General features: G+C 41.7%; 1 protein-coding gene across 1 annotated transcript; it reads right to left on the bottom strand.

Moving 5' to 3' along the window:
• Positions 1 to 57247: 57247 nt before the first annotated feature.
• On the bottom strand, positions 57248 to 257376 carry LOC143177073 (protein O-mannosyl-transferase TMTC1). The gene is made up of 15 exons (XM_076374845.1): positions 256982 to 257376; positions 173662 to 173839; positions 148275 to 148348; positions 140559 to 140690; positions 140093 to 140165; positions 132072 to 132175; positions 102014 to 102203; positions 96690 to 96811; positions 96257 to 96421; positions 95379 to 95492; positions 73864 to 74004; positions 71985 to 72184; positions 71644 to 71779; positions 59994 to 60123; positions 57248 to 57576 (listed from the first exon to the last, which is right to left on the bottom strand). The coding sequence occupies exons 1-15, from the start codon at positions 257314 to 257316 to the stop codon at positions 57391 to 57393; spliced, it is 2280 nt and encodes a 759-aa protein (XP_076230960.1). The 5' UTR covers positions 257317 to 257376; the 3' UTR covers positions 57248 to 57390.
• Between the last annotated feature and the right edge of the window lie 3713 nt (positions 257377 to 261089).

Genomic DNA, 261089 nt, shown 5'->3' with positions numbered 1-261089 from the left:
TTGAACTCTCTCTCAGTATTTTACTTACACAGTACATAATATCTTATATTACTACTTAAGAGTGAAGAGAAGTCGTACAGTCGCAAAAGTAACAAGACTTAAATATTGACAGAATATTTCCTACTGGTAACCAAGCTTCGGAATTCCTCTCAGCGCTTTCCCAGGCAACTAAAAGTTTCCTCAAGACGGTGGCTGAAAATTGACCCATCCCGTTAGAGTGATATCGTTTGCGAGAGGAACTCGATCCCCATCCGACGATCAATCGATTAGAAAAATATGATTTCGCAGAGGACGAGCAGCAGCTCGACAACTCGTAGTTATATTAAAGTAAATTGCGCCGACTTCTCGCGGGCCCGAAGGTAACGTAACATCCTGGACGGTTTTCGCTGTCCGTTGATGCTCGATGGAACTCTCCATCTAACGAGGGTGTCAGGCGATCCGCGCCTGATTCGATTTCCCGAAGAACTCTTCTCATTCTTCGAGGAAATTCAATTCTCGGGCCGAATCTCGGGACCTGTCACGGGGCAACTTAGGCTGCATTTAAAACGAGACAGGCCAGCTAATTAAAAGCCCCGAGCATTTGCATTTCGTTCCCCCTTCTGACCCCCTGCACCGATCAACTGAATATCCTTTCGGTTTTTCCTCTGGGAGTTTCTCACAGAAGGGTTCCTGTGAAATTCTTCCTGATAGTTCGCTCGGATATAATTATGTAGAAGAGTGTTAATCTCCCTTTTCCACTTGTCACATTTGTTTGCTTTTGGAGGTATGGGTTTATCTTTGTGGTTCATAGCAGTTAGTATAAATAAAAAAGTGTAAGTATTTAATGAATCTCCAATAACGTGAAGGTGTCCAAATACTTATGCACAGTAGTGCACTTTAAAACTATAGAAACAATTAAACAAGGCAAAGAACAGGTACCACTCTCAATTATGGTATTTATCTTGGTATTTTCCTTAATCTTAATGGATCGACGTGTATGTGATGCAGCTAAAGAGAATCGAGGCGAAAATTCCCCGACGAGAGTAATCGTAACGAGTGGAGGAAGGAGAAGTGGTAGAAGAAGAAGAAGATGGCTCCCGCAAGCCGGTAAGTCGGAGGTGGATGGATTCTGTCGGGATTCAAGCTGATGCCATTCATCTTCGTCTCTTGAGTGAGCAACGAGCTGGCCCCAGCTCACCGTTGCTTCGGGACACGCTCCTCTATCATGTTCACCAATACCTTGATCTCTTCGCTGTTTCACCCTGTTTCTCGCGTGTACGAACGGTGCATGCCTCGTTTCTACTTGTTTCTTCCCTCTCCTCCCTTCGGCTACGTTACGAGAGCCCTTTTCGCCGACAGTCCGCCGCCCCCTTTATCAGCCAGCCACGTTTTTGCCCCGTGAAACTTTTATTTGATCAATGACGAGGCGAAAACTTTTTGGCGTGCCGCTACGTTTGATAATTGAGCTGCACACTTTGCCACAGTCTACTTCATCGTGTCTACGAAATTGAAGGATTAATATTGCAACGAACGGTATTCCGTAAATATTTGAATGGATGGTGGTGGGAATAAACTCTACCGTGCAAGATTATCTCGACGGGAAGCTCTTTTTTTAGGACGGCTTAGCACATTTTAATCAATCATCGAGTATATCGCGCTGGAATTATTAACGGTGTAAAAGGACAATTTAGGTGAATGAGAGTGAATGGCTTCGACGATATCGTTGAAATGTTTCACATATCGAGTGAAATCCCCTTTTTCTGTACAAGCCGCTGGAGGATGGACTGACCCATCATTCCCGATTCTACGGGGATGTAAAAATTCTTTACCAAAATTGCATATTTATTGTCTGCATGGAAAGCAATACTGAAACAGGTATTGCTATTGGACACCACGACGGTGTCCTATTCTTTCTATTTAATTATACTGGTACTGATGTACCTTTAGTATTATAACTATCATCAATACTTGTTACTTACACCGCTACCCCTCTGTACACCACAATCTCTTCACGTCATATTATCAACCTACACAGCATCTACAATGTATACCTTGAAAATTGTTAGACACCTAAATATTTATCTCAAGTTTCGCATAAGTATATATACACACAGAAGTTCGCGTAACAGCTTCCCACAATAACACATTAAGTTGTAAGCTTCCCTCCTCGGAGTTAAATCACAGACACTGATTTATACTTGTTTATTCAAGTCACCTAGAATTCTTCCCCGCGCAGCCATACGTAAACCTTGCTGCAAGGAAACTACAGAGCACTGCGTCGGTACCTTCCCGATTCCGCTTCCGTTCGCAAGAAGTTGGAGCGTTTCCTGACAGAAGGTTTCCGCCGGTCGGGGGGAAACATTCCAATAGGTTGAATCAATTGTAGCCCGCCACTCGGTCGACTCGTTCGTATTTTTCTCCGACGTAAACGAGATTCTTTTCCATGGGAAAGCCATTAATCACGCGCGTCTACACCAAAGTGATACATTCCAGCCGAAGGGATCGGTTCCGAGGGTCTCGCGAACGAGCTCTCGGTCGATCTCATTTGCCGATGCAGTCGAGCATAACCCGCGCGACTCCTAAACACTTCACCAAACCGATCCAGCTTCTCGCGATCTAACTTCTCCAAGTGTTCTCGATGTTATACCTCACTTTCAGTCTTTTCAAGCTTCCCGCGTCCCGAGCTCCTTCTTTAGTCTTCCTTTTTTACCTCGTACCTCTCGTGCTCCAGGATAACTCCCGCACCATCGACTTTCCTTTCGTTAATCTGCTCGTCCCCCTTCGAGGCGTCTCTATTGGTCGTCTGCGAGGTGATTTCCTCGATGAGAGTTTCCAACCGTGGATGGGACTTCGAGGTGTCGTTGCGGGTTAGGATCCTGAGGATGACACTTCTTTTTATGTGGGGTTGGAAATAGTGGAGTATGCGATGTGATTTATATTGTGTCGGGTAAAGGAAGAAGTCGTCTTTTGGGTTGAAATATTTTTATAATATTCTACAGTATAATTATTAGAAGTAGTGTAATAGGTTATATAATATTTTGCAGTGTGAAGTAAATGAAGTGATGATTCTGTGTCTGAAGGGTAACCTTGAGAAACGGGATCCTACTGCAGTATTGAAGGTAGACAATGTGTCTGACATGAGGACTCATTCTACTGCCGGTAGATAGCGTGATCGGGTGCAACTATCGCAGTAGAATGAGTCTTCAAGTCGACACGTCTTAATTACTAACTAGGAAATGAAGTCTTAAACGAAGTCTCGTTACTCATTACTTTTGTCTTATTTTACTTTGTAGAATCACCTTCCTCTCTATTTTACCATCTCTCTTGGAACATCCTGTACCTACCTCGAAAACAAAATAATCTCCAAAAGCGGTGACAGTGATTTCCCTGGTAAGTCTATATCAATGCATTCAGTAAATATTCCTAGACATTAATGTTCCATTCGACGAAGCATCCGGTTTATTTTATTACTATGAGGTATGAGAATATTTCCTTTAAGAATTATCAGGGGACCTAAATGGACTAAAGTGGATTAAAAGTTAATCTACACTAGATGTTATTTAAAAAAGATACATAATTTTCTAGAAAGAGACAAATATATAAAATTTCTTTTTACTGTTTGCAGAGAAGTTATAGGTATAACTTCGTCATAAAGCATGTAATGTAAACCCATCTTCATACTAACCATTTATCAGTAGTAAAGGTCAACGCTATTCGAAACGAGCACCCTTCGTTCATCTTTTTATCAAACACAGACCTATCTGAACCATTTGTCAGGCATTGGCGAGGCCAGAAACACGAGGTGCGTATGTCTGAAGTGCAGGATCCCTTTTTCCCTCATCCCCCGTTTCCGGTTCTGGGCAGAGCGTGCGTCGAATTGAAAGGTACACCGTCGGAACGCGGCGGTAATGGAGAAGTCGAATTATCGCACACTGACGCGAGCCGAATGGCTTTCCAATCCCGAAAGCACAGGCAGGGGCGCAGATTTCCCGCGCAATTTTAAGCGGCAAATGAATTCGAAAGCGCCCTTGCCCCTCTCCGCCATTCTATCCGCGAGAATTCTTTTCGACGTTCTCAAAAACTGCTCTGACACGCTTTTGCCTCCCTCTCTTCGACCCTCTCCACACGGTTTAAAATAGTCTCCCTTTCGTCGGGATCGTTTCGTTCGCAGCGTGAAATTAAATTTTTCCTCCCAATCCTGTTCGAGGATATTAGCCAAAAATCGATTCGCTGGTAGAGGAGCCCGCGTGCAATTGTCGTTTGAATAAAGCTTGCGATTGTGATTGTGAATATCTCCACTTTCCCAGTGGCAACACGGTTAATTTTGCAGTAAAGGAATTCGATGCAGGGGTCGAGCTAACCCCGACCGTTAAATGGACGTGCGAAACATGGATACTTGTATGTATTATGTACGTGTATGTAAAATATGTACTTGTATGGACTTGTACTTGTATGTATATGTAAAATAAATAAAATCATAAATTGCACAGCGACGAGGTCCGGGTCAACCGCAGCTCCATTCGACAGGGGTAATTCATCATAAGCTCGATTGTAACATACAATAAGGGGATGAGGGCCCAGGTGTTGATGATTTAGGAAAATTCCAGATTTTGAGGTAATTTGTGGAGAATATGATCGCTTACATAATCGAATTTTTGAGCACTTAATAAATCTGGGTAATGAGAAAGATTTTTGGGAAGTGAACTCATAAATGTTAGGGGTTTTAGACACTAACAAAATTGTAGCAAGTATCACTGAGAATTATGAACCAGTGTGCATGTTGGATAAAGAGATGAGCGAAGAGACTTCGTGTCGACTAGCGTTGACCTCTACTACTGAAAAATGCTTAATGTGCTGCTTCAAGTAGTACAACTCATTATAAATGCGACAAATTCAGGAAGAATACAGTCTGCACCATTATTTACATACAAATAATATAAATACCCCTCAATATAGAATTCTTAATTCATAATTATAATACTCTTGGTAGACTTCTCTTGCATTACAATGTTAATACCCTTATACTTAAATCACGAAGAAAGAATTTACCCATTTCGTCGATTTTATTTTCGAATGTCTCCGAGGAAGAATTCAGTCGCAAATGAAATCTACTGTGTACGTTCACTTATTTACTAAAGAATTCGCGCAACCGTTCCCTCGTAATTTCCAACACTGCCTGCTAAAGTGGTCAGAAGTTTAAGCAAGATCCCCGCAATAACGAGAAAGAAGAAAGGCATAATTCTCGGTATGTCGTATACAAAAGAAAGCTTATTCCTTATTTGGTCATGCGCATAAGCGTAGCATAGGTTCTCCCATTTTTTCAGCTCCCATTCCAGAGCAGGGAAACACGAGAACCGAGCGTAGGAGGCATTAAGCCAAAGCTTTATGACCACGATGGTCGGCGGCTGGGCTGCATCCTTGACAGCTTTAACCACTTTGGGTACACGAAAGCAAGGGGATAGGGCAGAGGGTAGAGACGATGCTTGTTACTACGCAATCGTAGCGGAGCTTCTCCTTTGTCAGTGCCCGTTTACGTAGTTTTGTTCTATCCTGGTTAATGCTGCCTTTCAATGAGAAACAAGAGTATCGCGTGCCTAGACAGACAGGGATCTCGCTGTAGTAACAGAAAATTGTAGCACGGGAAGCTGGGTCGGCCGAGACTCTTTTTCAAAGTGTATCTTTCAGTTCCCCCTTGGAACGACTTTCATCCCAGCTCCTTGGGAGAAGCGAGAATTTACCTTTGCGAGGGGGCGATCCGAGAAAGAGCTCCGAGAATTTACAAACGCGTAGGGTTCGCGAAAGTAGACAGGAAATATTCGGTAAAGATGGAAGGGCAAGTGGACTTTTAGAGAGAGGCATTTGATCAATTTTAATCTTTCAACTTTTGGAAGTGGAATGGTTCTCGATGGCAACATATGCATCATTTTGACCTATAATAGAATTTCTATTGCCAACTAGGTTTGCGCTTAGTGTTTATGTTTCCTCTATTATATTATTTCAAGAATTCATTTTTTTAGTATTAAAATTCCTCAGCTCGGGTCCTCAACTCTGCTTAATTTACCCGAGTAGGTAATTGGATACATCTTTTCTACTTTTTGTAAGTACTGCATGATCTCCTCAAAAATTAAATTCATTGATTCACTTCAGTATAATAGCGGAATAGAAACTTCGTCTCGTGCTCACGTTTTTTCTTAGTTAAGCACTTGGCACGAAACTCTACCGAGGCTCCTGATTATAATTGTGTTTTCATAATTTGAAAAGAAGAATTTTGTAAGCTTCCTACTATAATCCCTCTCAGTGTTATTTTATTCCTTTCTGTATGTTATTCATCTTTCTTAGTTCGTTCTGCACTCACTTCTGTTGGAAAATTGATATTTCGTAAATTGATAACGTGAATTCGAGAACAGATAATAAATCAGCCTGTGTTCTCTTTTGTTCGGCAGCAATGATTACTTCATGTATGTATGACTGAAATTCGAGAGAATTTTGCTTCTCCATGATACATATTTCAGCATTCTTCATTAAAATATATTGCCGTTAATACGGCTCGCTAAATTGGCCCCTGGCTCGAAGTTAATCAAAATCGTTTTTAACGCTCGGCTAACAGGAAGCGTCATCAACGAGTTAAATGGAAACCGCGAGAAATTTATTAGGACGTTTCTGGGTTAATGAGCATTCGACTTGTATCCGTCCTGCATAGCCATGCTATTTTTGGAATGCATTGTGGCTATTTCGAAAATGGAAAATGGTCACGTGAACCAGCACTGATGCTATAAATGTTCATCTATTTTTCACTCGACTAAAAATTTCACCGATACTTTTCTGAGAGGGCAATTAAGAAGGAAAACTACAATAATCATTATTTAAATAGCTACTAACTAATAGTTATAATACCTCTATCAATTTTAAATCAAACGAGATGACAAAATGAAAAAAGTAATACTCATGCATTCCTTCAGTTCTGCATTTTCAGCTAAAATGGAAATATGAAATTTCTATCCATCTCCACTCGCGTTGTCTATAAGTAAAATAGAAAAATAAAATTCCTTTTTTTTCTCACACATAATTAAACTTTGTTACTCTCTCGAAGAGTGACATATATTTTCTAAAAAGAAGTTTAGCTTTATTAAACCGAACTTAATGTTACAATATTAAAGACTCTTGGATTAACAATAATCAATAGACTTTTACAATATAATGAAATTATGAAATTGTAAATGTATGGTTTTGCTCGTTCCTCAAATTGACGCGTATCCTTAGAGATAAAGAGAGTGTTAAAAAAACGATGTACTGCAGCGTCATGAAAACTTCATTGCATAATAGACATGTGTTCGAGGGCACGCTACGATGAATTTGACTTCGAGCTCAGCTCTATAATTCCTGTTCATGTTATGGTGTGGCGTCACGCAACCTGGGCTGTCGAAAGGTTAATAAGTCATGGCAGACGCATGGCTGCGAATGAAAGAGCAAAATACAAATGGGAGTTTTTTAAAAACGGCGTCGATTGTCGGATTTGGTGGTCATGCGTCATTGACGCACGAACGGGGCATCAGATTGGTTGGTGGACTTTTTTTACACGACCCCGAGGCTCCCTATAACTGGCGTTGAAACGATAGCCGGTGTCGTTCCGCTGTAAAAAATTGTTTGGGGATGCGGCAGTTTATTTAACGACCGCATTGTCGCCAGTTGACGTCGCGCCGCGTTTTGATCCCTCGTATGTGCTTTCAGTCTGCTCAACCAATCACCGATGACCCCTTTCCTCTCGCCGCCCTCGACAAAGGTCGCCACGAAGGAACACAAACGCCGAGCCGCGAACCGCGGAAAATCCTTCGCCTTTCATCGAGTATAATGGCCTGCAGACTGCTTTCCCGTTTTCAAACGGCTTTTTGTGCGAAGTTGCGGTCAGTTTCAAAATCGAAACGGTGATATATGAAGCGGTCGATTTCAATCTGGGAAACCTGTTTTCCTGGAGGTAGATTCGCTCGGGGCCTGGACCAGTGGTAATCTTCTTGTTCAAATGTATCGTTTCCAGAAGGTTTAGTTGGAATTTAGAAAAAAGTAATATATAGAAATATAGTAGCTGGCCAATGTGCGTGGTTAACTTGATTTTAAAGTTATAACTGATAGATAAACTATGCACTATGCACCATACTTACAGAAAAGTATGGTCTGCAAATGGTACTCTTTGAAGCATTGATTTTCTTCCTCTGAAATGTTTCTCTATCTACACTGATAACGTAGCTTTGACTTGAAATAATAATTAATCTCTAGTACAATGCACGTGGGAAAAGTTGCAGAACCACTAACTCAGAGTCTCTTAAATTACTATAATGGAATGATTGGTATAGCATCGTGCAATCGTATCCCTTCGATTGCTACTTTAACTAGGGCGCGATTACCCTCTGATTGGAGCACCGATTAGTCTATATAAGGTATCAGTTTCTTCGATCGAAACGAACCATTTGGCAGGGTAGTAGATAGGTGGTATTGGTAACGCGAGCAACTGATTTGCTGTCTTCATAACGCTAATTCCATTTGTTAGAAGGCAGTAAGGAGAAACAGAGAATGCAGGTCAGCCATTTGCCTTTGAATCACCAAATCGAATTTACGTTCGTCTGCCTGGAATGTTATCGCTGGCTCCTCGGGGTGATTCACTGAATACACATAGGGTGAAGGTTGAACTAGGTTCAGGCTTGAAGGACGGGGGATCACTGTAGACCGTATCGTTATAAATGGAGATTCACGGATCATTAATATTACCTTATAGGCATTGTACATAGCACCGGCGGGACGGATCGATTAATTGCCTAATTACTCGGATTCCTGTATTAATAGCGCAACTTCCTCAGGCGAGGCAACGCGTACAAATGAGAGTTTTACGGCAAATTTGTCTTGAAGCGTCATAAAATTAATTATCATGCAGCCGTCGGCTATTATTGTTACTGGAAGTAGTTCGGGACGAAGAAACTATTTAACGAAGAATTTTATCATTCTGCGCGGCAAGAAAAGGGTGTAATGACATTGATATTATTAAGTATTCAATAAATTAATGTCAGTGGAAGCTCGTGACACCACTTAGAGTTACAGAAACTATTCTTATGAATTAATCCATGATAAATTAGACTTGGGATTCAACAGCTCCAAGTGTACGATAGTATTCTCATCACAAAGTAATGCAGGAAATGCGGGAAATATTTGTCCCTTCATCTGTCTAATTTGTATAGCGACATTCTGAATTCCTTCACTTGAAATGTTCCTGTAGCATTCACCTCACGTTCTGTAGGATAAACTACTTAATAACATTGCTTCAGCATGGTACTACAGTTACACAGACGAGACTTAGTAATCGCATTCTCTTCTAAGAAGGAACACCTTACGTTGCTTCGCCTAAACTTAGAGGCTTCTCAGCAATCTAGTTATGATATAGTTATAATGCAGACCAGATTCGAAAATCATTTGATACACTCCTCGAAATCCTAAAATCAATATTTAAGTAGATGGCGACAAGAGATATCCTAAATTCTTTTTAATGGATTCGCGTGACTTGTTCCTCTCAGACACTATGGACTGAAATCACCAGCCATACACAGTTTACATATTCGTCTGCTTATATTTGCAAGGAGAACTGCCAGCCCTGTTTTGTTATTCCAACTCGGAGGTTGTATTATTTTGTACGTGGCTAATCATATTTGACGCTTTACTATTTACCCAGTGTCTGACTACATACGAACCTACTCTACTTGCGTATCGTCTATATTATCACATTCAATGTTATATTATTTAGTGGATGTTTGATCGTATTTACGATTATACTATTTAGTTCGTGACTAATTATACTTGATGCTTTACTATTTGCCCAAAATCTTTCGGTGCACTCCTTCAAATCCTAAACTCCATATTTAAGTAGATGGCAACAAGAGATATCCTACATTTGCTTTAGTGGATCCGCGTGACCTGTTCCTATCAGATACAATGAACTGAAATCACCAGCCATAAAGAGCATACATATTCGTATGCTTGTATTCGCAAGGAAAAATTCCAGTCCTGTTTTGTTATTCCAACTCGTATATTAAAAGATAATTCTGCAACATCGCTTGATGACAGATGGTGCCACCAGTCCATTCCGCGCTGCAAAATCCGACGAATTTACATTTTCGACGTATTGCACGGAAAATGAGTGCCCCGTAACGAACTGTTTAGCTCACAAATTATACGGAACACGGTGGACGCGTCGCCTGTGTTTGCATACGCGTTATGCTTTCAGCCGTGCGTTCGCGTTTTCAGGCTGAATTATGCGCCGTTTCGTTATCAATTACGCCTCGCCACAGCCATACCTCGAGATATAATACCTGTCAAACAGGGAAAATAACGCGGATACCGAACGATCTGTTGCGTTACTTTAATTGCTCGCCCAATCCTGTCTGCCATCTGCCGATTAGTTACAATGCCTGTAGTGAATACTGTTCCAGGTTTGACTGATTGATTTCGCACCAAGAGCGAGGATGGAACACTTCGTTGTGGTTAAAGTGCAATAAATTGTAATCGTACTTGTTTCGTGTCGGTGAAATCTCTGGTAGTTTCTAGATTTAGTGTAGTGGCGATTTTTATTTAATTTTTCTGGCAAATGAAACTGCTACTGCTCTTCAATAAGTTAATACTAGAGAGCTGGTTATTTCAGAATGGAGATGTATGAAAAGTAATTTAATTCGTAAGTTAAATTATACAAAATTATGTGTCTGAATAAGTGTTCAATAAGATGGCGAGAGTACACTTTTATGAATATCACTTAGGGTTGTCATAGTCTATCATTGGTTCTTCATTACTCTGTAGCAGAATATCGTAATAAGAATCTTTTTAACGACACATTCAATTTCAGAATAGAGACTGCCTTTAGAAGCGACTCTCAAGTATACCTGTGAAGCGTATACCCAAGCAGCAAGGGATTATCTTAAAGAATTTCTGAGGAATCCTTCTCTAAACAGAGCTCTACGTACTAAAATGAAAATCTCTTGAGCATTAATGTCTCAAAGAAATAACGCAGCTCCTCTGGAGGCCACTCTGTCAAGTTCAAGATTAAAACATCTCGTGAAGCAAAGAAGCGTTTCGCTGAAATGCATATACAACGGTGATTTTTTTGCTAGTGGACTCAAAAGCGATGCCTTTGCCTAAACATCATAACAGAGACCTTGTCTCTCTATCCTACAAACCACATATAGGCAACCCCTGGTCCTCCATCTCTTTTGATCCAGCCCTAATACATTTCAGCGAAGTATATCTGATTCATGATATTAGAAAAGACAAAGTAGCAACTTGTTCTAATTCATTTAATATTAATTTGTTTTATTTAATAATTTGTTCTAGCCCTTGACTCGGAGACAGAACGATAATGTAGCCCTCAAACCAGGAAAAGCTACTCATGCCTGCGATAAACCATTGAATGTGTAAAGTTTCAAATGCTAAGCATCCAAGAAGCACAAGAAATCGCTGCGAAATGTTTACAGGTCACAAGCACGCAAACGTCTGCAGTAGCCATCATCTTCGATGACACATAGCTTATCAAGCAGAGGGGCAGAGTCTCTGTCATATTTAGGCAGCAGCATCGTTTTTGAGTCCACTAGCGAAAAAATCACCCTGTATATATCAGGGATCACGTTCACTGAAAAGAATAGGAAGAGAAAATCCATCGTCGATGCTCGTCGACCGTCGTTAATTCAACAAGAAGCTCAGGCATGCGATCACGTTGTCGAGACCTTATCGTCGTTTTATCTTCGCCTCATTAACGAGATTCGATGGACGATAAAGTACTGCGGGCAGCGCGTCGCGACGCCCCGCCGCCTGTCAAAACACGCGACGCGCGTAAAATATTGCTTCCCGGGAACGACGGAAGCGGGTTTCTACGGAAAGCAACTTGTATGGAGATATATGGACGTATTAAAACGTAATGCTGAAATATTGCAATTACTGGGACACCAGACGCGTCACCAACGACCTGGGAAAAGTGGGCTAACATTCACGCCGCTGAATTCGGCCGACGTGTTTCTGGAACGTATGCACATCGCAGCTAGAGAGATGCGCGTACGTGAGTTATCGTTTCTCATTCAAGAATATGGGAGCTTCGCCCTGTTCGAATGGAAGATGTTGTCGAGAGAGTTCTATGGGAGCAGAGAAGTTATTAATGCTCTGGGATTTGTTCCTAGTTTGGAATGTCCTCGGTACTTATTGGGTTAATCGGAAAATATGGTACAATATTTTTACTGAAAATTATTGTCTGTTGTTCGTGTGATGTAATGGGAAAAAGTAGGGTATTCGATACTTTTGGAAGTCGTGAATAATTTGTAAGAGGTTTACATTCAATTAAATCTCTGTAATTTCAGCTATGTTTTTGATCACTTTTCTTTTATGTAGTTATGGTCACGTGCGACCGCAGTATATGTACATCAGATTATATAACTATAGAGATAACGAACAGAGTACATACAGCTAACATATGGTAAGAAGTAATTTCTCGTAATAGTTTTTATATTAAAGGTACAGTATAGAATGCGTGAGTTTGATAGAATGATAACTTGGTTTTGATATGATGCGTTAGAGTAAATGTGTTGCAGTATATCTATTTCAGAATTACAGAAATTCTATTGCTATTGTAAGTATTGCGGGTCTCCAGTGGTTCATGAAACACTCGTCAATGTATTGATTAATCGACTTTTTATTAAAAGCATTGATATCCAAGTAACATAATGGATGCATCAATATTCTCACGTCAGATATCACTTATCTACTATTACGCCATAATTATCGCATTAGTGAAACGTAACTCTCTTCCAGGTATCGAATTATATGGAGTTGCTGCTCGCACTAGAATTTTCCTCCATTGTTTGTGTCTGTCATTGAACGAGCGTGTACGTTTACATGGAATTAATAATGCACATATTTGGGCGTGCGCATTCAACAGGGTACCCTGGAGGTAGACGATGCACCGAAACACCGCGATTCATTATTAAGGCACACTTAAAATCCAAGGAGCAGGAGGGAAAATGCGAAGGGATGAATCATGAGTTCTAGATACAATTATTTGTCCTCATTTTTTTCTCTTATAAACTAAAATTACGTATTATATAAATTCTGACGTGACGCTGAGTAGAACTGGTAGAAACAGAGTTAATAACCTCAGAACTTTCTGTACATTACTCTACATCTACATTCTCTACATATTCGTTTCTACAAAGCTTAGTGACACATTTTTAATTTCTCCACCATCCTGTAGCCACTCTGTTTCATTGCGCTATACTTTCCAAAGGATTCATCGTGTCTATTGACATCTAGATACCCATGGTTTTGATTAAAACCTGTTCTCAGTGGAACAGTTCAATAGAAACAGCGACTGGACACGAGAAGATGTCCATATTGCTCGCGGAGTAGCAAACAAGCACGGTTTTATTTTAACTCCAGCGTCGGCTGTCGCTAAAAAGCATTTCTGTCAGAGGAATATACATAAATGCTATTCTTGGGAGGATGACTCTGGAAAACGTTGGAGCGCTTTCTAGTACAGTTTTCTACCGTTCAATTAGAGGCTGGACGCTTCGAAGTTGCTGATACCAGTCGCACGGCTACAGAGATTCGATAGTATTCGTAGCAGTAACGAATACAGCGCAGGTGTGGCCAATTTCCGTTTGAATGGCCAAGCCAGATCCTTGCACTCTGGAAAGCGACACGAGTCACTAGAACGTTGGAAAGTACTCTGCCACGGTATACGACCATGTCTCTGTATACATTTTATGACACGCTACTCTTGATGCACCTTTGAACGTTATCTAGCTTTAGATTTAGAATGGCTTGAATCGATTCGAGAGCTTTGAATCTTACTGGGCCAAAAGAGATATCGATCAAACCAGAACTTCGGTCATACATTCGGTTTATGTTCAATCTGAGAATGTATCGAAGACGGATTGTGTATTTAAAGATGTAGGTGGTGAGGTCGTTTGCTGCATACACTGTAGACGAAAGGTATAGTCTCTTAAGACACATTCGTGGTCAGGATGTTTTTGCGAAATTATCGCCAGGAACAGGAACTTTTCTTTTATAGCTATTAGAGTTACTTGGTGTCTGACTGCATTCGAAGCTACTCTACTTGCGTATCAGATATTTCACTATATACGATGTTATACTATTTAGTAGATGTCTGATCGTACCTTAGGTTGTACTACTTCGTATGTAACCAATCATATTTGAGGCTTCACCACTGTTGGTTAAATACCCAAAGTCTGACTATATTCAATGTTATACTACTTCTCAGATATCTAACCAACTTCGAGGTTATACTACGAACTAGATTTGCTAATCGAATTTTCCCTAATTAAAAATACAGCTCCATACAATCATTACAAGTGTCTAGCCACGACAAAGATTGCTGGATATACCAGACCAAGCCCCCTCAAATCGTCAACTCCACAAGTGGATCCAGTCAGCTCAAGTCAGACACAAGTGGAGCAGCTTGTATCTAGTCGTTCCAGCGTGACCAGATTGAGTTCACAGTAGGACATCTTAATCTGCTCCAGCGTACTTAGGCCAGGGTAGACCTTCGTCGCTGTCCACGCGTACATAATTAACCGTGTCCTGATCGATCTCCCTCCATCCAAGAGCCCAGTCGCCCTTCCCGCTCTGGCGCGTTAAGACACGCTGAAATTCACGCGCGCCGCGACCGCCATTGGGTAATTGTACCGGTGTAAATAGCAAGGGAAAGCAATCAACAGACAATCGAACGAATGGTAACCGACGCTGCACCGACACGCGACGTCGTCACCGCAGCCATCTGTCCACCTACCAATTCCATCACGCTCAACCAACGACTCGTTGTCCCGAGTATTTCATTCGGCGGTCAAATCGCTCGAACGCCCCCCAATCTCTTCGCTCGCGGCCACCCCCGCGAAAACCCCTGGTAATTGTACACACCCTGGTTACCGTCTGATCGACGCCCCGAACTACACTGCTGCGCGTGTCTCTGCTATCAATGCGACATTACCACCGCTATCCGACAGCCGCACCTGCGCTCGGTCCACTACAGCGGGAACTCTGTTCGCCTGGAAATGTTGTTCCATTCTTTCCCGCGCGGATATCCTGTCCCGCTGGCTTCTTCCGCTTTCTTTTCGATGGATCTTTCTGTGAGCCTCCGCGTACCGTGTTTTCTTCTTGCTGAGGGTATGCTTTGCTAGGCGCGTGATGGATCATGGGATTTGTTTTATTTACTTAGGGGACGAAGCCTGTGGTACGTAAGAGGTAGTAAGTAGATATGTGAGGCGGTATAGAAATATGTAAAATATATTAATAGGTTCTATGCTGTATGATTACCAAAGGCTTTTTCATCTGTTTTATAGACAGAGTATGGAGTATAGAAAGATAGGTATAGTGTACAGAAATTATAAGGAATAAAGAGAATTTATTTTTGGCTTGTAATAGGGAGATTGGGGGTTGGGATATTTCTTTTTTCTTGGTTTTGTGTAAGGCTTTCGTATTCGCAGTGCTAGTATTCTTAATGCATACTTTGATATTGATACGTAGACTCGTAAGGTATCAATTTTCAGTATCTATAGGGAATGATATTGCTATTAACGATTTACTCTAGTGAACGTGTGTTGAGAGGGAAATACTAGTTGATACGTCAGCAGATTCATCGGATTAATGCTTCATTCTGCGAATACGGATACACGAAGCCCCCAGGTTTCTTGTTTCTCTTCTCTTGGCCCCTATTTCGTTTCGCTTCGACGTTTCTTGTCTGTTGTGTTTTTAATACCGAAATTATTTCCCCTTCATTTCTTATTCTATCCGTTTTATTTGTCTTGCATCCTCTTGTGGCTCCATGCTGCAAAGTCCGTCTTCTTTTCTTTTTTAGTCTTCTATGGAGAACCTTCTGGGTTCTTTAGCATTCGACTAATCACTGTTTCCCTGTTTCGCTGTGTTTCAGTTTTTCACTGTCTTTCTTTTACGTCTTCAGGTATTCTCTGTTTAATTTATTTAGCAGAATCACTTCGCTACTGCTTGTGATTCTACTTTTTTCTTCATTCTTGCTTTTTATCACTTTGTCCTCTATGTATCTTTTTATGTATTTTTTATATTTGTGTATCTGTACCCTTGTATAAGTATATACCCTTTTTCAGGAGTTTGATCTTTCTCATCTAATATTTTAAAGTTCCTGCTTTTTCCTATGAATACCAGAGTGTTCACTCCCATCAAATCGTAGTAACGTTATCACAATAGGAACCGTTTTATTTAGAAAGCAAGATTGATGGGTGGGATCGTAATCATGAGATGCCTGCATCGTAGGCTTCCCAAGGTAGAATAAGACCTCTATCCACTTCACCTGACAAGTATTCCTTCGTCGCAGTCGTTCGATTTCTCGAATGACATTCCGAAGGTCTTCCTGCATTTTTCATCGAAGCTTTCAATGGGTTCAGAGAATTTCGAAAAGTTAATCTAACATTTATTAGATTAAAGATACTGTAAGTGAAATAAGTACGATAGAAATAAGTTTCCTGGATGTGTGAGGAAACTTTTGACAATTTTCCTTTTCTACTAATTCACATGAATATACATACAAATGGTATTATATTGCAATTCAGATATCCGGTTTCTGAAATATCAGAAATTTCAGAAAATTCCCTCACGCTCCCAAACGAAACTGCTGCCTGAATCATTAAAAGTACAGTAGAATCTCGATTAATTGATTTCGAAACAAATTCAAAGCTGAAGTCTCCTTTTTAGGATTTTTTAGGAAAGTCTTACTGTACTCTTATTATCAATACACGGAACAATCGAAATCTTAAATAACAGAGAACATAAGTAGTCGAAGTCCAGTTAATCGAAATGGTACGGTACTATCTTGTAAATTGAAAAGTGAACGTCCAAAGAACATCGATCTCGCTCAAGCAACGTACCAAAAAACGATTAGACGGATATAAACTTGATAGTTTGCTGTTTCGATTCGGTGGAGCGAAATTTCTCGAATTTTCCACGAGGAACTTCCTCAAACTCTGAACCGTCGCGTCTACCGCCAATTCAACTTCCACGCGACCCTTTCTGCCTCGCAATCGAGCAGAAAACTAGCTCCGAAATTCCCGCGGAAACTCCGCCGATGCGTGTCAGATTTTCTCCCCTTCTGTCCCTTCCTTTCTGCGAAGAAGGAAACCAGAGAAGTTCTCGAACGCGCAACAAGAGCTGCAAGAAATTTAATTGCTCGCCTCCACGGTGGCCGACCACATATTTATAAACTATAAAAGTTAGTTAAACGCCTGGGCAGCGGGAAGTTGCGCCGATCGGAGGGGGAAAAGTTCGCCTTTTGGCTGCATCGAGGAGGAAGTTCGCTGAGGCTCGAAACGCGAAAGAAATCACGAACGTTTCTGAATGTATCTTATCGCCAGTACGCGAGCGCGTGATCAATGGCGGCGCGGATAAGATCTCATTTAAATCGGGCGTCCCCTTCTCTTGAAAAGTCTGCTCCCCTTCTTGAGTCACTCTTGACTTCGCCCCGAACTTCCTCCGTGATGGCGGGAGATCCTCGTTACCTTGATGATAGCAATTCTCAAGTATCTTTAATGGCCTTGTCCCCTTCGAAGACAGAGCTTAATCTTACGAATCGAAACTCCACGATTTTTCTCTAAATTCACTTAGAAAACGAGCAATGGAGAGGGATGCATTTTCATAAATACAGTGTATTATTTCGCTGCCATTTGAATCCCTTTTTCAGTGGGGTTACTGGCAAGTGGAGGTTGGAGCTTATTTTAGAAAGGACTCGACTGTGGCTTACAATAAGTAAATCTTCAAAATTCTTGGTTTTAAATATTTCCAAGTTTCTAGCTAAACTTACAAAAACATAGAAATGTACTACTGGCAAAGAGTCTTATGTATTCATATCTCTTGAGATTACACAGCGATCCTACTTTAGTAATTTATGAAATCCTGCCATCCTAAATTCATAAAACACTCATATTTCAAAAACCTAAAAACACCCCAATGCTTACTGTCTGAATAGTTAATTTCCCTTCTGCGACACAGCCAGCGTAGTTAAACCCCCATTTTTCCCCAAGAAAATGCACTGCTCTTAAAAGACTTTGTCTCTAAAGATTCGAAGATTATCGAGGCCCGAGAGTCACGAGGAGCCTTATTTACTGGCGTAATTAAAAACTTTCTGCATAGCATCAATTACCAGGGAGCCCAAGAAAACCTGCAGAGGAGTCGTGCTCGGGTAACCGGAAGAGACCTATCGCCTCGGTAAAATACGAAAGTAGGCGAGACGTGGAAGGCCACTCGCACAGGAAGAAAACTTTCCAGCCTGTTTTGTTTCTTCGGTAGAACTTTCCTCTGTGTCCACGGTTGAACGCAAACGAAATCGTAAGTATTCCGACGCGTCCCCGCTGCGTACTCGATCGATAGTATCTTTGGATGAGATCTCGTTTAAATTAAGAAAGCCAAGCCAGCGGACAACCTCTCTTTAAATCCTTATTCCTCTCCGCGGAATGGCCTGTGACCCGACACGACACTGAGAGTCCAACTCCCGCCAGGCGACGCGGAACAGTGTTTGCAGGAATGTCCTGATAAGATCTCGACTGCTTAATACTCTATTACCAGGACAAAGGGAACGCGAAACGGCCGACAAGCTTTAACGAAGTCGACGCTTTCAACGGGGCTCCTTTAATGTTAACTCGAAGCTTCTAGCGTCGCGCGTGCCCTGTTTGCTGTGACAATGCCTGACTCCCACTGGCTGGTATACCGAATGTAATTGGGAGAAAATGTAGCGAGAAAACGGTGACTTTTTATGAGTGAACAGGGGCTCCGCGTTCTTCTGGACTGGGCTTAAGAAACGAATTTCTGGGGTGATTAAAAGTTAACGACGCACCAGTCGTTGCTCTGAGGTCGGCTTAAATGAAGGAAGAAGTATGAATTAATTCATTACTGGTTGAGTAATTGGTGAAAGGGGGAGTCATGAATTTATGAGTTTTTAATTATTCTTTATGGATTGTGGGAGTGAGACGCGTGCACGGTGAGGGGAAAGTTTGGAAATGCTTGCTGAGTTTTATTAAAATTTGTTCTGCATGACGAAGCTTCTTTTAGCGTTAAATTTATAGCTTCGTTGGTGATTTTGATTGTTTGTAGTTATTAATTCGGAGAGAGGGCTCGTATTTTCTTTAACTCACAAAGGGTGGGAAGCTTTTGCCTTTTCCCTGTGTCTGCCCTTAATCCATGTATAAATTGTATAGTACATTCATAAATTGAAACACTTTTATTCGTAAATTATAAAATCTCACGGTTTATGAGAACACTCAAAAATGCATCTCTCTTACCAAGCGTTCCTTTGCAAGCTTTACAATTACCTATCTTTCAGTGTAATAAGAGGAGTACTAACTTCATCCTCTAAATTACGAACACTGTTCAAAATCGCTCATTGGCATTTTAACACAGAACGGAGAGCTTCTGACTCGGAATTTGTTTCTTAAAGCACGAGCCTCGACGCCAATTTCGTCGTGCGATTAATCACCAATCACGAATAAACGGAATCATTTTTCAGAGAAAATACTTCAGGTTTTCCCGAGGAGTCGAGCAGTTAGATCATTTTCCACTAATACACGAGCGATTTGTTCGCTTCAGGGGAAGGGGGAACGATAGAAGCCGTTTCTCAAGCCTCGGGGACGGCTGGCGTTCGTCTCGGACGGATTCCTTTAAGGTGCAATCTTTTGCGCAAATGGGGCAAAATTGAAATGCTCTGAACAAATGGGCCATCGAGGGCTGACATTTGATGTATGACACCAGTCGATGTTACATGCAGGCTGGGAAGTTCAGGAGATGGAAGCTTCACGACGCTGCAATCTCTTGTGCCAGAGCTTCATGCACAGTAGTCTACTGTTACTAATAGATGTGAATTCTTAAATTTCCTACGTGGCATTATTGTAGTTTGCTATAGAATATACAAGGTGAGTCACGTGATTGTATCACCTGAAAGTTCTTGTTGTGTTCAAAAATGTTTCAATTGAAAGTTGTTTCGTATGGAGAGTATGCTCTTCTTTGGTACACTCTCTTTGATACCACACAATTTTCGTCTGAAATATTTTTTCATGCAATAAATAGTTTACAAGGAAGTTTAGGCGATACAGTTGCGTAACTCACCCTGCAGATGTAGTATCCATTTGCGAATGAGACGTAGTTCTGAGAATTTACAGTAGGAATTAGTTGTGAGGTTTACGTCCGTAATGATGTGTGTCAGCAGATGGTGAATGTGAAGTCTTTTAGTATAGTGCAAGGAGGTATTGAGATGTCGTAACTCTGCCAGCGTATTTATTGCACTTTTTAATTGAATAATCAGTACGTAACAGGTGATTCTATAAGGGAAAAGGACTCGACTACGAATTATTAATTATAGAAAATATGCTTGAAATATACTACTGCTGCTATTTGTCTGACGTGCTTAACATGTAACAGCAGTAGTATAGGTCTGGCTACATCTGATCTGGCTCACGTGCGACGGGAGTAGTATAAATCCTCGTGTCAGACGCACTCCATTGATTACACTTTAATCTCCAGTTAGTATAGCCTACACATTCGCAACTTCCTTTCTTATCTCCTCTCCCTTTCAAGCAACTCACCCACGTCCAACCACCACCGTAAATATTCCTCACATCGAATATTAGAAACCAGATTACTATAAAATGATATAATCTCACTTATTAGTAATCAATTATTCAGAGACAAAACCTCAAACATAATCCTATTTTTGTTTAATTCTGTTCCGTAGAATCATCCTTTAAAATTCATAAACACCTCCTGTCGAGCTCTCTCTATATTACCACGTTCAAGAAATTCTATACCCAAACATACTCTTCATCCCCTCATTCCATATTACTCGAGGAACACTGTAGCAATTTTCCTTTGATGGTCCTCCAAAGCGTCCCTCCACCCCCAGCACTCCGACTTCCAGCCGATGGGTTCCTTATCTCGAACTGCTCCCACATAAAGCATAAAGCACCGAGAATCCCATCGATATTTACGTCGTGCTGAGCGAAGCGCGGCTCCCAAGAATAGTCGCAAAGTTCATAGAGGGTAGCATTAAACGCATTAAGCGGCAGACAGCGGAGGCTCCAGCGGACTTCCGACAGGGCGGTTTGGTACGAGCGGTAAATATTATCCAGAGAGCCAGGAATCGGAGATTCCATATCTATCTTGCCAAAACAGCCAGCCAGAAGGTCCCCCCCAGGCACTGAGAAATTGTCTAACTCGTTTCAGATGAATGAACCGTGGATATCGATACTCCGTGTTTCGAATATCCTAGAGGGTGCCTAAGTATTTACGAGGGGCCCTGCCACGGCACGACGTCCTATCGATAACACTCGACGGCCGTACAGAAGTTTGCATGGCACGCTTCACGGGGCCACGATGAAATAGGGGACCCTGCTACCTTTTCGACTTTCCTGGGGCGCAGCCTCGCTCGAGTATATCCGACGGAACTGCATCGAGTTCGTAGCAGGGGGAGCTAGCCAAGTCTCGTTCAGATTAGTTAAGTTACTTGAATTCAAGCCATTTGTATTTATGTGGCTTGATGTCAAGTTTATGTTCAGACAAGTCAAGTTACTTGAATTCAAGTTACTTGAATTCAAGTGGCGTGAATTGACGTTCACATGTTTGTTGGTTTGCTTGAAATTTGCCTTGCATAGTACAGTACGCATTAATGAATGTGTATTTCAAGGTAAGGTTGCATGGACGTCAACTTCACTTGAAGATTGAAAGGATATCTCGAGTTAAGTATAATAACACATTCAGATTGGTCAAATTGGCCCAAATCACTTGCATTCGAGCCACTTGAATTCAGGTAACTTAACTTATCTGAAATTGCCTCGACGAAATAGATACTGAAAGGAATATTTTAAGTCAAGTCAAGTAACACGTTAACATTAGTCAAGTTGCTTCCAATCAGTTGATGGTGTAGTCATCATCTTAGGGTGATCTTTAGGAATAATAAGGACATGGTGTGATGAATGTGTTTTCATGGAGTTTTGCTAATTCCTGTTTGACACTTTAGTGCCACTAATATTTCTTTCTTAAGATTAAGATGTTATGAATGTTTCAGTTCTGCCAGTAGTTGAAAGACACCCAGTATATTCAGTTATATTTCTGTTCAGTCGTAGCTTATCTGTTGGTTGGTGACTGGCTAGCATCAAAGCGGGGTCAGCTACCGAATATCGATGTCGATGGCATCCCTTAAAATCCGTTCGTTGGTTATCGATGCAACGGTCATCCGGTTTACGTACACTCTTTGAGCACAGTGAAATGGTCGCGTTCGACTTTTTATGATTTGAACTATTTCAGAGATAGTAGAAAAAGAAATACTTGAGGAGCGTTTGATGTGTATTTATTGATAAGGAGCCACCGTTTTCACGGAAAAGTTGCTTAAACGATTTCAAACGCTGTGCTTAAAAAGCTAAAGCTGTTTTAATTTTGATCAGCTGCGGATTCTCCCAGAATGAACTTAAACAATGAATACCTATAAAATTGCATAATAAATTAATCATACAATTCGCTTTAGGCGAATCAACTTCTTCCAGATCTTCAAAATAAACGTATAATTATTGAAAATAATAAATTGCTATTAAAATATCACGAACTACGAAAAGTGATATATCTAAGGATTCGATTTTCTCTTAATTCCAACACGTAGGCTACCGCAATATATTTTTTAGTGACTCTTTTTGTGCTCCAATTTCCTAGAAGCACGACATCCTATTATACCTTTACGTTTGACGTCTCATTATACAGACCTGATGTTCCTCGAATGAAATGATCTAAATTCGTAGGTGGAACGATCATCGAGGTCGTTATGTGCATTCGCGGGCATCGTTCCACGTCGATTTAGTTGCTTCTAATAGCAGTAATCAGCGTGGCCACAATAAATTGTGATCACGAATCGGCGACAGGATTCTATTCACCGTCAGTGTTCGCCTAATTTATGGTGAACAGTGATCAATAGAATGCTCTATTCTCTCTCTCCTTTGTCGCTGGTCGAGTGGCGATCGACCTTTATTCACTCTTTTCACCTATGGCATGTGAACCTGCCCTTTACTTGCAGTGGTGTCGTCAAGTATGAGATTTTATTGCGCTGGAATATCCGGCTCACGTAACGATTCAGCATGCACTGAAACGTGGTTGGATTTAGGAATGAACCGACCCTCTTTGGGGAAACGCTGTCGTACATGGTTAACCCTTCTATTCGCGATTTTGGGAAACAATGGAGGTGGACCTGGGGAAGGATCCTCTTAAATAGAACGCTTTAGAGAGGAAGATTAAAGGAATAGGGATAATTTCGAGGAATGAACTTTGGATCGATCTCGAAGAATAATTCTACTGTCTTCTGAAGTGGCTCAGTCCTGTAAAATTGTTTGAAATAGAAATTATGAATGTGAATTGGAGTTTCCTTAATCAGAAGTCGAAATAGATTTCATGAACTCGAAGAAATTTTATTATAATTAGTAATTGGAGTAGAGAGAATGAACTCGAAGCAATTTTATTTTAATTAAAAATTGAAGTAGGAGCCTCAAATGAATTTGAAACATAAACTGTGTTAATAAGTTTAACGCTGTAGTCGAAATTTAGTAATATTGTTTCAATAGCTAGAGCTTTCACGGAACACCGCCTGCTATTGACGTAAACCAGCTTTACGAGAACTTTTTAGTGACTCGATCCATCATGATCGGTCTTACCTGAACCACGGAGCCCGTAACCACGGCTCATTGACGCCTCTGTCTCCAGATTTACGGATTTCTGTATCAATCACGGCGCAGATTGATCCTGATATCTCTTACCACAGCGATTTCACAGTGAAAATTATAAGTTCAGTGCACGATAAAGCATAGACTATGCGATTAAATATTTAGTTATCACCTTCTCTAAGTAATCTTCTCTGTGCTTCCATTCAATATAGTTCCTTTGCTAATGAACTTTTCCTAACGAAATAGTCCATTTACTCACTTAACGACTTCCTCATCAAATTATTATCCAATAAACCAGTCTGTCATTCATTTATCCCATTATTCTATCTGATTAAGTTATACGTTATTAAGTAGTCTTACAGTATTTAAAAACTTTCTTACAACTACATCAGAGATATAAATTGGATGTGTAATTAAACTCCCAGGCTACGTATTCTTAAAAGATTGCTTATTGATCCAGCCGAAGTTATGTCCTCCTTTCAGCAATTTGCCGACGAAGGATATCGAGCACAGCGTTCTCCTTCCGTTTCAGTGCCGTCCAGCTACGCAACCGATTGCACAGAAAACAAGATAAAATAGCTAGGCGAACGATGGTAAGTAAACTCGTATACATTTCAGCGCGGATATGGCGAATGGCTTATCAGAAGCAGCGATGCGGTGCGGTTTATCGCGGATCGTGTATGCATTGTGGATATAGACTTGTACGGTTGTACCAGACACCACACTCGTGCACGTACATTTTATCGTGTGATCGTGCTGCCTGCCGGCATTAATCGTGGCTTGTCCTCAACACCCTTTCCAAACTTACCAACTGCCGCCATTGAATTCAATAAACGTTCCGTGATAATTCAATTCTCGCGCGGTCCGACTCAGAAAATGGCATTTTTGTCCCTACCCAGATTGTGGAAACTGTTTTCATGGAAAATGACAATGTCGAAGATTGTGTAATTCTTTTAGTTCTTTGAAGCACACGATTTTAAAGAAAATAAAAAGCCAAGTTGCACCTTAATCATAACAGTGTCAACAACTTACTAACGCGTTTTGATTTGTATCAATTTTTGTTTTCCCTTATTTATGTATTCGCCGTTGGTTCATAGCATTGCCGACTGAATGAAGAAGTTTAAATGAAATATTGAATATTAAATTGTACGACTACGAGTAACTTCAATTTTTCGATGCATAAAAAGCTAAGCAAAATGTGGGACAATTTTTTAGCCATCTAACTACAAAGAGATAATAGGAAACGAAGCTTCAAGAACGAAATTGTATTCATTGTGTTACTTCATTGTACTGACTGGAATTCTATCATGTTCTAAATCTGTGGTCTTCCTTCGAAAAGAATATTCGTTCAATATAATATTTTTCAGAATAGTTTTTAAACAAGTACATAGATTCAAAAATCATTTATATAGATGAATTCGACGTTCAATAATACATAATCAACTATCAAATATGATTTCTTTTTCAAAAACCAAAAATATTTTTGGTTACTCGATAAACTTGCCAAGTTTCATAAAAATTGAAAATTATTTCGAGTAGTTCCCTGGTAAGTTAAGTTTAACTGGGATGAGCGTAGTCAATTATGTCATGCTTATTTCCCAATCATGCTCAAGTAATCTAGATACCCCGTTAAATAGTCAAAGCCAATCAAAATAGTAATTTTGAAGTTCAATTGCGCCTGTGACGTAACTAGATGCTTCTACATATGTTTGGGATACCTATGAATATCGTCCGCTGTTCAGTCGCACTGTGTATATACACGAAAATGAAACTTAATAGAAGATATGTTTACGTGTTTGTATTCTGGAACAAACAGGAAGGGTATGATTTGCCTTTCTGTACTAGGAAATTTCGATGTTACATCACACTTTAGAATGTTATCAGCCAAGATCTGATGTTTCCGTCCTACATCTATTTAATTCATCGAGTGTCGGATATCTATAGAACTTCTGGTGTTTTTAATACATTCAACAAAGGTTTCATCTTCGAGTATTTTCAGTTCAGTTTTCATAAATTTTATATTGTACACATCGGGCTGGATATCCTGTCAAATATCCTTATTGGACGTCTGGCTATAACTGGACTTACACTACTTAGTACACACCTGGTTATATTTGGAGTTATACTTCTTACCATGTGTCTGACCATATTCTAGACTATACTACTTACTGAATGTCTGATCATGCTGAAGGTTGTGTTTCATTCTAGATGCCTGACCATATTTGGTATTATACTACTTACTATAATTCTAACTATATTTTAAGTTACACTACCTACTAGTTGTCTGATCATAATCAAAGATATACTACTTACTAAGTATTCCATCTCATTTAAATTTCTGACTACATTCACGGTTATACTACGTAACGTATATCTTACTATGTACTCGAAGTTATACAATGACAAGGACCAATCAAACATGGAGGCTTAACCACAATCGTGATTATACTCCAAGCATTGCTCACGGAAAGCAATTGAAGATAATGTACGAGTACGTATCTCAAAGCGTTCCCCCACAGCAATTCCCATCTCCTCAAATTTCCCCCGCTATTTTCGTTCACTTTACATCTCTGATTCTGGAGAAGGGAGAAACATGGTGGCAAAAAGGATCCAGCAGTGGCACTTTCGGCCGGTTGGTGTCAAAGACGTGCACGGAACTCGGGACGACGCGTTACATACGTAAGTAGCTGCCGCGAAGGCACTTCGGTAAAACACCTTGTTCGCGTTAAGAGGCTGTTTAGTATGCTAGAACAGCTTCGAACAGATTAACTTAGCTCTGTCGGGGCGGACCTGGCGGGTCTCGGTTTTCATGCTGACACGGCTTGCGTGCCACGTGACTCTCGCGAAGTGATTTCGTCGGCCTCTGGTGCGTAGACTACGCCCTCACGATCGAGAAACAGAATAAACCCTGATGGCAGGTGCACCCGTCTTTTCTTCTATAAAAGCGTTCGCGAAAATACGCGAGTTAATCGAAGTTCCTTTCGTCTGTAACATGGAACGACAGGGTACCGAAGTTCATTTCTGAACAGCGCCAGAGTGCCACTCTTCATTAGAGAAGCAAGGAGAATAGAAATGTCTTTGCATTTTCATTAGCGTTGCTCTGGATTGTTCGAAGCTTCCACTGTCCTTTTAGGCTGTTATTTGTATCTTATGATTGCAGTATTTCAAGGTATACCTAATCAAAAAATCTTCATCATCAAACAATGTTTATCCTGTAACAGTAAAAGGAAAAATAGTCTGTTAAAATTAGTCTCGAAGAATGATTTATTAAACAAGAGACTCTTAACACTCACAATCAGACAAATCCTGCAAAATAATACTCCACCAATAATACCCCAGCGTCTAGGTAGAAGCATCAGGCAATAGTCAGATATGCCCAAGGAACCTTCGAAAGCAATTTTCCCAGAAAAAGGAGGCCTCAGAGAAAGACAGTTCGTTCCACAATTTTCTCTTCATTTCGCGAAGGATCGACTGTATTTTAGTTTCATCACGAATAGCTCCTCATTTAGTATAATACCGTCTACCAATTCTGTAAAGCGATCAACGACACGCGAATACGCCCAGAGCGAGTGGGATTGTCTCGATCGTCTTCCCTCGAAGTTGCATCGGTTCGGCACGAAGGTATCCACTAGCTGCGAGTGGGATTGTTCCAAGATTCGTGTTTATATGTAAGCGCATATTCCCCAGATGAACCCTCGGGCTGACGGCAGCGTTCACCAGGCGGATCGTAAATCCCCCTGTAACATGGCGGCGGTTATCAAGGAACGTGTCTATATGCAAACGGAATTGCTCAAAATGGAAGCGCAGCTTGTAACTTGATTCCTCGATACGAAGCACGCGAACCACTTCGTACGAGCAGGCACAATAATTCAACCAATATCGAGTAAGGTTATAAGCGAAGGCGGCCTCGGGCAAAAGTGCTTATATTTCCTTTCTGCCGCCCCACCCGTCCCCGTCCCATGCTGCCTTCCGATGGCGTGGAACGATAGTCCGCTCAATCGTTCACTTTAATGATACCAGGAAGAGGAGTTTGACCTTTCCAGTTTACGAGCCCAGCAATTTACTATTCTTACTCCCTAATGAAAATATTTATTGCCCACGTTGCTAGGCGTATATCATATCCTTGTTACGTGGAACTAAATCAATTGAGGCAGTTAAGGGGTTTTGTTTCTCAAATATTGTAGTCTGATTTTAAGCCTTGAGCAAAGGATTGTGGGGGACGATCAAGTCAGTTTTCAGTCAGACATTTCAGTCTTACATTTTGTCTATTCTCTTTATGTGTTATTGTTTTATTGTTGCTGGATTTCAGTGGGGTAGGTTTCATGACGTTCATTCTATTTTAATCCAGTTCAAAGGAAAAGTCCTTACAGCCAAGAAAGTCAAGTGAAGTCTCTTGGGCACATTCCAATGATACTGGTAAAGGATGAAGGCTGATTCGTGTGGCTGTAGTGGTTGCTCGAGAGTGGATACGCATTGTAGTTATATTAATAAGCAGTAATTCTTCGTCTGTACAAAAAATATATGGACTCAGTTTGCAGATAGCGTCACTTAAAATAAGGTTGCTGACGAAGGGCCAAGTTACTTTGGAAAGGAGTGTGGTCCTCTAGGTCTTCCTTCTAACTCAATATTTTCTTGGTGCTGAATCCCAAAGGACGAATTATGTACAGTCCATTTTCTTAAAATCTAGCCAAGAATAAAATTCCTTGCAGCTAAGAGATCCAGTGAAATCTGCACTCAACTCAAGAGTGACTCAACCACTATCAATCAATTATTAATGGATCACCTAGATGACAGCATTCCTTCCTCTATTTTCATTCAGTTTTTCTTTGCACTTCTCTGCTGTCTATACTCCAGTTGCAACTCAGAATTCCTTCATGCAGAGGAAGGTGTTGACTTGTTTCAAGCATTCGCAGTATACGCTGTCCTCTTTTCTTGTTTATGAGATATCCAGCTTTTACAGCTCGAGTATCTTTCGCCATATTGGACAATCTACTCCACGACGACGCCATTTTACGTTTGACAAGAGACGAAGCACGCGGCTATAAGCCATCAAGAGATACTATCGAAAATATGGAGGGCCAGCTTCCAGGTAACCAGAAGGCGAGTAATTTTTGAAAGTGTCAGAGCAAAGGACTCGGAAGGTGAGCGAGAAGGGCGAGGAAAAACGCGAGGGAAGAAGTCATTTCAGTAAGTGATTCCCACAAGTCCGTCATCCGAGGAATAGTCACATTTGTAGACGGGTGTTACCCTATTTCTTTAACTTTTATTTTCGAGTGATTGCGCTGCATTATCAGAATGAAGGGAGCCAGATATCGATCTGGAGCACTGTTACGAGTAATGGTCTGACTTAATCTTCTTCTACTACTGAAGTCTCAAGACATTTCGTGCAATCAAGAAGTCGAGTCAAATAATTCCCTCTGTTTCACTTCTTTCGTGTCCGTATTCTACATTTTTCGAGAAAATTAGAGAAAAATTCCATAGAGGAAAGATTCCACCCTGTCACAGAGAAACACAGAAAACTGTCTCACTCCCTTCACAGAAACACAGAAAAAAAGCACCATCCAAGGAAACAACGAAGGATGCAAAACATAAAACTAGATCCATCCCCAAGGAATAGGGGTTCAAAAATTCCTCCATTCCATCTCGCCAGATCATCCCAAAATTCCATTCCCCATTTTCCATTTTTCAAGAACACCATCCTCGAAAAACACTCCAACCCCAAAATCTCGCGAGAACATGGTCCTCTCGTAACGACAGGGGTAAATAGTCGGCGGTTCGTGAGCCAGAGAAGGTCACGGCATCGCGTGTGTCGCGGCGGAAGGGGATGGAAGCTCAGGGGTGGAACGTGTACGCTTAGCGTATATTTGAATTCCCTGGAGGTGAATTCTTCGACGGCGCTGAAGCAAATTTCTCCCTCGACTGCCGCTGCTTTGCTCCCTGTATCCCCTTTTCCTCCTGCCCTCGCCCCTCCCCCTGCCTCCCCCGCCGTGTCGAGAGGAATTTCGAAGAAACGGGGACGTCGCGCGTTTGTAATTGTTATTCGGTCGGGCGTAAAAATTTCAGCGGCCACGGGGAACGTTTATTGCGATCCTCGCGTGGAACGGGCGCAGTGGAAGCAGGCAATCTGTGATTTACGAGCGAGGAACGGGGCAGTTTGAGCGTCGACCGAGCGAGTACACCTCTGCCGCCTGCCGCGGGCTTTTAAGCGCGGGGAACGGCGTCAATCTCAGGGACAGCGGGTACTGGTGGCAGCGAGCTCGCCATTTAAACTTTCACGTCGAAAATAAAAGTTGGCCGCGGCCAGATGGCCTCTCGCCAAAATCTCATTGTCGGTCGGAAGAATTCTATTTACTTTAGGGCCGCTTCGGGCCGTATATCGCCTCGCGCCCTCAGACCACTGCTTTCTGCAAAGTGCCACTTTTGTTCGAAGGTTTACCGTCGAGTCCCGCGATCGGGAAGGTAAATAACGGACGGCGGCTTCGTCTGTCCTGTAGTGGAGGAAAATTAGGTGTGGGAGGCAGTGGAGAGCTGGGACGAGGTATGAGGAAATCAGGGGGGTCGAGGCGGGAGGGGGAGAGCCTGAGAATGGCTGAGATCTTCAGGTGTGGGTATCTGAGGTTAGGTGATGCTGGTTCTTGAGTATGTACGGGGCAATTCGTAGATGCATGTTGCAAGTTTAGGAAGTGGGTCTATATACTAAAGTAGGTAGGAAGAAGACGAAATATGAATATGTGTCTGATACATCTAGTGAAATTTTGAGAAACAGGAGCTAAACTCACTGAGGTAGTTCAGCATTATACCACTGTCAAGAGGTATATCCTAGAAGTATACTTGGCAGTTCAAAGATTGAAAATTTCTCGATCAAAAATTAATAATTCTTTAATTTCACTTTCAAGCTAACTATACAATCATTGAAAAGCGAAAAAGAGGGTAGAGAACTCTTCCCAAGTATTTTCATAACTCTCAGGGTATCTAAGTAGCCCAGACCTATCAGTCTTTCAAACTAACCCCGGGACCTACTGAGTTTTCAAGACCCCCAACTTCAGAACTAATTCGTCAGAGACTACAAATCCTCAGTTACCCCAAAAATTTCATAGGCAACAGATTTCGGAGCTACCGATGAGGAAAAGTTGGAAAGCCCTGAACTTTCCAAGATTATTATCTCTGGGTTTCCCATAATTTATTCACTCGTTCTCGTTGTTGACTTTCATAGTCTGCAAACTACGGGTGGTTTGTGTAGAGAAGTTTCCCCCGCGCTTCGTCTAATCCGCTTCGATCGGGAGGAGAATTCTTGTAACAGCTACACTTCCACGACGCTCGAAGCTAATCGCCTTAATCGATCGACCCTTCGAAGCGTGTCCCCCGCTGAGACCCGTCGTTTGTTTTCATTACGCCGAGGATGGCGATCAAGCGACGTGTTACCCTCTCCGTACCCCTGCAACCCCGCGTTTCCTTTAATCTTTTACTGCGTTAAAGCACTGTCCAGGTTATGAGACGAAGAAGCACGGTAACCTGGGCAAAAATAGTCTGAAAGGAACGTAATACATGGGCTCAGGATGTACGTATCTTCAGGTGTACATATCTACACGTCGGCTTAGGAGGAAGCAAAAGAAGGTGGGAAAGGAGTAGAAATATAAACGATATCAGAGGAACAAAAGTTACTGGTGGAGGATAAATAGTTGATGACGTACGCAGGGGGCTACTGGAGTAAGTGAAAGGGGGTGATAGATTAGAACAATGGATCAGAGAAGATATTCTGGGAGTAAAGTGCTGTTTAAGGAGAAATAAATTACAACCGAAGAAGGGAGAAAATGAATGTAGTCTCTATTTTGAAAAGTGATCGAACTTGGGAGCATATAGTGATTGTGATCATTGTTCGAGCTATGGTCTGTTCAAATTTTCTCAAATGACTTATATTGCAACGCCTCAACAGTAAAAAAAAAAACATAAATTTCGATAGGCAGTTGCGAAGAAAGTAGTATTGCGGATAACAAGACAGACAAATGGACAGACGGCAGCTGAGTAAGTTAAAAGTACACGTAGACAGGTGCAAAGAGTTCAGAGAAGGCAGCACGGAAGTGAACTGCCGGAGGAGTCAAAGGCGAGGCAAGAAAGAAGTCGACAGGCAAACGGGGAGAAGAACGCGGACGGTTATTAAAAGAAGGGGGAAATGGCAGAGAAAACCAGAGATAACGAGGTAAAAAGCGACGGCCAGGAAGGTGGAAGGGCATGGGATGTGCTCGGAGCGCATCGTCCCCGTACTTACATAATGTATCGAGGGGAGCTTGACTTCGCTGGCACAAACTACTTGGTAACTACTTAGACAGGGGCGCGAGTCTGACGAAACTCCCGGCAGACTACTTATAAACTTATTTCGTGGCACGTCTTTAAAATGATATACCTCAACTGGCGGCGGGGACACAGCCTACGAACGAGCCATTCAAGACGCGCGACCGACCGTGCCAATTCTCTATCTCATCTACCCTCCCCCCGTCTCTATTTCCTCGGGATAAATTAGTTTTTCATGCTTGGACGAGCCGCGAGGACGCGCCATTCGCCGGAATAATAACTTCCTTCGGGCGTCTTGCGTCCGAGCCACCCTGCCCTCCCTCCTCTCGCTGTGAAACTTGCGATATTTCGCAATTAGTCGCGAGCAGCGTTTCTATCGAGGCAGCGGCTCTTATCTGGAAATATTCGAGCGACTGCTGCTTATATTTCCTCGGATGGTAAATAAGGTTCAGAAGCTGTCCGAGCCGAGCTGAAAATTTAACTAGATAGATTGGGAAAATGTGTCGAGTGAAACAGTGATTCTATAACTTCAGTCAGAGAGGAAGATAGTGTATTCTCGAAAACCAAGAGGGCAGTGAGAAATAATGAAGGAAGATACAAGAAGAAAGTATCAGGAGAAAACCTGATTAAGGATTCATATGTCAATAAGCGAGCAGTCACGCTTGACCATCACTACTCATCGTCAGCCACCGACCAAATTTCAAAGATAGAAATTACAGGTTCAGTATAGTAATTATATCTAAGAAATAACTCATAGTAGATTATTTGCAAGTAATATTATTTCTCAGATATAATTATTATATCGAACCTGTCGTTTCTACATTTGGAATTTAGTCGGTGACTGTCGATCAGTAATGATAGTAGAGCGTGACCACGTCTCGAAGCTGGGAAAAGTTGATCAAGGGTTTCGTGATAGCGATACAGCGGGATAAATGGGATCGTCCGCGAAGTTTGGGAACCAAGCGCGGTTGTATGAAGAGAGGAATGATTTTAAGCGGTGCTTTGGCTACACTGAACGAAGGGTGATTCACGGTACAACTGAAAAGGGGTTTTGTGTGAACCTGAATGGAAAGTGTAGAGGGAAATGATCGCGTGGGAAGTCTCGTTTAGTGGGAAATCGATTTTGAAGATTCATTGAGTACGCGGTCGGGTTGGTACCGCTTGGTAAACGAGTCTGTCTATCGCTGACTATTTCTACTTAGACATTCACGCTTGTGGGGATTCAATTTATTGCGTACCTCTATTGTGAGATCGTTCTGATTGATCTCGAATGACGGTGAGCGACTATAGATGCTCGTAAATGACGTTCAATAAGTTCTCCTGATCATAGTGTCACAACTTAAACTGTTAAAATTATTATAACAACAGTAGACGCAAGTTCACTTCTGCCATTCATTATTCTTATCTCATTTAGACATTTACAAGCACCCCTTCAGTTTTTTCTCCACCTGTAGCCAATCACTCCATGTACAGTACCGCTCATGAGTATTCGAACGGTGTCATGTTGAAAAAAGTACAGGTTTCTTTACAGTAATTGATGTCTATTCTTTATATTTCTTTCGTATATATATTATTTTTTACAATTAAGTATACAGGGTGCTTCATAACACGTGGGACCTACTTCGGGAGTTGCAACTAACTTGCTGTCTGTGAAAAGAGTAGCCGAACAGAGTGCTTTGTTTATAAAATTCATTATACCTCATAAACGAAGATACATAAGACACTTATTCACACGACTTTTCTCATTGCTTCTAGAAATACAATCAATTCCCGAAGTGGGTCCCACATGTTCTAAAACACCTTGTATAATAATTACAACGACTGTATATTTAACAGTAATTTGGTTAGCCAAGCAGTAAATATTAGTTGCTACCATTAAATCGATTCAAACACTTACGAGCTGTACTCCAGCTTCTCGATTCTATCGCTGAAAAAAAATCAAGGCCATGGGACGTTTAATAACCGCTAAGTCAGAACAGACGACAGCGTTATAATACTGGCAGATAAATCACGGGACAGGAAATCCCCGCTGCCGGGTGGTCGGCGCGCCGATCAGACCGGAAATCGATATACGCCATGTACAGCGGGAACATCGCAATGTTCAATAGCCATGACTCAGATTCCACGCTGCTCAACATTCCGCGCATACGAGCCAAGCGCCACGCGCGTATCGGCCCGCTCGCCTTTCACGTATGAAGAGTTTAACGAGGTTTCACCGCGTATCGCCGGATGAATATGGATGAAATATGTATTACGTCGCCATTCTTCGTCGGACGGCTTAGACCGCGCCAAAGGTTTCACCTTTCCGCTCCCCTCGACCCTGCCCTCCCCTGGCAACGATTTCGTATTCATTGCTCGTGCCCGTCGATCAGCCCGAGAAGGATCCTCCTCGAGCCCTCTTCGCTCTCGTCCTGGCCGAGTGTAACGACTCGTCTGTGCAACTTTGATGCGCCTACAAAGGGTTTCGGGGGTGCTGGGTTAATTAGATCTACCGGGATGTCCCTTGTGTCGTTTACGTTGACTGTATCGATAGGGGATATAAATATTAAATAGCCGTAATGGGAGTTAGAAGAGATGATCTGCGGGAAATTGTAGAGAACAGGCTTGAGAAGTATCTTAAGTCTTTGAGCTTGGATTCAGTTTGAGGCTCTTGAGGTAAATTGAGAAGTTGAGGAGACTGTTGGGAAGAGTCTGGACTGCGGACTTTTATGCATTTATGGCAAATTTCAGTGTGTAAAAAATTATGAAAGTTAAATATTTAGAGGTTGAAGTAAATCTTTAATTATTTATTTTATTTAGAAGTTTGACTACATTTTTTTTCCTTTTTGATGATCGACAACTTTTTCTTTATTGAAAAGACTGCAGTAGATTAAAGATAGGAAGAAATATAGGAGCAGTATAAATAAGCTATGGTGCACCAAGAGAAATGTGTAGCTAATATCACAAGACAAAGAATAGAAAAGAGGAAGCACGCGCAAAGCTTCGAAGCAACTGTAAAAGTTTCATTACTCTGCTAGTGTTATCGTTTGACTCTTCCAAAAATCTCACATAAAGCTTCTGCGCGTTTCCTTCTGACGCATGACAAGATTCTTCATGGCGAGTGGCAAGAAAACTTCGATAACATTGCAACGAAAGGATTCAATGAACCTTAAAAAAGTTAGAAGAAAGTGCTGACAAGTTTGCGCGTCGTGTTGTCTACATGTCCCTAATCCAATAAGGTTCTCGTCGCCGTGGAAAATCAGGGATCGAGACCGAGTTGGTCCAATAGGTTTAGCTGGAATGGAGGCTGCAGGCATTTTTAATCTCTCGTCGAGGAGGAGACAGACTCCGTGGCGTTAGATGTTTTCTAAGAAAACGTTCCACGCCATTCGCGAGGCGTCAAGCAGCCATTGTGCGGCTTTTTCCTGTCGCTTTTAACGAATGGACCAGGCGGCTGGCGAGAGCCTTGTAATTTATCCGAAAGTCTAAATAATGCAAAGTTTTAATGACTCCGCGATTCTCAGCTCCTCCGCTGGTCCGTGGCAATGGCTCGAGCTATTATAGTGCTATACCTGGTTGGTGCGACGGCGAGCGGCCATCTTCGGCCTGCAATGCTACAATGACCACTTTCCTGAGAGTTTTTTCATGGCAAAGTAATTACTTTACCTTTTTTCTCCCTCTCGCTCCCTCTCTCTCTATTTGAGAGGCCTGATAAGTCCGTATTTAGGTGCGTCCTTCCTGGTGTACTTAAAAACGACGATTTCTGTTGTCGTGAGAGGAGGCAGTGGGTCTTAATGCTTTCGCAATGGTCGTTAGAAAGAGATTAAAAATATGATGTATAATTTGTAGAGTGCTATGTAAACAGTAATTTTTGACGATCCTTAAGAAACTTTAGAGAAGTTTGTTAAGCTGAATATACACCAGTGAACAGTTCGTGAACATTGTTCGCAAACAATGTCTACAAACAGTTCATAAACTTTTTATCATCCGTACTCGATTTTTCCAGGAACAATAAGAACAGTATGTGAACAGACAGTTTCTAGAAAATTGAATGTCCTTACTGTTCACGAACAGTTCACAAATTCTGGTGTATTCGCACCTTTGCATGTAACACAAAGTTTAGAAATCAGGAAATACAAGTATAAAAAGTATAATGTTTAAAGAATACAAAGTTCGATGATGTTGAGTTTCAAAACCTCAAGTACTTCTTCGTCTAGGTCACTGTATCTGGTCAGACATCCACCAAGTAGTATAACCTCGAATATTACCAAATACCCAGTAAGTAGTACAGCCTAGAATAGAGGCAAATTAGTAAAGTAGTACAACCTCGAATGTGCACAGACATTCGTTAAGTAGTATAGTCTAGAATAGAGATAACGGAACACTAAGTAGTATAACCTCGAATGTGATCAGACATTCATTATCTACTACAAATTTTTCTACTTTCCATACAAAGTCCATCAAACAATAACAGCAGTAAATCATAGAACACTATCCCCCTCCACCTTTCAAGCAACCCCTCCCCTTATTTTTCCATCCTCCAAGCTTCTCCTCTTCCCTCCCTCTAATCCACTTCACCCAACGCCCGAGTATTAACCAGCAACGACTTAATTCATCCGCCACCTCTCCCCCTAATTCCCTCAACTACTCAATCAGCCCTTCAGCATAATTGCCCATTTCCATCGTCTCGCTTCTGCCTCTACTTCCCCCAAATCCCGCCCTCGATACTATGCAGCTTAAGAAGCGTCCACCCCCTAGCGCACTCCACAGTTTTAAAGTCCGTACATCAGCCTGGGGCGACCAGCCGCAAAGAAGGGCGAATATTGGAAGCATTATCGGTCGAGAGGCTCAGAGAGGGAGGGCGAAGCGAAAGCTGCGAGGGCTATCGTCGGTTTACGATATAACCCCGACGTCGTAGGCTGGCCCGAAGGCAGCGGATGCGAGAGGACATGTTTAATGCATGCGGACGCTTGATCCGTGACCCGACGCTGGTTTCTTCTAGCCAGCCCTCCTTCGACCCTGGCCGCCTACTCGACCAGGTTTAAGCGACTATTTTTTCCCCCACCACCCCCTCGTCCCTTTCCCCCCACCCGTGTGGCGACTAAATATTTAAAGGCTTTTATCCAGCCACACGAGCGTCGTCTCGTTCCACGGCGTCGTAAAAGCCGTACACGTGTTCGAAAAAGAAAGGAAAAGAGGAGGCAGCGCAGGAAGCATGGGCTACGACTGTTCCTCGACGAGCACCCCCGCGCACCGACGAAATTCTATTTCGTTCGGGTATCGCGCGGCCATACTCGTCGCGAAATCCTCTGGCTGGATAATGTCCAAAAGCGGCGGCGGTGTGAGGCGGCTTTGATCCTCTTTCAGCGAGCGACGCCAGGCGCGGAATTGAGCTGGAAAGAGGGGACGCGGGAAACAAGGAGGTGTATTACGCTCCGCGGATATGGAAATTCAATATTGACGAAGAAACAGTTGGATATGGCTCGCGGTTTAACGCGATTCCGATTGGCCCGTGGGCTGCCTCTACCGTTCGCTTTGGGATTCTAGGATGAGAGGAGAGGGTGAGTGGATCGATGCCAAGTTTGATGGGGTTTGATGGCGATGAGCAAATACGAAGGGTTTGTTAATTATTGTTGGAATTTGGGGCAAGTAGAATGATGACGTCTGTATCAGACGTGCAGTGAGTAATGAGACTCTTATGATCAGACATTGAGGTAACAATGTATACAATTTTTAAAGAAGTGTCATGAGTGAGGGTATCTATCACCTGATTTTAATACTCGTAAATTGGAAAAAGAATTTTTTAAACTTCCTGGAGTGTGTACTGTCGGAGGTACGTGTAGAGGAGAGCGAAATTTTGTCTCTTTGCTGGATTATTTCATAATGACTGTTACGTTTAAGTGTGCATAACAGCGAGCTACGTTGTCGTGAGACCTTCAGGCTAGGAGACCTGGAAGGGTCCTCCAATTTTCCATCGCATTCGGGACTGCAAGAAGAGGAAAATTGCCTCCTCGACTCTTAAGTCTTTCTTGGGGAAGACTTGAACAGTGTTACTGGTCCATGCTATGTCACATCTAGTAGACAGCCTTCTAGGCCTCCTGGTCCTGAAGGCTTCGTGACAATGGAACTCGCTAGCATGCATATTTGAAATGTAATATAGAGTTGCAAGTTTAATCCTACTATGCTGTACAAAAATATTCTGGATCAAAAACCAGTGAAGTCAAACAATTTTCAAAGATCACTTTCAAAGTGATGAACGTGTAGAGAAAATCTAGAGACAAATGTAGAAAACAAAGTCTCTCTCTGCCTACATTTCGCAGTACAACATTACACACTAACCAAATTAAAAGTTGAAAGCAGCGTCCTCTATCTGGAATGAAACAATGTTTTTCGTTCCATCGCCTTCTTTCGCAATCCTCTGCAGTGTACAGCGTCGGACACTAAACAATAACCATCCCAAATAGAATAAACAAGAAAGAAAGTCTGACAAGGGTAATACCAGCAACAATTCGTTGCAAACTGCGGGAGAATGCCATTAAAATTAATAATGCATAATCTGCGTGTTTCCTCTCGCTACGACCAGATTATATCGGCTCTCGTCGTCGCCGACTATCCGTGGGTGTGCTGGAACGAAAATCGCGGGTTCATACAAAATGCAGCGATTTTCGAAAACGCGGAACTGTCGAGCAGCAAGGCAGATTATCTGCATGCCAGCACACAGGGATCCGTTTATTGCGTGCGGAATATTACATGGCGTCGGCACAGGGGATTAATAATGAGCGGCGACGATGTTGCATCGTAGGGCACCGACGATTATCTCGTTTTACAATGGAAATCGTTCGCGAAGTATTCGTGTAATGGCAAACATCGGACCCGATTTAATGAAGCGACGATGCTTGGCCAAAGGCGGCCGTGAACGACTCTTGAACCTGGTCGTACCAAATATTTTCTCGTCTAGCTCCTGTATATTGGAAAACTGGAACTACCTTTTAATTTCCAAATCGTTTTTACGTCGCCTCTGGTTCTACACACTTTTCGCTCTTTTTTGCTTATTGAATTTGTAGAGGTAGTTCCAAACTCGAGCTGTAATCCCCTAAAATGATTTGTTTTAATACTGGAAGTTTATGCAATAGTCACCTACCTCGTATCTGTTATTACATTGTTGCTAACACTTGTCAAACTAAATTGGAATTGAAGATAATGGAATAGTGTAGGCAATTAAATAGTTACATCTGCGTTAGGTAACGCGGATCTCTGAATCTCTGAAAAACGTAATTTCGACTAATCTCGAAAAATGAATCCACCAGAGAAAATTTCATAAAGTACAGTAGACTTATTATTCTACAAATGGAGACTTTTAGGAAGTTTATTTAAATGAGAACGAGTGATGAATAATTCTAGATAACTCTTATTGTGTCCTATAACTTCATTATTTGAGACAGTGCTATCTTCAGTATAATACGGGACGGGATTATACATTTTTATCGTATGTCGTCACGATTAACGTTAACTGTTCCACGTTAACATTGAATTAAAACTCAGTTCGTGTCCTTTCGTTCTACTGTATCCTCGCACACGCGTCTGAGCCAGCTTCACTTCAGAATTAAACCCGTAATTTTGTCCGTTAATGGGATTTACATCCCACCGCGAATAGGCGCAGACTTCTGCCCGCGAAATGAGAGCAGAGCCACTTGATACCGATATAAATTATTCCGATATTTTTCACCGGCACTCGCGGGTGGTAAAAATCCTTCGTGTCGGTCACTTTTGACACGGGTACCCATTCAACGTCACGACCTCATTTATTCCTCTGCCACAGGACATCACCTCGCAAATACTATACTCCACGTTACGTTTTACCTACATTTCGCGGCTGCTTATCGCGAAACGCCGCAGAAAATTGAGTTTCTTTAAGCCACTAAACCTTCTATAATCCCCACAGCTAGGGAATAAATGAAAACATGGAAACTGAAGCCACAATAGCTACTTGGATTTCTTTATTCTACTGAAAAGGATTCCTTATTCCTAAGATATACTAATTGTAGATTAATTAGTATCCTATATCCCATATTTTAGGCACTTTACAATTTTTTCTTTCCAGCAGATCCTCCTGTTTCATAAATTTTCTTTCATCAGCCTGTCAGGATACGCTCCCCTTTTCGTTCTCCATTCTCTTAGTCCCTCAGAAGCCTCAATGATACTTCATCGAAGCAAGCTCTAACGCGTGTACCTTCTTCCAACTCTGACTCCACCCCCAGGATTTCCTTGTTCTCTAGTCGCTATGCTTCAATTTTATAAACTCCTCTTCCACCACGGGTTGCCTGTAAGCAACAGGAACCCGATTGCGTGGTGCATTCTACGACGTTAGGGAGAACGATAAAGCCGAGAGTAGAATGGCTCCTCTGGCCGGTCAACCGGCGATATTTCCTTTTATTTTCTTTTCATTTTGCCCGTCTACACAGCCGTCGCTACTAGCTAAGGGAAAAGTAATATCGTCGGGAGGAAAGCCTGCCTGGAAGCCATACGGTGTACGGGAGGAGCCGCTGGAAATTCGATAAAACAAACTCGCTGTACAACCCGCCCGAACCGGGTGAAGGATAGATCCTGGACAAGTTATCGTTCGACAGGGTAGGTGTGGCAGCCATCAAAGTTTCGCGACGTGAAATCACCGTGGGAACGTCGTGATGATCGAGCCGGGAACCGTGAAATTCGCGCGACAGATTCCCTCCAGAGACACGCCGAGGAATACTCGCGAAGATCGGCCCGACGGCTTTCGAGTTCGACAAAAACCTGTCCCAACGCGAACGAAGACGGGAATATGTGTAATATGGAATTGGGTGGCCGACTTTCGAAACAGCTGACTGGAGGTGCTTGGGAATTTTGTGAAGCTTTGGGGGATGTAGGTTTGTGATTTCTGTTTGTGAGGGATGTGGGTGGGAAAAGATATTCGAAAATGTGTGCGTTGATTGTGTTCAATGAGAAGTCTCTTGGAAAGCATTGACTCTGATGAATTCTAAGGAACCTCTTATGTGATAGGGATTGTTAATTGAGAGGAAAATTGAGGGACTTTTGTTGATGTCCTGCTTTAATTCGGAGAAATAATAATTTTAGGAATTGTAGTCTACAATGTGCTTTATTTTTGTATTAGATTATTACTGTGATTGGTATTATTGTAAGCGAGCTATAAGGCAGTCTATATCTACATGAGAATAGTATTATAATTGTATAGAGAGTTTGTAGGGTGATTGTATAGGGTGTTCAACAACAGGTGTCTGAAACTTGAAAGAATGTTTTTATATGCTAAAGTCGCACAAAAAGAAGGATAATGAAACTGTATTTGAGACATTTTTTCTAAGCTTCTACTTCTTGAAAAACGTCTAAAATAAATGCAGCATGTGTCTGACCTGAAGACTTATTCTACTTTGCTACACCTTATTTGCCTAATACACACCAGCAGTAGAATAAGTTCAGCAGTCAGACATATTTCGTTCAAAATTTGGTTTACCTCGCAACATCGAAAACGTGACTATTTGATTTCGAAAATGGGTCTAAAGATATAAGCCTCTTTCAGCGTAAGGACATCTCAACTTTAGTTTCGCATTCGAGTAAATCTGGTGGTAGACGTGGGATGTTTAAGTCAACAGGCGCAATATTTTTGGGGCAGCGTTGGGGTCAAACTCTGGATGCAAATCGGATTATTCGGGGGTTGAAAGTATCCTGGTGAATATACACGAGACGAAAGAGTCCTCGCCCCGCAAATACATATTCATGTCGCGATCATCGGCCGAGTGGATCGCGGAACTAATTACAACTTGATGGAGACGCGTTCGCGATAAGATACTGCGAGATAGATGAAACTTTTGACGAATATATTCATTGCATAAATAATTCATGGAATATTTCTCGTTTATCGGGAGTGCGGGAATAAACACCTTCAAGTAATGATAAAATTATAGTCGCGTGGAGAAGAGACAGTGAAAGATGAAGTTATAGCTGAACATTAATTCCTTTTTCCTTTATTTTGCAATTTCACATTCTTGTCTACCTGATCTTAAATGTGTCCTTATTGGATTATTATGCTTTCGCGTTGAATGTCATTATTCATTCACAACAGCGTATCATTATAACACGACGAAAGTAGACTATTATGCAATGTAGAGGTAATATAGATAGCGTAGGTAAATGAATAATGTGACAACGTTGATACTTAGCATTGTGATAAAGCGAGTAAATGAATAATGAGGGTAATTACATACGTAATTAGGTAATACGGATATCGTGGACAAATGGGCAGTAATGTGGAGTCAATTTAAACTGAAATTTAGATCAACTATCAGTGTATACTACCACCTAAAGATTCTTCCTACTTTACATCTCAAAATACATACCATTATGGAATCACAAGGCAATTGCCTGAAACCCTTTACTAATACATTGACAACAAGGCACTCCATCATTCCAGGACACGTGTGCTGAACAGATTAGAGCCAGCTATCTTTATCAACGATACTTGAACACAAACAAAACACTTCGATCCAAAAACGTCGCGAACATCATTCCCATCTGTATCCTCTCTATAAACTTTTCCAAGCGTGCAAACATATATTGCTCTATTTATGGAGTCACAGAGGAAACGTGGCCTTCAGAAAGGTAGCAACAAAGTTCGAAACACACGTTCCGCATCGAAGAGATCACGTTTCTTACAACTTGACTATCGACTAAAGTTACATGATGAACTCCGACGAACGAAATTCATTTCCAAAGCAACACATCGTGCGTTCGACCAGCACTTCCAGATAACATTTCGAGCGCTCTCATGTCAGTAAGCAAATGCTCGGGGTTCCCGTAATTATAGAAATTCAAAATTCGCGGGGCTTCAGTGCACAACGTTCAAGCAGAAATCGTGTGTGCATAGTGCAAATGAATTCGTGATGCAGTTTATATTACGAATTCATTACTTCTCATTCATATATCCACGTCGGTTTGCTGAACTTCGTCTCGTGTTTCCTGAGGCTGCTGAAAAATACAGTTTATTCAAGGGAGGCGACACGTCGACTCTATATGCCAGGGAAGATGGAAATGAAAAAAATGGTGTATTAAGGGTGGAGCTTCTCTCGCGTTCTAGAAACAAATGACGGAGCTTTCGAGCTTTCTGTATAAGAATCGACAAGAAACGTGTGCCGCTTACTTGCCCCCTGATTTATGCTCGCTCGTAAGGATCTCGACGGGCTGAATTTATCCCTGTCATATCGATTCAACGCTGTGGTTGTCTACCCTACGTGGAGTTAGTTAACCGAGGAATTTCGAATAACTATGAAATAATATCCTTCGCTGTAAACATTTATGGACTTGAAGCGCAGAATTAACCAAGGAGGCTCGCCTCGAACACATGACCAGCGTGGTGTAAAATTTTTGTTCACGCGTCTTTTACTTTTATATAGCCCCGTTTTACACCGAACCATAAAATCGCTCGAAATTCCCGTAAAATTCTACGCTCGCGAAATGCATCGCGGATTCGTGGATCTACGATCCTCGTGGGCGTGAGAGAAAAGATAACCGCAAGGCTGAAGGGAGCCTTCGTGGAACGTGTAAACGTGTTGTAAAAAGGGGTTGGGAATTGGATACTGCGAACTCTTTTTGTTAGGATAAGAGAATAGTATGCTATTTTCGTAGTGAATTGATTTCTGATAGATCTTCATAATTTCTACTTTGCAAATAGGGGGAACTAGGGCAATAAAATTGAAAATTAAATCTGAGTTTGCACCTCCGCTTGTATAATAAAATTCTAAAGCATAGCGATCTTACGTCAGCCAGAATTTTCTCAAGGGCCTCTGGTTCAAAATTAAAAATTTCTAGGAATTTACATTTTACAGAATTTTTCACAACCTGGCATAAACACGCAATCATCGAAGTAAGAGAAGTTCAATGTTCACTTAAGGTGTTCCCAAACCACGCTACATCGTCCCAAGCGTAACTCATTAAACGTGTCTCCAGAGGGAGACGCAAGATTCTACTTGAAGTGAAACTGTAGACGACCCTAATATCTTCTTAGCAGTCAACTTTTAACATCCATCTTCAATAAAAACTTTCCCAACTTACCTCTTTAGTCCACGAAAAATCTACTTCATTTGCCCCGACTCGACCACTTTCTTTTCATAACCCTAGTTAAAAGTCTCCGCCTCGTTGGAACAGCCGCGATTAACTTCAATTAAATCCCAGTTACTTGGTCGCGAGTCGGTGAACACGTTTTTCTTTCCTTCCTTCCGACGAAACCACCCTCGATATTTTGGAGACGTTGCAGGTTAACCCTGGACGCTACCTGAGGAAATGGGCAACTTCTTCTGGGCGTTATGGTGGCGAAGTTACGATACGAATGAGGTGAGGGAATTGAAGGTTCGTAGTGACATGGAACAGGGAAAACTAGGGGGCTGAATTGTATGTAATTGACCCGGCAGGAACAAAGCCCACTCATTAATCAATGGTGACGTGGGGCTGACGTCACGTCCCACGAGCTGGCGCAATGCAGGCACGCTTACTGGTCCATTTATTTACCATTAACGGCTCATTAGTGCGCCAGCATTCATCTGTCCAGCCTGTATGCAACTGCGTTCTGTCTTTTCACGCGGAAGGTCCTATTCCGCGACGAATTGACGAAATCGCTTTCACTGCTGCTACTGTTAGCCTTCTGGGTCGTCACTTACATTGAATGGGAAACTACAGAGGAAGAAATTGATTAGTCCATTTTTTTTTTTTAGTTTTCTGTTTCTGATGTCCTCTGGTGGCTGAGAGAGGGGTTTTGGTATATCAAAGTTCGAAAGGTTCCAATATACCATTTTTATAGTAGGTATACAGAGAAATAGTTTGCCAAATTCAAGTGAAACAGGAGTATAATTTAATAAGTCCTCAGTGAACTAAAAATTATTAAATAGTATCTAATATTTGTATTAATCAAGATACTCGTGGATGTGCATACAAAGTGTGGAAAGTCTTGAGGATAAACTAAGAGATAATATGGAAAAACTGAAATTAATATTTCGATGTTAAAGTAGGATTTAAATTAATATTATGAATTATTGGCAGAATCGTCTTCATAATAGCTGACCAAGTTTTCTGATAAGCTTAGCAATGTTTAGGCTTAGCATAATTTTAGACTATTTGTTTTAAATGACTCCCAAACTGTCGCATGCACCACCACAATATGTATAATATTCATAATCGATGCAATCATTAACAATCGGATAATAGCATAAGTGGATTATACGAACAATCAAGTAATTGAGTAATTTAGAGAACATGATGATCCGAGAGCCTGAACCTTATGATTAATTTATCAGTAGGTATCTCATTAAATCAATTATTCAAAAGTATTTTCCTGACACTGAAGCTCTGTCAAATGTAATACAGCGTAATGCTATAAAGTTTTTCAACAACTAATAGTAGAGACATTAAATACTGATGGTGGCTCAACAACGTCGAGAAAATGTATTTCTGGTATGCTCAGTGTAACAGCTTTGTCTTGAGCGTGGAAAGGAGGTAGGTAGAGGGATGGAGGAGGCGCTACTTCGAGTTTGGTTGATCAGTGGAACTTCGCAGAAACTGGGAAGTTTAATTACACGAAGACATGGAAATGCCGCAAGAAACTTGGAGACGGGCTCGCTCATGGTCTATCTGTCGGCATTGACCACGTTGATTTCACTGACTCCGATTATACATCACGTTTAATAAAGGTCAGAAAACCTTGCCAACGTAGCAACAAATTCAAATTTATTCCTCATTCGTAGGAATTCTTGTTGCCACCATTATACATAGGTTGCATTAACAGGTTTAATTAATGAAACATATGAGAAACTATCCAGTTACTGCCAGGTGGGAACCTGATGATCCCCGTTTGGTGTGCCATAGTCTATCAATCTGAATCGAAATAATTAAATACCAATTACAATTTTAACAAAATTCTGATAGTCAATGGAAATGAATGAAATTGAAAGACACGGGAGGGAAAATCTGATAGACACATTTTAAAAATTTTGATACCATACAATATATTGAAACCTATCAAGCTTTCCATCTTTTCGGCTCTCACATATTAAAGCACTACCTTTCAACTCTCAGAAGATATTCATCGAAAACAGAGAATCTAGAAAAATGAACTTCACAAGTTCTTCCCTCATGATCCTGAGTTGATATCAAACCTAATTACCTCGATGAATTCTCGTTTAAAAATCTGCTGAAGCCCATTTCTCTTCCTCCCAGCATACCATACCTCGAATATTACAATTATTCCACGCACGGAGGCGATCCCATCCAAGATTTTTCTCCTCGCGGCGAATCCTCGGCGGCAGCTCTGCTTAACCGCGAATCTGCCTGATCCTCGCGGTGGATGAAACACCAGCGGCAAATAAAATCCGCAGGGAGCTGGTGCCTGCAAATAAAGTGCGTATTCGATACACGTACGGACGTTACGGTAATAAAGGAAGGGTAATAACTCGGCTCTGCCCTATGAACGTACTGCGAAATATCCAAGGGCGCCTCTCCTCGCTATCTATTAACCTTTCCTTCCTTCCGTGCGGCTGCTTCCGCCTTTGCTCCTTCAGCGTGCGTATATATCCAGCGGATCACCGTGTATGGGCTTTTACGAGGAGGATAAAAATCGGCCGAGTAGAGTGTCGCGATTTTACGGTGCCCTGACTCTTCCCTTTTACGATCGATCTCCCCTGTCAGTTGATCTTCCCCCTGTTGATATTTTCATTCCAGTCGTGATTCAATGGCGCAGAGCTAGATTTCGCAGTCGATTGTTAACCGAGGGTAAATACGCGAGCACGTACGCCGTTTGCATACGAGCTGCGCCGATGAGCCAGTATGCAAGAGGGTCTGTCCATTTCTCAGCACGTAGTCGTAATCTTCTGCGATGCTCGCCTCGTGACAAGATTAACGTCACTGGGCTTATGATTTCTGTCTGTTTTTGTTTTCGCTTGTAGCGCGAGAGGAAGGTTCGAGGGAGGTTGGTTTGATTCGTTGGGGTTGATGGTTGGAAGGGAAGTCTCTCCGTGGTGAATGTGATTTTCAAACACATATCTGATGTACAGCGTGTTTCATAACATGTGGGACCGACTTTGGGAGTTGATTGTGTGCCTAGAAACAATGGCTAAAACGTCATATAATATCAACATCATTATATTTCATAAACGAAGACAGACAGGACATGTGTTTATATAATTCTTTTTTATTGTTTTCAGACATACAATCAACTCTCGAAGAGGGTCCCACATGTTATGAAACACTCTGTACATATATAATCTAAGTATTCAAACACGTTTAAAGTATTCCAGGATTCCAATACTCAAGTATTGAAGCATTCAATACCTGCTCATCAATTCCAAAAAGTAGATCCCAAAATATCGCTTAAGTCTTCCAGCACCCTTTCAGTTTCATCAACCATTACTATTTACCGCAGCAAAACCATAATCCCAATCGAGAATCGTTCCAGCTCATGGGGACCCTCACATTAGCCATGCCAGCTGCAATCCCCAGCGTAAATTGCCGGCCGATGTGTCGCTAATTTAAGAGATTTCGGTCGGCGGGTTAGGCGGGTCATTAGGCAGAAGAAAGCGTGAGCCACCGACGTACATACGCGGGCTCTCTCTACGTTCGATGAATCCCGATCACGTAGGCGCGTCCGATGCAGCGGAACGCACATCCATTCCGGGTTACTGAGGAGCCGCGGCTCGCCAGGATAATGTCCGGATTCGTATTCCCACGTGGTGCCAGGATCATGTAGATCCGCCTGCCATTATCGGGAAATCCGCCTATCGAAAACGTGATACCCGCCTTTTGTGGCGCGTAAATCAAACCGCACCACCGCCACCACGAGGATATCCCGGGACGATTTTACACACCGCGTGATCTTCGCCAGGAACGATGCCCTCGCCATGGTTTCCCATCAATTGCCCGTGATCCTGCTCGGGGACTGATCTGCAAGTGGAAAAGGATGATACGTGTCGGGCCTTGGTTGGATCGTCCCCAATGAGAAAGCTAGATATTAGAGGTTATATGATAGAGCAGATACTCTATAAATATTGAGTTGATTAAAGAGCTGGATAACTGACTTATGGAAAATAGTCAAATTAGGCGTCAGGGTGATACTACAGGTTTAACTCTAGTGTTAAACCAGTTAATAGAGACTCTGGTATGACATAATAATCAATAATTACTCAATTTACATGAATGGTGTAATAACGCCTGTCAGTCTGTGTATACATCACAGTTGAATATCACGTAACATACCCTTCATCAGCTGTCAAGTCCAGCAGCCCTCTTCGTTTCTCTTTCCTCTTCTCTCATCCTTTTCTCTTCAAGGCACATTACCCAGTATTTCCTGAAGACTCGTCCTCCTCGGTTTATTGGTGAACTCGTCCGAAAGGCTTCGACCGATACAAAGCTGTACAGCGCTCCTTTCTGACAGGAGTTCGATGGCACAACTAACCCATTAGGGACATACTTTACATCCGTAGACATAACAGTCGCTAAATCCAATCAGGACCCATAATGGACGTGACAGAGTCGTGTACCCTCTGTTTTCTGTCTAAATAAATCAAAAGGCTGCCCGAACGAACTCGAAACGCGCAAACAAGAGGAAACGGCGAGAAATAAAAGTGAGCGAGGCCACTGTCCGATTGATTTAACCGTAACTTCGGTCGCGTCTGGCGGACGCCGCGGGATTATCAGGAATTTAACGAACCATTGAAAAAGTTCGCCGACCGCCGCGTTATTTGATTATTTCCTCAGCGACTACAGAATTCTGCGCGAGCAGGACGAGCGTCGACGAGCGTGGGTGAAACGCGTGCCACGGAAATACGCTCGTCCTGAACGAATGACAGTTTTATTTATTTCGTTGTGAATAATGTTGATGAACTCTTGTAGCTGTTGTTGGAAAATCGACGGGCAGTTATGCAGATAATAACACTTTGTGGGTTACATATATAATTACTGTGGTCGTGTCTCATACCCTTTCATTACCAAATATTATACGATTAACAAACGTTAAAGTGTAACAGTTACTATTCATATTAATGGATATATGAAAAATGTTACTGCTTTAAAGCAATTTTGTGCGGGTCTTTATTCGATTCGAAGAAGGATTCAAATCGAAGATGGCTTCCGTCTTATTTCAATGCCATTCAAACCTTTTCTAAGGAAATTTATAAATATTAATGGATGTGAAAGTTGTGTATACAGTGGTGGAAGATCTCCATGAAAATAGGACATGGGACTTCTGCGAAAGATTTATGCGGCGAGTGGTTTGTATCCGAAACTTGCGAATGCGCCGTTTTCATTGATATTCGTCACGATATTTCGTGGTGGTTATTTGATTTTGCGTTTGACGGCGCGAGCCGAGCTTACATTCTATCCTTTGATCCTTGGGTGCCTTTCAACTATCCATTTCGATGTACGAGGAGAGACACTGAAATTATTGTTCCTTTAAAAAATTTGAAATAGATAATATAAAGTACCCTATTTTTCCCAAAATTCCCAAAACTAAAAAGAAGTACAACACGTAGTGTTCAAAGTACATTTTGATGTATAACTCCTTTCCAAAACTAATTTGCAATCGTTTTACGTGTCCCACTTGCCTCCCAAGAGTTAATAAACTATGAAAATTAGTATCCAGTTCACTTAATTATTTTTACTAGAACTGAAATCTGAAGGATACTGAAATAGGAACTGAAATTGAAACACGGTAAAATTAATAATCACCCATAAATAAATATCTGAGTCACTGTATATTCTGCCTAAAAAATTCCCCAATCTCTTTCGACATTTTTACAGAGTACACCCCTCTCAAAAGTCCTCCCCCCTCCCCCTAGCCGAAGCTCTCAGCAAAATAATTCCCGTTTCCCACTCGTGAAACCGAAACGAACCAACAACGTCCGCAAACGCTGTCAGAAACAAACCAGTAGTCGTTAAATGAAACGCGAAAACTGAAACGCGCGTGTGAGGCAAAAGCGACGAGTGGCTGATTCGCGGCTGACCCCAAAAACTCGAGCGCGTTTTTGGAGAGGGAATTCTTTTCAAGGGCCTCCTTCGAGATCGAGTGTCGCTACTCGACGCGTGCATCTCAATCAGAGCATCACGTCCATTCGCCCGCGTCGCCACCAGAGAAGTACACTCTCCTTCCAGCAGCGAAAGTACGTCGAAGAGCTGAAAACTGGGGGGGAAGGCTCTCGCGCGTGTAATCGCGCGGAATTCAGTGTGCCTGCCCTTTTCAGCCCTCCGTCCCGCCTCCGCCCCTCGACGGTGGTCGCGAGCCAGGGGTTCCATACAAGCGGCGAAGTAAGGGCCATTTCAATTGTGGCACGCTAAACCGCCAGCAATTACCGTTAAAATTACACGATACTTACCGAGGCACCGAAATTCTGCACTGCGGCGAGGTCTATTATTCCCAGGCTGTGTTGGCGGGGCGTACGTTGCAGGCTGAGCGGCGCATAATGCCCCTGCGACTCTTCAAAACCACCTGCGTGCTCGCGTTCTTTGGAGATGTGCTCAGGTGCGCCGCAGACCGGATACGCGCGGGCGGATTTATCCGAGCGCTGTTGCTTGTTGTAAAGCGCGTTAAGCTTGCGTTTGCCGCGGATGAAAAACGAGTTGGCAAGCACGCGACTGTTTCTGTATGCGTGCGCTCAAGATGATTGCCATTCTTGAGGTGAACGATGTTTGTCGTAATCCTTTTGCGTCTCTGTGTTTCAGTCATGAGCGAACGCCAAGCTGAAAGCTTCATGCGAGTGGTGTTATTTACAGTTTGGCTGCGTGTAGTGTCTGCATGAAATGGTTCGTTTTTATTATGCTGGTAATTTAAGTAAGGATGAATGGGAGCAAGATGGGGCAAAGGGGGAACAGTGTTGGTAATGTATGCAAGAATGAATAAAGTGTGGAAAAAGAAGAGAACTGAGGCAAAGGTAGGCAGAGGTGATGGTGTTGTGGATGACATAAACTACTGAAGAGGATAGATCTACTGAATTATGCGGGTACTATTTCCAGGAAGTATTTATATACATATATTTGCTTAGTTCAGTTAATTATACATACCTCTGCATTTCTAGATTTCGTTAAAAACCAGATAGCTCCAATGGGAGGTTAAATGGGAAACGATTTTTTGTGTGAGTGAGCAGTTGAATGCGTGGGCGAGTGAACGTGTGCAGTTGTAGACTAATGCAACTAGTTTCTAACGTCTAAAGACAAAATGTAACTAATAAAGAAGGTATTATGAAAAAGCATTCCTGGATCTCCACAACGACAGTTTGGTGTGAAGAAAAAGGGCAATTTAAATGGAAATTAATCTTATCATTCCCAAATACTAATTTATGACTTCTATTGTTACTTCAAATTGCAGAGTATAGAAGAAGTTTGTTTACAAGCACGAGCTGTACCTAATTTTCTGAATGTTTACCACGTCTAACTTCTGCTAACTCTTCACAATTCCACTGTGTCAACCGGCCTCTGATGAAGCAAATTGCAGCGTTTGCGGAAGCCCGACGAAATTTTTAGGAACCTGGTAGTCAAGATCAATATACAATTTCTCTTTCTAGCCAGTTACGTTTCTGTGAAGAGTAACTGGATAGAAAGTAGGTCGAAGCAGATTGAGAACCAAAATAAAAGAACATCTTCGATAATCCTATAAGAAAGACAAATTCGATGCCCTGGAGATTTTAACTCTTGAGAATTTATCAGCGAATCGTGAAACGCTGTTCTCTTGTTGCAGTAGAAACAGACCGCAAATTCGTACTATATTCGAGTCACTGGAAACCGCAATTTTCAATAATCAGATAGAACTGAACAGTCTAAAACTGTATAATTAATTAGGCGCGGGCTAAATAAGGGACTGGAATTGGCAATATTATATGTTTATATAATATAGGTATAAACAGACACCGTGTTACGATAATTCATAATTATATCATATTCACAATGAATAACCGCAATAATGTATCATTATTAAATGAACAAACTGGTTTATGTGTAGTAAACTAGACTAAGTAAATTTTGGGACTAATCAGATATAATCGACGATCACAGATTTCTAAGAGTTTTATTCTTTAACCTTATGCTTACTAAACTTTGAGTCACGCGGAATTTCGATTTGTTCTGTGAGTGATAGAGTTCTAATGATCGATCATCGGTCATATCGATCAACTCTGCCAATTAGAAGCATTTTATAAGAGAAAACGAAAACGCGAAAAAGTAACATGACAAATGGTTTTTAGAAAATATATGTTTATATCGACAAATTCCGAAATATGAATTCCAGTTTCCCATGGTCCGAATACTTGAACCGTTTTACGAGTCTTCTTGCGCAATTTCTTTTATCATGCAACGTCACTCACGCAAGACTTTGCTTTAGTGTAAATTTAGCAGGTTAAAACGCACATACAAGAAAATAATCGCGAAGTGTTCATTCGTGTATGTCATTGAAGGTTGAAAAAGTAGTAATATCCATCGTTTTCTTTCGTTTTTTTATTCGTGTAAGTTGTACTGTACACATTAAGCGATGAACAACTTGTCTCCTCGCCTTATCCGCTGAGCAATTATTGTAACAATCTCAGTACCGTTCAGGTAGTAAAGCATAGCTATATGAATACTTCTCCATCACTATTCGTTAGGATAATAAAATAACGTTTACAATATCATCGTCTCGAGGAATTAGCTGGATTCTTAATTACATCGACTCCCACTGCAACGTCTCGAACGAAAACTCATATCCGCTTCTTCGAGAATAAAGTCACTCGCACTCGTGCACGCACACGTCCAAGCTACCGATCGTTATGTAAATAAACGGAGCACGAACAATTTATCTTACATCGAGGGTATATCAGAAATGGTTACGTCGTGGGTATACAGTTTGTTGCGTGTCAGCGACAGTGATGAACGTTCGAGGCCACATTCTGCGTAAGAAAGTCTCATTTCCAATACGAGATTCCTTAACGATAAATGGAAAAAGAAATTTGACGCAATTCACGAGAAGTCAATCTTCCAGACTCGTTAATAGTTTCAGGTAATAGCAACCAATACTTTACATCAGTAGCACTGGAGTATGCCCAACCACGCATCGAAGTCTCTCTAATTCCGAGACTCTAGTGACCATAGAGCTCCTTAAACTTCCTCGAACGTCAGAAATCCACCAGCATGAAACACTCTGTATACAGTGCAATCGAAGCAGCGTCGATATTACCGCCAGGTCACAGTTAAAAAAATATTTCATCTCGATCGAGTCGAGCTTCAACCCTTCCTCATCGCCTCCCAAATTCTCGTGCTTCATTTTCGTCCACCATTCGCGACAGGCTAGTTCCTCAGAAACGATTGCACGGGGTAAACTTCTGGGATGGCCAATGGCGGTCTCCTCGGCACGGTCGCCAACGTGCTTCGATTCAAAAGTCCACGACGGAGGGGTAAGTCGAAGGGGTTGAGGGAGTGGAAGGTACACGAACGAAACGCAAATGCTGACGGCGGATTCGCGTCACGTCTTCGCGTTTGACGTTCGCGAATCTTATTTCAAGCTTCGATCGCGCCTTCGCACGACTCTATTTCCCCGAAGCTCTCGAACATGACTGATTCCCACTCGAATCTGCGCCACACACGTACACACGCTCGTTCACCCACACACCCACATCGTTTTATTACTTGAACGTTAATCGTAGTAGAGAATTTCAATAAGCATCGCCGAACGTTTCGATGTTTCAACGGTTTTTAGTGTACAGGGTATATACATTGGTCTTCCATTAAGTTTTGGCAACGTTTCGGTGCCGGCGTTCGTTTAAAAGCGGCGATTTACGAGGACGACCAGCCGCGGACGCGCGTAAACCGATAGAAAAAGAGAGCGAGCAGGAGCGAGGGAGGGGAGGAAACGGTCTGCGTCACTTTCGACCCCGTTTGAACAAGCGGCTCACCAAGTTTTATCGAACCGATACCCGCGGACCCGGAAAGATACACAAAAGAACTTGCTACGATCCAAGTGTTCCCCTTAATTGAAATCTCCTTCGACTCGATAGTTCTTCGGGCGTACTGGGAACACACGATCCCTTGGTTTATCGGGAAAAGGAGCGCCGAGTCGATCGCTCGTTTTGTCGAGGTGACGAGGGAGCCTTTCTGTGGCTGATATTCTGGGGAATATTCTACTGTGTGACCAAGGAGTTTACACGGCGGATGTGAGGTCGATATATGTATCGAGTAGAAGATTGGGAGCTTTTAGCTTTTTTAAAGCTATTGAGTCGGTTGTGAATATGTCACAGTTGAGGGGTGAGGAGTTCAAGTCTTCTATCACTGTGGGTCAGTAGCCTATATTGTCAACTTTTATAATAGTGTCGTCACTCAAGGGGTAGCTCACGATCGAAAAAAATTTTCTCGAAAATTTTGCTTGCTCCAAAACTCGCGCATCCAACACGTTAAAGCTCTCCTTTCTATATTTTCTCGAAGTTTGTGTCTCTAAATTTTCATATCGGTTTTAATGGAAATCATACCGTCAAAACTTGAGGGAGAAAGTCAATAAAATTGAAGTATAGAAGTCTCCAATTTGTTTTCCCTCTTCAATAAATTACGGAGAATATGTTTGATCATGACCTAAAGTGTTTTCTATTACTTATAGAGAAAATATGAGTACGTTCCACGATCTATATGCATCTAAATTTAGAACGATAGTATTTTACGAATTTCTTGTCTTTTAAAATTCCCTCGAATTCAAGCCACATCTGCAAAGCAGGAAATTGTCGAGTTCATCATCATGCACCTAATCGAGTTGCTCAGTCCCCAGTGAATCACGCTCCTAATCGAACGCGGGAAACGTTGCCGAACGAAGCTCATCGGAGAATTGTTCTGATCTCGAGCCTTTCTCTTCCTTTCTCTTACGCACCGAATCCTCGGTTGATTCTCTTACAAAAAAACTGTTCGTAGCGGCCGGGATCGGTGGTACGTTCATTACGCTAAGATTGGCACCGTGTAATTACGTGCGGAGTACTACGTGTCCGGCAATGAGAGGCAAACACGCGAAGAACGATCCGAGGGAAACGATTGCGGCCGCGTCGATTGTGTGCCCGCGCACTTCTACCATCGTCGTAGCGCTCGTCGTGTAAAAAATAAATTCGAGAGCGGTTCGACGCTCGGTTCCAACGTGCCAACTGTTCTGTGGAACGACAAGGGAAACTAACGGTATTTACATCTCCTGAAGGGGTAGTTTCCCCTTACAGTCCGCGCTGCTCGAAACGAAGGTATGGCTTTTCGTCTCGGATAGGAACGAAGGTGAAAGAAAAATATTATATTTCTTTGGAACGGCGACTCGAAGGATAACGAGTCGGACTGCCCCCTCGGAGACGTCTCATTTTCGCTGTCATCGGCTCGCGCGTGTCTGGACACGGTTCTGGAACCGTGCTGCGCGAGACTTGGGAACTGTTGACTGTCTTCGAAATTGATTGTTAACCCATTCTGTTGGTGCTGATTGTAGAGGAAGTAGGGGGATTTGAGAAATTTTCTGATTTAGAAAGTTGAATTCTTGGAAATTATTTGTAGTAGAATATGGAAAGAATAATATTATTTAGTGGGTATATTCGTATTTGAAGTGGACTGGAATTTTATGTTTTTATAAAGATTAATAATTGTAATGTCAAAACAATTTACAACAAATTATTTTTTGTAGAGAAAGAACCAAGGAAGTTATGCTAGTAATCAATACATACGTGTTCTGCGTAGATTAAGTAGTACAGGAAAACCATTTCTCAGACCAGTAGAATCGAAGATTTTAGATACGCGTGTGACACGTAACAGATAATAATCATATTTTACTTTATCATAATCGGATAAATGACACATAAACTTTTGAATTCCCTTTCCTGGAAGGTGTCAGTTCTATTGAAATTTTTATTGGCCTCATAAACCAGTCGAATTCGTTTCATCAGTCGAATGGGATTAACCTCGATTCAGAAGTCACAGTGAACGTATCGCGACATATTCTCGAATGGGCACCGAAGACGATTACAAAGGGGTATGACAGCGATGGGTACCACCATGACGAGCACTGTTTCTCTGAGAACGTCGAAAGCACACTCGAAATACAGCGAATATTTATAGAAACATCTCGACACTATCGATAGTAACTATATTACCAACGCCAGTTGTCGTCATACGTAGTGCACGCGAGGATCACTCTCAGACGATCTTTTTTCCTGAAAGAATAGTCTCTAGTCCGAAATTTTCGTATAACCATCGTCACGACTTCGCGTCCAGTCGTCCTCTGCTCTTGTTCCATTTCAGAGCTGCGGGTGCAAACTTACTTGGGTGGCAGAACCCATCGAAAGGGGTGGAGAATTTGAGTAAACGCAGAGTCGTATACTAATCGGTTTTGAGGTATTCGGTTTTTGTACGTCCACGTAGCTATCCTTCAAATGACAAAATAATTATGAAAAAGACTAGAAGCTTGCAATAATATCATCGTCTATAAATTAATATTCATTTTATACTTAATGAACCATCCAGACACAAGTAATTGGAAATATAGGAAAAGGCACTATTCGACCTGAATCTCTGAAGTAATATAAACCACAAGAAAATGTATACTAGATAATATATCTGTACCTCAGAGCCAGAGTAAATTAAGTCCCTTTTTGTTACTCAGGAGAGCTGAGACACAAATACGATTACCCATTTATTAATATAGCATTCGGAGTAATTTATACTACTAAATTTCCTTCACTTACAGCGTAACTGAACTAAATACCTATCATTTTAATAAAACAAAGAGAAAGCAATAGGATTCCATAAGAAACTTAATTCTGAAAAAATGGACTTGGGTGACTCTAGCTCTGAGCTACAGATATTACTTACTGTTCACTAAACAGTAATTAATCTTGATACCAAACTCGAGGGAACAATTTCCACAAATGTCTATTATTAAGTAGAAGCCTCAGTTCTCGAGACCTTCCCGTTTCATTTCACGATATGAAGCCACCCAAGGAACATTGCACCCGCAGTCTCTTTGCACCCTGTATAACACCCGTGAACATGCATCTCGCTTGGTCCTCTCTCGTGAAAGCGCAGCCTCCAGGGGCGTGTCCATCCCCGAGGCGTCAGACCGTCGAACACTCGACGCCGCGAACTCGACGTCGAGCATCGGCTCTCTCCCTTTTTCCTTCCCACGTTCTGGCCATCGTTCACCGATCGACGCCAATCCAGCGATGCCGCAGAAGGAGACACGCGCGACACGCGCGACCCAGACTCCATCTTCCTTGGACTCGGAACTCCCGATGCCGCGAAGTTCGCCGCGAAGTTCGCCGCGTGGTCGCGTGTCCCGTTGATTTCTCGTTCATGGGGAGACCAAGGGACAGGGGGAGAGCGAGAGGGGGCTGGTCGAGGACTCGCGAGAGAGCTAGAGCGTCTCCAGGAGGTTTTGGACGAGGAGCGCTGGCGCGGTCACCCGCGCCTTTCCCTTTCGCGGCTGTCTACAGGTACGTACGTTGCAGCGTGGCGCTCGCTCCAGCTGCTCCGACTTGTTGCTGTCCTGCTCGAGCTGCACCGACACGCTGGCGACACGCGGCGTCGAACAACCGCCCTCCTGCAACAGACAATCCGATGTGTTTGTGAGGGCAGCGCTCTGACGTTTACCAGCTGCTGGACCGTGCACGACTCGACACGCGTCACCACGGGCCCGCCCTGTCCCGTCGACGCTAATCGATGCTTTTGTCGCGATCCCGTGCTACCCTAACAGGGGAGCTTATTTTTCGAGAGGGGAGATTTGGGGGAACTGGGTGAAATTGGGACGGTGAGGAATGGGGTTGTTTGAAGGGTGGAAAAGTAGGTGACAGGGTCTCTCAAGTGGAAGAGATGGAGGTCAAGTACGAGATTAAGTTTGTATGGAGGTGTATTACGATAAGTGACATGACTCGTTTGTTTTATAGAAAAGGACACATTTGTCTTCGATGAAATTGGCAGTTGGAGTTAGTATGGAATTCCTTGATTATTAAAACGTACAGGTTTATTCAGTAAAATTATTGCTTAATATTAATACTTACAGAGCACTGGATTTTAATTGAATGAATATTTATACAAGACTGCTATGAAATAGCAGTCGATGAAAGGATAAATTACTTTGACTGAATTAGGTAATTAAAAATTGGCAGCTGGAAGCATACATAATTTACAATTTTGTTTTCGCATAGTATCCCATGCATTATTTCAAGAGTTCGCCCACTGTTCACGAACAGTATGGAAATTGAGTTTCCTAGGAATGGTCTGTTCGTACGCTGTTCTTCCTGTTCGTGGAGAAATCGAGTAAAGAGTAATAAAAAGTTCGTGAACTGTTTGCTAATATTGTTTACGAATAACATTCACGAACTATTTGCTACTGCAGACCCACCTTAAGGTACGTAACAAAAAGTGTATAACAAGTGGAGCCATCGTCCTACTACAGTTCCACTAATTCCTTTTATAGCTCCTCCAAACCGAATAACATCAGATACTTCTAAACTCTACGGCCCAAAAATACCATATTAGATAACGTTTGAAATATCCTTTACCAGCTCACGAACTCCTCGACTAAATAACACCCAAAAATAGCACAATTTCGACCATTCATTGTCTTCAGTTGCGGCGTCATTTGAATTTACCGCCTCTATGAAATTTCCGTCTAGCGTATTTCGAACGATCGACAGAAACCACTTTGTCGAGCGTCAGGAGGTAAGGGGGGCGAAGTAGAACGCGGAAGCTACGAGGTGGTCCAAAACGGCCGAGTTTTTACGAGTTGAATCTTTAACGACTGGAACGAATTGCGCGACGGCGACGCGGGGTGAATAGAAAACGAAGGAACAGGAAGCGAACCGGGCGCAGTCGAATCTATTTAATTAGAATTATGGCGATACGACGTGACCGAAGAATCTCAATTAATCTTCGAAGGAGTTTAAGAGGACATGGGGAATAGAGCCGCGCTCTTCGTTCGCGGTAGCCGACCTTCTCCTGCAGCTCCAGGCTAATTTGTTCAATTACTTTTATCGCGGTGTTTCCTCGGGAGGAAGTTATCCAAAGGCAAAATGAACCGAGCGAACGGGCCGAAAAGAATGAGGGAAATATTAAAACGTACGGGGCAAAGTAAAAGGATCGTCGGGTGGAATCAACGTCAAGCGCCGCGGAAATTTAATAGAAATATTAATACTACGTACTTCGTCGTCTTCTTTCTGTTCTGTCGTTTCCGCGCGGAAATGTCTCGCGAAATAAAGATCGTAAATTTTACGAGTAGTAGCGCTGGGGCTGCATGGATCAAGGACGATTGCACTGAATCATATTTCTTGTATTTTTTTATGTACGACTAATGCGCCGTGTAATTCTTCGTGTGTTATACATATAGGTACCGCTATAGTGTATTTGGGAAGATTATTTCATGCTAGGATCGTGCTTTTTGAGATTATTCACAGAGGAAGGAAATTTTTGTTTCTTATTTTGGCAGTGAGAATTATAAATGGAACTAGTGTCTGATTCTCCTTTGAATAATTTTTTATTCACCCTCCAGTAAAATTCAAAGAAAATATATTGACCTATATTACTCCCTTAGAGCGATATGGTAAAGTTATACTACTTGCTAGTGACGAGAAAGCCTTAGTATTAAGGTACCTGTCCACTTAGAAATAAAACTGTCACGAGTTACTGTCGAGAGTGCTCTCAGATAGTGTATTCATCTCAGACACTTACTCTTAATTACTCTAAACACTAAACATAGTATCTAACAGTAAATACTTACTCTATTAGAAAATACTGTCACGATAGTTTTGTTCTCAAGTAGACACCTACCCTTAGATACTAAATTGCTATCAAGTCTTAAACCCCAAAAGTAGTTTAACAAATATACGGTTCCTACTTAATTCCACGAACATCCATAGAAAAAACACTGTATAAAAAGAAACATGATACGAATTCCATCAAAAGTTCCTCAGCAATAAATCCGCTGCTCGAGAATCGCATAAAAAAAGAAACATTACTCACCGGCAAGCAGATATTCCCCTGATGTTGGTGCGCCCTACGCCGGGACTCGCTCTGCAGCTGCCACGCGCGTATATAGAGATCGCCGCGATATATGAGACCGCCCCGCTTCGCGCGTAGCATCAGGTGCCATCTGAAACACAAACACACAGGAAACATTTACTCGAAAGTGGCTCTTAAACGTCGACAAATTTCAAATTATCGAGGCGACAATAAACGCGGAACGATAACGTCCATCCCCTTGGCGCTCGGTTAAAGACACCCTTTCCTTATCTCGGGCAATATTTCTCCCGAGCGAAGAAATATCGCGGCGTGATTCAATAATAAGAAAGGAGACACGCGTTCAACGTACGCGCGGGGAAATAAATTGCCAGGCGGTCGCGAGTCATGGGCCGTGTTCACGATGATGGAACTCCTGACGGTGTCGCCCTGGGAACCGTTCACGCCCTCCCGATAAAATAAATTCGTAAATGACATACCCTTTTCACGCGTCACTTCCGCGCGCAGTTCGCTCGCCTGGCCTCGGCTTTTTTTCGCGGACGAACGGCGTGTTTACGAGGCGGAAAAGAGGGTGAATATCAGGAGTCAATAGTCAGAGTCACTGAGAGGACGCGCGCGATCTTTTATCGTGTCACATACTTGACTCGCGACATTAACCCCCGTAGTGTCTGATGCTCCCTCGCTTCTCAGCTTTGTGCATCTAGCGTTACTCAAATTTCGAGCCCGATTAATCTTTCTTGGCTCCTAGTGACACGGAGTTTCCGTGGTACTTGAAAACATGTGAGTCTTGTTGGGTGAACATATTGGGGTGTGAAGAGAAAGAGGGAAAATAGTCTTTGAGAGGATTTCTGTCTTTTTATTATCAAAATTATTTCGTTCTTAATCGTTTGTATACTGTCTAGAGTATTTTATTACTGTTTTTGTATCTCGAGAGTAAACTACTTTTTTTAGTTAAGTGGCGAGACGTACAGCTTTGTTTAACAGAATTAAAACACTGGATCACAAAAAGTGTTTGCAAAATATTAGAAGAGTATTAATGAATTGCATTAAATATTAAGTATTTTGTTTAATATCGCATTAGAATTTATATACTCGACAAATAGATATACTCGTGAAATGTGTCTGATTAGAAGACTTATTCTACTGACAGCAGGCATGATATTAGGCCAGGCATAGCGAAATCAGTAGAATAAGTCAGGAGAGTATACCTAGTCAGACACATTTTATTTTTGATCTGACAATTTCGTGACCAGACAATTCCATTTTGTTTTAGAAAGTTTCGTTTCCTATCGCTAGAAATGCCTGTTAATATTCATCAGTTAACTTAGTAGTAGGTCAGGAAGTAATATCGCGAGAAGAGAATTAATACACATTTAATGTGATATCCAAGAATAAATTATTTGGTCTCCAGCAAATGAGGATTAATTTTGCCAGTTATTTTTGCAGAAAGAAGCAGAGCAGTGAAACTTTAGAAATGGTCCTGAATCAATATTGCACGAGAATTCTGGTAGAAGAGGAAACGTTATAAAATGCTTGCCGCATCCGAGGAAAATTTCTCGGGAACGTCTTGCTAAACGCATCTCACGAATATTTGCGCACGGCTTCCGGAACGGTAGCGGGCCGCGATAATTTCCATCACCCTTGGAATTTCCTCTAAGATAGAACGTTCCTAGAGCGGCCGTTCACTCGCGCTCACTTCGCAAGGAAATAAAAGACCACGTTTCAGCTTTCCTCGTTTCCTCCTCTCCATCCCCTTTCTGCGCCTACGCCATCCTCCTTTGTGCCTCAGTGAACGGTGTTGCGGTGGTAACTGCTCATTGCTAACTATACCTTGATTAATTCAGTTTCAAAAGACACTTCTTCCTCTTCTTTCTCTCGTGCATTTAAATTCCCGCGCCTTTCCTTTGCAGCCCCGCCGCGTTTCTCTGCGGACTAATTTTTCTAGGTAACTGTGTTACTGTTTCATTTTTTGATGTAACGCGGTTACTGCTTCATTTCTGGTTGAATGAAGCGCTGGTGCAACGAATGCACCGTCGCGCGTCGCCGCTGCGGCGCATTCAGTCAGCCGAATAATCCCGATCGTTATCAAGGCCGTCGCATTTATTCGAGAAGAATTACGCTAGATAGGGGTGGCCCAATTCCGCGTCATGTAATCGAATGCGATGCTTGTATGCGATGTTGCTTGTCTATTTCCTGTATTTCTCTGCTTGAAAAGTTCTGTGACGGTAATTGGATAATGTTACACGAGTAAAAATATAAAGATTAGAGTCTTCCTAGAGGTTTAAAAAATTATAACTACATTGTCTATTCATTTATGGGAAAATTCAACATGTAGAAAAGTGAAGTTGCGCAAAATACACATAATTTATGAAAATATGCAAAGTATTCAAAGTACACGTCGGAAAGTAAAATGAAGAGAAAGCAATAAGATCCTGTAAAAAAACTCAATTTTAAAATAAATGTTTTTAAGCTAGTCTGGCTCTGAGATACAGAATTAGGGGTTAATAATACACTCACAAGATCTACGTACATATTTCTAACTCAAGTACAAATACCTCTCAGTTAAACGCTTATACAATTAATCACCCTGAAATCTCTATCAAAGCCATTCAAAACGAGGACCAGCCCTAAGCAGATTCTGAGGAAAAGCCACCCTTCTGATCCAATTTACAGAAAAAGGGAGCCATCGCGCCTCCGAAACGCCTCACCGCTGCAATTCTCGCTAATCTACCATCCGAACAATTTCCCCGTCCACTAACGAGAAACCGAATTGTTTTGTCGGACAATGCTTGCCACCCCCAGTTACACCCCGCTCGGTACACTTCGTTCCATTCGCGACACGGGACCGACCTTCGCACTTGGAGCATTTCCGCCGCCCTTTCCGATCCCTTTCGATGGAATATTCCAACTTCAGACTGGAAATTAAACACCATCGAGGGGTCGGGGGCTAGGGGAAGGGGCTGTTCGCGTCGTGCTCGAACATTTACGCAAAGCGAAGTTCGACCAAACTGTAGTTTTAGCTCGGTGGGCGACGTGTATCGCGACGATATCGGCCATTTGCTAACGCACCTATAGACTGGATGAAACATGGCGGTCCATGAATTATAAAATAGCCGTTTAGCAGGGAAGATAAAGGTTACTGTGGCATGGCGATGGGACGGTTGGGAAAGGGTGGAGGTCGAAACGGGAGAGAAAGGAGAGAAGAGCGAGGGTAGTCTAAACGGGGTAAGCATTATTGAATCGCGCTGCTCTACTATGAAAACGTTAGCTGCGAGCTTGATCTAACGTTATGGTACGACTTCCTGTCAATTTTTCCCCCTTTTTGGCCCGTTCCAGCGAAATCGTTATTGCGTCGTGGCAAGTGATTGTCGATGCAGTACCGGCGGACGATATGAGGGTGATATCGTAATTTTGAGCCAGCTGGTTAGCTGTGTCATTGTTATTCGATGCTTCTGCCGCGTTTTATGAGATAGCCTGTGCAATAATTTATTTAGAACGCGTTTTTAGGGAATAGTATAATTAGAAGTCTTGTCGTACTAAGATAAGGTCACTTACAGATTAAATGTAGTTGTCTTAGAAGTGGAACTCAAAAAATTGATACAAATACATAGAAAGGTTTTGAATTTGAAAATTTGAAAATTTGAAAATTTGAATATTTGAAAATTTGAAAGTTCAAATATTTGAAAATTTGAAAGTTCAAATATTTGAATATTTGAATATTTCAAAATTCGTATATTTGAATATCTCAAAATTCGAGAATTTTCGACACTCTTGCTTAAAGGATTTCAGAATGAACCATCAGCGGGGAGAACAGAATAATCGAACCAGAAGATAATAATAACAGTTCTAGTCCCCGAAAAAATTCACGTCAATGTGCACGTAACAAAAGAATCTAGCAAAGAAAATATTTGCTACACGCGGAACGACAAGTATGCAAACATTTCCGTGCCTCTGGAGTAGTATTTTAATTAATACTGAAATCTTAAAACGCGAGTCATGTTTTGGAACCATTGTTTTCTGCTTGCTCTTGAAAACGATGGTCTTTCAGAAATATATTTTTGTAAAAAGAAGGAGAACACGTCCACGCATGAACGGGGGCACGCGGAACTCTCGGCTCCGCGAGTTGAAAATACACAGAGGGAGGTAGCGTCAGTAAATTCCCGATTTATCAGCTCGACGAGCGCTTAACGCAACGGTGACGACGTTATCGTTGGCCATGGAATCATCCCTCTGCGTGCACTGGCTCTCTCCGGAATTTATACGTTTGAAAAAGGTGGAACGTAAAGAGAACGTCGCATGTCGCAATGGAACATAGCAACTGGAACTTTCGCAGAGCTTCCAGATTGCCTCTAATTCTTAATTAGTATAAAACTGCGTGGTTAATATTCCCTAAATATTGAACTTACTAAAATATTCAAATATTTGAAACGTTATATTTTGAAAATTTATTTGGCCATTGATTGGTAAACTATTTCTGAAGGATTATTTTTTGTTATAAACTGAGATGCAGAAATTGTTGGGTATCTGTTTATTTAGGAATAATTTTACTTAGCGTGGAAGGTTTTGGGTCAATTATGTTAGTTGAGTAGTTCTGGTTCTCTTGAATTGTGCCTGTGGCACGCTGCAAGGAAATTCAATTACGCTCCCCACGTTGAATATCTGTAGTTTGAGTTTCTGATACAATTACTAGCTACTGATTATTGAAATCTCGTGGTGTGTGAAAATAGCAGCAAGTTGTATAATTAAATTTCTGGTATTTATTGCTTCCAAAAAGTGACTTTACAATTGTTTTTTTTAACAAAACACTCGCTTATTGTTCGAATTCTATCATCAATTTTATAACATGGAAATGGTAACGTAGTTTCAATTTTGTCTGTTTTTAATACATAAATTTATTCCAAAATGTTTTGCCATCTGTTATTCAATACTATAACAATGCAACGTCTCTTTTAGCCAACACAGACAAACATTTGTGTTTCTGCTGTATATAGCAATAATGAATCCGCTGCCTGTTTTTATTTTTCACCCCCATGTGAAGCATAAAATTATAAGGAAGCACACGGTGGTAAATTTTGATCAGAATTCGTCGTTATTACAGAGCGAATTTCGATGCATCCGAGTGACAGGGCCATTGCGCCGTCATCTACATCAGTGCGATTTTTCAAAAAACTAAAACATGTTTTTATTCCATGAATCTTTTTATTCTTACCGCACAGAAATCAGCCACGCTTTCGCGACAAAATGGGAGCGCTGTGAACAATATGGACAAAGTTGATTTTCCAAAATGAATCAGAACGCGTCGATACGCTTCGCTAATGCCTGATAATTCTCCAAAAACCATGACGCAGCAAAACCATCGCCACGAACGGGGAAACGCTGATAATGTGTTCTTTGTACTTTCACATCGTGCATTATGTAATTTTATTTCTAGCGAAATATTAGTCCGCATCGTGGGGGCGCATCTGATCGAAAGCTGTTGCCTTTCCATCGTATTTTTAAATAAGCCATAATAGACAATAATGCTTGTGCGATGGTTGATTATAAAACGTTCGTATTTTATGGGCAGACACCCTCGCAAATTGCAGCGCGCGCGCGTGTAAATATAGGCAGGGCTGGGAAGTTATATTACAGAGGCTGTCCCACAATTTTCCGTGTCGTTTTCATCGCCAGAAATTTTGCCCCGATGCACGGAAATTAAATAACTCGATTGTTGATGCATCGTGTCGTCGTATCGCTGAATCGTAACAGGCTGGGAAACAAAATGTTTCAATGTTTCTTTATTAGCAGGCGCTCGATTCGACACGGAAGTTTTTTAATTCGCAAAAGGAAACTCGAGTTTTCGCCTTCGTGAAATATTGAACTTTTAGAGGAACAGTTTTCTCGAGCGAAGAAATTGCAAGATTATCCACTGGGAGGATGGAATCTGAGCTGGACCTGTAAGGGTAATTTATGGCCTCAGGGTTTAGTGATGCAGGCAATTTTCACTAGGTTTTGAAATTTAAGTTGCAGAGGATATTTAAGTATGGGGGGTGGAAAGTGAGTGAAGGAAAATAAAGGGGATGTTAATTACAGATAATTCTAATAATAGTATTAAATTACTAACCTTAGAATCTACAGTTACAGAATAACTCGAAAATTATTATGTGTTTAATTCGCCAATTACAAGTTAATACTTTCCTATTTCTCTCGTGGAGTTCTACAAGTCGATTAAATTGTGATTTACGGTAAAGTAAGTGCAGAACCTGGTCACTGTAAGAATTTCAAAAGAAAATGTCTTGGCGTCGAAGTTAAATGGGTTTCGAAGTCGACAGACGATTTATGAGAAGTTAATCTGACAGTGTGCAAACGCTGCAAAGTGAAAATCGACTTGCCACGTATCGAAGTGGCGCAAAAACAAATAAACTGTAAAAATTCGAACGCAGCAGGGATTTTTGAATAATTTGTTACGCGCGTTTATTACAGCCAAACACAATTCGGTGAACATTTCCCAGCGAATGGCAAGGAGATAAAAAAACATTCATTTTAATTTTTAATTACATTTATTTGCAGTAACATTTCGTTGTATATTTGGATATCATATGAATATGGAAAGCACGTAAAATTAAAGGTATATTACACAACCCACAATATTACTTTCCACCGCTTCACACATCGAAACTAATTTAAGAGTTTTGTAAACACGGAAACGTGTAGCAATAAATTTGCAAGAGTTTTCATTTGAAATGTTTTTTAAATTATTTGTTAAATAACAAATGTATATTGAGCTAAATGCATGGCCATGTGTAATTAAATTGAGGAAGAAGATGGGATTCCGTTGGTTCATTGCTAGATAATATGGAGTGATAAAAAAGTGTTAAAACTAATGAAAATTATTTTAATAAGCGCCAATGGTATGTCGATGAAATAAGACGTCTCAGTATTTCTCTGAGTGAACCATCACTCCGTCAGTTTTATACATATTACATTCAGTTTACAAATACAATTCAATAGAATTTTATGAAAGCACATTCCGTGAAATTCTACGTTCAGCTTTTCATAGATTCATATCATGTATCATGTACTGCACTAAAACAAGTCAGTGTCTCCTAGCAGAGACCATGCAACTAGGTCGATCGAGTTGGCTCACGTAGCATGAATTTTCAAAGTCAATTTCCTCGAAAACGGAGTCCTCTACGCGAAGAATTTATTTCACAGATTTCAGACATTCTTAAACCAAGAACCTTCTCCCTATTCCATATATTCCCAATCCACATCAATACAATAACGCAATCGCTGTCCCAGAAGTATTCCCATAATCACACCCACTCAGCCCAAAAATAAACCTTCGAATCCTCCAGCGTCAATTCAGACCTATCAAAATTTCTTCAGAATCCATTCGATGATCGCGATCGGCATAACTCGCTCGCGATTCACGCGCATGACGATTTGTATTATATACAACAGGGTGGGCTCACGGTTAAACGTTGGCCAGTTCCGCAGTTCTTCTAGTGAATAATTCATACCGATGAATAATTCATAAGTCGAACGTAGTGAAGGGATGAACAATGAAACGGTCGAAAATGCGGTGTAAGATTTGACAAATTTATCGCTTTATGGTTTATTTACAAGCCCACTCGCGAGCAGGACCTCCGACTATAAGCGCAATCCACTTAAACGGCGAATCAATATTTTCCGCAGCGCGACGCAGTGCATGGACCAGCGTAGGAATAAATAAACGCGCTCTATGCTATTTTATTATTATTACTCAGCAGCGTTGTGCACGCAGATGCTGCGCGACGATTGCGTCGGGCCATTTCTAAATCAATGGCGCCGAGACGAGCAATTCATTCACACGATGGATAGCGCATTCGCTTCATCCAGTTTAACGTGTTCGATCGCTGGGAGAGACACAGTGGACCGATAACAGCGAGAGTTGATGGTTCATAATTAACACTGTAAATTGCTTCGTAACTTTTACTACAGACATTAACTGACGAAGAATTAATCTGAAGGGAAGAATTAGAAACCAAAGTCAAAAGTACAGCGAACGATCATGTATTTATTATACAATATTCACGTTCATTTCGTTATATATTTTAACGCAGCTATAAGTTATTCAGAAGATTTCAACGATGATCAAGAATAAACAAGCGCACATTAACAGGGAAAATATGAAGCTGTAATATCCGCAGCTTCGTATTAACGAGGAAAATGTGGAATTACGCGAATAACCGATAAAGACGTGGGATAATAAGTAACACGGGTTCAGTGCAAAAATTCGAGAGGTCAATATTGCTAGCGCTTCATACTCCTCGATGATTGCCCCACGCACGGAGGAAAACTTTTTTCACTTACTGCGTGCTGTAGTCAGTGTTCTAGATTGAATTTCAATGCTAATTATTGTGTCGTCAGCACGGGCACCAGTTTCTTTCAGAAAAAAAGAGTCGCAGGATTATCAAGGTATGCAAACAAATCCGCGCGACTCGCTCGACTCGGTCGCGCGACAATCAAACTCACGCCAATGGGGAAAAAAGAAGTGCCCTAACGAACCACGGACTATCAAGCCGACGGAAACTACACGCGACGCGGTTGCCCCTCTAATACAGACTTCCGCCAGCGGAAAACAAAGAGGCAGACTATCGTAATTACTCCGTTCTCCGGCTGCACGGAAACAACACGCGCGTACAATGCCAGGCAGCGAAACGGTGCCAGCAGAGCTGTACTTTCGTCGGTCCGCGAGAACAGAAACCGTCTGCGCCCCCTCGTATTCGAAACCCTCCCCGATCCACCGCCGAGCACCCTATCTTCTGACGCCAATTGCGGGCCCGCACGGAAGATTTATATTTGCATTTAAAATCTGCACGGTGCGGCACATCTGTCAAACGGCGCATATTGAAATCTCGCGGACGGTAGTTACAGAGCAACACCATCGCCCGGGCCACCCACTTGCCACTGTTTCCGCGAAATTCACCCCCTCGACCTGGACAGTCGACCACGCCTACAGCAGGCCACGGTTTGCCAGTGGAAAAGTGTAGGTCTGCGGTTCGCGAGTGTGTGGAGTGGGTATTGATGAAATGATTGTTTGTGACTGTGGTAGTTTGTGTAATTAATGGGGAAAAGTCTGATCGGTGTACGGGGTTCAGTGATTCTCTTCATTGATGAGAGTAGGATGAAATTTTGAATAATTGTTAGTGTTGTCTTTATTTAGGGGTTTGAGACCATTTTTAGATGGAGTTGTGTGTGTATCTTGTTAAATGTGATTTTTTGGGGCCCTATGATATTAATACTTTTTTATGTAGAATAGTAAGGAGAATTGATATGTATAAATAAAAATGTAGGTATCTATTTGGAGAAATGTGAATGAAGTTCAAGATTAGTTGGACGTTTTATTGAATGATTCAGAATCTTGAAAAAAAATAACAAGTCCGCGATGGTTCATCTTCATTTGAGAATTAACATATTCAGCTCATTCATAGTAGGATCATAATTATACGAGAGAAATGGAACTGGTTTTTTGGGTCTATAAGCTTCAATACATAATGTACTTATTAGTAGAGAACATTTATAGAGGCTGCGAATATTTATTCAACCTTATATTTTCGAGAACCAAACTGAAAAAATTAAAAAATAAATAGAGAGTGTATTTTAGTTGCGACATTTAATTTTGTTCACACTATGCATATTCTATACCCTTTTTTGCATATTTAAATTTTTTTATGAATGCATAAACACCAGCAGTCTACTCACTCCAATTATACCACAATTATTTTTCAAGCTATTTCCTTCCCAACCCTCTATTCTCTATCAGTTCGAGGCAACCCCCAGCTGGCGCGATCGAAAACAACTGGATGGCGAGGCGTATCGATCACAGAATGAAACCATAATTTCGTTCAGCAAGGAAGGATTGATTCCACAGTGGTGTGCGTTCGATCGCGCAACCCCAGTCGGCGGCTGCAAAAACAACGCAAATCGTCGCCGGCAAATTTACCGTGGCTGCTTTATAGACGCTATTTTCGCTACGGGGGCGCGAGAGGATTACAGCTCGAGAGGGGTAAAAGGAGCGGGAGAAGCGGGAAAGAATGGCGAGCGCGAGAGCACAAGGGGCGAGGCTCGCTGCACGAGCTGGAGTATCCTATAATTCGCGCGCGGGCGCGTGACTACACTTGCATGCGCTCGGTGGAAACGATCAGCGATTCAGGGATAAAAGTTTCGCGTCGAGGACAGAAATTAAAGCGGCCACGAGATGCCTCGGCGATTCGCTGCCCTGGCAGCAAGTGCCTACCAGTTTGTATTTTCGGTTAGAGCACGCGAGCGCCAAGGAGTTACCGAGAGTTTCCGTTTGCTTCTGCTAATTTACTTTGGGGGAGACTGCGACGGCTGCTGGGAAATTTCTGATTTGTTTCTCTTTCGTCGCTTTAGAGGAGACTTCTAACTTTGGGAAAAAGTCGCGGAGATGGGCGGAACTTGCGCGGGACTCTTGAGAATTCCATTATCTCGCACAATACAGTCTGTACTTGTTATGACCTCGTAAATCGTTAGCAACGATGAACTTATGGAACGTAGGAAACGCATTTCTGAGGTTAATTTATGTACCGGATGTTTCTCATCAAGACATGGTCAACAATAAATAAGGACCAGCTTATAAAGAGAAAATAATATACATTCGCTCCAAAAGTATTAGAATACTTGCTCGGTCACATCATATGTATTTGGATAAAGTTCTAATGTCAGTAGCGAATTATGCTTAAAACGCTGAAAATTTACGTGAAATGTGTCTGACTTAGAACTTATTCTACTTCCTATGTGCACTAGCTACGATTAGGCACAACGAAATCAGTAGAATAGGTCTCAAGTCAGGCATACTGAAACCAGTGAAGTAAGTTCGAAGTAAGATATAATAAAACCAGTAGTAGAGTAAATCTCAAGTCAGACACAACAAACTAAGTAGAATAAGTTCCGAGTCAGACAGAGAGATAAGTGGAATGAGGCTTAAGCCAGAAAGAGAGAAATCATTAGAATAGATCCCAAGTCAGATACAGAGAAATCAGTAGAATAAGTTTCAAGTCAGACACAGTGAAATATCGTTTTATCTTAACATGTAGCATTTTCCTTAAAATTTCTGATCATTGACGATTTATATTGTAAAATGAAGGTTCATTGAAGATACTAGATGTCCTAATACTTTTGGATGGGGTGTTCTAGACATTAAAGTAAGACGAAAACCAAGAATAATCACTTCGTTAATTATAAGGATTTAAGCACCAGTAAAATCTGCCTGAAATTGAACAAATCAAATATCATTATCAGGGCAAAATTTGAGTCAGGGCTAAGGCAGGGGTCGACTCAAATATATCAATGATTATCGAAGCCACTCTCTCGGTCGAGGGTCGTGGAATCCAGCCACAATTAAATGGGGTCCTTTAACGTCAATGGCTACGATAATCACTGTTTCCCTTAAGCACCTACGATTGATAAACGTACGGTCAAAAGAAATTCCATTAGTCTCGATTTTCCTTGATTTTCGTCTTGACATCCAGAATCACCCCTTAAACTTTCCCCCATCCACATATACAGATATACTTATAGTTGTACCCCCTGTATAAAAATAGCTAGAAATAATCCAAGATAGGCAACACAGCTACATCTCGTTATCATCGATGTTTAGTTCACTCACCTGGTGATAAGTTGATGAGCTCTCGGCCACTGACCCCGCAACCTCAGGATCTTGACCGTCCCCAAAAGCGACGATCTGTGCGAGGGCGAGACTTCCATGGCTTTGAGATAGTACTTGAGGGAGGGCAGCCATTTCCCTGGGGAGACGAGAGACGATTTAGCGTGAGTATAAAGCCTGGATAGGAGGGGACGAGGAATCCAACTGCAGGTTGTTTCGTGGCGGAGTTTCGACGTTGTTTGGCTACTTTAAACTACTTTAACCCGTACTTCGGACCCGCCGTAATGGGGTCGCGGGGGTTTATCCCTCCGAAGCAATTTACTCGTTTTACCGCTGTCACTTACCGTTTTGGTACAACCAGGAAGCATATTCTGCCAGATGGTCGGGGCTGCGGGGTTGCAGGCGGACCACGTGCTTCAGAAGCACCCCCACCGCTGGACCGGTTGCCAGTCTTGCCAGGACTAGATAGGCAGGTGTGTACGCTGGATCGAGAGAAACGCATTTCTGCAGCATTCGTATGCACTCCTCTGTCCTGTTGGTTTTCCTGGAAAACAGATTTCGATACGTTGTGGAATACCGATACGTTTCATATTTCTGTTTGCTTCTATGTGGGGTTTCATCAATGGCTTCATAAATGAATTTGGAGTTGAAATCTGTGCAGATTGAGGGTATAGGGAATTTTAGTTCAATGGCGAACAAAATAAGATGAAGTAATTTATAATTTACAGTAGTTAATAAGTTGGAAATTTTTTATTTATTACTTTCAACTCTTTTTTTATTATAGAAATCCAATAATCCAATTAGATTATATTATGCTATTAATACTACACTAGGTGGGGGTTAAGGGGCTACATGTGAAATATAATTGAGGGTGTCCTTAGAACCTAAGTGAATTCTGTATAGAATAAAAGTATCAAATGTGCTCGTATGTGGCAGAGGTAGTTGAGAGATTGCTGAAAATATATGCTGATGTGTGTGTGCCTTGAGGATGAGTCCATCGAGAGTTTTTATGTAAAACAGATATAGAGAGCCCTAGAGGGAGTTTACAAAAGAATATTGAGAGGATATAGCGAGTTTTTAGACCTATGAATCCTCTAGAGAGTATTTAAATCTAAGGTGTTATATAATGCAATCACATTAGAACTACCAACATAAATGAATATAAAGACGATCAAAATAATATACAATACAATCCTCGTTTAAATAGAAACCCATTCCCCTATCTCCCAGCAAAATTCTCAGCTGCACAGCAATTTTATTACGACTCGGAACGGCTCAGTTGGTGACGTTTCCATCGACTACACCATCTCGTAACGCGCGAAACAAGGATTTCACGAGGAAATACCGTTCAGCAGAGAGAAAACTGAAAAATTGTACGGTCAACGTTTCCCCTGTGCCTCGCACGGCGAAACATTCTGCGGATCACGTTGGATAAAGGCAATGATGATAGTGGTGGTGCGCGCACGCACTCACGCTTCGTTCCTCCCGTCAATTAAACTTTAATTTATCAAGCACGAGGCGTTAATTAAACTTTAATTTTGACCGTGCCCCTAGAATTACCTTGCCAAGCTGAATTTATCGCGGAACATGCACTTTGGTCTACCTCCGATATATCATTAATAAAATAGACGCGCAGGTTCCGAGATTCTTCCTGTACCTCTGTTTATCCTTCGCGGTGGGAGTTCCTATTAGCATGCCTTCAAGTACTACGTGTCTAGAGATCGAAAATAGTCCTTGATTTTGGTATTGTTACACGTGTACCGAAACAGTCTTTTTTTTTTATAAACCAGTAAACTAATTTCGATATGGAAGTAAAACCAGCGAAACCAACATGTATGGCGAAATTTCACTGGTGTTTGAATACTACTACAAGACTGACTGATTCGTAAAGATGAGGTCTATGAATGTTTTTAATTATACAAATTTTTATTAATGCTAACGCTATTAATCACAGGAATCCACACGCGAAAATATTTGTGAGGAGACAAGAGACACTGTTTTAGGAACCTGAATCTGGGAAGTGAAACAAATTAAAAGAATGCAAATTTAAAAAATTCTAAAGCTTAAACATTTAAATATTTGAATGTTTGAAAATATGAAAATTGAAAGTTCTGAAAATTCAAACATTTGAATAGGGAGAGATTTGAATATTTGAAGGTTTGAACATTCAAAAATTCATATTCTTAAATATGCGAGAGTGAAAAAATTCGTGTAACAACTAACCTATAAAGTTGACCAAGATTGTAATGAGCATTCACGTGGCCTGGTTGAGCGTTTATTGCTGCCAAAAAATGTTGCTCCGCTTGATCGCCCACCGTGAGTGTGCCCAGGTTGTTATGCGCGCTGGCGTACGTTGGCCATAGCCTGTAATCAAATAAACGCCGTTTATTTACAAAATGATTAATGATCCGAGGAGCAGGGCGCGTTACCGTACGATTAATCGTGTGGGTTAATTCATTTCACCCTAACGTATGTTCGCGTGTAATAATTGGTAATTCAGTTGGAAAATTAAATATGCTTACGTTGCCTTAGCGCAGTTTAAAAATAAAGCTGGTAGTCGTGTGGACATTTTAATTACCATACCAGACAGTTATTCAAATCGATCTTATCAGTACACTGTTACAATATTTGAATGAAGAAAGTATTGAGAATCAATTGAAGAATTCCATTGTACGAGGAAGAAGTCTTCCTCTGAAGTACTCAAGATTAAAACTGAAAATAAGAGAGAAAATACAATGTACGTGTTGTCTTTAAAAATTAATATTATAATCCATGATTTTCAAACAGACAAGGAAGAACTTCAAAATTCCTTACATATCAACTGACATTCCCTGAACTGAATTCGTGACTAACAATCCCCAAAAACATGATACCTCATCAATCGCACTTGACCCCACAGAGTTCATCTCTCTCGATGAAATCGTTTCTCCGCCCCACACATCATTTCGCCAGATAATCCATGAATAACACTGCAACACTGTTTTCGATGAGACAGCGAGTTAATTAACGCCATCGTGCGAGATGCTCGTTACGCAACGAAGGTAGCGGACGGGTAACGAGCCGTGATCATCGGCCAGGGTCAATAAGAGGTCGCTGCAACCCCTATCACGGTCATCCGCTTGGTTTCCAGCTGTCTGCCAGCGGACGAAATTGCTCGAGTTTCCTCCTGGCGAAAAAGGGAAAACTGCCGGGGGCAAAGAGCAACCCGCTATGAATCTCGCGACAGTGACAAAGCGTGACCGTGGTTCTGGCGCAACTTCGCGGACAAGGATTTAAGGATCACGTACGTACACGCGTCGCTGCGGACGGATAAAGGGTGGACAGGGTAAAAGCAGGCAAATTAGTCGAGTTCCTTCGCGAGGGAATAGTTGCCGCGGACTAGAAATCGCGTTCCCTGGAAATCCTTCCTCCTGATTCTTTTCTCTTGTCGACGTGCCAGCGTGGAATAGTCTGACGATACTGAGGAATATTTAACAAGGCGGCAGCAGGGGATTTAAAAAGACGGTTTGGTTAATTGTGCCGCTCTTCGACCGCTTCTGAAGGCAATTTGGAGGTAACGTAGTTAGCGGAAATATATTACGGCGGCGAACAGGTTCCGACAAAAGTTCCCTAAACTTCCTGACGGGAAACGTATATATTCTGACAGCGATCCTTCGAAGCGGCGCAATTTGAGGTAACATCGCTCGGGGATTAAAGTGCGATATTATATTTCTGCGGGGGAACCAGCGTGATTCCGGCAACTCGACTCTTCTGGCGGAAGCGAATTTAAGAAACTGAATTAAACTTGCTCCCGGAGGGTGTGGGAGCAGAGAACTCTCGTGAAACATCGAAGAAAATAATAAGGAGGAAACAGTACCTTTGATTCAATAGCGTTGCACAATCGGTGAAGACTGGGATTGTATCATTATATGACTTGACAGGATATTAGGATTATGATATTGAGACGTGGCGTGGTGAGATAATGAAGACCTTTAGTAGGAGATTATTTAAGTATTTTTTAGTTACTGTATATTGTACGTTATACAGCGTGAGTCACGTAAGAGTATCGCCTGATTTTTTTTGTACACTGTTTCTGTATCTGAGAGCCAGACCAGCCTAAGATCTTTTTTGGTACTTTTTAGGAGAGTCGAAAAATAAATGATATTACCTACTTTTTTCGAAGCAGTTTTTTAATAACGTAACTTAACTAAATACCTGTATTCTAATAAAATGAAGAAAGAGCAGTGAGATTCTGTAACAAACTGAACTTTAAGAAAAATGGACTTGATTTAGTTTGGCTCTCAGGTAGAGATTCATTTCATGAAAAAATGTTTCCAACGAAAGTTATTTGGAATTGAGAACATGCTCTTCTGTAGTATGCTCCTTTCGATATCAAGCAATTTTTGCCTGAAACATTTTTTTCATACGATAAATAGTTTAGAAGAAAATTTAGGTGATACAGTTATGTGAGCCACTCTGTATGTTATCTGCAGACGATAGTCGTGGATAATTTCCAGAAATTAATAGCCTGAAATGTTGTGAACTAGAAATACTTATATCTTAGATTGCTTGCGCTGTGATATTGGCACTGCATTAGATGAGAGTTAATGAAGTATCCTGTGTTACTTTAAAGGGTTAATGAACTCTCGAGAAGAGTCGCATACTGGGTTAAGTAAAAGCGATGATATTAGATCACTAAATTTCATCAATTCAAATTCTAACTTCTTCGAACGTACCTCAACTTTCTGATTTCCCTACACATCGAAAACCAACGTGGAACTTCTGTTTGACGCTGTACGTCTAGATCGCTTCCCAGCATGGAACTCTCTACTTAATAAAATGTCACTCGCATCCTTTCAACTTCTACCTCCTTCATGGCACGCAGTCAATTACAGCGCCGAGCTTTCATGCCAAGCGGAGGAGGAAAACTTACGTGTGCAGAATCCGCTGTTTCTCCTTGAAACAGGTCGTCTCTGCTTCCTGAAAGCTCGTATTAATGCGAACGTAAGCTGAGATGTGAATCGTCTGGATTTAAGTGACTCGAGAGACTTATTCATTTCAGTACTAAATCTAAAATCATTATACAGATCGTTGTAGGCAAATAGCGTGCAAGTGTCGACGTTAACACAGTTATATGTAATATACGTACATATATTATTTCCCTTTTTACCATCGCTTTTACGAATAGTTACCTTCGTTTATAAATTATCATGAGTACTAGGTACCTGGGGCAAGTATCACAGAACTGTGTGCAAGTATCCAGACAGGTACAATTATCGAGCCATTGCAACAGACATGTACAGTACCACTCGTAAGTATTCGAACATACTTATAAGTGCTATTGTACCTATTACCACCATTCTCATTATACACATTTATTCTCATTCCTAACTAATCACAGCTACTATCACCAAGAAATCGAATAAACTAAGAATCTACAAGCTCTCCCTATACATACATCCAACTCCACCTCTCATATTTCACCCTGCATATATCCCCTAAATTCCTACCAATACGTGTGACATCTGCAGCAGCAAATCGACTCGGTTAGAACAGGGTCCACATACTGGCTGTCTTATCGCGCGATATTCGATATTAAGAAGGCCATCGTCGAGCCAGCACACGGACCGTTAGCGCCATAACGGCGACAGAAGATTAGAGGCACATAGTTATGGCAGGAAGAAGACAGGGAAAACAGTCTGAATGGGGTCCAGGGTATCCCGACGCCTAGTTGCTTCGTAACGATTGTATCTGGTCCGCAGGGGTTGGCTGCGAGAGTGCTCAATAAGGGCAGACGAAGTTGAGATCGAGGAAAAATACGGAGATGGGATTCGGGCGCGGGTTACACACGGCCTGGGGAACGGGGGAAAGCGGATAAAAGGGACAGAAAGAAATCCGACGTGAGTGGATCGGCCAGCGTCGAAAAAGAAAAGTATAATCCGATCGGTATTCTATCGCGTCTGTGATGCATGTTCACGCTCCCGCGGAGAATCCGTTTTATTCGACGCGTTCTGGATGGATCGCGTGTCTCTTTCCCGCCTCCCCCTCCCCCTGCTCCGCCCCCTGTTTTTTTCGTTTATTCTTCGAAGAGTTCCATCTATATTTAAGTCACCAGGAACAATATTGATTCCTGGAGTGAAATATTTCGACGTCGGAACATTTTTTGGACGTTTCGAAGATTTATCACCCCGCTACCACGTCACTGCACGGCGAAGGGCTAGGAATTTAATAGGGTCTGCCCTCTGCTTTGCTTGTTCATCTGATCTCGTAGGGAGTTAAGGGTTGATTGACGAAAGTATATTACTCGAGCGTTGCGATAATAGTTTTATTTTGCTAGTAAGTATTTGTAAGGGAGGTTCAGTAAATGCAAGCGAAATCCAGGATTAACGATTTTATCTCCTCTTGGTCAAGCGGTGAGAATCACGATCAATTTTTTACCTCCATTAGTGAGTTATGGTCTGAAAATACTGAATACAAATATTTACTTGAAATGTGTAATGTTCCTTTTTCTATGGGAAGGAATACAGGAAGAAACTAAAAGATAAGGAAATACCGTCATTATTATCCTAAGCAAATTTTACTATCATCACCACGCAAGACACAGATTACATATACTGAACATATGTCTTACTGTATTTCGAACAGATATATCAAGCAAAAATAACTGAATAAATATTCCATGCGATGGAAGTACATTAAACAGAATTCATTATATGTAATGTCCACAACCCGCAATTCCATCTGTATATTCATAAACCTAGAATCAAACTATGCGATCGCGAATCCAGTTAATATTATCGCCGAATTAATCTAAAACCACACTTTACATAGTGGCAAGATAAATGGACAGATAAGCGGGTCGCTGATTACACTCCCGTCACCGTTTTTCCTCGTCGAGCGACATAAAACAATCCTCGATGGTCGTGATATCGCGCGATCCTCCAGGAACGTCGACGGAAGAACCAGTTTTTTCCCCGAAGAGCGACAACGTTGAATAGCAGAAATCAATTCCTTCCCCTCATTCGCCCTTGCGATACGATTTCGCCAGGATTCCAGCGTTTGCTCCCTGTTCGATTTTCTTAATCGCGTGAAACGTTCGACAATTCAGGGCACAGCAGAATTTTCGCCCGAGAAGCACGCGACTGGAATGTGGGAACGGGGCAGAGACGAATTTTCGCGATGCAGTGCGTGAACCACGAAACGAAGTTCGCGCTTATCACGTTATAGAGGCAGCCCTGTCTTAAAAGGGAAAAGATACTCGTCGCAGCGGCCGCCACCTCGTTCCGCGCTTGTACGTTTCGAAAAGAGGATTCCCCAGGAACGCGTTGCTCTTCCCAGGGATAAAACGCAATCCCTGGGAAATGCTAAGGAAACGTACGACTGAAACGCGTTGTGGAGGCTGGTGGGTGGGGGACCGTGTTAGAGATTGACTACTAGCATGGAATTTTATGTAAATGTTTGTATCGTGGTTGGAACGTGATATTTACCTAGAAAATGAGGGTGTGAAATGTGGCACTTGTTTGATGAATCGTCTTATTGTTTAGATTTCAGGGATTTTTAATTAGAAAAGCCTTTAGTGTATTTAGGTATAATATGTTTTATATTTGAGAAGGTATTTTTAGAGAAAATATTTTTTCGAAGAAATTAAATCGTTGAAGGTAGACGTTATAATATACGGGGTGATTTATGATAGGTGTCAGAAATTTTATAAGGTTTTCAGAAGGTTTTGAGATATTAATAGAAGATAATGTGTACAAAATGCGAATAACCTCTGTCTGACTAATTCCATTTGTTCTACTGGCATTGCTGCGCCTGACCTGTATAACGCCTGCAGTAGAATAAGTCCCAAGTCAGACAACCTTTCCCGCGTACCATAGACGTTTTTGTAACAGTTAACACAGTTCCGAAACAAAGCCTAATTACATTACGCCATCATTGATTTTCTTCCTAACTACTAGTGAGCTAACTTTGTTATTAAGTTAACTAATTAACAGTTTCTGTTTGAAAGTCGATACTTCCTGCTTAATTACCGCGATAGGCAGAATTTGTTCCGAGATTCAAAGGCTTTCAATATTTCAAATTGAGCGATACGCTGGTTTTTTTTTAAAAGATCGAAGGAAAATTGTCTCGCCAAAGAGGGCCGTCGATTTTAAATAACTGTGAGTGCTTTCGCAATGAGCTTAAAATTGAAACAAAAGAAGCAAAGCGGTTTCTTAAGAACCGCCCGGACGCAGGAAATCGGGAACTACTTGAAAGACTTTCTTAATAAGTTCAATTAGAAACGACTAAGTACGTTTGAAGCGAAAGCTTCGAATAGAATACTCCACTGATAAATTTTTTTTATGGCAAATGAAGCAGCACTGCTATTCACGTAATACTTTGCTCAACTGCAGCTTCCTTTCAACGACACTTGCGCACGATGAATTGCGTGCATTTTTTAATTAACATTTCTTATTAAATACTGCAGCCCACATTGAAGATACATTTTTATTAATACGTGGATAAAAGAAAAGAAAATATTTACTCTTCTCCTTAAATTTCTTTATGCATCACATTAGTTGATGCAAAATATTAATTAAAGAAGAAAGTTCAATGATACTAGTAACACGAAAAAAGGAAAAATTAGGGACAATTAAAATTACCGAGGTCCATTGTTTCACCGAAGAATTCAACATCTTCGTTAAACTTTTCCCGAAGGTTCGTCAAGGCAGGTCGCATATTCAGAAGAATAATTTAAGATCGAATTGGCTGAAAATCAATCGACCTTTATTCCTGAACTCGCTTCAAAGTTCGTGCGAGGGCACGCGTGACGTCGGGAATTCGAGGAGAATTATGCTATGAACTCGAGCCTCGCTTACAAAGCTCTCTAACGGTGTTAAAAGATTAAGACATCCTGTGTTTCCTGGTAATACATTACCACATAGTTTCGAACGTCTTGCTTAGCGGTGCTTAGCATATCTGCTAGCTGTTTACTCACAAGTGGATCTTCAAATTATTCCCTCACGAGTACACTGTCTCCTCGCTACAAGCTCTCACTTCACTGCTGAATTTAAACTGAAGTACATCCTTCTCAGGTCAACATATATTGATGATGTATAAGAAGTGAAAATTGTTTTTAACCAAGCCCTCCATACAAAGTAGCCTCATAATAAGCTAAATGAGAAGAACTCTTTACTACATGAAAATAATCAGCAGAGAATCAATCACCCTAAGAAAGTACATAATCTCAGATTCATTGAGAGTGTAGCGCCCCATTAAACCTACCCATCAGCCCTGAACTTGAACCTACGCCTCATTCCCTCAGGCAACCCAAGTCTCTATTAAATCAAAATCGAAATTCTAATCCAGTCGGGGGCGAAAACAATTGACTTCTATCGATCGGAAGCACAGGGCAACGAAGATGATCACTAGGGGAGGTCAATCGACCGGAACCTCCGCCGCCTTCAACAGATGTTCGACGTCGTTGTTCCCGCGGCACGTTAGAAACCAGACACGGTTCGACTTTCAACGAGCCCTCGTACCTCGAGATCTGACCGGAAGCGCCGTGGTGGAGGAAACTTCGATCTTCCCTCTTAAGTTCAGACTGCTTACGCTCGTCCGAAAATATCCAGGGCTATCCGGCTCGCAGCAAAGTTTTAATTAAAGCCGCTTTGTTGAGCGTTCCGAGTACACGACCGCCCTCTCTCTCTGCCTCCCTCTACCCTTCCCCATGCTCCCACCCCGTGGTCGTGCTTTTTTCCTTCAGCTCGCACTGATAAAGGCACGGACACGAAATCTTTCCGCGAGATACGATCATCCGCGAGCAATTTAAGAAATTGTGGCCATTAAAGCGTGTCTCAGGAGTTCTCTCGGTCATGCGATCGGACGCTTTTGTTCTGCGCGCTCCACGTCGCGAAACGCTGTACAACTTGTCGCTGGGGTCGAGATAAAGCTGGGGTTTAGCAGAGCTGGAATCATTCCACCGTTTTGGTTCAGGGTGAAGGGAGGATGTAAGTTGGATATTAATTGCAAGGGATTTTTAAGGACGATTTTGTTAGGGATCTCTTTAATAGTAGAACTAGTGTTCGTGATGTTTGTGCAAACTGAGTGAGTATGGAATATAATTTTAGTACCTTACTGTGGTTTATTATGTTAAGTTTATTTAAGTTTCGCATTTTAATAGAAGATATAAAGTAGCGTAAGTATTTGATGAAACTCTCTGAAGAAACTCATGAGCCACTGTTTTCTACATATAAGAGTAATAAGTAACTACTGCCAATATTAAAAGATATTCGTTGCTGTTCTTAATTACTAACAAATAATGAGCAGTCCTTACTTCCCTTTCCCATCGCCCTACACAGGCATCAAAGTCATCGTCGCCGTGAAATTCGTTTCAAGATTCCCCGAAGTCACATAGGGGAAACACGTCGACGAAAAGTGGGGAAAAAGATGGGGTCGTGTCTAGTCTCCGAAGAGGGTCACGGTGGAAACCTCGATATTTACACGTCAGAGGATACAACCCTGGCAATGTACCCGCGAGGGTGTCGCCTACCAGTGGCGTCTCTTTATTGGATAATAAATAACCTGTTTCATTTATAAGAGGGAGATAAAGCGTGGTGGAGTATGTTAGATCCGTACCAACCAGTCCCTCCGTTCATCGTCTTTTCACGAGGGGGTCGTATAAGGGTTACCGAGCTCTTTTAATATTTAGCTAATGCTCCTAGGGTTATGTCACTGACTTCGTGTTTTCATAAAACTTGGAGATCCTCGTGGTGACAAATAGTAGATCGTAAATCATCTGACGAGTTCGAGATATAACACTGTTAGAAAGGAGTGGCTATCAAGGTGGGTATCAAGGTGAATTGAGGTGACTAAGGTTGCTGGTGTGCGCCATGAGGAATTGTTGTGTCTGGTAATTTTCTTTGGAAAAGGGTGGGTTGATTGTCCTGTCTAGTGTAGGTGACGTGAGAGAAGTACTGCAATAACATATCTTACTTGGAAGATGTTTCCTGCTTCACGGTCATATTTATCTTAATTACAGCTCAAGTGACATTTTATGCAATTACAAAAGCTGATTCTCGTGGTACGATCGTCAGAATTTCTGTTGATAAACGTTCTAGTAGTTTCAATCTCGAATAAAAGTACTGCAATCTACTTATTTCTTTAAAGATAGCAGTGTTTATAACACTTGTCTCGTTTTAGTAGAACTCATTTGAAATTCTTATGAACTTAGTTCAGATACATCTTAATAATATCCGCTAATATTTGAATAAGATTGCTATAAATAGTACGGCAGCTCTATTAATAGAAAATTTGCAGCGAGAAAAGCGAGCGTTAGTCCGTACTGTCGCCCAAGTTTAAGTAGAACAGACCTTAAATAAGTCGTAGCAAGTCAGATATCGCGTGTAGCGTAAATCATCGCACCTAGAACGCACTATCGTTACTTGTGTTAGTAACTAACCTTGCTATCCTTTCATTAATCCTCTGAATCCACTTCGAAAATGGACTTAGATAATATGAGGTACCTTGATGCCAATATTTTGAACGTGGGAAGCTTACTCAGTGGTGGTTCTTGGAGTTCGGGTTTTGCCGGATATCCTGCACGTAATTTTCGATAGATCGAGTTTATGGCTGCATTGGATCGTAAAGCTAAGTCAACGACAAAGCTTGGATAGGAGGGTATAGGGTGGAAGAGAGGTACGTATCTAATCACGCTTGTACAGTGCATTCGACATCCCATTAAAACGCTGTAACGTCGTTTTACGTGATGAAAGTGCTATTGGAATTGAAATGAAATTACTTTTAATCATTTTTAATAAGTAAAAATAGTCTAGTCCATTCTACGTACAAATTATTACTATTCCTATATATAAAAAAGCAAACTACATTCATAACTAACTTCTACTATAAAAGCATGCATAATTTTCAGATTCTGCTTCCTTATTTTTAATACACTGTCAAGTGCTTGAATACAAAACTGAAGAGAAGGGTCAAAATTTGATGTAAAAAATATTCAAACCTAGTTCTACTAGAATTAAGGTTCCAGAATATAGAATTAATTTGCCATAATCGTATTTCTTCTCTTATCGCCCAACACCACTGCTCCTTTCTTGATCATTACGTCGAGGGTTATTAACCCTCTGCTGTGATGGATTTGCCAATTCCTTCGCGTCAATAGAACAGCACGAAGCAAGCACGAGCATTAGCACACGTATAACGAATGTATAGCGGCGATGCAAGATAATAGCGCGGCATCATGGAAGCAGCGTGGCCAATTTATTCACAGGCGTTTCCGGCAGACGAACAATACGATGCTGTACTACGTTCGGCGGTCTTTCCTACTACCAGCGAGCGCAGCCTCGTCATTGTTCCAGAACGACAATGATCTATTTACTCGTGGTACTACGCGCGAAATGAGGGCCAACTCTCAATTGCCGTTCGATAATAACTCTTCGTCTTCTCCGACCACTTCCTATTAAACTCATACATTGATAGTATCGTAAAATTAATAATTACTAGTGGAACATTTTTTGACGAGCATTTCATTGACAGAAATTAAGTTAAATTTGTAAGGGAATGTTCCCTGTGGAAATTTCTTGAGATCAATAATATTTGTCTTGAAAAAGTGGAAAGGAGAAGTCTCTATGATTCAACTCGATTTTATAAATTACAATTCAGATCAAAGGGAATAAGATTGGTAGAGTCTACTACTCTCTCTTGGGTGTCGCATCTATCTTGCGTAGAGGTCACGTTTGAAAGTTGCTTACGCCCCTCTGGCTCTTCGTTTTATAGCCGGATAATGGTATTACAACGCATCTCACTTCCTGTCTACAAGAATATTGAATTCTGATGTGGCGACGAATTGATGCTCAACGCGACATTTCCCTCGACAGCTGAAGACATAAGTGGATCGCGCGGCAGCCACTCGATAACCGATAAAACTTGATATGTCGGTCTTCAGTTAACGTTATCCTACTTCGCCGACATCTCATTTGCTCTAGTACCACAGAAACGTTTCATACCTCTCGTACCCTTCTCCAGTGAAGGACTACTTCGATACACCCAATCACTCTTGCATTAAATTACACTGAGCACATAACAGGAACAAAAACGTGTTATAAAATGCATCTCCAAATTTTACAGTACCCTTTTACATCCACTCCGCTCAGTAGAACCGAATTTTTACACTCAATCAAATACCCAAGTCGATACACAATAAAACCCAAAGCACTACCCTTCACTCAAAGCTAACACCACTATTCCCCATCGCCAGTACCTCAGTATCTTTTCAGCAGTAATGTTAAGATATTCCCTACGTCCAGCTTCCCCTATCCCTCGTTCGAGGAACATTTCAACGTCTCTGCCCTCAGCCTCACGCCTATAAGATGATTGAATTTCAACGTTCCGAAGAGGCACTCCTCGACGCCCTGCACAGTGGCCAGGCTCGATCGCGTCTCGCGCCAGTCGATAAATAATAAAACCAAGTGCATTAGTATCGAGCGAACTGGTCTCCGCTTAGGAGCGACAGCGTCGGCCATTTTTATTGCGGATCAAGGTATTTGGGAAATTTCTTTCGCGCTTGATTTATGCACAGACCTCGGGATGTATCTACGCGCAGCAGCCTTCGACGTTTTATGCTGTTGCGGATAATAGTAAAAGCGTGGCGTCATAAAATCGCAATCACATAATACATTATCGTAAATATAAGGCTGCATAATGTTCGTGTAAAGTCCCCACTCCCTGGCTTCCCACCCCTCTGGGGGAGGGTACATCTATTTCGTTCGGTGTCCGACGCCCACGCGATACGCAGTAGCAACGACGCAAATGGCCTATGCCGCATTCTCTTCCCTCCTCTGTTTACAACGAATCGTAAAACTGCAATCCCTCGTACGAAACTGGATCTTTGGGGGTGCGCTTACGCGAGCGTTCACTGTTATCGCCGTTCATGTTCGCACACGGTAGTGGAATGTACTGCGATTTTTATCGAGGAACTGGGCTTTTTAATCCCTGGAAATCGATGGATACTGAACTCTTTTGTGATAGTAAGTGGTTGGAGAAGGTTGTTCTAGGATCTAGTGTAATAGTTGACGAAACATCTTTAATTATAAAGTGAAAGAGCATGAGTCACATATTTCTGTTTTTGTAGATTTGCACTTTACTATGGTGTCATTTTTTATGAATTTTCTTTCAATTTCCCTCTGTTGAAAAAATTAATTTTATCTTATTTTCTTTAGTGAAGCCATAAATTCAATTCTGTGTGTATGTAGTGTACTATCAGCATAGAAAGTTTATTAAATACGAGTTTATAAAGAGAAACACGTTTTCGACAGTCAAATCATGTTCATGGGAATGCACTTTGGTCTGATCAAAAATTTGAATAATGGTGCACTCAATATATAGTGAATATAACGAGTTTATGATGAAGGAATGCCACATGTGGAATATGTGAAGGTATGCGTGTTATTTTTCAACTAGTGAGAGAAGCAAATATTTGAAATATTAAATATTTGTAGAAATAAGTTTTGTATGTTCACTTTAACGATTAAAAATTTCAGAGAATTCAAATGAATTTATCTTAATATTCTTCTAGTGAGAGAGACAATTGATTGCGAATAGATAACGCAGCTGTTTCTGGCAGTATCGAAAACTGGAAAATGGGTAAATTATTCCAAAGACCATATTATTGTTACAAATTTGTTGAGTTATACAAGTGACATTTTTATTCGAGAATTCTTTATTAAAAGATTAATTCTGTCATTATGACTCGGCCAGAAACAATTTTGGTAAATTTAATTAATTATTAGTACAATACGCTATTATTTAAACACAAAAAGATAGCATATATTATAAACGAAAAATGAAATTCAGAGTACCAGCCGAAAGTTTATAACAATTTACTAAATTAACTAATATAATTATTGTATTGTTAAACCGACAGGTTAATTTACGATTAATAATTGAATTAATTAACTCCATTCAAGCATCAACTTTAAACTTAAAGGTACCTCATACAGCAAATTTTCAATGAAAATTAGCAAATTTAACACTGTTGGCAATGCATATCCTAAATTACAATACTGTTTCCTGCAATTAATAAACGCACATTTTGACTACTCATTACTCTGAACCATTAACTCTACTTCACTATGAACCCTCTGTCACCATATTATCCACCCCGTGCCAGTCCAGTCACAGCTTCCTTTCACTTCCCCAAAGTCTGCCGAACTCCAAACTCTATACACCCCTAAAATACGTGTCACCCACTTTCGCCAGGCCCCATCTCCCTCAGCAGGACCTCCAAGTGCCGAAGATAATCTCATTTTCCAGCAAACGATCGCCCCCAAACACTCCGATGTTTTCTTCGATAATATCGGTCACGCCAATGATGAATATTCAAGCATCCCTGGCCTCAGTAGCTCCTGAATATTCAGCTCGTCCTCGCAAGACAGAGTCAAAGCGCTCGAAACGTCAAATTAAACGGCATTCCAAGCGAAACTGTCTCCCAGTTCGAAAAATATCGGCGCGCGTGAAAGTTTGCACAGCGACAGAAAACGAAAACAAGAGCGTAGAGGGCCGAGAAAGGAATCCTCTCAAAGAACTCAAGGGTGAGAGAGGTGTCGCGTACGGGGCGAGATAGAAAAGGAGCATAAGATAAGAAAGTCTCCTGGAGGAAACGAGCAGCTCTCCCTGGCCGAATGGAAAGCAAACAGGAGACGCGTCTCGATCCTGCGAGAGCATTCCATCGATTGACTACCGTATTTCTCTCCGTCCTCCGCCTATTTTATTCTTCCTTGACAATCCTCGAGACACCTCAGAGCCGTTCCACCCGCGAACGCAATAACCGACGCCGCCGAGCTCCCCAAGGCGGGGAAGACCCCGCTCGTCGTTCAATTATTACCGCTGTATGGAGAGGGTCAATCTCGGGCTACTTTAAATTACTTAGCCGACGCGCCGTCGGTCCCGCCAGACAGGAAACTTCGCGGAACGTCTCCTCGGGGAAATCTGGGACGGCTGATCGAAAACTAATTCGTCGCGCGCCGAGGAACGTCAACGAGGAGAACGTGCCGCCGTGAGGAACGACGCTCACTTGGTGCTTCGATGACGAACGTCAATCGAGCTCTGCGTCCGAGCTCCAATGCTTCGTGTTACGCTACTGTTGGACACCTCGAACGAGTCCCCAGGCGCTGGTGAGGGAAGGGATGGGTTTCTTTGATTGGGTTCGTAACTGAAAGAATATCACTGGGGTTGTGGGCAGAGAAGATGGAAAGGGGATATTTTAGTGTTCAGGGTGTGGTTGATTAGATGGTGGTAAGTCATTTATGAGAGATTTGTGTCACTGAAGTTTTTGTGTAGAACGTATGGAAAGTGGGGATCATGGTTTTTAGAAGTGAAATTAGATCTCTGATTCGGTAGATATTGGGAGAGCAAATTTCAGGGGATAAATTCATGGTAATTTCTTGAAATAGAAATATGTAGGAAACTAATCATTTCTTTGTTCTCAGTGAGTTCTACTTAATGAGAATTACTAAATCTACTAATTGCGTAGAATTTTTCTATGGTCAAAGTACTTGGCAACAGGTGTCAGAAATTTTGGAAGATTACTTTATATGCTAAAATAAGATACAGATTAAGAATGAGAGAGCTTTGTTTTTGTGTTAGTAGCTCGTGGAAATACGCTTACAATGCGTGTCAAATGTGTTTGACGTTGTGTCTGACCTGACTAAAATCCACTCACAGTAGAATAAGACCCTGCAGTCGAATCAGCCAAACTAATTTTCTACGAATTTTAGCTTTAAACACCATTTCATCATGCTCATTTCAGTTTCATTAAATACTACATATATTACTTAATTGCTCTGTATTATAATACAATTATTACAAAACCAATTCTGAATCTATTATAATCCCAGCATCTAATCAATCAACAACTTGCAATTTTCACGCTTTCTATATCGAATGCAGTATTCTGCCACTAGAATCCATTATATAAATGGCAAACCTTTTCCATAACATCTCAAACCCCCAAACCGCGTTGAAAGCTGCAAAAGAGACGACCAACATTAACCATTCCAGCTATTAAAGTACAATTTCACGTTTCAATCAAACGTCCATCGGTGGAAAACGTGGATGGGGATAGAAGAATGCGCGACGCGTCGATTTGCCGAACGAAACAAGTGGAGGAAATTGGCAGTTAGTCGAAGGTTCAATTTTTCAGAGCTAATACCGCTGGACCGGAGAAAGCTGCGTGGGCGGAGGAAGGGAGGGAGGAAAAGCGACGATGGCCGAGAGAGAAGGAAAGCTCGAACGGAATGAATGGGACAGTCGTGGGGCTCAGCCTAGGAAATGAGATCTACCAGCGAGCTGGACCAGCGACAGTGCACCATCCAAGTGCAATTTTCATTTGGCTGCAGTCGTCCGGCGACGCTGCAGCTCTCGCGCCTGCATCGTTTTTACCCTCCCCCTGCCGCCCCGCGTTGTTGTCCATCCCTGGTTTTTACTGTCCTCTGCCACGTTTGTCCTCGTGTTTACTGGATTAATTGCATTTGCGCGACCAAATATCGCGGAATTGTGTTGGATTCGATGATTTTGTCAGAGAAGGAGAAGGCGAGACAGAACGGACAGAATTATCAGCGCATAGAGATTATGAAGAGTTTTTAGCTGTAGAGTTGCGATGACTGGAATAGTTTAGGAGTGGTTCTGCTGTTGGGGCAGCTGGAAGTCGAGGACCTTGAAATTTGGACGCCTTGGTATTCGGGGGTCATAGAATTTGAGAAGCTTAAGAATTGGAGATTCTTGGAATTCGAAACCTTGGAACTTGGGGATACTGATATTTAGGGAGCTGAATGTCTGAATGAGCTGAATCCTATAGATGTGTGTCTCGAGGCCCCTGAATCCTAAAGATCTATTCAACTCTTGCAATGCTGGTTCTGAAGTATTGGAGAACTCAAGTTTTAGCTCTTTTACTTCTTTTATTATATATCTTCGAGATTTACTACTTAAAAACTTAATAACCCTTCACTGATTGCAGCTGCATTTCCACCATTTTTAACTCCAGTACTATGGTATAAAACACAGTAATAACTTCGTCGTATCAACATAACGATTTCTCCAATGATTAGTCTCTGCCCTTAATATCCTGCGCTCTCATCACGTCTCGTTGACTGGTTCCAATTATTTTCGCATTAAATCGTTACCGTCAGCGAATTAATGCGTGCCGCGCACGCAATATAAATCTTGCCTCTCCCCCACTCGTTATTGCGACGGAACAAAGAATTTCTACAATTATTTCAACGATACAAGCGTCTCGCGTTTACTCACTGTTCCAGTCGAGCTATTTGCTCTAAAATCGTCTCGTTTCAATTGTAGAATGACGTCAAACATAACCTGTTTATGAATATTATGGACGCTACTAATTAAAGAATTTCAAAATACTACGTATTGGATATCTGAGTTATTTAAACACAGTTTAGATATTAAGCGATTGAAAACGGTGAAGTTTCCCTTTAATTATCCAACGATCTCCAATTAGACCCGTAAATGCTTGAGCTTAACTACTATTAACTGGCATAACCAACAAGTCTGCAAAGTTTCAAATACCAAACACGTTACGAGCTACTAACTTTCTACCAAGAAATAATTACAGTAACCACCGCTAACAAGGGCCACTAAATTTCCAAATTACTCAAGAAAGTAGAAAAAAGAAACTCACCTCATCGTCAAATCACACTCTATTTAGGAGCAATTTCCCCAAACGAAATACAAATCAAAAGTACTTGGAATCAAATTTGAACCGTTCCATCTCGATTATCGCTGCTCTCTGATGATTCAGGGCTGATCGATTCCGCTCAGGGCTAGCCAAGTAGAGGGGAACGGTCGGCGAGAACACTTGGATTTTAAAACGAGGTGCATTAGCATCGGTCAGGGGGAAAGAGTGCAGGAAGTGGCTTGCGGGTTGCAGCTGGGCAAAAAAGAAGACGAACGAAGAAATAGTGGAACGACGAGGCTGAGGGCCGAAAGCGAAGCGGTTGCCACTTCATCTCGCACGTACCAGGCTATGGCTAATTAATGCTCTTTTGTTGGCTTTTCTCTGGCTTCGTCTGCCCGCGTGCGCGTCCCTAGAGGGTGCAGGATTCAAGGGAATATCTCGATACTACTCAGTGCAACCAAAACGGCTCAACCAGGCTGCTTCGAGCTTGGGAACATCGTTGATAAAATTGCTTGGCTGATAAGTAAGACTGGAACTCGTCGACAGTGTTGTTTGAAACAATTAGCTCGACAGAATGCATCGCATGTCTCCTGAGGAACGAATATCGAGTAAAAAGACTGGGCTCGGTGAGAGCTTGTTTTGTCGGTTCCCTGAAATGCCGCGGACTTTGTTACTAGGACGTGCTTCCTTTTTTTGGGTCACAATAGGTAGAAATTCGGATTACGAAGCAGGTGTCACGAGAGAGCTTTTGAACCAAAGAGTGAATGTTGCGCAAATGGAAGTCGTCGGTTTTTAAAAGATCACTGGAAGGTAGTCAATGAATTTTAAGATGAAAGGGTTTTGCAGATTTCGAGGATGGTGTACGAGAAAGACGTTTAAGACGTGTGGTTGTTTATTAATTTCTCTCTCTGGTAAGTGTCTAATGAAATTATCAGCATGAAGAATGAGACGTGTGATTAATCATTGTAGGAAGTGCAATCTGGAATTGAGCTCTATGCAGTGGTGCTTGTGCTTATAATTAGATGTCATAATAGACGTTAACGTTATTGGATAGAATTTGCTGTCGCTGAGAAGGTATAATAAGGACTGAATTATTGCGTTCTGGTTCCACTGCTTTGAAATAGAAATTTCCTTGTCTTTTATGCAGGTGGTATAGATGCACTGCAGTAATACGTGGATAGTATGGTACGATATGATTAATACTTATGGTACAACTACTGTTGAATAACATTAGTAAAAACAAAAGTATATAATACTCTTGAAAATGCTCCCATACAAGTAAGTAGTACAACCGATTAGTAAGTAGTATGACCTCGAACATGAACAGACACGCAGTAAGTAGTATGACTTCGAATATGATCAAACACCCAATAAATAACACATTCTTGAATATGTATAGATAATAATCGAATATGGTCAGACGCAATAAGTAGTATAACCTCAAATGGAGTCAGCCAACCTTATAAGTAACGTAACCATAAACATGGTTAACAGTTCAGTGAGTGCTAACTTTGGAAGCTCTCAAACATTAATTCATTAATTCAGCTCTCAATAGAGTAGACTAACAATACAAACATAAACCAAAAATGTTTAATAAACCAAACATAAAATCAGAAATTCAATCAAACACAAACACCTCTAAAATTTCCACCTATATCATACCTCCATCACAGTCTCTATAAACTTGCCTCCGAATCATAAATTTTAATCCTCCATATTGCCTCGTGTCAAGCACGCGCACCCTCAAAGCACCTCCACGAGGGGATGATTCGCGCTCAATAGAATTTCTTTGGGACAGTTCACAGCCGTGGAACGTGTCAAGTCGATCCTCCCCCGTGCTGGCGGTCGCGACTTGATCGCTGTTTTTCAATTAACCCCGAAACACACGAGCAGACTCTTTCATTAATAAACATCAGCCTGGTCGAGTCCCACGTCGCACAAAGGCACGGGACACAAAGCCGCGCGAAGATTGCGAAAGTGTTAGCCGATTAAAATTCTTCAGCCGCGTGGAAATTCATCGGGAACCTTTCCCACTTTGCGCACCTGCCGACACCTTCCCTTCGATGCTCCACCCCGATCCCTTCGATTCAATGTGTATCCATAGTCATGAGAGTCCCAGATGTTCTGGAGCCGAGCCAGTCTATGATCGTCCCGAGAGGACCACGATCGCAAACGCGCATTCGTTTCCTCTTTTTGCGAGATTGAACAGCGGAATGGGGCCAAACGAAGGGCATTCGCGATCGAGACGCCGCCGTTAGCGTGATTGGTTGATTCCAGATCACTTGTTCGATGATGGAAGGGGTCCCTTTCGGAGCTGTAAAGCGCAATCAGAGATATAGAGAGGAGCAGGAAGAAACGTTATCGGTAGTCTTTTGAAACCGATTATTTTCGAGATTACTTTTCAAGGGGGAGCCTTTACACGATGGTGGAATTGCGTGAAGTATTTAAAGGGGAGATGCGATTAAATCTGCATTAAGCTTTCCTTGAATGGGAATAGGAATCTCTGAAACGCGCTCGTTTAATCCTCGTATCTTGGAGGTGGGATTCTGGATCTTGAAATGGATTTAGGATGATGCCTCGGTCGATGTGACTTTCTATGGATGAAGGTTGAAAAGATGACCTTGGTCAGGAAGATAAATTTTGATCGAAGTCTGGGTATAAAATTTAAAATTATTCAATCCTTCACGAGAGGAGTTCTTATACAGGATATGTATCATAAAATGGGACATCAATACTTAGAACCTCAAACATCGTATGTTGCTAAGCCAGGATAAATACGATTCTATATAACAACGAGAATCGAAAGAAATATGGTGACAGGGAAAGCTATATACCTCGCTATTTGCTCATATTTTTATTCCAGTTTTGCACACAAATAAAACTTCAGTATCCACGTAGTCCACTGCTCTCCAAACGCTTGACCCTAAACGAGAAACAGTCAACGACCCAGAAATCGAAGCAAGACTCTACAGTCAGTCTGTGAATCGTCACAGGTTAATTACTCTACACTTTCACCGTGATTTTATTCCACACATCCCCTAACATCGTGCTTAACCGAAAGCAAATCGGTTCCCACGCGAAACCCTTCGTCCTCCTATTCAATACGTCATAGAGCGTGCTACGAGCATTCGACTCTTCGTATCGGCTAAATATGAAGTGCCTCTAGTTCTCCCGCGAATTTATCGTGGCTGCACGCTCCCCGACACTTCATCGCCCTGGCATGCTTGATTTATTTAATTGGATGCCGCGTTTTACCGTCGCTGTAAACGCGTGGCGTACACGTGGAATTAATTTCGCCCGCCGCTTCCGAATGCGAAGAAACAGGATCGGCACCGCGAGCCAGCGGTTTAAAAAATTCACGAATCGCTGCACTTCCCCGTTTCCCGTTCCCTCCACCGCTATACCGCGCAAAAATTCGTGGGAGTTATGACTGGGGACGCAATAGAGCGGACGAACATTCGTCGCGCACTCCTGGCTAACGTGCTGCCCGATTGTAGGTTTTCTCTTCTCACGAGTTCTGGAATTGTTTTTAGCGGTGGTGTTTATTTATCCGCGTGCACAGAATTGGAACGGTGCATACAAAATTCTCGGCTCTAATTGGGAAAACTTTGAAAAGGGAAGCTTTCGTTTCTGCTTCTTTTACTTAACAAAAGACCCTTGAAATTAGATACGAAAATTGGTGTCTTGGGATGAAAACAGAGATGTGCTACCTTACTGAAGGTGGAGCAAAAAGAAATAATTGAAATATAAGTTTGTGGCGGCACCTCCTCCACGGCATACTTCGCTACTAGAAGGACTCCTACTTTCTTCTACTTACCACTTTCCCGAAAGTAGTCATCTAACTATCTTTTCTTATAAATACAATTTTCTGACCTGATCTAACCATTCACGCGTCTAAGGCAGGGTCTGCTGGGTAATCTTACTGATGAGTCCACTAGCAGGCCCAGGACGAAACATTTTCTTTTACTCTTTTCCTCTCTCCCTCTCTCTCTCATAGACACCCTTGTCAACTTCCTCAGGTTCTAAGTAATTTCAAAGAGTCACTTATTTTTATAGTAACCGTAACGAAATGAGAAGAAACCTGGTGAAGATACTCGATGAACGAAGAGAAGGTTTTCTTTGTCTGGATAAGAGGAGGCGAAACATGCCCATCGCGAGGAAAAAGGAACAGAGAAACAGGCTAGTTCGTAAGAGAAAGATAGGTCCATTGAAGTGTCGGCTTCAAAAGGATGCGCACGAACAGGAAAGTGGAATTTTCATTATCGGAATACCAGTCGCTGTCAGTAAACCTCTTATTGCTTTGATAAGCGCATCTCTCGTTCTGTGCAGTCGTTCCTCGCTAACGAGAACACGGGAGCAAAAAACAATCACGTAGTCTCCAGCTTCACGCAATCTTCTATAGATTTGTCATTTTATAATGTCGGGATTGGCGACTCGGGACTGGTATACATCTATTTTATAAATGAGGATTACCTCTGACTAAACCCTTCAGACAAGAGCGTTTAGAGAAGAGAGCTGTAAGTTTCATAGTAAATTGAAGTCAGTTGGCAGTAATTGGCTGTTTGTTTCAGGTAATAGAGGATGTGGACCTCTAGAGAATCTCGCCATATCTGCTAGCTAATATTATGAAAGTACTTCTATCAGTGAACAACTTTATAGATCCTAACTTAAAGCTAGATATTTAGTTCACAAGTACTCCCGAATTACATCAAATAAATACACTTCTTCTAAGCCTGACATCTCACTAATTTGCAGGCTGAGAGTTTTCCATCATCACTGCATCCCCACTCTGAAGCCTCCATAAAGGCTAACCTGTCCTCAATCCATACTCCAAAAAGAATCACAAACTGAAGAGCTTCATAAAGTCCCCAGAGATCAACAATCACTGACTGAGTGCATACACGTAGCCTCGCACTCCACATCTCTCAAAGACCCTCAGCCTACTGTCGAAAACGTCGAGGTGCCTTTCAATTCGGCCGTCATCAGTTTGCGCCAGGCGGGGCAAGAACTGACGACACGGTATTCGCGGGGCATTCGAGCAGAATGAGCCGAGCATCGAGGTCGAAGTACTCACCAGAGGGCCAGCTGGTAATGCAGGATCGCACGGTTCGGCTGAGACATGTCTCGTAGGAAGTTGGCGAAGTTGTAATGCATCTTGGCGTTGTGTGGAAGAGACCGCAGGCCCGCTCTGCAACAAGCCGGATTCGGGGTCAGACAAAAGCGACCTCCCCCAACTCGACGCGACCTGCCCTCACGTTCCTCTTTCCTTCACCCCTTGCCCCCTCTCTTCTGTTATCTAACGGTTGATGGTTACGTTTCGTATCGTCGCCTACGGTCCAATTGCTTCTGCACAACTTTCGGTCATACGTGTAAGTACGGGACTGGCGCTGTGCCATCGGCGTTGTTCGAGTCGTGACGTAGAGCCAGTCGTAAATCTTCGCGGAATTACTTGGCGATTCGGTGGAATTCGGTCTCGCCGCGAACAGGCTTACATCGCTGCGCGAACGACTCGCGAGTAAGGGATGATGAGTTCGATGGCGTTTACGAATGGGTGGGAATTGGTAGATAAAGTTGCATAGATGGATAACATTTTTGAAAGTCTGTATGTATGCTAGTTTGTCAGGTTTTGAGACTTGGGAGTGAATATGTGGAAAGCGTAAGTGATATAGTGTTTGAAGATTTGTAGTGTTTGATGTAAGTCTGTTTGAAGTTAAGTTATAGACTTGTTCTCTATACTACGTATATAATTTTGAAAATAGATCTAGAGTAAATGCCATACGTCTTTAACTTTTAATCTTTGTCATTTAAATTTTCTAATTCTAAGAGAAACTTAATCTAAACCATTAAGCAGAGCTTCTAATAGTGATCTCGTTGTTCAGGAAACCAAAATTCCAGTCTGATAGGCGACCTACATATTCCTAATTTACTTTTAGAGTGTCTGGTTCAACTAACCTGAGCAGCGTTTCCCTCGACGTCCAATCTCTGTTCCGATGGACAGTTTTGTAACATCCCAAGAGCAATAACAGCACTATTCCCGTCGTTATCAAGCCTCTCCTGCGCGGAATAGCCGTCCAGCTGATTTGCATCCCGTATACGACTAAGAGGATCCAGCCGACACTGTAAAATTACATATCCTTCATTTTCTTAGTCGATTTGACTCTCATAAGTCCTAAAATGGTCAGAGTACAATATGTTACTTCATCTATTTAAATTCTAAAGATATTTTACTCTTTGTACTGAAATGAAAGAAACTGTGTAAAAGTTAAAAATAAACACTGAATGTAAAGTAGACATAAGGCCATATTTCTTTTCACTATTCAACTGACCAGTAATTCTGTGTTACTCTTAGAACATGAAAACGTACTACATCAGATAGGATTATTACCTGGGCATATACAGTACCCGTTCCGCAACGACGAACCCAACAGTAATAAAAAGATTGGATGCGGGCAGGAACGGCAGTACCAGGAACATCCAACCAAGGAGAAGAGGCGGATGCCTCTGTTGCTGAAAACGAAGGTACACATACCAGCGTTAGTTGCAATGAAAAGAGTTCTGCCTCCCTATTAAATCGCCAGCTAGGTTAGTGTATTGCGTTAGCCACTAACTACACATTAAATGAAGCTTACACACGAAGGGAACGCAACATTGCGTTTCAACGCTCTCTCGCGATCCTGCCGTGAGCGTAACTCGTTGGGCAACGTTTCGTGAAGGAAATCTTTACATCCACAGTTGCTGATTCGCGGTGAATGGGACATAACTCGGGGCTGTTAATTTGCAGCGAGAGATACGTAACTTGAAATAGTTTCAGCTTTAAACTTTAGACGATCTTTTTTACGGGTATGTCGTACGGCAGGTTTGTTGCTTAATAAGTAGACAGAGATTGCATCCAGTCCTCGAGAACTGTCGGAAAATAATATTTCCGAGTTCATTCTTGCAAAGTAGTTGTATCCACCTCGAGTGGATTTCCTTTGCACCGAGCTATCGTCGTCATAGAACTTTGACGTTGGATACTCAAGGGGTAAAGCGCAGCAGAGGATCATAAAACATTGAAAAGAAGCCGCCAGTGAAGCAGAACTTTCGAGCAACATCCCATTTAAGCGTTCTTCGGACGGTCGAAAGAAATCGTGTCTCAAGGGGGATGAATTAAAGTCTCTGACATCAAGAACAGTAAAAGAGATTTCGAGGGGGAACGATTGGGGAGAGATTCTCAGCGTCAGAGAAAGAGAGGCGTGTTTGGACACTCCGTCGAGGATCAAAGGTTCGTCAACGGCGAATAACAAGGCACCAGCGAGCTTTGTTTCGCTTTCTTCTCTTTTCAGAGAGATCTTCAGGTAGCGACAGGGAGCGCCAGCGAAGTCGCGTCCCTCTGGAAACGCTAGAAGCGTAGGCAGTGACGGATGATTTAGCTGTGGAACAAGTATATCGGTTACTGTTTGGAACAGTGAGTTTATTGGTAATAGCGATATCCCGAGAGAACCTAATATATCATCAGTCGCAATTAATCAAGCGGCCGAAGAAGAATTGGAAGAAAGAGGAAACAGTGGAGGCTCATCCGTCTGAACGTCGCGATTCGAGAATGATTGGTAATTTGTCACTTTGCCGCGAAAGAAATGGGGCGGAGGAAAATGGCCAGCTGCGATGATCGATTGAATCTACGCTTGAAAGTGGAGGAAGATAGCTTTTTATTAATATTATTAGACTGACTGAGAAATATCGTTACAGTTTTCGCGGCTGGTTTAATAAAATATTTTTCAAATTTTCTGTACGTGAATCGCTATTCAAAGACGAAAGAAGCGTAACATCTCTGGGGAAAGCTGGCATGAATATTCAAGGGGCTGAGAGTGATGATACCGAGAAAAGCGAAGAGTCATCGTTCGCGGTAAAAGCAAAAGCTCAGCTCAGTTGCGTCGGTCAAGCGTCGGAAGTTTCGAGCAAAGTGATAAATAGCAGAGAAATGAGTGCATCGAAAACGCAGACGTAGGCGGGAACGAAAATGAATTTACCACGTATTGGTCGGATTGAATCGGAGGTGGACGCTATCTTCGGGTTGGATTAATGCGAGGCAACGAACCTAGGACGCTCTCTATTACAAGTGTTCGAATCGCTATGAATACCAAAACAACTAGTGGAGCACGCCCTCCAGAGCCAGACGAGAATTCAATTATGCATCGTTTAATTGAAGGATTCGTGGCGTAACCTATTACCTGGACTGATAACGAACGATATAGAGGACTGTTGACCAGGATTGATCAAACAACGAGAAAGGCGCTGAATAATAATGAAGTGCATAATTCCTAACGTAGAACGCTTGCTTCGAGCACCTATGACCCGCGCTGCTGAGCAGAAGGAATTCTCCTAATCAATAAAAGCGTGTAATGAAGAGATAGAGTATTGTCTAAAAGAGTAACAGAAAAATCATGGAAGTCGGAAAAGTCAATTCGAAATTTGAATTCAAATATGAACACACACAGGAATATTTAAATATCCGCAGAAACTGATAACCGCGTGGACATACGAATTTGAAATTTTCCAGTCGATGTTCTTGCAAGAACATGAATAGAAGAAACGTAGAAAAAATTTCTAACAAATTTCATCGTTTCCTCGGCAAGAACGAAGAAAATATTCGAACGAACTACCTGCTCCAGTTTCTTCAAGATCGCCCAGCGGATCCAGGGAAGAAATTTCAGACGTTAAATTCGTAAGGGAACTTCAACCCAGTTTTCTGCAAGTTTGCAAAACCACCGACGAAAGTGCTGTATAAAAGTGAACCTTTTGTTCCTTTGAAGCCGTTTAAACCACGTCCCAATGAGGGGAGGGATACCGAGACCTCGTCTTCCGCGTCTGGCTAAAGTTTTGAAGAGTGAAGTCACGAATGGCGATTTATGCTAGGTCCTAGCAACTATACTCTCTCCTCTACATGCTGGAGGATGTAAAAACTCGCAAAGTTGCGAAGATATACGATATCTCGCGATCGACTCGGAAGTATCGGACATAGTGAGCTGAAGAAGGAACGTTGTAAAGTCCGCGCGTTCGACTTTGGTCGGCGGAGTTGCGATATACTTCAAAGCTATAAGGGGATTTGTGACTTTTATTGTGCTAAGAGAATTCGTAAGATAAATGTATTTGTTGTTGACCTTTGAATTCTTTACCCTTTACTGCTCTTTTTATTTCTTCCTCGAGGAGTCGTGTAGATATTGTGGTAGGTCGTACCATCAATAATGTGGCTCAGAGTTACTATTTCTGACGAGAAAACTAATATTTACAGTCATGATTAATCACTGGTTTATGAACTATTACTTTTTTAGAGTATATTTTATTTCCATGATAATCCTTCAAGTTCGTTATTAATAAGTTTCCACTAATTCGAGAGAAATTGCGAAATGAGAAATGACATTCCTTATTAAATGATCGAATAATCGAGTGATAAAAATGAATTAATAATGTTAAACGGTTAAATGAATAAATAATCGAGTACTCGATTAACAGAGGAAACGATGATCACATGGAAACCTATTAATACACCTACTAGAAATATTCCTATCTTAATCTTCATCACGTGTACTCGGATTTCCAAGAAGAATAAATGACAATTAGATCAAAATAGCCTCTAAATTAGTTACTTTTAAAAAGATCGCCTAGAGCCAAGAAGGAATTTCATGTTACCCTCTTCTCCAGCTAGAAAAGTGTCAAAGAACACACACGGAAAATGCTACTACTGCAGTATCGATCCCCAACCAGAAACAGCTCTTACTCCCTCTTCTAATAAAACAGCCTTTCTCTCCACATCGTAATCACGGTCTCGTCAAAGTCCGAATTCGACGGTCGACCCACTAAAGTCCATTTCTCGGTCAGTACGCCCAAGAACCCAGCTCCCGCGTTCCGCCCCATACCAGCTCTAACGTGCAAGCAACAAACGTCTCTCAGTCTCCCCCTTGCTCGCGCTCGAAGTGTGTCAAAGACGTGTGCGCGCTGAATGCAGACAATACGGCATCGAGAACAATGCCGAGAGGCGCTATTACAGAAACATCTTTCAAATCGGATGTTAGGCGTGAAGATTATAGCAAGCATGCCAGGAGAGAGGGCGCGGCCTGGTTCCTCGAAGCGAAAAAAGAAAACGGTGAAAAGAGACGTCGTTGCAGTTCCATCTGCGGGACAACCTTCATCTCGGTCGCGTCTAACTGCCACTCGCAAACGGAGATGAAAGAGACACTGAGAAAGAGATGAGATGCACGGTGCTTTGAAAGAGCATTTGACAGAGAAAAAATCGAAATTTTTACCGTGTTTACTATGAAGGACCCAGTTGCTGATCAGAACCCAATTCATGATCTGTTTAGTATTTAAATACATGTATGAGATTTACTTCGATTAAAATTTGTTCCAGAAAATTAGTAAATTATTGTTACCTATTATGATATCTACAATACGTAAAATTTAATAGCTATTGCTCCTTCTACATGCTTTACTTTAAGAACTAAATTATGATTTAATCATTTTTTTCACAGTTCTTCAAAAACAAATTAAAGAAGACACACATGATTTATATGAATAACAAATTTTGTGGATTTAGTTAATTATTTCCTAAATACTCTAAGAAAACCATACTGCTTACCCTTAAGTGATCAGGAACTAGGGCCTTGACAGTATAATATATTTTCATAATCTCCACAATTCAGTGTTCTCCTTTAATTCTTCAAACATTTTAAGAGAATAATTAACTTACTCTTAAAAGTGTTAATCCTTAATAACCTAACTTATTCCCAACGATTGATACATTTTTAAAAATATTTTTCGCGGTTAGGCAGCCATTCCAGAATATTGTGCGAAGTTGGAGCCACAGATATGCCCTCTTTCGAGAAAAGTGGCTGCCCCTTAAAGAGATCATTACGTTGAGCGTCGGCCGACGCCGCTGACGGATGACCCGGAAGACGAGCAGCTCCAGGTGGGTAGCGACCCCCTGCCATTTGACCTAGGAACTCTTGTGCCCGCCGCGAAACTTTCTTTACGGCCTTCGGGACCGAGTACAACTTCATCATAGGCGGCCACGCTGCCTGTGGGGATCGTGAACGCCAAACTTCGCGGTTCGTTGCTCCGGATGTTCGTGGCCGAATCGTTTAGGAGCGAATGACTTTTCGTGGACGATGATTGGTCACTTAACTTCGCGTTTTTACGTTGGGCGTGTGATGGTTGGGGTAGCTGGCTGAAGTGAGGCAATGTTCTCGTTTGGTGGGGAGAGGAAGATGAAGATTGATAATCTTTTATAGAGAAGTGTTATGCTCTGGGTTCGTGCTAAGGTGTGGGTCCTTTGATGTGGGTTATATTATCGACTGCTTCCCTGGGAGGCTTGTGAGGTTTGATACGAGAAATGATATACAGGGTGGTTCACTTGAGTAAAGCCACCTAAATATTTTTTTTCTATTTGTGATGACGCAAGGAAATATTTTACGTGCAATTTGAATGATAGTGAGGGATAAATGTAGTGCAAGGGATGTTTTTTTCAGAGTCTCAAATAAAATGTTTTTTATATCATCACAATTGGAAGGGATATGTAGATGGTCTTATTTGAGGCCATGAAACTTGATGAACCTCCGTGAACGAATTTGTGAGTCACTGTACGTCGAATAATTCAACACATTAAGACAGATCCTCCTCGATTAGATTAACAATTCTGCCAAATGGTTTACGTTTATTAATTCCACGCAAGCTTACCTCGAAATCCGAGAAGGCTTTATACGTGAGAATGAGACAGCCGCCGAAGAAGAGACAGGTGGCCAAATTTCTGGTGTCAGCCAACGAGGCGACCAAAGGAACGGATCCCATCTGCCAGTCGTGCGACAGCGTAGCTGGGCAGAGCAGCAACCAGCAATTTAGAGCTGCCAGATAGCAGAATGTCAATAATCTGAAATGAAAAAGAACACGTCGCTCGTTAACGTTATATCGTTATGCGTTTCGTTAAAAATTGATGCATCGAGTGAAAGATTGGTGTCGCGTGATTATTTTCGCAAAATAATCGTATTTCAGCGCAACGATCGTGTTTGAACCGCGCTGATGGCACGCGCGGCTTATTCCTACCTAGAAACGCCAATCAAACGTCACGGAAATGGGTGATCAGACACGTCAAAGCCAGATATGCTTCGGACGTTCAATAGTAAATTTTATTATTACCCCTTTTCGCATACCCATATCATTCGACACCTTTATGCGCCAAGTGCTAGTTCCGATACTCATTGGTGATTGAAAATATTGGAGAAATGTAGGAGATAATTTCCATGGGATTACAGTAATATGTGGGATGATTGTCATTTTTGTTTTTTTAGTACAAGCTTGTTAATTTTAAAGATTCAAAAGTTGCAAAATTCAAAAATTCAAAAATTCAAAAATTCAAAAGTTCAAAATTTCAAAAATTCAAATGTCCAAATATCTAAATGTCTAAATATCCAAACATCTGAACGTCTAGATATCCAAATAATTTAACTATTCAAATGTTCATGTATATAGAAATTCCTGAAAAATTAAGCTTCAATGTAAGTGCACCAGAAATCGTATCTAAACGCCTAGCTAGAAACATAACGATATAACTCTTGACGAAGCCCTCGATTAAATAACGATGAGTATAAGCGGACGAGCCCTCGCTTCTATTAATCCCCTGAATTATCCCTTCTCGAGTTCACATCAAGCCCTTAAGTCTCACACAGCAGACTCGATTCCAGTCAATATTCAAGGCACCCTCGATGAACGGCTGCATTAAATAACCACAGATCGCTCATCGTTTCACTACAGCAATTACCATCGATACTGCTCTGCGACCGTTGATCTTTTGTATTCGCAGAAATAGAAGTCACTTATCAGACATCCTCCTCTCTCCTTCTCTCCCCTCTCTGATCTAGCATCGTTTCCCAGCGTTCTTCATCCTCCCTTCTTTCTTTTTCACGGTTTTCCAGCCCCCCCTCCCGTGCAAATTGTTCGACCAGAGACTTCACGCGAGTGAAAAAGCGAGTTCTCGTTCGCCTAGTGCATTGTTCGATTGTCGACGAAGCTGAAGAGGTCGAAGGATGCTGTTCAAGGGCCACCGCCCCCTGTGCTGACGCGGTGCTTCCATTTTCTCGCTATCAGCGTCTACCGATATAATCACCGATATAATGCCCGACCACCCCCGCAAAGCAACCACCTCAGCCGTCTTCGAGGAGGATGGCCCGTGTATCGTCACGCCTAGCACAGGCTTACTCGGCAACTCTATTGTCTGCTGTGCCAGTCGACACGCGCGCAATCTTCGACGCAACGCGTCGTTAAATATCCGCGCGAACTTCATCTCCCCGATGCGAGCCTCCCAATTGTCCCTGGCACGCCATTGTTGGAACCGTTCGTGTTTAGAAGCGCAATCAGTGGGGAAATTGAGCTTGAACCGATGCCTGTGGCGTGCCTCGCACTTGGAGAGGGTTCTAGTCAAGAGGGATTGGAGTGTGGATTTGGGGGGACATGGGAAGCTATTTGTTTCGGGGACGCGTTGGTGAGGATTCTTAAATTTTCTGGCTGCTGGTCAGGAATGATAGCTTAGCAATTTAATTGGTTATATTTTGGAGAGACTTCGTGATAGGTATAGTATTAATGAAGAGAGTTACAGTAGAAAGTGTAACGCTCAGTTTTTAATGAAGCTACATTCTTAAATATTAAACAGTTTTAATTTTCAAACTTTCAAAGGCGTCAAATATGAAAATATTGAAATGTTTAGATATTTCTAGGTTTACATTCGAAAAATTAGAAAGTGAGATTAGAAAAATGTCAGTGGACAAATATTGCTAATCGTAGACCTACAAATTCATTGTACAGAAAATCAACTAAGTGACCATAATCTATAGGTATTCATTTGAGTTACCTTTCCATGGTCCCTACTCATTGCGAAATACTTGACACTAAATGGCAATAATAGGCTAGATAACTTACTAAATCTAATATGTTAGTCTGCACCTGCCTAATACATAAAATATCACTGTCTCCCATTTCAATTACAATTTCTCCCTTTTAACTCTAACTGAAACTGTAGTTCCCTAACATTTGCGTATAATTTTTTAAGTCATGGAATGCCAACAATTTACGAAAAATTCGACAAAAATAATTACAGGATTCGCTAGGGAAAGAGCAGAGCACCTCGAAACGGTACACGCGTTTTCCCACTTAACGTGTCCTCGTTCGCGTGAAACACGGCTAGATAACGAGTTCCGCGTACGTTTCTCTCATTTTGTAGATTTAATAACGCGCTGGCAGAATAAGCCTCGCATAGTGCGTGTATTACGTTTGGCTTCATGACGGGCCACGTTGTACCAAAATTTCGAGGAACGTAATTATCCGCATTAACGAACAGCGTCGAAAGAGAACGCGCAAAACCTGGGAAATACAAATACAGCAAGCGCAAAGTGTCATTGTTCCTTTTCTAGTGGCCCCTTCCCTTTCTTTCACTCTGGCACATGTAAAGAGCAACGTTTCCTGCTTTCAGAGAGCACACGTACATGCTTCAACAATAAACCATCGCCGAATTTGTTTTAAAAAGAGTCTTCACTTTGGATTATTAACGCTCTAGGAGCAAGTACCTAGCGATGTTTCCTCCCCGCTGCGAACGGAACGTTCGTCGCATAGAAAAGCGCGAAACGTACAGCCCATTGCTTTTGCATCACGAACACGATGCTCATTGTGCCTGAGAATATGAAACTATGAAGGAGTTACTGCTAGAATATTCGTATAGGGACACTTAGAAAATGAAGCTATTGATATGACAATATCAATATGAAATTTGAAATTTGAAATTTGAAATTTGAAATTCAAAATTTGAAATTTGTAACTTGATGTTTAAAATTTGAAACTTGAAATAAGTACTTCAGGTATTAGAAAGTTTAGTAGTAAAAGAGTATCTATAATTATAGAGTTGTACTACTTACAATAGTCTCGATTCTCTTTCCTTTGCCCATCGTTCTACCTTGATGCAATTTCTCAAAACATACAATATGGATAATTCTTCTAAATCGAACATTTCCCACATGCTTCAAGAAAAGATGTAAAAAGGAAGATCCAAATCCTATTAAACTATCAACAATCAACTATCCAAAACGCTGTCACTAAAGTAACACAACATATTCACCATCAAATCACCCCGTGTACTTTCGTTCACCTCGAGCAACTCCTCATTACAGTAAACCATATCTTCTTGAAACAAACGAGACCATAGCACTTCCCATTTGTCGTCGTATCAGACAAGTCGAGAAAAAAAGCTCCACAGACTTTCACATCCAGGTTGTAACGAGAAGGAAAAGGCTGAGCGAAGTATGCTGCCATACATCGTTTAGGTAACCACGATCCTCCGTTTGGAGATCGATTCGTCCCCCGAGCGTCGTCTGCTCGACGACGAAGGACGCGGATGATCCCGTGGTTGAAAGTTGCGCATCGCGTTGGTCGACCGCTCTCAAAACGAGTTCCTCGACAGGGACGACAGTACGCAGCAGTGCCATTATGTGCATAGCAGCAGCGACACGCTACAGACGACGGATATGGGACACGGTACACGGGATACGCGGTATCCCGAACTGCATTGCGGCATACTCGACTTCCCGCCGAGCAAAGATGACCTTTCGTCACGGTAAACTGATCCCTGCTTCGCCTCGGTACAATGAGCCATGCATTCACCCTTCTGGGACTGCTCGATCTCCACACGCGAACACCCCTTCGACTACAATGTTCTATACCTAGAGCTAATCCGTCGTCTCCGCCTCTAGTTCGAGATTGAATCGAGAGGCGGTGGAGCGCTTTATCATGAGCGCGCTTAGACCTTTTCGTGATAAGTTTATCTAGTATGCTGGGTGATTTGAAATTAGGGGCTATTTGAATAGGGAATGGTAGAATACGAAGGAAATGTTTTTTGTTTGGATATAGGTTACTTTAAAAATTAGCTCTTTACCTGAAATATGGAGAAAGAGTTTCTTTTCATTGAATCTTTTGATTGAGTAATTGAAAACCACAGAAGGATACCTTGATAAGTCCATCTTTGTTCGTTGTTTGTCCTGCTCAACTCTTTAAATTGTTCTCCTACAAAATTTAAAATATCAGACCCATCAAGTTTTTCCCCTGTGATCTTCAATTCATAACTTTCATTTACAAAAAGTTTCAACCCTTTTCTGGAAAATATACTTTCCTCAATATACAGTATAATGGCCTTGTAAAATAAAAAACGATAACGTTGTCACTAGAAACAGTTGAAAACTGTGCCCTGAGAATGCAGGTTAAATAAATACGGGTTGAATAGAGAGTAGCAGTATCAAAAGTAAACCGCAGCTAAAACAAAACGACAAACTCTGAAAGAAGGTTCTGTTACACAGAATCCCAAAGTAGGTTAAGTTTCCACTTTGTATTTGATTATTCTCGTATCGTTTACTTTACCCATTCCCAGTCAAACGGTCATTATTTCTTAAACAGTCGACGGCGAACAAAAATTCAGCCATAGTGCTTTAACAGTACGTTTGTTCTTTGCGGTATTACGCGATCTCGAGCCCGTGCCAAACCACCCGCCATATATTATACAGAATGGCGGCGGAAGTACGATACACGTAGCCACACTCGCGCATAAGTATCTGAAAGAAACACAACGACTGTTTACTCCGGTTAACTTCGTTCCGTATACGAGGGAGAACAATGTTCGAAGCAAACATTGCGCAATGCTGAGAAAAATACGACCGGGGATTATTTTCTTTCGGGCAGGATTACTATTTAAACACGTCCAATATGGCGGTTCTCAGGCGTCCCCTAAAATCTTTATGTCTACACCTTCGGCAGAATGCGTCGCCGCCAGGTTCCGCGATATTGCGGGCTGAAATAACACGTGTCCCTCGGGACAGCAGCTTCGATAAATAAGTTAACTGTTCTGATTCACGTCGACCTGGCCGCGCGGCGTTCGTTTCGCGGACTAATTAAATAAATTCGGTTTGTTTTACGAGTCCACGGCGAAAACGCCGCTGGGATATTGGAATTTTAGAGAGCACTCCTGCATCCGCGGCTTTTAAAATTTTTAAATAACCAGTTCGACTCGCCCGCTCCACTTACGGGAAGTAAAAAAAGACCCCCAGCTACGTTTTATTATCCGTAACAAACCGAGAGCACCCTCTCTCTGTCGTTGGCTTTCGTCGCGACCCGAACGACTCCGTCAAAATAATTCTTCCGCCGCGCGAACGTCGACGCGGGACGTCAAAGGGAGCCGTTTTTCAGCGATGTAACGCGTTACGACATCGCCGCGCTTGTTAATGTCCCCCATGGCGAAAATAAAACAGAGAAATCAGAACAGTCGCGCGCGCGAGCGCGAGCGGCAAAAAGCGACGACAATAATGTATTCCGCTCGGTGGACGGCCGATCTCCTCCGCCCGTATCATTTTTCTCGCCCTGAGCTGCAGACTTTTATTTTGCTGACATGATTAATGGCGCCGCGGGCTTAAGAACCGTAGACTCGGAAGACGCGGGAAGAAAGGCTGACCCGAAACGTCAAAATAATAATTCGGGGTATATATCAAGCTGACCCCCGCGCACGTACTGTTACTGTTACGCGAAAGAGCTGGTTTTCCTTCGGTGGTGGCAAAGGGTGGGGCCAAGGGTGGGGATGGTTTTACAATTCTAGGCTGACGTACGGGGCACACAACCGTGCTTTTTGCAAAAACGTACTAGGGACCGGATATTGCCGCGAATGCGCGACGAATGCATGCCGGGATTTATAGGCTTTTATTCGTTATTTGGAACGGATGCATATTGTTGCACTCGTTCCGCGCGACGTATGAATCACGCGGGGGAGAAAAATGATCGTCTCTGGACGACAGGAGAAACGTATCACCGCGGGCGACGGCCGCCAGGGATTGATTTATGACGCTTCCTTGCCTTAATTTTGGCGTATCATCTTAAAGTGTCGCTGCGGAATTTTCGCCTGCGCGAGGAGATTGGGGAAAGCGGAATACACTGCAGATGTCTTTTAATATTGTTTTTTAATACAGTGACGCAGTAAAAGACATTCTAATTTTTATATTAAAATTGGATAGTTGCGCAAAAATCGAACGCAACAATTGCTAATGAAACAAATAAAAAGAGAAAAACAAAGTACTGTAGTTTTGAGAATGAACTAATGATCAAAATCAGCATGTACAAATCCGCAAGTCGCTATGCTCCTTTTAACGATCCGAAGGAAAACATAAAGTCTCAGAAACATAGCATCTTTATCAAGAATTGAAATTAAGCAATTAGAGCGAAACTTTCGCAGTTACGGAGCACGTCGGAATTGGTTTGGTAACTAGAGCCCCGACGCGAAATTGTTAATCCACTTTAGTCGTGGCATTATACGTAAAGACAGGACTACTAAAAGCCCTCGGAACTTTCGCCATTAGGGCACACAATGCGTAATATCGGCTCGCGAAGTTAACATTCTCGCGCGAAAGGGAAACGAGAGGAAAGAACAAGAAGTAACGATCCAACTGTGCGTATCGCGCGACATTCCTCCCAAAAGGACTACGACGCTCCTGCGTACGTTCTGCTCCTATCTGTGCGCCGTTAAACTCGATTGCTATTGAGGGAATAAGGGTAAGAGGGTTCCGCAGTCTGTAAGGCTCTAACAGGTAGCTTTTCTGTCCGGATTCAGTTGAAATTGGAATACGAATCAGCGGCAGGGCACCGAGACGTATTCCCGACACGTACGCGTATTATGAACGCACACTTTGAGTTTTATGATTGTGAAATTTGAACAATGAGTACTGCCATTCCGCGACGTAATAACCGTACGTTATGAAGCGTTATTGCGCCGTATTAGTATTCAAGCAGTTGTACCTATTCTTGCGTTTTATACGCCACGGAATGCATTCAACGTTCGAGCGATCGCCGACCAAGTATCCTACGGTTAACCGACTGGCTGCAGGGGGACATTAGTCAGATGAAATGCAAGGATGCGGATGCTTATGCCGCACTGTATTAATTCCGTCGCCACATGGCATGGAAAGCTACATCTTGCATTTTGAGCAGCTATAGCAACCCCTGCAATTGAGGAATCTTATAGGGCGTTTAGGCTAAGCAAGCGAGTGCTCGTTGTTCTACTTCGAGAGAAAAGTCAATTGTTGTGAATGAAGAAAATCGATAGATGAATGTGAGAGTGTTCGTATCATTTGAATTTTGTTGAAGTGAAGGAGGAAGCTTTCGTTCACTTTGGTCTAAACTTGGTCTAAACGAGGCATGGGTAACTTTTCCTAGTTCGGGGGCCAAATATCATTCTGTCTCCGAGTCAAGGGCTAGACCAAGTTGTTAAATGAAACAAATTAATATTATATGAACTATAATAAGTTGCTACTTCATGTTTTCGATCATAATGAATCAGGCATACTTTGCGGAAATAGATTAGGACCGAATCAAAAGAAGTGGAGGACTGGGGGTTGCTCATATGTGGTCTAAATAATGGTTTATGAGGTGAACAGTTTTTGCTCTGAGTTATATGGAAACAGCGTTATGAGAGTAACGCGTTATAGGAGGATTTACTGTATATAGAGTCTGTCTAGGCAACACTGAATATCTAAACTGTAATAGTAACAAGAGAGTACATCATCCAATACCCCATTGGCAGTTCTATATTCGAACAAATATGTTGCTGACAACTGGGGACTGCTAAATCCACTATATTGGCACCTTGAGTATATGAGAAGAGAGATACAGGCATCTCTAAGCTTCTATCTTCAAATTTCATGCAGTATTACGGATCACCGTGTACCTGGGGTCCTCGAAGTCAATGAGGTCTCTAGGGATTCTTCGAGCTTCCAAGGTTCTCGGAGTCTCTAGGGTCTATGAGGAACCTGAAGTTCCCGAGACCCTTGAGGTCTCTAGTGTCTCTGAGATCTCAGGGTGTCCTAGAACTCTGAGCTTCTCGAGCTCCCCAAAATGCTTAGGGACCTCTAGCTCATCAGAGTCCCTCAAGCATCCGAGATTCCCTTACATCTATAGGCCCTTAGAGTTCACGAAATTACAAGTTCCACTTCCTAAGATCCTAATTTCCCTATTTTGTCTCTATCATAAAACTCACTCACAGTTATCAATACGATATTTCGTCTGTTCTTTAGTCCACAGTTCACAGCCATTAGTGATGCGATCCTTCAACTTCTGAGCACCATTACCTTTCCCACATTGCATTACACGCGTCCAACCTTATCAGCATGATATCTGTCCACGTCAGTAAAGCGTTCACCGTATCACGCACTTACGTTGCAAGAAACTTTCGTTCCCTGTATGCATGGAACTCGTCAGCTGTTAAACAGTATACAGCGGTCCGATTTGTCGATGCACGTAAGTCGCTCGATTAAGCATGCGAGCCCACAGAGCAGGAAATAAAACTGATGTTGATCGTTTCCGACATCCATGCAGATTAATCACGGCCAACTGATTCGCTGAACCAGACAAGTGCAAACTTTAATCAGCGCTTGCGTGATACGTTCTCGTGGTCCTGGCCCGCTCGCTTCCCTATCGTCGCATGTAAGAGCTTTGATCTTCGCCAAGCACGCGCCTTTCGATTCTTACAAAAGCAATTTCCCTCGGCCCACGTGGTCAAAGTTCCCAAGGATCGATTCACTCGCGGTATTTATGGGCATCCGAGTGACTCAGCGAACAAGATTAATCGCACGTGATGTCGAGCTTCTTTCAGACACGCAAACCTGCCGTTCTTCAGCGACGAATTAGTCATGTGCTTTGGTACTAGAGCTTTTTCTATCGCCATTATGCAACGTTTGGAAGACACAGTCAGAATCGTGTTTGCATAAATTGAAAGGTGTTTTCTATTCCGAGGGTTTGAGAAAAATGAATGGAAGTCTTCTGGAGGATGAAGAGGGTGAAGTGAAGGAAGAGTTAATAAAAGATGTGTAAGATAGAAGGTAGTGTTTCTTCTGAAGAAGTTGAACAGAAAATTTGCAAAAGTTGGAGGGATTTTATCTCGCAGTGTAGCTGAACCAGAGAATCTTAGCTAGCGAATGAATGGGAACAGATGAGCCAAGCTGAGCTACAAAGTGTCTCTTGTAACACACGTTCCCTTTTATGAGATTCAAGCAAGGGAGCAGCTCGTAGTGAGGGGAAATGAACTCGGGCTGTGTAGTTTTTTACTTCTTTCTAGAGAGCTTTTATAATCCTGGATTAGATATTTATGCGGTTAAGGTTCTTATGGTAGAAATTTCCTTCAAACTCTGGCAGTTCTTTCTGTAATTTTGAGTTCAGTGCTTGTAAACCTAATTTGAGGGATAAATTATTACGAAATACATGTTTCAGACTAAAGGTTCATAAAATTTAACATGAATATTTCAGATACAATGGAACCTTAATCAATCGACTTAATATGAGACTCAAACCTGAACTACCATTCTAATACTTATTGTTAATATTCATTATTTGTTGTAGATTATTATGAGTTAATATAACCTCAAGTAAAAAGGGTAGTATGCTACCTTTATCTAATATATATCTAACACTATATTTAAGAGTCTAGTAAACTAGGAAACCCTAATTTCCAAAATTTCACCAACCGAAACAAAACCCATACAAAATACCCAAAGTGAGTTTCAATATTCCAAAGTCCAAGTAACCTAGAACAAGATAAGTACTCCAAGTACCCTCAGCAATTAATAAACTATAAAATAAGATAGACCCTTCCCAATATATCCCCCATCAACAACCCCAAAACCAAACTCCTCCCCGTTAAGGGAAGCGACGCGCTTAACACCTCGATCAGCGGTATAAAGCATCACACAGCAGTGTCCCAGAAAAACATGACGTCCCATTAGACAGCTCGTTAACGGCGGTCCAAGGTGCACCCCGAGCGTAGCCCCTCTGGGAACGACATTTCGCCGCGTAAAATGTGTGTAATGGAATTCCAGGGGAACGAGAGCCACGCGAGGTCAGGCCGAGCTAGGAAGCGAGCGGTTCGGGAAACGACGTTGCGCCACGAGAAGAGTGACTGCACGGGAAAAGGTCTCCGTAATGGAGGTTTATTGGCAATTAATCTTACGGACCGGATGTGCCCGCTTCGCCGGGCACGATACACTTCCGTCCCGCCAGGCCACCGCTAAACCGAGGATAGATGTATTGCATCGTCGCACGGAATCAAACGGCGCACCCCCGCCTGCACGCCACCCCTTTCCGCCTCGCTGCAGCCTCTCATCGCGGAGATTCAACGGTCCATTCCATCGATACCGATCTTTCCTCCACTCGCGCTCTTCGTTTTTGTCTCACGAACGATCCACTGTTGCGCGCCATCCCCCTCAGGTATCCTCTAGACGCCTATCGATATGATCGAACGAACCGAGGGGGTTGAATGGCCACCGCGAGCCCACGAGACCTCACTCATTAGGGAAATGCGAGTGCAAGGATTGCAGCGGGGGTAAATATTACTCGCGACGGATCTGCCGAGTTTTAGGTGGATGTTGTTCTTGCGAACGGGTTCTTGGAGGTTAAATTGTAGTATTACGCGCAGGAGGGTTTACTCTGCTGGTATAATTTGAAGATGTCGTTTGGGGATGAAGGATTATGGGAGGAACGAAGGTTCTTGTATGCTGGATTTATTTTATAGTGGGAGCAGACTGTTTCAATTTGGGAGACGTTGAGGGTGTCCATGAGGAATAATGGTTATGAGAATGTGGATGTGGTATTATGGATGTAGGAGGTGTAGTATGATGGTAAATGATTATGAGTAGAACGGGGTCTTTTCGTGAGTAGCTTTTGAGATTTTGGAGGAATCTGAGGGTACTGACTCTTGTTGATTTAGTGATTTATGGATTCGTTTACATTGTTGGTCATCTGTTAATTGTCGAAAGTAGTGTCTCTTGTCCTGTCTTTTCAAGTTTAATACCAAAAATCTTAGAACTGAATTACCTTATCTAAAGGGAATCCTGAATCATTGAAAATATACTGTGAATTTCTATAAAACCATGTAAAATTTAAATTCATAAATTTATAAAATACAAAATTCACATCATTTACAAAAATGTACAAAACATTAAAAGTGAAATAAATATTGATCTAAATTCCGTTTCTATAGTTGCCATTTATGAAAATCTGTATTTGCATAAATATCTGCCCAAGAAATTCACTGCTATCAGAATTCATCAATGCAATTTTCCTCAGCACTTATTACCAGAGTTCCTATTTCCGGCAGTCTTACTCATAACACAGAAAATTAGAGCCCAGGAACTGTGATTGCAACGTCAGTGATCGATTGAAGCAGTTTTCTCTTTATCACCCAGTTCTGGCCTCCAGTGGCCAGAATTAGCCGCAACTATCGCACCACCTGATATCAAGCGTTCGAAGCGATCGTCAACGTTCCCCTTTAACCGACACTCCCTACGTTAGGGGTGAAAAGAAAAGTGGATCGAAGCCAAGAGCGCCGCGCAGAGGTGTTGCCTTCAACTCGACTACGATCCACCACTCACACCCTAGTCATTCTTCTTTCTTCTGAGTTGCGCTGCATCTCACAACCCTCATCTCTCTTCGAGAGTAGGGCTTTCTTTGCTGGTCGTTAATGACCATGTTCGTATTAATTCGACACCCCCACGTACTGGCGCGTTTTAATTGAACGTACACGCGAGCATCGAGACGTACGAGAAGAATAATTACTGACGAGAGACGATTGCGTTTGCAATGATTAAGCTCGGGAGCTCTGCAAGAAGCATCGAGGGAAAAGATGTTGAACGTTATGATTACTTCGGAATTGAAAATTTTCATTATTTGTGATTACTGATATGGAATCAATGGACTTTATAAAATCATGTAATATAAAATTAAATAATGTACATAGTATTATTTACCAAGTATTGCATGGGATGTCAACGCGATTCTTAAACACTGCATTGAAAGTATTTATGAGAGCCTCGTAATTAGTGGCCAAATGCATCTATTAGTTTATAATAAGGTGTCATTTTATATTCTATTGAAAATGTAAAGTATAAAGACTGCACTCTCTGAGCTATTTCTATAGTATGGGGATTCCTATACTTGCTACTCGAAGTATTCAAGAAATACTGATCTAAGGACTTTTATTATATCATATCATATAGCACATATCCATGCAGATCGATTTAAACCAGACAATTTTGTTAGTCTAACTAAAGGTCGATTACAGACTGAACAGAATTTTATATATCGATTGGCTTCTTACCTATCAAATAGAAAAAGAAGGATTATTCAGTATTTAACCGTGCCATAATGTGTCTAGGCTTAAACGTTTTTAAAGTCAATCTATGTTCAAAATTAAATGGCACAGCGCACAAAGTATTGCCATAAAGAATGTGCTCAATGAATCTCACTTAAGTATCGAATAACTCTTTTAAACGCAAACACTTTGCGCAATTTATCATTTAATCTACCATCTATCGTCGGGAATTTCTGTTAGTAGGATGCTATACATTTCTACAAGTAACGCAACGCTCAGTTGGAATACGTTGCCTTTGGACGATTAAAACCATTGAAACGTCCGTAAGCGATTTACACGGTGGCAGTCGATGCGAGAAGATTATCCAGGTTATATTTACCGATGGCCATCGAGTGCTTTCGATACACTATCAGTAGGGCAATGCGGCTCGAATAGCTTGAATATCCGGTTTCAATAATATTTCCAGAATTGTGCTGGAAACTTACCACGATGGTTTGCTCGATCGATCGTGATCGAATTGGCTCGTCCGTGGTGCGTTATTGTCGGTTCAATTCACTGTTCCTGGTCACAGGTTTATAGTATCGAATCCTATAGATATTTATCCTGAGCATCGAAATGAACTCACTTGGACCAACCACGTGGTGAGTATAAATGTTGTAACAGTGTCTATGGGTAGACACTATCACAGTTTCATGAAGTGGAACTTTGATAGTGACACTAAATCTTAAAGACAGTTCTATATAATTCCTGTTTCATAATCATACGTATGTAAGATGACTCAGAATTACAGATTGATAGAATTTTTATTCAATAAATGCATTCTACTTTGTATTAAATTATTTCATTCTGAAGCTTCTTCAATAGAACAATCCAATTTTCTGGTCTGTAATTATGAATCGCCATGTACACGTTAACAACAGAAATTCATCAATTTAACGTTAAAATAGGGAGCTTGCGGAAAACACGCAATTGCATACTGGTCCGAGATGAACGCAATATTTCCTGTTGTCTGGCAGATTACATCAGATAACACCTGCTGCGTGTGGCGTCACAGCCATTTGTATTTATCAGCCTAGCAGCTTTAAAACATTGCCAAAGTTCCTTTGATTCAGACACCTGTGTTCTATGCGGACCTTGTTGTTCACCATTGTTCAGCCTTTATTCTTTGTGCCGCTCCTTTGATCTCATTTCATCCTTAATAGATATAGAATGAGTCTCTTAAGTTTGGCCATCAATTTTAAGGATTCTACCTCTAGTTATAGCGAAGTTCGAAGGGGGATAGAGGCTCTAGTAACTTAGTCGATAGTTTAAAATACACAATCAATGAAGTGAGGAGGAGCTTCCCGTTTCATCAGACTTTGTATCCGAGCTTTCGTTTTCGCTTGAACCTAGAGCTAATAATACCCAATAATCCTACCCTATAAATTCAAAGTTTACCCCATCTTTCAGATAAATATACAGGGAACACTAGTCTAACCCAGCACTATTCTATGCTATTTTTACGAAGAGAGACTTACTAGTCACTTCAATTTTACTGTAAATGTTCAAAAGAGAAGAGAGAAAGAAAGTTCTGTTTCAACAATTGATAATCAAAATAGAACAGGAGGAAGTCCATGGGAATTAAAACATTTTTTAAGCTTGAATATTTCATTATCTGTAATCTTGAATTGAAAAAGAATGATTTTTGGATATTGGTAACTTATGTAGTTAAAACTTTAAAAAAATGAAGATTCGGAAACTTGAAAACCTTTAAACTAGAGAATGTAGAAATTTGAAGATTTGTAAATTTAAAAACTTGAAAACTAAAAGATCTGTAGATTTGAAAATTTGAAGATTTGAAAATTTGAAAATTTGAAGATTTGAAAATTTGAAAATTTGAAGATTTGAAGATTTGAAAATTTGAAAATTTATAATCGCTCGTGTTGAAGAAATGAAAAAGTATTGAGCATATAACTCCTAATTATAATGAGGAATGAAACCTATAATTGATGTCAGGATTTCTATAATACTTTCTGAAGCAAAAAATAGCTGAAAATCCCCTAACAAATTGTATACAGAATTCACCGTGGAAAATAGTCTAACTAAAAGGGGGTAAAATCTTAGGAGATAGAAGGTACCTAGTATCGTAGAAGAATTGATGAAAAGTCGTTGGCTTCTGAGGGAGTACTCGTTTCTTCGGGTCGGAGGGAAAACGCTGGGTGGAACAGAAAGCTGGGCGGAGAAATACAAGATGGAAGACGAGAGGTATAGCGGTACGAGGCGAGAGAATTAGTGGGTGGTTCTCTACGCAGATAATTTGTGGCGTGCAATCCCGGCCCAGCCATCCAGCCGGATAGCTAAGGCGTAGCTATACCCGTTTCGTAGTAATTTACTCGGGGCTACCCGGATGAACAAGTACACTCGGAAACAGGAGGATTGATTGATCGAAGACGAAGCATCGCATCCAACTGGTTTGAGACTGCGTTGCAGCGCCGTTCAGAGTGCTCAGGCATTCGCTTATGTCTCTCAACGCGCATATTTGGCGACAGGAATGCAAGCCTCTGTCAGTGGAGTTTCTGTCAGGCTCGAGGGCCTGCAACTCTATCTTTAGAACGTAATCTAGTGCGACTGTCAGCGAGAGTTCAAACACAATTTCTGCGATGATTTAATCAAGCCTGATAACTCCAATTGTATTTCTTTGACTTGGTCTATAGATTAATACGTTGACAATTATGTCAGTCATAATGACTCAGTTTTTGAGTTGACCAATCAGTTATATATGTTTGACACTCACAATTTTAGTACAGTGGTAGTCAATTTTGTACGACTGAAAATTGATAGAAACTTGTGTTGTTACTGAAAAGCCTCCTTTTATTAAGTACTAAAAATTTCATAGTTATATGGGAAGAAAGAGTCAAAGTCAACAGTCTTAATCTAAGACTGTATACCTGTAAAATAAGATACTGCAAATATAATGTTCACAGCCCAGTTAATAGAACCTTCTACACAATCTCAGAATTATCGAGCCACCTTAGAATCCCGAAATGAACGGTGCCAATCTTGACAAACATAACCCTAGTGAAACCATTTCAGAGAAGTACACCCTCAACTCCTGCAACAGACCCCTTTGCTCCAATGAGTATTCTAATGGTTCCTAGCATTGGTTTCCTGTTTTCGTCACACAGAGAGATCTCCACTGATTCCTAACACCTCCTCTACCAGCTGACCTAGAACCTTCACAAAGTACACACTATAACTAAGCCACTGCTGCCAGTTGGTCTCCCTCCTGGTCTTAGTACCAATGTCCCAGCTAAGACACTCCAGAATCGCCAGTTCTGGTCTACCCCAGTCCCTTGGGAAAGCCAGATAGATACACTGGACTATCGATCCGAGAGCAATGACGATGACACAGTGGCGACTCAAGACACCGAAACGCTTCGGGAAACGCGACCACGGAATGACCATAGTGATTTACCCGTTCATCATTCTCTTCCACCTATCCCCACTTCTGACGTCCACACCATACTTAACTGCGTCTCCTGTCACATTGTAATAAATGCAATATGTCGACGTGGATGATGAACAGAGGTTACGGGTCGTGACCAAAATTCGGGGTCGGTGCGCGGCCACGCTGCACGAGATCCGTCGTCGAGGGATGTCAACGACATCTCTTGCGGTCTTCGCGTCATAGTGCATGCGTTGTATGGTATAATGGTGTACAGGTGAGAGCTCGGAAGGGGATTAGTTTATGACACGCGGTACTCAGTGGATGGCGAAGAATTCTGACTTACGAGTGATTCCATTGTTCATGCAAATGATGATTACGACTGCCCTAGGGTCAGGCTTTGGATCGTGACTGTAACTCTGGCTCTCGTGACTAAGTGATAGTTGCGCGTGATGCTAGTGAATATATGGGGTATCAAGATTTCTAAGGAATTACAGTTTACGATACGAGGGTGATTTTAAGCTAGTTTCAGGTAGCTGTATAAGCATATGTAGTACATAAATAGTGTGAAAGAAATATAAATCAGGTAGGTACTAGCAAATGTGTTAAATTCGTTAGAAAATAGATTATCCTCCATGAACCAGAGTATAAGATGTTTTGACAACAGGTGTCAAAAATGCGAAAGGCTAATTCCAGACATCGAGATCAAAATCCAGAATAGTGAAACTGCATTTGAAGTTTCGTTTCCGAGTTATGAAATATGTAATTTGAGACTTATTCTACTGTTGGCGAGCATTAGCCAGGTTTAACATAGATGTGTCAGTAGAACGAGTAAGTAGAACAAGCCAAGTCAGACAGATATCATCTGTAGTTCTGACGTTCTTCAATAATTAATAACTCTAAAACGGAGCCTCAAACACAATTACAGTGTTCTTCACTTTTCCTTCATTCTGGCCTACAGAGTCGCCCCTTCAAATTTCTAACACTTATTGTACTCTTTGTATACACAAAGTTAATAATACATCTCATGGACAGGCACTCCTTGATATCCTGCGAAGCTTTCACTACCAAATAAAAAGCAAACGCTTATATGACATGGCCGGAATACTCTCTCGCAGAATGCCTACGATACAGTCGTATAGAACGTGTTCGCGTCGCATAGAACCGCGGAAGGGCCGCTAATATCCTTGACACGCCGCACGCCAGGCTATCCGTTCTACATGCCAGGAATACTAATACCTTCCGCTCGAATTCCATACGAATTTTGTATTACACCGGATATTTCCCGTGAAATATCGACGACGTGGCCCGTAAATCGAAAATGGTAATGGTACCCAGGAGCCCGCCATTACCGCGAACAAGAAATCCCGCAAGGCGTCGAGATTTATCCTGTTCCCCGAGTCAACGATGATACATTATTCTCGAGCGTCGTTAAGACCGCAAAGCTAACCCATTATCGTTCTGTGACGTCCCATCAGAGAGGGGTTGCCGACCCTTCCGCGTGGCTCGTCTGGCTGCACTTGAAACCGTCTCCGCGTCGCTGCCAGCCCCGGCATCTGGTAATTGAGTACGGTGGTCGAGTCGCAGCGTACGATACGCGCGAATATACTTGCGGGAACACGCGCGTACGTAAACCAACGCTAGGCTTGTAGACGCGCTGGCAACAGCCTGCGTGGAGGGCCATTCGAGAATTTACACCGACCTCTTCCAACGACCGACTAACATTCCGTGGCTTCGCTGGGTGACGTGAACGTGTGCTAACGGGGAAAATTTCCTACCCCCTTGCCGCTTTCTGAGGTTACTGAAATGGCTTCGGCCTGAACGCTGATTTTGAGGGGAGATTTAAGTGGGAGCTTGTAATAAGTCCTTTGGAGTAGGGAGATATGTTAGGTGTAGCGTGTTGACAGGGGCTGGGCCCTAAAGGGTGGACTGTACATGATCCATTCTGTTAAAGCCTAAGCTAGAATGAAGTTGTTTGTAGACTGGGAGTTGAGGAAGATCCTTTGGATCCTTCTCGATAAATCCTTTTTGGATGGGGACTTATTTATCTTTCAGTGGGGTGGTAATGGCGACTGCAGAGGGTGGATGTTCAGCAATACAACTAATAAACATTGAGCTGCAGGGCTTTGTGTACCTGAAAGCCAAACTGACTCAAGTCTATTTTTGTGATTTTACAAGACAGTAGAGAAATGAATCTAATGACACATTTCTAAATATTATACTTATAGTTTACACATTATCTAGTCTCTATTTCTAACCCAGTGTAAATAGATTCCTTCTATACTGACAAAATCATTTTCAATAATTGTATAAACCCAGGTATCTATAAACCTCAGGAGTCTACCTTGGCACAGACATCGAGGATCCACTGCTCACTGAATCAATGAAAGCAGTCTGCAGTAGATCAACTGACTCCTTCCAGTCACACGAAGCGTACCCAAACTCGCTCTACCCTCTCACTAGTACAATAAGCTAAGAAGTACCCTGCCATCCTATTTCACTCAACCCTCCGTTTCTCACGCCGATAGCCAGTTGTATTATTCAGCCCAGTTCGTTTCAACCACCCAGCGCAATATTACGCTCAGCCGTCCGCCACAGCCAGTCGGAGTTTAATATCGTACAGCTGAAATATCCACCTAGCTGGCGACCCCAGCGCTGAAATCCCCCAACGACGCGTGCTCGCGTTCCCTTTCGTTACGACATGCTCGCGAGCCCGCAGCCGCGTTTCCTAGCGATTCGTAAGCTTGAATGAAAAACCTGACGCGGAACGAGACGGTTTGAAGGGTAGGGCGATGGCTAGAATGCCCGTCGAGGGCCAACCAACTGGAGTTAAGTAGTCCTCCCGCGCACTAGAAACCGTAACGCCTCGTGGGAACGCGGCTCGAACGAGTCGAGTGCGCGCACGTACGAGCCTCCAGAGCCAAGGACAAAGTTGCAGGCCAAGATGCCCGTAGGCGATCTCCCCAGCCAGAAGCGTCTACTGTCTTCTCTCGAGCACTGGCTAATTGGATACTCCGCAGCCGACACTCGTCCGTTCCTGCGAGCCAGGCTTTTCCATGCTCCCACCCTCTGCCACCCCACGCAACCCGCTTTGTCTCTCGTCGAGGTCATTACGCGTCGAGCACCGATCGGGGATGCAATTTCGCGAGATAAGTAGCTGACCTCGAGAGGGGAACTAGCGGTACTATGTCTGATGAGTTCACATCGTATGTTATTGAGAAGTGTTAATCGTTATGTTTAGGGAAAGAGTTTTGTGTTTGCGGGGAATTGAGTGGAGGGTGAGGTGGAATCTGAAAGGGTTGATTTGGTGGGAGATGGAATGAGTTAATGGGGTGTTCATAGGTGTTCGCGGTTATAGTGTGTTTATTGAGGGAAAGAGAATCACTTGAGAAGAGAATAATTTATTAATGAGTACTCCTAGTAGACACTTGTGAATTCTATACGTGTGTTAAATTGTATTAAATATAGGGTCTCACACAATTTTTCATAAGTGTCGAATTCATATGTTGAGATCCTAGAAATGTCTAACTTTTCTATTGAAATAGGTACTGGAGAATTTTGGAAATTTTCAGAGTTATTTAATGCTGAGTCGTTGTGCATTGGTCACTTCTTTAGGAACCCCTCCATTATAACTAAGAAGAAGATCAATAGATCTCTCTACTAAATTCCCTGTTAAGCCTGTACCTCACTCAAAGTTTCCAGCTTTATCGAAGGTCTTTCAATTACTTTCTAGCATTTCTACATATCTTCTTATCGTAAATCTCACGTCAATAACATATCCCTCTTTCTATAGTCTACATCAGCATGCATCGACACAGGGACAAAAGATAAAAAGCTGAATATCTTCGTGAGTGATACGAATACCCCTCGAATCCCGCTCCGAGATCTCAAACGTGAATCAATTTGATCAAGAAGCCGATACAAAAGAAGATATACCTATCAAACATCAAACAATTCGCGATAACAAAGGGAAGTCGTCCGTTCGAGACTACAAGCTCTCCTAAAACAAGGGAGGGTACAAATTCCTGGAGACCATTCACACCTCCAATCCATCTCCGTCCAATCAATTTCTCCATTGTTATTACGTACAAGCAATTTATTCAAACGTCAGACGTGTCTTTTGTGTCTCAGGCAAAGCCCCGAAACAGCGTTTGAAAAGCCGCGTCGACGACACGACGGGGAAGGAATAAAGCGGAGGCAGGCCGACGCGTTCATAGAAAACGCAATCGCTATCTCTATCCACAGGAGAAGCTTTACGCGTTTCACATCGTGCTCACAAGGGCCGTTGTCAAAAGTAAGATTTCTCTGGGCAAAGGGAACGGTGGATGGTCCAAAGAGCTCCGATAACGAGACGCTAATTCTTTGATGTCGAGGGTCGTGCTCAAAGCGGAAAAGTCGCAAAAACTGTTTGATATAGTACCAGGTCCCTTTGTCCCCTCGCGAAGTATAAAATTTACTACCGCGGGGTACTCGTCAGAGTACCAGGCCCTCCGGATATAACTAATTACGCGCACTCACTGGGTGTCGTCATGCTACCCTTTGTCAGGAACGCTTTATCTCCCCCAGCGTCGGAATTTCCAGTGGTCAGGACATTTCCAGTCCGTGTCCACTTCCCAAGGGGCCTTCCGCCAGAAATAGCCTAATAACGTTGTCCTTATCGATCTTCTTCCATTCTTCAAATCACGAACTCGTCGGCGCAAAGGCATCGCAGCCTCTTAGAGTCTCTCTGTCCTTTTAGATTCTCCTCGCCCGTGTAATTGTTCGTTAGAGGTCTTAATTGAAGGAATTCCTTTCAATTGTCCGCAAGGCTGAAACGTGGAGCATTGTCTAGACTAGAGACACCGACGCCCCAAGAATATTACGATTTTCTGGAGATGAAACCACCTTCAGGGAAACGAAATATTTCACGGTGCTATAAAATCTTGCTTTACGACGACTGGAATGTTAACCGTGGTCTTAGCTCCTTAAGTTCAGACAGTTTGCTGTTATTGAATCATAACGTGTGGAATGTGCTTCTTAATTAGGCCGATAAGTCTGAGACGTTGGTGTGGGACTTCCTCGAACGTATAATTGTGGACCTTGCATTGAAGTAGGAGTTTTACAGTTCTACTATAAGAAGATGAAAAATGCATCGAATTTTCTGCTGAAGGTAATAAATATATCGCTGCGTTGAACTTCAGAAATGTTCCTGTCATCCGAGATATCCTCTTTACTCTCACAAATTGCCTAGGAGCGTGATTTCGTAATTGTTCTGTTTAGCGTAGAACGCAGTAGAAACTCCTAACAATAAGATAGATTATTCAAGACAAGGGAATGTTTAAGCAGCTTAGCCAAGTAAAGAAATTTACGATCTACGTTAATTGTATCTACAAGTCGGCTGCTCTTGTAATCCTCGCCGTGATCTCCAAGACAAAGTCGTTCTCGGAATCCCTGCTCGCGAAGGTGTCGCTGGGTGCACTTTGCAAGCAGCGTAAATCGCGGAAGGAGTGCCGCAACTATGGTAAAGCACTCAGTGAAAGAAAGGAACGCGCCGCGGCGCGCGGCATCCTGAATACGCGCGTATAAAAGTGCCGCTTAAATCGTAAATTCGAAGTCCATGCTTAAATCAACGACAGAAGATGCTTTCCACGAGAGCACACGCCGAGAACTTTGATTCCACGGCCGCGTTGTGTTTCACGCTCTCTATGTGCTCGCTCTCAGCGAGCCCCTTTTGCTTTTACGATCTCTCAAATACAACTACCGAGTTCACCCTCGACCTGTCGAACACTCGACTGGCTCTCGCTCGCCACCGATGTCTTTCGACCCGTCTTCGACGAACGCTTCAAACGCCGCGAGTTAAAGCGAGCGCTTTCGAGAGCAAATAGTTTCTGGAATTTACATACTCCATTCGAAATTTCAGAGACTGCAACTGTGGCCGTGAAGCCCTTCAAATTGTTTACGCGCTTGTTATACCTCGTTCTCGCGAGACACATCGTGCAAAGCTGAACGAAGGGTAGCCGTGCAGGGGGAGAATACGCGGCAGAAATAAAACCAGACGTTTTTCACGGCAAGAATTTGTTCACGGGGAACTTTTATTCCCATCGTAAACGCTTTTACGAGGAATAAATTTTTTTCGTTGTATCGAACGGAATTTATCCGTCCGACCTGAAATTTACGCGCGACGATTCGGCGCGAACGACCGCCGGTGGACGCTACGATTTCTCTCTTAATTCCTTCTAGGGAAGAGTAGTCGACGATCGTTGGTCATGATGGGTGAAGTTAGCAGTCCAGGGAATGGTTCGTGTAGAGGAGACTTTGGGAATACGAGTAGCGTTTGAGAAATGGTGGGTTATACTACTGAAAGTGTCATCTGCTGTGTTTGTAAGTACTCGCTTGGCACGATTTTTCGCTTAAGCTTGTTTAACTTTAGTCTGTCATCCTGCTTTCATCACTAGTGTCTTTTTATTAATGTATAAAACATTCTGCTTGTATTCTTTATCTTTGTAATAAACTTTTTAGTTTAATATGATTTCTATGATAGTCTATTTCTAATGTTTCTCAATTTCTCCATTCGTGATGACATGAATTTTCCACTACCTTCTTTGCCTTTAGTATCGTGGTTATAGTACCTTACACACTGTTTTACTTTATTTAAATCTTCCTGAAAATCAAAGTTTGCACTTTCCTTTTCTATGTTTCTAGATGTCTGACGAAATCAACTAACAATCAGCAAGAGACAAACAACTCTCTAATACCTAATAAGAAAGTTTCTATCGAAGTCTACACAGCTAAATACTCAACCTAGGCCGCGGTACTTGTTATCAGAACGCCACCCGACTCTGCCACAAGGAAAGAAGGCAGTTCCACTCAGCGAGATACAGCTTGACACCTTAAACTGATAAATGGTCTGGGAGGAAGTTCGGGCGACGCTGGGAAGACGAGTTTCGCGACGTCTCTTTGTGGAAACTTCCACTGGGTGAAAATTAATCGTTCACCGGTCTTCGTGAAACTGGATCCGTGAATTTCACGTCTCGTCGGATCATTCGACCCTGAGGCAGCGGGAGCGAGCTCGAAACGGTTGCCGATCGATCGAGGGGACAACAGCGGACTGAGAAGTGTCGTTCGTGAGACGTCCTTAGCTACTCTATCGCCACTGGTAATCTTTGACCTCTTTGGGACCGTGGTCACCACCGATGGGTTAAACGATCACTGAAACACGACACCCTTGTGTAATTTGTGTAACGAACTTCAACGAGCGTCAGAGAATTTCAATTTTGGTTGGTCCTGGGTACTTCGACTATGCGAAATCTAAGAAAATTTTTTAATTGTCTTCGTTGATTTGGGGTTCAAGATGTTTTTATTTTAGGAAATTTGCAAGATTTGGGGGTTTTTAATTTTTGATATATTTGAACTCACAAAAATTCAAATTTTTTAAATATTTAAATTTTCACAAATTCAAATATTTGAATATTTTCGCCAGATTTCCTAGATCACAATAAGCTTCTTAAGATTATCGTATTGAAAACAGCATATCTAAAATGCACTACCAGGATTCCAACTTTGTATCCACTATAAATTTAGTAGTACAATAAATAAGTTATGCAATAAATTACGCAATATAGATGAATATTACTACGTCTGTGTTAAATAAATTTACCAAATCTTAGGTAGGAAAAGTTGCTCTAATTGCTAGAAAACTGTTCTGTTCTGGAGAAGCGTAATAACTCTCTTTCACAACTTAATAAGTCTCCAAACGTGGAAACGTAAACAGAAGCTTCCGAGGCGGCACACTGAATAAATTCTAACAAACTTCCGTGGCGATTTAAGAATGCAATAAACCCTGGTAATAACCGCGGTGAAATCATACCGAAACCGTCCTACCAGTTCACCAGGGATAGTGTCGAGTATTCATAACGTTGTATTTTTAGTTATAAACTGAGTTTCTAGTGAGAGCATTAACTGTAAGAAACAAGCGGATTTTCAGTCCGTCTGAATAGTCTCTAAATCGTAAAAAGCTGCTCTCTGCCGTGCTTCTGACCGTCGACTCGCTAAAAATCTCCTCGGCCAAGATTTACGCATTATTTACGACTAACATGTATTTTCTGCGAAGTATGTCGTAGAAAATTTCCCTGAGTGCATTAAAGAATGCAATACTATAAAACAGTAAAAGTTTATTGACGTTTCTGGCGCATTTTTTATTGCGTCTTTTCTACTGCTACACTTACTGTCAATTAAATACATAAAATATTCTCTATGTACCTGCTTTGAATTACTGAGAAATCCGGAAAATTAAATGAAAGAAGAATGTGTGTATGTATACGGTGAACCAGGACTGTTCAGAATCCTTTTTTCAATGGTATCAATTCTGGTCTCACTTCAGAAATTTATTTCATCAATTTCCATTATGAAATATTTATCATAATACGCTACAAAATTGTCATACTATAATAAAACGAAATACGAGCACAGAGATTCTGTTTCAAAGAATGTAAAAAGATTCAATAACACCTAGACTCCCAAAACGAAACGAGAAGCCACCCTTTTCAAGATGAGTTACATTTCCATAGGCCCATTCCACCGAAAACAGAATTCAATTTCTCGCCCATTTATTTTCCTTCGGGGGTACCGCCCTTTTGCAAGGCCAAGCCAGAGGGGGTGATGGGCGCCCCGAAGAAAATTCACGAGGGCTTTGTTAGATACGCGAAACACTGAGAGCACGTGGAGGCAGTTTCCAGCGATGGCTGGAACCAGTCGCCATTAATATTTTAACACGTACACGCCAATAGGGAGGCGTAATATCGTGGCCTCGTGAAACGAGATACAGTGGATAGGGAGGGATTCAACGTGGAATTAATCACCGCGCCAGAGGACGCACGAGAACGTTGTAGCGCAGCCCTTTAAGCGTTTCGACCGTTGAGTTCCTCCACTTACACCCCCATCTCCCGACGTCTTTCACCCTTCCGTTTCGCTCTTTCATGGCCCCCCGACAACTGTGTTTGTTGTCAAAGCCCGCCGTAAGCGTCTCAACGCTGTATATTCACGGTGAACGGTTGCGGTATTAGAACGAATACCTTCCAGCTATTACGATGCACTTTGCAGCTGGGGGATATATTTTTGGCTGTCGTGTGGCTCGTGTCGCGTACGAGGGCTGATTCAGGAGAAGTCAATAATTCGGCGAGCGACAGAAGTTTACTATGGAAGGCCACTTTGAGAGAAAAAACTGAGGGAACTTGAGGATATAGATATCGTTTGAGGGAGTTTCAATGAGTTCGAAGAGTATAATTTTTAGAATTTGATTGGTCCTTCTGGTAGCCCTGGTGAACGATTTCCGACTTTATGAGGAAGAGTGATTTAACTGAGGCTGTGGATATTAATATTGAAGTGGTTGAAGTAAATACTCAGAGATATGAATGTCTTATTGCTTTCAGGTTTCATCTTAGAGCTATATTAATTTAATTTCGCTAGAAATTGACCATGTACTGTCTATTTAATGCAGTCGACGACACAGTATATTCAATATTAATATCGTTATCGTGGTAGGGAAATATCATAAATTGACGCGTGACGAGAGATAAAGAATTAATAATCGACAATCTGCTGTTTCTTTTAGAATATAACCACCGTTTGAAATAGGTTAAGGAGTTATGGGTTTCCCGTCGAAATGTCGATACGAGTTATTTGCAATAAGTAGCAAGTTCAATTTAGCCCCAGAAATTTCTCCTTCAGGGAAACTGTTATCGAACATATCGTTCATGACACGAGCGCGAATAACGTGCAACTTGGCTGAAATCCACGCCTGAAATTGTAGTTCCGTGCATGCCGCAATAAAGTCATAATTGCAGCATTTTACGAAAATAAGCGAGGGTAACGAAATTTACATTACTTCGGCCACTTTGCTCGACACCATCGTTGAGCGATGCCAGCTTGATTGACCTCTAAAGCGCGATACTTAAATTTCGACTAATTTTCATGAATTTTACTCCTACAAGTAGTTATATTACACATCATTCTGAATGTAACTAGATGCTAAGCAAATTTATTACACTGTAAAGCTTCACGTCTCGGGATAAGATTACACGAATACTGACCTCAAGCTAGCATTTCTTTAAATCACTGAAGCGTCTAGATAGGGATTCTAATCTTTCCTTCCTTAATTTCAGCTACTCCACTAGTTTTTCACCCAGCTGTTAATTGTGCCAATTCGTGGAACGAAGAACCGAATACCACGTTCCAATGCGAGCCTCGAAAGCGTCCACATCTCCTAATAACGATGCTGCAACCGTTCCGAGCCAGCAGAGTCTCGTCTAAACCATCCCAGACGAGAAGTAATTTCGCAGATCTTTCTAGGTCGCACGATATTAACAGACGCCACGGAGAACGAAATATCGCGCTCGAATTTCCTCAACTTGCACCGTCATCCCGAGACACGTGTCGACGTCGCGTGTGCCGGCACATATGAGGCCAGCCAGCCAGGGAAATCCTCGGAAAATGCGGAAAACCTGTAACATCGGCGACAGGCTACGGTCGCGCGGAAGCCCCACTTGCGAGTCTCTCGAAGATCCGCCGTACTTTCGAGCGATTCTAAATTCCACGAAACCATGGCACATTCGTCCAAATTATACATCTCATAAAGTATTCCCGGCTGGTCCCCCGATGTCGGGCAGAAAGTATTTCGCATAATATCTCCTCGTCGCTGGTCGGAGGAAGCCAGCCCCGACCCTAGTCGCTCCGCTCGGTTGGCTGCGAGGGAAGAAACGAGGGAGGTTGGGCGAAGCTTGTGCAAGGTAACGGCAGGGAGAAAGAATAAATACGGGCGCAGACTTCGGAGGAGGAAACGTGCCGCTCCGATACGCTGATACGGCGGAACGGAACGGAAAGAACGAAACAATATTTCAATATGCTAAAATTATCGAGCGTTCTCCGTGGCCGTGCTTCGGCTAAGTGCAGCCGCGGATTTTTGCTTCTCCTATCGACGAGTAACAAGGAAACCTACGTTTGCCTTTGTGGCGGTGTTCGAATCGACTGAGAAGAGATTGGATGAGAGTAAGGATTCTGGGGAGAAAGTAGCAGGGAGCTTGAAGATGGGAAAGTGGCTGGAGACGTTGGGCACCTGTTCTTTGTTTAGGAATATCTTATCTTTGGTATTTGAGGCAATACTGTATGCCGTTGGATGAGGTTCGCGATAAAAGGTGGATTTTTGTTGTGATACAGTATCCTTGGAATTTGATTTTGATGAATGAGTAAAATGCACTTATGGTGTTCCTTGAATACTTTGCTATTATAGAATTCTCAGATTTATCTGGACATACATTTACTTAAGTAAAAGTGGTCACTGAACTAGATAAGTAAGCTTACTAAGGAGTCCATTGGAAGATCTAGGATGTGCTTGTATTAAGTGATGTGACGTTAGGTGGAAAACCTGATACCTTGTAATACCTAATACACTGTATACCTAATACACTATACACCTAATACATTCTAATACCTAATACACTGTATACTTAATACATTACAATTGAAGCCTAAAACACAATAAAATTACCCTTAGCGTTCACTTATCAGAACACGGTCAGCCGCTGGAACATTTACCTTAATACTAATAAATCTAAACGAATACGCAATCCTTCTCCCCTTGCAAGAAAGAAGGTCAACCAGAACGAGCAATCGGCGTATCGACATCGCCATCGCGTAGTTCCGCGGTCGTGTCGCAGAACGACACGATCCTCCGTGTCGATACGTGACAAACAGCTCGTTCGGAAACGGGAACACGGAATTGAAAGCAGAATCGGTCGCATTCTCTTCCTCGAATAATACAATAATTCTTCCGTCGTCGATACCGGGCGGAAGCTGTCGACCGGACGTTCCGGCGCGAAACCGGGCGGAACGCGCGCGAGCCACCCCGAAAGGAAGCGTACCGCGTCATATCGAGATATTGAAATGGAGCGTTACATCGGGACCGGTTCCATTTTCCCAGCCGCGTAAACCACTGGGACATATTCCTTTCTCGGGCTGCGCAATGGCCCCGGGTCCAGTCGATATCGTCAGTCTTCGGGGAGATAGCGGGAATCGGATTTACCGGACATGTCCGTCGGACCGTAAAATCGAGTCGTATATTTCGGAATTTTTCGCCAACCGTTTGACTGACGCGGAGAAGCCACCCCCGCGCTTACCAGCGCAACGCCCCTCCTTTCATCGCTGGAAAACAGCTCGAAGGAAAATAAGGACCGAGCGTCTTTCTGCCATCGCGGCAATTCGCTGCTGTGCGTTCTAGCAACGAGGACAATCCCCAGTTTTCAATTTTGGAAAGCAAGGACAGACGTGAGTGTCTCAGCAGCTGACCATGTCCTGATAGCTAGGATTACTAGTAAAACAAAGAATGTTAATATGAAATAGTTTAGTCACTGGTACACGATTTAAGTGTTGGGATGCATGCATGAGAGTCCAGGTATTGGGACATTTACTTTACGAGCGCGGCGACTAGGCGGTACGTTTGCAGCAAGTTGTATCGGCGAAACAGGTTGCGTACTTTTGAAAATACGCAAACGTGCTGGCGAGTTGCCGCGCTCGTATGTATTTTCTTGCTTTCCACGACTGAAAACTGGGAATTGTCCTTGTTGCTACAGCGCACAGCAGCGACCTGCCGCGATGGCAAAGAAAGGCTCGTCTGCAGTGGGTCTGAACGAGTGCACTTGAGCCAGCGCGGACCTAGGCGCGGGCAAGTTTCAAAGAACTGGCTAGAAACGATCGGAAATCGTCGAAAGGCTCTCCCCGACTGTTGCCAGCAACGCTAAAAGTCCTCGCCTCCCGCCCTGTGTCGAGTCGTAGAATTTTTTGAGTAGTTGCGCGCGGAGCTTTGGTTCTTTGACGGCACCGTCTACTGCTGCCTTTCCTCTCTGCTACTCCCGCCACTGGCGCTGGGGGAGTAAGCAACTGGAAAAGTTAGAGGCGAGGCGGTCGGTTTAACCCGGCCGCGAATCAGGAGACTCCCTTTCACGCTCGGGGATCCGACGCTTCGAACTTCGAGATATCGCTCGGAGCACGGCCTAAAGAGGGAAGAGCGAGGCGTTTTAACTCGAGCACTATCGCAGATTCGGGTCAGCCTGAAAGCTGCGAGGAAACGATGGCTCTTCAGAGATCGGGGGACGGGGGTTCGGTGTACAGTGGGGGAAGTAAAATATTCGAGCGTTGAGGTGGTTCGATGTGGAGCTGATGGTTCGGTTTGTCGTTGGTGTTTGGAAAAGGGAGTGTTCCTAGGGGTGGGATTCTATGTTCGGGTGACGCTAAGCCGCGTTCGAAGTGGGGTTACTGTATGTGTTATGTAAATTTGATAATTTCAACTGAAGTAACTGCGGGGTAAAAGTGTGGGACAATAGTTTACTGAGAATTTTGGTAACTTGATGTTTCTTATTTTCTTGATACTCTGTATGCTTGCAGGGAACCTCAAGAGAATTATTGGATAATTTTCTATTTGTGCTACTGTTTATTCTGCTGTATGAAAACACTTCTTAATACAGGATTAATATAAAATGTGTTGTCCTGTTTCTCAATATATCTCGAAAACTATAGTAGATATAAAAACGCTTTTAGAATAAAAGTTTGATCGCATTTTATGCTTTATAAACCTGTGCACTGTTTAAATTTTATAATGAAAAATTTTGTATTACATTTTATGGAGCATAAGAACCCATTTCATTGTATGAGGCATGACTACACTGACAGAAAAGTTAAAGAAGTCACTATATGTATCCCATAGAAAAAATGCTACGTGTATGTACAATCTCTTAAATCACAATTCAAGTAATAATAAAGGTCCACAAAACCCTAATTCTAAGTATATCATATAATGCTTATTATTATCAATTCTAATTTTATAAAAGTCTCTCATTCGACGCAAAATCATTGTGTCTCCCACTTTCCCGAAAATATCTAATACGATCGTTGCATACGATATAAGTAGTAACGAGTACAACGTAGATCTCGTACACACGAGATCAAAAGACAGAAAAACCTTGTTCTCCGCTACCGCGTAGGTATTTCGATTTCACGTTAGCTCATCGCGTTGGTTTTGGACTGACAACGATATACAGTTTCTCGAGCGTCCACGATTGTTATGAGTTTTAAAACACTGTAATTGTAGATCTCTTTACGAGTCGTGCAGCATAAAGGACTTACGGACTACCACTCACCTGACGTGGAAGCAAGGGTGAAAGGCGGCTGGATTATCCTGCGGCGAGAACTTAGGCAGAGCACCGTGAAGAAGGGCGAGTCGGACAACCAACAGCACACCGAACTGCAAATAAATAGAACCCTTTAATTACGTGACTCTTAATTAGTTAAAGGCTATGTTTGCGTGAACTGAGGAAAGGTTATTGAACCTATGTTCTTCTGCTCACACGTTTCTTTATACATAAACATTGTTATTGCATTCAGATGAAGATTTAAATTACATTGTTTTTTTATCAATTATAATTTAATTATTTTGAAAAAGATATTTGTTTATTGTTACGTGGAAGTCTGTATTTGGATGTTATTATCACCTTCCATAATTATAAGATAATAGTATATCGCTCGAATTTCGTATTTCCGAGCGTCGAAGCTGTAAATAATTAATGAAATACGTAAATATCAAATAGAAATGCAACGCTTGTGTGCTAAAGTCGTATTATGAATAATTATTAGCAGTTTCATGTAAAACATGAATTTGGAAGTACGCTTAAATGATTAAAATATTGGAAAAGAGTCCATATAAATGTTTACCATTCGTACGGAATAATTGATAATATCTTGATAACATAAATTGCAAATGTATATACATATAATATATTGATAATATAAGTTGCAAAAGTTTTTAGGCTACCGTTTTTTAATGAAGACTACTGAATTCATTTGAATTCTTGTAGTGAATTAAGGCTTGAATTTTGTCTCAAAAATTTATAATTCTCTTAGAAATGTATGTATATCTCAAAAAATAAAGGGAACTAAATATACATTCTAAGAAGTCTTCTTATTAGTGCTTTCTGTAAATTCACGACTCACTGTGCTTCTGGGAGCATTGGAAGCTTTTGTTAACTGGCTCGAGAAATGAAAAATGAGAACGCAGATTGCACGCCAAAGCATGCAAAAATGCACTCATCGTTTAGTATTTTCCAGGGTTCAAAATATATTTAGTCTGCACTACTGAAATAATGCGGAACAAATATTAATGCAAAAATTTGTATCCCCTGATCCGTTTATTCTCTCACAATTAGCAGTTTGTTGGTCTTCACTCTATTCTATTTAATCCTCTTTTTAATTTCTTCTTAGCTCCCCTGTTCCTAATCCCTTCTTAGTTCTTCCCTAATTAGCTCTTTCCATCCTCTATTATGCAATTCTTAGTTTCCAGTACTATTTTTATTTTAAACACTTTCAAACTGTTTTTGTGTAACAGAATAACCGAGTTCCTACACATACTCGGTTCATGATACTCTAAAGTACCTCTAGGATACAAATTATATAAAAAATCGTTTACACCCAAACTAAAAGGATCTTCTTTCTCTCACTCTAAATTTCCCTTTAAAAACGCAAACATATCCACTTCATCAGGAACTCAATTCAATCATTCCAAGTAAACTAAACTCTTCCCCGAACGATACAAATTCACCCTGAAACCAAACGCACCAGCTATTAATCTCCTAGAAACGTGCTCACCGAAGAAACATTCCATTCCATAAACACCAAAACTCGAAACGTTCCAGCGCATCCCCCAGCCTCACCCCTGTACTCTCATCCACATGGGACATCCGTATTTTCGTCACGTCCAGCGTCAGTTCGCTAACCCAATAGCCGTCCACGATGCACGACTGACCAAAACCGCCACTCTTTACGCCGAAGAACCCCATCCAACCCTTTCTGCTTCTGTCTTCTCCAGCAGTCCTCTACATTCGCCATTCCTCCGAGAGCACCGAGACGTACAGGTTCGAGTAGACCCTAGAAGGGTTCTAGAACCGAACAATATCTGCCAATCCAAGGTATTCATATCTTCTTCGATCGGGAGCGTCATGTAGAACACATCTAACCTCTTTCACCATATTCCAACCTTATGACGCACTACATATCCACACACACTCGACACCTCAGAGGAAAGATGGACATACAAGGTGACCAGTTTAACTGGAAACTCTCTAATAGGTGCTGGCAGCACTTACAATGCTGACAGTATTTAGAATAAATGCTGCCAACATTTAGAGGGTTTCCAGATAAATTGATCATCCTATAGAGGGAATATTTTTTCTTTAAAGAATATTTGTGTCCATAGTCCTGATAAAACTTTAAACTAAAATTTCTCAAAAACAAAAACCCATTTTGCCGAACAATATAAGGATTCTACTACACTACGTGTATACCACAAATGATATCCAGTATTATTCTAAAAGCGACTTCCACGACAAGCATTCCACGACTCCCTTGTAAGCTCGACACGCATACTGCTGAGCCACGTATCGCGTACACGATGCAGAACATCGTCCTCGTTCGCCAGCGTGTCTTCGCCTTTCGACAACAGGGGGACAGAGTTCGGTTAGGAATATTGTATTATGTCACCACGGGGCTGGACCAGGCGAACACGGGGGACAAGACAGAAATTCAATTTCGGTAAATATCTGATGCGCAGGAAACGTCACAGTCGGCGGACCCCGCATACCTAGAAAGCCTGAATTTCCTCCCCCGTCGAGCGTCGGTTGCCTGGCCGAGCCCAGGGTGGCATTATAACCACACCCCCACACACCCTGGAATATATTTCTCGCGGAGGAACGGAATGCGTATTTTTATGCGGTTGGATCAGCTGGCTGGCCGCGCGTCTTATTCCTGCGCCAGATGCGCCGAAGCTTTTTCTGGATTTTGTTTGTACAATTATTACTGTCGGAGAAGCTGTGCACGTGTGGCATGGAAGGAGGATACTGTTTGGAGGGAAAAACAGCGACACTAGATACGCCGGATTAAAAAAGCTGAATATTTGGAGGAGAAATATGAAATTGGAGATTTGTTTTGGAGGATGATCGTTTTAATAAGTGATTCTATTTTCCGTCTCTAATTGTTCATCCCTCAACGCGTTGTATTCTCTGAAAAGCGCGTAGTTCAGTTTTTTTCAGTCAAATTTGTTGCAGTTTCAACTGGTGCAGCGACCCGATTTTTCCGCTGTTGTGCAGTTTCTAGGGACCCTTGTTATATCTATTCTGTCGCACGGACACGGTGTGAAGAATTAGAAAAGAGAATTTTTCAAAAATTCTGTTTTCTTACTATTGTTCCCTCTGAATAAGGGTAACTATTTTGTTGAAGTAGTAGTTCTAACGCTGTCAGTGACAGGATTACAGGAACGTGACGCCGCACAGTGTGAATGAGCAATAGACAGAAGTCGAAAAACTGAAGTGTAAAAAACATTTTTAAAAAATGTCAAACAAGTTTTAATTGCTTTTTAATTTTTATCCTTAAAATCTATATGCTCTCAACAACCCTTTCAATGTTTATACGTTCTCGATAAATAAACAAATGTTTCAAATAAAATTTAGTCAGTAATCAAGTAGCAATAAATTGCAATGAAAGAAATCGAAAAGCAATTCTTTAATTAATAAAAAATTAAGGTCACCTCAATTTCTTTTCAGTCGATGCATTTCTGTATTCTCTTTAAAAAAGTATTAAGAATCTTAGGTCGAAAATGTATTAGTTCAGAAGTTATCAATTTTGTTACAAATCTGACACTGTGCGCCGTCTCCGTCGATTCATGGTTAAATATTCCATCCTCTAATTCGTCGATTAAACGCTTCGACTGTTAGCACATCGAACTAGTTCCCGCCAGTATGCCAATTCGGTGTATGCAATTATAATGGCGCTGCCGGCCTTAAGGATAATTTGAAGCGCGGAGGTAAGATCTAAGAGGCACACCAATCGGCTAACAACGAGCATACTGATGTAGAATCAGTCAACAGTGTGTATCCCTAAATGCATCGGCTTATCGATTATGTCTGTTACGTCGGAATGGTCGTAACCTGCCTTCCTGTGCATCCGGAAGTAGATACTGTTCCATTGGAGCCAACGCGTGTTTGCATCACTGTCGGACATTGTTCATTTGCCATATGCATGAAAATATCGCAATGGAAGTGTTTCTGTGAAATGCTACATAAATTATAGATAAGACAGATATATTACTTAAGCCTAGGTATCGATTATTAGAATACAAGAAATATGTCAATATGTACTATTTGTAAAGTTACTTGATTGTAATGGAAGCGTTTCTGGGAAATTCTCCGTAAATTATACATAAAACAAATACGTTATTTAAGTTTAAGTGTTAGTTATTGGAATAAAAACAGTATGTCAAAGTATATTGTTGACGAAATTACCTAATTGCAACATGAAACGTAAGGTACCTGAAATTTACTGAAAAAAATTAGATTTTAATAAAACCGAAAATTATAATAAATTTTTTAATTAAAAGAACCTCCATATAGTTAAATGAAAATGGGAGAATTTTGTATTTGTGACAGTTTCGTCGTTGGGGTGCAATATAATTTTCTTCGACGAGAATCTCTCTCCTTATTCCTTGATTAACTATTTATAAATTCCATAAGACTTCAAGTAACCAATATTTCTAGGCTTCCAATTTTCTTTTTCTCTTTTCAAAAAATTTAGTCGTCCGAGGGAAGGCAACGTTAAGTAATCCTCCAGTGGGGGATATATCTCCTAACGCGTAAGTGGCAATAGGTGGTAAGAGGGAGGGTGGAAAGGAAGCTCGCAACGTGTGGCAGTTCGAACACGAGGGTCGTGCTCGCGCGCCCACCTCGTTCCTTGACGTAAATTAGCATAACGCGGGATCGTGTTCGGTCAAATTACGTTCCGTGCGCACTCTCAACTTGCTATCGGTCGTATGATACTGTTATAACACTCCCATAACTTTCTGCGTACGATACAAGTTACGAGGCATCGAGGAAAAAAGGCTAGAGAGTCGCGCCGCTGCGTCTACTACGTTAAAAACGAGCCTCGTTTATTTTCAACGAAATTTATACACGTGCATCGTCCAACTCGTTAATTAAATCGATGAACCTCGAACGAGACTGCCCTCCAACCAATGAATCCTCTATAATTTATGAAGTGCAATTCATTACACGACTGTTACATTGTCTTAATTAAAATATATTAATTGGCTGCACAGTACGCTCTGTTATTAATTAACGTCGAAATGATAGGGAAAAATAATACCCGACATGCGAGGCGTGAATTTTTTAAATTGCAAGAAGGTCGAATGTTTTAGTTCCTTTAAGACTGAATAATTCACACGTGTACTTTTATCGTACTTATCGCAGAGATAATTGAAAATTATAGTTGAATACACATTTTCATCGACCAGAGGTATGCTCTCCGGAACAGATTCAGTGACCACAAATTCGCGTCAAAGAATGGCGGCCTCGTACCAACGAGAAGTTCATTATTAGGTTCTCCCCCGGTATGTGGAGCTCGTAATTCATCGTTGCTCTCTTAAAGGCACGGCCATTTTACATCGAGATAGGAAGTGCCAGCCAGTTTCCGCAGTTGCCCGACAATTCGTCGGGACGTGGTTTATTTTTTGCGGCCGTAAAGCGGAAATACACAGAAGCGAGTGTATCCACGTTAACGATCGTTAAACTTGCTTAAGGAACGAGCATGCTGTAAGCAGCCACGACAAAACGATAAAAACGGAGGGTATCGGCCGTTAAGGATTAACGACGCGGATCTTCGGGCCGTTTGCAAATGCCGCGAAACAGAAATCAAGATCCTCTCTGCTTTCTGTACTCGAAGCACTTATTCCCTCTCACTCAGAGATCTTTATGAACAAGTCGAGAGTTATGTGGCATTGCCTTGGGTTTTGTTGCATTACGAGCACGTGTTGTACAGTCAGTGTGTGGAACGAAGTGATAAGAAAGTACGGAGAAGTATCGTAGAGGAGATTATCATGCGAAGGAAAAATAATTTTTGATATTTGGGTAGTTTGTAGATATGATCCTCGTGAATTTTATGGTCTACTTGATGGAACACTGATGTTTCTTTGATAGTTACGCGATAGTATTATGATTGGTGTATTATACGTAATGTTAGAGGTATAGTAATGCAAGCTAGAACTTTTAAGGACTGAAGATGAACTTGTTTGCTTTCGATCTCATGCAAAAAGTAGGTTTAATGTACGTATAGTCAGACATCTCGTTAATTGATGCTCTTGACTATATGAGAAGTACCTTAAGGTCTTCTGTAATCAGACACGGTTTCGTAATTGATACCGAGAGTAGTATCGTGAAGTATGTAGTTAGACAACGTGGCACTACCGAACTCAAAGGAGGCCCAAAATATAATTATCGAGAATATAACTATAACTAAAACTTTACAATATTTAGCTTTAATACCATCTCCTACATCAACATATCAAAGCGTGAAAATACTACTTCCAAAAGCGTTCTACAAAATTATAAACGGAGTAGTTCTACGCCCTATGTAGTCAGACACTACCGAAACCACTGAAATTAATTGACAGTAGAACAAGTCAACCAAAGTACCTACTTAATTTCACCTCATCTCATAAGCCCAACTATCTAGGTACTCTCTTCCCACTTTTTGTCTCCACAACAGATCTCTACAAATGACTTCGCTAACTCTATTCCCCCACACATTTCCCCTTCAGCGAAACACGTTCATCCACGGTTTAATCCTGGCGTCCCCCATCTATTCTCAATCCATTCGACTCTAACACGATTACACGCATGTTTCAATCAAATGTAATCACAAAACGAACCAGGCAACCGACCTGGTCGTACGACAACGAACAGAAAGGTGTTGCGTAACCGCGAGCAGGCAAAGGGTGAAAGCAGAGGGAGAGGGTGTAGGGATTGTTCGAATCCTCTTAACGAGTCGCGTATACTCAGTCGTGCGTAGAAGCCCCGCATGATTTTCAGACGGAATCAACGACGCGCCTGGTGTACCACACTAGCTTTGTCGTTATTGTATTACCGACAGTGTCTACACCTCTGTCAGCCAGGGACAAATGAGGTGGTAGAGAAAAGTCGACGGATCCATTTATCTATTTATCCTCCTTTGGACGATGTCTTCTTCGCAGTCGTGACACCAGTCCAAGAAACTTCAGGGCACGCTCATCGAAACGAGATAATAAACGCGAGCAGACGATCGATAGAGCTCAGTTTCGCATATTTATGTACACTATTATACGATAAAGCAATTTTGGGTGATCCTTCAATGAATTGAGGTATTATAAGGTATAGCCTTTCTCTTTTCTTTTTTCTACTCAATTAATAATTTTGTATAAAATAAACCTGTTACCAAAAATAGAGACTCTAAATCAAAGAAAACTAATGTATACATTATATTATACAAATGGTTCGGATACAGGTGATTGTAGATGTGAATATAAGACGAAGATCTGTAATTGTGTATAGGAATATGATACGCGAAAAGAGCTTTCTATTTTGAAATATTGAATCGTCTGCAGATGGTTATCGTTAACGTCGTTTATGTTGTGAAAATAAATAAAGGAGATCGATTTCGTTTCATGCGGCTAAAAATTCGTAAAAGTTTCCTCGTTACGGTCGATAGAAGCGAGAACGTGGCCTCCGTGTGGTTCGTTTCACGCGTTGCTTACACCCTGTAATAGCTTTTGTGCTATGGTAGCGATCATAGAGGGAGCGGAAGTAGGTTCAGCGCGGAAACGCGATGCAAATTTCCCCGCAATAAATTGAATGCACGTTTTAAACTTGTTCTCTGTAGTCATAGAGAAATCGATTCGATATTTTCCAATCGCTCAACCTTGTTGATTTTGTCGACGATTGCATCTCGAAAAGCATGCATTTCGAGGTTATTGTAGTATTTACTGGCAGCGAAATTTATTGTTGCGTCGATAAACGTACATTTAAAATTCGATAAGTAAGTTGAATCAAGGTATCTAGATTACGTTTCGCATGTTTTCCTAACATTGTGCTGTAGAATTTGAAAATGTGACAGCGTACAGGTACAGCAAATTACCTTACTGTAGAGCACAGTCACATAACGAAACAGTTAAATCGACAGATTTTTCACAAAATGTTACCACTCTTAACAATTCCAATTCAAAGATATTGCCTCTTATTTACTAATATTAAGTCCTATTTTAGCGCGCACTATTTACACGTATTTATAAATTTAATTCACTCTTACTTACCGAAACCAGTAGTGCCGCTGCGCGTCGAGAAAAGTGCCTGGAGTCGTCGTTCCATCTGGCCTCGAAAATAGATCTGCAACAGGAAACAATAACAAATGAACTCTCCATCACTGCTGTCGAAAAAATACGACTTCGAAGCCAATATTAACTATCTCACAGTTCGTTCACCTTCTCTGGGACGCCTCGGTTATTTAAAGACCTTCACGAAGCACCTGAATACCAACACATTCGCGATTGCCCATACACATGTGACTCACTGTCGCGTGAAAATGCACCCCCGTGGATGCCACTTCTTATTTCGCGATTTATCGCGAACAGAGGCATTTGCCACGCGAATATACTATTCATGTTCCGTGAGAAGTCCCCTGAAATACATTGTCCTTAATGCTTTCCAGAGGACTTCTCCCGATACACGAATCGTACGTTTCCGAACTGCTGTAGGAGCGCGACGCGCTTAAACGCTTACCTCTTGATTGAATGCCAGGAGCGACAGAGGTCGTAAAGAAGGTTTAGAGGCAAAACAGTAATGCCGGTCTCCTTGGCTAACATCGACAACCCGCCGAGGCACACGCTGCTCCACACGTAAGCTGTCTGCTGCCTGAAACCGAAGCAAATCCGAAAGATTTAATTTAGTGTGACCCCGCAGCTTCCGGTCATTGTCGACCGAAACGAAATTTTCGAAGCTTTTGTCCCGACCGCTAGAGCCTTATAATCGAAACTGGCCTGGATTTGGGGCGGGTGAAAGTACATTCAGGTAAACGTTATTAGGTTCTGTGTAGGTATCTATCTGAAGAAGATCAGGTTTTTTAATGGAATCCGTGAAATCTGTATTTTATTATGAGGTAGAATTAAAATTAGCTGAATAAATTTTGGATAATTGTTTCTGAGATATGGCTTCTGAGGGAAGAATATTAACGAAGTCAAAAGCTATGTTTCCCTTATGTAGTTATTGTCGTACAGTACATAATGACAAAAATAATGTATTTATATACCTATGTACTATTAAAACTAGAAGTAGAATAGCTGAATGATTGCAGGGACATGTAACTCAAAACTTCCTCACTCATTCCCCACCTTCCATTATAGACTCTTAACTTCGTCAGAAGATAAACTTCTGCAACTCTGCTGATAGGTTTAAAATGTCTCCTCTTCTAAATCAGCCATAACCTCTCAAGTGTCCTCACTACTTTCTAAAACCCATCAAAAGGTTCACATAGATAGGGCATTATTTTAAAAAAACACGATCAGCAACAAAGATCAGAAAAAGAGAGGAAAACAAAATTATCGCAGCGAGACACAAGATTTCTCCATCAGCGAGAAAAGCCAATTACCGTTTTGTATATTGAACAGGTGTTGGTCAAAGGCAAAGATTGGCTTTGTCTGGCACGTGAACGACGCGTGATTGTTTCGATTACAATATTTCGTAATTTCGTATGATCGCTGGTCGAAGAGAAGAAAATATGCATGTATAAGGAGGGCCGATAAACCCAGCCAGGTGTTATCGATCGGTATAGAACGCACGTGAACGCACGATTAAATGGTCCGTGGGCGCGATCGAGGGCAGCGCGAAACGCGTCACGCGAATAAATATTTCACTGGTCGAATTGCGAGCTTTATTAAATTATGCATGCGATGCAGGCTGCTCGGTGCGTGCCACAGTTTTATTTCCAGGGAACAGAGCCTCCTCCATCTGTAGTAGAAAAGTGGACTGTACAATTCATGTATGCGGAATATCGTTCTTGGGAAGTTAGTGAGGCGACGAGATTACAATGTAGGACTTTTTGCAACCCTGGTATATTTTATTGCATATGCATAATTTATGTACATTTTGTTAAATATGAAGTGATAGGGTGTGGAAGATACGGACTCGATAATGCTTAACATCCATGAGAAATAAAGGAGAATTCAAGCTTGAGGTACCATGATTTTAATGTTACGACATAGTGTGATAGTTGCTCCGATTCCACGATTAAAAATTGTTTTTAGTTTTAAAAGGCTTATAAGTCTTTTTATTATTAATTCTGGGTAAGTTAGCTGGTAATATTTTTTGTGACGAACATGAGAAGTTGAGCTCGTATGACGATTATGATCTTAATATACCACCTAACTAAAAGCTAGTGAAGCGTAGGGATAAAGTTTGAAATCTCGATAGTTCGAAATGGTTAGGTACAAGTTCTTCATAAGTTAAGCAATTTCTGTTTCCTCGGTAATATTAGTTCTCTCTTATCCAAGGAAACTTCGATTTCTTCTCTGAAAACGATTATAGGGAGTTACTAGTTCAACTAAAAGAAAGAGAAAAGAAGGTACTACTCAAGATATGTTCAACAATTTTTTAAATTTTGCCGCTCATCGTACTAGATGCACAGAACAAATAAATAGGATGTTGTAGAACCTCGTAAGTTAAGAAAAATGGTCTACAATATCCAATTTCTAAATTCTACTGTCTCTGATCATAAAAGTTACAATTAATCCTAAGTAAACCTACAAGTACACATCAGAACCTAAAAAATAATAAACTACTCTCATCCATGTTGCAAGATCCACTCTCAGTTATCATTTCTAACACAGGGAAATAAAACAAAATTTTAACTTACATTCAATTGAGTAAACCTACTATAGTATTCCCAAGCAGATCTCATTAAAGGCAGATTCCGATCAGAGAAGTTCGTAATTCATTTTGCTTGTCAATTTAATGTGACGCGCCAGAAAGATTCTTCTTCTGTGAGAAAGTTCGAAAGGAGCAGCGAAGGAAGCTCGTTTTTATCGCACTCGAAGCTAGAGCTTCTTCGGGAGCTATTCGAACTTTTCGAAATTAAATTAGGATATCTTTGAAGCGCTGCGTCGATGTAGAAACTTCGAAAAGGTCGAATGGCCCGACAGGGAAGGATTTCGAGGGAACGTGTAAGGGGCTTCTGGAACACGGCTGAAAGTGATGGTCACAGGGAAAGGAAACAATAACATACGACTGAGGAAAAAATTCCCTAGTCTCCGAAATTCGGATATGCATGGTGTTTCAGCGATGAAACGAGGTAGAATTACAGGGCCAACGAAGGAAAATTCGTTTCTCTCTTATATTTCGTGGCAGATTAAACAACTATTTAAATTTCCTTTCGCGTTTACACTTTTACGGTAATTATGTCGCAATTTCGCCGTTTACCTCGCTTGAATTTGTTAACCCCGACCTGTTGGACTGAAAACAGTATGAAAATTATTCCACACATTCCTGCGGCGTCAAACATTCTCCATGTTAAGCGCCATCCCCATTTCTCGTTCGTCATGTATTACCTGCTCGTTTACGGTACGAAAGTTTGGGTAAGTGATCAAACGAGTAGCCGAATTCAACCGACTATTTTCGAAACCCGTTTAACCCCTCATTCCACCGTTTCAACTCGCTCAAGCTAAACTTTTTATGAAAATGGCTCATTTTTTGAGTTATCTGAGTTGATTTAATGAAAGTCGTTGCTTTAAATTGTAATTCAAATTATACTATTATATACTCTAATACATTCAAAAATTGAAAGCTCGTCCTTTTGCTATACGTTTATTCGAATAAGTCGATTTAAAATAACTTAGACAAATTTTGAGAATCATTTTGAATGAATAGATAATTTCGTACAATTTGAATCTAGTATTATTGAAAATTCATTGGGATAGAAATGGAAAATCATTTGATTTATCAGATGGAGGAAAATTATGTGAGAACGAAGCAGCAAGATTGAAAGGATAGGTTAAACCAGGTCGGAGAAGGAATTCTTCCAGTTTCAGGATATCGGCTTTATCTTGCATCTAACTGTCAATCGACCAACGCCAGGCTTTACTTTCTTTTTGAAAGTTCTTTTCAGTTTGAAGCGCCCCCCCTCTGTGAACTTTCAGCGGACTAGAAAAACGAATAGAACTCGGCGACGCTCTTGAAACAGTTCAAACGCGAACGACTGCTCTTCAGGCGGTACGTTTCAATGAAAGATAAAGAAGAGACTACTGAGAGACGAAGGGAGGCTCCCGATGCCCTTTCGTGAACGATTATCAGTGAAAAGTTGCTTCTGAATCCACGCGGAAAGAAGCGATTCTTCATCAAGTATCAAAACACTCGAGCTCCTGGCTTGAATATTCCACCAACACTTTTTTCTGTCAAAGGGCTGGAGAGGTTATTGAATTTAAGAATGGTAAGGATTCCTTGAAGAAACTAATTCTTTTCATTAAGGGTGTAATGCTACTTGAAGAGGTGAAAGCTGATCTTCTTCATTTTATTTTCTTAATGTATGATGTTTTGCAATCTTTGAAAAATATAGCTAGATCTTTTCACTTCATTTCCTTGAAATGATAAAGTTATACTAATTTTAAGGAAATGATAAAATATTAGGTACTACAATGGTAAAACACAAGTGCATTCCTTATTAATACAATAATATACTTTCTATTCGTTATTCTCTTTAATAATATTTCTTGATTCATTTTGTATCGCCTAACAAAACTGTAACTTTCATGACAAAATAAATATTCTCTTTCTCTGCTTCATTCTAGCAGCTACTTAGTACTCACAATTAATACTTCCTTGCTCTTAGTTACTATACAATATAATAGCATAAAAATTTCATCACGATCTTTCAAAAAATGTGAACAAACACGTACAGAAGATTAACTACACAAAAAAGTTCCTTAATTAAGTCTCTCAGTCTTTAATTCTAAAAGTCGCTGAAAAGTGACCGAGTGACCCTTCCAGATGGAAACGCCTTTAATCTACCAAACACTGTCGCCAGAACGTCGCACAATGAACTTTCATCCCTCGAACGTTTCGTGCAACTCCATTCTCACCCGGTTCCTTTCCTTTGTTCCTCCTTTATACAAATATTCATTCGAGATTCATTACTTAAAAAGCAGAGAGGTTGACACAGTGACCCGATTCGAGGCCCATTTACCCCGTGTAGCCGTTTTCCCGCTCGTTTACGAGCTATGTGCCTTCAGTTCTCTCAATATAACGCGCATTTTACACGGCTCCTGCCGCTTTCGATATTTGTTTCCCTTTCGGCTTGCACCGAATGAAGGGGGTGGGGAGGAGGAGGAGGAAAAAAAAAAAATGTGTGCACATCGGTGTAGGCACGCGTTGGGTCGAGCCGTTTGTTACCAAGAGAGGATCTCGGCTCTATCGATCGCGATACCCCGAATGGAGCCACCCACCTTTCATTCCCTCGTTTCCAGCGGGCCGAGAGCCACGAAAAGTTCAAGTTTAATTATGCCACGGTTTCGCGTGCAAATTAGTTCCGTCGACCAGGAAATGTTACTTTTATTGGATTATGTTCTTCGCGTTGCGAGTCTACGTCCGTGGATGCTAGTCGTTGGAATAGAAAGAGTGACTCTGTCGGATCGTGAACGGTGGGAAAAGGGAGACGCGCTTCTGACTCTTTTAGAAATAGAAGTTAATTATCGGATGGAGCTGCCTCTAGAATGCGCTTGAACCTTGGACGGCTGGTGTAACACAGAGAAAGTAGAATCGTAGATGAGGTATAAAGGTGAGTTTAATTCCTATTCGGAATGGGACGTGATAATGAAGCTACCAGATAATGATAAAAATTGAAAGAATGAAATGGTACTGAGTTAATTTTCTCCTGTGTTTTTTCAACTGATTGCGTTTGGTTACTTTATCGATGTTGGGAGAGAGGATAAGTGGCCCCTCAAATTTTATGCAAAGTTAGTTTTCTGTATTCGCGGTACCCATTATAATATTCTGTAAAAGTCATTTATTCGATAATTCATGCATTATGGAATCTTATTTGAAGATAGAGGTGATCCTAAATGCAAGAAATTGAGTGAAAGTACATCTGCAATAACTTTGCGTCGAATTCTACAGTAAGTAGTATCATAATGTGTATAGTCAGACGCTCATTGTAAGCTACATATGCAGAGGCACAGAGAAGCTATGTCCATTATAACTCCAAGGTAGTATAGTGGAGTCACATTCATTATAATCCAACGTTTCACGTTTCATATAAAAAATAGCTATCCATTACTGAAATAAAAAACCCAAAAAATTCTGCAAACTATTTCAATTCATTTCTCATAAATAAATAGTAGTCCTCCTATCAGAATTAACTATAATATTAACAAGAAAGCTATTAATGATTAATATAACACTTTAGTACACATTCTCATATTGCATCATTAAAATGTACTTAATATGTATTCCTTTGAATTCTCAAACTTATTCTATTCCCATATATAACACTATTTCTTTAACCAGTAACCTTAACCTGCCTTTAGTAAAACAATAACTCCCCTAATTCCAGTCCTCTTCACAGAGTCCACAAATTCCCACCCTATTTTTCCAGAATCCCATACTCCCTAATTTCAATCTTGCCCATCAGAGCCAGCGTGAAAGATGTTAGCCCAAAATCCGAGGCAACACAGCTCAGAGTACAATAACAAAAGTCTACCGACAAGGGGTCGCCAGAATCTGTCCCTTGTATCCTCCACCCTCCCTGTTTTCTAAACACTTAGAAAGTCGCCAGAACTCCCCGAAAGCTCCCACGAAAGCTCGCCCGCGGTAAGACTCACTCCATCCAAAGCTGTGCCGAGGTCGGCGAGCGCAGCTAACAGGTAGACGCGGCTCATCAGAATTCCCAGCCGGAGATTCCTTTCTCGGAAGAAAAATATTGATACTGGTCCGAGGAATTCTCGTTAAGACCCGTCAAACTCCGTCGAGCGAGCGTCTCTTTCGAGGCAGCAGGCGCGCCGTTTACCATGCATAAGTCCTCAATCCTCTTAGGGCGGCGATAAAAAGATTCCCGCGGCGTGGCGGGGGATGGATGCAGCTCGTGAGCGCTTGATATTTTCACGGTTAAGGATCGATGTAAACGAGCCGGGAAACGCTTACAACGAGCAGCGTATGGCTCGTGCCGGTGTGCAACCGCCGCGTTGCTTCGGGGGTCCCGAGTAAATTAGTTTAGTTTATAATTTCCACCCACACATCGGACGGGAGCCTGTGAGAATGAATGGGCCGCTGTTTCGGCGTCAGACCGGCGTCGTCCCGACGCTAAGCGACGCCCAACGTCGCTAACGTATGTATATGCAGCTGGTAAGTTCCCTCGAGTTATGGCTGTATTATGCCTCTGACATGCTACCTTATTAGATCACTGGTGAACAGGCAAAGAGAGGGAACTCCTTCTCTGGAGAAAGATTCGTGAACATTTCTGTTTACCGGTTTCGTTTAGCATGGATTCTTGGGCTGGTTTAGGGGTAATTGTAAGGGTTGTAACTTGGGGGTATGAAATGACGCGTATGATAATGGGAAGTGGGTTGGGGGAGATTGAAGCGAAGGAGAATGAAATATTCAGAGAGAAAGTGGTATTCTTCGTAATTGATCATGGTAGTAGTTGTTCTACGAAAGAGTGGTTACTTTATGGAACATAACTCTGCTCTAGCTGGATGAGAATGTTATGGGACACTTACAGGTGGCTTCAGTAACCCTTCATACTGAAATGGAGTTGTGAGAAATAACTAGAGTTACGTAGCTTTGATAGTGTGGAGTGTTTACTTTCTGAATAGTGTTATAGAAAATGACTATAAATGTGTATATGCTTTATATATAGCATGATGTTTTAGTCGGTTGTAGAGATATCTATTATTAAAATTTCTTAAGGATATTGTTTTGTGAAATACTATGAATTAAGTACCAAAGAAATCATGTTCCAAATCTCAATTAAGATTCCATATTCCAAATACAAGTTTTAGAAAATTAGGATTTTAAAAATATCAACGTGTTTACCTGAATGTATTTTATACCCTAACTCGATTGTAACTTAAATTAGTTTGATCTATGAATTAAAATTTACAAATTAACTACAATGATATCCCCTAATGACTAATTCAGTCTTTTAAGAGACAAATGGCGCATACACAAGTTTACCGTGAAGGCAGTAAATATTAAAAATTACTTTCTATTTTATAAAGTTTTTAACAGCTACTATGTGAAAGCAAAAGTTTAGGTTCATTTGAAATACGTACAATCTACTCTCTTTTATCAACTTTTTACACGGTATTAAGCAAACGTCCATCTCTCACGACATCTAGAAAACGAATTTATTCCACTTGCAAACTAGACAACTTTATTAATCAGAAGTTTTGAAAGTCATACTATGCTACATTCGCTTATTACCCACACTTTCTTTATAATTTCGAGTTTACTCACCCATGATAAGCAAGGAACGACAGCAGAAAGAATATACAAGCCAGTACATCTGCTCGTCCCACGATGCCAGTCACCTGTAACATATAACCAAACATTTAAATAAAAACCACTTCCACTAAATATCAAAGAAAGTTCTACAGTCGCCAACAAAAGTACTTCACATAAAAATCTTTTTCCACGATCGACTAGAAATTAAATCGTGAAACTACTATACCAAATTTCACTTGCTTATCTACCCCATTTACAGTCGCCACATTTAACTCACATCCAATTTCCTAATTTTTAATACAAAACCTAAAATATTCCCGAATTTCGTTTTTCGAATATGTTATGAATTAGATAACCCTTGCCAAACAACTTCACGAATCACTCTACTCGCCAAAGTGACTGTATCAGCGATAGGATATCCTCTCTTTAAAGTTCAAACGGTCTGCCTAACGAGAGGAGATTACGCCCCAGCAAGGAGCAACCATCGGTCGCCCAGAAAGGACCGAAAGTGCACAATGGCGCGGCGAGTTACCGCGAAGATCCCGCCTCGCTGGAGAGGGCACGAAGCAGCGAGATGAAATTGGATTTAGCAGCGTAAAACGAGAAGGTTGCTGCGGAAAGCGTCGGTGAAAGCCAACTCGAGGAGATCCCTTTCACCGCGCACGCGATGACGGACAGGGCATGCGAGCACGTGAGCCAAAGGAACAGGCGAATTGAAAAAGAAGAGAAGTCTGGCCGAGTTATTGACAGCCACGCCGCGAGTGAATAACGGAGATTCTGGGGGATCGCCCCGAACCATGGATCCGTGTGTGCCAAGACTCTCAAGGGTCGCCTCAGATCGAGGATTCGTGCACGCTGCCAGAATCTTGGACCTCCTTTCCCTTGTTTGACTGTTATTCCTATCCCACTCTCGCCTCCACCTTCGTCCCTTCCAGGGAAGGGTCAGAGCAGCAGGTGCATCTGGGAAATATACGTCGATTCGCCGCGATGAATCGACCATTCCAGAGGAATTAAGTCTTCAGATCTCAGTCGTGAATACGGACCCGAGTCCAGGGGTTAAGGCACTTCTTCGATTAGAACTTTCAAAAGGTTCGCTAAAGTAGATTCTATCTGAACAAGTTTAGATAGTCGAAGAGCCAGGAAAAGCGTGTTTTAGTGAACATTTCGGGGGAATTTCCTTAAATTATAATTTCATCAGAAGACAATTCGTATGGAGATTTGACATTTCCTGGTTCCGTGCTTTGAACCAGCTGTCGTTCTGTGAAACGAAACAAAAGTTTCAATTTGAGGTGGAATCGTTGAATTAGCCTGAATGGATCTCTGAATTCCGTAATTAAGCGTTCATACAGATGGACAGAATGTGGTTACATAACATTTGTTGTAATAATATTGTAATTATACTAATTTGTGGAGATATTACCTCGAAATTGTCAGTAAAGTATTCGTAATTGGCTTTGAAATTTCTAAATTCAGGTTCACGTAGCATATAATAACTGAAAATAGAACTCTGATGGATTGATTTTTCAATTTCCATCCATTGAATGATTATTCACTCAATTTGGAGGATGTTACAAAGTCTCAGTCTTCTCGCGAGGGATTTCCATAATTATCTGTATAAATCAATTTCCATTGCGGGAAGAAGAAATATCTTTTCATTCGGCTATATTAATTTACCATTGACGCGCGATACCGTGATTAACAACGCATATTTCTACGTTCGAAAAATGATTAACGTCCATTCGGGAAATTTCGAAGTTTCCACGATGCTATTAAATTCTCATCATTATTAACTGTCCTGTACGGCGATAAATTACGCCATCATTAATGGAGCACCGTTATATACGCTAATCCGCTAATTTCATGCGTTTTATAGGCAGTTCAAGGATGCTACCAAGCAAAACCGATACGGTCACTAATGTTACTAGCAAATTTGAACTACAATTACCATCGTGACGGATATTGATGAATATGACTTCCGTCGTATCAGAAAACGATAGATTACGAGAGGATAGGAAGAAAATGGGGGAGCATTATTGAACTATGATACTTAACCAACCACTTACGTAAAAACGTATTCTACTCACTCTAGAAATATTATACATAGAATTATATCAGTGCACGAAGCGATTTTCATTTATGTGTGTGTTAAACTATTACTTTTACTTTCAAATATTTTTCTGGATTTCGAATATTTATTACGCAAGCGATTAAAAATTAATTAAGTAAAGAAATTAGAAAATAGAAAAATTAGTGAACCATTAATTCTGCATAAAATTTGATACTTAATAATAACACTTGCAAGCGCAAGATTTCGCAGAAACAAATAGACTTAACGTGATACAAGAACAACATTGAGTTGACATTGTCAAAGAATCCCGTCTTTCATCCTCTTATCGGGCCTATCCGCTTAGCACAGAGGGCTGGTCCAGGGGAAATATCTCGTGGAGCAATACTCTGTCAACGTCAAGAGAATGAGAAAAGAGTCGAGAGTGGCCTCTTCAAGGATCGAAGAGCCATAAACGAAGGGTCTACTTAAGATAACAGAGATTACTTTGACCACTTCGCGATAGATTCTTTCACGCGTCTTTCAGCGTCCCTCAAATTTATGGCCGCAGATAACGACCAATTTCGAAAAAAACATCAAAAGACGATTATCCTAACCGACGGTTATACCTCGTCTTCATGGTCACGCAGAAATGGAATTAAAGCAGAGGCAGTAGAATAAGAGAACAATGCCACTCGGAGCTTAAAGTTCGATGAAGAAATTAAGAAGATATTCAATGATAGAAAAGGGTGATTATGGGTTAAGTAATTGATCTAAGATATCAATTTCCAAATAATTTAGCTGCTGACGGGGTTCCACTTAAATGAAAGTATTTTACAAACTCAGAACTATCCTATATCATATCCACTGTATTACAGATACTTTGCTATAGATAAGTAATTCTGCAATTCCAGAAAAATGAATCATTTTCAAATAGTGAACATATTAATCTTTATCATGCAAAGAATCAAGAAGAATAGATTTTCAAAAATTGGAATTCAGAAAATTGAAACAATATACAAGAAAACTTAGAAATTAGGATTAAAAAGGAGGAAATTAAGAAAAGCAAAAATACAAAATTAGAGGATTTGAAAATACGAAAACTCTAATTCAATTTTGCAGAAATGGCATTGGAGTTCTTGAGATCCCCACCTTTGTAACCTAAGGATTAAAGAGATCCTAATATTAATTACACTATGAATCCACGAGTAGCTTGAAAATATTATTACGCAGGCATTAATCAACGTGTCACGAGGCGTGATATCATAATAAATCCCTAAGATCTCTGGCTGTGTCTTAGGTGGACAAGGTGAAGGAACCAATAGCGGTAGAAGCGGATGGCGGTTGATACGTTCGAGTCGACGCCAGTTTGCTCCAGTTTGTACTTAGCTCAACTCCATTACCATCCCACTCGTTCAGGAGTTCTAATTGATTATATGAGACGGTAGTTCCGCAGGAGTTCGCTCGTTACTCCGAGTCGGCTCATCCCCTTCTTTCGCCTCGAGCATCCCTAACCCTCTCTTACAGCGGTCCGCGTTCCTTTCACTTTTCCGCGCCTTTCTGAACTCGCAGATGCGTATAATTAACGAGAGAACTTGTCTACCAAGACTCGTCGAGATAGTCTCCTTTGATTTCGCTCGGTTTCCCTTCGTAACACCTTTATCCCTTCAGACAGCAATCGAATCGTCGATCGTTCAAATTAATATATTTCCACTACCCTTAGAATCACGAGGGCACCACGAAACCTTTCGAATATCGACTCACATTACAATAACCTACTTTGATTAAGAAACTCATAGTATATGATACCTTGAAGTATCGACTGCAAAGAACACAGGTAATTGTAAAATATCCAGCAGTCGACATCTTGAGTAAAATTTAAACAACTACTTGCTTGTCAAAATTTATAGAGTATTTATGTATGTAGTATACACATTACATGTATAATGTAGTAGTATCATGAATATAGTGGACTTTTGTAAATTTCAGGGTAATGAATTTCAAACTGAAACCTTAATTTTAATTCATAGAAATGAATGAAATGAAGATTCTTAATTAGAGGTTTTGGCTGCTGTTATTGCTTTGTTATTCAAGCATGAGGGATTTCAGTGACATGTAATGTGTGTCTTCAGTAATCTATAAGGCTCAAATATTACAAGTTGATTATTTTATTTTGTACACTCATTCTAGAGCTACGTTTCAATTCTTATGATTTATCAAACCTTATTCATCAAGCTTTATGCACTTGGGCTATGTGTATCCTATATTATAGGTGACAGCTGAGTATTGGATGGGGTTAACCACGTGACGTCGATGTACCCGCATATTAATTAATTCTGTCATATTGTGCAATAATCAGAGATAACGAAATGAAAAGAGGCTTTCGTATTTGTCAACGATATTATATAATTTATTCACTGAGAGTACAATGCATGGATGGTATAACTGCGTTTCCCAGGTAAACTGATTATTAGAAAATTTCATACCCAGGAATTTCCTCTTATTTTATTGAATACAACAATTCCTGTATCTCCAACTATTGTAAACGTGTAACATTTGTCGATATTCGTACGAAACATTTCTATTAATAATATTGCTTCAGACAGGAATTAAATTAAACTGAGTTTACTACCTAGTTTCAGACAATAGAACTGTGAGCTCACGTTTGTCGGAATCGACAGTAACTTTCAATTAATTCAGGTTACATGAGAAGCGAGAAGGTAGAAATTAAGCAGACGCGATTGAGGGTTGTAATTGGTAATGCATTTTCAGGGAGCACACAATTTACATTCGAACAAGGTAATCCTTGCTAATAGATTAAGGTTGATATGATAAAATTTATACAGCTTTTTTGTGTAACTGATACAGTCGATATTTATAATTAGAATGAGAACCTCTTGGTCTGCTAGAAAAATAGCTGAGAGATGTTTTAAATTTCAATCCCTGTTACTTTTATCTCAGTATGTTTACCTTATCGACGATTTGATGCTGAATTGGCACAAAAAGAGTGATTAATTTAATCCATTAGCAGAGTGGTGTTGAAGAAGATATCTCATTTTACTTTTTGCAAGGTGATGTTTTTGTTCAAGGTATCCGAAAATTAAAACAAAAAACAGGACTTAACAGAATCCTCTAAACTATAGAATTCAAAACTTAGTAAAATTGAAAGTTTGAAACTTGAAAATTTAAAGGTTTAAAGTTCTGAAACTGTGAAATGTGGAATCTTAAAACCCAAACTTTGAAAACTAGATAATTTGAAATCGTTTATGCTAAGGATTTAAACAAAGCCTACAACTATTAACAATAAACCTCGCTAGCGTATAAAACATCCCCTAGCAGTACATCAAGACAGTAGTACCAAAGATAACCCAGACCCCACATCCACTTCATCTTGAAGCCCAAGAGCATTCGAGATGAACCGTTCCTAGAATCTATGTTTCTTGCAACCCCGAAACCGCCCTCTTTTCTGAAACCTCATGTCGCTGGCAGAGCGTACACCGATACGGTAACGACGTCGTAACCGAGGAACTACATCCGCCCATGTCTCTGCCTACCCATAAATGAGACAAGGTTCGCGCGGGGAGGCATTAACATAAGGTATACGAGTATCAAGAGGGATATCTCTGGTGAGCAGACGCGAAGCGCGCGATTACCTTATCACGGGATACGACCATTAATAACGCACGTTCGACGAAGGGAACAAGGGAGAAGGGCAGGGCTGTATGGGGGAACACTTTTAATAATAAACCCCAGCGTGAAAGTATCCCTTTATTACATGGGCACCGGAGCTGATAAGCGAGATCCCTTTCACGGCGCGTTATCAGTGTCAAGTGTACGCGCACCTGGATTTTCTTTCTGTTATGGACGTCCCGTTGAGTGAATGACTCGAATAGGGTCACCATCATATGGAGGTCTTCATCAATGAAAGAGATAGTCAGGAATTCTCAATGAGGACTCGTTACGAAGGGATGCAGTCTTTTATATACTTGGAACGTAGGTACAGCGATCGAAAGCTTCGCCATAAATGGCAAGCGAAATTTCGATATTTTCACTCGATAACTCATCTATATCCAGTTATTTACACTTTCATAAAAACTGAACGATATTTAAAAGGGAAAATCATAAGGATGATCACAAGTTCTCCAGTGCTTTCAAAGTTGCCATTCATAAAGAATCCACGAACTAATAATTAAAATCCATAAGATAAAATATTAAACTGTACGAGACATTTGATAATTTTAGTAGATAGATATTTAAAAATATTGTAAAACGCTTGAAATGTTAGCTTGTCAGAATTATTATCACCTACCTGAATACTCAAATAAAGACCTGTCAATTATCTCCCTCCATAATAGAACAGCCTCAGAAATCCAAACCGCGGTCAGTTATTTTCATTGACTTCTACTTTAGAACTATTGGATATTCATTGAACATGGCGAGACACGTGAATACACACAAATAGAATGTCCTGTTTCTAATGTCGATCATCATACCTCGTGCCAAGCGAACAAAAATGTCCCGAAGAATCCCATTAACTCGGAAACGCTTGAAATACGTCATGTCGCGGAAACTAGTTAGCGAAACCGCTAACCAGAAAAGTAGGAAAACATTGAAGCTGTACGTGTCGCGCTCCCCTTTTGGATATTTCCATGCCATTGTCGTCGGCCCGTGTGCCAGACAGTCGCGAACTCGGAAGGGGGTTAACAGTCCCGTTGTCACGACGTAGACCAGAACGAGAGCAAACGGGGATGAAAGTAGACGATATTATCGCGTTCCAAACCGCGGCGTTATAAACGCCTTAACGTCCTTAATAAGCCTCTTGTAGGGGTAGTAAGGATTATTGGCCTCTGGTATTCCCATTGTTAGACAGCCCTTTCGTCTTTTCGGTGGTCGTTTCGCGGACGAAAATTCGAGGGAAGCTAACGACGTCGTTGCCTGGGATACAGTCGAGAATGGGGCTGGCGGCTTGTAAGAAGATGGAGCTTTAATAAAGACTACTGTAATATTAAAGGGGCGGAGTGCCCGCGCCGCAGTGCGCCCCCCTGCGAATCACGTGACCCACGGATGCCTCACATTCCCACCTAATGTACCAACCCCCTGTTTCCAGGACAAATATTTTCTTTGCACGTGAACCGCGGATGCTGTTCGGATCCTTTCCTGCGTCGTTTGAGGCCAGCATTATCCTAATCTTTCGCTCGCGGCTTCTCTTTAACCCTTTGTGTCTGGGCTCTGTGGAGCTGATAAGGAGAACGTTAATACCTCGTTAACACGTTCATTTGAGGTATTTTGATCTTACAATCTCGTGTTTTCTGAAGACAAGTATTGAGAGTTTATGAGAGGGTTATTGGATTCTCAAATATTCTGGTTTATAGAAATTGTATGTTAGTTGTTAGACTGATAACTACTAGAGGGTTACGAGATGTTGACTTACTTTCTGCGAACTGAAATGGCCGGGAGGAAAGAGGAATCGTTCACTGATATCGCAGAGGGAAAACTAGGACGCATCGATTTTGACGTATTGGCAAGGTAGAAGTCTTCTAGCCAATAACAACTCTTTGCTTCTGATTTCACCAGATAAATCTAGAAACTTTTCTACTGAACTTTTCAGATGATCTTCGTCATAAAACTGACCTTTCATTAAAATATTGAGCCTTCTCACTTCCTGAAAGATAAATTTTACTTCCACCTAGAATAAAGGATAACACCTCGATCACAGTCTACGAATATCAATCACACTTGCTATTGCGTACGTTCGACAAGGACCGTCATCCCGAAACGTCAAGCCCTCAATTTTAACTATCGTTTCGTTATATTCAAGCGACCTCTCCGTTACTCTCGGCCAGAAGTGGATCGGGCCGATCCCATTTTCGTGACGAGCATAAATCTTCCGGCTGGAATATTATTATCGACAAAAATGCCAGGCTTTAAGAGGCATTACGCTTCCCGAGCGATTCCTTCCCGTGATGTCTGCTGACGTCACCTGGAAATTGCCCTCCCCCTGGAAATAGTCACCCCGATGGCCCACTAAATCGCGTGTCGTGTTCAGGCTAATCGAACAGTCCCAAGTATATCTCTCCAAATCATCTTCCTTCCTCGTTCTCATCCCTCAGTTGATAACCTGTTCATTGAACGGGTCGGGACAGGGTAAAATCGAATAATTACCATTCCACCTCCATCTCCGCCATAAACTCACACAAGCTGATAACCACCTGAAAAAATACTCAAACGATTCGTGTCACGAAAGCTGCGTGACCTACATAGAATTAGCTACGAAAACGATTTTCCACTATTTGTCTCCGCTGATTGTCTTCGGTGGACTTTCCTAAGGCGACCCCGAGAGGAGCCGCGGTCAATGGTTCAGTTGGCCGAGGCAACTTTTACGAAAGAGACACGAGGATGCCTGGGACGCTCTGCTATCGGCCTCGCCATTCGACCAGCCAACAGCTCTGACAAAGGGATTTCCGTTTGATACGTAATTGCGCCGATACCTCCGACAGACGTAATGCTTCGCGACAAGATGATAAGCGGCCACGCTGTTCGTGGGTAATTTTAGTCGCGACACGGAGACAGATTTTGACGGCTCGATAATTACAGCTGCGATCGATTCTATCGAAGATGGGTGAAGTGATGGATAATGGAGACCCTTGTAGTTTCTTCTCTTGAAAGAGTAATGGGGCAGCGACAGCTGTCAGCTGTTTTTCGAGAGGGATGTTTGCTTTAGGAACTAGAAAGGATAGGAGAGAACTGCTGCTACTGAATTGGATGAGTTGAAGTGTTGGGAGAAAGGATTGCAGAGCAACGACAGGAATAGCGTAATTGTGCAAATTGAAGTATTGTGAACGGGTACTGTTGCTTGAAAATTCTGACTTTTAGTTTGAAGTGAATGGCATAGAGTGGCCCTATTGAATGGCACCGTGTGGCCAACCGAGTTTGACCTACTTGATACGGAGACGGTAATCTAAAGCTCCAAAGAGTAAGTGGAAACAGGTCATTTATGGTCAGACACGTTTAATCTCTGTTTCATCCATATAAAAGCATGTTTGTAGGCTTTGAATTCTAAACTCGAACTGCACTGTACATTTTGCAACTGAAATTTCTGTTTCTCTAAATATTCAGAAGTATCGTGTTCTTAAAAATGGACAGCTAAACATTGGAATTAACATTGGAATATTTAATACACAAGTGTTTAGATATAAAGGTATACTACAGGTTACCTACAACTCTGGAAAAGAACTCTAGCAGGTTATCGCACTTTGACGAAAAGGCCGTCGAACGATGACGAAACAGAAAAGAGAAGGAAGGAGCGAGCGGTGAAAAGGAGAAGCCAGTGAGCGGAGGAAGGAAGCGAGAGCCAAAGCCCTTTCCCCCAACTGGAGTTGGCAAGCCTCTTTTCTTGCAACTTGCATAAAACCCATTTTCCAACCCCAGTCAAGACGGGATTCTATGAAGTTTCTTTCCGCGGGCAACTAATGCGTCGTTTCAGACACTGGCCGCAACCTCTCAGTACTTCAAGTTGCACCGTGCGGAGAAGTCTTGAATACATCTGGGGATTTCTATCGTTGGGATAAACTGCCGAAACCGAAGAAAATGTTTTCTTTGTAATTAACCAAGAGATGCATACCATATTATGGTCAGAGGAAAGCTCCAAGCAAAGATAAAATTCTTTAATTTTTAAATATCTAAAATTTCTAATCATTTAAATATTTAATTTTCAAATTTTCAAATGTACAGACTTTCAAGAGAATATTTTTTTAGTTTGAAGTTACTAATATCTTATCTTTGTAAATTTTGTTATCAAGACGACATATAACAAATTACGAAAATGGAATCTTTAAATAGTAACTACTCTTCTTCTTTTCTAAATAGTAATCACGACTGAATTAACATACAACTAGCTAAACATAATTTCTCGACATTGGTGTAGTATAGATTGAGACTACTATCAAATTTACAATGAAAATTACTATTTCTATATTTGAATACCTTTGAGCAGGGATTCACCAGATTGCACCAAAATGCAAATTTCAGACTTGCGCAAAACTTGGAGTCTCATCACGAGGTATGTTCAGAATCTATCATGACATATACTGCCAAGTAGAAATTGTTATCTCAGTCCCGGAATATGGCGCGACAACTGAGCCATTTACATACCACTCTGATAACAGTTGAGTTATACCGCTAATGTATTTGACGACTAATGTCCTTGATTCGCAGTAGGCAATCAAGACATTTTTTATCCGACTACTTATCACGTTCTTAAATGTTGAAACTCATGTTAGACCAAGAAATATTGCCTACATTACTACAATTCTAGCTAAAAAAAAATATTCCACAAATTCATCACTATTGCTTCAATAAATACTTTCTTTTTTATTATCAAAGATAGAGCTTTGAGACTACCTGACCCATAAGCCAGATTCAATGAATATTGCAACTCCTCTACTAATTCTCCAGAATATCAACATTATACCAGTTCCATCATCCATTTGATTCTTCCACACAAAAACAGCTTGAAACGCTACTGTACCTAAACACAGAAAAATCTCTATTCCTAACATTCCTTGAACCCACTCCTGAAATTCTCTAGCGTGCGGCTGGATAACAGTCGCAATTACCCATGGCGGCCGCCCCTAGGAGAAACAACTCGGAATGTCGAGCATTGCCAGTGCAGTTCGCAAACAGCCTTGCGCTAATTTGAATCGCGATAACTCCAAACATTTTCGCGTTAGTTTCAGCTCGTAACGAGCAGCGGTTGGCCGATTTAAACTACCGTCGTTTGAGAAACGACGAATTTGTCCAGAACTGTCGTTACGGATGAGTTAGCGGCCCCGAAGAGAAAAACGCCACCCCCCCGTCACGTTTCGTTTCGCCCTGGCATTAGTCGTGGTCATCTTTGCGTGAATTTCACTTCTTTGCAGGGGCGATCCGAGGCGAGGATTGGAAGGCAGGCATCGTAAAGGACGCCAACGAAAGGAGCGTCCACGGGGTGAGCGGAAGGCAGAAGGGGATGGTTTGCTGTTACGTTTCTGCCCGAGCGAGCCGAGCAATTTCGACAATTACCTCCTTGAAAGGTCTCTGAATGCTAACGAAAATGGTCATCGGAGCAAATAGCTTTCTTTGACTTCCCCTTAATTCAGATATCTCTCGTTTCACGGAGGTAACGTCCTTCCCCATTTTCCGCGGCCCGCTGCTTCTTTAGCGGCGTTCCGTCGCACTGATTAGGAGGAAACGAGGAAATGTGGTAATTAGAATAATGGCGTATTTTAAAGGACTGCTGGCATTGTTAAGCTGAGGGAATTTCGGATAGGAGTGATAGAAAATTTGGACTTGGAATGTGTGATACTTCGAAAAAACTTTCTCTACTGTTCAGTATGTGGTGTAAATTGTGTGCTACAAGATTAAAATAGAGCTTTTCTTTAGAGTCAAATAAATTGGATATTAAATATACAGTGTGTCATGTATACACATGTATACTTGACCACAGATGGGAAAAAATTTCCAATTCTACAAATATAATAAATCCTCCTAATTGAGACCCAAAATTACACCCCATTTTGCAAAGCAACCTACAACCACATTCACAATCCCGATTTTGAATTCAACTGTAACTTAGACAAACCTCAATCACGATTTACAGCGCTGGATAGCGCAACTACAAAATCGACTTCTAAATAAAGTTTCGACGCGGGGGTGGAGGAGTTGATTGAAGATTGGCCACTTGAATTCGCTGTAACTTTATTTAAATAGCAGCGCGGACCGTTCGGCAGTAGCTTCCGCTCGACGAAATTCCTTTAGGGACCACGGCACCGTCTGATGTCCCGACGTCAGTTCAAAGAGAGGAGCATGCTGGCGGACGACGAAAAGAAGAAAGTTTCGTCCACGAGAAACGAGGTTACCTCCTCCGCTTTGAATCGACGCCGGGCGCGAATCGTGCGCGGATTACGCCGACAGTCTCGAATTCCATCAGCATGAATATTTCACCACAAGATCTCGCGAGCTCGCGCAGGCCCGGGTGAAAAGGGGACGAAGACGAATTCTTTAACGGCAACAAGAAAATGCTTCTGGATCAATTATGCATACGTCTGCTATTTCGCGTATACAACTAAATAAATTATTGTCTCCTTTTTGCTGGGGAAAATAGATGGGCTGGATGGAAATTTTGACCTTAGGTTGGACGAATCCTACTTTCAGATATGCCAAGTACCAGTGTGTCGAAACTTAAATTAAAATCCTGCTGTGTTATAAAGTGTACTGATGAAGACAGTATATAGAGAATTTGTTAGTCTTCGACTCATTGTGGGTTTGTTCAAAGCAAAGGAATCTATTACTTTCATAGATACCTAGGTATTGCCTATGTTTTCCAAAGTGGTCAGTGTTGTACACTTGTGTTGTACACTGCTGGTAAGTCAGCAGACGAAAGAAGTACTTATATAAGTGATTGTAGTGAAATAAGTCAGCGTATGCAGCCACAATCATAGTCAGACCACATGGACCTTCATTACTTGACCAATTCTGTCACATCTTCTGATTAGTATCTCTAGCGACGACAAACGTAGAATTAACTGCTGTCCCACCTGCCAAATTCCCAGTCGTACACAGTACAGTGAATTCCGAGAACCCACATCAGGAACACACAACTTCTCTACACAATAAAGATGAGTATGAAAAACAGACTTCCTCCTCTTAACTTCAGATAATTCTTCAAACATTCTTTCGCAGACTATTCAAATTCTGCGCACAAGAGATCGCATTCTACGCCAACTTCTCGCATAAAATTCAAAACCATCCCCCATCGTTCTTCGATCATCTTTTCCCCAGCGAGGTGCAGAGATCGCAGGACAAGCGACATTTTTTCTAGCCGACCGAGGAGCAGCCATTGTCCCTTCTGCCTCCCTGATCTATCCAGGGAACAAACGGCCGTGGGATTCGACGTGTAAACGATATCGCTGCCTGTCCATTGTGCCCTGCCCGATAATTCTTTCCGCCTGGTCGCCGAGGAGCCGAGAAACTTTTGGCTTCCGGGCTCGAGCGGGCTTCCTTCCTCCATAAATCAGAGATAAATCACTTTTAAACTCGCGCTGTTAACTCCAGGTCGCCGCCGACTTGGCCGACCGCCGCCGTCATCGCGGACACCCTCGGGGAACACCGGAATCGATGGCCCGCGAGATAATGAATACGTCTCCAGGAACCCCTTAACGTCCCTCGCTGGACGATAGGTCGCCCTTAATTAACATAATACGATAATGACCCGAATAGCACGTCCACTCGTGGTATCTGGGCCACCGATGACGCCGCGCTTCGCGATCGTTCATTAATAATGCACGCTGTAGGATGCTTCGGTCGAGATGAGTGCCATTAGCATCATGACGTCCATGACGGTTTTTAAATCGAGGGATACTGAGCGAAAATTGTACGAAAGCACGAACTTGTGGTGATTATGGGATAGCGGTACAGATTTTGAAATGTTTTGCGCTAATGTTAGTGATTCGCCGTAAATTTGACTAATTAGTGAACGGAAATATAGGTATTGGTTCAATCGTTGATGTCGTGCTGGCTTTGTGTTAAGGAAGTGGAATACTTTTTGGGTATAAGAAGAACGTGCTCCGCTTACGAGGTAAGTCCCGATAATTATAGATCTGTATTGCTACCTGGGCTCATCTTGGCAGTGGAGTCCTATAGATAGTTGGGTTTGAGAGGAGGCTACTGGAGTAAAATTTGAACGACTGAAGAATGAGTTTGTGGATCAGTAATTTTAAAACCGCTTCCCTTACTGAGTGTAGTAATGATTAATTAGGACCATAAGTAGAACACAGTTTTGTCCAAGTTTTCATGTGAATCTAGTCAAATACCTTCACTTCACAATTTTCGTATGTTTTGTTGCAGGCTTCCATTTGTTCATTTTATTGTGAAACTTACGACACTTAAAATTTACTAAAAGCTATATTTCCTAAAATTAAAGAAGTAAGAAAATAAGTAAATCTATCTATAAGAAGACACTCCGCTGTTATTATTTAATGGAATAAAAACAGAAAATTTTGAACCTTCGATAGTTCTCTCACGGGAGCGCGATATATAGGTACAAGAAAAAGGCGAGGATTGTGCGCTGTTGAAGTCCTCTGCAAGACTACACAGTACATTAAACAGCCCTGTTGTAGGCACTTCAGAAGCCACTAGTCCCCTCTTCCCCACCATTTATTAGCGCTTAGTAAAGTGTTACAACCGTTTCCTCCGTGTCCCCAAGTGCTCCAATCTCGCATCGAGGAACTTCAACTGCACCCTCTCCCGGAAGTCACGTAATTCTTCTTCCCCGTAACAATGTCGGCGGCCAGTAAAATGCAAGCGATCTCCGCTAGCATTGTGTGACGATTAAAACGCCGCTAAGCGTCGCGCAAGTAGCAAGATAACCATTTTCCAAAGTTGCTTTCATTTTTACTGCTCATGCGCTTTAGTGAGCCATATCTTTGGAGTAATTGCGCTTCCTAGCAATTAAACAAAGGGACCGCGAGCTTGCACGACGGCAGGTTAGAGGCAATTTCGCGGACAGCACCATCAACCGCAAAATCATTTGAGCCTGCGACTGGAGCGGGACGATATCATTTTTACGGTTACGCCGCGACATTGTTCGCCGTTGCACGCAACCCCCTGACGCGTGCATTTCCGCGACAAGGTGATTTCCTGTTATAGGCGTTTCACAACCGCCCCTTTAAACCACCCATAGATAAAGAGGTCATTGTCGAAAGTGTACTACTAGTTTTATCTACAATTTCCTCGCTGTTCACGTGCGACATCCTCCACTTCCGGCGACTAGCCATGGCTCATGCGGCCAGTATCTCAACGGTGCCATGCTTCATGATAATAAAAATCTTTTATATTCTCCGTCACTGCTGTGATCTTCGCTATTTTCAGTGATAATTCTTTGTCTTCTTTATTGTTTTTTAGGAATTTGTATTCGTCATTTTCTCGAGGCTGATTTGCTTTGTTTTTTCTTGTATCAAATTAAAATTTTGAACTGTTGTTCGAATTCATGTTATTTTAGTTATTGAAAAACGTGCAAATAAGTTGAGGAAAAGGGTTACTAATATTATTTGGAAGATGCAGCCCCTTGGGCCGACTTGACATGAACGAATATTTGAAAGGGGAGTGTAAAATGAAGTTTTTAACGATCCAGCTCTTGAATTATATCTACAATGCTCTCGACACTCTTCTTACTAGAAATCAATTCTTCAAAAAGTAAGTAACAACTTAGATGAGAAACAAATCTATAGTACCTTTCAGTATCATCAGTATTCAAGCGATAAGAACCTTTGTATACAGAGTGAGACAAGAGGTGTAGTACAAACAAGCAGCAGGTGATTCAACAATCTAAAATAAATCGAAAATCCAATACTATAGTGCTGCTGAAAATATGCTTAAAATATGTACGCTGGATTTATCCTACTGTAACACCAAGTGAAGGTACAATAACCACAGTAGAATAACTCCTCGAATCAGACACCCCTAAAATGCACTCTTGATACATCTTCAATATTTATTAATAATTCAGAAGCAAACCAAAAAACACAATTATTCCGGTTTATAGAATCGTCTCTTACTAATTTCACCACTCTTCTTAAGTCCCTCTGTACAGCAACGCAGGAAATGGATGAACATGAAGGAAACGAATACAGTATGCTTCACAGCCTACAACGTAGAAATGTCCTTTATCAGCAGTTAAGCTGCAGAAGGGAGCATAATAACATCAGAGGAAGAATGGTCTGCGGAAGGTTCTTCAAAAGACACACGAGCCAGGATAACCCGCGGAAGTATTCGTAAATTACGCCGTTAATGCGCGTCGACCCTGCGAGTCCTCCGTTAATTCAGCTCCGGGACTTCCCATTATCCTTATCGAGCCCTGAAATATCGTGTAGGAAGGGTAGTTCGCGCGACCATTCGCTAAACAGGAATAAGAACGTAAGCATGCACATGGAAAGCCGTGTGTACGGTTCGCAACGATTCGCGATTACCCGTGGCAAACCCACTCTAATGGGAAGGAAGGTGTTTTCTATTTGGCGACTAATTTCGAGGGAACCACTAGCGTACGGGGGATTAAGAGAACGAGGGTGAATCCTTGGCTATCATGCTTGGCATGGAAGGGATTGCGTACTGGTCTCTTTTCGGAGTTGGCTGCTACTTCAAATTACCTTCTTTTGGAATGGTGGTGGAATTGTCAGGAAATTTATGCAAGCATAATATTATGTCTGGAGACAGCGATTTGGCTCCATTTTAAGCGGGACGACAATGCCTTGGCTATAATCGATTTTTTGTAGGTGTAATCTGCTTTTTTGGGACGTTCACACCGAATTCTGATATATGTGTGTATTAACACTCAGATGGCGAACGCTTGATTAAAAGTGACCCTGAGACCGCTGTCCGAGGGTTCATCTTAGAATTGTTAAATCTGGTATGTTTGTTTGGATATTTCTCATGACTTTCATTTATGATATTTAGGCGAATAATTTTATGGAGTTTCTTCACTTTTTGCTTTTCTTATTTTCAAGGTGTGATTCGTTTTTTACGACTCTTTTTATTTTATGAAAAGTTTCCATCAACTTCACTTCATTTTATTTATATTTGCGTACAATTTATAGTGAAGAACATTTTTCGCCCATCAAACGAATTTTTAAATCAGAGGCCTGCATTATACAGGTACACAAGTGTACTATATATCAACGTTCTACTTTGAATTCGACTTCTCTCACAGACGAGTCCCTTCGTTCCTCGAACTCGCTAAAAGTTCCTTTTAACCCGTGTAGCCCAGCTTTTACCAGATACACTTCGTCGATGATGTATGGCAGTTCCAGGGATTTCTTGTCGAATCGTCTTCCCTCCCTGAAGCGGTCTGCGGGTCCAAAAGGAAAAAATCGCCTCGCGATCGACATTAACTCCGTTCGAACTTGCTTTTAACAATAAAAGTGTGAACCAGCGCAAAGACAAGAAAACTGATTTTATGACTTGGAAAGTCTTCACATGCTCAAATTCTTCAATTTTCAGATTTTTACACATTCAAGTTTTCAAATTTTCAAATTTTCAAATTTTTAAATTTTCAAATTTTCAAATTTTCAAACTTTTAAATTTTCAAATTTAAAAATTTTCAGATATTCAGATATTCAAATACTCAAATTTTCAGGTACTCACAGGAAGTCTTTCTATCACCCAAATAATTCAACACGAGTCAGAGCCATTAGAAATGGATACATACCACTGGGCATCAATTTCCAAAGATATTATATTTCCATGACATGTATTTAGCAAATTAAGTAAGCAAAGCAACCTCTGGTTCACAATGTCAACCCTCTCAAGTTCCCTCGAACTGCCAAACGTGAATGCGTCACGTTACCCCTTTAATTTCAATCTCCCACCCCTGCATCTCGCATTTGCAAGAATAGGCGATCCCTGTGTTCCGACTGGCTGAACGATGGCAGCGATTTCACGAATGATTTCACGGGAATGCATATAACTCCCGACGAAACTCAGTAAACGCTCCACGGCTCCGTGCTTTCCCCAGGTAAAAGAGGGAACCTATTCGCCCTGATTCGCCCACGCCCACCCACCCCGTCGACACGCAAACATTCCGAACCAACGATTCCAGTCGCGTGCATCGTGAAACGAAACGCGTGTCCTGTTTTAGCTCGCATCTCGTCTCCTCTGTTAGCTCGACCTCGATTTCGCACCTTAAACGGGACCCACTAAGCGCGGGGATTTCGAAAGACCTTGAAGAGTTAAGAAAAGGCTCTGGTTGCTCGAGTATCGAGGATGAAACTGTTGGAACTGATGTGGACGAATTTTGAGTTGACTTGAATAGATTTTTTAACCTGAATTCCTCTCTGTTTGTTGGGAATAAAATGACGTCAACAGAGAATGGTGAATATGGCGCGTTGGATATAGACTGATAATTGAATTGGGGTATATTCATGCTTGGTTCTGAAATAAACTGTGCCACTGGAGAACGAGTGGGGCATAAATTTGTAAATTTTGACCATAGCTGTGAACTGAAAGTATAAACGTAATGAAATAGTTCATTTAAGTATATCCTCAATTCGACTTCATTTCGAGTCACAGATTGTTTTCCATTTTCCTTGATTTTACTAATTTTATTAATCGTATTAGTAATACTATTCTCGCTATACGAAGCCATTTTAATTAAAGTTATTTCAAGTTCCAATAAGTATAGTTAAGATCTAATATACACAGTAAAAATAACAATCGGAGCTTCATTTAATTAATGACGTGAATAAAATTTTATACACGGACGTATTTGCCGATTTATATTGAAGCGAAAATGTTTGTGCGGCTAAAATTAACGTTTAGTCTATTTTCGATCCCTATTATCGAAAACCAAAAAGGGTCCCATCACGTAAACTGTTTAACTTGTTTTCCGTTTCTCCCCACTCAGAAATAGCTGTAGTCGTTTGCTTCCTTCGAGATGTACAATCGATTTTCGATATACCGAAAAGTTCAGACAGACAAAATAATACCTCTTGATCACGAGTATTCCCTGTCAAAGTTGTCTCGTTACCAGAATACAGCACAAGGGAGCAAGAGAGGTGAAGGTGGTTCAAGGAATCCAGCAATTCTACTTTCAAATGGTAAAAGAACACGAGTGAACTCATTCTTTTTAGGTATTCGACAAATGCCTTTTGTCGAGCTTTAATTCTACTCTTTTCCGCTTCGCAGCTTCTCTTGACTCTATTTTTAATGCCATTAACGAAGCTCTCTCTCATCTGATGGACAACGAGCACCGTGGCAAAGATTTTAAAGTATTTTATCGAAACAGTCGGAGGAGACAGGAAAGGAAGGAATCGCGAAGTAGATGAAGAAAGGTCTTCGAACGCGGAAATGGTTCAAGAGGAATTGGAATTAACAGGCATCTCGAAATGAGGGTGAATCGATAAAACGTGTATGATATCATATGCAAACGAGAAGTTCGTAATTATATGAAAACAGTTACGCGCGGAGAAATTAATACGCTATTATTTTCCTTCGTTTCCGCCTGGAGAAACGCTCGCGTCGCCGACTGGAAATCCGCTGTGTCTCCTCTATACGACAGAAAGTACGTCGCCTAAGTAGTTACGTATCGAGGGAAAATCGATGCATCCAATTTCACGTGCAACTTATAATATCGGGAGGTTGATAGCCAAAAGCAGCGCGAGAAAATCGAGGGCGAAGGGAAAATCTAAAGAGGTAAGAGGCGGGGCTTAGATGTTATCGAATAACCGGTGCGTTTCCACTGCAACGGTGAAACGGCGAAAGAGGTAAATCGGACTGAAATGTTTGGTGAAACATTCGCCAGTAAACAAGCTACTCTGGGGATAAAAAAGGAGGGACTGAGAGGTCGATTTTCACAGAAATTTAAGTACACTGGCAATCAATGTGATTTACTAACGAATTAAGATTCTTACTAATTGAACATTAGCAAGATCTGAAAATATCGGAAAATTATCGAGTCGAAGTTACTGTAGGTATCTATACATTCATTCCTATTTTTAACCATTTCTGGAATTATTCGTAACGCGTATGTAAATGGAGTCATTTTTTGCTAGGATTTTCTAGTGAATACCTATTGCACGTTAAATTGTCTGACTACAGATTATGAGCCTTTGAAAATAAAACATACTGAATGTGTATACTCTTCCCAGATCGACCTGCTGAAGCTCACGCAAATCCACCACAAATATGCAAAGTGCTCTCAACTATCTTGAATCATTGGTTCTAAAACGCCCATGCAGTCGTAATGCATATTTCAATATTTGCATGAACAAAACGCTCGTCCTTAATCCAACAGTAAATACAAAGAGAGAGAAAGCGAGAAAGCGAGCGAGGGAGAGAGAGAGAGAGAGAGAGAGAGAGAGAGAGAGAGAGAGAATGAGAGAGAGAGAAAGTGGAAGACCGTAAAAGCATTAAATATTTGAAAAATTTCAGGAGTGACAGGAAGAATCTGTTGAAACGTTAACATAAACGAGCATCATTTGCCGCTACTTTCGATATCAGCCACGTCTCAGTAGAGCGGAAAACAGGCCAAATTCAACGGCAGCGAACCGACGTTCCTGTAAATGTAAACGGGCTCAAAGGAAGCACCATCGATCGATGGCAGCTTTAATGGTCATGTGTTTATCGTCAGTAAGAAACCTGTGAGGCCCATGGCCACTCTGTGAGGGTGGTACCATTCGCCTCTGTCAAACGTGAAATCGGAGAGGCGCTTTTGATTATAAACGCCTCTCAAAGAGCCACGTACGCCTGGTAATTAGAGAAATATTTCGAATTTCCTTCTAATCTAATTTCTCGGTTCGTGATCGTAACTGGGCAAACGTGTGCTGACCCATTTTCGTTGCACGAAAGAGAATCAGGCTTTAACATCCTCTCAAGTGGAAAATAATAGAAAGAACACAGTTGGAACTTATTCTGCAGCTTCCCAGATTTTCAAATCGCCAAATTTTAAACTCTGCAAATCCTTGAACGGGCTGAGAGAATTGAAGCAAGTTTGATTGTTAATACATATCACAGAAACTATCATCAGCATATTCAGCGTGTCCAGCTCTATAAATTAGTAGAGTCTTATAGAAAGAAGAACATTAACATCTCTGGAGCTATCCTCGTCTGTAATGTATACTTAAACATACAACATATTCATGAAAACACTGAACTATAGAAAGCATGCCACAACAGGAGGCACGATATCATTTTTCCCCAATCGCATACGGTGAATCAACCGCGTTCAATTTGATTTCAATCTGGATACGAAAACGGTACACGCATCCAGCCAGCATTCCCACACAATTTATCAGAACAGTTGCAGTCGCTCGAACGCACGAATCGGTACCAAGAAGAACTCGTAAAGGAAGCTTGAGGCGAGAGATACACGAAATACGTTCTCTTACACGAGGAGCTCGTGAAAGGAACAGTCATTTCTGCGTCAATACGGTCAGCCAGCGGTTCCTTTCCGGCTACTTTAGCAATCAATTCACGGCGAGTGCGGAAGAAAAGCTGACCTACATAAAGATAGACGCGACAGGCGTGATAATCGATCGATCGCAGAAATTCACACGCTCACCGAAAGCCTGCGCGAAATACTCCTTCGTTACTCCCTAACATCGTCGACTTAAAATTCATGAACTGAAAGGAAAAGTTATTAGGCTCGATGAAACCCTGTTGCACTTTTGCTAGAGATTACTGCGTTAAATACAGAAATTCTGATAGGGATGCTTAGTATATTCTCTTCAAGATGTAATTGACTAAGTATAATTTCCTAGTAATTTCTAAAAAACAGTTCTTCCTAGCTTTTCCAAAAAGAAAAAAAGAAATTTTCTAAATAATCCTAACAAGGGAATGAGCTACAGTGAAAGCGAAGTACAGCGACATTAAGAAGCTTTTCCCTCTTCCCATGTTACCGTTCATGGAAATGGATATTTCCAACAGTAATAGAATTCCTCCAAAAGTACCTCAAGGTCACCCCTGAAATACTTCAGCCTGCCTAACTGAGTATTACCCAAAAATAAACGAAGATCAGGCTCAGCCTGAGTAATCATCGCTCATCACACATCATCGCACGAAAGATCAACCTTATCAATATTAATTTACCATCCACGTTTATCATCGCGGATGATCCCACGGCAGGAGACCAGGAATCCAGAGGGTTGCCAACCCTCTTCGTGATGGTCCCCCTTTCGAACAGGTACGCCCTTTGTTCCTCAGCGTTTACACTGGAAACAGCCGCTTCAGTGTCACGTTGTACTTAATTAACGCGCTTCCTTTCAGCCCCTGGTCGAGGGCGCTTAATCCGACAGCCGGGTAGCGGGCCGACGCTGCTTTCACCGGCTTGATCATTTCGGCAAACAGGGCAGGGTCGACGCAAACTGATTCGACAAGGAGGACCAGCGTCGTTGTGCCTCGTCCCTTGCCACTGACAGCACCGACGCGTCGTGACGCGTGCTCGTCGCGAAACGACGGACCGTTTACCGCGGCTGCTCGAAAATGGCACAAAGAACGCATTCGGGGCCATCGGCGATAAATGGCCCAGAGCAGAGCCAATGCTCGAGCCAGTGAAAAGAACCCCCCTGGCCTATCTTTGGCGCAGCGAGCCTTTTCGGAACCTATGCACCGTTCAAACTTGATTAACGCCGCGTCCCTGGCCCCGTCGTCCCATCGCCGATTCAATCTGGGACAGGGTTTAATGATTTCAGTAAACAACGCCCGCTAGGACAAACAAAGGGATTCCCGCGCGTCCTCTGTTGTCGGAGCAGCGGCTGAATAGCAATATGATGAGGGTTACCGAACGAACGGGGTCGACGCCAGATGTAATTTCGATTCGGGCGAGATGGAGAGCAAAATATGGCCGGATATCGCGACGGCCGTGGGACCGATCCCTCCTGTGCCACCGAAATGGAATGTTTACCCTCGGGATTTCTCGTTTGTCCAACGTTTTTTGTGTTTTTTTTCCGCCGTTGCTCGTGGCCACGCGAACTGCCGCGCGTAACGCTATTTACCGATTTTCGAAGCTGGTTTTCAGCTTACAAAAGTCGGTTTAGGTGAGTTGCTGTGCTTGCCGTTCGTTGGCCAGCCAGTATTCAATGGAGGGAGGTGGGTTCCGGTGGAACTGTTTGGTAAATGTTTTGTCTATTAACGTGGAATTTGTTTCGTTTCTGCCATTTTTGTTTTCCCGGAATCGATGTTTATTATGTGTGTGATTTTTTATGACGAACAAATGTCGCTTTTTGCAGGGGTTTGGCTGTCGACTTTGCGACAAACTTTTTGTGTTGATACAAGTGGTGATATACTCTATTAATACTATTTATATCAATAATATCTAGATTAATTCTATATACTTCTTTCATACTTGACCTCTTACTACATATTATACAATTAATTATCTCCTTATGTTTTAGGCTGCAGTTACAGTGGATGCGTCTTCTGACGAACTGATGTTGTGATGAATATATCCGAACTATGATATGAGCGAGACAAGTTCAGATATAGACGTCAGAAAACGTATCCAGTATAACCGCAGTCTTAAAAGGAAAATGTGAAGAATTACTTGTGACGATTCTGATGAATATTAACCACTAAAAGGTATAAAACTCTGCTTGGGAAATAAATAAGGAACACCTAACAAATCTTCAGAAATACCTACCACATCTTCCTCACCAATCCCAACACACAAACCCTAAACTAAACGTAAATCGACCCAAAGTGTTTTCCCCAAACTGTGCACACATTCATTGACCTATACCACTTACACTAATAAAACCTTTAAAGAAATTCTCCACTCCGCACCACAAATCCCTTCAATCCATCCCTCCTACACAATCGATCCACTACAGTCACCCACTCCTGCAAAAACAAATCACCAAAACGCAATCGTTATCCAAAACACGACCATCCCTGTCGCCTGCCCCTCAATCCTGCCTTCCAATCTCCAGGATCTGCACCTCTCGCTTTCACCGCTCCACCCAATGCACTTTTTTCCATCAATCTCCCGATCTCTCAACCGTTTCAATTTAAACACCCCTCGGGAGCAACGCGGCCGTGAAATCGTCGCCGTATTCGAAGCACCGCGAGCCACGAAATCACGGTAATAAGACAAAAGGTCGATCGACGGGGAGATAACGCGGCGTCCAGGGCGATGTCGGCGCGAGTTACGCGCGTGTACTCGACTTCTTCATCGGCGGAGGCAACGCGAGCATGACATCGCAATAATGACACGGGCAACAAGGGGTCGGCGCGCACGCGAGCGTGGCGCATGCAACGACGCGTGCACGCGCGTGATGTAACAGGACGCGGTGCGTGACCAGCAAGCTCGGGCTTGTAATGGCCAGTCGACCGCGTTCACAGGGGCGGGGAATCAATGTCGTGTGACGGCGGTAATTCTCGCCCAGAGCGCCTACGTCTTACGCGAACAGCCTTCTATCATTGGAACCTTTGTCCCCTGGACGCGGGGCCACGCGTTTCCGACTAACTTTCCCCTCTGGAAGCTCATTACGCCAGCCCCTGTTTCCTGTTCAAGTTTTCCTCGGCTATCGAGGAATCTTGGACTTCGCTCGATGCAAATTTCTGACGTGCTGTCGAAATTATTTCTGCGTTGATCGCGGAGTGAGATGTTGAGTGAGGGTGACTTGTGTTTTGCTGTTACTGCTAGAGGGTAATTTGGGGGGTAAACGGAGAATGCTTCTCTTAGGAGTTTTGATTATGGATAATCGGTGATAGTACAGTTCACTGGATACTGGTCACAACTTTGTGAATAAAGGTGCAAATGCATTAATCTCATGTCACGTGAACTCACGTTATATAGTATAGGGAATCCATACTGTGAGCCGAGATTTTTCCCTTGTTTTAGACCTATTTTGCTAGAATATATTATAGTACACCTTTTTGGTGAACACCTAAGTCATTACTTCCCACTTATAAATTCTCCATTTGCACCAATCGATCAAGTATTCACTAATATTCTGGTCACGCTATTACATACCTCGTTCTTCAATCTTTCCTATCACACACATTTCTCGATCCTTTCTGACCTACATTCCCCGAAATAGCAGATAAGTAGCAGCTAGGATGAACAGAATGTCGCCATCACGTGCTTAGCTGAAGCAGATTAGATAGACAAACGTATTATCACTGACGTCCAAGTTCATTATTCTTGTGCATCGTGCACGCGAAGCGACAAGAAGAACAAGAGACTTCCCACTCATCAGCCCTACATCCCTCGATCGGCTTAAGATAAACTCCTACCCGAGCGTGCGTGAAAACGTGGGATTAGTTTCCATCGTGGATTCGCAGTGATCATTATTGTCCTGGGAATTCGGTAATCCGGATCGATTAGGAGATACCTGATCGAAGTTGTGTAACTGATTACTATCTTCTATTAGTGCAAGAGAATTTCAGGCTTAGAATAATAATGATATAACATTCAGTTCAATGAGAACTGTATTATATTGCAAATGAAAAGTTCGAGGTGAATGTTGGTACTTAATTAGGAAAAGTTACAAACAGGATGTGGTATCTCGGGATTTCATTTGTCTCTCATTGTGTAGAATTTTCAATGCTTATAATTCTGAGATATTGTTAAAGTGAAAATTTTATATAATTACTATATGATATTCTATTCGTATGAAGGTCCGAATTTTACAAAATTTGTTGAAAATTCTAAAGACTTTATGAGAGGTTCGTGAGAGAGAATTAAATATCGAAAGGTTAAATAAACATGTCACTGTGTGCTAACTTTCAGAGTACCGAATTCCCTTAATTTAGATCCCTATTTACTTTAGAATTCTCATGCGTCTGTTTCGTTTAGTCTTAACTGTGTCAAACTTGCTTGTTACTCACCGCTTCAGTGTGTACAGGATGAGCGGCAAACAGCAAGCCCGTCAAGGCAGCAAATCCTGGACGCAGCGATGCCACAACTAGGCTCACCCTTGTGACCAAAACGCATGCAATAGCGTGCAACGCGATATTCGTCGCGTGATACCAGCTCGGCGTTAATCCTGACATCAGGTAATTTAACCTGCAAACAGATAAAAAAAGAAATTAGAATCTGTCCAGGAAATATTAGATATATTTTACAAGTGCGACAGAAATATTAAATTTGCTCAATACAAATGTCTTCAAAAATATTTCCCCTCATTTCAACTTAAATTTAATATTTAGTTATCACGAGATAATATTAATTTACCCTTTTTAGGTTAAACTATAAAGTCATAACTGCAATATAAAAATGCTAATATCTACCGTTAAAACTACAGCTGACTATTCTGCAGAAATATGTGCCCAAGTTACCTCAAAAAATATTGCTGGTATAATACCTTTTAATATAAAAAGAATTTATGTGAAAATTTTCACCACGCCTCCCTCAAAATCAGCTTAATGCTAATACTTCACTGTAACGAAAGAGTTAATATAAAAGCGCATCATGAAAGAACGTCGAATCCGATTTTCTAACCGACTAAGACCAGGACAAAGTCGGTTCTTATTCCAGTCAACGCCCGTGGCAAAGTATCGCCGTGAACGGTTAATTAGGTTTGATGTAATTGGCCGATAATTGAAACCAGTCAGTCCCCCTGATAGGGGTCTAAGTGAAATCAGTGAACCATGATCGTAATTAGATAATTACGACTACGCGTGACCCATTAAAGCTCGTTCCGCCTTCAGAGGTAACCAGAGGCTCATGACACTGCGGAAATTCGTAAGAAATTACTGCGGTAACACCACGTTGAGCATATTCAAAGAGCATCGCTACGAATCGTGAAAGTAAACTTTGAACCGTGATTTCTTCAAAATTCTCTCGTGAATTGCATTCGTAGCACCGATTATATTTCACGATGCACATTTAACGTTATCTTCGACTTTTCATTCACGAAATCGAGGCTCGCTGAGTACCGCAACACTCTTAAGCATTAAATATTAAAGTTTATCAGTGGCACTGCATCCCCTGCTGAAGCTTTTTCCATCGACAGTCCAGGGTTCAGGGAGAATTGAAAAACAATGAACCGTCGGCTTTTCGTTTATAAGTACATAAGGATTTGAAGCAGGGCCGGTGACAAAGTTTTCACAGGAATCCGCTTAAGTCGACCAAGATAATCGGATTGCAGAAACCCACCCCATACACCTGTTCATCCTATCGTCTATTCACCGCGTGCTCCCGAATCTCTTCCCATTTTTTCTTTTATTCCAATCATGAAGACTCCCAGAAACTGATGTCACGCGTTCATCTTCTGAAGAAACCAGCTGGCCCACTTTCGAGTACCTTCTCTGGTTATCGTTCCTTGCCTCGCCAACTATTCATCACTGTCGCGTACGTCCAACTATGCGATTGTGCTTCAAATTAATAATATACATATATTTCTTCCCAAAAAGTGGATTTTTTGCACGTCTTTACAAATACCTCCACAAATATCTAAAGTGTGCAATCCAAGAGTTAAGCAAAATCTGTCTGCTGCACAAGAATATATACCAAGGTGAACTACTCACTTAAATTTATCACTTTTTCACTGGTCGATGAAAAAATCTACACGATAGGACACAAAATACGCGACAATCATCGAACGCTGTATCTCCTCGAGTGAACAGGCCTCGTTAATACTGCCCATCGATTTCAGTCAAGTATCGCGAGGAAACATGGGGACGTGCGAAGACGAAGAAACACAGGCAGAGAGTGAGTGGGGGGAAGAAGAATGGGGGAGACAAATAGGTGAGACAGCGAGTCGCCATCAGGAGGAAAACAAACACCGTAGCTGCTGACGCGGCCCGAGCAATAATTTTGAAAGTCTGCCGACGGCATAAGTTCGACGCCCCCAGCGAACCTGAGCTTGGCCCTGTTCCAGGTGTCAAGGATCCTGGCCCAACGGAGGCGTATCCCGTCTTCCCCTTGGCCCTGGATCAACCAAAGAACTCGGACGTGTCAGTTGCAAGTCTCCACGCAAATTTTACTATGGACTTTATGACCCGGCTGGGGGATGATTAGTGCCTTCCTCGCGGGCTGACTTAGGTAATTCTGTTAAATATGATATATGAACGCCGCGCAAGAACGGGGGATGGTTTTGCTACAGGAGAGGTGGTCAGGAGGCAGTATTAGATATTCTATGAGTGAATTTTATTGGATGGGTAAAGTGTAGATGAATTGTGGAGAGAGTAAAGTGAGGGTGAAAAACGAAATTGTTTTTAGTACTTAATATCTTAGTAGGACTTTCTTCAAAATTTATACGGAATTTAATTAAACTCTTTCTCTGTAATTAGTTTCTCAGAGCTTCTGTGAAACTTGAACAATTTTGAATTAAAAAATGAAATAATGAACATGTTTCCAAGTTTTTGAGTATTTTTCTGAACAGGGTTGAAGGATAGCGAGAGTAGGTTTGACTAAGCTAATTAAGTTTCTTAAGGAATTTTAATGTTGAGACATCGTCGATTCTCTAAAGAAAATATTTAACAAGGGCCACAGCTTAAATGGAGAAGCCTCTATTAGTTTCAAATTAAAAACCCTGGAACGTGAAAGCTTCCAGATAGTCAAGAATTCTTTCATATTTTATAAGTCCTATGATGCTGGATTAATTTCAGCAAGCTTATTTGGTTATACAAAATTGACATACAGATACCAAATTCACTTAAAATGATTTCTTATCAGACCGCAGATTGCAGTACCGCATTACCACAGAACTAAAAATACAAAAGAAGGTATTAAGATTCTATCCAGAGCTTAATCAGCCAATTACACTATGCTCCTCAGACTCAAGAGCCAGCAAAAGATGCTAAAGCCTCAGTCTCATTTCCTTGATAGCGTACAAAATTAAGTATCCCATTTAAATCCAATTCAGTTTACAGGATCCCTCAGTTCACCGACAATGTCTAATTCCAAAATTCAACTCGCGTAGTTAATAGAGGTAATCTTTCAGCCTTTGAATGACACTTCATCCTTGTCATTAAATAAAGGAGCTTAGTATAAGTCATGCCCGTTTGATCATAAAATATCATTTCACGAATAAGTTCCTTTTCGTGTCGTTTCCCTTCTCGCGCGATACAACCAAGGCTTTAACAATATATTCACAGACGGATGTTCTCATTTCCCATGTCCGTGGTATGTATTTAGCAAACGGAGTCCGACGGACGTTTCGAAACGTTTCCGAGACGCAATCTCGTTCCACGAGGCGCAAGGATACGCCGGGAACTCGGTACTGCAAAGGGTATGAGGGCTGCATATTTAGGATCTTCCTGTTTGCACTTACGCCGCTTCCCTGAACTATGATACACGAACTCTGGCTGAGTTCATTGTTGTACCGAACGCACTACCTCGGATTCCGTGTTTCCTTCGCTTTCGTCCGATTGTTTGTATAACATTGGTGCCTCGTACCCCGATAAATAAGAATTCTACTTCAGCTAATGGAATACAGCAGAATTGATTAGATACGTGTGTTCTGTATTATTTCAACTTCTTTTTAGTCGATGTCGATCTAGATACTAATAGTAAAAGTAGAATAGGAAAGAATTCTATTTCAGCGAATGGAATAGAGTAGAACTGATTAGGTACTTGTGTTCTATGTTATTCAGACTTCTTTTTAGTTCATGTAGATATATGTACTAATATTAAAATAATAGGACTGCAGGTTGAATTAATATCAGAATTCTCAATAATAAGTTAACAAAGTTAAAAAAGGAAAGAGTTTACTATAGTTTAATTTTCTAGATGGTCTGAAACTAATTAATTCCTAGATAATACAGCTGTGTTACAGAAGTGACGTTATTGATACTTTTAATATTCGCCAGGAGGAATACCCATAATTTCTAAACGTTGATAAATCCTTATCGGGGATCTCGTAATCCTCATACCACGCTAACTGGCAGTAAATAAAGCCTTTAGCGATTTCGATATCGTTCATTCTGAACGAAAGAAGCTGTACCATATTTCCTACCACTGTTCAGAGCAATTCCAAGAAACAACCTCAGCCAAGTGCACTCATGGGATCCGTTCCCTATCCCAGGGACCAAAATACAACAACAATCAGCCAAAAAGCGTGACTAATCTAATTATAGTTAAAAGCATACACAGAATATTACACCGTCCCATGATAACAACGGAATTACGTCGATTGCTGGATACTCATTTTACATGACAGTAAATCCCCGCGGAATGACGGCGAAATCATAGCCGAAATGAGACACGCAATCGTGTCCCACGTGCATGCTCGCGGAAAACAAAACAGGCTATTACGCGGCGTGACGTATTTACGCGAGTAATCTAACGCTAATTACCGATTTCATGGCGCTTGAAGAGGCCAGCGGGAAGTCAAACGCGCTCGTTTGTCAATGGCCCCGTGCTTTGCGCGAAATTTCACGAGCTGAACGGTGCCATTTGAATTTTTCATTGCCTGAGAATTAATAGGAAGAGCGAAAGGAGGGAGAGAGTTGGGCAGAGAAGGAGGAGGAAACAAAGGGGGATGCCGACGCTGATAACGAGAGGGATCTACTTGAACGCCGTTCACGACGCAATTAGGCATTCAACCGATTCGGTCTTAAGCGCTTAATCGGCTTTGTTTCGACCTGACGTCCCCTTAAACGCGCGAGTCAGGCTAGCCCGACATTCATGGTTCGTGCCTCGAGGCAGTAACTTGTTGACAAACGCCGTCGCCGTTATACTTTCGTCGCGATGGCGAAGTAAGTTGACCGAATAGTTTTCGGTGAAATATTAAAACGTCCTAAAAGCCATTACGAAGTTGATTAAATTACCTGACAGAATGCACGGGTCGTGTTTACAGCTGGACGCCGACGCTGCAAACGTTCGCAAAATATCGCATGGGTCCTCGAAAACACTCCGTACATTCGATAAGTAGGCGAAGTCACGCAATTCGGATGGGCAATAAACGCTCTGTTCCCGACGGCGGGAAAATGGATTAACGAGAGTAAGTTTTTTACTTATGACCACAGAAGACTGTGTTTATACTTGGCGATTTTTCTTTCGTGAAATTAAACGAACTTTAGTGTCGGTCTGTTATTGACACTCGCGAAGGAATTTCTTAATCAGTAACCGCATCTTTCGTGAGAAAATAGGACTACCTTCTATTAAATTAAAAGTCATATTCTGACGTTAACTAAGTAGAATCGCGTGCTTTCTAGTTGCTTAAAAATTTACGATTCATTTTATATACAGGTGACTCGTGAATGTGCCTTTCGATGAATTTATTAATACATAAATATTGAATTAAAAAGAAACTATACAGAAGAAAATTCCCATCAAGATTTCTCATCAAATTTCCCTAAAACCCTGTCTAGATTCAGTTCCTAAGTACATAGTACACTATCGAAACCCTAGCATATTCAACAAGTAAGGAACATCAAACAGTATTCCCTCCCCAGGCAAGAAGTTTGTTGAGCAGCAACGAACGTGTACCGTACTGCATAACCAACGAAGGTTGCTCGGTACATCCATCAAGTATTTTTCCCTTCATTGCGATTCCCCTCGATTCTTTGCCTTCCTCAGGCAAAACAGCCCATAAATTTCGGCGCCACTTCAATCTTTTTCTCCCACAGCCTCGCTGGAGCGTTTCCAGCGCTAATAGGGTCGCGACCGCGGATATTTCAAAACAAGACTCCAATATGATGAACTAAACCTGTTATTCGCGACACAACCGCAGCTAGACCTGATACTAACTGTCTGACCGCAACTACCCTCTTACTACTGGCTAACCACGACCGGTTCTATTACTACTGTTTGACCATGCTCGCCCAGTAACTGCTGGCCGACCACTGCGGCCGATCGATACTTATTCGTACTCTTCCGTCATGCATTAGAGCTGCCGCGTCTGCTGGCAGCGCGTGTCCGCGTTAAGGACGGACACGGTTTCGCTTCGGCGACGTGTCTTGATTTCGCTTGACATTTCCGGTGAAACAGAACTTTCCTAGTGGAATCCCATCGCTGTGAGCTGCACTTCGCTGATGGACGCGAAATGAGATGGGCGAGGAAGAATGGAGGTGAAGAGGAAAAGTATTTCAATGCTAATAGAAGTATTCTGTTATTTTACTAATTATCATATAGGGTGTACCAGACAAAATTACCACCCCGATTATCTTTTACAAAGTAAGAGTATTGGAACAATTTTTTAAATAAAAATTCTTTACTAATGTTCGCTTGTTTGTAGGTGGAGTTGTTGAAAACATGTGAAGGTTACTTCTGCTTTTCTAAATGGTATCCTACATTTTTCAGCATAGCATCTGATAATAGCTCTTAAAACGAATATAAATATCTGTAGCACTAGGTCATTCAAGATCACGCAAAGAGAGATTATGAATAATAAATGAACTCATTTTTTTTAGTTAAGTTAGTTAATTCACTCTTCTTGGATTAATCGGTAGAGGCATGACTGCAGTATAAAAGTCCTAATACGGGGACAATTTCAGGTAAGTGATTTTACTAATTATTGTACCATCAGTAATTGGATTCCCGAATAAGTTACCGAATATTGTAAAGTATATTAGTATATTTAATGCATTTTGTCCGAGAAGCAGCTAAAAGCTAATAAACGCGCAGAATGTCCAACTGTAGGACGCTAATGAAATCAGAAGTAGGAAGTAAGAGAATTTAATTAAGTAATGAAATAATAAAATCTCGCTTTTCTCTTCTGGAAGGTATCTACAAGAGATTGGAAGCGCGAGGTGTATTTTAGTAGGAGTTTAAGTAGCGAAATTTAAAATGAGAATTGCATTCACGTTGCTCGAAAATACAGATTTACTGGAAATTATTGTTAAAGGGATATCGTCTCTCTGTGTTAGGAACTTAGAACCAACAGTTGTTTCTTGTGTCTGTATACGAACAGGAGAATTGAATCGTCCATGGACAGACGACCAGAATCAAATCGTACGTAGTGAGGAAAAGCGGACTGTACGTGGGTAGCCTAAGAGAATAAGATCCTACGTGGTTAGGCAAGTAGAATCAGGTCGTGTCAAAGAGGATCAGTAGAATGAGGCCTTGGTTAGTCAGACTGGGAGGAAAGCCAGGTAGAGAGAAATAAAATGGATAGAAATAGAAGACTGAAAGGTCCTCGTATAAAACTAGTGCCTGTTATTTGTATTACTACAAAGTACAGTAAACAGTGTAAAATATTGCATTAAATCTTCGACAAGAAAGATCTTAAGAATAAATAACGAAGTGAAGAGGAAGCATGGTAACAAAGTTGCACAGTAACAAAGAGCACGAGAAGTAAAAGAATTCTTTTAGGAAATGGAAGAAAGGTTACCAAAGACGTCACCAGATTAAAGAAAGGATTGTAATAAAAGACCTCGCTTTATGGCTTTAGTCGGGCATGCGCAGGCGAACAGAATATGGGGATTGTACCTTTTCGTTTTATGCGTAAAATAATTGAACAAAATCTCTACATACTGACGTTATTGTTACTATATATACCTTAACGTCCAGAACAGATGATGTTCGAGAGCTGAAATTTTGTCCCACCCATTTCAATTATATTTCTAATTATCCGCTCAATTAATTTTTAAAATTAATTGAAAAATCTGGATTATGATTTTAAAAATTCGCTAGCAATTACAGCTTACTATTTTCATGCATTTTCATCACAGCAGCGAAAGTATAACCTGCTGAACTGCGTTTCCACACGTTCAAATTTCATTTCGAGCTTGCTCATCGATTTCGTCGAAATCAATAATTGCACGCAGTCGAGATCGTGCTTCCTTTCACCCTGTCTTTTATTCTTTCGTTCGTATTCACTTAAGACGTGAATCCTCCTCAGCCACAGGACACGAACGCAAGATATTCCGATTCAGGGTAAATCGTGCAGGGAATATGGCACTACGGTCAGGATAACGGTTACTATTCTCTGGCGCCGCTTCAGTGATTTAAGGAACTAGCCAGCTTCCCTTGCTTCCAGTCACGTATCACCACAAGGGTCTACGATGATATATTTCACGAACATTCGCCATCTTCGATCTTCCTTTTTGCAAGCATCAAATACCGCTTCGATATTTCAGTAATAGTGCAGGAATTTTGGAAAGATACTGTGGTGACTGGTAGTAATATATAAAGTAGAAATATCGCAATGGTATAATTATGATAATAGTAGCATAAAGGTAGTGAAAATATGCGTAATATAGTAGTAATGTCAGAATTGTAATAAAACTGCAGTGACAATGTTTCAATAGTGGTAGAAGTGTAGTAGTGGTACTATAGCTACAGTAGTGGTATCAATAGATGAATACTATTTACCACAATAGTAGCAGAAATATGATAGTGGTATAATAGTATTTGGACAGTCCTAACTATTATTGTAATACTGACGTCATTTGAGCAGGGTGTCTGAAAAGTCCCAAGTAGAACAAATCCGTCACGTGTCAGACATCAACTACTTCCCTTATGAACTGTCACAATATTACACTGTTACCATTTCCTGTTTGTGTGCACTAAACAAAAATACAATATAGGTAACATTTCAGTAAAAAAGAGAGAATTCGGTGCCACTCGCGATGGTAGTAATTACTATCTCCACAATCATTGAGATTCACCTCTAATCCTAATACTGTTCATACCACACCACTTAATTATTAACCAGCACAGCTTGCGCTACCACTTTCCCGCCACAAAACATTCAAAGTACCCAACTCTTTCCCACAAAAGAAGCGTCGCTGAAGCCGTAACCGCATGCCCACAGGAATTCGAGCGAAGTGGTTAATTAAACATGGCGCAGCGGGTCAAAAGTTCACGCCCAAGCGTACGTTTCCAATTCACGACGCCTCGGCGACGACTACGCCTTGTTGCTCGTCGAATCGTGAAAATTACGCCGGGACTTTAACCATTGTTAAGAAATCCTCCCTCCACCGCGGGCCAATTAATTATGGAAAACATAAACCCCCGAGTCAAAGAAGGAAGGAGCCAGGCGGCATGGGATAACGCGGGCAAGAAACGAGGAATAAAAACCCCTCAACGAGGGTAATAATAGAGCAGCGGGGGAGCGGCGTGCGAAATAAATGACGGAGGGGGAGAGTAGTCGTGAATTTCATTACGAGAACAATGGTACTTCATGGCGAGAGAATCTGACGAAATTTGTCAGACGGACTGGGAAGCCTGCGGTTACGTCGATATTAATTGAATACCAGCAATGAATCACGGACAGAATAGAAACGAAATAGATATATGTATACCAGTACGACATGGTGGAAGTAAAATAAAAAAGTAAAGCGGGGGGAGCATGATGTACTGCACGTGATCGCGCAACACTTTATCAGTGTTTGTCTCGCAAGACATCGATTCAGCGATAATCTCGCGAAACAGGTGAGTCCGATTCGATCGAATCAATACACCCCCCCAGATCCTCGGTAAACCATCGTCCTGGTATAACCATCCCTCTTCCACCCTCTCCCTCCTCCCTTCTCTCTCCTCTCGCTCACGTTTTGTTTTTTGTCGCCGTCCCATATCCCCCTGTCCCTCGTCCTTTTCGCTTCCCTCTTGTTGCTACTCTCACGCCAGCTATCCGCTTTCACATAGCCACGCATCCAGATCAGATAATACCGTGAATTACTGCCGCTTATACGCCTTGAGTGGCGCCATATATCAACGGACGTGCCTCATTCCTTTCCCAGATTGTGTATTGGAAAATATGGCGTGTCCACGTCGAACATGATGAAGAGCCTTCCAGCGGGGGTGCGCACAATGTTCGGTACGTAATACCTCATAATCATTATGCATTACGCCTGCTATCTGGCCCGTGGACCGAAATTACAGGTGCGCCCCAAGTGTTTCGCCGCCTGCATTATCGGGAGCGCTGGCGAACGTTTGTTAACGCCAAGGTGCGCTGGACGCTGAAAGGACTGGCCAGGATTGGAAGGGGTTCAATTAAAACGGGAAGGGATGGCGCTGGTTTCAGTGTTGGGCGATAGTGTAAACTCGAATTTACAGTATTGGAATAAGAACCATCGAAATAGGAAACTATTTATAGGAAGTTCTTCCACAATTCTTATACAATTCTTATAGCCCTAAAGGTGCAAAGATATCAAGGTTCGCGAACAATATGGAAATTAAGTTTTCTAGATATCATTTGTTTGTGTATCTGTTCTCCTACTGTTCCTAGTGTTCGATAAAAAATCGAGTAAAAGCCATAAAAAGTTTGCTAACAATATTCACGTACTTATCGCTATTATAGACTCGGCTTAAGTCTAAGTTTTGTTGAGGTATTGTCAAATGTTAAATAAAATAAGAAACAAATGTTTCTAGAAAGCAAGTACATATGAGGCACTGAGTGCAAAAGTGGACTAATTGTAAGTCACATTTTTTCTGAAATTATCTTACACAGCATTAGTTTATTACAAAGAAAAGCCTATATTTTAGATTATCTTTCAGATTTTTCCAAGTTGTGGGGTTTCCTCATCGTTACCCTGAATACCTCATGTGTGCGTACTATAAACAATAAAATCTTTTCATCTATATTACTGTCCCCACCCTCCATCCACCACGTCCTTTGCAATTACCTCCTTCGCCCGCATCAAGATCACAATATTTTTAAACTCTGGCGCGTTTTTCGAGACGTCAGCTCTCCTCATAGCGCAAAAAATGAGGTTTTTTTCTAGAGCGTCCCGCCGTCGATCCGAATTTCGGTCGATCAACCGGATTGAAAGTGCTGTCGAGAAAAGAGGATTTCGAGAGAACGCTATTGTATTTCATGCAGCGGAACTTGGACGAACCTGGCCTGTCACTTTTTTCTGCCATCGAGGAGGCACTGCAGGGGAGAAGAGCAGAACGGTGGAAACGTCGAGAGAAATTACACGTCAGTCGTGTCCCGACCACGTAAAAGCTGATCGCTGGAGCGAGAAAAGTGAACAATCCTGCGTCGACCGATGGGATATGGTTTAAAGGGTAATTTGGAACGATGCCACCAATCAATGGTGTCGGACGTGGCCCTGATACCACGCTAAGCGAAAATCTGACTTACGATCCGCCCCGAGACCCTCGGTATTCGACAACTGCTGGGGTAGAACTGTCGGGGGTTGGTTTCATTGCATCCAAATTAACCATCCGATCGAGCGTGTCCTCGGTACTGGGGCTCGTTAAGGAACGGATTATAAGCGGTTTGGTGGAAGAAAGAGGTTTCGCAACAAGCAGGAAACGACCAACTTACCTCGTTTATCCGAGCTACAGCCCCTTCCAACGAATTATGTAATTGGATGCTCTAGTGCGGCGAGAAATACCACTTTGCGACGCTTTGCTAATTTTCTAGTTAAACACGTCTGATCTTTTGAGGTGTTCTCATTTCAAGGGAAATTGTGCTTTTAAAATGTGTAATGTCACAGTAAAGGTTTAATCTCTTAATGTCTCGGGGGAGTTGAAATGTAATCAGATATTACCGTGAAATGGGAACAGAGTGGTATTTTATGCTGTAAAGTTTTAATATAGCTCTGATTTCTGGAAGGTATATAATTATATAGGAATATCTGGATTATGTTACAGTTAACACTCTGTATTTTATGGGTTATGGTATATTAGCTCATAACAGTTGAGAAGGTATCTTTTAGTACTCCGTGAAATTCTGAAATAAAGTGATAGTAATTTTTACTATACCTTGAAATGTGGATTTATGAAATTTCATTGACATTGTAATGACCTACGACGTATCACATTTGGAAATTCATGTGATATTCTCTTTGGAGTACTTCCTAACGTAGAAATAGAATTCGTCCAATATACAGGGTGAAATGAGAGAACGAAACTCCATTAATTATGCAGATTAAGCTGAAGAAGAACAATCGGTGATAAAATTTCTAATGCACAGTACGTTGAAGGATGAAACATAAAACGGTCCTTCGCGCTTAACCCAGATACATTTTTATCGAAGGAATTACGACTTGAAAAAAAAAAGAGTGTAAAATGCTCTCTATACTTTTTATATCTTTTTTATGTGTCGACGCTCTGCTGCGTACCTGTGCGTTAAATTTACCGTAATTAATGAAGAACAGTCGGTAAAGAAACGTCGCTATTTCTATGCCTCTCTTCGATTCGATGGACGATCTAACGACAGTGACTGATCACTGCAAATTATGATACTCCTCGATCACTGGTACTCGCTTCAGTGATTCAGGTCAACGAAAATGGATACCTAAAGCGCGGCAACGGAAGGCGAACGACACGAACCGAGTGAAATAGAATTCAGACTGAAACAATCAAACGCTTATCTTACGTTCCAGTGTCTACGCTATCACTACAAATGAGTATACAAAATAGACTGGACAGTTTATAGACTTTCGTGTCGCGCGTTCTCAAATACCAGCTTCTTGAAAGACTACTGGTTTTCGAACAGTGAATGTAGAAAACACATTGTGTTTTACGAGATTAATCGAATAAAGAAAAATGTATGTAAAGTTAATAATTTCCATATTCATTAATTAATAGTTACAAATATCAATCATTTTGACAAGTGCACACTCTGTGGGATTGTTATTAACAATATGTATACCAGAAATTGTTGCTGAGTTGATTATTTTATGGAAAATACCAATTTTTCGCAAAATGTGTGCTAGATCAGTCTCGAAATTCTAAGCAGTCGAAGAACTTCTCTGATTGGTTCCCCTCTTCCTGGAGACAGTATAAATACCTCTGCAGGAGCACGAGTGTCTCACTCGTTGTGGGTCCTCCGGCGGGTGCGGACCTCCCTGGGGACCTGAAGGGACTCCTGGGCCCTGAGCCTCGGTTCACCATGGACCCCTGGACTCAACTGACCAGTGGTCATCTTGGACGAACAATAAGTTTTTGCTCAAATTTTTAAATTCACTTCTTCTGTTGACCCTATTTTCTATTTCCCCCATTTTTTATGTACCCTGCTTCATCTAAGACCCTAATATTACGATTTCTCTCTTTATTACCATTAAGATTTGAAACTAATTACTAATTCTACTTCTTAGACATATCCTTTATTCATGTACCTGGCTTACTAATTTCAAGTTTAAGATTTTAAAATGTTTGTAAAGGGAGATAGATGGAATCAAAGTTCCATTTTGATGGAACTCTCTCGTTTCTCTGCTGATTCTGTCTCTATCCGTTATCATACGTCAGTATTCACAGTCTCTTCTCTCATCCCTAAGGCGAATCTTCTCGAAAACGCTATTATACTTGAATTTTAGGTTCTATATGAACTTCGTCATCCACCTGACTTCCTGCACATGTTATATCAACTTGCTATTAAACTAACTTATCACTTTTTCAGGGTTCTCCTAAAAGCTCCCACTCTTAACCCATAATTTCTACCTCCACCTATCACCGTGTAAATGTCAACGAAACATTCCAACCCCTAATTTCCAAAAGCGAAGTAAAAGAAAAGAGAGAAACACAGCGACACGTTTGACCACCATTTTTCACAGTGAAAGGGTTAATCGTCGGTCTTCCCGTCGGCACAATCAACCGCAGAAGAGAAGGGCTTTTACGAGCGGCTGATTCGGCCGCAAGCAACCGCGCGCGAAAGCTCGGGACGAAGGGCAGGGACGAGCTGGCGCGGCTCCGTTTACAGTGGCCGCGCTGGCTGCGTTCATTCCAGCCGCGATCGTTGCAGTTGCAACGGCGGCGCGTTGCCCCTCGCGAAACTGCACCGCGCGCCCTCGACTTCTCCATGCCTTGAGATTAATTGCGTTCCGAGCTTCTCCCTGCTCGAGCATTAAACACGACGTTCGAGCGAACGTTCCCGTGTTCTCTGGGGAAGGAGAACAGCACGATGATAACGAACAATGAGCTGCGAACGAAATTAGAGCACGCTACATTTTCCCTTTTTATCGCTGCCACTTCCTGCCGCTCGAACAGCGTGGATGAACATTTGGTTGATCATTGGACGATAAATTCTGCGATCGTGGAACAGATATTGAGTTACTAAGCTTGTGTATTCTACATAAAAGTAGGGTATATATCAGACAATTGATTAATTAAGCTCTTGCTATACTTTGACGAGTCTAACTCATGCGCTTTCTGCAGTGTCCTCGCTGTCGATTGCGCGGTAACGCGTGGTGAGGAATTATCACGCGTAACAGATCACACACCATCGCGTGAGGGATCTGTGTTCGCTCAATGGAAGCTCTGTTGTAGGCAGTTTGGGATAGTCACAGGTTTCAGAACGGCAGCGAAGGTGATTGCAATACGAAAGTAAATTGTACAGGTAGGGGTTGCTGATATAAAAGCTACCACAAATTTCTAATGAAAGAGGAAAGTATTTCCGCTGCTTCCTCCGTTTATACGCGAAAGTAAAAACCTATTTCCAAATGGATTCAGATTCTAAAAGATTCCGAAAGATTATTAGCGGTAATCGAATGGCACTGTAACAAGTCGCCGCAATTCCGCAGCGAGGACGCACGCTACGAGCAGATTTCAATCGTATCTGATTTCACAGCAGCGAGCATCGCTTTGTAATACACCGTGTGGCGTGCCAGGGTAAACAGGAAGTTCTACCAGTTCCTTCGACGCGGGCAACGAGACGCAAAGACGGTGGAGTAGATCCATAATTATTCAATTTCCATTCGTGACGACTCGCACGCGGCGGGAGGCCTGATTTAACGCCGGTTTTACAATCGAGCCTCGTACTCGTAAAGTCGAAGCTCGCGCACAGTCTCGCCACGCGGATTTATGATTGCATGCATACGCGATGCGCCTCGAACCCCTTCCCCCCCTGAGTTTCTTTTTCCCTTTCGCCCACCGTTTTTGCTCTCGCTTTATGACGCTCGGTTTTATCGAGTCGGAGGCAGTAAACTCACAATCAGTCGAAACACCGAATATTCTTCGTCGCTGCGCGTATCGCTCAACGAGCTCCCTCCCATGCGCACGTCGCGCGAGACCATTCCTCGCGACTGCATTGTGAAAGAGGAGTGAAATACAGGCCGTTCATGAAAGGGTGTGCAATAATTCGCGAGCGACTTCTATTCACGATGGAAAACATCCTATTCGTCTTCCCGCGGTCATAACTCCCCCTTCGCGCGTTCCACGAAGGTGAAAATGCTTGTTGTTTTATCAAATAGTCGTGCCCGAGTTTGCATCATGCATTCTGAGAAGCGTCCTAGGAAACTTTCATGGCGATGCTCCTCGTATCTGATCGACCGATCGCTATTGGCTGTATTATGGACTGACTGAACTGACAAGAAGAGCCCACAGGCATGGGAATCACTTTTAGGATAAGACTGGGTATAATTTCTAGTATAAACATGGTGTATTAAGAGACTTATATCGGTCGTCAAAATGTCTTTTATATATACCACTCCAGTAGTTGTATGGAATTTTTTAAATATCTGTTCTCCAAAAAATGTACAAATAATGTCATAATCTCAGTGTTTATGCACAACATTACCTATATTTATAATAAAACTTTAAAGTGAAATTTCTCAAGAACAAAAACCCATTTTGACAAACGGAATCCTTTCTTTCCTTTTGCAATCTGGTCGTCTTCGCATTTAAGTGAACTCCACCTGTATAAGAGACCCAAACAACATGGTACAGTTAAAGGTCACATGTACCAAGAGTTTCACAAAGAAACCTGTCCTCCTGGACCACTAAAGAAACGAATAACCGTCGAAGATGCCAGGTGTACAATTAGCGCGAAGTATCTTCGGTAGTTGAAGCGCGTTTCTTACGATTCCCAACTTTTGCGAAACAGTATAAATCTTCGCGAACTGGTCCGCTTGCGCATGCAACTCGGGACGTGTTCGCAAAGCTCAGAAAGCTTTATCGTCCTCGAGTAATGGGTGGCTGTTTGCAAGGTGGAGGCGCGAATAAATTGCTTCGCGAGCAGGAACAGAGAATAAGAAAGGAGAAACGAAGGACAGAAAAAAGGGGTTGGGCAACTTCTCTATCCTCGTAGGATATCCAAGGCTGTTCAGCGACAGGGAATGAAGGAGACCCACAATTCCGTGGGAAGAATACCTCTGGGTATTTAAGGGATAAAGTGCCGCGACGAACTAAACGCTTCTGCGTATACAATCCACCCCCGACCCCGTGGGACGAAGAGACATCCATATGAAATAGAGACAGCGAGCCTTCAAGCGAATTGAAATACATTTCCAGGCCAAATATAACGAACCTCTGAGGGGAAACGGTCCACCGCGAACCAAGGGGATCCTTCATCTGAAGCCCGCCTGGACGAGAAGCTCTTTCCTTTTTTCGCTTCCCTCGCATAAACTCCCGTGAGTATACTAGAACAATGGAGAAACGAGAAAACAATACTAAGTCTGGAAACAATACTAATACCCTGTCTTGATAGATTTCGCTTAATTACTGGAAAAGGTCAACGGGAATTTTGAGGAATGCTTTATTTGTTCTGGATAGGGTGTTAGGGAAATACTGTTGGACAATTTTACAGAGATAGTCAGTGAAGCTTCTTATTGTAGGAGGAAGTACCTTTGCGATAGAAAATTAATTTTTACCCAACTTGAACCTTATCTTCGTTAAGTGTTAACAAATGAGGGTAGTTTTCAACGTTTGCCGTTTTGAAAGGCTTAACAATTAAATAATTTAAATATTTCAGTAATCAAGTATTTAAGGGTTCGATAATTTGAGAATTTTTAAATTTGTAAATTTGAATATCCACAAATTTGAAGTTCAAGTATTTAAATATTTGAAGATTTGAATACGAGAAGCCGCACGTGCCTTATCGATGATATTTCTCATCAGCCAACGACTTTTCCATACCCTTCATCACAAAACGAAAACGTCAAGAATATTTCGCAATCTCTTCGTGTCACGGCATGCCATAAATCAGGTGAACGGCGCAAACTTTCAGTAAAATTAAAATTGCATGCCATCCCAATTGTTCAGTAAATGGAAATTTTATGACACCACGTATAAAGGGTGGAGGCGAGCAATAAATGCAGGCTGGAAGGTTTTCAATTTTTTTTCCGCAACTTCCCAGCCCTGCCACGTTGACCTAACCGTTCGCTTGTACGACGCGGGCGTTTTAAAATTCCGAGCCAAACTTCCGGCAAAGTACGTCGTGTCAGGCCCGAGACAGGGACGTGTCGCCTCTATCCGTCTTACTTCTCGTAGAAAGCAGGCCGCGAAAAGCGGGAAGGAGAACAACTTCCCTATTTTCCCTATTTCACTTTCAAAGCGCACCTGTCACTTGCTACGAGGAAGTTATATTGTTACTTTCGACGAGAAACGACGTCCATCCAGGAGAAATTGTTCTTCGACTGTCTGTAGTGAACGAGAACTTAAAACGTCAGGGAACGTTCGAAGACGGACCAACGCGAATTATAATGTCACTTCACTTGAAAGTGATCTTCGGAGGAACGTGAACGAGATACTCAAGGAAGAGCAAGGTAGTTTGTAAAATAAAGAAGAACAATAATCGTCGAAAATTACAAGAAACTGTATTGTCATAATAAATTGTTGCATATAGATAGAGACCGTGTAAGAGACTGTTTATATCAGAGATGAAAAAATGAAAATCTTGACAAGTTATAAAATAAACCATTTTCATGATAGGTGTAAAGAAGAACGAGAAACTCAAAGTTATTAAATACTTTCTAATAACTTTATTGAAGAATATTAATTACACTTATTGCATGTTTCGTTTCTGTTATCTTATAGCGTAGTGTTCAGTTCTTAAAATTGCTCTCCTATAAAATTTAGGAAACGTTACTTATCAAGTTCTTCCCCTATGACCTTCACACGTATTAATTAACAATATTATACTAATTTAAAAAATCCTGTACTCGCTCAGGACACAAGATTACAGAGAAAATGTACCTGAAGTTAAACATACCAAATTCCACAAGCCGCAAGGTCTCTGCGGACTAGTCGCGAATGAGGAATAAAAGAAGAAAATCCACAAGAGAAGAAAATTCGACTTCGACGAGGTAATCGGAACTAGAATAACGAATGCTAATTCCACCCGCGCGGAAAATAGTATTTTCATAGTAAATGTCAAGAACAACTTCCAGGGGGCGGAGGCTGGTCGAAACAATACGGCTAATGGCAAAAGTCGCGAGACCGTGGCGAGCAAGATCCCATTCTCCGCCTCTTGACCTAGAAAACAACAATACGGGGGTGGCGGACGGTCGAGATCCGCCTCGCAATGGTAAAAACTTCGATACGATCCTTCGACCCTCTTGAAACTGCCTTCGATACAATCCTTCCGATCCTTCTAGAAATCTCTCCTTACCTTGCCGGTTATTTGCCCCACGGGGGATCAACTTCTGAGCCCCTCGCGCTACAGCGCTCCTGTTCGAGCAACTGAGAGATCGTCGACCGTGAGGAACACATAGGAAATTAAAAAAATTAAGCGACCGCCCCTCGACGAATGCCAGCTGTGGAAAACGCTTAATATCGTGTCGCGTTCGACGATTCGATTAATCGCCAAGAATCGTCTAATTGTGCTCGACGTACGCAAGAACACTCGAATCGAATAATCGACGACGAGATTCAGCATAGGGTGGCTCGATTATACCTGTTCCGTCTGAAGTCCCGATTTTTCGTCCTGTCGGGTGGAAATCCTCTTCCTCGACGCGGAGAACAAATTGGCAACGAGGTGGAATAGGGAACGGTTGAATTAATACGCGGCAAATTACTTCGCCGTGTCTCTGTAATGCGCGAAGAGCTTTCAGCTCTGCTTTCTATTTTTCGATAGTTTGAGCTTCGTGGTGTAATCGAAGAGAGAGTTTGTACACTCTTACATAGTGTACATGTAGAATGATATTTTTTTTCTGAAGCTTCTGAGCTTTAATTGTTAATCAGTTTACTGATACTGTATGTCTGGCAGTACACGGGTTATTCTACTTACGGTGGTACGAATAATATGAAGTCATAAGTCATGATATAGTTGACTACGAAATTACAAGTAAATACCATCCAAAGCTAAAAGAAGAAGTGTTACGATACTGGCACAGGGGTAAAAGAGTCTCTTGGATCCAGTTAATATGTATAATCATAAAAAACCATTACTTGAACAAGTCGAACAGTCCCTCAAAATAAACACACATTCACTAAATTCTGACTTACACCACTATAACAGCCCTTACCCTCCGTATGTAGGACAAAGTCCCATCTTATAGCGAATCTTTTCCAAAAGGTTCACACACAGTAACACTTCTTCCCGAGCCGATGGAGCAACAGAATTAGCCTCTGCAGCAATGCTTTCTCGTAATTAATGCCGCTGGGTGAAGAGGGCCAGCGAGTAGCTACGTATCGCGTATATTGTCGAGGAAGACGCTCTCGTATCTCGAGCTCCTCTCCTCCTCTCACCTTCAGCACCTCCGTCCAGCAGGGAATCTGGAGACACCCTTATCAGCCTCCTCCACGGTGGAAGGGTGAAACAAGGCCAGCCTCATTATGCGACGACCGACGGAGGCCTCTCAGCGTCTCGAGAGACACGTATTGTCTCGGAACACCGGTGCTACGAAAATACTGAGCCGCTTGTGTACCAGGGACAAGCATGCACAGGAGACGCAGCCTTCTGTGGCTGTCGACCCGCGCTTCACCTGACACAGGTGCTCCCTGCCCCGAGGCTGGACCGACGAGTCACAGCTGAGGATGCTGGTATTACTCGGCTTGGATTCGGGGGTGTTTGTGTTTAGAATTGAGATTCTCTTCTTTTCCTGTTTATCTCGTGGACAGCTGTGCTCTCACACTCTGAGAATAATTATATTTGTGGAATCTTTCTAATATTTTGGTAAGTAATTCTACTGATTTTGTTATACGTGCTGCTTATTATGAAACTACTAGTATTACTCCAAAATTTTTTCGAAAACTTACATTCGTTTTTCGTGATTTATCTCATTTCCATGCAATTAAATTAATAATTCTGGTTAATAATTTCTTTTTAAACTATGGACTTAGATCAGTTTCATAGTAATCGACACATACATATATGGCTTGTATTTAATTCTTTGTGACGTAGAATACATGGTGGACCAGTTTCCCAGAAACGATCGCTTCCGAATTTCCATTTTTATGGTGACCTAAAGCCTTCAACGAAAATTCCGCCTACCTGTCTACCCCACTCCTCTCTGAAAAAACGTTTCGAGCCATGTCACGTCTGTGTGCACAGGTGTTCGTACGACGAATAGCGAACAGGAATAAAATAACCTCTTGTTCCGTGGTAGTCGAGTTCCATCGCGCAAAAGGGGGATGGGGATTGTCGAAAAGGTAGGGACGATAGTTTTATGGACCCAATGTGGAGACAGGTCGAGAGAAGGATCTCATATCGAAGGATCCCTGAGGATGTCGTGGCAAATTGCACCACTGTCGATACACCCCCTATAACGCAGGCGTCGTCGCAAGGAGCCATGTACGTTTTCGTTACAACAGTTACTATCGCCGCAGATGCTACGCGAAACGACATCCAACACGCGCCGTTTCTCCGCGAAATTTCCATGTGCGAATTTCTCTCGATAGCTTCGCTGCAGCGAATAGTCCGGACGTGTAACAAGTAGTACGTGTCGGAGCGTAAAGTGCCTCCGACTAATGCCGAGTTGCCTCATGTACCTTGTGGATTATAATAGCTCAGCGGAGTTTCGAGAAGGTAATGGATACATTATATATTATTATGTACATCATAGTGGCAGTTTTGCCAATACCTGATGACGCGGTTAGTAACAACAGTACTATCGAATCGATTGCAAGGGGAAGAGGGCTACTGGTTAAGGTATTAATTGATGCAGGTGATAACGAAGCTCGTGTTTAGTGGGGATTCATTAGTGAGTTTAATTAGTTAGATCTTGGAAGTGAATCCATGGAAACTAAGTTATAGAATTTAATGTGCAGGAATGAGGTCATATTGCTTAATGAGTTACTAGCTGAAATTTTACAGTGAGGAGTTTTTAATGATCGTGCCAAGGACTGGGGAAGTAGACAAGAGAAATATGTCTGGATATCTTGTGTTTGGACATCTTCATATAGGGGTGTCTGATTATAATTGAAATCAAGAAGTTGGAAAATGTAAAGGATGAACAGAGATTTTCAAATTACAAAATTGAAATACATGGAAGCTGGAAAATTTCAGGATTTGACTATTTGAATCTTTGTGCATTAAAAAATATAGAAATTTGAATATTTAAAATTTTTAAAATATATCTGTAACTATCTAGGAAATCACTAGGATTCTTCGTCAGCTAATGTATCAAAATCTGAACAATATTCGTACAACCAAAAGAAGGCTTCCTCGAACCAATGATTTGTCACGGTGATCCTATCTACATCGTACGTGTTGTAAGACTCTTTTTAGGTTCTTATTAAGTTTAGGCGCACGATCTGCTCGTAGAAAACTGGAGCAACAGAAGTACACCGCAAACGACGAACTTTTTCCTAATACTCAACCTCGTTGGGGCATGTCCGCGCGTGATAAAGGCTCAGAGCGGCGGCGTCATTATGACGGGCGGCGCGGCTAAAACGGCGGACACATCGTTTCTACGTGGCCAGCAAGTTTTCGCATCGCCGACGACGTGCCCGCCGTCGACGTTTTCGAGGCTGCTCCCACTCGCAGCTGCCTCGAAATAAGAGGATTTCCTCGTTGCCTTCGCCCATCTGGAGATACCTATTTACCTTCTCTTCGGGCCTGTACCTATATGCGCGCGCAGGTGACGTAATTAGCGATTAAAACTTTCCACAGTAATTTCTTCCATCACAGACGTTTGGCAGTGTTCCACGCTCCATCTGGCCTGCACCTTCGTTCCTGGTATCCCCGATTTATTGGACACTTTTTTCCCTGTGGTAACTTTTTCCATGAATATCCCCCATTTTATTATTTTGCTTCTTTCTCTTTGATTCCTGATATTAGTACAATGGCCAGTTATGGTAATCGGAAAAAAATCACTGCTTTGTCTAGACCTGGTCTCGATTGCACAGTAAGGTACGAACGTCTTGTATTATTCAGCGAGCAGGGAACAAAGTGGCTAACTGGACTGAAAAGAAACTGTAAATAGAGTAGTTTGCGACTATCTCCATAAAAGTTTGAAATGACTACTTTGTGGAGAGACAGTAGAGTCTACTTTACAGTACCTAGTATGTAGCTAAGTCTCGAAACCTTTGCTCCCTCTTTCGCAGACGTTCGCCGATATAGTTTCCGAAACAGTGAATCAAGACTGTAACATATGCGACTCCTCGCAACCGCAAGGTCCAAGTTCCCGAACAGCCCCTGTTTGTTGCATCTACGAATTGCCTGGGAAATGGCTGTTCCAGCAAACACATGCCACGGGCAATAAACTTCCTCCGCAGACGGGGGGCCGTATTTCCGTCTAAAGGAGCAACGATCCCCACTGTTGCGCCCGAGCACGGGACTCGGTGTCATCATTGTTCCATCTATTATTCGTGCATCAACGTTCGACGAGCGAGGTGAGCGGAGGAAAAAGCGGAGATAGTCGAGCTGGTCGCGTACCTCGCTGGATCGATGTGAAGCGTACAATCCCTGGCGTGATGACGTATAAATCGTGCGGTCGCATAATATATCTGCAGAGATCACCAATAATTTCTGTCGCGCATGAGCGGCCCGGAAATGAGAAATGCTCGCGTTAATAATTCACACTGCGGTGAACACGTTTCGCCGTCGCTGGTAAACTACGGCTTCCCTGGGGTCCCTTGTAATTTTAATTCACCCCAGGCCAGAAGTGAACGCCTCGAAACGGTTGAAGGCGTTCGGAGGCCGCGTGACGACGGACGGAAGCCAAAGAACGGGAGGAGGAGAATTTCGTGCGCAGGGGGTGTTAACTAAAAAGGAGGCATTGTTATTCGAGTTCGGTCGTGGATATCGAAAAATGAGGAGAAATCATACAGACGTGTGGGTTCTGTAACGCTCAATTGTTCTAGGGTATTGTCGTTTCTATTCTTTATAGGGCCAATGTACACGAGCAATATTCTGTCGCACGATTTCATTGCGATCATATGTTTCTCTTTGTTTTCTCAACAACGACATCGTGCGTCAAAATATCGTTCGTGTGCATCGAACTTTAATGTTGGTTCGGAGTGCTTGTTTAGAAGAAGATTACATGGCTGTATGTAGATCTATTTTTTCTAAATATTATATGCATATAAGATTTATGAAATAAATATGAGGGAGGATCATACATATATTAGCTGTTTAAGGATATAGCTCGAGATAACTGAATTTAATTGTAATGTAATCGGATGCACTCTACGTGAAATTTGGTCATCAAATGGTTAATATTATTGTGCACGCGTATAATATCCCTACACAGTAATTAACACTATTAATAGTAATTTCTCTTTGACTTCCATCGCTCTCTACAATCGCTCCAAAAATACTATTCCAGATTTTTATTAGCGCCATGTGGATAGAATACGTGTACGTGTGTAACGTTCATGACACTCAAAAGCTCCAATAACGCGAGTACACGATTACCGATGTCGGGTGTTATCTGGGGATTAGCATTGATAATAATAGGCACCGGCTCAGCTATCGCGCTTCCCAAATGGACATCCTTCAGCGAGAGAGGGTAGGAGGCAGAGGTCTAATTATCGATTATTACGCGTACGTAGCGCTGCACGCGATTTCGCTGAGGCTTCATAAACAGAGCAGGCCGAGAATCGATGATAATAGGAGGATCCCGTTGCCTGGCTCAAGGTTCTCGTTAATTACCATTCGATGCTGTATCAGCAAACGAAATATTCCGTAGGATAATAATCATCGTCGCCATTGGTTTGTTTTCAGTGACAATTGTGTTAATCAAAGGGATCAGGCAGACGTTGATGGCATCGGATTATTGGATATTAACAGGATTCGATGCCATCATGAAAGGGGGAAGGGAGGTGTTCGATAATTGTTAATAGAGCTAGTAGTGTAACTACTGCTACGTAATTGTGGATAGATAGATGATTGTTAATGGATATAGATAATTGTGCTCAGTGAAAACTACTTAACTATTACCACCGTAAATCTTGCCGATAATTCTCACAATTATTCGTTTCTTTTAAAAAGTACAACCATTTATCTGCTATACGACATTAAAGTAAGAACGAACTTCCCATAATCTAGAACATTCTTAATAATCCATTATTCATCCCTCAGAGATACCAAATATGAATACCTCGAAATCCCCTTCGCGAAGCAGTGTATCGATAATTAAACCGATTCGTGAACACACTTTCGAGGACTGAACAGTTCCCACTGCGGGCAAGGCACAACGATCTCCCATCCCCCTCACGCGAGTCGCGAATACGAAGCAAAGCGGAGTCGACGTTCCCGCGAAGTTGGCGATTCTCTCGGCGTGGAATTTACGGGGCTGCCATTCGGCCAATAACTTCGTCGAACTCGGGAAGACACCGGGTGCCTTGTAACTCGCCGATTTCATCTGCGCGGAGTAATTACAAGTTGGCTATCGGAATTGAGATCTTGCTAGCGCAGAAAGATCGAACAAGCCCCTGTTTGCGCGATCCTCCGTGGCGAACTTCGACATCCTCTTTAAGACGACGCAATTAGCATTACAGTTCGGCTTGTTAGCGGTACGAGATTACGAAGTTGTAACTACACCGAAGATCCTCGCGGAAGGGCGAAAGCAGCTAGCAGGGAGACTATCGCGCATATTACATCATCGTTAGCGCGACGCGCGGCTCTTTCATGGACCAGCTTGTCACGTGCTTCGACGTAATCGTGTTATCTTTCGAGCTGCATGCACGCCCGTGTACGCGTGTAATTTATTTTGCGACCACGCGGCTCGTCATTATTCCAGGGCAGGTATTTTCAACGCGATATAGCGTCGCTCTGGTGATAACCGTGCGTGTTTTAATAAAGCTGGTCAAGTTTACGATGCTCCCTGGAACTACCTCCACACGTCGCTACAGGGGTGTTAATTACGACAAGGATCTTCTAATAATTTCTGGATTGAAATTAATTATAGAACCGTAGTATGGTAATTTGCCCGTGCTAAATCTCTGCCTTGTGTTTGTCTAATATAATTCTAGTTTTTCCTTGTGCCTCAGAAAATTAAATTTCATATTTGTCTTAATCTGCTGCATTCAATTCATTTGTTGCAAAGTGTTAAAAAAGCTTCTAGAATAATGATCTATATCTATATTGGATCAGAAATGTAAATAGACACTCACTTGTGATAGTGAAAATAGATAAACTGATAATGAATAACCCCAAGAGATTAATTTTATGTAGCAATCCTCTTTTATCGTCACTGCTCAACGTCAGGATCATAAACAACAGTAAGGTCATTCCTGGGGAAACCAGAAGACATTAAGAGTAAATGATGAGACATTGTGGCCTTTCATGAATTTCCATAAAGTCACAATTTTATTCTCATCTGACGACCAATACTGTTCCCACAAACGAAATAATACTGTTGAATCATAATGAGAAGATTCAAGAACAACGTCTTTGGGGTTTGTCTTCTCAAAGTATTTTCATTCTCGAAGGTCACCATTTTTCTTTATGATAATAAAATAAGTGAAATTCGGAATATTTCACCGAGGTGTAAGAACTGATAGGACTTTGAAATTTTTCTAAGTCCTTATATGATTCCTCGGAATTTTTCCGAGTTCTCCATCTTCTCTGACATCTTTCTGATATATTCTAAGAAGCAGCTATATCTCACGCAGGTAGTTAAAGTTCTGTCTACTTTACAACTAAAATACTAAGCGCTGTAGAATTTTGAAAATATTTGATGGAGTATGAGTATAAAAAGAACTTGGAATATGCTGATAAAATTAGTATAACAAATTCTTGGCTGTAGTCTGACGTTTAATTAAACAGATTCTATTGTTAAAAACAGGGCTCGTTTGCAATTTGCTCGTTCTCGCTACGCTGAAACCAGGTCTCCACTGGACAAGGTCGAGCACCTTATTTCCAGGTAATAGAGGCGGAAATGTGGCACGACGGTGGATAATGGCAGAAGCGAAGATTCAAGACGAATGAAATTGCGAGCTTTGTTCCCGTCAAGCACCCGACGAGTCGTCCTTCCGTTTCGCCCACGATTCGACCTCACGCAGGAGTGACCTATCAAACTTCTCTTTTGTTCTTTGCTTCCTTCATCGACGTTTGCTGTATTCGAACCCTTTGTTCCTTATTTCCTGGTTTCCTCTCATGTTATTGTACAAAGTTCTTCCATTGGCTGTATTTAATTTTGCGATACTGACATACATAGGTACTCTACATCTACTGTTCTACTTGATTTATTTCTACCTTGTGTTTCATGCTTAATTTAACACAATAAAAGCAACAGGGATATCGTAAAGTAACAGTAATAATAGTGATAACAGTTTATGAATGTTTGACACGTCTATTTTCAAAATTTGAGATTCTGAAAGTTTAAAAACTTTAAAGTTTAAAATTTTCAAATTTTCAAATCTTTAAAGTTTCAAGTTTTCAAATTTTCAAATTCTCAAATTTTTAAATTTTCAAATTTTCAAATATTCAAATTTTCAAACCTTTAAAGTTTCAAATTTTCAAATTTTCAAACCTTTAAAGTTTCAAATTTTCAAATTATTCAAAACGTCAAATTTACAAATTTTCAAATTTTCGAATCATTCAAATATTCAAACATTTAAATATTAGAACTTTGCTGTATCTCTCTCATTATCAAACATAAAAACAGAACTGCACGTAACCATTACACACAAATACTGAATAGTATTTAATACGACTCGAAACCTACATGTATAAAATTCCCCAAACCAATAAACACGCCAAAACGACCCTGAATTATCCTCATATCATCATCACCATCTCGAAACCATTAAAATTTCTAAATTACCATTCTCACCCGTATGTGACACCGACGTAACCCCTAAAATCGTGTCCGTCACGTCACAAAAATCGGCCCGTATCATAGCAGATTCAATGAAATAGTCAGTCGCGTGTACGGCTATCTCGTTCGTTCCATCAACGAATAAGCCGTCTCAGGAAGTAACGACGTCCAGCAATGAAACGCGACATGCCTTATTACCCGTAATCGGGAACGCAATCGCAAACGAATCGTAGGCGCGTGCTAAAAAGCTCAAGTACGCAGTCAAAATAATCCATTGTCGCTGCTGCCAATTCGTCTGACAGCTCGAAAGTAGTGTCGGGTCTAATATAGATAACTACAATCTTTAAATTTGTAACCAGTACGACTATCAGTAATATAATTGTTCAATTATATCCAATTGAAATTGTCAGAAAGAAGTCCCATTCAAAAAAATTTGTAATATCTAACAAAAGTGCAATTGAACCATAGTTAACTTAATTCTACAAGAAACTTAAATTTGAAAAAGATAGACTTGGGTTACTCTGGCTCTGAGATATAGTATCATTACTTAATTGTAACGCAATTATTGAGTTGAAGTTTGTACTAGAAAGAATCTAGCCATGCAGAGCAATAATTATCGTAGTCATTGTCTGTGTCCCCTCTTAAGTTTTCTAAATATTGCACAGATATCACATTCGTTATCAATACATTAATAAATACTTGCAAAACTAGTGTAAGTACTAGTAACTTCAAATACTAGTAGTCTAAGTTTTCATATATTTTCTAGAATATTTTCCTTATAACTAATTGATATGCTCACGAGTGTATCGTTCCCATCGCTAGCAAAACGGCAATGGGAACACCGCTTTCGTGTTGCTCCCGTAACCACGTAGGAAGTTCTCGACTCGCCTCCCTTTCTTCCATATCCTCTCGCCCTCGCCACACCACCCGCGGCAACGAGAGGGAAAACGAGAGATCACGCGATGTATCGCGACTCGACCAACGTCACGACGATTTCGTCGGCGAACTCGTTCCGAGTCCCTTCTGACAGCATCGTAAAAACGGATGTCGAGCCGGAGAAAATTGCGACCGAGAATTCGTGGAAGAAAGCTGCCTTCGTTGCAAGGCTAGTAGGTTTTCAGCTGGCAGGAAGGGGTTTCACATTTGCTGAAAGATTTATGGGCTGGGATAATTATTTATTAGAGAGGCTGTGGATAAATGGTTTTGCGAGAGTGAAGAAAATATTGTAGTTTGAAGTTTCAGGGATTTGCAGGGAATGCACGAAAGCAGTACTCCTTCACAGTATGGTTATTAACTCGAAGGAGACTAAATTTGTTAAAGGAGATATACACAAATTGGTGGATCCATAAAGTGAAATTTCTGAAGAAGGAGAGAATTGGAAAAAATCGAGTTAGCAGAAATACTGTACCGCTACCATAACAGTTAAGGATAAAAACGTTAAATTTTCCAGAGGCTTCCACTTCACTTAAAATAACAAACTCCGATTGTAATTACTCATTAAGTCTCCAATTTACAAAAGACATAAAGTACACAAGACAAATGATGCATAAAAAATGTTGCCAGGCTAATTTCCAGACAACGTATTTCAGCGTTCAAGGGGATCTGGAACATTGACAGTCTCCAAACAGGGGCAGGACGCCATCGCGACGAGAAACTAATTAATTATGTAAATAGCCGAGCAACATAATTAGCTGCTGAAACTCCTCTAATTATATTATCTAGGTTCGACGGTGTACTCGATAATATAGCGTGTACAGGGCGCGTACACTATCAGTGAAATAATGAATTTCTCCGTCGTCTTATCAAGCAGGCATTACGCTATTAATTATTTATTATCCCTTCAGGGGCACGAACGTTTCGAAATATTCCGCGAGTCACAGAGGCTGCAGTCCTCGACGCGACGACCAGGTGAAAACCAATTAAAAGTTACGAACGCGTGTTAAATCGAATGTTTCCCCTAATGAAACAATTCTGCTCGCTGCGTTATAAAACATGGCTAAAACGTTATACCACAAGCACGATGTATTTAAAAAAGGAACGCTGTCGGCTATTATTATATTGGCACGCACGATTTAACTTGCCATTGTCTCTGTTTTTATTGCTAGATCGAATGGAAGCACACGCAATTATGCTGCAATTGCACGCGCTTTATAGCTTGACGGATTTAGAAGAAATTAATTCGTATCGTATGAACTGTCAGCGACGCATTTAGACCTCATCTGTGGAATTAGTTTGGATACGCTTTAAAAAACTATAAAAAAAATGAAAAATGAGGAATTTATAGGATATTCACGTGTACAAGTATTCATATGAGTACTGCTGATGAATTTTTTAATATTTGTAGAATCTTTAATCTTCTTCTGGATTAGAGGAAATAGGAACTAGGTCTCTGAATAATCATTGTTGAACAAATACAGGCGATTATATATAAAGAAAGCTTTTTAATCTTTACCTTGCGCGTTATATAAAGTCAGAGGATCTAATGACCAGGGATATTTAACGGCTAAGAAGCCTTATAACCGTGATATCAGTTGGAATATTGAAAGTGCTGCATTTAGACCAGGAATCGCGCCCCTGGCCTGTTCGAACGAGAAACTGAAATTTTAATTCGTTGAAATTGAAACGGAACCAACATCACGAAAGGCCGTTGAATTCCGGCGGAAATGTCAGAATGGAATCCTCCTATCTTTTAGGAGATTGGAGAAACTTTGAATTCTCTCTTTTAAATTTCAAACTAACCAACAACCTTTTTCTGTTCCAGAAGTTTGTTATAAAGCCATGGACTCGATTCAAAAAAATTAATATCGAAGTAGTTAACACCGACGCTGAAGATCGATTCTCCATTTCCGAAAAGAGATAACGTCGCGGGGAGGAAATAAGTCGAAAGTTTGTAATTTTCAGCAAACCCATTGGCTTAAGTTTATTCTGACTATTTCCTAAAATATTTGTCAGCGACTTACCCCTAGAGGAATCTCGTTTACTCTACTCCCACCGTCTATTTCCGTGAATGCAGGGGGATCGCAGATAAAGACACCACTCTGCCGAGGGTACTGAAATTATATGATCCCTGAAAAATCTGAAATCCCTGGGTTAAGTGACAGGAGTCGAGGGGACATCAATCGTGAAAAAATGGGTACTTTCACTGGAAGTTAACCAAAGCGATTCATCACGGAAAAGGGGACACGTTAAGAGTTGAAGGTACCAAATGGTCGATAGTTAGATACTGCAGAAAACCATTGACAGTAATAAATCATCCTTTCAGATTCAATTTAATGTGATACTAATTATAAAAGTTGGAAAAGTATGTCATTACGAATATTAGTTCACTGTTCGAATATAAATATATAGAACGTTACGCAATTTATGTCAGAAATTGAGGGGTAATTTCACATATTAAAACAGGACGAAATTCAAGAATAAGAAAATTGTATTTGAAAGTTACTTTTAGAGTTAGAAACGCCTAATGAAATGAATTTTCTAAGTAAATGTGAAATGTGTTTAATTTGGGACTGAACGCACTGTCAACCTGTAGTAACTAAGTCACGCGCAGCAGTGGCAGTAGAGTAGCCCAATAAAGTATGTCAAATCAGACACATATCAGGTATACCTTTAAAAATTAATAACTCGGAAACGAATCCCCTAATGCAATTTCTTCATTTCTGACTTTCGTGTTATTTTAACATGTAGAATCCTCCTTTAAATTTTCTGACATCGCAGAAATTTGATGGACACCTCAAATAAATACCTCAAATACGGAATTAACAATCTGTGAAGCAAAGTACGTACTTCTATTAGTATTTTAAGAAATGTATGATACTCAATAAGAAAAACGTGAATCTATTAACGTAATTACTTGAGTTACATGAATTACATATAATTATATCGTTCTGTAATTACAAAATCACTGTATGAATGTTATATTAGAAACTGGACAGCATGCATAAAACTCAAAGAATAAAAACCAGAACGAAAAACAATTGAAGTTAGTAGTAAAAGATTTGTTTAAAATTATCTGGGATCTACGTTTCACATTCAGTTGGCTCGTAACTTGGATCCACCAATTATTATCGCCTTCCATTATCATCTAGGCCGCGTCTGAAACCTAAACGGAAACCGTTCAAATTTGATAGCTTACCGGTCGCTTTGCTACTTCGACTCGGTGTCTATATGGCCTCCATTATACCCCATTCGCATTGGCAATTAGCCCCATCAAAATCGTAGCCCGCAAACACGATCACTATCTTCTTGGGTAAACCATTGATTATAACCTTGTTTGTACTATCGGTTCTGAAATCAAGTGGTTGATACTCTCCAATAAACGTGGAGTGTGCAACGAACGCGTAAGACTATAGGTTACAATGCCTCATACTGAAGATACCAAGGAACTTCGTCGATTTTACTGAAATATTTGATCCATGTGACAGTAATATTGACTTCGTGACAATTCGTTTAATTTCGCCTGTTTTGAAATGAAACGTTACTTCTATTTCTCGCTAGTGTTCGATACTGACTTCTTAGTTCAGAGGAAAGCTGAGTGGCTATTGATTTAACAGTGTTTACCCTAGAATCAATGACGATGTAATACTAAAGCTGTCGAATACTTCACCCCCAACAGACCTAAGACTATAAGTTTCGCGAAGATTTATTTACAACACTCTCACACAAAACTTAGTGAAGTATTTTAGCAAGAGGACACACGAGTTGAACAAGACAAACGATCCAACCCTCCCAAACAATTTAATAACCTCATTATCGCGCCATTCCCTGCCGAGTTTACTTCTCACAAATGTCTGCAAGAAGAACAACCTCGGGAAGCCCGCAAACATTTCTGAGACCGTTGTTTTTCAAGAACCAGCTTACATCAGACAAACGCAACCCAGTCGTTCCTTCGCCGAGAGACGAGCAAACAAATTACTCTTCCTGTCGACGCTTGCGAGGAACGGACCTCGCCACTAAACCGCTCAAACGTTCGGTAGTCGTCTTTTCCTCGTCACTCCTGTCGTGGATTACATCGATCTTCTTCAAGAAACTTTGAGAACTGAGAGACATCGGGAGACATTAAGAGGCATTAGGAACGCGTCAATTGAGAAAGGATAAAGGTAACTACATGGTCTTCTTCGCCCAGGTTTTAGGGATTTTAAGAAATCAAACCTTGGGTTAATCTGGCTCTGAGGTACAGAATTAATACCGATTAAAAATGTAAAGAAGATAATTTTAAATGTTTTAGTCATCTTCTATTATACTGAAAATATCCAAAAGAGAGTTCTTCTTGTCCATGAAAAAGAAGTTCAATCCACGGTCGGTCACATTTATGATCGAACGATCCATAAGAAGAGATCTCAAGGAAAAGTTGTTGGATTAGAGGTGTGGAAGGGATGAAGGAGTTCTCCTCAAAAATCCGCGAACTAACTACCCGGAGAATGGACGATGCTTCATAGAACTGGCACACGTCGCGGCAGTAAAGACGATCATATCTTTATATAGCCTCGGAATTTAAAGTTTACGGAGACGGACATTTTAATAGCGAACTCTTTTAAGTGTTTTAATATCGCCGCTTTAATACCACCACCTTCGTTTCGACATTCGAAGGTTTCCTCGAGAATCTTGTCATAGAAACTGACGCCTGGTTGCTTCTTTTATAATCCACAGTATAGGAGAACTTCAATATCATCTGAAGACGTTCTCAGAGATTTTATTCCTGAACAGTTTACTTCTGCATGGAGTAAACGTACTGCTAGAAAGGAGACTCTGTCGAAATGCACAGGATGTCCTGTTTCTTAATACTTTAGAGGATAGATGCTTGAATCTTTTAGACAATTGACTCTGAAATTGTTATTTGATATGGGGATATCCTTACTACCTCGAAAAGATATACTAGAAAATTTACTTCAAGGATACTGTTAAACTGTCCTACTATATTAGAAATGATAAGCGTAATGATATATATTTTCGATTAGACGTTACAAAGAAATTCGACTAATTAATACCACAGTCAAGTCCACTAGGTACTTGTTGCTTACAAGAGATTAATAACATGAAGATGGAAGGTTTCAACTTGGATAGTAACTGACATTAGTATCCCTGTCTCCATTATACTACACTACGTACCACTCGCTTGCTTAAAAAAAACTATCACAGTTTAGAAATATGGATCCAACTCATCACCCTCTCTCAGAACCTATATCCAAGCCTCCAACTCTCAAGAAACAGTGAAACGTTCACTTCCTCATGTCAGCATAAATCTCCATAATTTGTATTCCTCCCTTCTTACAGTTGCAGCAGAGGACTTATAAATCTCCAAACATCAGCGAATTAGTTCCAGTGAACAGTAGTCAGCAGCAACTGTTGCCCAATCAGCAGTCGACGTCAGGCCACGCTCAGCCTGGCAAAGGACGAGTTGGCTGAGGGCATATTAAATTTCGGGGAATCCGTTTCCAGAAACAAAAATCCCCAGGACGAGGGGATGCAGCGTCGCGAGCAAACTGCTGCCGCCCGTGAAGGAGAATCTCGTGATAAATCTTGCAGACTTCTGCGACAGACCCGTAAGGTACACGGGATCTGGTTTCATTTTCCATTGTACGTGAAAGGAACGCCTTGCTGGGGGCCGAGCAGAGGTGCGGAGTAACGATTTGTATTCGTCAGAAAATACGGAGAGGCGACCGCGTGCTCCCTGGAATATTACTGCGCTGGGACGACACGCGCCCTTGGAAACTTCGTTCTCGTTATTATTCATCACATTCATAAATCGAATCCTCCCTTCCACGCGAAGCTGTCTTTCGCCGATTACTTCTTCTGAGGAAGGGTCAAGGTGGATCTGGAGGCATTGGAGACTGATATTAAGCTATTGTGACAGAATGATGCTGATGGAGGACAGTTGGGGTGATATTCTTGCATTCATGGAGTGGTATTTACAGATACAAACGATCTACAACAGTAGAATCTGATATTATAATAATTTAGTAGAAAAAGATGGCCTAAAGTAATGAAATCTTGAAGCTCAGAAATAAGACTTCGAGAATACAAATTTCGCCACAAGACACTATCAAAACCTCTGCTATCTTTTCATCGACAAAAACTCTAATTAACTGCTTCCAAGCATTAACAAAGTCTCCAATGCTTCCAAAAATCAGACTACCAATACAATATTATCTTCAAAGAACTCTTTACCATAAAAAGTTAGAGACACCCGGTATTCACCGAGTTTCGTTAAAACTGGACGAATTTTCGCGCATTCTCGGGAAATCGTCGAGGAATCTCGTCGCGTAGCGCGAACGCGCTAGTACGTCAGCCCCCGCGGTACGTTTATCCTCTTTTTTCCTCCCTCGAGCCTCTACGAAGCGAATTCAGCGTTGAATCATCACCGTGGAGCGCGACAACCCGTTGGTGCAGATGCCGAGATAGGTATAATGCATGCAAATGTCGACGACAGCAAAAGTAGAATCCGTGCCGTATCTTCGGCCGAGGATGGCCCAGCGCTTTCGCTGAGGTGACGCGTGGTCCCAACCGAGCGGCTTGGGAGGTGGGCAGCCACGGCAAGCAATTTACCGATTACCCTTAATTGAAGACGATGACTTAACGCGGTCGTATAACCGCCTCGGAAGCTCGGGATCGCAATAAACGATCTGTTCTGCAGCGTCGGCAGCGGCTACGTGACTTCGGCGACAGCTCGATTAAACGGGGAAAGTATTTTATGCGAGAACCAGCACGTACCTCACCGCGCTCGAGCTATTTCCTCGCCGTCCCTTGCTCGTCAAAGTGATTCCAACGATCCCACGCTTTCCCACTGTCCCCCCTGCCCCGAGGTATAGCCTGTGCTCCCTTCCCTTGTACATGGCCTCGCTAGCTCAGTAGAAACGCATACATCTTTTTAGCTTAACCGTTGTTTGCGAAGCACTTGAGTACTGGGTGCACCTAGTTGACGGAATTTATGACATGGTCAGGAGACGTCTGTTGGTTTTGAACTCGGGATTTATGGTGGTCAGTAATATCAGATTAGATTAGAAGCGGGAAATCGGGATTTAGTAGCCGAGATGTGTCACTGAAGTTGAGAGTTGAGGAAGATTTTGATGTAGATGTGTTTTAGTGATAGTTCTACGTTATAGAGGCTGTAAGGTAAGCCTCGTAGAACCTCTGTGGGGCAAGTCACTAATCCCTTCTCCTGGTTGCTCTCCTCTTTTCATTAATTCTCTCTTCTTGATCTACTTATTTTTCTTCCAAGTCTCTCCACACTTTCTGCTCTGTGTTTTTCTTGCTACTGTGGGTAGCAGGCGAGTTTTAATCCTCATCTACCGACTCTCAGCTATTAAATATTTCCAAATTCTGCCTTTCTGTCTGAAGTGTATTCGTTTTCAAAGAAATGGACTCTCCTTTCATAATCTCAATCCAAATCCTCACACAATTCTAAAACCAAAAAGTAATAAAACACTGATTTCCATCATAAATTCGAGTACAAAACCATTCAATGACAAAGGATTCACTGAATTCGCACGTTTTCAAATCTACCTGCTCTCAACACCACCATATCCATATCTCTGTCGCGTTAGCACGTGTGATCGTAAATCCACGTCCAGCCTGGTGCATGAAGAAGCCAAAATACGAAGGTGGGAATTGACAACACAGAACAATCAATATCTATGTCTCTCGTCGACGTTGATATTTCACCGTGACGCAGAGTATCCAGCGCTGATCAAAGAGCGACGCTAACCCTATTCACTTATTCTGTTTTCTCGTTTGACCACGCGACTCCTGTCCGCGAGGAGCAAGTTCGCCGATTAATTAGACGAAACTCGACGTCTGCGTAAACGAACGCACGTCGTGGCACGATGCATCGCCAGGGACGTGAAAACACGATCGTAGGCCTGCACTTTCGCATTAAATTCGATACGTTAATATAGTTACACCCGTCTGCGCTAGACACGTGGATCAGATAACCTGCGTGGAGAAAAAAGGCCAAGAGAGACGAGAGGGGAGTCGCAAAGGCCGTCAACGACGTGACTGTGTGCATTCGTGTGTCAACGTGGAAATCAAAGGCTCGCCACTGACACGAGCCGGCTTCAATTTTCTTTTACACCTGCCGACCTATCAACCGTTGATAATGCGAGCCAGATTGAGATGCAACTAGTTGCCTGGTTCAAGCGAGCTGCTCTTTGAAGCGAGCTGCCCATGTACAACACGATGCTTGACATTTTTAAACGACATTGTCCTGTGGAAACGTATGCATTTAACATGAGAAGTACACCGTGTCTGATGACCTCGCTTACTGCCAGCTTCTCGTACGAGAGTAAATGCTGTACACCGTTTTATCAGTGTTTTATAGCTGGTTGAGTTCTAGCATCGTAACTTTGGAACGAGCTTGCGAATGTTGTTATTAGACTTTAGTGATATTGCCATTAACGCGAGACGATTTCCTACCACTTAGCTCGGGAATGGTTTTGTAGATGCAATTTACTGCGACTCAAGAGATTCTATGTGGATACACTTTGTTGATGAAACTGGAAGTATTTAATGAAAAATGGTAGATAATAAACACGTAGGAATTGTTCAGAATTAGGTGATGCACTTATACTGAGATTTATAGAACAGTAACTGATTACTCGTACTGACTCTTTCCTATTAGTTAAAACAAATCCTCCAAATCACATTAAAGAATTCTATGCCCAACAATTTCACCGTGTACCACAACTAACCCCCAAAATTCAAAGTCAACAGTACCCACAAATGCAAAGTTTCCAGCAGCGTGCACCCCAAAAGATCAATCCCAAAAGCCAGCGGAACACCAATTCGTCGACGAAATATACGATGAGTGATTTAGTCGTTATTCAGGTTAGGTTCTACCTCGAAACGGCAACAAATGACAGGGGAAACGCCCGGCGTGACGGCGAAGTCCCCATCGTCGCTGAAACACACTAAACTACCAAATTACATTTAATCGTGAGAAGTCTTTAATCAACGCTAGAAATCTAGGCGGAATGCTCGCGTGCACGACTGGCTGTCTCCCCAAGGGATTGCTTTCGGTCGGGACATCAACGACAAGAGTCCCGAACGCAGCTCCTCGCAGAGGGAGGACGAATATTTGTCACGAGTTATCACAATGCGTCATCGCGACGAGTCAGTCGGGATCCGTAATGAACGTTCTAGAAACGTACACGTCGCGCGTGCAGGAAACGCGACCGCGCAAATTGTTGTCCTGTTAGCGTACTAATTCATAAATGAACAAACCTCGCGTCGCGCATCGGGAGACAGGGCGGAGCGAAATATTTTATTTACGATCGGATCGTATTAAACAGATAATCCGTAATCAACGTGGAACACTCGGAGTGTGATGCTTTTCCTCTCAATTTTTCAAATCCGTCTGCTTCGCCGAAATATTGGAACAGGAAATGGCTTTAACGAAGAATTCGTTTTTCATAGATTTGGGGAACAGAGCTGTTCGATTGTCTGGGGAATTATCATTGAAAGTTGGAGATTGTGCTTGTGTCTGTTTAAACACTTTCTGATACTACTGGTGCTTTTGTGAGGCAGCGCTACTAAGGAGAGACCAAATGATGACAAATTTTTCTGTATATGTGATCCATTTATTCTTATGTTTATCTTAATATGGAGACACTCATCCTTGTATGAACTCCTAAAAATAATTATTATCGAAAGTGTCCTAAAATTTTTCAATTCTCGAAGGAATTTTCTTCGTTTCCTTTGAATCCTCTATTCACTGGTGACTTGAGTTCATGTTCTAAAACAACTTATGCTCAGAGTTTGCTGCCTATATTCCTTTCGCTAAAAGGCGTAAAGTCCGGTTCCACGAAATTCTGTTTCGAACTAGAACAGTAACATGTCCATGGATTGTCTTAAATCAAAACTGATAAGATGGAGTGCGAAAGGAGTTACTCCAGGTTGGTCGCAACAGCCATTACTGTTAAACGATCCGCGGGTAGGGAACTTAGAGAATGGCAAGACTTCCTATCAAGTATCAAACGCTCTTCTAAAGTATCAGACGCGAAGATTTATAGAGCTTACGTGCTTAAAGTCTCGAGGAGATATTATACGAAGCTGCAAATTTCGTTCAATCGAGAGAGGAGAAACACGTACGAACAATAAATTGTATCGAGAACCACGTTTGTCTTTATCGGTGCAGTTCCACTAAATCGAAACGTATAACGCGACACCTTCTATGGCTACCCGTTTTATTGACACCGGTTTCTTAATGGCTGACCACCATTTTGGGAAACCACAACGAGGGGATCACTGGAGTACTTTTCTGGGATAGAAGTTGGTACACCTATGCTCGAATGTTTTAGAGAAAGCTTGTTTATCAGTGTCACCATTACAATTGAATTTCTTAGGTATATGTTCACAGTTCGTTGATTATAGAATTATTTGTTCGTTATGAAATATAGGTATAAATATTCAAGATTGTCGAATGATAAATAAGAACTTTGCAAATGGGATCGTTCGATGTTTGAAAACAATTTGCATTTCCAATTTGCAATGACTTTATTATAATTCTTCATTTTAATAAAACGATCAATGATGAACGTATCGATTGACAGTTCTCTGTAATAACGTAATATGTTCAACATTTAATAATAGCTTCGAGAGCTGCGTTTTGAATTTCAACGCGAAATATATTACTGTAATATGAAATTTGCAATTATTTCAATGTAATAAATGCAGAAAGCATTCCAAAAGAACGTCGAGAGATCGATCAATTTTCTAAATCACTCTTTACAGGAAGAAAACTGTAGCAGAACGCCTGGTAAATACAATCATTAAAAAATATAGGGAAGAACTCTTTTATAACGTGTGTTAGTATTAGTAATACAGAACATATGACATATTAAAATATACAGGATGAAGTAGAAGATCCAAAAGCTGGTCAAAAGAGATCGACATATTTAAATAGCACACCCCTTTCCATTTTCATATCTTGACCTCTCAATCCATTCAAAATTTAACATTAATGAGACACTCGTCCATTTTCCTTTTCATAGCTCCACGCTTCTGAACGTAAATTCCACGAAGGCATTCTATAAAGGCACTAAAGAAATTCCAGCTCGAAGGGCCCATTAGAAACTTAATTACAAATTTCCAATTCCATAAAAACCAGACGAATATTCCCAGCTGAGAGCTCTCTGTGCTACCCATCATTTCCAAAATCTTTCTGCGCGTTTAAATCGATGCCAGCCGTTTCGTATTCTCTGTTCCCGTGAAAACGGAAATACAACATATTCCCCAGCCTTTTCCCTAGTCGAAAATATTTTCAAAATATTCGCTGCGAGCCAGTGAATTTTCACCAATCCTCGCCAATTTTCGCCACTCCTCGCATAAAGGGTCACACTGTTTCTACATGCTGGCGACTGCGAGTTCTTCCAAAATTATCAGTCCAAAAAGAATCGCATATATGCTACACACGGAAATGACTATTACCAGCCGTGTGTCAGCCATTCATAAGCTCGCACGTGTTGCCGTGCATCGACGGGAGTTAATTAAAGCGTGGCGCGTAATCTCGAGTCAAATTTTCGAGGAAATATCGATCGGTGATTATCGGCTAGATAGAAAAACATATCGTTGAATAAAGTGTGCTTCGATTCGCTCTAAACGCCAGCCTGTTTAATCCATCTTCCGCATTACTCGACCAATCGATTTTCGCTTGTTGTACAAAGTTCAGATAGCCAGGCGGTACAGAGAATACGCGCGGAATTTGATTAAAACATAATTTATTGCCCTTTGCTCGCGAGGGAAGACGGCGAAAAAATATTGTTGGGCAAATTACCCGGGCGAAATTTAATTTTTCACCGCTGAATAGGCAAGTTTTAATGAGAAACGCGGGAAACTTCGACGAAACTTTCCCTCGCGATGGAGCCGCGCGATACATCATGTATACGAAATCGTTCAACACAGCTTCCCCTCCTCCGTTTGTCCGACAACCCTGCCCGCGGAAATTGTAACGAAGACGGATAACTTATTCCTTTGCTTGTCGACGACGTAATGGCGGCTGGCATTAAGAGTCGATTGCGAATTTCCTTGGCGAAAGGGGATACAGAATCTTCGACGTAATAACAGCGAGCTCGATGAATAGATATCGCTCACACGAAGTACAAGGCAAATATTTAAACGATGCTAACGAGGGAATTAGCATCCCCATTTAGAATGGAAGATAATAGAAAGACGATATAAGCGCATGTAATAATAATTTCCATAGTACTGTTCCTCGAAAAAGATGATTAAAATTAATAAATTGCCGTGGTACCTTGAATTTTAGTTTATGAACCTGGAGAAAGGTCTATTTTTTCAGAGAATAAAAGCGTAACACTGGGGTAGTTGAGGGAGATCGAAATGGCGCGCTGATCAAACACAAAAAACAATGGACGAAGGGAAAAAATAACTCTGGATTCAGGTGTGACGGCCATAAAAATAACAAAAGCCTCTGTAAACGAGGATACACTCTAGAGTAAGTGATCTAGAATATAGGAGGCACAGAGGAAATTGACAATCGTTCTTCAGTGTCGCTCTGGATGAGCTTGGAACGTCTTAATTTACCTCACACTGTTAGCAACAGCCCATCGATTATTAGGCGCTGTTGAAGCTTCTCAGGCTCTCTACCGACCTAGAGATAACTATGTCAAAGTGTTCTCGATAGTGTCCCGCGGACGAGGCTATGATCATAAACGTCACTGGAAACGGAACATATGGAAAGCAGCGGCGCGATGGAGTTACTGGCGGAGAACGTAGAGACTGGAGAAATGTTCTTCTAGTTCCTAAAATAACGCTGTTCACATGTTATAATATGAATGACTTATATTTTTACTACAATATTAATCTTGTAAGAATTCTAAGGAATTCTAAGTGAAAATTTTTTACTGTTCTTTTTGTCATAGATTCGAGCAGTTAAGACATCATAAAAACTTTCTTTAGATAAGCTTAAATGGCCCATAATGAAATCTCTAGAATCACTGCACTAACAGAAACTCCTCTCCCCAGTTTTAACTCGGCTCAAAGACGTCAAAATAGAATCCACAAAAGGCAGATTCGCATTACCTCTGATTACCAAAACTCATGAAAACTTCAGCCCCTGAAGCAGCTCCCAAAGGCAACATAGAACACGAATTCTAAAAGACCCGAGCGTTCTAACACGTGAAAGTGTGAAACCCCTGCCGGAAGCTCCGTGCAAAGGCGATCGACGGGAAGAAAAAGAAACGAAGGATAACCTGGGAAACAATTATGAAAGGAACAGCGGGGGTGGTAGAGGCGGGAGAGGGGGTTGGCCGCGGACATTTACCGGAAGAATTATAATGGAAGAAAGAATAGATATAATAGAGGCGGGCTGAAAGGGTGGGCGCAGGGAGAAGAAGGGGGCCAAGTTAGTTAGAGGAAGAGAGTGAAAAGGCAAGAACTGATAGCGAGAGGGCCGAAGGAAGAGGTTGGAGGGCAGAAGAATAGGGAGGGCAGAGGGCGGTTTGCGCAGCGCCAATTCATCAACCACACGACTCCATGCTACGGTCACCAGACCATAGCAGGCCGCGGCGAGCCATTTCATCGTTCATCCTCATCAACAATGCTTGCCAAGAATCACGCTGGGTAGGGCCAGGCCCTGGTCGCGGAAACAATTCCGCCTAGGTATACGATTCCACCAGAGTCGCATTATTTCCATCGCTGAAAGCTCCCCGATCTTAGCCCCGCGGGGAAACTTTCCTTCTCCCGTGGCCGAGGAGCTCGAGATGATCAGCCGCCGTCGATTACAAACTGGGTAATTATTTCCGATAGGATGGCGAACCAAAGCAAAGGAAACGAATCGAGCAATCCCCGATTCCGGCGCACCTGTTAATCCCGTGAAGAGCGCGGACCGGATGCGATGAGGCCGCGCTCGATAAACGCTGTCTCCTCTGCCGTTCAAATGACCTATCTCCTCTGTGTCTTATTTCACTTTTCTCTTTTGCGTGTCTGGGATCCTTTACCATTGGCTGATCAAAGATCCTTGCAGTTTGCTAATAGGACTGAGAGGATTCGAGGGATACAATCGACTGCGGGTTCGCTGAATTTAATTAGACAAGGGGGTTTAAATTATTTAGATTGTTTCATGAAGTGAAAAGAGTTTTATGTGGACTCTGTAGATATATATGTATATGTTAAGATGAAATAGAAAAGGAAAATATGTGTGGCAATCAAGGCTTTAGTATGTAAAGATATAAACAGGAGAGCGTGTAGTTAAACTTAAAAGCAGTAGAATAGGTCGTACTGAGACAGACGCTTGATTTCGTGTTCTATGTGTATAGCTAGTATTTCAGAGAAAATTTATCTCAAGCTCAGGTTTCTGAAAATTGCTAGACACATGTTCTGTGCATGCTATAATTCAAACAAATATGTGTAAATCGTGTGTTTTATAATATTATTTTACATTCATTCAAACTCAATCTATACTTCTATATTTATGCAGTGTTACAAAAGAGAGAGTGTTTACATTCCATTTATATATTTTTTTACTTACTGCCATGAACTATCTATTGTTTCACACTACTACCAATCCAGTAAAATAACTCCAATCTACACCCACAAACAGCTACATCCACTATACTAACAAACAGACGAATCAAACGAACCCTAGCACATCTATCCCACAGAACCGCTCCCACTCACTGGCACTCACACACAACAGACGCCAGGACGGGCAGCAAACCCCAAGGTAACCCTACGTTACAGTGAAAATTACACAGCCAACAAAGACTCCTTTCTTCGCCGCGACATGCAAACGTATTCCTGGAGAAAAGAAGAGCAAATTCCTCCCTCCGTTTGTCCAGCGTAGATTGTTGCTCCCGCGGGAGAAAAGGGGCGACAGACCGAAATTGTGGAGCCTCTTTCCCTTCAGGCGCCGCTCGAGTGACGAATAGCCATCAAGATTCTGGCCTCCCACGTTTTTCTCGCGGGCGAAGGACCCAAGCCAGATGCGCCATCGGCGCGCGACACGACGCCTGCAGGCTGCGACTCGTTGCTGCGCGGCGACGGGTGTTGATTGAAATGGGTGACTTGCCAAAATGGCGAGCACTGTGGAGAGAGGCCAGGACGCATTGTGAGTGACACTCGACCGGTCCACAGCAGCGGCGGTTTATTTTCCGAGCCAGACTGGCGTGAAAAATGAAGCGGGGAAACCAATTCGCGTGTTGCTCTGTTCGCCGCTCCATTCTCCTTCCTTGAAGGCCACCCGGTCCATGACAATACGCGAAACCGGAGTCGGGCTATTGTACTGAAATTAGACGAGGTTCCAGACCGACTTTTTGTCGACCTTTTTCACTGGCTCGTTTAACCCTTTCTACCTGCTGTGTATTATTACACGGAGTCTGCTAATTTGTTGACTGCAGGGCTTTTGGGAACGTGAATTGGAAAGGAGTTTTGACTTGAAAAGGGCTCCTGAGAGGGTAAGGGGAGGATACAAGGAGTTGATTGTATTTATATATTAGAGTTTAGAGCGAGAATGTTCTTAAAATTTAAAGCTACTGATGAACGTATGCTTGATAAAGGCATAATGCATTTGGAAATATTTGTACGCTTAAAATAAAGGTAAAGAATTAGGATAGAATTGGTGAAGACTGTCCTAGTTCTAAAAATAGTGTTCTATGAGAGACTTTAGGAATCTTAAATAGTGGTTCTGCGTTCCTGAATGCGTCCAAGCAAATATGTCTGACGTAAGATCTATTCTTCTACTGCCGACATCCATTCACCGAGTCAGACGCAGCGATTCCAGTACAATAAGTCAAGTCAGACACACTTCACGTGCAATTTAAGCGCATCCTTAATAATAAATTACTTCGAAAGGAAGCTTCAAATACAAATTCCTCATTCTTGACTCTTGTCTCACTTTACCATATAGATAACAACGATCACTAACAAATACTTTTTACTGAAATAGCCAAATACATCCACCTCACATTTTTCATAAACCTGTTACCACTTCTCACTTCCTCCACACGAAATCGATTTCCCCAAACCTCTACACAGCAACCTCACCGTTGAAAACTGAACAAAAATCTTTGCCTTTCTACATAAAAATAAAGGTAAATAAATAAATAAATAAAATCTGAGAAAAAAACACTTTGAAAGTTACCGTGGAATCGCAGCACATATGTATTTGCGCAATGTTCACACCTTTGGTCCCCCAGGGCCACGGGAAAGAGAGCAGACAGTGGTGCAGGTGGTGATGCTGCAAATTCAACGAATAGCTGAAAATGTCGTTACGGGCAGCGATTGTTATTACAGGGCACGATTATCGCGCTGTTGCGATAGCCGGAATAAACGGGGAACGCACGGCCAGCCATCCGGGCGAAATAAATTCTTTCGAACGATTTCACCTGCGCGCACCGCCACCATCCCCCGAAACCTCCCCCGACCGAGTTGGACGCAGCGGAACGTTATCGCGCAGCGCACGGCGCGTAATCAAAAATCACGGGTGCAGCGGCGTGAATTTTCGCGGTATCTGGGAGCTCGTTGGCGAATTTAATCCGCTAATTAGAACAGCGAGTGCACCCTTTGACACGGGACCGCGAATATTGGAAGGTCAGCTCACGATCGTTCCGCCCTCGCCGTGCCGTGGAGGAACAACAGAAGCCCCGAGGTCCCTCCTTTTCTGCCGCGCTTTTATTCCCGATACGACGTTGCCCCCGCTGCGGCCGTCCGATTAAATGACTCGTGGATTTAATTTCAGTCGCTTTCAACCGGTAGAAATTAAACGCTGCGAGAAAGGGGTCATCCGTTGATGCCGATAAACGCACCAGCGAAATGAAAATGTTCGTCCAATCGAGCCTTTGAATGCCTATCGTTCATCCGTTTAAATTGGCTGCATGTAACGTTATAAAGGATGGGATGATTAAAACTGTAATCCAGAAGATGCTTTATAATTACGAGAGGAATTGATGTAATGGAGGGATGTGCTTTCTGTTTCCAAAGTTTGGAATATTTTATGGGACTGTCTGTTCTTTCTACGCTACTCTTAACCCTTATCATACCAAGGTATAACCATTGAAAGTTTGAATACAGATCTCCAAGAATTAAAATTCAGGAAATTGAAAAACATATATAAAATGACTTTGAAGATTTGTGAATTAAATATCGGAGAACTTTAAGGGTTTAAAAATTTTTTAATTTTTAAAGAGACGGAGGATTTAAAAATTTGAAGTGACCCTACCTAGTATTCTAAAAGCTAAGATATATATATTTCGATAAAAAATTCATAAATGAATAGAAATTCTACATAGATTTCATATTTACCTGTAGTGGAGATTTGCATTATGTAATTTTAAATAGAAACCATGCAGCAGAGAAAAATGGAGATCGCGAAAAATGTATACTTCCCATACTCCAGTACTACAATCTCATTTCTGAAGCAATTTGTAGAGTCTCATCGCAAATATTGAGCATGCTAAGGATAACAAGTCATTTATTTGTCCAGATGTTATTCGCCCGAATAAGCGAAGGAGAACCCATCGAAAGAATATCCAATTAGAAGGCCTCGGGTAGAATCCTCCGTTTCATCCAGCATCTAATCACGAGCTACGCTTTAGGCAGACGGTGAAACTAATTCGAGTGGCGAGAGCCGATTTCCGATACCGACGGCAATGTAAGCGCGAATAAAAGTGCCCGATCGAAGGTTATAAATACCACTTCGGTCGAGCCGCGGGGCCGTGTACTCGATTTTCATGAAATTTCGTTCCATATAATACCTGTCGTGGATAACGATCTTGCTGCGGCTAACGACTGGCAATTTATCAACTTTCGATGAAACGCCATGCACGAATATCTGCCCTCGTTCCGTCATTGATCTTCATCGATCCCCTTCAATCGACCAAGAAATCGCCTACCGAATTGATCTTTAAACCGTGTTTATTTTAATGCGCAACAATAATAGTAGAATCCAATTAAGAGAGTAGACTAGGTTTTACATGCTGGTAACCCTATTAGAGGCTACATCCGGGTAGAATCTACACTGTGAAAATAGCGATTGGAATAGTAGTGGAATTGTTTGTTGAGCGCTCTTTGTTCGAGTACTGTAGCTCGAAGACTCCAATAATTGGTAAATATGATTTTTAACCTCACATATTGGAATATTGTGCGAAAGCAAATATTTCTGATATCAACATCTTAATTTTTGTATTGTTTGCAAGTGCCTGAGCAAAGGGACATAGTAGAGATATTACTTTGATACTGTAAAAAGTTTTTCCTAAATTTGAACAGTGTAACTAGAAAAACGAAGATAAGTCACACTCGTCTACGAAAGTTGTTCTCTCTTCCAATAAACAGTTTATGAAAAAAAATCTGAACCACTTTATGCTCCACTAAAAAATATGCAAAACCAGAACGTCAGAGTTCCAACTTTGCTTCGTCTCTCTCACGAGCACAATTTTTATTCCCAGTTACGATCCCAGAGTTGTACTACTGGTGCAAACCACGATGCAGCATTCTTATTTCCGCAGCGGTGAAATAAATTACCGGCTGTTGAAGGTTTCGCTACAGTTCCTTCATCGTCCAGAATCATTGCCCAAGCAACGTCCGCTGCGAAGCACAGGTCAGAAAAAGAGACGCAGAGAGTCCGAGGCGAAATGAGATTTAAAAGAATTATTTCGCAGTTCGAGCATTCAATATTTTCACGAGCATGATTTCCCTGATAAAACTGCACCGATTCATAAATTAAAATTTTAGAGGAAAACTGGCCATATTCCGTTTCAACATAGGACTTCAGATTTCGGCATCATGCTTTAGGAAACGAGAAAACTTCAAAGAAATTAAGAATTACCAGTATCACATTTCTGCAATGAAAGAAGGATCCAAGATCAAACATTTAATACTCTTAAAGATTAAAAAAAAACCCAGCATCAGAGGGATATTAAATTTTGAACCGTGTATAGCAAGGGAGAGTTCACAAACTCTGTTTTTGAAATATAGAAAACTTTACTTTTTGCGAACTATTTTGTAGCCGTTTTTCCCTTAGACTGCCCAAAATAAATAGATAAAGGGATGAGTTTGACACGCAGACAGAGGGAAAAGAGGAGAGAGACAAGTAGGTGGCGTGTTTGTGTGCGTGCACATTTTGTTGCGTGCGTCAAGCATGCTTGATAAAAAGCCACTTGCTTTCTGAACGATGTATGAAAATCGTATCAACGTCGAGGGGCGCGAGAAGCTCGATGGTGCACGAGTGCGCGCGCGTACGTTCGCACTGAAATTCCATCGAGCGGAATCGTGATCGCTGGTGAAAACCGCATTATGCAAAGCAGTCCGGGACATTTTATTATTTCACGACGTAATACTGGCTTATCGTGCATTATTATCACGCGACTCGAATGTACGACCGCGTACGAATTTTGAGTAAATCGCGGTTGTTATGATCGTAACGAATGGACAATGGGAAAATCGATGAACAAAATGTTGTAGATTATTTTACTGTTATTTTACTGTTTATACGACCGATACTTGGATCAGGTGTCGAGGAACGAAGTACTATTGGCTTCGTTGTCAGCGACAGCTTCCGTTTGCAACTGGAGTAGTGGTTTCAATTGGCTAATTTTAATTGGAAATTCGTCAATCGTTCAAATGTTATTTAAAAAAGTCGTCAGTATTGGTTATCTGTAAACATGAATCCCAGAAAGAACAATTAGAGCCGTCACAAAAATTTTCTCACAAACAAAGAGCTCTCTGCCTGATAGAGAATCACTTCTGAACTATAGCTATACAACCCTAAAATACTTCAGGTTAATATTCTCTGCAAGTGCTCTTCTATATTTCAGGTTCACGGAAGACAGAATCCCCATTTATGAGAAATAACTGAAAAGCTATTCCATTAAAATTGATGACCAAAAACTGATCACCCAGGAAGGCGAATCCATCTTCCAAAACTCCGGGTTCAAGAACGTATTCAAAAGAATAAAATTCCAAACTAACTGGCTGAAATAAAATTCCCAATAAAATCAATCCTCTGCAGAATCACTTCGAAAGACACTTAATTCTCGACAAACAATCGAGTACTAAAGCAGCCAGACAGTAAAAAAGAGATTCTCCCGTGACCTCGAACAGTCGAACTCGCTGCCCCTCGCAACAGTTCTCATAATCTTGGAATCGGGATCCACAGGAAACAAGATAAAGAAAAATGACGAAAGAACGAATTCGTCCAAGTTCGCGGTCTGCGCCAAACTTTCCACCCTCGTTCTCCACCCTCTAATGAAACTCCAACGAATTTAAACCTCGCATTACCTTTGGCTCGCGTCTTTAATCAAGAAGTTCCGGCTGCCCCAGCAGTAGAGGGACGAAAAAAGTGAATCGAGAAGAGGGAAAAAGGAAGACAGAAGCGGCCGAGCAACGTTCGGCTTTGGGGACGAAAGAAGAAAATATGGACGATTTTCTGTCGTGACATCGTATCACGCTTCCGTGCTTGAGGCTGCGAAAAAAAAACGAGGAGCAGAGGAGCCCATTAGGTCGGGGTCCTCGTAAAAACGCGAGTTAAAGAGTAAAAGCGCTTCAACGTGCTCGGTTGGAAACGCGAGGCGGGCAGCCCTTATAGAAACGTAGCCAGGGAGGCGTGGCTTAGCCCTATTTATGGAACTAACGTCGATGGGTGCTAGGTAAAGAGAGGTACACGCGAAAGTGGAGGCGATTCTTGCTCGGATAATTTTCGCGTTGTTCTCTTTACGCGTGCCCAGCATCGATGATAGCGGCGTCCTCTCTTTCACTCTGCGATTCCTCCTTTGCCGTGACTCGGCTTCAGAACCGCGTCAGACGACCCACGGTGCTCTCTTCGTGAACGACTTTCAGAGGGACAAAAAGTTCGTGGGAAATTCCTTTTACCCTTCTATTGATGCCAGCGACAAGTGGCATGCAGTGTCAGCACTCTTGTGATAAACCAAGTGCACTGAGATTTAATAGATACGATTTACGACCATCTAGACGTGTGTATGGAGGATACAGAGTAATGAATTAATTAGAAGTAATGGTAGAAGATGATGAAAGACATGGCTTCTATTTAATACACGCTTTTAATGTACGTTCAGGTCTGGAACTTCAGTTTCAGAAACGTATTTATGCTTTTTGCAACATTTTTGAAGGAAGTAAATTTAGAAAATATTATGTTTCGTTTTATGAAGAATAAATAACTCCAGATAAAAATTGCTTTAGTTCACTTGGCTCTTAATACACCAATAACGTTAGCGTATTACTCTTACAAATATAGTCTCGCGTTAGTTATAACATTTCCAAGTTTTTCCCCACAAAAATGGACCGAGCAACGAACTCTTGCCCAATAAAACTATAATTCTCAGTAGCTCTGTATTTGCAAATCTACTTCACGACAGAGTCGCGTAGAACTCAATAACGCTACACGAGCTCTAATCGAGTTTGACTTCCAAGTGTTCCACCGTGCCATCGCAATAGAACTTCCACAAAAGTTTCGAGCCAATAGAATGAAAAGTCGACAAAGCAGGTTTAACAGTACATAAAAAAAAAAAGGAATACCATTAGCGTCGACTGGCTTTTGTTAATTACAGAGGTCTCTCTAAGAAAGTCGAACCGTCTCGCTGAAATCTCGATAAGCAGATTACACAAGGATACGCAATTACTGTCTTCAAAGTCGTTAAAGGAGCAAAAATTGGAGAGCCAAGGGCCGTTCCTGAAGTTCGCCAAGTATTCAAATATTTACGGTCGACTGTGCCGCCATTGAGCGTCATTAAAGCTTCGTTTGCTCGGGCATTAAGGGGGAGCTTCATATTTGCCCCCGCGGCGGGGCGAAAAACTTGTCCGCGGAGCGGGGGGCGCCGAAACGAGGCTGTTACCGAGTGTTACGGAATCTTTAATAAGAGGTAAACATCTTGGAACAGCCCTGGCAGACCTCATGCCGCTGACGAAAACGGTATTTACTTATTCGCGAGGATAAGAATCCGCAAAGTGGCGAAACAGGCACAAGCGTCGGCTCGTTTCACCCTGCTTTCTTCCATCGACTCGACCTTTTTGCCGCGGTAACGACCCGCGTTGTTCGATTGTGAATGCGAATCGCGCATCGTGGTCGAGCGACGAGGGGAGGGTACGGTTGAAAATTTCACAGGGGAATGCGCCTTTCACGAATGGGCTACGGAAATCCAATAGAACCCAGGGCGTAAAGTCGTAAACACAATGTGTCCTCTCTACGTGTGCAAACGTAGCGGCGAATGCATTTTTCAGCGAAGGCCAACCTCCGACCCTTAGCACTTTCGAGAAGGGGTAAGAACGTCCGTAGAATCCTTTTAGCTGGCCGTTCTTTTTAATAGGAAGGGGTTCTAGCGTCTTCTCTAGATCCAAGAGAAGATAGAGAAGAATGTAACATTCTTGGGGATTAAGAAAAACGAGCAGGAAATTCGTTAACATTGAATAGTTTTTTAATGGCAAGAAACGAAGGCTCGATAGGGTAGATATCTGAATGTGTTCTGTAATTCCATTTTCTCTAGTATTTTATAGAAAAGAATACAAAAATTATAGCTTACTATGGACTTTGCTAAACTTCAGAAATGTCGAGTACTAAAATAGTCTACCTTTTAAGACTTTCATTGAAAACCTGAAAATCAACCCCAACAGATACGCGATAAAATAAAACACCCCATAGACGATGTAACCCTTCCACTTTTAATAATTCTGATTACCCACTGACACAAGCAAACCAGCACAGCCCAGAAACGAGACAATATAACAGCAATATTCAACGAACCCTCCGCTAATTTTCCGTCCCACAAATTTTAGCCCGTCCATATTGTCACCCCGCCCGCGGCGAGCTATCATTACGAGTCAGATATAACAGCGAATAATCCCGCGCACAAACGAGCAGGAAATTATTCATGAGTGACACGTTCGCGTACACATGCAGTCCATCAATAATTACGTTTACTTCCCCAAACATGTCGTCACGGATATAGCACTGACGAATATTTCCGATCGGTGTTTTTCCCCTACACGAGCGCAGTTTTCGATTGAATCGCGAGGAACCTCTGCTGTGGAAATCTCGGCTAATTTTCAATGAAATCCTCCGGGTCGATTGACACGGAACTGTTTGACGCGCCGTTTGTCGCGGCGGTTGCTATTCGCCTCGTGGGAAAATCGTGATGTTCTCGTGCTGTTCGGCGAGTTCCACCTTTCGGGTAAAACCGTGGGTGTCTCGCCGAAATGGGAGAATCTTGATAACAGGGTTCCTGGGTCTCGGTGTACACGCGAGAGACAAGAAAACCCGTAAGCTCTCAGCTCACGTAACGGACAAAGTTCATCCGGAACGGCGCTGTTGCGGCTGGAGTTAGGGGTTGCTTTCGGACGTTCGTTAGGGGTTGTTTTTGCCCTCGACCGCCGCCACGGTCAACCAGAAGTGCCAGTTCCCTTAGTCTTTACCTCTGCCTTTTTATTGTTGCGTGCACGATACGCTGCTGATTACGCTTGTCTGCAACCTCATCGCGCGCTTGCAACCGGAAAAAGGAGAAGTTGCATGATGACATGGATGCTCATGTTTCCACTCGAGCGTGACGTAACGCAATTCGATACTGGAGGAAATTATTGCGAGGCTCCTTCGTTCAGGTCTTCACGTTTTTATACATTCAGCTTCAATCTTTGGATATTTCAATCCTCTAATTTTCATTTTCATTTGTCAGTGTTTCTTATTCACTGTTACTATCAATCAGAGAATATTGAAAGAAATCTAATTACAAAAATCTTACCTATCCTCGATCATATTAAATCACTTTTAATTTCTTAAAAAAACGTTCTAACAATTCAATGTGACTCTATTGCCTACAATTAAAATACGTAAGCCCTAAAACGACGGTAATTATGCATGACAGATCTAACAGATGCGACGAATTATCGTCACTCGTAGCTTGCTCGCCGATACAGCTTTTCCCCCAGCAAAAGTCGGGACAGAAGGGGAGACGAAGGGACAAGGACACGATTCGAGGGGCGGTAAAGTGATTACGGTGAGGCAAGAGCACGATACACAAGGGGAAGAATGTGCAGGGACGCGACATGATTACTCGGCATGCCCACACAACGCGAAACACGTACGCGCACCCTTTATCTTCTGTCGTAGAATGCCACGCTACCTAAGCCGGTTTTCCGCTTTAAACGACACGTCGAGATAAACGACTGAAGAGCCTTCCCCTCGTTGCGGGTCGTACGGGGCTTTAATCACGCGTATTTTCGGCACAGTGGAAGAGCGCGAGTATCTCCTGCTATTGTGTTAATGCTTTGAAAATTCGAGTGTGCGTAAGTAACACGAAAACACTCGGTTTAAAAATAGACCGTGATAATTTGATAGTCGTGGAACGGAAGGAAACATTTTTTTAATAACATTCTCTTTAATTCAGAAAAATAAGCTTTCGACGCTGAATAGAGGTAACGATAGTGAATGCTGAATATTTGAACTTCTATTGAGGAAAGGTTGGGCTCAAAATTTATAATAAGAAAAATCTTTTTATCGTCAAATAAATAAGTACATTATTTAGCAGAGTGGAAGTTATCCAAACAATTTATAACAGCGAATAATATTTATTCGAATGAAATGCTTCGTTTGAAAGAGATCTCATTCGAGTAACTGAGATGAATATTTGAAGAAAGTCGATTCACAGCCACCCCTACTTCACGAGACCCATAACGGATGCGCCTCCTTAGTCGACAATAACAAATCTCTGAACCATAGCGTCGAAATCGGCATGTTCGAAGATCCCCCGTTCCCAGATATTAAAAATGGGAATATTATGAACATATGTGCACGAGAATCAGCTAGATCCGAGCATTCTTAGAATTCCATTAGACGTCTATACGTCTCGGAAAGGGCAATAAGTTCCTTCCCACGCTAGACTGTATTTCTCATGATATATGACGCTTCCATTATGATAATAGCCCTTCTAAGGAACTGTGCTACGAACGGTCTTGCAAACCTTGTAAAGCGAAGATAAAACTGCCGTGTAACCTACTCAAGTGTCGAGTGTGATAGTCCGTGACGTAACTCGAACATTTATCTCCTTTATCGCGTTATCTAACCCAATTAGGTAAATGGCCACTCAGGTGCACTTGGGCGTTGGAATGGTCGGGATCCATACCCGATAAATTGTACATTAATCTAGCGCGTACGAAGAGAAGCGTAAAATCGTTCAAACATACACCCATGTCCAAAAGTATTAGGATACTTGATTATATGTATTTGGAAAAATTCTAAAACCAGCAACAAATTGCACTTAAAACACCCAAAATTTGCGGGAAATATGTCTAAGTTAGAACTTATTCTACTAGTGGCGTGCATTAGCATGGTGAAACACAGAGAAATCAGTGCAATAGGTCCCAAATTAGACATATAATAAAACCAATGGAATAAGTCCCAACTCAGGTATAGTATAACCAGCAGGATAAGTTCCAAGTCAGACACAGAAAAATAAATGGAATGAGCTTCAGCCAGCCACAGGGAAATCAGTAGAATAGGTCCCGAGTCAGACATAGGAAAATCAGCTGAATAAGTTCCAAGTCAGACACAGTAAAACTTAGCCTATAGAATCTCTCCTTCAAATCTCTGAACATTGACAATTTATATTGTAAAATAAAAGTTCATTGAAGATGGTAGGTGTCCTCATACTCTTGGACAAGGGTGTATATATATTACTTCTTGTTTAGAGGTTACAATAAAATAGATGTCCCAACTAGTTTTACAGTAGATATCAGAAAGAAAAAAGAAAGAATATCTCAATGGTTGAAAAATAGAGAAGTAGTGGGAACTGCCTAATTCTAGGTAGGGGTATCATCTTAACATATAATGCGAGCAGTGATACTCATCAAAAGTCATTAACCACACCGAAAAGGTCAGAAGAGCCAGAAGAGGAAATTAAAGTGCAGAAGTAACCGGAAAATTTTTAAATCAGACAGAAATTTTAAAGAATACACACCCTGCTCTGCAGGAATAAATAATGAATGCATCAAAGAATTGAAAATTACTTGCACGTGACGAGCTCGTGCAAATAATTTTCAATAAAGTCGCAATTCCATAGAGCACCATGAATTATTTTGAATCGCATTAGGCAACACGTCAGGGGAGCGAGTCATTAAAAAGACGAGGATTATAACGTAGTTATTAATAGCGATTAAACGAGCTCGACCGATTAATGACATTTAATTCGCGCATGGGAAACAAATTCGCAAAACGATATCGATGCGTTGACAACGCGGTTATCTTTAACCGCTAATGTAGCGACATCAAGTTAATTAAGGCGAAAGCTGTTAATAATTCGACCGTCCAACAGGCGACTGTATCATTCAATCGATTAGAGTATACTTAAATTTAGATGATTCATTGCTGTGAAACAGACCATAGTGCTTCGTTACGACTGCACATTGAAAAATAGTAATTGCAGATTATTTAGAATTACATCCCCCCTTGGGGGAAACTAAGCGCTGTAATATTTCAACGCAGCAATAAAGACGGCGTACTTTGTTAAAAGGAAGCTCAGTAGGATCAGGGATCCATTGTGAAAAATTAGCTCCGTTGTTCAGAGAACGTTTTTCATTTCACAAAGTAATGAGAACGAGGACACCGATCTAATACACACGACGATCTCTGAAATTAGAAATGAACAAATGTAAAGGGTGCATCAACAATTCTTAAGTAGAGGAAGGTCACCTGGTACTTATTCCTCGTCAACCTATGAGAAACAAAACATAAGGGAAACAAGATTTCGAAATGGGGTCAGGCTTCTACAGAAAAAGCAGGGATCATAAAAAGCCACTGTTCTACGTTTCTGGAACATGATTTGTAGAATACTCCACGAGAAACTCTTCTTACAAGTAGTACTATTTTTCATTTTCAATAAGAGGAGTATTACTATATCTCATCTCCTGCTTCTCGTTGATTTACAGGATTTATTATCCGATGCTTCAAGAACCAAGATTAAGCTGTCTTCGCGAAATTCATTATACCTCATGGGAGAAGCTTCCAAAGGATCCCCAGAGTCATCACGGACATCAAAAGTTTACTTTGAGAAGCGGACATCGGGTGACCCGAATTTGTCCGCAGAATTGGCTACTGAATCTTATGTAAATCTCAGCTAGGTCTCTTCAAACGGTAGCTAATTGCGAGCAATTATGTCCTTTGAATTAGCACACTCTGGTTAACTTTCGCTAAGGGTCACAGCCAACCTACTCGATGCTACGTTCTACGTGTATGTGGACGAAGAGGTTCTACGCCATAAGGAGTAATTCAACGTTGTTCAATTTCGTTACGTCAGGGAAATGTGGAAGGAAATGAAGACCTCGTTGACCTCGGTGTATTTTCCAACTGCTCCATTGTTTTAGAAGGCGTCGCCCCGCAACCCCGTGGATCGAATTCACTCGTTTAACAAACGAGAATTTCCGTGAGCCCGAAGAATACAAGAGCATTTCCGAGCAGTTCGTTACTTGACGGTCCCGGAATAATGTCTGTTAATGTCGCGACGCTGAGAGCATCGGTAGGCGACGTTTCTCAAGCAGCGGAGTTTCCTGAATGGAGTTCAAACTTTTCGCGAAACTTATAATGCAGAGAAACTCGTTAAGATGCCATGGACATCGGTACCAAAGCTCATTACCATAATCTGCAAAGTAAGTCCCCGGAGTTTCTGTACATTAATATAAGAACACGAAGAATTACACGCTGTTACGGTTTTCTTCTTCCACCTTCCTTCTCCTCCCACTATTTTCGCCTTGCGATCGCTGTAATTAAAAGGCACGCGGGGGAACAATATTTCCTTGAGTATTCTCGAAAATGAACACAGAAAGAAAAATGCGTTCTGCAGCCTCGGAAGCTGTCCTTTGGGCACTCTGTTAGTCCAGCTTTGCGTCGTCGAACTTGATCCATTATTGATTATCTTTTAACTTAGTGTTGTTTGAGATTTAAAGATGAAAATTTTGTCTTGATAAGAAATGAAGATACACTGTAACCTTAATCTTCGGCCTGAGGTATGACCCCTAGTCTTGGCTAAGACAATCCTCTCCCCCAAAAAATACCTACAGTACATAACTTCATCTATAAGACTAACTCTTCATAGAACACGTTTCAACCACACAGGATATATTTAGTTAGTCCTCAAAATCTATCCCACTCGCAACTCAAGTAATAATTACTTGATCATTTTCCAATACCACATACACAACGAGGAAAACCTCCTATTTAGCGAAGCCATCGCGTAACGAAACTCGATCAGAGGAAGACGACAACCGAAACGCAATACAGCAGATAGGCGAATATTGAGGGTTCACTGGCGCTGTTTCGGCCAATTACGAGCATCCAATTATCGAGGCAACGGCCCCGAAATCAGACGGGCCGATCGTTACTCCCTCGTGCACGCGAAACACGTTTCAGGTATCGCGTCGCGTGCTTTTCATTCTTCGGCCCCTGGCCAACCCCCGCTGGGAAACGATGTCATACGTCATTGCCGGTTTCATTGTGACTCGCGGATAACCGTTGCAACGCCGCAACCCCTCGTACAACGCACGAATACCGTCCTGTTCGATTGCGCTCCACTGCAGACATTCCAATTTTCGTCGTACTTTTGCTCCAATCGATCCCCCGAATACCCACTAACCGTAAATCGCCGCTGGTATGCGAATCAGCTGGTTACGCGCTGATACATAAACCTGTGTTTGTACGGCAAGTTCAGAGTGAGTTACATATCGACGCTCGAAGTTTTAATTGTCAATTCTGTGCTGTAGGGTTTCACTATATTTTTGTTTTTAAGGAAACTATTTTTCTTTCAGATAGTTCTGTACCTCGGAGCCAGAGTTATACAAGACCATTTTCTTTGAAACTAAGATTGTTACAGGATCTTACTGCTTTCTTTTGGTTTTATTAGATTAATAGGAATTTAGTTAAGGTATGTTGTAAGTGAAGGGAATTTAATAGTACAGACTACCTTGAATATTATGTTAATAAATGAGTAATCGCATTTGTTTTTCGGCTCTCCTGTAAAATGACAAATAGGACTTGGATTACTCTGGCTCTGAGGTGCACAATTAGGTTTCGTTAAAAATACAAATTGTATCTCGTGGGCTTGGGTTAAGATATAGACTCAAGTTTTTTGGAACTCACTTCTGTCTTACAGTGAAAGAAATAAAAAGCTGTAGATCAGAGTTTTAGTTTTCTTATGATTTTTAATACGGGACAGGAATTGACTTCTTTCTGACGCAGTTTAAATAGTGATGGTATTAATACTAGAGAATTTTGAAAACTTCTCTTGCAATTACCTAGGTCACTATTGATCAGCCTGTTAAACTAATAATAAACCTATAAAACGAAATAGAGAAATATGAACGTTTAGATGAAGCTCGTATCTTCGATATTTCAGAAGTAACCGCAAAAAGTTACCATGAGCAATAGAAAGAAAAGTTAACCGTCCGCTTTGTGACGTGGAGAGCTCCAAGTTTCCTCCCCGACGGAGTCCTTCCGAATTTGCATGAAAAAGGAACGGGGCTTTCGAGCAACTGGTATATAAGCTACTCCCCAAATGAATGCAAATTCTTCTTCGAAAGCCTCTCCAGACGAGAGGCCAGGAATTTGCTTACATAAATATGGTGTTATTGTACGGGGAAATATTGCTTCATCGCTGCGTTCGCGACGCTACGCGCGAAACACACTAACTACCGTCCGAGTTCACTACTACTATCACCAGGGGTGGCATAAAATATTCATATTTAATGGTAATTTCCTCGCTTCGCGACTGACAAAGTTTCTCAGCGCGAATTAATCCCCTCCACTCTTAGAATTCGCCAATTTCATAGTAAACCGAATGCACGAAGAATCCGTAAACAGGAAACACCAAATATATCTAAACAGTGAACAACTGCACACCTAGGCAGTAAAGAGTTCACTGTTGACACTATCCTCGATCTTCAATTTACTACCTCCCTACCTTCCATTATCCTAAGAAACTGTACAAGTTTTGAGTAGCTACTGATAGCTAATTTCAAGTTGCCTTAAGGTAAGAATACGCCAAAGTTCATGAACTGTTTGCAAACAATACAAAAATTAAATTTCCTAGAATTCATCTATTCGCATATATGTTCCCATATTGTTCTCGATATTCGTGAAAAAATCAAGTAAGGTTAATAAAACATTTACGAACTGTTTGCAAACATTGTTTGCAGACCCAGCTTTATGTAACTATTATTGAATAACTAAATATTCCTGTCTGCAGCCAAAGAAGTATCATAAATCAAGAGACTAAAACACCTCTAAACCGCTTCACAAAGTTCCTTCACGTAGGATACAATTGTACAAAAAATCGGTGTCGCTGAAACAACTCCAGCGCAGATATCGGATGTGAAAGAAAGGCGCGCAAGTAGTCGCGTGCGAACGGCTTAGATCGAGGCCTTCCAAATAATTGATTACGCCCGGTTTTCGGACTCAATCGATAATTGGCTGACACAGGGGGTACAAAAACAATTACCAGACGGGATTAGGGATTGGCGTGCCGAGTGCAGGGATATAGAAGGGACGGTGGTGGTCGATGGCCGCGGTGGTGGTGGCGTGCCAAGAGATAGTAAGCGCCGACCGGCTATGCACCACCGACGTGCCTCCAATCGGACAATCAGACCGCCCGATCCCTCAAGAATTCCTCAAAACGTACAAGGCTGCGTAATGCGATCAATCCTGTCGGCCGTGATAGGACTCAACCGGCCAGAAACACGGTCGGTCGCGCGTTAATTGAATAGGACGGTCGAGCGAGCGAAATAATTTCAGACAAATGGGGCGTGAAAAGTATTTCAAACGAACAAAGCCTCCGACAATTTAATTTAGAGCGTTTTCATATCTCTGCGCCAGATATCGAGCACCAATTTTATTGCGTGCTTATCAAATTTCATTACTGATGGGGATTATCATTTCACTCGAACATTTATTTATAACACAGTCCCAGAAGAATTTCACATCATTACACTAGATATTGATCATCGGTTTTATTGCTCTTTTATAAGATTTCGTCGCTGATTGCCCCTATCAACTTCTCAATTCAATTCTGACCTGTGCAAGCCCCAAGGAGATTGAGGGTGCGAACATATTACTGTCACGTCATGTGAAATCACGTTACATATTATAGCAAACTTGGTCGTATTATAGCAAACTAGATCTAAAGCAAGGGAAAAACTTCGGCTCACGCTATGGGTTTTCTATGGTATGTAACATGAATTCACGTGACGTGACAGTTTGTTCGCACCCTTAATATCATCCTGTCAAGAATCTATTTGCTAATTCATCTGACAATGAGTTTGTCATTGAGTAAAGCTAATCTACTATCCACATTAACTCTGATGTACCAATCTCGAATATATAATAAATTTTTATATATTCAACAAGAACCTTGAACTATATTAAAGATTAGTTTCTTCACGTTCCATGCGTTTTTTAATCCCGATCGAACCCAGTGGCAAGGAGACTCCGAAATCACAAGCTCGAATTTTTAAGGAAGGCGACACTTCTGTTCCACCCCAGATGACCTGGGTCAAGATTTCACCGCACGAAAAACTCGCGGGTGGCGGAGGACATCCGGTCTCTCACCACTGCGCATATAACATTTCACTATCAAGCGGGGACATTGAGGACCGAAAGTGGGCTTTCGATGACACTTCTGGTTCCCTTCTCGCCACTTCTGGGCGGAATCGTAGCCGGCGATATTGGCCCAATTCGAAAGCGGCCAACCCTCGGAAAGGAAATGGATCTTGGCAAGAGGCTGCGCCAAAATCGAATCAGACCTAATCCAGCTGACCACAACGATTTCACCCCCGTCTAACCGTTGGACGAATCGAAGCCCCAAAATCTACGGTGTTCAGCTTCACGCCTCGCTCTCGTGCGATTTACACCGGGGCCACGGTTTTCGGTCAATACAACTGCAATTTATGGCGCCGGTGCTGATACACCATTAAAGCGGTCGTAGTAAATCCGACGCTGCGACTCCCGTGCTAGAGAATCGCTATATATAATCTGCGAGAGTTCATTCTACCCTTTCAGCTCAACGATTCGCTTTTATTTTTATTTAGAAACGCAGGAATTAAGTACCATTACAGGAAATAATTTTAAGCACGTGATATTCTAAGCGAGAGGTGTTGTGAAAGTGAAAATCATTTTTAAATAGTTGAAATTCTCAACTGGTACAGAATTGTAGAAATATGTTTTCGTGTATTAATAATAAAAAAGACAATATTAACTACGAGTCGAACAACAAAGTTCCTATCTCAGAATGAACGAGAAGGATCAGTGAATACTAGTATAAAAGAGATTCAACAAAGTTCGCTTGAAATCAGTCTCAAACACTGCTTTTTCCAAAATCGTGGAAGATTGAAAATAATCATAGATCGAGTAGTAACTGTTCTATAGGGAAACACTTGAGATACGTGATCGGACATTTTTCTCGAACAATTCGTGGGTCTAAGCTGAGCATTCGCGAGGGAAACAATCGAAACGACCAAAGACGTAAGCCTGGACGCAGCCCGTGTCGCAACTCGGTCCAACGTCCGCTCGTGTTTTACTGTTTGCCAGCGTTGAGCTTCGCTAAGCCCCGCAGATAACGTCGCCGCCCTCCCTACATTGTTCAGCGAGTTTAAACAGATTACGCTCAGCGCTGTTTAAACGTAAATTGCTGCTCTAACTACGCCGCCGTCGAAGAACCACCGCAACCACCCGTTACGCGCGCGCTACAGCTTCCACGACGCATTCCCCTGTTCAATCTACAAAATGGAACCGAAAGACGAAGCGAGCTGAAACTTCGTACACGACACATGATTTATACTCGGCACTGCGAGCGGAGAAGAAATTATAGGCCTCGCTGATGAACAGTGGCAGGGTTGAAAATGATACTCGAGGGGCTGCGAGTTAGACACGGTAAGTGTAAATTTCAGCAATGGTAAGTTGTCAAAGGAAAGACAAATTTCACTTTTTCAATGTTCGAGTATTAGAATTACTAAATTTTCTATTTTTCGAATATACGGAGTCACACTTTTGAATTCTTAAATTTTCAAATTTTTGAAATTTCAAACCTTTAAATTTTCAAATTTCCAAACTTGTAATTTTTGAAATATTTGAATTTAAAAGTGTTCAAAGTCTTGTAGTTGTATTAATTTCTAAATTTCATTTCCTGGAACGAAATCAACTAAGTATTTCGTCGCGTACAATCTCACAAGCGAAATTCGAGCAACAAAGTTGAATTACAAGGTCGAATTTGCCATCGTAATTTACAATATAATATAAGTATCACAAATGTTAATCAACACGTACATACATACTACACTAGTATCACAATGTGCATTGAATTTCTGAAAACAATATCGTTACAGGGCAATCTTCAGACCCTGGGAGGTAGCATTTTCCCACGAGAAAATATTTCATCAGACGAACAGCAGAAGCAGAAAGTTTACGAGAAGATACATGTCTTTGACGACGCTTTTGTGGTAATAGAGAGGTAATCTATTCGATCCAGGATCATACGCAGCTGCAGAGAGCCAATGGAGAACATTGATAGTCAATAAGCAATTCCATAGGGACTTGAGCCATTAAAGGATCTGGATCTACCGCAATCTGACTCTTACCGCTTCGATTCTCCGTTATAAATTATCACCATGAATTATTATCGTGTTATACTATAACAGTAACGCGTTTCCAAGGTAAAATTGTGGAAGATGAAAACGGAAACGAATATAATCCAACATGAAATGAAACTGGATACATGGACGTCTCGTAAAGCATTGTTTGTTTAATTGTAATCGCCTGTTACGACAAATGGGATTTAGTTCGATGAAAACGTTTCGATATGTTTCTTTGACAGAACATTCGCTTTCAACCTCTCAATGGGATAGAATTTTCAGAATGGAGGAACGACATTGATTTTTATAATGGCCAACGAGAAAAATATGTTTTTAAATTTAACCTGATTTTATCGTGACCAGTGTCACTGTTAATTTTTATCAATATTGTGCAGTGGAATTAAAAATTATAAAATTTATAACAAAATCGAACTTTTCATCTGTTCAGCACGAACATAGTATCGTACGTTTCAAACATTGCTGATAAGTGTTATTGCATTTCTCCTTCTTTTTTAGTGACCCGCAAGCAAATTAAAAAGTCCCTTTGATGTCAACTCGACACGCGTGGTCGTTGGAAACAACGAAGTTTTCGCTACTCGATATAACTGCAAAATTGTGACTTGCATGAAATTCCAGCGACATTGTAATTTCTTCTGAGAAAGAGAAAAATTTAAAAACGAAAATATAATTCCCCTTGCAATTTCAAAAATAGAAGTGATATCATTTTCCTTAATAATCAAGATACTAGTAGTATACACAATTCCCTTTCCTTTATACAAAGTAACATTTATGAAATTAATGAAACTGAAAACAGTAAGAATTCAAACATCCAATCTTAAAACTTAAATGTTGAAACAAAATTCCTAAAAGCTTCGACTAGTATACACGTAATAAGTAGTAGAAAAGCCAACAGAATTACCAGAATGAAGAAATTCAGTGCAGAACTCTCAAGTAATACCCAAACACTGAACTAACCTCCCAAGCATTGATCTCTACTACTAGCCGCCAACCAAGCTCCCCAAGCGTTGACCTCTACTACTGCCACAACCTCAAATTCCAATAACTCCAGAGGTCGATATGAATCACCAAAATTCTGAAGTACAATACTTCAGGAAAACCCCGCCACAGTCCCAGTTCCGATAACGGTTTGTGGCAAATACTTTCTCACTAAAATTTCAACTGGAACCGTCAACAGTCCTCATTCCCTCCAAACGTCGACCTTTCCCCTATCCCGTCCGCTAAGCAGCTTAAAGCATTAAAAAACGTCGTAGAGCCAATACGCTCTCTGGAAACGGTTCTCCACGGCGAACAAAGGACCACGAAACGAGGGAAACATTGTACGCGGTACAATCGATGCGTCCCGATAGCATGTTGGCAGCGTACCCGAGGAAAGGACGGCCTTCTGACGCGTCTTTTTAATAACGCCGGTTATTTCATTAGACCAGAGAAGACTCGGGGACTCCAGGGTGTGGGCGGCGTCGCAGACAAAGAGTGGGGGCTGGAGGGGTGCAATAACAGAGAAGGACCACGCGCAGCTATATGTATTGTAATACATAATGAAGTCTGCGTTCAACGACTCAATATCCGCGGTTGCCTCTCGCTCCCCCTCTGGCCAAGTGGAACGCGGAAAGCTCGAGTTCCAGAGCGACGCACGGGGGGCTGCATCGCCGCGACAAGAGCCCATATATTTTATATCGCTCGGTTTACGATTGCGCGCGGGATTAACGTTATGACATGCCGCTTATATCGTGCTTTACGATCCCGTATAAGTAATGTCCACGACTCCGTTGATGGCCGACGACGGCGCGGCGGGCTCGATGGAAAAAAATGTCTGGAGAAAATGAGGCTGATGGGGGGTGGGGGCGGGTGGCTGGCCGTGGAGAACGGATCCAATTTCCCGGACCGGCGAACGAGAGTCGGAAATAGAAGGGGCACGATCCATTGTCAGCCGTCTTCGACGTGGCGAGCTTGCTGGAGGAATTACCATTTTATTATGCTGGTTACTGGGTACGTGTTGAATTTCTACTTTGACTTTGGGAAATTTTTCGTGTTGGAGGAAGAATGGGTATCGAGGGACTATTAGATATGGCGAGGGAGTAGGTGGGGTTTGTTGTGTAACTTGTTGGTGGGGATATTGAGGAATGCTAGAATGGACTGTATCGAGAAGAGGGATCTCTGCTATTATTAACCTCTTGAGTGCTGCGGATTAGCTACTTTGCACGCGATGTGAGAAATCTTATAGTCGTATCTATTGACCCTGCTCAACGGCGTCTATAAGTGTTCAACACCAGCTCTGAATGTATAGGAGCTGGTATACGATTGAGAGGTCTAGAGACGAGGAGAAGTTGCTCAGGTTAGCGTCAGTAGATAAATGTGCAATCAATGTGAATCGATCTTTATAGTTTTGAACACTACTTCGTTTAATTTTCTACGTCTATTAAACCTCATGCAACTGGTACATTGTCAGTGTTATAATGAAACATGGCAGAATTATTGCGATTTCATTATGAAAAATATTGAACAGTTAAATATATAATGTTCAGAATTTTTCATTCAACTTTTGTCTGTGATCTAAATTGTACCACAGAATATTGTATCAATTTTCATGCGAGTTGCTCATATCAATTTTATTATTTAGTTATGAATAATAATATTCCTATACGTTTTGAATTATTGAAAGCCATTGAAACTTTTTATTGTACAACATCAGAGCGTATCCTGTCGAAAGCTCGACACGGTAAGCTCAATAATTTGCCACTGGTTAATAGGGGTCCAGGAATTCAAGCGTTACGTAAAATGGATCAGCAAACGCGTATTATTTCATTATGTAACTCTTCTCCCGTGTCGACAGGGTATAAAATATGGCTCCGTTATTCTCATAAATTCATAACCGATGCGTCCTCTCTTCAACCATGTTCAAATTCGAATTATGTACTGACAAATGCGTAAACGAGTTATTTCACGTAATTGCTATGATAAAACTGAAATGAAGCTGCCAACTCGTTACTCCCTCCCTTGCGATTTCGAGAAGTATTCAAAACAATCTCCATGGTCGAGTGAGCGCTTCAACTTCGACGAGAAGAGAGAAACATATAACAATTTTGTGATAGCCGTAAAAAATCATGCATATCGTTGGGAAACATGCGAAGGGAGGATGAAAAGAAAGCAAAAAGTTCAAGAGAGATGAATGGCAGCGTCCTATCTGCCCAAGCAAAGATCCTCCTGAAAAGAGACCACTCTTTTCAACGTGAAAGCGAGATGCAAAGGATGCACGAGTCTTCTAAGAATGCATCTGACACCTTGAAAGAGTATGGCAAGAAGTACTCGGGACAAAGAATAAAGCGAAAAAGAGGTAGAAAATGAATACAAGTTGCAAAGGACCAGGTTGTCATTACTTTTAAGCAGACAAACGGGAGGAACGTCTACGGACACTGATATGGCTTTCAAGCTCCCGTCTCGCGTTCCAGCGAACCAGATGCAGCCGTCAAAACTAATTTCGTTAAATGTATCCTTTTACAATTCTTAAAGTAGAGAAGAATGAGTGGACAGTCTCAGAGATATTTCATCTCTTGGCATAGTGGATTCAGTGACTCCATGAAGAAGTGTCATTGACGTTATGGTATTATAGCTTACCATGAATTGTAGAACTAATTAAATGTACTTCTTTTTTCTCATTTTTACGTATAATATAAATTGAGAGTGTCTATAATGTGATTTTTTTCTATATCTCATGTTAGCAACCACTTTTCAATGAGTTAAATATTCAAATTTTCAAATTTTCAAATATTCAAATATTCAAATATTCAAATATTCAAATATTCAAATATTCAAAATTTCAAAATTTCAAATTTTCAAATATTCAAATATTTAAAATTAAACAATTTTCAGATATTGAAAATATTTAAATTTAAAAATGTTTGAATAACACAATAGACACGGATCAACTTCATTTATGGATCTTTCACACACCATTGAACACGCGTTCCCAAAAATGAATATTATCGCAACCGTTTTAACAACTCCTACAATCCCCGAAGTCTCCCAAGAATCAGAATGTTCCACATGAAAAGTTCTCACCATCAGCCCACTAAATCCTTCGATCCAAAAATCCCAGCGACGAGACGAATGATCTCGGTCGGAAGTTGTCGTAACATTTATCCCCGTCCAAGATTTTTGTAGGGCGTTACTGCTCGTAATTTAATACGCGAGAAATCTTCATCTGGGTAGATAAATTTCCCAGACAAACGCGAAGATTTATACTGGCCGTTCCGCGGCGGTCTGAAATTAATGTTTCCAGAACTTTTCGCGGCTAGAGCGCGGGGGTTCGTTGGATCGTGACTTCGCGGAGTCTATCTTGAGCCGTTTCATTGAATAATTACGCGGGCCGCAACACGGAGGTGGCGATAATTCGTTGGCCAGGCTGGACACGTGTCGTTCGATTTCCCGAATTTAGTGCTGGCACGGTAGATCAACGCGGTTCGTGTTGCTCAGTGATTCATCCGCGAGGAGGCGGTTTCGTGACTGGCGCGTAAAGCGTGCCGTGAGCGAACACCGTAAACCCGACCGCTCTCGATCGTGTGCATGCATTAAAGAACACCTTTTCCCGCGCAACAATATTCACGATAACCTGCCGCACTCGACGGGTCTGAGCACTTTATTGCGTCGTTGCGAAGCCACGCATAATTTTCCGCCATCCAACGAATTAATTAACGATCGAGAGGCCCTCTACTACGGGTAGAAACGCTGATTATCAGCATTTAATTATCGCTGGCTAATCACCCGGCGTACTGGCGACAAGATTTGTTTGGGATAATTGATCCTATTTAGGACACCTTCAATTAATTCTGCTTTATCACACAGGCTAATGTTCTTCACGCGGTATGGTTTAAAGAAGTACATGGTTGTTTTTTAAGAGTGACAATTAAGATCCGAAGGATAGGGATTTTGAAAAATGAGTTGGTCATGTTATATGTAAATTAGATTAAGATAGACAAATTAATTGAGAGTTTATTTTGTAAGCAGAAATTCAGTTATGGATATGAACCACTTGTATAAACATTAATATTGGCATGATTTAGTTTATCAGTACGAAAATCCTATTTATCTATTTGAATTGTTGACTAATTAGAATAAATTAATATTAACTGTGGTACTCATGTATAAATTAGGTATTTCGTAATTATTATAGTATATCATAGAATTATGCATATAATCCTACGATTTAATTCGAAAACTAAAGTTTATTTAAAGAATATTTATAATTTCTCAAAGCTTCAAAATAACTAAAAAAGTATACTGAAGATCATAAAGAATCTTTATATACATTTTAGGGTACAATCCAGTTTTTTCTATATCAGGAGTTTTCTATACACCTTCGTCGTACCTTAAGTTGAATAGTAATTTCAAGCTCCCCTTCCCTTATAACGATCCATCTACTGCTATATCAATTTACTCATTATCCCTTTCGACACAAAATACAAAGTTTCATTGAAATTCAAAGTAAATTCTCAACAAGGTGCGCATACATTTCCACCGAGCGACACGCGCAAACCTCACGCGAAAATATCAGGCTCAGCCAGTCCGTCGTCGCGGCAGTTGAAATTACACTCTTAATCGCGAATATTTATCCGCAATTATTATCGTCGCCCCTCGAACAGACGAAATTACGCGCGTTCGCATACACAGATGGCCTCGAATAATGGGACGGTTTAATTGCGTGACTGCAGGACGAATCCTGGGAATTGCACCCATCCATGGTCCCTGTATGCGTGTATAGGTGTGCACGCATACTTGCACGCTCGCTGAGTGAGTTAAGGCAACGGGTTGCCGCTTCGCAGCCTCCTATGCAGCTAGATAGTTAATTACTTAATTACGGTCCCGTAATTAGCTCATAGTTTTGAAGTCGAGTGCTGGCAAAGGTGATTAACGAATCGCCGTGACAATAAACTCTCTGTCTCGTCGAAATTCACGTTCACGCCATCCTATCCCTACACCTTCCTTTTCATCCAAGCTTTCCAAAGGACTTCGCGCTAGCCAAGAGATGCTCGTGAAGAAGAATCGTTTTCTTTAATCCCTTGCATGGAAAATTAAAGGACTTTGAATGAACGACAAAAAATTGGCACCAAGCATGAAGAAATGCGTTGGTCGATGACGAGGATGAAAGAAGTATTTATACGTATTTGTAAGTTTACTCGAAGCACCAGAGGAATATGTTCGATCGTGTTTGCTGTGACACTGACGTAGCTAATGGATATCTATTTCTTTTCAGTGAAACAGGAGATATGCTTCTATGGTGAAATGGTTCCTATTCGCGTAAACACTTTGTAATCAAGAATACCTAAAAATAAACATGCTTCTGTTTTACGAGGAGACGTAATTCTGTGTAAATATCGAGTAAAATTATGGAAACTTTATTTTTTATTGTATACGTTAATCTAGAAGTCTCTGTTCCGCGGACATTTCAATATGCAAATCTTCAATATGGATATACACAAATATTGAAATTCATAATTGCATGTATATTAAGAACACGAATTTTTATTCCATTGTAACTCGTTATACGTGTCTCTTTAATGTTTATTTAAAAGCCCAGACTTCTGCATTTAATTTTATATTTACATTCGTAGCTATATCCGATTTCAGACAAAATAAATGCATATTTCCAAGGGTCTCCCTCTATTTTATTCCATTATTAAGCTGTTCCTCAATAATTTAAAAACTGGCTGCTTCATTAAAATTTCAAATGCTAATATATGCAAACCTAATCTAATTATCGTATATACCATCTCTAAATTCTATATACGCTCTCAAATGTGGCGGTGCAAACAGTGCAAACGAGCCTCGTAAAACTATTTCATCCTGCAACGTTCATTTCCATTTCAAGAAACTAAAAAACAACGATAGAGCAATTCGCGATTTCTATGATGAAGCGCCTGCGATCCTTCGCGTCGCGCGATTACAGCACGCTCGACGCTCGTCCCGAGTAGACTACCCGCGATTTTCCCGAGAATAATACCGAGACGAAACGTTTTTCCCCGCGTGCACTAAGTATTAGAGTCACGTTTTACTTACAAAGAGATCCACCGTTCGCTGGAACGTTGTTATCCAGTGCAATCGATAACAAAAGGGGCCTCCGCTTATTTCAACGAATTCAATTTCAAATCGAACCCTTAGGCGACTCTTCCGCCTTATTCTCTTTGCCGCGATACCCAATCCAAGCAATTTAATTACAATATCTCTCCCTGTCTCGCGATACGTTACTGTCCGTGGTACAAATGCACTTTCGCGGACGACTCTTTGCTTAAACGATCGAGCTCCTCCGTGGGATATTACGTGCGCTCGTTCGAGTGTATAATCCAAGCAATTCTTGCTACCATGTACTAATTGCACTCGTTTGAATTACGAGAATGGTTTTATTACTCGTATTGAAATTGGGCAAACCAGAGGACTGCTAGATGTAAAGTGCTTCTGTTCAAAATTTAGATCGCTGAGAAGAATTTCATACTATATTTGACAAATATGGTATGATACTCAACATGTTAAGAAACATCGTTTCGAATTTTATAATTTATTTACGTTCTCAGAGGCACTCCAGTGTTAATACAGTCAGTCAGTTTTATTCCTCGCGCTATTGTCTTTTTTATACGATATCCCCGCCTTCACTCCTTTTTCACGGTTCCTCAAGGAACAGCGAGAACGATCTAAATTACATAAACCCGTTACATTTGTGACGTCGTATGGCAGTATAATTTCGTATAAAAGTCATCGTAAAAAGTACGCCGCCGTTTCCGTGCGGACAAGTCGAACCGAAAGGGCCTCGAATAAAGAGACGAAGGGAGAATATACTCGGGCTATCCTGACACGATTATCGCGTGAACGTTCTATCGTATTACGACACACTCGAAACTCTCTTTTTACGAGGGCCCTTGGTGCTACGGATCTGAAAACCCGACGCTCTTGAAGCAAAGGTTACGTCCGTGTTCCGAGATGCGCGAAGGGGTGGCGAAAATGGGACAGAGATCCAGTAAAAGTCGAAAGGAATTAAGGGCGCGTTGCTTTTTTTCGCTGTACTGTCGACGTTACATGTTGGAAAATCCTGGGACACGGCCCAGAACAGTCGATGCGTTTGTTAATCTTTTTTTTACGTTTTTTTCGAAAGTCACGATTTTTTTTTTGTTTTTTGAAAATTGATAACAGAACGTAAAAATTTCATTTGGCGGGATATTTGTCTTATATTAGTTGATCTGTTGAAAAGTATTGACAGCAGTAATTAGTAATGAATCGCGTGTGTTAAAGTGCCTGTTACCTACTGTCTGAATTTAGACTCAGAAATGTACTATTTAAGATCATAGATAAAGCTAACTGTGATCAATGACGCGTTTATATGAATGTATTCAAAAATCCGTCAACTATTCATCGTCAATTATTCATCGTCAATTATTCATCAATATATGAATATTGATATAGAATAGCTTCATATCTTCTATAACCTCTCAGCTATTAATATTCATCGCAGAAATTTGTAGCATAAAAGAAAACGTACTTAAATAATCATTCACTTTCACGATTTCCGATTACGAAAACGAAAGTTGCAAGAAGCGCCCGATAATTAAGAAATCAATTCTCTTTTTATCAATTTAACCCGCTAGTAGTAAGAAGCGTATAAGTAGAAAATGAAACGAGAACACATGTGGGACAAAATCAGCATAAGTGCAAACACATTAGAATGCAGACACACTATTATCACGTCACGTGAACTTACGATACATACTATAGCAAATCCATAGTGTGAGCTAAGGTCTTTCCCTTGTTTTACTTCTATTATGCTATAATATGAAACAAATTTGCTATAATATGTAGCGTGAGCTCACGTGACATATTAGCTTTCTTTCCTATTATAGCAAAACAGAAGTAAAACAAGGGAAAGACCTTAGCTCACACTATGGATTTGCTATAGTATATAACGCGAGTTCATGTGACGTGATAATAATGTGTTCGCACCCTATTTCTCACATGGATAAACGAGTAACACATTAAATCCAAAATTAGAGTCAAAAGAATTCCACACATTCTTCCATCACCGCCACAGAATCGTATTTTTCATAGCATAAGTGCGTAAAAGTCGAGATTAACATGAGTAAATTGAGACGATTTTTTCCCTGCGAGTTTTCCTGCGTAGGAAAACGGTGCAAAAACCTGCTGCTTTTTGGCATAAAAATCGATACTCCCTAGTTGTGCCTAGTGAACGGTGAATTAGTCAGAACGGAAATAAACGCAGCAGAGGTAACCTGCTTCGGGTCGTTCTTTGTCATCTGAGCGCAATGAATTTTCGTATTATTCTCGATGCATACGGATAAATCGCTCGCTCATCTTTCTGTAACTGAGCTTTCCCCCCCACTGAAAGTATTTAAAATACTGCAACGATCGAATCCGAGGAGTAGCAGGGATGCAACCGATGCAGGGGCTCGGGGGTGTCGTTGGGGGGAGGAAACGGTGACGTTCGCGATTGAACGAGCTGTCGCGTCGTATTTCGATATTGCGATTGCGAAATTGTCGACTCAATGGATCGGGCAATTTTAATGCCAAACCGAACCGTGAACCCCGCAAATTTCCAATATAGTCGAGCGCCCGCGTACTCTCTCACCCAAAGGGCGTTTTATCGGAAATTAATTACGTTCTTCCGGGCCGTCGCGTGATTTCCGTAAAGATGCTTCGGATAAACTCAATCATTATTACGTAAGACGGTCGTGGGATAAAATTGAAAAAGTTTGGGATGGTTCGTTTCGCTTCGAATAATCTCGCGTCAGGAATATTAGTAGACGAGGGAGAGGTGAACTGTGCTAACGCCGATGTCGGATGGATGTTGGCCTACTCAACAGATACGTGATCTGGAGATTATTATGGCGCTTGTAATATCTTGGGTGGGTCTTCGGGGCTTTAATATTCTGTTACAAGGAAACGTCTATTACATGGAAGAAAATAAGAACGTGATTGTTTCGAAAGAGCTGCATTAATCTTCTACATTCTTCAAAGATAAATAAAATAGTTTTTTAAGATAGTAATAAAACAGATGATAATAAAGGTATAAATACTTTTTTAAGAAATTTTAAGTTGTGGCTTGATTTGGCTAGATCTACTTATTGAGAACTATGTTTCACATTTGCTTCAAAAGTGATACAACTCAATAATTATAGTTACCAGAATATATGTATGCTGTGCAATACTAAGATTTTAAAATCACGTTTCTTGAGTTGTCTCACTCCTGAAGCAAGTAAGTGGTATCTTTGAGGTACAATTTTGAACTCCGAGATGCATGCAAGAATAATCACGAACTCAGTAACCAAGAAATGCAGTATTCACCTTTCCAAGTAGCCCAAGCATTACAAATACATATAACTTAAAACTTTAAAAATCGCTTAACATAGTATCGATCTCAACTAAACATCCACAATCTTAAAGTGGTCCAACTCTAGATCCCTGGCACACTGAGCAAAAGCTACTTAAAATGCAAAACGTCAACGTAGACTATATACACAGTTCCACAACTCTACCACGTCTAATTCTACAACACCTCTATCTGTAATTGATCCTCTCCTCAACCCATGACTTCATAATACAAGTCTTCGTAAAAGCCACTCCTCCCTCGACCTCCAAGAACTAACTAAGCAACACTCGTGTTAAGAAGAAATGCGATAACACGTCGAACTTGCCACAGGCAGCTCGTGGCATCCATCGCGCGAAATCGAGACAACTCAAGCGAGATGAAAGTCAGAGGAGGCAAAGCTTTCTCATTCGCGAGATTATTCGCGAAACTCTCGGGAAATGTATCGATTCGGAACGGTTGGGCGCGACAATGTCCTGCGTAAATACATTTTCGGCGCGAGATTCTGCTCTCATCGAGACTGTGAATAGCGCGGATGCAAATTCAATCGTAGACGAATAGATCGGGCCGCTGCATTTACCACAACAGAATATCGATGCCGTGGAAAGTTTGGTTATACGAATTCACGGAGGGTAAACTTTCTAGATATCTAACGGGGCCTGAATATTCATCGTGGCAGGAGATTGGAAACGTAAAAATCCCGCTGCTGCCTCATCAGGCGTTGATTCATAGTAATTTCGCGCGAATAACGACGTGCCGATGGCTTTGGCGACGTCGAAAAGCTTATTCTCGGATTTCAGGGGACTCGTAACGCGTGTTACATCGACCGAAGAGCACCGCTGATAATTTGTACAGCACTTGATCCGTCCTCTCGCGTTCCAATTCAAACATTTGCCGCGATAGCTGATTCCAGCCATAGTCTCTGCCGAGTGGGGCTTCAACTTCACTGTTTTCCGATAGTTCAGCCCGAAATTTACGCAAGTTGACACGCATGACAAGCAGAAACTTTGTGAAGGCTGAAACTTATTTCCGCTGCTTGATACCAGGAGACATTATTAATTAGTGTGTTGAAGTGGTGTAGTTGTGAAATAGTAATTAGAGGAATGTAGGTCAGTACTAGCAAATGAAACTTCTAATTTCGAAATTACCTACTAGTCCCATATGTTATAGATATTTTTATCTGATTTTGGGGATGAGAAGAAAAACTGCGTAAAATTCTTTGAATTCTCTGAATTTTCTCTTGTCATGAAAGGTAATTATCAAGAGTTACTGATGGTACATAGAAGATCGAGGAATAAATTAATTTTAACAAGTGCAACTAGGTACTACTATCTCACAATTGCTACTCGGTAGCACAAATACCGTGCCGCTCAATCAAACTGGAATTATTAAATTTAATGTTTAACTTGTACCTAAAAGATTTAAAAAATTCAACAATGTATCTCAATTAATCTACCAACTCTCACAACTTCGCATTTCCTCACATTTATTCCCTATAATCCCGATTAACAGTACTCCCCCTTTCTACCGACATTATCCAACCCCAATACATCCCAGTGTTCATATTCTTCACTCTTCGTCGTTTATCCCAATAAATGTTGTATCCGCCTTTCAGTCGATGAACCACAAAAATTAATTATCCTGTATCGCACAAATAACTCATCAGTAACCAATAAAAAATTCATTATCGACTGGCCGAGCCCAGTAAGAAGCTAGTTCGAAAAAAAGTAATTAAGGGCACCGCGACGTCGCTACTGTCCGGAGGTCCAAAAAAAAAAAGAAAAGGTAAATGATTACAGGCTTCCGCAGGTAGGGAATAGATATTAGTTGCGGAAGTTTCCACGCCACCATGCATTAATCATTTATCGGTATACGTAGAACAAACTTTTTCAATACTGGCCTCGTTTCAATGGCCACCCACAATAATATCATTCCATCTGTCCAGGAGTTCTTAAGAGCTAGCAGCTTTTCTCTCTCCTCACGGATTTACGGGACTTCGCTGGTCCCTCGGTTATTACGTAGCCAGTGGCGAAGTTCGCGAATCCAATAAACGAGCGGATACACCTCGAAGAAGAGAAATGCCTCGCTTCGGATTCCTCGTCACGATCAACGGGGAAGGAACGTCGGCGTGTAATGGCGCGGTTCTTGTCGCCTCTCGAACAAGGAATTTCCTTCTTATGGGTCAGAGACCTTTCACGGTGGAACGCTAAAAGTGAAAGAAGCACGGACAAAAAGAGGGAGGGAGAGAGAGTAGCCGGAAATACTGATCGGAGATCAAGTGATCGATACACGCAACCGCCGAACTGACGGGTATATGAAACGAAACGAAGGAAATATCGCTTCCGAAAGACTGGCTGGAGTAAATGGCGTGGCAAGAAAGAGCCGCGTACAATGGCAATTACCTCGAAAAACTGATACGATGTTCGAGGGGTTCTCCTCGATTCTAAGCTGGATATCAATGTATAGGAGTTTTTAATGGGACTCTATGATGAGATTGGTGATACACTCTGAAATGAAGAATCTACTAAGCTGAAGTACTTCTTATACTATAATATAAATAGGTATATTTAGGTATGTAGCAACAGGAATTTGTCTACGAATATTTTTACATAAAAATACGATTGTAACCATGGATTCTGAAGAAAGGCCTTAATTCATCACACCGTCATAAAAAATGACTCAAGTTAAAATTTTTGTAACTTCCTGTATCACAGTCGTTTTAACTATTTTACAAGTACGCTCAGAGAGTGTGAGTATTTTAGAAAAAAAATTGAGGAATCAATACGGTTAAAATTAAAGTATCCAAAGAATATGAACATTCTACACTACCAGAACACACCCAATCGACTATTTCCCAGAAAGCCCGACACCATCGCCAGCATGAGAAGAAATGAAATCCAGGATACGCTGGAACATGCGCCAAAGTCGCATCAAATGTTTCCCAAGCCCCCATTCGTCGTCCCACAACGGTGGAGCTAGAATTTCAGATTCGTCCTCGGATTCACCGCACCCGAACCTACATTTTCGCCCCTATTTGCGTACGTTCGCGCCCCTACCAATCCCGCACGCTCTCGTATCGAAGCTCAAGCTTGCACGAGCAACATAAACCCAAGAAAATTCGACTAGCAGCCGCTTCAAGAGCTGCAGACTTATAACAGCCAAGAATTTCGCGGACGATCATCGGCAATTTAATCGCCCGACGGGATGCCACCGCAAGCAAGCCGTGACGTAATCGAATGCAGAGGTGCGTAGCTAGGCGAGCGGTACAACGCGACGCTGCGCCTAAATTACGGTTTGTAACGTAATCATTCATGCGTGTCAGTAACGCCGCGAAACGAGATTCCGTCCGGTGCGTCGGGTCAAGTAATTTAATAATAATTATTCCCTTGCATGCAGATCGCGCGCGGAGCCCCGCACATCATCGCCCGCGGTCCCGCTCATAAATCATCATAGAACCACCCTGAGGAACTCGACCTCGCCGTGAATCGTGATTTAACCGCCCCTAAACGGCGGACCGCCTCCGACGTCGGGTAACTCGAGACTCGCGAGAGCTCGCGTGCATAGAAGAGAGGTGCCTACTGGAACGTCAGTCGGGACTCGTTCCAATTTCAGAGAATCCGTGGAACGTTATAGCGCTGAGTATGCGGTAAGTGGAGGAGTCGATATGTGATCAGAATCGTCCTTGATAGTTAACTAGTGTGGTGTTCGTGTTGTAATACAGAGCGAGCCTCTCGCTGGGAGACTCAAAGACAGTGTCGCCACAAAAGCGCGTAAGAGCACTGTGAGCCTCTTACGTCACAATACAGCTCCACTGTGATGTTTCCGCGGCGACAGTGTCTTTGAGTCCCCTAGCGAGAGGATCACCCTGTAGAAGTACAGGAGGATCTTGGCTAGAATAATTTTCTGATGACTACTTTAATCCGGAAAGAAGTACTTGAAGTCATCTTTGAAGACTTATTTAATTCTCGTAATTACAGTGATGCTGGATTAGCGTTCGTAGGTCGGTACCATATGTTCCGTGAGGAACTGTCTTCCTTGAGGAACTGTCTAGGTTGGTACCAAGGAGCACCTAGGAAGAAGTGGTTAGTATGGGGAAAAAGAAAGGTCATACTCATATCTGGATCATTATCAAAGGTGGTCCTAAGTTCTAGAAACACTCAAATATTTTTATTTCTCGGGCACACCTTCATCAGGGCGAGTGTGAAGGTAGAGTGAGAAATACTGAGTGCAAGTGCGACACGGATACTCGACAGGGGGGGTAACGAGATCATTGAGACTCATTATGAGCTACTTGGTTTGTCGCGTGTCACTCAGGGGTGCCAGTTCCAAGAATTGGTGGGGATAGAAACGGACCGTAAACCAGGGAGAATTCCAGACTGATATGCTAGCACCACTGTACTTTCTAATAAAATGGCATATTTAGTTCGATTTGCTGAATACTTTGTTAGAAATTAAAACTGCTTAAATAAAAAAAAAGAACGAATGATTTTGCTATCTAGATGATTCCTGACGAAGGAGTAGAATCCTATCACAACTGAGGCATGAATCTCGTTGAATTTCTTTGAAGCTCGACACACGTCTGCAGCTCGTACGTTTCGCGAAAACTGTCTCCACGACAGAGCCGTTAAATTCGCAAGAATGGCGTCAAATTTTCCCGGGACGAAACAATGTACGAACCGTTCTAAATTCCGAACTCGTTCAACGAGAACGGCACGACAAAGTCCTCTGTAGAGAGAGCTCGCTTTTCGCGGACGAATTCGTTTCCGCGTTTGCTGCTGCGAAGGAAGTCGAGGGAACACGTAACCCGCCTAACTTGCAAATTTTCTTCCAGCGGAAGTCCTTTCCCCTGTCGTTCCCCCGCTCGTCCCAGTCCCGCAGTGTCTTATCTCTTTCGGCGATTGACTGAGTCGCGAGTGTTCGCGAACGAACCTCCAGCTATCTGCTACGTGCTCTCCAGGTGAAAAGTTCGATAAAAGTGATCGTTTCGGTTCGAAAGCTTTCTGGTGACGTTGGACGAACAGCTCGAAGGATCTTGGGCAACTCTATTGGCTCATACGTGAACCTTCAGGCTCTCCAGCGAGTCTTCCAACTCACATGCGAGATCTACTGCGAATTCGTGTGTATACGGTGGAAAGCAAACCGCAAAACGGTGAAGCTCGCCTCGTTACACCTCCACCTCGGTTGCCAGCGATGATAACGAGGCAAAGCCGTTGGGGGAACATCGACGATTGGATAAGACGTTTTTGCGCGGCCCTTTCGAGGGCACCTTTGCCTCTGTCGATGGCAGAGTGTGAGGGTGACGTTTCATGATTTTCGTGGAACCCTCAAGCGATTGAATATCGCGAAAAAGGTAGACGTTGACTATTAGGAACGACGGATATGAATGATTTTCGATATCTACTCGATATGTGAACATTTTTAGTTTGCACAGAACAGATTAGAACGTGATAAAGATGAAATGGTTTTAATTGATGTTAAAGCTATCGTCTATGAGTCTAGTATATACACAGTATCAGATTTTAGAATATACAAGTTTTCGAATTTTCAAATTTTTAAACTTTCAAATATTCAAATTTTCAAATTTTTAAACTGTAAAGTATTCAAATTTTTAAATATTTAAATATTCAAATTTTTAAACATTTAAATGATCAAATATTGCACTATTTAAATTTCTTAGCATCTAAATTTCCCTAGTCACCAAATTATTAAAATCCTGTTATCGATTTCTGTCTCTGAATACCAATTCCCATAACAGAAGCGATTAGATCTATTCATAGACCAAAAAACACAACCACAACCAACACACCTCTGTATACGTTTATGAGTAATCCCCTCGACAATCTTAAGCGTCTAATAACTCATCACATTACTGTAGCCATTGGGATTCTATTAATAAATTTCCTTGTGGCCACGGATTTGAACTCGAAAAGGGAAATTTAACGACAGCACTGAGACAAATTCAATTAAACGGAGTTTCCACCCCGAAAAAGACGCTTAGCGACCGCGTTTCCTTCTATGACCGCCAGGCCAATGGATACTGTCTCCCAACCAGGAACCGTCTAAAAATCGTAAAGGACAGGAAAGCGTTCACGTACCAGGTTCACTGTGCAAAACCTTCACGGTCGACAATTTTTATTCCAGCCGACACTCGCGTAACTGGCTCCCTCATCCTCGACGTATGATGAAACAAAGAAGAATCTCTCTCGGGGAACGGCTATAAGTTCCTACTTGCGGCAAATATGATTATATCGATCGTCATTGTGCTAGGTACAAAGAGGCTCGCGGATAAATGGGCGCAAGTGTGCGCGCTGCAGGGAAACGTCGGTGAATTCACCGAAGAAAAATGTAATAAAGCATGCGCCGTTACCGCGGGGAGAAAAAAAGGGGGGAGAGATGGTTGATGCCTGTTACCTCTTTTTCCCCTTTTCTTTTTCGACGGACGAATGTAAATATTAAAACGCGACGATGCTCGGTTTAAGCCGACAGATGGAAAGAGAAAACGAGATTTCGCGGAGCTTAATGGATCTTCGCTCTTCGCGGAAACATTTGCATTCCTTCGTGGTATTTTCTGCTGGTGAACTGCTATATTCCTCACCAAACGCAACAAATTCCATGGAATCCTGTTTACTCGACTCTTCCTCTTTTTTTTTTTTTAAACATGGAATAACTTTCCTTTTTGGTTTGTTTTATATGTGATCGACGATCAGCAGATGCAACATTGGCGAATTTTCTGGTAAAAATTTTAATTCGATTTCACAGACCGAGCGCTCTAAATAGCGTCGATTCGTGTAGTTAAAAATCTCTGATAACGTTATGTGGAATAGTATTCGATATTAATATAAATGTGTTTTTAATAGAGGAGCCATTATTTTGTACTGGCAGATACATTATCGATAGACCAATGCAGGTTATATTATTAAACCGCGCTGTAGCTTTCGTTTGGTTCCTGTGTCATAGTTCCAATCGTAATATGGGTTGATATATACGATCTGCTGACTATACACCACTAATTTTCAGAATTATGGAAATAGAAAATGATATTAGATACTAATGACTTCGGCAGTGGATTTTGTACTATAATGTAATTGCACTCTCAATTTGTTTCCTTGAATAAAAAATAATCGATAATAGATACGTAAGTAATATTTTCTCAAAATAAATGTTCCTAATATTAACATAAATCACCCTTTTTCCTACAGTTCGTTCCTTTTTCTGTCTATTACATTTGCTGATTACTTCGAGCTACAAATTTACTACGTGATCTACGGTAACTACGTTCGCTAACCTGACTGAACCATAAGCGGTAGCCTTTTGGATAGTAGATTTCAGGAGAATGAATCTATCAACAGATGGATTGGATAATTCAATCGCAACGAATAATAGAATGAATTCTGTGCAAACGCAATCTCTACCCATGTTCTTTTAGTAATCTATATATCAGAGTATCCTAAAAGAAAAATGACCTAAAAAATAATTACGTAATGGTTGAAACAGAACTTACTTCCAAATTCCACTTAACTAACAAGGAATATCACTTTAGTCGAAACCACCCCAAAATTAGTGTGGAAAATATATTTTCTTAAATATTTCGAATTTCGTTTACGTCATGTCGTTTTTTATAAAAAAATCACGCATTTTGTACATTTACCATTTTTTTTCGATATACTACTCCTATACCAAAATTCCATCAAAATGGGAAAATGACATTAAAGCGATCTCCATTGTAAATACATAACAATTGATAAAAAACAAGAACTTTACGAGAAATTGTTAACAATAATGCTTCAATACTTCTAAACAGTTCTAATCCCACCCTCTCTCGAAATCTCAGCCCTTCCAACGCGACCAAATCGCATCCAAGTATGCCTGCTATTCGAGGACCATCTGATATCACGCGAAACGCTTCGTCACGCGCCAAAGTTTTATTAAACAAAGCGCCATCGAACCAGGATTTCGGTAGATGTTATTGTTTCTCCAGAGTTCCTCGGTCGCGGAAGGGCTTTCACATTCGAGTTGAAAGTGCGATCGTGCGAGCACGTGCGCGGACGCGTGGAATATACGTAGGAAAGTTGATGACCGTTTCAGTGGGAAGCGTTCGGAAATCCCTGGGAAACTTCCACGGGGTTGCACGGTATAAAAGGCTGGGGTTCAACCGGAAACTTTCAGGGGATCGCATGTTCTCATTCCGAAACTCGAATTCTGGGAGCAAAATATTCTAAGCGGCGAGTCAAAGTTTCACGATAATAAAGAGATCAAAAGGCTGGGACGGGGGGTCGACGAGAAAAAGACGGCGAATGGAACAGTATGTTGCTGCACGCTGGCGGCTGAATTGTTCGAACCCTTTGACCCTAGAGCATTCCCGTTAGAAAAGCTGTGTGTGGAAACAGTAATCGGCACTGGTGCTTTCCTCGCAAACGAAAAAACGAGTAATTGTAAATATGCCTGCCATGTAACTACTCTCTCCCATGACCCCATGACCCCAAGACACACGTTTCAGTCTCCGTGCCGATAGCTGCGACCCTTTGAAGGATGAAACGCGGAAACCATTATCTGTCGGCTTTGTAGGCAGATTAGTAACACGTAGGCGTGCTCGGGTACTCTTTCGCTGGTTCTTAATTAATGTCGAGTTGCGCGGGAAGATCCAAAGGAGAAGCTGAATTGATGATAGTGCTCACGAGAAGAAACGAGGAACGTTCAATCGACATAGTTCCTCAAAGCAATCTTCGAAGAGTCGAGATGAGTTTTTTTTTTCGATTATTCTACCTACACTGTGCTTTCTTGTTCAAGCTACGCAAAACATTTATAACCAACGTGGTCCAACCTAAGAAAAAGTCAAGAACTACCCACTAGAAAGTTAGTTGCACCGATTGGACATCTTTAGGACTTTAGGACAATTTTAAAGCATCTCTGTTTCGGGACGAAATCGTGCGTCAAAATATCGCTCGTGTGTATTGGCCCTAATCCCGCTTGAATCCTCCGTAGCAGAAAAATGATCGCGCAGGATGATCAGAAGACGCTTAATGCAAACTCCGTCGAAACGACGACGCCCCGTCCCGATCGTTAATATCCCGGTAATCTCAAGACGAACGAACGTGACTGCCGGCGCCCGTAGCCTTCTCTCTCGTCTTAGAGCCTCAGGAATTATGGATGCGTTCCACTTCCGGCAACGCGCGTAACGCGGCAGCACAGTGCTCTCCCTCGCCCCTTCGCCTGCCGCCCTCGTCGTCAGCCGCGTTGCCCGAGCGTCGTTGCTTCCGCTAGAATCTACGTGCCGCCCACCGAGGCCCCTTCTCTCACCGGCTCGTCGAAGTTGGCAACAGCATCTGGAGCGTTAAGGCGAATGAGCGATGTGCCGGTGTCTTGCGGTATGATGGATCGCCCAATACCAGCCAATATGCAGTATTGCAAGCGCGAGAGTGTGGCAAACTGGTATCCATGCATCAAATCGGAGCTAGGCGGAAAGCGAGCAAGCGACCTGGCCGTGTTACAGGATACGATGCAACGACCACCGCTGTCCATGAGAAACTCTCGCGGTCAGGTGGTTCTTGTCATCCCCTCTCCGTGCCCCTGTCCGCCCAACCGACGACCGTACGGACTACACTGGCCATACGGCGCTGCCTCGGCTACATCGGATACGCAATCCGCAATTTTCCATTCTCCGTTCGAACTGGCCGAATCGATACCGGTCGAGAAATTGTCCGATACAGACATCACACGGTTCACTGTGCGGGTGGACATTAGCGTCTCGTGGAGAAACCGGATACTTAGGTACCGAGAGTGATGGTTGACCCGTTGGGAGTCGTGTCGAACTAGGGTATCTACCTACTGCTGATTCATGCATGAGAGATTGATATTGGAGGGGATTCAGAAAGCTGGAGGAGAGATAAGATTATGCGGAAGGAAAGTGACGGAGAAATGTGTGGGAATATTGAAATTCGTATTTTAGTTTGGAATGGGGGTAGAAAATGAAAGTGCCTCTGGCCTTAGTTAGTAGATTAAGGGAACGAGAGCTCAGTAGATTTATCGTTCTATACGCAGACTAAGTGAAGTGTTGCTGGGTCTAGGAATAAATTTCAACATCTGAGGAAATCCCAGTAAAATATAGCCTTAGTGGTGGAGTTGAAGATAGATCAATCTATCTATGCAGTAGAATTATAATATTAGTTCTATTATAGGTTTGATACTGTGTAACTTGTAGCTTGCACTTTCCCCTGCAATATATAAGAAATCAATTTTAGTATAAGGAACTCTACAGAAAATTCGGAATGCGACGATTAAGCTCGTTAGTAACCTCGTTTTAGTATACTAACAGCTGACTCAATCTAACTAACAATAGCAGTTCCCTAAAACCTAAGAAGATATGTAAACACGTATTTAGAGGAAACTTTCTGCCTAAATGAATCTAAAACTCTCAAATTACTAATAAAAAAATTATCATTCAAAACGTTAAAACTACCAGCGATCACCAACGTCATTCGCCAGAGAGGCACGCGTAATCCAACGAAAGGGAGAAAAACACAAACAGGCAGAAACGGGAGATGTTCGCTTAATTAGGGTTGAAGCGAGGCTTGACGATATTAATGAGGGTACATCTATCGGATTAAATGATTAAGATAGGCGTCGGGGACTATTGTTACAGGTAATTAGATAGAGGATCAGGCGGCACGAGAGTCCTCTGGTAACGAGACTGCACGTGTGCCTTCATTTGAAATGCACAAGATAAACCAGTTCTCTTTCTCCAGATCACGATCACGAAATTTCTTCCTGAAGTGTCGCACAAATTCAACTTCACGCGATCACGCGCGCGACCCGTGGTCGCCGGCGAGGGTAACAAAAATGCGACGTGTAATTATTCCGCTCGCGATAACCCAATGAAACGGTCACGATTATTCCGGTTTATTTTGCGTTCGCAGCTTTAATTGCGGACTGCACGATGTCTACTAATTGTACCAGTACAGCGAATTCGTTTTAATAATACCATAGCTGATTGCCACGCTGATAGCTGCAATGATTTTCATTGACGTCATGTCGCAGATTCCATAATCTCTTATGGTTTCACTTTCTACTTTTTAGCTCAAAAAGTGCGTCAACCTCTTGGACTGTTATCACAACTAATACGGAGTTATCAAGGGGTGTGATTCTAAATTGTCTATGCAATTTTTTTAGAAACATAGACGCGTGTACATAGGTATCTATATTAGACCTTTAATTCAATTATTGTTAGTGGAGATACAACAATTTTTACACTATCTAATAAAATACTTGTCTGGAAATTTCTCAATAAGAAAATGAAAAATTTTGTCAATATTTTTTAGAAGAAAAGTTATTTATAAATTACTCTTTATGAAACTTCGTGATCTTATTAAGAAAATTGCAGGAAGATTTTTAAAAAGAATCGAGACTCCAGTCTTTCAAAATCAATTTTTTGGCAACAAAAATAAGTATTTTTGTCTTATCGCACAGAAAATAACATTCACGAAACTCATTGTCAGCGTGGCAATCAGTCAGTATGTAAATAGAAAAAAAAAAACAAAACAAAAACAAAACACATGAAAGACTTACCGAAAGGTGAGCGTGGTGAGCGGCCTGTAGCTCTTGTGGCTGTTGATGTCGTGCATAGGCGTCCCCCAGAAATCGTCCTTCAGAACGCTGGTCCACGGCGTCTGGGCGAGCACGTCCTTGTTCCTCACAACCGCGGGAATGTCGTCGTGCACGAAATCACCACCTAACGCGTTCAGGTAACAGCCCACGGCCACCAGCGCGACCGTCGCGTAAATGCACCATCCGGGCGGTTCGTTTGCACCCGCGTCGTTGCACCCTGCACGAGCGGCCCTCTTGCTCATCTGACAGCAGCAACCAGCATTGCTGCCGGCTGAACCGTTGTACCGTCGTCTCATGATTCACTAAACGCGCCTACACCGCCTCGCGAAATGGGCTAAACGTTCTGCCGTCGCGATCCTCGCGTACAATCGCTCTCATGGAGCTAGCACGATCGCTTTCGTACGGCCGCTATCTGGCACGCTGATAAATCCCCGTGGAACGAGCGCGTTGCTGTTGTTGCTGACCGCCGCACGGTTCGATCGCTGATCGCATCTCAAAAGGCTGGGCGACCAGAACGACGACGACCACGACATCGACGGCTCTTATCGGGGCTGGAACGGGAGAAGAAACGCGTGCTTTCTTGTCGCGCGACCGTATCGCTCCTCCTTCCTCCGTAATTACGCGAGGAAAGCGTTCCCTTTAAACGACCTCCACAATTACAGGAACGTTCGATCGAGATAGCGGGAGCAACAGAGTGACACACTTATTTTTCTCGCGGGCGAGATCCAACGGTGGTGGATCAGGCGCGAAGGGTTGCGGGTGAGAGTGAACCGCCGCGAGAGTTCACGTTGCACTCTTCCATTTACTTCCACCGGGCTACTTTGAGCATTCGTTGGCCTCGCGGTGAGCTTGATAAATGACTGCGGGGGTTCATTATTTACCGAGGCTGGCTACGTCCGATGTGTCCGCTCTAAAGAGAAACGGGTCCCGGTGCAAGAGCCGATTGCCCTTCCGCAGATAATAGTCCTCGCGTGGCGAGAGCGGGACCGGGATTGTCCCCGCGAGAGGCGCCTCCCTTTTTCGCCCCCTCTTTCGCGTGTAACGACGTAACAGCTCGTTACGGTCACGGGTATCGACGCGTCCTCCGACCTACGCAAACAATACGCCGACCTGTTCGAATAACCGATTGGACGAGCGCGATACGCTCGTTCGACGCGCGTGCAATTGGCGTTAACAAAGAAATCGGAATATGATCGCGTGCAACCGATGACTACACGCTTCAAACGTCGAAAAACCTCAACGTTCGTCGCGTGGAAACCGAACTCTCCTTCCCGCGGTTAAATGTTCCTGCTCCGGATTTTTGCTGTGATTCTCACACGAATATCGATGCGCTGCTTTCCCTGCACTTCCTTCGCCGTTTTTCCACCATTCCCTACCACGAACTGTGCATTCGTGTCCCAGTTAGACGCCGTACAGACTTTCTCATCGCGACGAAGGTAGAAAGACACCACTAGCTAGCGCGATCTTCCGTTCCAGGTAATTGCACATTCCACTTAACGCGCCACCAGCGAGATCCTTCGTTTTTTCGCTCCTGGACTCTGGATAACACCGTCGGGAGATATCGACGCTTCGCTCCAACCGTGAGCACAACCGCTCCTCTCTCCCCTTTTGTCCGCCCGCCTTTGCTTTTTAATTCCGCGAACGTATGTTCCCAGGACCAGTCGAGGCGATCCTGGTCCCTTTTTGCTGCGACAAGCGAATCTCGTGGAATTATGGAAAACGAGCGGCGACGGCGGTAACAGGCCAGACACGGGGGAAACGGGTGTATGACCCAGATACACGTCGTCGTGGCCGGGGCTCTTCTATTGCCGCGACTTTACTATGCATATAGATCTATACAAGCGGTCGTATCTGGCCGGAGGCACTGCTCGAAATTCCCCGCAGTGCCTCTCGTCTTCCTTCCTTCCGTCCTTCCTTCCCTTTCACCTTGCGTGACCCTTCTTCCTTCTCTTCCTCGCTTCGCAGCCTCGCGAGAATCGAATCTCTGTCCCGGTACCCGGCCACCCTTTTCACCTTCCAGCGATCTCCACCTTCCCTCGTTTCTTCTTACAACGTGTCCCCGTGACACCACTCTAAGTTCGCGCTTCTCGGGGGAGTCCCGCCGACGCCTGAATGACAATCGTCTGTTACGTATAGTCTGGTTCCCCTTCAGCCATCCGCGACCAGCTTCGTAACGAAGTGTTTACACGCCCTCGAGTCGACGAAGTAACTCTATTACAACAGGCTGAAGCACCCTTGTAATGGTAAACCACTTCACCGTTTCAGCTCTGTCGAAACAAAAGAACGATCTTGCTTTGGTTACTGATCTTCGATCATTCGACAGAGTTCCAATCGTAGGGGAGGTTTAGATCTCAAAGGTGATCTAGATCGATATCGATGAATTTGATCGCGTAGAATGGGGTGACACGGTGGTTGCAGGTAAACGAAACACACTCCGCGCCATCACTGGACGAGCCTGGTCGACAGTGGGTCGCGATTGCGCGACAACGTCGTTACCGATTTCGAGCGGGTCGTCGCGACGACGATAAGCGCAAGACTAAAGGACGACGGCATCCGCCCGGTTATATACCCGGCGCACTCTGACCCGCAAAGCCGCGCCCGCGCACCAGCTACCCCGGGGCTTTTCCCTCCTGCTTTCTGTGCTGTCTCCCTCCATCGTTTTTCGCTCGGCATTCGTTGCCATCGTCGCCCTTGGACCCCGTTCACCGCGAGGCCCCGTGTTTGTTTACCTGCATCTCTCCCTCGAAATCTTGCTTTGAGATCAACCCGGTCGCACGAGGAGTTGTATAAATATCCGCGAAGAAATCACCAGGGTCGAATGGCTTTGTTCGCTGTTCTGTCGTCCTTGGAACGAGTGGATTTCTGTTTCATGTGGAGAACGGAAGTGGTGTTTAAAAGGGGTTGCTACAGAATTGCTAATTGGATTGTGAAACTGTGTGGTTAATGTATATGTTGTTCGGAATTGTTCGAAAGTATGGAAAAATAAGAGGTGGAAAATGGATTCTGTTGGATACTATTATTAGTTGACGCGAAAGTTTGAATATAGGGGATAAGTAATGAATTTTGACTGCTGTTACTGTTAAAAATCATTAATGGAGAGTATGAGTAAATTGTTAACTGTGTTTACTGCAGTAATGTTATCGCAGATGCTCTAAATGGAAAAGTCACAAGTAAATTTAACTTTAACTAAGCTTGAAATATCTGATAACGTGCTTCGTAATTATTCATGCAGTCTAATCGATTAATTTCCAGTTTACTTTCTTTCATATCTTCTTTTGTTGGAGTACGACTGTGAAAAGGACATACACAACTGTTTACACTGTGTCCTACATACACATATACTAAGTAAACAATTTCATGCAAGTTTTCATATTAAAATTAACAACATGTTATTTTTAACCCAATTTAATCATTCAAACATGCACTCTATTACTCAATTGTATTCAAGAGATAACAATTTATTTTGATTATTTCTAGAAAACTCAATAATTGGAAAATTTCAACTATCGTGATTATTGCAGGTTCGTGTTAAAATTTAAAATGTATTTAATTTCGTACAATTCCGAGAAATATCCAATACTACAATTTTTGTAATAAAATACAAAATATCTCGCGATTAATGATATCAGCAGGAAAATGGTAATTCTAAATTAAAATATTAAATCAAAGATAGCAAATAAAATCTCTTTTCATAACCCTCTTGTATTTTCTATAAAAATTATACTTGAATTTTATCAGAGACTGCACCCACAGACAAAGAATCACAATTTACCTACGAATGTTTCCCTCACCCTTCTCCCCCATGTTCCTCCAATGATTAAAATTTTGTGTATTGTACTCACTCTTTTCTGTAGACCTCTGTTGCTTTGGATACTCCTTGTTGGGGCTATCTGGATATTATTAAACCATTTTCACGTCCTGTTGAAAAGCAGCACTATTGTCCACGTACAATGGGCCGAAAAATATGTTGCGCTGTAACATAAATGCATTCATAATTTGAATAATGAGAAGCCCCTACAGTTTTCAATATCGAAGAAAAGAGAAAAGTGCCAGCGTGTAATGACTCCGT

This window comes from Calliopsis andreniformis, chromosome 3 (assembly GCF_051401765.1).
Source record: "Calliopsis andreniformis isolate RMS-2024a chromosome 3, iyCalAndr_principal, whole genome shotgun sequence".
Classification (NCBI taxonomy): Eukaryota; Metazoa; Arthropoda; class Insecta; order Hymenoptera; family Andrenidae; genus Calliopsis; species Calliopsis andreniformis.
Note: the sequence above shows the minus strand (reverse complement) of the source record. Positions and strands in the feature narration are given on the sequence as shown.

Bases quoted from the DNA above. Each gene is read 5' to 3' on its own strand.
- LOC143177073 (XM_076374845.1), bottom strand. From the start codon at position 257,316: ATGAGACGACGGTACAACGGTTCAGCCGGCAGCAATGCTGGTTGCTGC. The intron at 96,422-96,689 runs GTAATAATCCTA...GTAATTTTACAG, and splicing joins CGGGTACTGTATATGCCCAG to TGTCGGCTGGATCCTCTTAG. The intron at 72,185-73,863 runs GTTAGTTGTTAC...TCTGTTTTCCAG, and splicing joins AATCTTGGTCAACTTTATAG to GAAAACCAACAGGACAGAGG.